The 288,358-nt window shown below is 43.2% G+C and overlaps 2 protein-coding genes and 3 long non-coding RNA genes across 9 annotated transcripts; 3 read left to right on the forward strand and 2 right to left on the reverse strand.

The window, feature by feature from the left end:
• The first annotated feature begins 16,132 nt into the window (after window positions 1-16,132).
• On the forward strand, window positions 16,133-18,122 carry LOC106492060 (uncharacterized). The gene is made up of 3 exons (XR_001293917.2): window positions 16,133-16,205; window positions 16,912-16,975; window positions 17,852-18,122. It is a non-coding gene; the product is annotated as an uncharacterized lncRNA (long non-coding RNA).
• Window positions 18,123-20,277: 2,155 nt separating this feature from the next.
• On the forward strand, window positions 20,278-157,844 carry ADAMTS3 (ADAM metallopeptidase with thrombospondin type 1 motif 3). Of its 2 annotated transcripts, XM_067297494.1 has the most exons (22): window positions 20,278-20,563; window positions 21,496-21,523; window positions 30,301-30,707; window positions 64,815-64,971; window positions 117,321-117,520; window positions 129,704-129,787; window positions 131,401-131,557; window positions 133,053-133,158; window positions 134,159-134,302; window positions 135,901-136,033; window positions 136,510-136,623; window positions 137,770-137,915; window positions 138,482-138,657; window positions 139,751-139,884; window positions 140,387-140,510; window positions 144,340-144,420; window positions 146,045-146,208; window positions 146,898-147,063; window positions 147,811-147,943; window positions 148,212-148,419; window positions 149,179-149,296; window positions 155,031-157,844. In XM_067297494.1, exons 1-22 carry the CDS (start codon window positions 20,495-20,497, stop codon window positions 155,606-155,608), a joined length of 3,627 nt encoding a protein of 1,208 aa, XP_067153595.1. In that variant the 5' UTR covers window positions 20,278-20,494; the 3' UTR covers window positions 155,609-157,844. The 2 variants fall into 2 exon arrangements, with proteins under 2 accessions (XP_067153595.1, XP_067153596.1); XM_067297495.1 differs by lacking the exons at window positions 20,278-20,563; window positions 21,496-21,523 and having other exon boundaries at window positions 30,621-30,702.
• A 12,340-nt stretch (window positions 157,845-170,184) lies between these two features.
• On the reverse strand, window positions 170,185-174,758 carry LOC106491936 (uncharacterized). Of its 4 annotated transcripts, XR_010884241.1 has the most exons (7): window positions 174,537-174,758; window positions 173,778-173,906; window positions 173,534-173,700; window positions 173,237-173,362; window positions 172,109-172,222; window positions 170,983-171,160; window positions 170,185-170,861 (listed from the first exon to the last, which is right to left on the reverse strand). It is a non-coding gene; the product is annotated as an uncharacterized lncRNA (long non-coding RNA). The 4 variants fall into 4 exon arrangements; XR_010884242.1 differs by lacking the exon at window positions 173,534-173,700 and having other exon boundaries at window positions 174,537-174,757; XR_010884243.1 differs by lacking the exons at window positions 173,237-173,362; window positions 173,534-173,700 and having other exon boundaries at window positions 174,537-174,753.
• A 63,174-nt stretch (window positions 174,759-237,932) lies between these two features.
• On the reverse strand, window positions 237,933-240,508 carry NPFFR2 (neuropeptide FF receptor 2). The gene is made up of 3 exons (XM_013951620.2): window positions 240,190-240,508; window positions 239,334-239,433; window positions 237,933-238,773 (listed from the first exon to the last, which is right to left on the reverse strand). The coding sequence occupies exons 1-3, from the start codon at window positions 240,503-240,505 to the stop codon at window positions 237,933-237,935; spliced, it is 1,257 nt and encodes a 418-aa protein (XP_013807074.1). The 5' UTR covers window positions 240,506-240,508.
• Window positions 240,509-243,071: 2,563 nt separating this feature from the next.
• On the forward strand, window positions 243,072-248,069 carry LOC106491970 (uncharacterized). Its single transcript, XR_001293868.2, has 4 exons — window positions 243,072-243,154; window positions 245,635-245,783; window positions 246,080-246,255; window positions 248,004-248,069. It is a non-coding gene; the product is annotated as an uncharacterized lncRNA (long non-coding RNA).
• The last annotated feature ends 40,289 nt before the right edge of the window (window positions 248,070-288,358 follow it).

Consider the following 288,358-nt stretch of genomic DNA (forward strand, 5'->3'; position numbering starts at 1 on the left):
CTTTGGGGTTTTGACTGGCAGCCGAGTAATTTGCTGCAGCTGAACAGCATAACTATGTGAAATGCAGGTGGAGACGGAACATGTCAAAGTAAGCAGTACAGTCAAATCCTCAGTGCAAAGGAGGGAACCACAGGGCTCTCTTATGAACCAATGAAATATAGTTGCCTGCTGGAAGATTTGAGCAGAGAGAGGAAAATTAGTACTCTAGGAACTGGGGAGTGGGATACTTTTCCAGGAAGTTTTAAGGTAGAATTTAATTTTGCATGGAGCCTCCCATACCTGAGGTATCCCAAAGTGTTTTTATTCAGTAACATGTTAAATATAGAACAGTGACTCGGTAGGCAAAACAGAGCAACCACTAAATCAGTTCACACGTATAACATTGGACAGTAAATGAAGGGCTTCAGCAGTAGCAGGGCTGCGATTCTTGACCTCTAGCAACTCCTGCTGGGGTGATTTTAAGAGGTTACTGTTTATTGCTTTCCACTTTGCCCCTTATCAGAGGGGGGACAGCTCACTTCTGGCAAAGGAGGCTGAGGAAGGTAACTTTTAAATCATCCCCACGTGTCTTGCCAGACCTTGTGAGTTAGAGCCAGAGCTTCTGACTGCAGGAGCCATGTGGTCGCATAAGAACTGAAACATTAAGAAAAGACATCAGCTCCTTGTGGAGGTAAACAGCTGCAACACTGTCCAAGTCAGGTTGTTCCAGTGCTGCATTCCTTTTGTTCTTACTGGGTCGGTTCCAGTTGGCATCTCCGTTAAACAGTTTGTGTTGCTGCACCCTCAGTTAAACAGCTACAAAATGCAAAGATGCAGTGTTTTGGCAAATAAGAGGCAGATGCATAATGTCATTTAGCTGCCTCAACTCGTTGATCTCAATAGGAATTAGCTGACTGCAATACCATTTAGCTTTTGGGCTTAATTCTGTAAAATATGCAAATTAAATGATGCATCAGTTTGCCCTGTAATTGTGAGGCACAGAAGTATTTTGATTTATGGGGAGTAAGAGACCAGCTCCTAGTTAAAATAGGAATGCTGTTATTACATACTGTTCACAAAAGCTGGGGCATTCTAATTAGAAAATGTACTGAAACTCAAACTTGTTTTCTGCAAAGAATAGCTGTGCGAATGATTCACGTTTTTTTTTTTTAAGTTGCCAATAGAAATCTGTATGTCAGAAATAGCAAATCTAAGCTAATGCAATTTGAAATAATAATCAGCATATCTATTATGAATACTGTTGATGAAATTGTTCCTTTCAGGATGCTCACAAGTAATAGCCACTACAACTTAGGAACAACTATTAGATAGGGAGCACATCCTGGAAGCAAGTGGAACTGATAAAAGAAAATCATTTTTTATTCAGAATAAATTTTCTTTTCACAGGAAAAGCTTGCAATTTTACTGCTTGCTTTCCCTGAGCTATTGGGAAGTTTTCTGAGCAGCTATAAAGCTGGTTAAAGAACCTTGGATCTTGATTGTTAGGTTGTTAATCTGTGTTTTAACCAAAAAGGGATGTTTTCAGATATTCTTGTGGAAAAGTTAATGTGTTCTTTCAACTCATTCATAAGACTAGCCTTTTTTTCAGTCTTCTCAAAAACTGCTGGTTTTCAAAAAGTTGTTCAGAGCATAGCCTGCTAGGTAAATGACAGAAACCTGCCCAAAGGTAGTGTTCTTCTGTTATCTGAGTTGTTCTTGAGCACAGTTTGCAAACTCTGTCCAACTGAAGCTAACAGGAGGTCCCATTTAAATTGCATACCAGTGTTGAAGGCAGCATCAGACGTACTGAAACACTGACTGTTACATATCTGCCAATCACCACGGCTGTGCACCCCCTAAAATGGCTATAGTGATACGTACAGGGGCTCAGATTTATAGCCTTTGATAACTTATCCTGGGGTGATTCTCCATTAGCTGCAGCTCCTGCTGCTCTCCCACTGCCAGTCAGCTACTTCTCTGAAGCGAAACAATGTCTTCATCAGAATTTCTCCGTTTTTTCCCCATTGTTTGCCCATATGCTTTTTTTTATAGCTTGACTATGTGGGTGAGGCAGCTGGTACTGCAAGTGCTTTATTTGGCCCCCAGCTGATCCCATTCCCAACTGAGACTGGTCAAAATGGTCTTTCTGTATTCAGGTGAGCAGCTGTGCACAAATTTATCTGCTGATTTTGTACTCTCTGTATATATGTGCAGCCTGGAATCTAATGATCTGTTTTTCATTCAGTTCTCAAGACTACTTTTTGGATAATTTCCTCAAGAGCCAGTATCTAAGGCAACTATGGAAATGTTTGCTTGTTGTATTTTAAGTGCGCAACCAAGCAAAGAGCATCTTTTGCATTGGCATATGCCAAACTTGCATGTACGCCTTTTTTTTAAATACGCTAGCAAAAGTTGTACTTGTAAATCAGATAGACATATGCTGATTCGATTTGATACACAAACATTGGCTGAGGAGTCAACATGTAATTGCAAGTTTGTCTGCATGCAAGAAAGAAGTTCTTTGAACATTTGTCTCTTCAAGTCTGTGTAGAATCTGTTTTATGTAAAATGAAACGTTGTCCTGCACTATTTGTTGGTAGTAGCTAGAACTACACAAAATATTCCCAATTAAACCGCATATACTTCTTCTAGATTTCATTATGGTCTCAACTTAGCAAAGCTTTGTTACAAACGTGGTCTAAAACTTGAAGACCTTTTAAATGACCTGGACTGATGAGTGGTTTTGCTGTTTAAATCATGTGAAATATGTAGCTTTGCACAATTGTAAAGAAAAGCAGAGAAAATCCTGCAGTTTTCAGTGTACTTGTCTTTGAGGTGTCAGATTTAGTAGAACCTGAGATTCACATAAAACTTGGAGCATGCCAACCCATGTGGATCACCACCAAAAATCATTTTTGCATGACTTGTGCACACTGCAGCAATCTGTAAGACATAAGGGGTTGATTAGTAGTCTATTACCCTGAACCGTAATAATAAGAGATTCCTTATATGTCTAGAAGGGAATGCCTGAGCTGTGGTCACAGAATTGACTGCAATGTATTGTGAAGATTCCTGAGCTAGTTTTAAGCTGGCTGACTGTGATACTGTGAGCAGTCTAGGCAGCACAGTCTGAACCTTAGCTCAGACTAACTTATCTAAGCTTTGTGTTGTTATGATTGGACTTTCAGCTAAAACTGAGTTAATACGAAGCCACCTTGGATATGTTTATGCTACACTGTGTTCTTTCCTGTGCATTGAAAAGAGGAAGCATCTTTCTGATTTCAGTCAGCAAAATGTGAATTCAAGAAGCTCTAGAATCAGGGCCACCTGCAAATAAAAATGGTACCAAAGTTATTTCCTTCCAAAAAGATAAGTGTTTGGAGGCCCTGGGATCCACTTCCAGGGGAGGAGTAATTTGTTGGAGAGGAGAGGAGAGGATAGGCGAAGCGAGGAGGCTCTGTTATCTCTAGATAATGGTCTTGTAGAAGTCCGCATCATGTGTTGTTTCTAGTTAATGAATATGTTAATTCTAGTTAATTAAATTCACATAGAAGCATCATAAATCAGCATGTTATTTTAGTTAGGCACAGCGGTTTACATGTCATGAGAAAAAGTCCTGGGAAAAATTTAAAAGGATGTCAACTGCAGTGACATCTTTCAGATTTCCATGCAATACAAATATTTCTACTAATACTGATTCTGTGTGCACTCTGTTTCCATTATCTCTGCAAGCAACAAAGAATTGAGCTCCAGCATCACATGCATAGTATCTTGAGTTTCTTGTTTTCTTTAATAAGAGACAGTTTAAAGATAAGAGATAGTTTAAAAAAATAAGTGGACTGTAGAGAAACATAGGAGGACATAGAAATTACACAGGCAGGCATATTGACAGCCGTCTCAAGCTGAAAAGCTGAGGTGTGTGAAACCAATTTTTTTTGCTGTGTGTATGAGGCTTTAGGAAAACTGCGGCGAGGGAGAGGATTCTTCTTTGGATACTTATGAACTGTTCTGTGTAGATTTGCAGTTCTTTCTCAGAATTTACTCTTTCAAATTCACATGAACTTTCGCCAAGCCACTGCTGGACATCCTGTAGTTCCTTTGTGAGAGGAACCCAAATGGTTTCAAATTGAGGTTAAAAAGGCAGAAAAAAGGCCAGGAGACTGAGCTGAGATTTGGAAAACTGGCCTTATGATGAGAAACTTAAGAACTTCAATTTGTTTGGCTTATCAGGAGAAGGATAAGAGGAGACTAAATTGCAGTGTATTTCTATGGAGAGCAAATATTAGTCAGAACAGGTCTCTATAATCTTACAGACAATGACATAGCAAGATGATTGGAAGCTAAAACAAGACAGTTTGAACAGAAGATAGAAATTATGATTGTGTAGATAATTAACTGTTGGAACAGCATATCATGTGTTGGATTCTCCCTCTTGTTGGGGGAATGTTATAGCTCAAACACTTTGCCAGGATTTGGTGAATTACTAATGGACTTAAACTACCTATGCTATGTATAAGGTAAAACAAAATGATTGTGATTGGTCCTTCTGCTTTTGTAATCTGTCAAAGCAGGAGGAGAAGAATATGTGAATTTGGAAATTAGGTTAAAGGATTTGAACCTGAAAATGATGATATACTAATATTTCCTTATCGTTGCTTGCATATGGGCCTACAGAACTGGACTCCTTTGAAGTGACATGGTTTGAGTGGAATAAAAGCAGCTAAGCATGAATGGAAGCAATCATTATCAGAAGAAGAAAAAGCTGTTGAGGAAGAGTGCTTGAGAGGCTTGGAAACAGTTCTTTACCATTTGCAAAAGACAGGGAGACAATGTACTGCAAAAGATAAGAGGAGCTACCTGAAATTGCTGTTGCTGGCTCAAAGGGTTCAAGAAACAAGCTAAAAAAATATTGAAAATGACCAAAAAGTACAGAGACTTCGAGTCATGTTTTAGAATTCTATATATTTGCTTTCTAGGCTTTGCACCTGTTGGGTTTACATATTCAAGTCTACAAGTCATGCAAGCCTGAGGTTCAGAAGCAGTCTGTGATTTTTATTTAAGGAAAGCTGAAAGTTGAAAATGTTTGTGTTGTCAAGACCTAGGACAGTTAGAAGCACCGCATCCTATAAGACATGACAATACTGAGGATGACTGAAAGGCACTTTATTTGCAATTTGGTATATATCAAGAAAGTTTTACAGCAACTACTGTCTTCGTACCTCCAATGAACACTTCTGCTGTGGTGCAGAATGAAGAGGATGCTTCAGAACAGTAGTGCTCTGTTGCTTAGAAGTGACTCCTCCTTTTGCTTTTCCTCGCTGAGCAAGGGTCTAACTTTGCCCCATACCAACCAGCCTACTGAAACATTTGTCTTTCTTTTGCTTCCTTCTTCATATACCTGTCTGTCTAACCTTTTCTTTCCTTGCTCCCCTCTTGCATTAGCTCTTGTCTTTTTGCAATACTCAGGATCCTCCTACCTGGCAATCCTGAACCTGCTCCAGCTGTTGGAGCTGGACTCTCTGTACACTCAGCTGTGTTCACGCTGGAACACTAATACGTTGGAAGAACAAGAGTGAAGGGCTCAGATATTTGGCTGGTACATCCTACCCAGTGTTTGTGTGAGTAGTTAGTGAAAGGCAGCATCCTATTTCCTGGTGCTGGCAAAATTAAGGAGCATTTTCCATAACTAGCTAAAACAATAGGGAGAACATTGAAAAATGATGTCTAGTTTTTTGTTATATTTTGTGCAAGTAACTGTGCATAGTTCTGTAATTTGTATCTGTTTTGTAAACCTTCTGCTCTACAGATGCATATATTTGTAGCCCCACTCTCTCTCATCTTTGAGTTACAGTTTTACTTCTATTTGAATGAATAGAAAAATAGCAAAGGTAAAAATATTCCCCTAGATGAAGAAAACTGTTGAGAGATACCTTAACCATTTGGTAGTTTATGGCAGCAGCATTTGTTCTGTTCTACATGTGGAATCGGCGAGCTGTAAGCTGGTGCTTTTATTTTGCCCAGTACATTGAGTTCCTTCTTTCTCCTGTGCTTAATTCAAAGTTCTAGCTGAATGCAGAATGAAACCCATGAAAAGGCATTGATATCAGATGTCTCTTCCAACAGAACAGCAGGGAGACAAATTGTGATGTCTGTGAGAACTGAGGGGAAAGACACTGGAAGTAAATAAAATAGAAAAAAGATCATCCTGCATGTTTCAAGCTACATGGCACTCCGGAAGAATCATTAGATGAAAACTTTACTAAGGCATTTCATATAGGATAGTGACTGGCCCTTTTCTTCCTTTGAGATTTTAAGTATCATATTTTTCTGTGAGATGGAGTTCTTTGCTATTAAGAGTCCAAGTTTTCAAATTCCAATTGTTTAGGTACTTAAAGAAGGACCTTGTAATTATTGATTAGGATCTGACAAGGGAAAGCTAGGTGAATGATGATGGCACTGAGGGAAGCAAATAGACATTAGCAGTCACTGATAATTTAAATTTATGTCTTGAATTTCCTTAGATGATGAACTTAACCAGTTGAGATGAATTGTACAGGTGAGTTTTGGACTTGCTCCTGTAACTTGTCCTGAAGTCAAACCCTGCTATGTTGAATGGAGCTGAAGGAAGGCTGAAGAAAGACACTGGGAAAGCTAGGATTTCAAACTGGTGTGGGAAATGGTAAGGTAAGGAATCATCCAAATATGTAGTTAACTGTAGCAATATGCTTTAATCTCACTTGCTTCATTATTGCTTAAAAAATCATTTAAGAATAGCAGAATGTTTAAACCCCTTTTGAGCTCATGCTTATGTTCTGATTCTTCAGCTTTATTGGAACAATCAATGATAATAGATTTGTATATGTTAGGTTTATAGGGCTGGGCATTTGTATTTTCTAAATTGTGCTTTTTTGTGTATTTTGACCAGTATGGTAATGAAAACCAATTGATTGTTTATAAAAGTGAAGGTCATGGAAATCCGGGCCATGAATTTAGTCAATTGATAAGGGAGGGAAAAAAAGACCTCAGATGGATCTTCATATAGCACTCATCTGATTTGGAAAGGATGTCTCAGGATGTATTTGTACTACTTGACCATAGGCCCACAGCTTCAGCTGTGGTTTTATGATATCCAGCTTGGGTGGTGAAGCTGGGCTAGAAACCTCCTGCTTTTCTTAGACATTCATTTTCCCCATCAGTTGTGCTGGGAAAACTGCTGGAAGGCTGCACGTCAAAGAATTGATCTGAGATGCATGTAATCTTCAGAGAGAAAAGGATAGGTGGAGGAGTTGGGGGACTGCTTGTTCCCTCCAAATTACTTTGAGCTAACTGCCTAGCTGGTGTGAATATTGCCCACTGCCTATTGCAGCCTATGAATTTTATTGGAGGCTAAAGGGACTATTCACCTTTGCAATTCAGTGGTTAGCTTTTTTATTTATTTTAACTATTCCCACTCCTTAACAGTATTGTATGCATATGTGCACATGAACTGCATTTTATCCTATCAGTGTTGATGGGGTTAACTAAGGGACAGAAAAGAAACAATAATCACTGAAGAGAGTCTATATTCATACATATTTTCCTATATATTTTCATGTGTATATATGTATGCCTGTGTGCAGCTGCACTACTGACTTGAGATGAATTTTCATATATTATTCTGTAATTTATAGCAAACAGAACTGTAATTTAAATGAAATCAACTCAGAGCAGTCCTAAAACAGTATACTACTTAGTCTTTTTACTAAACAACTGATGTAGGAACATGTTAGTGTTTTCAAGTGTGGATAATGACATTCTGCCATCTCAGGCTGTCCTGGGGATTTTAGGGCAAGCGTGAGAAGAGTAAGACATTGATGGTGCAAACCTTGTGCAGTAGCATAGCTCTGGAGAACACTAAGGTGATGACAAACTCTGTCACACATTTGAACTGAAGCTTGCAGAGTAGCCTCATTTGAGTTCACTGAGATTCATATACTTGAAGCTGAACACATTCATACATATTGCAGTCCCATCTGTTACAGGTCTCCGTCTTCCTCCTTCCTCTTTGGAGCATGGGATTGGAAGTTGCTGCTACTTCTGCTTGTGTTCACAGTTGTCTAGAAATTGAGCAGAAGTATTGGCTCCACCGATGTCTGACTACTGCGCTCCCACTAGAGAGCTGGCATTGTTATGGATGGGCTTGTAAGGTGTCTGGGTGAAGTGCAAAGACTTTTTGAGAATCACTGCTCTCTTGTTTCTCACTGTTTAGCCTTTCTGAAGCATTCTGAAAAGTTATCAGTATATACTTGCTCCATCTTTAAAATTTGCTTTGACTGTTGGCCACTCGCAGAGGCAGGATACTGGGCTGGATGGACCTTTGGTCTGATGTGTTGAGCCATTCTTATGTTGCCATATTCTTATTTGCTGATATCATATCGCCATCACCTTGTCAGTGAATAGGATTTCATGCACCTTTTTCACAACACCTCTCATAACAGACATGAGCTGTAGAAAAATAAGTTTTGGAAGGAGCTCTGCTTTTTCTTAGGAACCCAGAGAAGCTCTCACTTTCATTTAAGCTTGTTATTTGTTGGATTTGTTGAACTGTTTTGTTGAATTTGTGGAACTCCTCAAGTAAATAAATATTGATTGGATAGAGATTTGAAAACAGAAGGTCAGTGACAAGGGAAGAGGTTTAGCTGCTAAAATGCTGCTTCCTCCACCTCACCTTATTGTTTCCTTTGTTTAAATACTAGGAAGAACAGTGAAAGTATAGAGTGCCTTTGCTTTAATCTGTTCAGTCCTTGCTAATGATGCCCTTTATCACTGACTGGTCCTTGTTGGATTTACTCTTTTCTCTACATCATGTGAATTCCTCAGAAAGAGATTGCTGTGGTAGATTCCCCTCTGAAATAGTATAGAAGTTACTGTTTTCTCTTGAAAACCTCTTCTTTTCCCTTTCCCAGAAACTGTGAGTAACTGTGTTGAATGGGTTTCTCTACAGCGTTACTTTACAGGTCACGGGGTTAGCTTACTTTTTGTCTTTTTACTTTGACTGTTTCAGAAGAAATCCTCTGTGTGTTCTCCTGAATTGTAAAGGCTGGTAAGAATGAGAAGCCTAAGTCATCCATTAATCCACAGGCAAAGTACTATTCAAGCAGCTGCAGTGAAAGCTCTCACATGCTGCCCTGGAAATAACCCCAGCCTTGACATGGTAAGATGACCCTAGGTGAGGTCAGAAGCTCAGTTCTCATTTTCATTTAAGCTTGTGATTTTTAAACAGTGCTGGTGTTGTCCCATGTGATCTTGTTGATGTCTTAAAGCAGATGGATCCTCAGGGAAAGGGAGCAGAGAACTGAAGTTCAGAGAGATTAATGTTTATCTGCCAAACATTGCTACTCCCTCATCTCAATTTACTGTTATTTTGGCTTAAGTATTTAATGAGCATGACCCCACATGAGAGCAGCAAAGTGGTATCAGGATTTTAGCTTAAGCCACTTTGCGGAGACAAAGCACCTGGTTTAATTCCTCCTGGAAATGGAAGCGATTTGGAAGTGTCCCAGCAAATTCAAGTCACAGTGGTAATACTTGCAGATTTGTATACTTTCCCATGAAGTGCCATGAATTTGAAGGATCTGACTGCACAGTGTAAGAAATTGAAGCCCATAGCTGGGATTTTCAGGAAGGCATAAGAAAGTTATGTCCTAGACACTGAGCACGGCACTTAAATGAGCCCTAGGTCAAACCTCTTTCAACTTCTTTGGAAATCCTGCCTGTGATAGCCCTCTTGCAAGCCCTCCATGTGCCTTGTGGTGAATGGGCACTGCAGACTGTTTATCAGAGTGAATTCAGTGATTTCATTTATAAAACTGTATTTAGATAAAATATAACAGATAGTTCCAGAGTTAGACTGTGACTTTACCATCTGGTCCAAGTAAGGACCAGTGCAATATGTAAGCTGACATGAAAGTAACAATGATCCAAAAATCCACATGTGAAGTAGCAATGTCTCTTCCTGTTATAAGCCCATCTATACTAGGGAAAAAAAAAACAACCCAAAACGTAGCCAACAGTGTAGCCAGTACTTCTGGCTTCAGACCTGATATCAATACGAATAGACTGCTAAAGTTTCTGGAGACAGTGGATGTAGACACTTATTTCATACCCAAATAATGATGACTGCAGAGGAACAGCTTCCAAAAAAAGTTGTCCCCGCTCCCAATTTAAAAGTAAAGCTCTCCAAGATCTAATTTCACTGAACTTTAGAAGTCTTATCAGACTATCTGTAGTAACCACATCTAGGAAATTCTAGCAATGTTATAGCCTGTGTGTGAGGCTCTCTAAATAAAAAGGATCTACTTCCAATTCAGTCACATATGTTCCATATTAAAAATAGAGCTTTAGTAACTTCTTATGTCAATTATAAGAGTTTAGAGGGAAGTGATTACATATGTGTATATATGCAATACATATATATTCTAAAACAATATTAGCATTTCAGTTTTCTGATTGCATCTACCTGTAACATTACTGAAGTTTCTCCTATGTCACCAATATTTTCGTAAGTACTTGCTCTTATCTGCTGCTTCTAATTTATACTTAGATAAGTCTCCTATGAGTGGTCAGATTTGCTAACAATCTGGAAACTTTCTTCTCTCCAGTTTTGAGCCAGGCTTTGTTTTCTTACTTGAAATCTACTGAATGGGTCAATATACACGAGATTTAATGAGAGCACTTTGTACTTGGTTCTGGTATGTTTATTTGTGCCAGACAGCTTTCCTGCTTTCATCTAGAACTGAGGTTGTCCAGAAATAACAGTGCTCAGCCCAGTTCTGCCATTGTATCCATAGTGACAGCTGCTTTATTTTGCACACTCTTCATCATAGCATCCCAGTTCAGCTTTTTACTCTTGGTATTGACTTAAGTTTGCATGATGACACAGATATGTACTTTAGCTGTGATATTTGACTGAATGAAATTTTAATTCCATGTTATCTCAGTTATTTCTTAGGAGAATTCCACTTTGAATATGTCTATCAGATCCAAACAGTTTGCAAATGACCTTGATAAGAGGAATGCCATGTGCATCTGCAGCAACACAGCCCCAGTTTATTGCACACAAGGAAGAGGTTGGTGGTTCTTTAATGGAGAGTATCCTTAAGGATTTAAAGCACCTGATGATAAAGCCGACTTTGTCCTAAGTATAGATTTAAGGACTTTCACGCTGGTCCAGGTATCAGCTACACACCACCACCTGCAGTGAGTGGAGGACAGATGTCTGAATCATGTAACGCTGAAAATGTGCTAGCCCTTCCGAGCTCCAGCAATACTATCCAGAACTGGCACACAGTTCCACATTCGCTTTAGGTGAGTTGTTTGTACGCTAAGTCGCCACGGATGTTAGGAGGTTCTTTCTTCCTTAAATTAGAGCTGTCTGTCCTAACTGTGGGGAGACCTGACAGAGGAGAGCTAAAACTAATTTGGAACTTAAATTATTCTGATTTTCTTTTTACTTGGGAGAGAACAACTACAGGGGCAGTGCTCAAGGACCACTGTTAGATTGTCTAAATTCCAAATAAGGCCCCATTTTCTCTTGGCTGGTTTTAGGTCTTTCAGCTCAAAGATATAACCTGAATAAGGGTCTGTGTGCTTGAGGCTGAGCATCTCCTTAGTACTTTGCTAAGTTTCAGCCATAATACAAAATGCATTAAATGCAAAGATAGTGGTATAAATTTTCTTTATAAACACTGGCATAACGTAACGCAAGTCTGATATGTATGGGATGGGATGTGGCCTGCAACTTCACATGGTCCTAGTTAAAATGCCCTTTGAGACATTGACAGTTCACAGGAACAGTGGTGTCTCCTGGGCTCCAACTGTGGTCGTTATTAAAATGCTTACAAAAGGGACTACTGGCAAGCATTGTCAAGTTGTTATTTTTATATTTGTGACACAGAATGACCTTTTGTAATAGAGTCAAGGAAAGGGGAACAACCAAAACCGCTGACGTAACTGACTTGAAGTATTTTGTGAGGTAATCAGTTCAGATAACATCATAACCTTTTGGAGCAGATAGCTTCAAATTGGAGCTGAATCAAACATTCTCACTGGCTTACTCCAGGAACAGTCTTTCAGCAGGATATTCTCGATTTTTACATTTCATTTTTTCATTTCTGCGGTGTAGCTTTTGTCCTTTCTGGTTTTAGGAAGAGAGGCTGGGATAGCTGATTTTGAGTATGTTCCTGAGAGGTAAGGAAATGCTTAGGTGTGCAACTTCCCTCACTCCTCAGGGAAACTTTTCCTTGTGAATCAGTGGCAGAAGCAGCATCAGACTACTGAAAGAATATTCACTCCCTCTCCATGCAGCTATGCCCTGCCCCCAAAATTTCGGTAAGAATGTGACTCACATAAGAATGATTGCTCGTGAATCCAGTGGCATGATGGAGGGCATGGCCTTTACCGGAAGGCTTTACTGTGTCTTTGGTGTCAATCAACAGCCTGTCTAGGCTGCCACAGGTTTAGTTTATGCAGTGTGTGCTTCAGGGTAGGTTGGTTGAAGGCAGAGATTACACTGATATGCAGAGATGATAAATAAAAAGTTGCAGAAAATGCAAAGCTGCAGTCAGTCAGCTGGCAAAGGAGTATGTGACTCTCTGTCTTCTCCATCAGGAACAAGTCTTTTGTGGGGTGGTAATGGCTTGGGAAGGCTCAGACACAGTTGCTTCAACTGTCCATAAACTGTTTGAAGGAAATAGAAGTTTGAGGGGTTTGTCTGTAAATCTCTTGACCCAAAGGAGATTTTAGATTATGTGGTGTATCTCTGTTCTGTGACAGGGTGGCCATTACTCTAAAAAAAACATTTCCTGGTGTAATTTTCCCCTTTAGTAAATGGGAGCAAACTGTTACATCAATGACACTGCTTTTTACAGAATTCTTATGGGGACTTAAGACCTTCCAATACCTTCCTCTTCTCTGTCTTCTCTCTCCTTATGGTAATTTCATCTTTACCTGCTAATATATTTAGAATTTATTCTCTATTCTTTCCTGTGATGGTTCTATCTGCTGTCTTTGTAAAATGCGACTCATTACATTTGCTTAACAATTCTAGTATGTTCACAGACATCTTGTTGGGCAGTACTTGGTTACAATAGTAATAACCAAAACTGTTAGTGCCTGATGGTTATCTTGGGACCTTAGCAGCACGGCGACATTTGTCATACTTTCTTCACTTATGACCTTCATTGGTTATGAAGCCCTGGGAATTAAATGTTACTGAAATCCAGTTCCTGAAGCCTGGTTGGCTTCCCTAACAGAAACGTTTGATTTGACAATTCCAGAAATTCACACATGCTGTCACACTTTCACTTACAAGAAATGCTATGGAAAGAACAGCCACTCTGTGGTCATAATAGTTATAGCATCTCTCGCATTTTGCATGTTTGGGAGATGATTTCCATTTCAAAGAGTGTGCTGGGCAGCCTTTTTCTGTGTTACTTAACTTGTCAGATTTTGTGCTTCCCAGCAGAAGGTACTGTTCTGTTCAGTCAATGGGATATAAAAGGAGGAAGGGAAAGAAAAAAGCCTCTGGCAAATAAAATCCTTATTTAAGATCTCCGAGTGCTGATTCCCAGAAGCCAATACTTGCTATTTCTCCTGTGTCAGTGGAATAATTCTTGTGAGTTGCTTGAGCAGTCACTTCATTCTTTGCAAGTACTCAGCCCCACCTGCTATTTATAGATATGTAGCTATATATCATCCATCCATCCATCTATCTATGTACACAAGGAGACTGACCAGCTCCCCCCTGTCCAGAAGGGCTTATGCATGAAAGTATAGAATCAGGAATTTTTACAACTAGGAAAATGCTAGCATAATTAAGTGTGGATAGCACACACCAGCTTTCATAGCTCCAAAGTGCAGGTGGGTGATAATTTAAGTAAGTATATCCCTTGCGTAGAGGCTGTTCTCCAGGATTTGAGGCAGAGCACATGGAAACCGCACTGGATGAGGTACTCAGTGTTTCGGTATTAGAAGCTGATTCTATGCACTGACTGAACAGGATGATAGACTGTTTTCCATCTGTATGTTACTTCATTTCACAGGCCTTAGGCCCTTTCAGAGTGTCTACAGTGCAGTAAGGTCGCCACCTTGGCAGTTCCAGGAACCTCCTGCACAAGGTGAGGTTCATTGGGCCAGACTGTCCGGGAGAGAATTAGGTTCTGCATCCTCATTACACACCTCAGGGCTCATAAAAGATTTTCTTTGGCTCTGCTGGCAACGTTTACAATTTGCACCTAAGTGATGGAATTTGAGCTGTTTCTTGAATTCGACCTCCTTTTTAAACAGATGGTAACGGATGATCCCTTTTGGTGATTAGATGAGCTGCCTTTTCTTAGAAGCTGTACGCAACGCAAGAACCACTGGTTTCTCTGTCAGCACCTCAGGCCTTTAAATGTTTCATCTTGTTTGATCTTATTTTTAGAACAATTTATGGGTATTTGTTTATTGATTTCTTTTGAGAATTTGAGGGTTTTTAATTGCATTTTATTTGGCACAGTTTGTTTCCAAATCAACCACCTCAAAATAGGAACAATTTTATGGAATGCAGCTATTATATGAAGTTGTCACATACAATACCTCCTATATTTCTACTACTTTTTATTTTTCATAAGATATTTTACAACCATAATTTTCATGTCTCACATTTTTCTCTCTCAAGTTTCCTATGTCCTGTGGTTAAATCTTGACCATAAATCTTATGCTGCTTCGTTAAAAATAATAAGTCTACTATTTTTCTTCATTTAACAATCTGCTAGGTTAATATTATCTTTAAAGCAATTTAATATAGTGGTGTGGTTTAATAGTCTCAATTTTAATGCACTGTGAAGGAGAAACTATAGGCATTTTCATTTACAATGTACTTCCATTTCAAGTGCTGTCTGGTAATTCTTGTCAACACCTTCACTGCAATCCTTTCTTCATAGTGCTGCGGTAAACAGATGAAAATATAATATCAAGAAAAGCTTCTTGTGCAGTTTTGGAAATCAAATCACAGAATTGACTGGACATCAAATTAGGCTGTAACGTTAAATGTGGTATCTCAGTAGAAAAGGCTTTTGCAATTTTGGACTGTACAAATAAAGTTGTCCTATCAGACAGGCAGAGAGAAGGCAGTTTTTGTGATTCTAACGGCAGTATTGCCTTCCTGCGTGCCTGAAGCGCCAAGCTCTGGGGCCGCTCCTGGCACCTCGGCTATCTGAAAGGTACTGACAAATTGCCCCGAGAGCAGAAAAGATGCTGCAGCTGCGGCACTGCTGCAGCAGGAGAGTTGTACAACTAACTGTACCAGCATGCAGCAAGCGATGGGTTTCCACTTAAGAAATTTGGTTCTTGACTACGCAGGCTTTTGGGGTTTGTTTTTTGCAGTAGTAGGACTACAGCCCTTAGCCTGAAAGGCCTCTGTGCGTGGCCTTTTCACTGTGTGTGTTCACAGCGCTGCAACAATGGGGCTCCGGGCCGTGAATAGGACCTCCAGCATTACTGAAATGCAAATAGTGGCGAATTGTCAAAATGAGGGGCAGCAGTTCTTTTCAGATGTATCGTGCGCTAAGAAGCTGATTTATATTGCCCCGGGTTTCAAGACTGCGCTGTAGGCCTCCTGCATCTCTAAAGATTTGAAAAAAATATTGCTATTTTTCATTAAGCAAACCATTAGCAGACTGAAAAGCTGAGCAGCTGGTTGTTGAGCTCAGGTAGTAAAAATGTATTCATGCTATGTCTGAGTTTTATAACCATACGGGGTAACGTCTTTTATGAGGGGGACTGTGGCTTTTCCCCTCAGTGGGAGAAACGCAGGCTCGGAGCCCTACGAATCCCAGGGAATATGCACGAGCCGAAGAGGGCGCCGTCCTGCGCTCCCGCCGGCACCTCCTGCCGGCTCTACCCGCAGCACTGCAGCCCTGGCAGGTACTTTGGGTTTCACGGTGACACGCTCCAAGTCTCCAATTTCCCTGCCTCACCAAGGGTCATGCCCTTTGGTTATACTTAAATCAGCACATGCTTCACACAAAAGGAGAGCCTAAGGCCCTACTGCATCAATCATTACAGGAAATATTGACACTGAAGCCTAATTTCAGCAGAGTCGGTATCTGGAAGTAAAAACAAACTGTGGTTATAATGATAAAAATTAAAAAGCCCAAGAATCATCTGAGGGACGTGATGTTTAGTTTGTGTCGGTGACAAAGAAGGTAAATAAATCTGTAACTACTTTAGGTGGGCTTTCTTGTACCTTTTTCTAAATCAGCCTCCATTAGCTTCTCTTAAAGAAGGAGGTCCTTCATGGCCCACTGCTATAGCAGTTCCTATGAAAACAGGAAAACATCCGCATGATGATTAGAAAATATTTTTAGTTTTCTAAAACAGGCATTCAAAGCAGTTATCTTTGCCATCTTAAATATGCAACTTGTTTTACCCCTAATTTTTAGTGGGGTGGCTGTTTCTGAAAGAATAGAATATAGCTTTCCAAATTGGCCATATTGAGAAAGGACATGAGATGCAAACTGGCAAAGAACATAGCAGATCAGAACATAGGTAAAATATATTGTGGGAAAAAACTTTATTTCTAAATATCAGGAAAAGTACCTGAAAATTTGATTATTAACCAATGCGTGAATATGTTACACAAGAAGGTTAAAAGATCAGTAAAGACTATTTGATTTGTCTAGACCACAGCTTTATTCTAGCTGTATTCTTTTATATATATACTTTTATTCTAGTCGAGTTCACTTGGGGCTTGGGAAAAAATCTTAATATTTGGAAGCTAGTATGGGAGTTAAAAACTCTTCTTCAATTAAATTCTCTTGGTTTCACATAGGGAATACTGTTCTTTCAAGTTTTTCTGTTTGAATTCTTGTTCCAATTAAAATGTGCTTTGAATTTTTTTTTGTGTTCCAGACACGCTTGCTGTGAGAAAATCTGAGATTTCATGGAAAATGTGTTCCAGAGCCTTTTGAACCAGGTAATGCAACATTTTACTCACAGCATTGAGTACTTACTCCCATAAATATTGTCCTTGCCATTCACAGACTTCTGCCCTCTCCACACGCCAGAATCTGGCCCATGCAAAACCTTTCAGACATCAGTGCCTCTTCGCTTCAGGGCCTAAGCACAGATTCATAAAATATTTGTAGCTGTCAGTCTAGTGCATCAGCAGAAACTGCATCTATGCAGAAAGCCCATCTGATGTAGTGTTAGAATAATTTTGGAACTGCAAATACTTAACAGATTTTTATTTTATATATGTATATATATGCATATATGCATATATATATAAATAAAAATACATACACACACACATATATGTCAGTCAGACTTTAAAAAACCACAAACCTGAGTTTGGCCTCTGATCTGCCTAATGTTCTTGAGAAGTCATAAGAAAAGCTGTGATTTCTTTGATACTGGTATGTTAGAGATGCGGCTGTTAGAGATGAAAAATGTCTTCAACTGAACTTTCAGATACTCTCTTGATTTGTGTTTGTTAGAAGCATGGTACCCAGTCTTGCTTCCTGTTAGAGAAAGCTGATGAGATGTCACATTATAAGACCTTATTTTTACTCTGTTATAACTCTGTTAAACCTTGGTTGTTTGCTCTGACAGACTAGAGAACAGAATATCTGCCCTGGCCTCCAGAGCTGTGTTTTGTGTATCTTTATGTTTCTTTGACATTAAAAAAATATATATATTTGGAAAAGTGAACTAACCAGGGCTATAACACCCACCACTTTATTGACCAAATGTTCTTAAGATTGTAGAGACAGCATTACAACGTGCCAGAAGTTTGCTTCTCTGTGTGCACTGCATGATGGTTTTTTGCACTTCCACGTTCACTTTCTAGGTCTGTGTAGCCGTGGCGCATGCAGTACATGCGATGGAGGCCTGAGGCCGCGGTCTTCTGAAGGAGACTCGGTGCAGGTGGAGTGTCTTTGGTCAATAATGAGAATTGCTGCTTCTACGGAGTTCCTGTGAGATGCTGAGTGAATCACTTAAACCAACTTCTCCTGTTCCCTGTTTCTGGGAATCTGACCTTGTGCCTTTGTAAAATTGTGAAGTCAGAAGGAACTTGGAATTTATGAGTGCTAGACAAAATGGGAGGAAAAAGAAATCAAATCATGACTCGCACCTATAATTAGGCTACATCAGACACCTGTAACGGCAGGAAATGGATGGTTTGCAAAGCACTCAGGTATGTTGCCTTGCAGAAAGGCCTGCAAGAGAAGGAACAACGCGATTTTGGGGATTTGAATAGCGTATCGTAAATACGGCCTGAGGTCATAGAGTGAACATCAGTGAAGGAAATAAAATACGGAATAGCTTTGCATTAAGTGAATGGTACCCATTTGTGTACTGGATTAGCCAAAAGTCCTGTGGGATAAGTGGTGTGTTATCAAGTAACTCTAGCCTGTATCTTAGTTCAGAAGGAGACCGAGTAAAGCTTTAGCTTTGGCATTTCTGAATTGACAATTCTGGCTCCGTGGCTTTGCAAACTTACTTTTTTTAATATACTGTGTAATGTGTAATTATGTAGCTAGCAGTTTGCCTCAGGCTTTCTGATTTTTTCCTAATCTTTCCGAAAGGTGGTTCTTTTGCTGTGTGCAACTGCACTGTGTTACAGTGTGCTGACTGTAACCGGCTGCTATGTATTTTTTTGTGGGAACGACAGCATACAGAAATGATGTTACACTTGTAATAAGAGATACGCATCCAGGCACTTCTGCTTTCTCAGAGAAATTCTTTTGATTTTTTTGCTTTATGCTTTTATGACTATGTGGTTTAAATATCCAGGATGTCTCCTGAAAATGAAGCTGGAGATCTGGTTCTCTTAAATGTTGCTATGAGACAACTTGGGTTCAGTAGAACTGGTATTTGCTTTTTCAAGTAAATATGATGGTTTCTGAGAAGCAGTTCAACTTACAGGTGATTATTACAGTTAGACACTTTACACATCTATTTTGACAGCCTTCAGGTAGCAGTGATCCTCTTGTTTGTGCTAGATGGAGGCCAAGAGAAAGCCATTTTGGCTGGTCATGACATTATCACATAGGAAGTAAATAGGACTTTGAATACAGAAGGTACAATAGAACAGTATAATTTTAAATATAGGTCCAGATGTTGCTGGATTAATCATCTCTGTGTAACACAGCAAGTGAGATAGAAAACAAATGGAAACCTTTCTTCAAAGAGCAACTCTTAAAATATTTAAAAAGAAGGGCTTTTTCATGTTTTTTAATTCAGATGTTTATTCAGTAAAAAAGGGTTTTATACCAAATGGTTTCTATAAGAAGTACCTTCCATCATTTTTTTCCCACAGGAACAAATGAACAAAAAAAGGAAACAAAATCTCGAGCAGCTCTGGTAACGTTTTCTCCTTCGTCCATGCAGGAACGGTGCTGAGATGCGAAGCTGGGAGCGTGCAGTCGTGTAGGGGTACAACTGGTGAGGATAAGCTTGACCCTGACAGCGCTCTTTTGAATACTGCTGAACCGTATGTTCTAGGAATGATTTATGTCTGGCTCCTAAAAGCGTATTTGTAAAGCTTTTCGTTTTTTTCCCCTTTGGGGATACACCTGGTTGTGTTTATTATCAACTTCTTATTGCATGGCCTCAAGCGCATAGCATCTTCTAGGTAAATATAAGGGACCAAGAGTGTTCTTGAAGATTTTTGTTGGTGAAAGGAGCTGTGCGAGTGCGCTTTGGTATCCGTCCAGGCTGGGACAGGGGTCTTGCTGCCGCAGAGCTTTGGTCGCGCGCTGTGCTCCCAAACAGGGGGAAGAGGAGTCGCTCTGTCCCGCCGGAGCCTCGGGGACTTCAGCTGCCGGGCCTCAGGTGAGAGCAAGCTCGGCAAGGCAGGGGCGCCTTCCCGGGCCGGGAAGCCCTCCTCAGAGCCGCTGCAACGAGGGGCAGCGCGAGGCGGCGCGGAAGAGTTTTCCCCGCGGCCCCCGGTCGGGGAGCCGCGCCGCGCCGCGCCGGCCCGGGGGTGGCGGTGGCGGCGGCCCTGACGTCGGTGTGTCGGGCCACGCCGAAGGCGGAGCCGCGCCCGGGGGCCGGTGCGGCTTTATTAGCGCCGCAGGTCGCGATGCGCGGCGCAGGCAGGGCGCAGCGAGCAACAGGAGGCGGCGCGGTGACTCGCCGCCCCGCCGCCGCCGCCGCCGCCGCCGCCGCCCCCCGCGCCCAGCCCGCCCGGCTGCCCTGAGCCCCGGGGCGCCCCGCCGGCAGCACGCGCGGGCGCCGGCGCTAGCGGGGCTGCAGCCCGCGCCCCCGGCAGCCGCCGCCGCCGCCGCCCCTCCGTCGCCGCCGGTTCGCGTCCCGCCCGCGGCGCTCCCCGCGCGGGGCCCAAGGGACGGCGAGAAGAGGAGCAGCAGCAGGGAAGAGAAAGAAGAAGAGGAAGAGAAAAAAGAAAAAGGAAAGGAAAGGCGAAGGAGCGCGGGGCCGGTGCGTGCGGTGGCGCTGGGCGGCGGTCTCTGCGGCGCCCCGGCTCGTGATGGTGCTCCTGTCCCTGTGGGTAGTGGCAGCCGCGCTCGTGGGGGTCCGCGCTGCAGCCGGCCGGCAGGTGAGTGGCGGCGGCGCCGGGGCCCGGCCCGGCGCTGCCCTGCCCGGGGAGCTGCTCCCGCGCCCGGCGGGACGGGGGGCTGCGGCGGCGGCGAGAGGCGGCGGGCCCGCGGCTTTGGGGGGCAGCCAGCCGTCACGCACGTGTCGCAGCGGCACCAGCCCCGGGCTGCAGATGGGGCTTTGACAGGTCAGGGGAGGCGGTTTGGGCGCGTCGCCTGGCTTCTCCTTTTCCTTGCCCGGAGCGTGCTTCTTGCCCTCCTCCACTGCGCGGGTTTCGGGGCCCCTCGGCCCGCTCCGGCGGGGCGAGCAGCGAGCGTGGAGCTGCCTTTAGCCGGGCGCGCAGCACCCGCGGAGCTGGGCCGCATCCCGCCGCTGCCCCGCAGCCCATCACCCAGCGCCCGGGCTGTAAGGCGCCTCCGGCGAGCGCTAGCCGAGACCGGTGCCACGCGCGTGGGTGTCCTGGCGCGGGCATCCCGCCGGCGCTGCGGAGCTCTGGTTCGCTTGGCTGTCGGCTGGCGTCGAGGCGAAGGTGAGCTGTCGGCGTCCATGCCTTCGTGCAGCCCTGGCACCCCCGCGCCTCATCACTTCAATTAATTTTCAGGCCTTTCTCTGGCCACTGAACTTTTTTTCTTTTTTTTTTTTTTTTTGGCACAGGTTCACAATTTATAGAATGGTTCATTCAGAATCAGGATTTCTTAGCTGCTCTATTTATGTTAAACTTATTACGGGCTTGGTTAGTGTATCAGAGGGAACAGCTGTTTATTCAGTTAAGGAAAAATGCCATCCCTGGAAACTAAAAGCAGAAATATAAAAAAAAAAAAAGTGCAATTCATACCGAGTAACTTTTCAGCCTTCTAGAAAGACTGTGAAGTCACACATTGCCTAATAATCACACTAATAACTCTGTGTGCGTGTTTCTTTTCTTTTCTGCAGGCTGGTGAAGAACAAAAGATCCAAGCAGGTAAGCTTTGCTAAGTATTATTCCTGTTATTTCAAAGGAAGTAAAAGACATAAGTTCAGTGAACCTGTTCATTTTTTGAAAAAAAAAGATATTTCTGCAGGCAAGCTTTTACCTGTGTCGTCCCACCCTGTTACCAGCCAGGAGCATTTGTAGCTTCTTCACAGTGATGTGGCATGACTTGAATTTGCTTGGCCTCTCGTTATCAGTTCTCACAACCTGATAAATCTGGGCTTCCCTTTTGAAAACAAAGCAACGGAAGCTCAAAATTGCAGCGTGCTTAAACCACCCCTCTGAAAGACATGGCAAACCAGCTTTGGGTCAGGTACTTTGGCTCCATTTTTGAGTCGGGGACGAAATGCCTGCTCTGTTTGGCCAGGGCAAACCACTGTCATCAGACACTTTTGCTTCTGTGCTGCACGTGTTCAACCTTTTCTCTTAGCTGGAAAAATTAGTCTAATGTAGAGGCCTCTGCGCGTTTCTGTTGGTGGCACAGTATGCTGGCTGCATGCCTAAAGATAATTGTTGACTGTTGCTTTACAAACTGGCATAAATACGTAAGAAGATGTGATAGTACAGAGTTGGTGTCCATGATGGTACTGAAATGAAAGCTTCGTGTCAGTGCCCACGGCGTACTTCATGTTGAATGTTAAGCATCTTTAACTATTTTCTAAAGACAGGAAACCTCATATAATTGGGAACATGTGCACGCAATTTAATTTCAGTAGATCAGTGTTCTTTTAAAATAACAGGTAATTTAGCGCTCCGTGGCATGGAAGAGGTTGTCAAAGGATGCAGAAGCTGGCGTTGTAGCCCCCAGGTTCGCTCCTAGAGTGTTAGTATGAGCGTATGCCATCTCTTACCTGTTCCTTAGTTTACCCAGTTATGAAATAAGCACTTCAGCAATTTGGCCAAAGTTGTAAGATGCGATCGTCTGTGCAGCGCTTTGGAGCTCTTCACTGAGAGGAGCTGTAGCAGTGAAAAAGGATCCCAGGCAATTGTATTTCCAGTTGCCACTAGACCTCCAGTTCTGAGGTTTTGATTCAGGCTTTGATTTGAGGTTTTGTTCGGAAAAGAATTTCAAGTATTTTTCTAAATTTTGGTGGTTTCGTCTCAATTTCAGTCCTGGCACTGCATTCTTAAGCGCTTAGGTTGATTTCCACTGTGATCGATGAGTAATAGGAATAGAGACAGCTAGGTGCGTTTAAACTGGCAAACAAACTTTTTTTCCAGCAGTATGCTGATCCTGTGTTTTATTTCTGGTCGTTACCATGAGATATGGATCGTATTTGAATTTTAGTAATCATAAGCTATACAGGAATGCATCTTTTAAATTATACTGTATATTAGACAAATTTCTTAACGTGGAAAAGGAAGCTTTTTTTCCTTTAGCTTCTTTCTTTCTTTCGTGGCCCCTGCATTGCTGTAGTCTGGGAACATTTGAGGCGTGCAGGAACCGCAGGAGACCTGATATTGCACAATACAGGGTGAATCAGACCCCTGATGCGTAGCCCCGCGTGACAGGCCTGTGCGCTCGGTGCGGGACAGGCGTTCTGCGTGGTTCTCACGGCACAGCAGGAGCCTCTGCGGTTGCTCTGATCTTGCCCTCCTCTACCTGGGAGGAGGCAGATGGGAGATGGAAAAGCTCTGTTGCCTGGTGGGTCCGTGTACGCGCTGCACCATGAGGCCGTCCCCCGAAACGGCCCAGCAAGGCCCTGCAGGGCTGGAAGTCAGCACTGGTCAGTGCCCAGCGAGCGAGTGGTCGGCAGCCTTTCTGTGCCTGCTCCTCAGCAGAACTGCACTCTGGCTCGCTGGCTTTTGGTACAGTCTAGAAGGACTGGCAATTTGACGGTTTACCAAGACTGGGTTGTCTGTGACCGGCACTGTCTTTCAGGGATTGATGGTGTTTTCGTGAGGGGGGAATCTGCATTTTCCGAAAAAAAAAAAACAAACAGCCCCCTCCACACACTTTATAGCGAGTGGGATTTGTTCCATGCACTGTGGTTTTTAAACTGTTAATATTTAACATAATGTTTTATCCTGTAAATTCTGATTGAAAAGGTATGGTTTACTCAGTCTAGAGCTTTAATGACTACAGTAAAACTTGCAATAGGATTGCCTCCAAGTGGGCTGTTCTAGTTTTAAGTCCCTATTAAGTGTCAGTTTGCATTGGTCTTGTATATTTTGATTTGGCCCAGGGCTAGCTGCTGTCAGCAGCTAATCTTTTTTTGTAGCCTGAATAGTTTCTAAGGATAAATAAAAGTATATAGTTGTTTTTTTTTTAATATCAGTATGGAATGTATTCTGTAGCTAGGGAGTTGCTCAAGCTTAATGACCTACATTAATGCATCATCTATTGCAAATGCCTGGAAACTGTCAAGAGGAAATCTTTGTTGTCACTGGTGAAATAGTAAGCCTGAAGGTGCTGGCACTCAGGGTGGTGCTACATCCTCGCTCTCTGCCTCCCAGCCTGCCGTGCAACAGAGCCCAGCACTGCTCGGTGCTACTGCTGGAAGAAAACTGGTGTCTGACCTGCAAAATAGCAGTGCCAGGCTGCCGCAGAGCCTGGCTAAAACAAGCTCACCTGTACTGTGCAAAGGGCCTTTGCAGTTCGACAGAAGCTGTGAAAACGTCCCAAAGAATCTCCCCAACTGCTCAGGAAAGGAGTCCCTTAGTTGTCTGTGTCTCTGGGACAAGTCAACAGTGAAGTGGAGGAATGAGGACACTAAAGACAGGTCTACCATGTGAGCCTGGGTTCTTGAAAGCCTCTGCTTTTAGTCACCCAACTCGCAATGCTTGGAGTGTGGCACTGAGGGTACACTGCATGGCCTCATCCCTGTTTAGGTGCAGGGTTGTTTGGAAAGTCTCAATAAATCTATCTGCCCTTTTAATCTTTCCTTTCTGTTTGAGCATTTTTGCCAGCACAGGGCAGCCAAATACAGAGTGAATGATAGTCCTGAATTGATTCAGGTGATTGCAAGAAAGGGACCAAAACTGCTTCCTCATTTCTGGACACTGTTCACCTACAATGAAGGCAGAAAAAGGGAAGATGAAATCCCTGCAAGGGTTGTCTGTCTGGTACTGTACCATCTCCTCTCATTATTGAGAAACACTTTGCTAAGTAATTGGAGCTGCTCTGTGCGCATCCCATTATGGTTATCTGTAGACAGAGTTAATCTATCAGAACCTGGGAACCTGTGGCAATTCTTTTACTACGTGCTGACCTTTTAATTCCTACAATAGTGAGTAATTCTTTCAGGAATCCTTTCCAGTGCTTCCACTAGAAAATGTCTTTGACATGATACAATCAAATTGCTGGATAGTTTGTGAATTGTGTTCAGAGGATGCAGGCGCACTGATGCTCTTGGGTGTTATGTTAGCTTCGGTCTATTTGTCCAGGTTGCCAAGCATCCTGACCCTACAAGCCATATTCAGATACATCCTCCAAGAGAGATGAGGGAGGTCTGGAAGCTGACAGTAGCTCTCTGCTCATCCTGTCGTGTCAGTATGGGACACTTTGGGACATGGCTTGTAGCTCAATGTCAGGGCAATTTGGTCGGGATGTTACCAGCGGTTCCTGCCACGAGTTCTGATTATCCAGCATCAGCCTTGCCAAAAGACTGGCGCTTTTGGTCGGGTAAGGTAGCTGTGCTGCTGGAGCAACGTTTGAACTGGTCACGAGCTTTGCGAGCCGCAGGTTTGTCACCTCTGAATGCTGCCCACCCTGCTCAGTAATGGGGGCTGCCAGAACAGCTGGCAGGGGACAGGCAGGAGTTCCAGTGCGATCAAAGCCGCAACTTTATGGTAAAAAGTGTAGGACTAGACTAACTGGTATGACTTCAGTGTGTTTTCACATTGATATTCCTGCTTTTGAAATATTTCCTAGCGGTTTGAAGAGGCAAGTGGTTACTGCACACGGCAATTAATCTATGTGTCCTTGTCATGGCACAGAAATTTTTTTGTGGGCAAGTCTTGCCGCCAGCACTTTCACTCCTGGGGCATAATTTTATAGGTCACTGTAATGGGTGAAGGAGCTCATGTGATCAAAAGCTTAATTTGGTCATGAAAGTTGGTCCTGTGTCTGTAATGCAGAAGGCTGGAAAAAGGATGGTCCTGTTAACAGAATTTATTTGCGTGCAATGTTAGCGAGGAAAAGATCAGAAAAATGAACAATAGCTACTGTTTAAATACTTCTTTAAAAGAGGAAAAAAAGTAGTGTCTTCAAACTTGAGTAGCTAAATTTAGGCACAGAAATAATTTGTCTGAGTTCTCAGAAGTTCCTGCTTTTCACTGATTTTAACTTAGACTGTGTGCTTGAAATCCACTTTCTTAGGTGGAAGTCTATGAATTTGGAAGACTACTGTGAACACCCATGTGAAAAATTTTTGGTCAGTGTATTTCACAAAATCTCTGCCAACAAAAATACAGCTCTTCCAAATGTAGTTGTCCTAAAAAAAAAAAAAAAGAAAAAGAAAAAAAAAAGTGTAGGGCTTTTGAACCCCAATTGTCAACACTTCTTTTACAGTGCAAAGAAAACTACTGTGAGCCAGTAGTGTTAATTCTTCAGTTTCCTGTGTGTTTGGGGGCATTCTCCAACTAATTATGTTTTGGCATATTATGAAAGAATGTGATGTTCTTTCATAAGTGTTTCCTTTCAACTTATACCTTGTGCAAGTGTAGCAGCAGTTTAAAGCCAGATGAAATAATGAAGAGAATTTTCAGTTAAGTGTTTTTTTTTCTCTGTGTTCTTCTCTCATCATTACTGTAAGCTGTGAACTAGTGGAACAGGGCGCCTGAAGTTTTAGCGTAGGAAAGAGAACACCTACAGCTGGAATAGCATTTCCTAAGATGATGGAGTCTATGGAAAAACGGTAATAGAAGTCAGTCGAGGAGCTTAGATGTCTTCAGTATTTAGTCATGCCACATTTAATTTTAATTACCTTTGAACAAAAGGCATTTCCTCTTCTAGCTCAGCATTTAGAGATGCTGGAAAGTGCTTTTGCTGACTCAAAAACTTGAAAATTCTTTTTTTCCACCCTTTGTGCCTACCTTCTTGTGGCTAGCCAGCTGTTCTTGTTATTAGCAAAAAATATATATATTTTTGCCCCCGCAAGTAGAAACCTGGGAATACTGCTGCAAGATGTGCAAAGTCATTTCTCAGTTGTGCAGTGAACACAGAATTTGGTCACCAGACTGTGGTCTCTGGCATTTTACATCCTGCTTTAAAAAAGCTCCAAAGAATCTCAGTGAGGTAAAAGTAGGAATGTCAGCCTGTGAACGAAACCTCAGCGCTGGAGCTTGGGGAATGTGAGGATCTGGAGTTTTGCTGTGACCCAGTTAGGAGCTGCAGCCCAGCAGTTGTCTCTCCTGTTGTTGGCCTGCTCTAATTAATAAAAATGAGTCCAGAGTTTTGATTTGGTCCCATCGCTAAGGAGCTAGGTTAGCAATGCTTGCCCAAAATTCCCAGTGATTTAAATGGGAATTATCTGAGATTAGGGATACCAGTTTTAGAACCTCCCCTTATAGGTGCAATAGCAAAATGGTTGCATTGGCTGCTACTGAAAATTTCACTTTGACCGGTAGCTGTAGGACATGGAGTAAGTTTTTAGAACAGTTGACTTATTGGGACCTTTTCACTTGCTTAGAATATAGCATTTGCCTGTTATGTGAAGATATTTATGTAGCAAGATTTTAAATGTCCATGCACCTTCTGCCAGTACCAGGCGCTGTTCTTCTGTCAAGTCCCCTCTTGTTGACTGGTACCGGAGTTGGAGCTGTGCGGGTGATGCCAGGGCAGCGCTGGACACGCTGCCCTGGGCATCTTCAGCCATGAAGCTGGTGGAGATGGCCACAGTGGCCTCCTTTGAAGTGCTCAGTCTCTGGGGTGATGGGGACGTGGGGCTGCCCGACTGTCCATCGGAGGCAGAATGCTGAAATTAAGTTTTTCTTTTTCCCACTGTGGTAGTTATTTTGGGTCAGTAACTGGAATTGAAAATACCTGGGGGAAAAACACTTAAACGAAGCCATTAGGCTTCCTACCGAAGTTATTAGTTCAGAGCACAAGTCTGTTAAAATAAGCAGCTGCTGCTTCAGGGAGAGAGGAATTAGCTACTGAGCTTTTTTTCTCTGTAAGTTCTCAGTTCAAGTGTGATTTAAATTGGGAGCGAGTAAAACCTAGTTCATTTCATTCATTATATTAATTTGAGGATTTCTCAGTAGTGCTTGTTGGTAGCATCTGAGCTACTCAATCCTGAAGTCCTTTTAAATGAAAGGTATCACTAATATTCTAGTATTGCTTTAGCCAGTCCTTTCAGGAAGAAAAGAGCAAGGAATTATTTCTTTGTGTTGAGTGATTACGAAGTGATAACAAAGTGATTTTAGTAAACTCTCACATAAAGTCTAATACACAGGTAGAAAGACTCAGGCTCTGGCCCAGCTCTAGCAGTGCTTTGACCCGCAGTTTGACCTGGCCTGGGAATGGCTCTCCTTCTTCTTTTACAGGATAAGAATTGGACGCCTAATATCCTGATTACTCCCGGGTTGCGTAGGTCTCGCAGAAAAGATAAACTGTTTTGATGGACTTGTGTTACAGTGTGTAAAATTAGTTTAGAGCAGTGGGAAACACTAGTGTGTGTTCTGATTCAGGGCAGCAAGCGTGATGAGTAATAACAGCAGCGAGAGAGAGAGACCCTTCTCTGAGTAAATTAAGCATGGCTAGCTCGTGTTCACAGCTCAGTCCCTATAAGATGTTTTATCCCTACTGTATAAAAAGAAGATTCTCTTGCTTTTCTCATCAGTGTCTAAGAATAGCAGGAGAGTGCAGAGGGAAAAATTTATTCTCTCAGGCTAAGAGTACTATTTCCAGGCTGCAAGTAAAAGGGACTGCTATGCAGAAAGAGAGGCCTTTTTTTTTTAAAGCAAGTATTGTATTCACTTAGGGCAATTCAGAACCCAATTAGAAGTTTACCAGTCAGCTAACGTCGCTGCTAATGAGACAGGAATCCTGATCTCACCAGTGGGGATCACTAGGAAATGATAGGTCAATGCGGCTTTAATTGCTGTTATCTTTGTTCCGCTCTGGCTTTGCTTACCTGGCTGGTGCCTCTGCTAAATTAATTAGCCTTGGGATAACTTTTCCTGGCAATTGGTTGCCCACAGCCGTACCTAACTGCACCATCAGGTACCTGGAGATCCTGGGAGACTGCGTAGAGGTATTACAGCAATGCCTTCTCCTTGGAAGCATGCCCTGTGCTTAGGGCACATTACCTTGGCTAAGGGTAATGTCATGGAGCTACTCGAGTTTCACCTGAGCACTTCTTGAGGCAGTACTGCCCGCAGGGTGCTGCTCTGCTGTTTTAACAGCATCTGTGTACTGTGGTGAGGTGCAGCATTTAGGGAAGAATTTATAAAGGCTTTTAAAAATAATTAACTTCTCTGTTGTTTTTGAGCTCTCTCATTCAAGTTAGGCAAAGGTAAAGGGGAATAGCAAGTTTCTGGATAAGGGCATTTGTCAGAGGAGATCTGTAGAGGGAAGAGTTGTTGCTCATACCACTGCTGACGTAATTGAGTGATACCCTAGCTCTTCGCAGTCATAACCACTGCAGTGACTATATTGAAGAAACTGTATTTCTATCTGTATTTCAGCTTTTTGAGATGGGACAAATATATGCAAACTGCAGTTACATACCAAACATGGCACTTAATTTTCAAAATCTTAATGGAAGTCTTGCAACAGGAGCAAGCAGTTCTGTAAGGCGTGTGTAAGAGTGCCGTGGCGCTTCTTGTAAGAGAATTCAAAAGGGTGTCTGCCCCTTCTTTGGCTATTAAGCAAACCTGTAACTTGGAAAACTCTGCAGATAAATATAAATGAATATTTTCAGGGTTTTCTGTGTAATTTTTATGGAAAAATATAAGAATTTTGGCATGTGGAGTATGTTTTACATGTGCTTAATGTGTATCCTAACTTCCATGGTGTGGGGTTTTTTTCTTTTTTTTTTTTCTTTTTTTTTTGAGGTGCCTTTCTGGGCACAGCTTCTCGTGTTCATTCAGCTTGATATTGTTCGTATGCTTTTCCTAATGTTGAAATGTGCTTGCTGTCACATTATTACTGGTTTGTCATATCTTGCTTAACATGATGATCTATCAAGCATGTTTCTCTTTTCTTACACGTCCTCCCTGAGTTTATGTAAAAGTAGTACAAGCATTTCTTTAGTAAAAAATGATGTATTAAGAGTACTAAAGGCCTTGCTATATGGTACCCAAGTGAAGATGTGCAAGTCTGAGTGTAGTAAGTAAAGAGAGCAGTGAAGCGTACCTTCGATTTGCCTACACTAGACTGGTCTGCTTATATCCAGACTGGCTAGTAAGTAGATAATTTAGCACATGATGGTGTGGAAAATGGCACTGTCCTCTGTCCTTTTTTTTAAACGTACGCAGGTTTTCACTGTTCTTGAGCTGAATGATTTAGAGTAATTCTAACAGGGAACCTAAACAGGAGATACAGGCATGGGAGGCAGGGTGTCCAACATGCATCGCAATTGAAATTAAGCCTGAAAACATATTAATTGTGGTGTGTTGTATGATAAATGAACTGCAGTTTGAGCGTTCTCTGAAATGAATGTAGCCTGTAAAAGTCAAGGTAATGGCATGTTGTATCTTTGCGTTTACAGTTTATTCTAGTGACATACGCTTATATAACCATGCGTTTGTTCTTCATTCTTCAAGTTTGTTCCGTACTCTCGTTCTAATTTTAGTTTGTTTTTGGATATTTTTCTTGGCAGAATTAGCAAAAAGCAGGCCAAGACCGTATGGGTTAGTGATTCCAATCAGTACCAATGCAGATGGAAGCTATATCTCCAATATCCTCTCTGCAAGTCATCAAAGAAGATCAACAAGGGAGGTATCCCAAAGCCCCAAACAACTGTATTTTAACGTCACTGCTTTTGGAAGGGAATTCCATCTCCGGCTGAAACCCAACACTCGTTTGGTGGCTCCTGAGGCAGTAGTGGAGTGGTACGAAGACTCTGTGGAAACTGGAAATGGAAATGATGCTGGGAACACAAGTCAGACTAGAACTACTACAGAGAGATTATGGAAAAGAGAGCCCCTGTGGACCAACTGCGCTTATGTTGGAGACATAACTGACATCCCCGGAGCTTCTGTTGCTATTAGCAATTGTGATGGTCTGGTAAGACTTATTCAGTGGCATACATGTCTGGTATTTTATCACTTTGCAAGCAGATTTTGTTGCTATTGAGTACCCAGTAGTAATGATATCGTTTGAAGAACTTCATTTTTTTTAAAATCCCTTAGAAAATCCGTTAGTACATACTTGATTTATATGGTCCTAGTGGTTTACTCTGACATAATTCCTGTGATTTGGTGAGCTAAGTCTTTATTCTGACTGATACAAAAGAGAGAAATCATACCTGCTTTTTGGCTCTTTTTTAATTTTTCCATTTGTAAGACCTCATGAAATTATAATGAAGTTATTTTAATGCTTACAAGAAGACCTCTTGTTGAGTGAGTATAGAATCTGACATCCAAATTATCACTGTATACTTCGCATGTGTAGCAAATTCGTAGGCTGCCCTGTAGCCTAAGGTTAGCAACAGGTTTAAATTCTAAAGGGTTTGTTTATAAAATAAGCTTGCTTTTTGTTTTCCTACATGCAATTCTGTTTCATCTGAAGGTATCATAAAAGAATTGAGTGGTTCACATCTATAAATGGTTGGTTCTCAAAACTATGCTAGCCCGATTGCTGTGTTAGTCAAAAATGCATGATATTTTCATTGTGGCTTCAGCAGATGCAACGACTGGCTTGGTGCACAAATCCCATATTGAAAGAGCGGACATACATTGAGTACACATACCATTCGTTAATTCAATCATGCGGTAAAGCAAGCTAACAATACTTACCTTGTACTCTTTAAGTAGCAGGAGCAGTAGTGGAACATGACTGCAACATCCAGGAAGATTAATGTAGTGGTTTTTCTGCTGCTATTTAGGAGAGAAGTCGTATGAACAAGTCTGCAACAAGTATGCCTTCTTTGAAACATGCTTCCCTCTTGCTATCATGTGCCAGAGATGTTAATGATATGATTCCATTTTGCGATAAGAACTGGCTAGCAAACCCCCATGCCTCTGGAATGAGCTTCTCCTGTACATAGTTTATTTCAGGTAAAGCAGTCACAGAGTAATTGTATATATGTTTCAAACACATGATTCGAACCTTAGGGCTATGTGCAACCAAAACACTTTGACTTTCCTTAATTAAATGAAGGAAATACTGGTGGTGTTCACATCTGAGGTTATCAACTGCTATTTTTTTTAATCGAAGTAGTATCTGTTGACAGCACACTGCATTTACGAAGGCCAAGCAGACATCTGCGTGCATGCTCTGGAGGCAGCTCTCACAATGAATGAGACCTTTGCGTTGTGAGCTGTATTTTAGCAGAAATCCTGAATGAAGTTCTTGGGTTGAGACAGCACTTAAGACAATGAATTGGATTAAGTGGAATTAAATTAAGGAGAATGGACTAGGAGAAAACGTGCTTTTTGTTTAGGGAGGAGAGTGGGTAAATGCTCCTGAATCACTGTTGTCTCTTGTCAGGCTGACCTGAGCTGTTGTATGAGGTCTTTGTGGGGCTTCTTCAAGGCCCTGTGCCACCCACTGCACGGAGGGTCAGAAGCCAACGTGAGAGCGCAGCCCCAGTGTGAAGTGGGGGGTTGCGGTAAACAGTGTTGATGTGACCCTGCTCCCTGACGTTGCTGCTGCTCCTCCAGCTAGCCCTTGGGGCACAGAAGGCTTCTGGATACGGCTGCCTAAGACCTCCCTCTGCGGGCATTTTTACAGGAAGGGATAAGTTGGTTTGGGTTGATTCCCCAGGCAGCATTTATGACGGGCTTTGATCTCTGTTGACCTCGTTTCCTTGAGCACCTCCCTTGTCAGGAGCAGACCTCACTGCAGCCGCCGCGCTGCGTGTTGCCCTGCTACCTGGGGACGCCCCGGCTGGCGGAGAGCTGCTGCAGTGGCTTTGCTCCCCCCTGTTGCCTGCAACCAGAATGAGAACAGCTCATGTGTTGAAAAGCACCTTTTTGGAGCACCTTTGCTTGCTTTCTTCACCTGGCTGTTGTAACAGCCTTTTGAGGCTCTAAGCGAGTGTGAAATAAATAATCCTGAAGATTGGTGTGATTTCAGGTTTTTTTTTCTCCCACCAGCTCCAGAGCTAACAGAAGTAATTTTAAGTTAGCATTTCAGGCTTCTGTGTTGCTGTACTATGCCTCTCTCAACCAAGCTAGAATATTTGATCCTCAGTGTATCCTAAAGATGTGAAGAGTGAGTTAAATATGGCTTAACAGAAACTGGAACAACAGTGAGAAATTCTAGGACCATGTGTCTATTGGAAAGATTTATTTTCAACTTCAAAGGAATTCAGAAGCTTGCTAGTGTGCTCAGCTAAGTCCTTACCTTTGGGGAGAAAGAAAGGAAACTGCAGTGGTACCAATTCACTCAATGTAGAGCTTCTAAGGAGGTTTGATATCCTAGGTTACAGAAGAAGAATACTTGGCTTGCCACGAGCTAGTGGAAGCTCTGGCAAATTTTCTTTTGTGCATAAGGAGATTTTTAATAATGACTTGTAAGAGACCTGCTGATAGTTGGGCAAAATTGTATATTTTGTAACTTCATGTACATTATTGTATTTCATATTAGTTTTTGCTCTCCGCAATAGGTGCATAATAGAGCTAAATCCTGATTATTTGATTGTAAATATAAAGGGTAATTGGGATTTACACCAGTAACGCAAGATTTTGCCGGTAGTCTGTTCCTGAATCTAAATTTACATTTAAAAACAAACTATTTGAATGCTTTTGTTACAAAATGATTTATTTATCTGTTGTTGCAGCAAGAGTCATCTGCATGCTTTCAGTTCTGCAAATTCCTTTCTTCGCAGCTGTTTAATATCCCTTGAAAACAACTTTGTTTGTTAGAAAAATTGTGTGCATGTCCATGTACTTATTTTAGCAAAAGAACACTTCGTTAGCCATGGAGAAGCTGCCCTTTGTTTTTATTATTGTGTGCTTAAAAAAATTATAGTGCTAATGAGTAGCTGACAAATGCTATGATATGTAGGTGACAGCATATAATAATAGTAAAAAAAAACCTATAAAGTTGCATTTCCCAATTTCCTTATGTAAAAGTCAGGATGGGTGGATTTTAATACTGTCTAATACTAATTTTTGCCTTACATTGAAAGGGTAGGGCTTTGGTTTTGGAAGGGTTGTTTCCTTAGGTGTTTTGCCTGTCATTTTGGTCACAATAGCGGTATTTATGGACATAATATTTATAGAATTTGTCAAATATTTGCCAGGGTTGCAGCAAAACTTATAGCTGAGTTTTATTCATCAAGCAAAATCAGCCTTTCTGGTTTTTGGATAGTACGTGGAATGATTCTGACTTGTCTTAATTCAGGGGGATTGTGTAGGTTGTAGTTCAAGGAAGAATTTGGCCTTACAGTAATTATCGCTGATACTCACTATCGTTAACACTGGCTGTTTTTGTCTCTTCCTTATTTTTTTATTGCTGAAATTCACTCTGCAAAGGCAGTCTTTTAAAGTTAAGATGGTGCTATTGTAATGCAGAAACGTTGGTCCAGCAGTGGGAAAGGAAGACTGCTGATGCAAAACCTGATACAAGTTTTCTACAAGGTTGTTCTTGTGTCAAGGTGACATTAATCAGCTGCAAGTAGCAGCAGCCTTTGACTCTGTGGACTTGTGAGATTGAAGCCAGAGAAGGGTAGAAGAAGAAAAGCTCTTAATAACTTTGATCTACAGATGGTAAAATCGTAGTTTCACAGACAGCAGGCTCGATTTAAGTCCACTGGTTGATGCTTTCCCTTTTCTTTATTTGGCTTTGGTTTGGTAAATGTTCAGAGGCAGAGTGTGTTGGAACGGGGGAGGGATGTACAATCGTACAGAGGGCTTCACAAGGCCAAGGAGAAGGTTCAGTTTACCTGGCCAGTCCTTGCAGTGGACGTGTGTTCCCGTCACGCATTCATAGTCCTGTAATTCTTCCATTCCCATTTCTGGCTCTGCCTCTGTCCTGCTTTTCGTTCCTTCCAGCAGCTGTACAGCATTATCTCACTTCTGTACTCTTCTGCTGTCCGTCTTGCTAGGCATGGACTTACCAAGGTGAGTAAGTATTGTTAACTGGCAGGGCAAGCCTTCCTGCATAAGTCGCACAGCCCCTTCCCTATTTAAATCTGAGTAACGTCTTCCCTTTTGCCTTTTTGATAAAGATCAGGTCATATAAAGAGTCAGGAAGGACTTAATGGTGCCTTCTCTTCTGGTTAAGTGCAGGAATGCATTTTGTGTGCCTCTGCACTAAATGAAATGTTTAATCTAATGTATATTCCTAGGAAAGGTAGTTAAAAGTTCATCTCCCCCATGCTGGGAGCATTCCCAGGTGAGCATGTAAGGGACAGTATTTTTGTGTTTGACTGGAGTAATAAGTTTCCTGTTCTAAGAAGTGAAGATGGTACAAGTAGGTTTAATAGCTTAACACTTCGGACATTTATGTGACTTTGCAGTTTTGTGCTAAGAAAGCGCTGGTATGCTCCTAGAGGAGCATATGGTTTAGCAAAGCAGGAAATAATTGCAAGATGTTCAAGGAGGTGGAACTAGAACAGTTCAAGGCAGATGTAGCAGAAGGCAGTTTTCACAGATTGCTTATGCCTGGTGCAATACTGTGCCTGGTGCAGTACTGTACCTGCTGCAGAAGGTGAAAAACGCCAGCTTCAAAAAAACATTGCAAATGTTTCAGATTGTAAACAAACATAATACAGCAAACTTGACATTTAAAAATATCGAGGTAGAAAGTCTTAAATAAGTCTCTACCTTTTATTGTAAAGAAAGCTACTTCATTTTCTGAAGTAGCTTTCTTGCTTTGCAAGAAAACCAAACAGTTACTGAGTTGTGATGCATCTTGATATTACTTATGTTTTAGACTAGTAGTGTTCTTTATAGACACATGCATCCTTGTGTGAATTACGATTTGGTTTTCTGTTCATGTTTATATTATGCCAAAAATGAATCAAGGTTGTCTTTGGTTTCTTGCAGAACATTAACTTCGTTGATATTAAATAAAAGGGCCAGACCAAGTATGCTAAACTTTTAATCATTGACTTCGGATACCAAGCAAAATGTGACTTGTTTTGCTCATTAGAAAACCATAGCCTTCCAAGTCCGTAAGGCTGCATCCATTTACATCAACTCATTTGTAAAAGCAACGATTTGCAAATGAAATGGCTTCAGCAGTCTGCCTGCCTTCTAACCTTCCGCTATGAAACTAGGGGGATCTGTAAAGACAGACCAATTGGCAAGAATAACAAAACTGCTCAGATATCTTATTTGCAAAAGATTATTCTTCATTTGTTTATTGTCATCCTTTTTTCTGAGGCTACTGAGACATGAAGAAATCTCTGTATGTTTATGAAACCATCCTAATCAGTTCTTTAAAACAAGCTAACGTTCAACCTTCAGCGTGGGAGTTTCATCATATTCTCCAAGTTTGGTTCTGTTTATCTCGCCTCAGAATCCCCTAGCAGAGACCTCTTGAAACTAGCAGCTGTCAAGAGTTAGTCTTCAACTTTGTGTCTTAATTTCAGTGTTTGTGAAAGGAGCCTGATGATAGTTTCCTACCGTTAGTGGTTTTGGCATTCATTTCATTAGTGTGTTTTGAAGTTTTTGATTGGAAGGATGTACAGAAATGTGCACAGTTACTCTCCTGGGATAAATGTGTTTGAAATACTCATACTAGAGAGAGTTATACAAAGACTTAGTCACTGGTTGAGGAAAACACTTAAAAATATGCCTAAATTCATGCATGTGTTTAAGTGCATACCTGGATCTAAGCATTTTCAAGGTATTTTGATTTGTTTCAAATGCTTTTGATTACCCACTGTTCCACCAAAACTCGCTTGAAGGCAGATTTCTTGTTCACCTGTTTGTACAAAAGTCTTGTTTCTTGATTTCCCCCAAGCTGACAGTGTTATGTTACTACATGAACAAGTAGCTTTCTAGGAGCTGGTGACTTTTTACTCTCAGCATATTAGGAAAGCATTTTGAAGATAAATACTTAAATTGCTGCTGGGACTCTGGTTATCGCGTGTGGGAGAGTCTTTACTCATGAAGATGAGATTAATTCTGGAGTCCTAAAAAAAAAAAAAAAAAAACGATTAGGGGATTCAGCAGTGCTGTGTGAAAGTCATCAGAGCATCTTGACTTCCGAGCAGCTGCAGAGCCTCGGGGTGACACCAGCAAGCGTGTGCTGGGACACAACCAGGGCAGGCCTAGGTTTGGGCTCTCCCGGGGCAAGATGAGTGCGGAGGCTCAAAAGGGGACGGTTCCCTCGCCTCCGGGGATCTCTCCCGATTACGGCCGAGGGCTGCGGGGGCGGCGTGGGAAGCCTTGTGCTTCCGCTGCCCGGGCTGCGGCTAAGTGGACATCTGGTAATCCGGTACCTTCTGACAGTGCAGAGGACAGGAAATCAAAATAAACAGGGAGATAAAACCGCATCCGGGCTGTGCGCCGCTCTGCGTAGTTGGCATCAGTATCTCAGACTGATTTAAGTTTTCTGTATTCATGCTACCTGCCCTACTGTGCCCTTCCCACAGTAGTTACGTCCTTGCAGTGAACTCCCTTAACCTGCCCTGCCTGTTCTTACTACTTGCGTTTTGCTGTACTTGGCAGCCCTGTAGGCTCATTAACTAGGCTTGATATGTTCCAGCTGCCTCCTTGGATTGACAGGTCCCGACTAGTAACCTCGGTCAGTCCGCCTGGTCTGACGAAACGCTGCCGGGTCAGTCGCCTTCGGTCGCTGTCAGGCTGGGCTTGGAGTTCATCCCTGTCACCTCTCCAGTAAGTAGCACTTCCCAGACATGGAGGCAGCCTTTTCAAACATAGTAATCCAAAGTAAAGAGGATTTCTCAAGGTTCAGAAACTGCAGACCAAACTCGGAAAAATGCAGTGCCGTCATGTTGTTGAATGAGGATTTCAGGCTTTTTGCATTAAACGCCAAGGGAAGGAGTATTGAGAAGGAAAATGATGGTGATGAAAGTGGAGTGTCAATATAATATAACATAACATAGAAGAAACTTTCATATGTCTAGTTTGCTTCTCCTTGAAGTTATCACTCAAAACAAACTGCTACTTCATCCCTCCTTCGTGTGGTATAAGCAGAGTTTATGCAGATGTTTCCTCAAGCTTCATTTTTTTCCTTCTTTTCCCTTTTTTTCACTGGCCAGATTTGGGCCAGTCTTGTATCTGTCATGTTCTAGGATTAGAACAAATTCTCCTCTACCGTGTGCCAAAAGAGCTCTCTTTCCCCTTTCCCTTTCCCTGGCAAATGTCAAAGAATTTATGCCTGCATTATCCTGGGAAGACACATATCGCAGGTAGACACATGAATCACTTAGAGGTTATTTGCAAAAAATGGCATCACTGGTTTAGAGAGCAGCAAGAAGGATTTGGGCCTTCCAAGCTGTGTTCTTCACCAATCCTTTTTGCCTCCCCCTCTTCCTCTGAACTGTTACCTTAGGCCGATGAGCAAAGTAAAATTAAGCCCAAATGAAATGAAAGCTCTTTTTTAGAGATGCAGAGAAAATCTCTTTGCTTCAGTGGGTAATTTTAGAAACCTTTTCTTCATACCAACTTCCTGGCTGCCTGCTAGAGGCTGGTGAATTGGGGAAACGTCCGTGCTTTGCACTTACTGTAAGTAGTAAAAAGGGTTGTGCTCAGAGTTTCCACTTAGTTGTGTGCTTCATGTTTTCAAGGCTGATTCACCAGCCTCATCCTCCTCTAAAATGATAATTTTCCAATGGGTTGCTGCTCTCTCTCCCTGCTGTTCCAAGGACTGTGTGGTCATAGGAAAAACTGAATAGATATACAGTAGTATTGCTACAGACTTAATGTAGATCAATTTAGGCCAAAATATAAGGAGCTGCACAAATATCTTTCATAGCACGGAAATATGTGATCAGTTCGGGTATTAGGTTTTCCAAATGGAAAAAGATGTCATGTGTTTTTAAAATGGGACACAAAAGCAAAAGGCCTGTCTCGCTGAGCCGCTCCCTGAAGAAATCCCTCCGGCAAGAGAGGGAGGGAGGCAGCTCTCTCTTCGTCCTCTTCCCTACACAAATGGTATTGAGAAGGTTCCTTGGTAAGGAAAAATCGGGAGCATGGGCAGGTCGGGTAAAGAAAAGGTAGATGAAGAGAGAAATACATTGTGTGTCCCCACACAGCAGTCCTTTTCCATTCGACTGATGGTGCAATGAAGAGAACAGTTCCTGTAGTGACCAAGGTTGGGGCTGAGCTGAGGGGACTGGTGGGGGACATCAGTATAGATAACATGAGCCTCTTGGGCCTTGGAGACTGAACCAGGACCAGGAAAGCATTTCTGCTGAAAAAGGGATCAGGGACAAACTTGAAAATGTTTTTCTTCCCCTTTAGCCTTCTTCAAGTGTGCTTTCTCAGAGGGAGAAGGAAAGAGCAGGAATTGGGACTGTAAGCAGACTTCAGAAAGGTAGTTGAAGTATACCTTTGAAGTAACCCGTTCTTCCTCCTTATCATTTTGATTATAGTAATACGTTGCTCAAAACTGGGGCTAGTGATTCCTGACAAAACACTGTGCTGCCAGCACCTGCATAGTGCTCCCAGGACCCAAGCCCCAGTGTGTGTGCAACGCTGCTGTCATATGGACGTTGGGATTCATCTAGGCATCTCTACTTGGCGCTGCAGAATTATTTAAGGTTTTCTTTTTTTCCAGGTGGCTCAACAGTCTCCTGTATAGGCTATCCAAAGGCTAAATGCTTTAAGTTCCTTTTTCATTTATGCCACGGTGCTTGATCAGGAAAAATGCAGAAATAAAAACCTTTTTTGCTTGCTAAATAACAGCAAAGTTAAAGATTTCTGGTTTTTTGGTGTTTGAAGTTGGTTTTGATGGATTGAGAAATGATAGTTTTCTTGTTCATTCATCTGAAAAGAAATGTATTTATGATTTTTTCCACATTAATAACCAGGTAAAATATGCCTGAACATATCATTTAATGCTGTATGTATATAGCTTCTGAGTAATCCATTTAGCAACACAAACATATTCAAGATGATGCGTATTTAAACCATGATTAAACAAGCCAGATAATATTTATGTGTGCCTTAACTCTAGAGGACTATCCTGACCTGGTTTTGTTAAAATCATTGTGTCTGTTATGAAGATCATAGGGTTGGTTTACATTTTTCACATTTTAACACAAGCAGTACATCTCCATCAATGTGTTTCCTAGCTCTCTGTAGCAGGAGAGAACTTATACATCATTTTCTTTATTGGAGGCAAACGTATTTAAAGTACAAAGCCGCTGAGCAATTTCCTGTCCTCTCTGGTCTTCTTCCACGGGTACAGTGTTGCTTGTTTGATGCTTTAATTGCCCTTTAATTCCTTCCCTTCTTGATTCTCCTGCCCTGTTCGAGTGAGGCCACGATGTCTGTGCTGTGCCCTCGGCTCAGTTCTGGGTTCCACACTGGGGTATGTGAGAGCGAGTGTGTGTGCGTGCGTGTGTGCTTGCGTGCTTCCGTGTGTGAATGTTCATGCAGAGAGAAACCTTTTGCTTCTCAAGTATAGTATAGCAGTTAAACTTGAAAATAGCGTTTATTAGTTTTTAGGGTTTTTTTTTAAAATATTTTCCTGTGGCATATTTTAAGGAAAGAAAATCTGTGTAAGGTATGCTTTAATTCCATGTGTATCTGTCTGGAGATGTTTTGTGTGTCATAAAGCAGAATGACTGTTTTCTTATCGTTTTTCTTTGCTTATTCTTCATTTCATTGATAGAATCGCTTCCAGAGATGTGGAAATGGTTAAAATATGAAAGAGATGTTTGTTTGTTATTATGAATTCATGAAAATAAGTCTCTCTTGTGCATGGACTGGGATAGTTTTGGGTTTATGTTCCAGCAGCATGTTTCTGTACAACAGTTAGGGTTTTACAGCCCTTCTTGAGATCAACTTTATGGAAAAGAAATTTTGCTAAACCAGTGTGTAGAGCCCCTGTTCCTTTGCCCTTATATGTGGAGTAGACCTACATTAGTGTTTTTGTGGCGTGGGTGCTCTGCAGAGGGAAAAAGGGGAAGTTGCCCTTGCTCCTGTACCGTTAAACAAAAGCATTATCCCTTCATTTCACCCTCAGAATAACACCAAGTCTGCTCTCGAGTCCAAATTTCCCAAACCTCACAGAGTGCAGGAGGAGCGTATGTGAGCACCAAACCTTTCACAGTCTCCATCAGCGGGACTGGAGTGACGGAGGAGTTCGTGTTAGCCACCCTTGCCTTAGGGCTACATAGTCCAAGCTGTCATTGTCTCTCAGTAGGTTCCTTATAGCACCTGACCTGCCTTGGTTGTAGAAATAAGATTGATGATAAACTAACATGTCATCAGGATACTTTCTAATTATCTGATTTTCTATGAATTGTACCGTTCCCTATCTCTTCTGCTAGAGTCATGGGGAGAGGTAGGGTAGGTTCTGTCTCCACAGTCTGAGTGGCAAAGCTGTTGAGAGTATCAAAGCCTAAATGTTTTGAACAGAGACCTACTCTGTCATTCATGCACAGGATCCTGGCAATCTCTGCTTAATGCTTCACCTGAAGTGGTTTCGTTCCTTCATGGTTTGTGTGATATTCGGGATTGAAGCAAGGGGTATAACAGCAGTGCAGCTACGCATGTGTGTTCATACGCACCACTGCATGTATCTCTTGCAGTACATTCCTGAAATCCTTCTGTGTGGAGAGTACCTTTCAGTGATTGCCCCTCCACTGAATGGTTGCTCTGTCCTGATGACCGTCTTGGGCAGGTTCTGTGTTTTGGGCATCAGTGGGAACTGCCTGCTCATCTGCGGTATTTTCATCTTAAAGGAGTAAATTGATTCCTTAATGGAATGGGCTAGTTTGGGAGCAGTCATCCTCAAATGACAGAAATGACTGACAAGGTGGTCTTTTTTGGCAGTTTTAATCAAGTCTAATAGCTGTAGGTCAAAATCATCATCTTGGTTTTCAGGGTTTTGTGTCTTCTTATACTTCTGGTCCCTTGAGCAGAGACAGTGAATTGGCTTCTGTGTTATTTTCCCTGGCCCAGAACTCCATACAGAGACCTGGAAGCCAAGATAGTGCTAGGTTTGCCCAGTTCCTCTCATGGTATGGGCAAATTTCTTGTGGATAATTCCCAGAAGTAATACTTGGGAGTACCCTACCTTGTTGGCATGCTGCATCCAAACTCTCTTATCTTCTCTTTCCTTTCTTGCACGCATTTCTTCAGTTCAGGACAAAACTTAGATTGCAGAGGGGATGAAAACTGTGCAGGTTTCTCATGGATATATATAGAGATAACATATGTAGTCAGCCCATTGCTTACCACCTTCTCCAGCTCCCCTCAGACAAATCACCTGCCAGTGGGACTCTGTGGAGTCATTTTAAGGGATGGTATTGTACCAGTTGCTGGCATTTCTTTGTTCTCTTCTTGGCAGCCTGAAAGGATATTCCCCTCCTGATCATCCCTTCTGCACGTGGATCCTCATAGCATCAAATAAGGTTGGAGTGAATAAGGAATGAACTCTTTAGCAGACTGCTCTTAAAGTTACCAACACTCAGATTTTGAGATGGTGTTGGGCTTCTGCCCAGCTGAACTGTCGCTACTCTCTCTGTATCTTCTGGAAGAATGTATTGTTTTATCCTTAAGCAACTATATCAAATACAGCTTTCTCTGGTGGAGGACCTTTTCATTAGAAAACCTTCCCAAAGTGTTACTGAAGGATTCTGTTTCAGGTAGGATTATTTCCATTCTTATACTACATAGGGAGTTACTTCTACTAGCAGTGCAATAGATGACCAGTAGCAGTAAGAAAATAAGTAGGGGATTAGAAACTAAGACTGCTTGTGAAACAGGTGTCCAGAAAAAAATTAAAGGAAACTATCAGAATACATAAGGTTTCCTCTACCACACTAAATCAGTTCTCCTGATATATATTTACAGTTGTGATATGTGATGTATGTCCTTTAAGAGTTTTAAAAGGTCCCTGTAAATTATAATGAATGTCTGTAAAAATGTTTTGAGTGAAGTGCTGAGTCCCTCCTCTGCCCTGGCCAACTTTAATAAAAGTTGAAAGCGCTCACCATCTGCTGGCACCTCGAAGGGGGAGAACCTGATTTCCTCAAGCATGACTCTGTTTAGCCAATGCTTAGAGGCCTAGCATGGCAAATGTCTTTCTCACATGTTAAAGGATCACCCAGTCATAACTGTTATGAAATTTTTGGTCCAAGTAATCCCTTTATAGTTGGAGATGGAAATGAGATTTTGTTGGTTGTCAGCAGAGAGAGCCCATCTTGTGGGACAGGACTCTTTCCGAATCTGCACATGATCAGATTTTTCCTTATCAGACGGTAAGCTGTGATAAGCTGCTGACAAGAGCAGTAAGCCTTTCTTTTACCTGAATGGAGATTTTTTTTTATGAATAAATGTTTCCTGCTGAAAACCAGCCTTCTGGCCTGTTTGGGGTCTCTGGCCCAGATAGTGCTCAGAGGAGCAAAGGGGAAAAGCTCCTTCCTTTGGGCTCTTTGGAAGAGGGAAGTCTTTGCTTCTGCAGCCTTCGGAGGGAGGAATGCCGGCAAACGCCAGCAGTGCGTGAGCTCGTGCTGGGTTAGAACAACCTCCCAGGAGCTGTTTCACCATCTGGGCCTTCATGGAGCTTGAGAAGTCCCCGGTCAGCCATTTGCCTCCCTTCCCTTTTCTTTGCTCCTTCTGTGGAGATGGTTGCCAAAATCTGGGCTTTGTTGCTCACATTAAATGGCACCTGATTCCTCCTGGAAACATGAGAGACAGACCTAAGTGGGTTGTAGCAAGTTTTGACTGAAAAGCCGTGGCACTATTTTAGTATGTTGTTAGCACCATATTATATATTTCTGTAGGTGAATGGAGGAAGACGGTTTCCAGAGATCCTTTGCAGTCTTCCCACTTGCACTGTATTCATTCTAACAGGGTGAAGGTGGTTTAGCTTTTTCCAGTATGTGCTCATGGGAAGCATTTACAGGATGCTGTTTGGAAACTAAAAGTGAAGTTTTAGTATTTATCTTAAAACAAGGTCTCTCTTCTCCTTTCAGGAGAGAGCAGCAGCAGGATTTTAAATAATTGAAAGCCAGGATGAAAGTAAAATCGATCCCTTCTGTTTGATAGTCCTGCATAATTCCTCATCCTTCGATTAAGGAGAGATAAGATGACTGGCACCAAAACTGTTTACTGCTGTGCCTTTTAAGCAACATTTCACTAGTATTGATTTTTTTCCTAGCCTTTCTTAATGTCTTTTGCTGTAGTAGTAGCAGTGAAAATGATGTCCTGCCTAAAAGTGCATGTTTGAAGGAAGTGAAAATTACACTTCTTTATGATATGAAAGAGAAAAGAAAACATTCTGGAAACTTGAAAAACAGCCCTAACTGGAATTCACAGAAAGGCATAATTGTTTAGCTGGCTTTGAAATAACATTTCATCTAATTGTAGAAAGTTGAAATTCAAGAAGGACCATCTGTGTAAGGAACTGGCAAACCTCTTTTGTTTGAACGAGCAGTCAATCAGAAGCAAAAGGCTGCATTACTTGCTACAGCTACATCAGGTGATGCACCTCTCATCTTGGCAACTGCATATGCAGAAGTGGAAAGACCAAATGGGAAAAGGGCAGCTCGCATGCTGGGGAACCAGCAGGTACAAGGTACAGGAGATAGCTGCTTGCCTTCATTGCAGCCTTGTGGTATTTTCTAGCTGGCAACAGAAAGCTAAGTCGATTGAAGTGTTCCTTGCCTCCCTGAGACCAATCTTGAAGTGATACATTAAGGCTGCGTCTTTGCGTGCGTCAATGTCAAATGAATCTGAGTGTAAATTGCCATGTTGGGGGGTTGGAAGCGGGAGAGGAGATGCAGTCCGTTGAGGCTGACATCTGACCAATAGGAAGTGATGAAATCCAAGTTGACTATAAACTCTTTAGAAGAGGAGGACTTCACTTTGGGGGCATCCTGGGGCTCTCAGGAATGTCTAACAGGAATAGTCTAAAACTCTTGATTTGGGTACTTAAGAACTTTCCCCAGTTTTGCTAAAATCTGTATCTGCTGCAGAATTGTTGATGAATAGGCACAAGCAAAAAATATACTGCTAAGACGTCCAATTAATACTGTTACTTGGATTTTTTTAATGTCTTTTGGGGTTGGAGAGAATGTTTTATTTGAAGGTGAACTAAAATACTTCACAGGCAGTGTGTTATGACTTAGATGGAAATGAGAAGAATGGACCAATTTGAATTTTAAGCTGTCCTGGTTATGCTAATCCCAAAGATGGAGGTGTCATGTTCAGGTCAGCTTCTCTAGAAAGGGATTTAGGAACAGGAACCTGTAGAAAGTCTGCATGGAAAAGCTCTGACTCTTCATAAAACTAAAACGTGCAAGCTTTGATTGCCAGAACTTCTAGACTCTTATTTATAGTTTACTTCTGAATTGGAAAAATTACTCCGAAGACAGAGCATGGTTTTATTTGTAATTCATACCTTTAAAGTGATAGGTTTACGGGCTTGACCTGCTGTATAAAGGTCAGAATAACGCTCCCGTTTGTCCTATTGCGTGTAACTAAGGAAGAGTAGAAACAGCTGCTGATACAGTAGACTGAAGCATTCTGTCAAGCTGGAAAATGGGTATTACCACAGTGCCCATATTTGCAGGCTCTCTGCTCCAGGTACTGCTGTTCTAGTTGTATCTTTTATGTCATGTGTGAACACCTAGTCAAAACTCGAGAAAGAGGAAAATTTAGTGCTACTTCTGGATTTGGCATACAGAAGATAAGCCCGCGTTTGGAGGAGTGGAGAGGCATCAGTGAGCGTGTCTGAGCTCAGTTAAAAGGTATTGTCCTTAGTGTAGGTGGTTAAAAAATAGTCTGAAACGAATCAGTGGTGAGTATCTGTTTTCTAGTTTGAGTCTGTTTGTTGTTGAATCACACCTTTTAGTCTTGGCTATGTGTTTTCACAAAACAGTGTTTTTAAGGCAGTTTGACAGATGATTTCCCTTCTGGATTTTTGCTCTTTGTTACCAAAGTAGCATATTACGACTTAAATTTTTTATTCCTGAACTCACAACTAACAGTTTATAAAATAGTCCAAACTTATTAAAATTAGTAAGTACAACCCTTTTTTATAGTTTCAGTAATAAAAAACAGATTGTGTAACTTCTGTGGCCCCTTGATAACATACATAGCGCACATGAATTGGGCACTCATTCACATTCTGCCTTCACATATCACATGTGGTAAAGTATGTGTCTCAGTAAAAGAAAGTAAATAGATACTGAAATAGTCAATGTTCTCAAAACTTAATCCTTGTAACCTCTCTCAAAGTTCTTATTGACTGTAGGGTTTGTACTGAATTTGAAACTGCATTTTGTATAGTAGAGATACAGAAGCCATATTCAGTAATACCTTTTTTGATGTTCCTTGTTTATTCAGTGCTGTACTTACTCGTATCTGGAATTTGACCTCAGAGCCACATGGTCTGAGGTTTGCAATGGGAGCAAGAAACAGGACTGGACAGAAAATATTGTGCAGGGTTATTTGAGAAAGAAGGAAAAAGTGGAAAGCAGACAAGATAGTTCTGAGTTTGTCTATTGTAGAAACAAGCATCTGCGTGTAGGTTCGTAACCTTTTTGGAGAGTCGCACTGCAATTCTAATCGTGACTTTGCGATCCAGACTCTGAAGAGTTATTGAAATGTAAGTTAGTCACTTTGACCTCTTGGCCTCATGTTTCATCAGGAGTTTCTTGAAATGATGGATAGAGTAAAAGCATTATTGTTCCATTTAATAGGCTGAAATATTTACTTTCACATAGATTTTAAAACGATATTTCATTTTCATAGATTACTTTTGCAATATTGTCAATAACTTTGAACTATTTTGTCTTTAAAAAAAAAAAAAAAAGCAACAACAATGCAGTAGTAAATTAACTTTCTAACCTCATACAAATTGCAGTGTCATTTTGCCGCCTTCTTTCATACCTGACTAAATCACCGTAGTGTAAAACTGTGCTTTTCCTTTGAGAGATTTTTACCTTGGTCTATTTGCAAAAAGATGGAGAACAGATAGAAAACAATGAGTTTGTTGTAAATATTACTGGCTTTGGCATGTCAGTACTTTGAAATGGTGCGTCCTAGCTTTTGATCAATAGAATTTCTCTGTTCAGTGTAAAATACATCAGTCCTCTGGTTCCTTCATCTGGTAAGAAAATCTGTTTTTCAAGACATCACTGGTTTTCACCCTTAGTTTTTACTGAATTTTAGTATCTTGGAAAGTCTGATGTGCAGGGACAATCTTTGTTATCTCAGTGGATAGTTTACCAGTAGCATGAAGTCCTGCGTAGCACAGGCCCTGGCGAGTGCAGCCCTTCTGACTCCTTTGAAAGGCCGAGTGCTTTGCAGAGATGACTTCTGTGCTCCTTAGAACATAGATTAAGAAACCCCGTAGCTTGATACTTGGGGAAGTGGAAATCAATAAAGCTGAGCCAAGCTGTCCAGTGTCTTACCGTTTCTCACCTTGATTATCTTTAGTCTCATCTAGATTTTATAATTATTCTGCTATACCTTTTGTGAAGATGACCTATAGAAGAAGCTCCATGGATAGACAGTTGTGGCCAACTGTGGAGGCAGCAGCCCAAGCTAACGTCTCCATGTGAGCATGCTTGCCTCTAAACTCAGTGCGGATGGTGTGAAAATAGTTAATTTATACTTTTCAAATACTATAGCAAAGAAGAATCAGAAGGGCTCTAACAGATCACCTGAACTATTCTTTTGCTAGAGTTTCCAAAGGGTGTCAAGTGGGAGGTGCACATCTCTGACTTGCACAGGGCATATGTTAGGATTTGAGGTACCCGGTGCCCTGGAAAATCATGGAGATGATCAGTAACTGGTCAGTGTTGGAGCATTTCAGATCTGTCTGTCTTCTGTAGTGTTGAATGCCCTATGATGTGAAATGTGTTGCATAACCTGGAATTCCTCAAGGAGAGGTAAAATTTGAGTTTATAGGTCTGTAAACACGTGTCCAGGTAAGTGGCAGAACATGTGGAGACTCGGCGCTCATGTGAGCGTACAGATGTCAGTAACGAGTGAGAGAATTTGAAGCTCGGGGAGCTGCCAGATGAGAGGGGAAGGGTCGACTAACTGGCCTCCCGCTCCCCCTGCCCTGGGGCGGGAGGGAGATGAGGAAGAACGCAGAGTGGGGCCTGGCTGGCCAGCTTAGGCGGTGGAGGACAGATACCGCAGTGTTGCCTAATGTAATAACATCATTCAGTATCTGGAATATTTGCAGTTTTTGATAATTCTGCGGTGGTGTTCATGCCTGCTGAATACAGGCAGTAGATAAGTATTGCTTCTGTGTGCTGCCATACTTGTGGTGCTGCTGACCTCAGGTGTCCCTGTTTCCATTCTCCAGGTCATGAGATGTTAATATTTTCGTATTCTTTTTATTTGCCTTGTAATTTTGGAGTATGCAGTGCTTGATTTGAAGTTCTTTTTATTTTTCCTTCTTTGAAGGCTATCAAATGTCCTTGCTTCTTGTTTTCATTTCCACTTTTTAGAGGAACCTATGATTCTCTCATGATCCCATGACTCCAGGAGTTGTGAAAACACCAAGTTTACTGCAGGAATTGGCAATCCTGTATGTATAAAATTTAACTGTGGCATAGGGGCTAAATACCCATTATCTTACGCACTTCAGGCTCCTTTCACAGAAGTGAAATTTCCTATTGCACGGTCAGTACCATTTCACTATAAAATAATTATTAGCATAGAGCTTCTGTATTTGCCACAAAGACAAAACTTGTACTCAGTAAATATTTCCACAGAGATATGCTGGGCTTAGTGAGATACTTGACTTCACTGAGCATGTTCCATGCATACTTTTCAGTTTTTAATAACTGATATTTCAAAACCACGATTCCTTCTGTAAGGACAAAGCATTTTGTGTGCCAGTTCTGTGCCGTTAGAATGAATCTCTGTAGGTTTTCCAAGAACAAAAAATAGAGACACATTTTTCCACATAAAATCAAAGCTTGTTTTTTCTCCTTGTTTTCATATAACTCTAAGGGGTTCCACTGATTTTTTTTTTTTCATAGACATTCTGAAAGGGGAAAAAAGGAACCCAAACTTTGGATTAAAACCAAGCATGAGAAATTTCAGCATAAAGGAATTTTCTTGTGCGTATATTCAAAGAGGAAGCTAAAAAGCTTAATTTCAGTCCTGTGCGCTGACCCAGTAATATATTGCCATTTTCTTTTCTTCTGTGCAAATGCAACAGCATATTGGTTAGTTCTCTGGTTCTTCTTAATGTCTTTTGCTCATCAAAATGGTGCATCAGTTTGTGCACTGACAAAGCTTCTGTGCATAGGAGAAGCAACCAAAAATTGTGGGAAAGGATTTTTCTTTCACTTGGGGTTCAGAAAGTAACATGGAGTAGTCTTTTAAGGGTCTGCCAAATACTGTATATTTTAAATGTAGTTATAGATTTCTGTGAGAATACCAGTCCATTTTTAGTATCCAGCCCAGTATCCTGGCTATTACAAGTCATACGTTTCATGAGGAGACTCTCACCAGCAGCTCCATGATTGCACAGGGCGTATGGGTTAGAAGGACATCTGTCTCAGCTGAGGGTTTTAACCGCTGTAGAATCTACTATGCTGCTTTTATATTTTTAGGTTCCTCATGGCATGGATCAAGTATCTCATTTTTACATATAGATGTACAAGACATTGCTTATTAGTGATCTGAATTCATCCAGCTTAATTCTTCATCTTCTCTTTTTATTTTTTTTCATCTTTTGCTACATTAACAGACCATTACTGACTGACAGTCTCTTCTCCATTTAGGTATTTACAGATCATGATCAATTCCTTGTATTCTTAATTCCTGCTCTGCAGAATGGTCAGCTGTGCATGTCTTTGGACTAGATTACATTTTTCACTATAGTTTCAAATGATAGCAATATTTTTATTGTTCAGATTACACTGACTGTACTAAATATGATTAAAATGAAGAATGTGTTTGTATTTAAAATGAGTTTATTAAGCACAGGGAGAACTCTGCTTAGCTGAGGAAATGAGTGTATTGTTTCTGGTCAGCTTGGCATTCAGTACTTCAGTATGAGTGTATTTTAGCCTCTTATGCATAAATTGTATCCATAGGTTGGAAGAGGATATTAAACATTCCTACGTTTTCATTCTCTTTCTGAGTTTTCATCCTGGTGTTCAGTTGAACAAGTAATATTTTTCTTTGTAGCTGCAGAAGATGTTTTTGTCGTAAAAAACCTGGTACTAGATAGCCAGAAACTTGTGCCATGTGAATAATTCAGGTTGCTGTGAAATTTGAGTAGCATGTACCATTTGAATATTTAATTTGATTTGAGATTGTTTTTAAATAAATCTGTCTCATTGTATGAACATTTTTAATTAGAAAAATCTTACAGTTCTCTATGCTGTCTATGTTTAATAGCCTCCAAGAATTGAGACCGAAAGGATTCAGAAACTGTTGCTTTAATTCTGAAATAGAAACGTTAGGAGTTCTGCAACAGATAAAACACTTGATACAGCATTGATTTTTATATTGCATTGATCTTCCAAAGAGGAAAAATTAACTGTTGAATTCCTGCTTGCTGTACTGGAAACAGCTAAAAGGGCGTTGGTGCTTAAGAAGCCAGCAAGTACTGATGTTTTGTCCCAAAACCCGTGTGTCTGCCTGGAGCCCAGGGAGCCTCAGAGCGATCCAGTGGGGGCTGGAGGCCCGTCCGTGGGGACGGAGGAGTTGCGTGTGCAAACCTCCTCTCTTTGTAGGCACCCAGCAACTGGATCAGTAACATCTGTTTCTCAAAATGTACGCTGTAATACCATATAACTTTTTTCCAGCATTCTTCTAATGTGTATTATTTTTTATACGCCAAGTATGTTGAGACCATAAATACTTTAACATGCAGAAGATGTGCAGCAAGAGAAATATGTCCTTTTGGAAGGACTTTTTCATTCCTTGCCAGTCTTGTGAGCTGGACCTCAGCAGGGCCTGTATCCCCTTATGTGACTGAGAACCTAACTTTGCTAGAGAGGAAGGCACTGGTCACCCCTTCTCCAAGCGCGGCGCCAGCGAGCACCGGTCTGTAGGGGTAGCCTGTGCCACCACATGGGGTTGAGCCCGTGCCCCTGCCTGCTTCGTGGTGCCCACGAACGGCTGCTCTCCTTGGCTGGCCTCCCTGTGCACCTGGGATGTGCACCCTCCTTCTGAGGCTGCTTCCTTAAGGCTGCTTACCTTGCTCCGCTCGTAACTTCATGTAGTGGCAACTTGACTTCTGTCGGTATCATCAGAACTTGATACGTAATGTTTTCAGCCACACTAGCAAATACGTGAGGGCAGGACCTCTTTGATCACTGCCAGGGAGTGAGGCTTTCGGCTGTTTATCTAGCAAACTTGTATGTGCTGTAGGCATTTAATTTTCTCTCCAGCTGTTTCTCTGTTGCATGGTGCAGCTCCTTGCTTGTCTGTTTTCTGCCACCGTTACTTCTTTTAGCCTACTCAGACTGTGGAAGACTGTTCCTGCTGGCCTCGTTTTCTCAGGGAACGCCCGAGAAGCTCCCTGGGCTCTCGGCGCCGCAGCAGAGAGGGAGCCTGGTCCTGGCAGTGGCAGGGTCAGCAGAGCAGCAGCCCTCGGTCTCCGAGATCTGTCCCTCCGGCAGAGCAAACTTTCCTCTTTTTCAGTTAGTTGTAATTCTGAGAGCAGTTTGCAGCAACATGTAATGGGGATAAAATAAGGAATGCTACCTGCTTTTCTTTGTCTGTGCGCTTTTCTCTTAGCGTTTTTAGTGAGATTAAGATAAAATTTTGGGTTGTGCTTGGTTATTTGTTCAGAATTTGAACTGCATGCCATCTCTAGTCACTTTGGTTAGCTCTCTATATTTCTACCACACCTTCTCCATACTGCCCAGTATTTTAAAAGTATCTGTAGCCTTTACTCACACATCTATCAGATTAGTACCATATGTTGTGGTGATACAATAATATGGGCCAATGAGTCTAAACTACTCAAAAATGTCATAAATGGAATAAAAATGTGTAATGTTTAATTGTTTTCACTTCATTTTGATTAATAATTATGCATATAGATCAGTGCAAGTTAGATAAGCAATAACTAGAGAAAGTAGAATAAACGGAAAAAGAGAAAAAAGTGGACAGGCATTACAGGTAACTCAGTGGTGTTGTGAACAGAAGGAGAACTCTTCCCTGGTTTGCCAGATGTGTTTTGTATGTAAGTAATGGGACTCGTGTGTGTGTATGAAGTTACTTGACTCCAACTGTCCACAGAAGTCTCTCTGAACTGAGATTTATAACACATACTGTGAAGGTATTACGAGGATGGCTGAGCTAATCGTGTTTGTCCAGCATGGAACAATGTTATTGAGGATAGTGACTCTACGAAACGATTCTTTGGAAAGTAAGAAGAAGAGGCTCATTATCTAGCAAATCCTTTATCTAGCAAGCAGGTGGCTCTGTGCCATCTGATTGCCCACAGAAACGTCACTGCAGGCCTTCTGCCACAGCTGCTGCCCCAGCAGGCGGTGCAGGAGCAAACAGGGTAGATAGGCCTTAGTAACGGAGCCGTATGTGAATGTCTGTGCTAGCTTACTAAATGCAGCCACTAGAATATACAAATGCAGTGCTGCTATTTGCCAGTTCTGTTTAGTTTTTGAATCTGTTCTGGTTTTTCATATTTTTATTGTTCTGTTTGTATGATGTATTGTTTGCTAAAGTCAGGTTCCTTTTTCCTCTGGGCATAGGGAGTTGTAGGGTGTAGATCAGTGATACGTGGCTTTTCCAGCAAGGTAATGGCTTGCCCTACTGTATTTATGCAATAGATGGGATACTTGTTGTGCATGCTTTACGCAGTATGTATACGCTCGGGTAAATCACCTGTCTAAGTCACCCCAGGAAAGGGAGGTGTCAGGAATGGGCTGCTGGTACCACAACAACTGGTGCAACCTGCTCTTTGCCTCCACCTTGTCAGGAGCTTGTTGGCCTTTCCCTGTGGTCAACAGCGCGTCTGTGGCATGGTGGGGAAGGACAGAAGGGCTCCCTGGAAAAAGATGATGGCTAGCTGTGAGTGCTGCATCTACCAGAATAACTTGTCAAAATCACAGCCCAATTCCTGCTTCCTATTTCGAGTCAAGCCTAATAAAAAAAAGCCAGGAGAGTGAGTGAATTCACCCACCAGGTGAATTATCCTGGCAGGTTATGGACATAGCCCTGATGTCTGAGAGCAGAACACTTGTGCCTTTTTGCTGTTCATTTATGTCCTCAACTGTTTAAAAATACAATTCTCCCCAGCCTGTATCCAGACACGGGAGCATGGGTTCCTGTCCAAGGTGCAAGGAGCACACGTGGGCTGCTGCCTTGCCCAGGCATGGAGCACGCTTGCTTGCAGGCCTGCTTCTTGAGACCATTTACCTGTCTGTAATGGATGCTCAAGACACCATGCGTTTACCATGAGGGAACAGCCTCTGCTCTTAACTCTGAGATAGCATGAGATAACTTCAGAAGTTTCTAGAATATTTAACTCTTCTTATATTGCTTAACTTTTTTAAAGAAGAAACCTGGAGAATCAGTTGGTTCTTGACAAAATATGGATCCCACGTGGCATGCAAAATAATACCCGCACAGTGAATTTAAGGTATAACCCTAGAGCCACACATGTAGGAAACTTATAATCAATTTCCACCTACTGTAGCTGTGTTTTGGTGGAGGCAGGCAAAGGGAAATGTGCTGCAGGCAAAGCATCCTTCTTTGCTTTTATTTTTCTTCCAATAAATCAACCAGTGTTCAGTGTGGCTCCAAAAAGTTTTCATCTTTGGATTAAAAAAGCGAGCAGCAGGTAGCGGTGACGCAGGTTTTGCACAGTCATTGAACTGAACACACCTTAAACTAACAGAGAAGGTGAAAGGTAGTAGTGTTTTTGCGCTGAATCTGTGTTTTTAGACGAGGCAGCACCTTTTTTATAAAAGCATGTTTATATCGACTCCTTAAGAAGTTTAGACTGGAGGGCTGTCTCCAGAAACTGCCCCCCTCCCCTTTTGCCAAGTCCCATATGTTTGTCTTGGCAGGATGCAGTGTCTGCTTGGCTGGTGCTGGGATATTAAATTGAGGGAACACAGAGCTCTTGATGCTTTTCAATGGGGCTTCTATTTAGTTAGCAGCAGGATAGAGCTGTCAGCCACCTGCGATTGTCCAACAGGAAAAAAGGGAGAAATAAAAGGGTTGGGGGGGGAGACCTGGAAACATTTTCCAGTGTCATCGATATAATGGTCAGAAGAAAGCATTTTCTGGGAGGTAGCAGCTTTGTCTTCCTTTGATTGTTTTTTGTTTAGTTCCATGCGTGCAGCTGCGCTGGGTCCTTCTGCTGCAGCTCTGGCTCCATCGGCATTGGTGGTAGGTGAAATAAATGACTGTGCTAGCTGAAACTACTCAGGGTGTCGCAGTCTGTCTCACTATTTAACTTATCACATGTTGAGAGTGTGTTAAGAGATTTTGTGAAGAGCCGAACAAGCAATTAGTGGCCCAAAGTGAGAGCAGATTTCGGATATTCCAATTCTGACACTTAGGAGCGCTGTATGTACTTTTGCATTTCGTTTCTAAGGGATGTGCAGTGATTGATTTTGCGATTTACTGTGTAGCAAATCAGGCTGTTGGGAGTTCCTCTTAGATAACTCGCTCTGAGCTGGTGGAAGGTGAAACTATACTATACTATATGGGTGTCCCACTTTGAATAAAATGCTACATAACAGCATTTCTCAGTCAAATAAGCCCCTCTTCTACTCCCATTCAATACTTTGAAGAATGGGAGGAGTAATACAGAGATCTGCAGAAATCTCTAGCGGTACAGGAGCAGTCAATCAGTATTTTTGCAAGCTTGAACAATATGTCAAGGATAGTCTTTATTCTACTTCTGACTTGTTGCTTCCAGTATCCTACTTCTCTTTCTTTCATTCAGTGAGAACCCGTCAAAGGCACTCGTTTGCCTACATTGTTTAACTTGCAGAAATCTCTTGGTTTTGGAGCAGGTGACTCTCATGCAAGGTGAGGCGGAATGGCCTATGGCTAATACATAGTCTGAGAGGTAGCGTCTTCGTTGCAAGAGGGGAGAGTTCTCTTCTCTCTTTTCAAGGTCAGATACCAAGATGGTGGAGGAACTTGTTCCTAAGCGTGTTCATCTCCTCTTCGCACACAAGCTCCGCTCCTTTATAGTTGTCACGTAAACATGGAGAACGGTGAATTATGTAACTTTATAGACCTATGTTTTGGGGCCCTGCCTTCCTGACCTCGTGTAGCTGTAGTCCCCTTGTTCCCAGATTGCACAATGACAATCGGTTTGAACACTCATGGGCATTGATGGCGTTACAGTACATCTTACAGCAAAACTTGTCTGTGTTCCCCTATTTCCTCACTGTTGGATTGAAGTCATTGGGTTTAGGTTAGACCCTTCTAAAGTAAGCAGATTTGTACCCCTAAACATAGCCTCTCCTCTAAAACAGGGGACAGCTGTCCTGTGCAGGCAGTGTTCCCCTTTCCCAGTGGATTTTTAGCCATCCTTGGGCTGGAAAGTAACTGTCCTGGCCCTTTCACACATGCCTGCTGCCACATGTGCTGAGGTGCAGGGAGTGGTACAGCCCATTTCATAAAAGCAGCCAGAATTCAAACAGCAGAGCTGCTGGAGTACTTTGTAAAGAAAGTCAACCTCCTAAAACATCTCAACCTGTATCAGTGTCACCGTAGGCAATTAGCAGACAGTCTGCTAAGTGGTAGGGAGCTCCCTATTACAAGTGTCAAATATCAGAGAAAGTCTAGTATTTGAAAGACATCCAGCTCTGTTTGCCAGTGCGTATTCTTTAACTCAGTAAACTGGTGAGAGCTATTACATTCTTCTCATTTTGACTTCCCTTCTTGGTAGAGTACAACTGAATGGCTTATTTTTATTGCTTATTTGTCAGCACCTGTGTGCTACTGAAGGACCCAGAGCTGGAACTTTGTTCTAGAGGGAAGGTGGTTTTGTATTCTCATATCCCTGTGCTTTTTGCTGATATTTTGCTTTTGGTACTTTGCTGGTCTCCTATCAATGAGTATTTTGTTGCCTGACTTCACACAGGCAACCTCTTTCTGCCAAGCAAACTCCAGCCTGCTCGCTAATCTGCTTCTTCTATTATTGACAACCTACTTCATTTAGAAAAGAATGCAGAGCCTTGAATTTGATCTTAAATTTCAATTTTGTAAGCTGTTAGCCTCTACTATTTCAGTTCTTCACAGAAAAAACACAGAATGTGGTATTTCCAAATTACTCTTTATGTTACAGAAGAGTGTCAGTATCTTAAGCTGGATAAAAGATGCCTGTAATATAAATGAAGACTCCCGTGTTGGGGAATGCAGTGAAGCTCTATTGATCACGTATCCCTCAAAGTGCAGTGTAATCAATTATGCATTGGATGACTGACGTTTTTTCAAATTGTTAAGTTTTATTTCATGGATGCAGTAAGAGCAGGTCCGTAATGTGTATTCAGGTGGAGCAGCTACTCTTTGCTAAAAGCGTATATAATGGTTAGCTGCACGAAAGCTACATCAAATAGGTAAACATCTGACTTCAGGAGGCCGTGAAGGTCGTTGTCTCCCTAGTCGTCGTATTCAGTGTAGCACAATGGCTCCGTGTCTTTGTAAAAACAGCTGAAAGCAGACAAATACGGCATTTAATCTAAGAGCGTGAACTTGTATAGAGGAATACAAAGCTAATCAGCATGGCCTGTAGTGTATTTGTGCACTTAATATTGTCAGAAGAGAGTGGCATTTGATGTTTATGCGTTGAAGACCCATTTTAAGCACCAGGTACACTGCGGAGCGGGTATTTGAATGCCAATCTGCAGAGCCAACTCTAAGCTGCTAGACCTGGCATATCTTGATCAATGCAGTGCTGTTTGTCCTCAATTTGTAAAAGACCGTTATTAAATAAGTAGTTCCAATTAACTGCCAGAAAAGTACTTACATATTGCTCCCAGTTTCTAGTTGGGAGGGGGAAAGTACAAACTAAAAAAAAACCCAAAAAACTCAGGTTTTAAGTCTGGAACAATCTGGAGACAAAGGAGTTGGTAGAAAAGTTTTAGTGAAGTACAGTGAGCAGGATGGGGTGTGAGCAACAGCTTCTCCTTGGGCGGAACATGTTAGATGTGATTTTTCTTTCTTCCCTGAGTGAAAAATCAAGAGATTTAGGGGAGAGAAAGAAAAAGCACCTGGCAACAAAGCTGCCCTTAGTCTTTATGTCTTTACACTTTACTCCCATGTATGCCACACTGGTCAGGGAGTAACCATCTCACAATGTGTAAATATTTTAAAATTGTATTTCTGGTTTGCTTAAGGCAGCCTTTCATGTTCAATTCTCTCACCATTCAAAGCTGGCTTAGGAGAAACAGCTGCTAATTAACACCTCAGTTCCCCAGAGTGGCATGTGAATGTTTGAAAAATTATTTCTGTATAGTAATATAGCACTAAGGGCAATTTAAGAACATAATTGATATATTACCTTCTCTGTGGAATATTCATTATGACTTAAAAAAATGCATGTGGCTCCAGGGTTTTCAAAATACAGATACCAACTGAAATCTAATCTTGTGAAAATGAGTGTATGTGTTGATTACAATGATAGTAAAGGCACAGAAACGTTTGGATGAAAGCTGTTTTCTCTGAAAATTATTACCATACCATGCATTTATTGGAGGGAATCTCTTATTGCCTTTAAAATAAAGCCAATGGAAAATAGTTACACTTGTTAGAATTTAGCTATAATTCTGTGTCTCTCTTCTTAAAAGTATGCATTCTTAGTGATACGAAAATGGGCAGCACGGAAACCGTTGTGGTAGAAAGTGTGTAGAGTTAATTGGGATAATGATAGCGGTGTCTAGATGTAGTCCTCACTGCTGGAGCAAAGAGAGATACCTGCACAACTGGCTTCAGTTTCGGGTAGCTGCTATTTACAAATAGTGTTAGGGAAATGCATCCTGAACCTTTACAGCCCAAGCTGAAAAATGGAAGACTCCTTGCAGCTGTATCCTTCCATATTCCCTGGTTTGGGCTTCCCCCCCCCCCCCTTCCCCTGCCCCCAACTTTGAGCCCTTTTCACTGAAGCATAAAACTGGCTGGTTGACCAGGGGAAGCTCGCCATGCGTGTGCTGCTTGCTACTCTCTTCCCTTGGGACCCACCAAGGCCACTGTTGTATGAGATGAGGAAGAGTCGTGAACTGGTGCTAGGCTCTCCCCGAGTCGAGCTCCTTGTACTTACCTCCCTGTATTCCTACTCCCGACATGGCTGAAAGCTCCGTATTTGCAATTCCTTTAGCTTTAAACCAGTATGCTTTGATGTAGTTAGAAGATCCAACAGATGCTGCTAATATACCATGCATACTTTGATCTAATCTAAAAATGGACTCCTTTAATCATTTTCATTAGATCTTTTTAGTAGTTCCCATTAAAGTTTCAGCGTTCTTTTCAAGCATTTGTATACAGATATAAATACATGTAGTACTTGATTTCAATTTGCCAATGTGCCCGTGGTGTATTTGGATTATACCAGTATCTGTCAATGGATCAAGTGTCCTACTGTGCTAGATGCTATAAAACACAGAACATAATGACAGCCCCTGCTTTGAAAAGCTTATAGATGGAAGTATGAGACAGGAGGCAACAGACACAGATGGGGCAGTAGATAGGAACAGGAAGACAATATTGATGACTACAGTAGATAGAGGTCTCAGCACTTCAGAAACCTAACTTTTGTCAAGCTTTTTTCATAGGCAAATAGAAAAGGAGTGTTTTGTGGCGGGATTAGCATAAGAAAACAATGTAGCTTGCACTTTTTGTGGGGGACACCTCCGGAGCACGAGAGGACAGTAAGCAGGAAAAAAACAGAATTTACTTGCCAACAGAAGTGGGCAATGGAGGCTGGCACCAAAAGGTGAGAGCATTAACAGACCTCTTATTATTCAGTGTGAGATGATAGGGAGGCTAGCAATACTCTGCCACAGGTTTCTTTGGTAAGCTAAATGCACCGTAGACGTTAAACACCCACAGCGTTTCCTCCTCTCAGGTGGCCCTTTGTGGCAAGTGTTGGCAGCGCTTGCTTTGATTATGGCAGTTACTGCGACTCTGCTGCCTTGCTCAACAAACTCTTTCACTTGCTGACGTTTGAGGGTGGGCTTTTCAAAACACACCTGAGAACTGAACAACCTGCCCTCATTGAAAAGCACTAGAAATGGGGCATTTAACTTCCTAAAATACTTTTGAAAATCCCACCCATAATGTTTACTCAAATATTAAAGTTAAATGTATCCATTCTTAATGGTCACTCCACAGTTCTCTGTTGTGTTCCTCTGAATGAATGGTTCTTTCCTCCCTTGCAGCTAATACCCTATGCATATTTATACAGAATCATGTTCCCCCTTAAATGCTGTTGATTTTGGCTCAGTAAGTGATTCCTTAGTTTAACCTGCCCTTGTAGGTTATTTTCTCAAGGCTTTATATCATTTGTGATTCCCTTACTTTTATTGTCTGTGTCTTTTTGCATTTGAAAAAAACACAGTCTTCCAGGTTTTGCGTTTATCAGTGCAGTTTCTGATAATAATACATCATTTGCTGTCCCCTAAAATTCTTACAGGTGTGCTGCATGTGCCAGACTAGATTTACATTTGCTCTCAGGTACCTTTTAGTCTGACTTCAGACAGGAGCTGTTCCTGCTCCTGTTTAATTCAGTGGAGAGGCTTTCCTTCAGTTTGCTGTGCACCCTTACTTCTGGACTGAGGCGGGCGAGGAGAGCTGCAAGGATGAAATGCATTAATGGTAATGAGTCAATTAAAGACAAAATTGTAAATGTTAGGCAGCAAGGTGGGTACCCAGAGGGTGGTAAATAGAACTTGAGCAGCTTTCCCCTGTAATACTGTTCAGTGAGGGATCCTGTCTGCCATTTTATAACTGGGAGAAGTAAGTCTGCAGGAAAGCTGAGAACTTAATCCACTTCCCCAGAGTCTCGGTCGAGGTTGAAATAACGCTGAGAACAGACGGATTTATTTCCAGGCCTTCTCGCTCACTGTGCCACAAAGAATTCTTTTGGCTTTTTGTAGTTTTGTTGTGTTCTTGTTTTCATGTTTTAAGACATATGAGGATGGTTCTGGATAAACTTCACAGAAGCACAGATTTAAAACTGCATCTTTAAGTTCATGGAAATATTGAACATTGTTGATTTATAAGAAAAAGTAGTAAAATTAATAGCATTCCAAGATTTCAGACTATGCTTTCCTGTATTGCTCCATAAATGTGGTTTTGTAAAAAAAGAAATTTCCACTACATACTTCTTTCTTGAAAATCCACTGCAGTCTTTTCTCCAAGTGAGTCTTTAAAAATATGTGCTCTGAACACCTGCTTGCTTTTCTCGCTGGCTGGTGAGGGAAGAAAACGCTGGGTTGACAGTAGAGTTACAGTGATGATTCCATTGAAAATTTGATAACTGCTTATGGGTGGGCTGTATAAACCCAAGCCCCTCTTTCTCCATTGCTTTGGAAAACTTCACGTTCTTTTTGTTGCTGAAATCTAGAAAAAAGTTTCAGAAGGGAAAGGAAGCTGGCTTCTGCATTCACACTTGAGAGTAGGCTGGTAACAGGGAGCAAAACTGTTCCTGTCGATTATACATTTCATTTTCCACTAAAAAGAAACAAATTTGGATAGTTAAAAAAAATTTTGTCTGCTGTCCTTCAGAATGTGCTTTGTAACATAATGCCGCTGTACTGCTTTTGACTCTTATATATTGAGCATCAGACAGAGCATATTAATATTTGTACTGTTTGCTGTAAAAGCAAAGCAAGGGCGAGTATCTCAAAAGTGGGTGCAAATTAATTATTCAAAAGCATGCAGAAATGTATTTGATTTTCACATGAGTGATACAAAATCCATTCTATAAATGAAGCAAAGAGTAAAACAAGGCTGAAAGGTGTGGAAAGGATGAGGAAGAAGGCAAGTGGGAAATCATGCTGAGTAAAAACCAAATGTCTTGCTGTTAGTGTAACTGATGCTCTTTTTTGACCCATGTACATTTTTTACTTCTTCAGCCCTTTAGGTTTGGCTTTTCACTACAAAGCCACAATTGCCTGGTCTCCACTATAGTTCTTCATTTCTCCCTTTGGATTGTGGGGAACACCGCTCCTCCAAACAGTGCATCACTGTGTTTGGTAAAGGATCTGTGCGTGCTGCCTTCAGTCTGTCTGAGTTATTTGACGGTGGTGCATTTTTAATCAACTTGTCTGCTGTGCCAGAGGGAGGTTGTTAGTTGTTCTGAAAGTCAGATCATTGGTCTCGCATTGGATCTGCTGGATACAGACTTCTCCAGGAACGCTGTGTTGGTGATGACCAGTTGGAAATCGAGCCCTTCAGCTCCATTTGCAAATTTTGCTGAGAGATTATTTGTGACACATGTATTTGAACTACTTGGCTAACACCTCAAAAGAGATTAAATCCACTGAAATCAGCAGAAGTAACCGCTTCCATAAAGCTGAAGAAAAGGTAGAGGTACACCCTATATCTGTATAAATAATCAGCCATAAAAGCTGTAGAAAAGACAGGTCTGTATAAGGTATAATCTCTGCTGAAGTGGGATCTGGCTAGGAGAAAAGGAGCTGTTAAGATCGGACTGCTTACAGAGTCAGCTTCTATTGCCATTTGCTTTAGTTGCTCAGTAACAATTTACCATCAGCTGTGAGATTGGGAACACACTGGTAGCTTGGAACTGGAATACAAGGAAGGGGTTATAATGATAAAAACTGCTTGATCAGGACTGCGTTGTTAATTCTAAATTGCGGATGCTGCATTAGCTGTCTGTAATTCCAGATGTGAGCCAAGGCAGAGAGACTGCTGTGCATCCTCTAAAGAAGAATCTGGTGTGTGCTGCAGTAATGGTGCCAGGCAGTAACAAGCTAGGATAGAGTATGCTTTGTGGATGTAGATGCTGGCCTGTTTTGCCAGATATGTTTGCATGGCAAGTCACCTTGAATCTATGCCATTTATCTCAATGTGTATACTTCTTAAATTTGCATTTTTTCATGGGAACCATGTGATTAGTTTAGCATGATTAGGTGAAATGAGATGTTCACTTTGGGTATTGTCCTTTTAATTAGTAATTAGACTTTTAAAATAGCAACTATTTTTGTCTCCTATTAATAAGGAAGGGTTATCAGTATTTGTAAAGTTAGGAGGAATCTTCTGAGATACAGATAATGAGTTAAGGTGGAATGTGTTAGGCCTGTTGAAGTGTTTTATTGGGGGTTGTAAAAGTTGAAATTTTATTTGATGCCTGCAAATTGTTCTTATATGCCTTTCACAGAAAGGCACACCTATTCTCAGAAATATAGTTGTGGGCTCCTCTCTTCTTTGTAGATTTAGCACAGAAAAGAAAAAGCATACATTAAAGCTGGAAAATGAAGCCAAGCTTTGCTTGTGAACAGTGCGCTACTTGAATAGAGCTACTTTCAAGTCATAGGCAAACAGTTTCACATAAAATGGGTTGTTTACACAAAATCTGTATGCCAAGATAAGGTCTTGTACCAGTAACATAGCAACTGTAGGTACAAAACTCACTTTTGCTTAGAAAAATGGCAAGCAAGCAAGCCATTAACATGCAAAGGGACTTGTTAATTCCCAATCTAATAATGTGCAGTAGCCACATGAAAAACTGATTTGTGCTGCTAACTTGAGTTATTCCAGCCAAAAATCTCAGTTATTACTGCTGTTCTTGTACTGAAAACAAAGGAGAAAATGTAGTATTTATATTTATGAAGTTTAACTAATATTTGAAGAAATATGTTAACTGAAAAGATGACTAGATGTAAGAAAACAGCTGGAGCAGGGAAAGCTAGTGGTGAAATACTATTTGTGATTTTGATTGGACATTTTGATTAAAATACTAATTTTTAAACTCTTAGACTTTCATAATTTTGTCTACTTGTATTTGACAAATGATTTATGTCTAGACTATAAGAAGATCCATTTGTTCCCAAAGAAGATCTGTTGAGCGTTGTCATGAATGAGTCTGATGGCATTCAAAGCTGGCGTATGGGATCTCCACTGTAACTAGCCCTCATGGGCTGGGGGAGCCCCTGAGGCGGTTTGCACATATATCAGGATTGTGTCGTTCATTCAGATTCTGAGATCCAAAATCTCTTTGGCCCCCACTATCAATGTGCTCTTACAAGGCCTTATATAGGAGTCCCTGGCCACAACTGTGGCTTCTTGGAGACCTTTTGCGCTGCGTAAAAGAAAAAAGACTCTTCGTCAAGCCTTTAGCTTCCATAGTTTCATCAGCGGATGAATTTTTGTTAATGAAAAAAAAATGCATCATTCAACCGATAGTAAACTGTTGCAACAGCATCCAAGATTTGAATGCCATTTTGTTGATAAAATGCTCTGTTTTAGATCAACATGGCTTCTACCTTTTGGAGGAAGTCCGTCAGGGCTAGCTACAGCCAGATTTTATTTTTAACACTTAAAGTCACCAAAACCTTTTGCTTTGCATGGTGGAGTAGCAAGTGGCAACTGTACCTTAAGGTACAGCTGGAGTCACATCATATATTGCATACAAGACTGTCTCTAACACTCACCTGTTTAACTGATGCGGAAGGATGCACCAGGGTGGTTTAGAAGGAGTGAGAGCAGCCCATTTTGCGTACCTTTGTTTTTAGCTGAGCGGAGCACAAGCTTGGACTCCAGGATGAAACATTTGCAGAAGTCATACCCTACCGGGGGCAGGCTGCAGGGGCGTTTCCCCATTCTCACGTAGCTCGCACCTGCCAATGTGGGCCTTGCCAGAGCCTCGGCAGAGGTTGTGCAGGGACGGCTCCTGCACGCAGTGCACCTGCTGGTTTTCTGCATCCGTCTCCCGTAATGACAGGCCAGGCTTCCAAGTCACAAAGATCTGATGATGGCAAGAAGTGCCCTGGTGACCACCCCTTTATTTGTATACTTGCAGTTCAGCTGTTTGCATGTGAAATGGTCATGCTGCATGAAGAGGGAGAAGAGAAGAAGTTTTATAAAAGGAAAGTCAGATGCATAATACTCATCAGTGGTTCCTCTACTGCATTTTATATACATATTCATGTTTGTGTTTGAATGCCTTTGATAATAACTTAGATTCCTCCAAATACATACACTACTGGGTTTCTTTTTCCAGTATTTTCAAATATTCTATGCCTGTTTGTCCCCTATATGATGTTCTTGCACTACCTGTGTCAGAAAGAGTGTAGTCTTGCAGCCCTTAGAATTAAGGGCAGTTTCAGAACTGAAGGCCTTTACTAAGGGTTTTTTAAGTGACTCTTTCCTTAAGTGTATTGACAGATTTCTTCGCCATTATTTACTGTGATTTATATTCAAGTGTCAGCAGAGAAGTTTTTCCTCCTGAGCATGAGTCTCTTTTCCCTTAAATTGGACTTACACAGTGTGACTTCTCCGGGTGAGTTTAATTGTAGTAAGCATCAGGATAAATCTGCCATGTCTGTGAACCTATTCCATAGGAGGAAGACATAAAGAAAAAGGGTTTTAAAGAATTGTCAGTAGCTATGTAGTTCCAGGACTGAACAGTATGTATTTGTTTAAGTATGAAACCATATGACTTCTACTGATTTTAATGAAATAAAATGAAGGGCCTGAGTGTGCAAGTGGTTCAGAATACATGCAAGTTAAGGATTTGCAGAGCACTGCGGTAAGCAGTGCTCAGCATGCCACACTTAAGCTATAAAATAGCTGTGTATAACATAAAAATGACAAACTCCTGTATGACTTTGGTCTTAGTTCTGTTTTTGAGGGAGTCATCTGTCTCATACATAGACTTGATCTTTTCTTAATGCCTTTTCTTAATGCCTTTGAACATTAACTTCAGCCTAGATCAAACTCCTCAGAGCAGAGGGAAATTGTACCTGGCCAGAAGTCCACACAAAAGAAATCCAGTGGTAATTTGATTTTTATGGTACAATAATACACTGTTTTATACTTCACCTGTCATGATGTTTGTTTGTTTTTAAAGCATGAGGCCAAGTCTGTAGACTCTTGACATATTCGTATGCTTTCTCTCTTTCCTCACCAGGCTGGAATGATAAGAACTGATAAGGATGAATACTTCATTGAGCCTTTGGAAAGAGGAAAGCAAATGGATGAGGAAAAGGGAAGAATTCACATGGTGTACAGGAGATCAGCTGCAGTGCAGCATCCCACTGACATGCTCCCCGATGTCCATACAGAAGGTACAGTACATCTGCATGCTTGTTTAGAAATCTATTCTGGGTAACTATACCCTATATTAGCTTTGGAAAGAGGCAGTTTTGACTGAGCTGGTTGAAAAATAAAATGTGTAAACATTTTGCTGAAATATGTCATCAGAGTCATATACACAGTTTCTCTGCTAAGAGCAGCATTTGTGCATGTATCTAGGAGAAAGGAACTTAGCCATGTGTTTTTTTCTTCAAAAAATGTTGCAAAATGCTTGGGTTTTTCCTCCTTAGACAAAAGGGCAAAGTTAGCATTGATTTAACTGGAAACAAGTCTCAGCTCTAGGTAATTCGGTAAGATATTGTGGGATGTTACATGTTAATAGAAATACTCCTGTGACTTTAATACTCTGTGTTGTTATTAAGGCTAGCTTGTCTGTACAACTTCTGTTTAAAATTCAGGTCTTATTTCTTTTCTGAGTAATAGTTAGATTGTGCCAGTGATTGACATTTCCCCACCTCCCCTCCCTGCCTTCTACAGGTTGCAATTAATGCAGTTTGAAAACAGTTGTCTTGGTCAGATATGTTTTGACATATCCCACAGTTTCCCTCAGTCCTAAAGACAATGTCTTTAGCCTATCTGAAAATAATTATTGTGTAGTTTAATCTGTTCAACTGTATGCTTTTTCTCCCCTTTAAATGTTATACAAATCCTTACAAGCCAACGCATTGCATAGTGAGCTTGGACAGTTTTGACGATACAGGTAGTGTTGCGTATTAAAGAGCAGCTCCAACCCCTTCACTGTTCGGTGTTTTCTTTTTGACATCTCTCAACTTCTCAAATGCCTGTTTGTGCTTTCTTTTACTTCATTGTGTTCACGTGTTCTTGCACCTTTTAAGGGTTTGAGAGGAATTCCTCTCAAGAACTAGAACATAAAGAGCTAGGATTAGATACAAATACTTAAACAGAGAGGAGGAAGCACTTCCTCATTGCCAATCCTCATGGACTTAACTTGTTTGGTATGGTTTGGGAGTTGCTTTCTCTGAAAAGATATGTAGGAATTGAGAGCTATTTCAGGTAGCTCAAGCTTTCATTAGTCTTTCAGAAAATTTGTCTGCTTCAGTGAGTTAAGCATCTCTTTCCTCTAGCATCCTTCATGTGCTCACAGACGATTCTCAAGGGACAACTTGCTGTATCCCATACAACTCTGAAAGAAGTACAGCTTTTTGTTTTAAATTAAAGTTGATATGGGGGGAGAGAGGTATTTGTGCCTGCCAGTTGAGTACAAGATTTGACAGTAAGCAGCTGAACGTAGTGTAATGTTTCTGGGAGTGCTCTGAAGCCTGGCTGGTGCTCTAGAGAGCTGGGCAGTGCTGATCGCAGGTCACCAACCTCTTCCATTTCTCTGCACCACTGTATTTGCAGCTAACTTGTTGATATTTTTTTGAATTGAAATTCCCTAGAGGGGAAAGAATATCCACAAGTTTGTTAATTCACATGTGTAACCATATCTAGTTGAAAGGTCCTAGTGATGCAAAGGTATGGTCTGTCCTGCAGAACATCCAGCTTACCACTGTAGGAAAGTGATATATACTTCCTAGATTGCTGCCATGTTTTAAAAGGGCTCTTCTCCTGTAAGAAACCGGACCATTCCTTGCAGAGTTTTTTTCCTGGGTAAACTCTTAACTACCATTAACAAATTGCCACTATAGAGTAAACAATGTCATGTGGGGTTTTTTTGGCTTTCATATATTTGGATCCTGCTACAGTTTTGGTTTTGCTAATAAATTCCCTTTCTGTGAGCTGATAAAGAACATCTGGGAAATGTGGTCTGCATGTCGCTATCTGTGCCTCTGAGCTAGAACAAACCTGCAAGTCTTATTGAAGTCTGTCTTTACAGCAGACTTCTAACATCCTTTCAATTAATATTATACATGTAAAAACTCCCCTTGGTTACCACCCCATCAGACAGTTCAATGTACTAGATATGCTGCTTATTACATGGCTCGTTTTCAGCTTAAAAATGGTCAGAGAACTTCTGAACAACACCAGCATAAGAACATTAGCTCCCTTGGTCATCCTGGCAATAATAACTTTAACAGTATGGCATGCCTGTGAGACCAGGCATAGTCTTGCTTTTGTGAGAGTGCTGTAGGTATATCTGCTACTTTGGATATTTTGAACGTTCTCCCAAGAGGGTTTCGTAAAATGTGTTTGAAGACTTTTCTTCCAGTGCGGAACTACTAGTGGTCTTTAACTTCCAGTTGTGTCTAAAGGTCATCTTTTCACATTGCCGTGATGTAAACCACTTTCCAGTCTGTTGTGAAAACTGGAAGTCTTTCCTGTCATTTAATGAGAAAAAGTTAGCTGGCTAGTTTTCCTTCCTGGTTTCTTTTCAGCTGGCATGATTCTTTTGCTTTTAGCCACCTTTCATAATTATTGACTACACCCAATTACTGACTATGCCCAGCTGGGCAAAGCCTGTTCCTATTACACTTGCCAAGTAGTCTGTAGTCTTATCTGTACTGTTGTTCACTCTTCTACCTGGCCTGAGAGTAGGCACAGGAAATAGTCAGCTATAATTCCTTTATCCTTACATCTTCAAGCTGCATTTTAAGATTCAAGCAATATCATGGTAAAAACAAGCTGTTGAAGCCCATGGAGCCTGAAGCATTACACATTTTCACAGGAAATCTCTCTAATTCACTTTTGACAGTTCAGAGCTTTTAAATGCATTTGAGTTCAGATATTATGACACTGTGAAACACTTAGCAGTGGTTGAGCAGCCTATTACATATAGATGCATTAAAATCTTTCATGATCTTCTCTGCCTCAGCCCTGCATGCCCAATGCTCTGGCCAGAGGCAGAAATATGGAGTACAGTCTGTTAGTGGTTAAGAATGTCAGCCACATCTTTAGCCAGCGCTGCAAGAATCCAAGGTTTTAGTAATGAGGTAAGATGACTCAACAAATTAGACATTGAGATAACTTTTTTTTTTAAATTGTTGTTGTTAGTGAGGTTGTTATAAGAACTGGGAAGCATTGTGTAAAATTCCTCCACCATAATGAAATAGGATATACTGCATTGTGTTCTCTCTACAAGAAGGCACAGTTTTGTCAGATATTATTGTCTGAAAAGCTTCCAACTCCAGCTATACAAAGGAAGCTTTCAGTCTGACAGGACATCTGGTATTCCTGGAGTATTTTATAATGTTTGGGAAATTGTTGGACATTGTTGCAAACTGCTCATCAGATAGAATTAGAATAGGAATTCTAAGTTGAGGAAATTGTGATCAAGATAGCCGTGACCAAAATATAGTGCAGCTTTTATTAGTTCATGTACTGTTTTCTTGTAGAAATGGACGTACGCTTATGACACAACTACTTCTCTCTCCTGTTTTCCTGTATTGGAAAGTTACTTGGAGTAGATTAAATTAAAGTTGAAACGAGCTTTCTTAGAAAGGTGGGAACCGTAGATCTGAAAGGGTTTCTACAGAAGATGTTAGAATGCCTCGAGCTATTAGACACTGTGGGTGTGAGCCTTCCCACTTTCGCACCAATATCATCTTATGCCTGCAGCAGCACCCTGTGCTGATTCCTATTTATGGTATCCATGGCTATTTATAGCCTCTTTAGGGAATGATGGCATATGGTGTGCACTACAGTATTTTCTTCATCATTTGCTTTGTGTAGAGATGTGTTTCCTTAAAAGTGCATTACATGAAACACCCAGGATATTAGATGGGAACTCCTGCCTCATTTATTTGATGAATGCTGTAGGATTACAAAGCTTTTAGCATTTATGGATAGGGCTTGGTTTTCCTTCCCTCTGCCTGTCTGTGCTAGGAGTGCTGGGGAACTTCCCCATCTTCACACACTGAAAGGCTTTGCACACTTCCTCCTCGCATCCTGTTTCATTAAGCACAAGGAAAAGCCTCTCAAAATAGGCAATTACATAGAAGATGGGAAGAAAGGTGAACACTTCAGAAAGAAACACGAGTGAAGCGATAAGATAGCACATGCCTTTTTTTTTTTTTTTTATCGACTCATCTTCTCTCAAGTTATGGAGTTAGGAACATAAAGCAAAGACTGAGCCTCTAATAGATGGCACAGATATCCTTTGAACTGGGGGGGATCAGACAGCTCTTGGTATCCCATTAGGATGGGTTATCCAAAGTCTTTAGCTTTTGAAAACTTCTTCTGAAATACTTATTTCTTCGCTGGCTATCTCATGAGTGCCTGTCCTCTGACAAACATCCAGCCAGAACTTGCAAACAGAGCAGAAGCAGCGTAGTGTTTAAGACGACTGACCAGTGTCACACTGAGGCAGCATGGGGTGCAGGTGGCAATGCAGGGTGCTCCATTTTCCACGTCAAATCGTTAGACACCTTGCAGGGGGAGGAGAAGGCGTAAAACAATCTATTGCCAACAAGAATCGCAGCTGCTCTGCTGGTAAGTTACTATTGTGTTGTTTCCCCTGTGGGTTAGTCTGCTGCACAGAAAAGTGCAGCCACCTCGAGAGCATACAGCTGGCTAATGCCATGTACTGAGTTACTCCTGGGTCTGTCCTCTCCCTCTCCCAGTCCTCCCCATATCTAGAGCTGTGGGGGAGTCGTGGCTGGCTGCTCAAGGGATATACACACCTCCCGGGGGAGTAGGAGCTGCCTCCTTCGATGGGGGCTGTGTGCAGTGTCCATAGAATTCAGCTGCTCCGGCCATTACCGAATATTCGGGGCCATTTGTACGCAGGAGATCCTATTTGCACCACAATGATTGAAAAGAGTGGGGTATAAAAAGGCGACAGTTAATGGAAATGCTCTCCCTGGATTTCCCATATGAATTTGAAGAGTCCCCTTGGTAAATCCATTATAAGCAGATTTTATTTATTAGGTAAAGTGTCAGTGATTGGTCCAGCTCTGAGTTGCCATAATTGACAGTGTAATTAAAGAGGTCAAGTCACTTGAGGGGGGGTGAGTCAGAGTTGCATGCTGAGCATTTTGAAATGCCCTTTACTCACCTAAAGTTAATGATATTAGGCAGATGGCATCTCTTATCCTTATGCCTGCAATAGCTAGGACAGCGTATTTACACTTACTACAGTAATGTTTTGAAGATATTTCAAAAACAGTATTGGGGAGCTGTTTTTGTTTGGTTAGTTTTCTAAGTTATAAACACCATTTTTAAGGTAATGCATTCCAGGCATTCTGTTCCTTTTTTTTTTTTTTTTTTTTTCCTGTTTTGGTAGATGAGTTTCACTGCCAGTTTTTGGTCAGTCTCTTACCTTCTTTCCTTGTTCTCCAGCTTATGATATTCACACTTAATGTAAAAGTGAACAAGTGGACAAGACAGGAATTTTCACTGTGGGGAGGATCCAGTTTGGGCTGGAACAGCAGTTCAGTGCAGGAATCTGTTAGACTTTTGTTCTGAATCATCTGCTGCAGAATCTGGTGGTTCTCCAGGGCATATGTAGGAAGCTTAGGGATTTGCGGCTCCTAAGGTGCTAAGAGTGAATATTTCTGTTCAGCTGTTCCTCTTGAACTCATGTAGTGTTGAGCACTGGGGAAGCCACCTGTGTCTCCACTCACTGGTGTAAAGAGTGAGGTGTATCTACTGTATGGCAGGCGAGGTTCCTTTGTTGTTTTATGCTTATAAAATGGCCCATCTGCCTTTGCCCTCACTCTGTGAGATTAGGGAAATGTGGATAATTTGTCCATATTTTGACAAGTTGGTGGCAGCAGTGATTCATTTTGTTGTACCAGTGATATACATGCTAATTTAAAGGTTTTTGTTTTACTGTATTTCTCAGCACCTGATCTTTTCTCTGCTAATGTGAGGCAATGAAGGGTCTTTCAGCAGTAATATGTTCCCACTAGTTAATGATAAGATCAGTTTAAAAATTGGTACTTGCTGTTTCTGTTGCACTGGGCCTGTTTGCTGAACAGAAGTGCTGAGCTTGACTTACTTTTTTTGGACAGGTGAAGCTTTTCTTTTCCTGCAGACTGGTAGCTAAGGCATTCCCTGGAATGGCACAGCTCCTGAGAACCATTTAAATATAGTAGGGTGCAATACAGCATCAATAAATGTCAAGTGGATTTCTTTCCTGGTAATATAAGAGTCATGATTATTGTTCCTTACAAAGATCTGGATCAGACAGGAGTTAAACAGAAATGTGAAAGACCATGTGAAAACTGGTCTACTCCTAATGTTTAATGTAATCATGGCCTGGAACTAGGATTATCATACAACACATGCAAAATACATGCACTGTCCTGATCTTTGTCTGAATTTGAGAAAATTATTTAAAATGCATATTTCTGCTCAGAAGTGAGGTGAAATCAACCATCGTGAACCTGATAGCAGAGTATGAATTAGCAAGTACATGCTTACAGTGAGTGCCAGTTAGTTGAGACAGACTGCTGAAACCACAGAGGATCCTGTCATTAGGCTTAGCAGGAATATAGAGAAACATGGGGATGTTTGAATTTCAGAGAAATTTCTAGCTGAAGAGGCAAGCTTGTCTTTGACTGGTGCTGGAGGAGAAAGACATCCCAGAAATGCATTTACTGATGGTGGGGATTAACAGTCCAGCAATCTTAATGAATCTTTTCAGCTATAGAAAAGGTGATAGATGAACAGACGGAGGAGGTATTATTTCCACAACCACCAGCCTCTGACCATCAATTACTCTGGCAGTAAGAAAAAGAAGGAACTCCTATTTTGAGCTCTAATGGGTTGCCATGTTTAACCCAACAAAGTTATTGTTAGGTTGAAATTATAATAATGCCATGCTCTTCCTAAGCCTTAGTTCTTAGCATTGTAGATGTCTGGTATTGTGTCATGGAAGTGATTTATGCAAGGTTCTACACTGTTCCTGAAAATAGCATATAAATATTTGAAATACTGTAGAAGCCATATGAATAGCTGTTCTCTATGAGTTGGCATCTCCTACCTAATACAAGCATATGTGGTGGGGCAGCAACTTGCAGGACAGAAACACTGCTGGGTGGATTGAGATGGTTCTCGTGCCCCGAGGTAACTCCATGCTGTTCTGCCAGGGCACTGGGCTGAGCCAGAAAGTGCAGCTCTGCCACCCACACCCCCAGCAGGCTCCGGCAGCTGCTAGTGCCTTACGGGTGTTCAGTGCCTTGTCCCTCAGTACAGTTGAGCTGCATCCCAGTGAGATGAATCAAGAAAATGGCAGAGAATGACAATTAGACCTTCAGTCACTCCCTCTTTGCCCAGCTAAAAAGGTCATGGACGCACACACTGGAAAGGACAGGTCAGGACACAAACGTTGGAGTGGAGAACACAGGGCTGCTGTGCTCATCTCCTCTCTCCAGTGTCCTGTTTGTCCTTCCTCCCCAACTTCTCCTGTTGTTTTTGCTCTCCCTTTGCAGCATGCTCTTGCATAGGTAATGTGTTTTCTTTCCGATGACAACTTGACTGTTCTCTGCATATCTGCTCCGCTCAGACTGTGCTTCCCCATGAAAACTGCTTTACTGCACCAGGACAGAGAGAGATTTTTAGAGAAGTGTTCAGAGTCTTTCCTCAGTATTGCCAAGAACAGGTTTCCACTTTATTGTACCTGGCTGGAGATCAGATTTGATGGTTCAGCATTTGAGTGACTGGGGATGTAGCTGTTTGTCATTGTGCATTATGTGAGCATGCAGCTGAGACAAAGGTAGAGAATCTGTTTTATAACTAACAGTGGCAGTACCTGAAGGAGCAAGGAGGTGGTGGCCAAAAGCCACGTACTTGTGGAGATAGTTGCTGCAGGCAGCTCAACTCAGAGTTTGAGCTCCCACTCAATGTGTGATGGTGGTTTCCAGCATTCCTGGAGCCTTTTTGCTTGCTAACTATGCCTGATAGTTGTGCAAAGCAAAGCAGACTTCAAGAAAATAAGCATGCTGGTTTTAGAGTACTTTGAAGTAGTTAGGGCTTCTAAACTTTAACAGCCACCAAATATGTGCTCTGCTATAATATTTGACTGTTCTCTAGGTTCACTGATTTGGGGAGCTGAAAATGCTCTGCTTGCTGCGTTGATGGGTGCCGATGCTCAGTAAGAAGGCTGGGCCGAGACAGCAGGAGGGATTACGGATTCCGAGACAGTTTTTTGAAAGACACGGGAAGCTTGTTTTTAAACATCTGGGATGAGCATCTTGTTAGGTATAGTCTGGGAATCCTATCGTACAGCAGGATGATCTCTAGAGTTCTCCATGGGTGTAAATATGTATGATTGTCTCCTAACAGTTTTTCCATATCAGATTGCTCTGGGATGAGATTTCATAAGCTCGACTTTCCCAGTAATTTAAGTCTTGATCCTAAAGACACTGAACATCTGTGCTTCTCATTTTAGTTAAATACTGTAGGTGCTCAAGATCACTGTTCACATCATGAGTGTTATTCCCAAATAGTATCTGTTTAAGAAAATGTCCTTATTTTTAAGGGCAAAAAGAAAAAAAACAACAAAAATCCATATGGGGGAAGGGTTTGGGGAACAGAAGGAGAGCAAACTATTCATAAAAAGTTGAAAAAAAAAACAGAAGAAAAGAAGGTATAAGGCTGTCATGTTAAAACATTATTTAAATAAATCTTAAAGATTTTAATACCAAAATAGCTTTTCAGTTAGGAACGCAAAGAAGTGCTTTCTGGACAAGCCTGAGTTGGAAGGTTTTGAAAGTGTGATAGTGATATCATTCTGTCTGGACTGGGTGAAAAGACTGTTCTCCTTTGTTAATAAACTGACAAACATCACCAAGATCTGTGGTCATTAACCTTATTCCTTGAAAGCATTCAAGAAACAATAGAAACAGGCAAAGAACTGCAGAGTTTAGAATCAGATATGCACCCAGGAGGCCTTCTTTGCAAGTTCTTCTGAATCAGGCTCAGGAATAAATAAAATGCAAAATGGTGTATAAAATCCAAATTCTTCCCGGAAAAGTAAAAGCCTGATCCGAGTCCAAGTCCATTGGAGTCGGTGAGAAGACTCAGATTTACGTCAGCAAGCTGATGAGGCAGGTTTTGGATCATATTCTACTTGAGCTGATCACACAGAGTTTGATTTATCTTTCCTTCCGTTCATTCATTTATAATTTTTTTTCCATGCACTTTCTTCACATATAATATAATGATGACAACCAACCTTTAGCTTGAATGTCGCACAGCATGTTAATGTACTCAAAGTTTTTCTGTTTTTTCTTCTTCACATCATAGTACTTTTTTAAAATGACAACCTATTCAGCCAGAGAGCACTTCAGATTAAAGTATTTTTGTAATTACTTCCTAACAGTGGGAAACAGGGAATGGGAGCCTTTATCTCCCAGCTTCCTTTCAGAATTTTCATTTTCCCTAAAGAACCGAAGTGCTTGTGTGGCTGATGTGGTTGCCATGGCACTGGGTTTGAGTGTCTTTGTCCCAGGTGGGAAACATGTAGGAGGAAGAAATGATTTGGGAATTGCTCCTGGTTGCCGGGGAATGAAACCATGGAATAGAAGGTAGAAGAATGGGAAGACTATTGCCTGCTTCTGAGACCCTCAGAACTTCCCCAGGCGCACGAATGTTTCTTAAAGTAGTCGGCATGCCAGTAGGTGTCTTAACTCTTTCTCAGCAGAATTTCTCATGACCTGTGTTCTGATGGAGGCTAGTTTAGATACTGCACAAGTCTGTGCAACCATAATTACTGGAAAGATGGAACTGATTTCTGTGTAGACTTAGTACAGCACATTTTGCAACGTGTTCTATTACAATATATGCACTCTTATATAAATTGTATTGGTGACGATATCCCATGTACGTTCTTGTCTGAAGACATCATTTCTCTTTATCCAGAACTTCTAGAGCTTTTGCTTATAAATAAATCTTTTTCTTTAACACTGAATTATAATAGAGTACATTCAAGTTCTTTGTTGAACATTAATTTGTTGGGTGGGGTTTTTTCTTTTTTCAGTTAACAGTTTACTTAATGGAAAGGTAGTCAACAGTATACTTTATTAAACAGGAACAGCACAACATGGTACAAAGGAAAATGAGTATTGTTGATGGATGTATTCACAGGACATGGGAAAAAAGAGAAAGGATCTAATGAGGAGGAGAAGTGGGAGGAAATATAATGAAAAAAGCATTAAGCACTTCTAGAAATGGAAGTAGATGAGTAATATCTTTGACTGCAATGGAATTATATCCCTCTCCAAGGGTTTAAGTGGGTGTGTTCGCACTGCAGAGAGAAGTGTACTGTCAGCCTGATTAGGCATAACCTGAACTAGATTTAACCTCACTTCCTTGGATACCAATATCAATACAACTGTGGAGCCAAGTGCTTGCTGCAAAATATACCCAAGAAGCTAGGTATAATATTTGGTTCTACATTGGGCTTCATAGTACCACTGGTACTTTGGTTTCCATCCAGCATGATCCCAATAAACATGGCCCAAGGTATGTGTCCTCCATATGCTTTTGAGTGGAGGTGCAGGCCTAGCCTGTGATTAGGCTGCAGACCTGTTTTATTTACCCTCAGAGTTCACAGTTGAGCTTGGCCCACTTGTTCTCAAATGGAATTTGACATGCATCTTGTACTTAGAAAATGTCTTTCTAATATTTCCTCTCTCTCTCTCTCTCTCTCTTTTTTTCTTTTTTTTTTTTTTTAAATGAAATCTGTCCTCAGAGGCACATAGGGGGACTGCACCAATTGTGTATGGACTTTGCTTTGTGAGATGTTTGCTCCCGTTCCAAATCAGATCTGTAGAAGCAGACTTTGTGTACTTCCACTGATGTGCTGGGGAGTGCACTTTAGCACTTTTTTGCCAGAGTTCAGTGATAAATGCCAGTGTCTTCATGCTTGCAATTTTTTTAGACTTAGCTTCAAAAACAGTAAAAATAACCCACTTCTCCCCTTATATGAACACCCAAATTTTGTGACATGAATGGAGAAAAATTGAGGTGGCTGTGTAGACTGTAGACTAGATCCTGTCTTCTAAGATGTTTCTCAGTTCCTCTTGTGCACCTCTCCGGTCGGCCTTAATAACTCAGCATTTCATGGAATCAAAACACAGTAACTTAGAGCGGTCAGGACTTGAATATTTCCAAGGAGAGAAATTCCACAATGTTTCCAGGCCCCTGTTCCACAGTTTGACTATCGTTGTTGTGAATTTTTTTCCCTAGTATCTAATTGGAATTTCCCTTGCTCCAACTTGTGTCCATTGCCTCTCATCCAATAACAATTATCACTGTGTCCAGAACTTCAGTAGGCCATGAGGTAGCTGGGCATTTCCTGGCATATTCACCATCCAACCTTGGCTTTTCAAAATTGATTTAATAATTACTATACATTAAAAATTGAGTTCATCAGTGGGAAGCACTTGTGTGAATCATAACACGTTAGACAGAAGAGCTGAAAAGTATTTGTAAGTAGTTAACACCAGGAGAATGTGATCTACCTATAATCACACAAGAGATCTGTGGCAAAGCTAGGAATAGGACTGTGTTTGTTAAAATTATTATCCCTCATTTTAAACAGATTTATTATGGGTAATAAGACGTATTGAAATTATATTCCAGGTTCCTTCAAGAAAGCATGTTAGTGAAATGGACAGCCTTGAAGCTGCTGCACTTGCTCATCTACAGAGATAAATGAGGTTGAGGACCAGATGTGTGCAGAGCTTGGAAAAAGTGCCCTATCTGGGCCACCAGATAATTAAGAAAACTATAAATAAATGTAAAATCTCTGCTTTTTGCTGTGTCAGCCTTATTGTATTTGCCTTGAAATGCATATGAGTAAAGGAAAACCCAGACTTTATAGTTCAAAAGAAGCTTTTAAAACTTAAGAAAGAAAGAAAGAAACGTGTGCAGCAATGGATCAAAAGGTGCTAGAAAGTGGCTTGCGTGCTATGTCTGTGTCAGGAAGGTTATGCTTACTTCCCTACAATGGGAATAGGGACATCCATCTGTTTAAGTCGTCTTCAGTTCTTGGCAATAACAAGGGAAAATTATTCTTAAATAAGACCAAGAATAAAGGCTTGATTCCCACCACAGACGCCCAAAGCCAGAGTAGTAAAACACAGAGAAAACTGTATGAGGGGAAAATTGAAAAAAAGAGAGAGTTCAGTACATGCAACTGCAGCCATTCTAAGGATTGTACAGCTTCTCCCCAAAAAACCCTCACGCCCTCAAATTACATAGGAAGAAGTAAACATTTGAGGAACAGTGGTGATAATGGAGAGCAGAGATATTAAAATATTCTATAAGCAGCAGCTCCGTTTCACAGGGAGCATATTTGGTTTAGAAGTGCTATTCTTACAGTATTCTCTAAGAGGCAAAGAAATGCCATGGTAAAGACCACCCTTTGACTGCACCCTTCCAGCAGGTTTCCATTGACAGTTCCAATACAGTGTTAGAGTCTATCATATGGGACTGACTTTTGTCTCCAATGGATAAGGAAATGCTATTCTCTGCATATTTTACTCTTTGTCTGTAATAGCAAACACTAACCATGACTTCATGCCTTTTCCCCAGCACAACGTTCACTAGAGCTGATTTAGTGTTATGTGTCAGCTCTGAGTAGCTAGCTTATATTTTTGAGGAGAAAGCACTGGAGATGATGCTTTTCAGGGCAGTCTTATTCCCAGTGTGAGATTCATAACGCCAGCTAACGATATAGTTGAAGAATTAGTAACTTTTGCCAAGGTTTTCTCACTGCTGCCAGTTTCCTTCCCTTTGTTCAAGGGTCGGAGGCAGGTAGGAGTGTGGGTACATTAGGTTCAGATTCTGTCGTCATGATGGTCCTTTGAACTGAACTTTGAAAAAGAGAAGCTCTTCATGCTTTTGTCCACCACATGATCCTCACTGGGAGCCTGACGGATCTGCTTTCCCATTGCAACTCCCAGTACTTTTTTACTGGTCTCAAAATGTATAGCATTTTATTTTAGGTACCCGCTGTAAAGTCCCAAAATGAATATGTGGAAATTGTAGCATTCTTTGGAAATAAGAGTATGTATTAAAGAGGCTCAGAAATGTAGTCTGAGCTTCCACTGTTGCGTGAAACACAAGAGGCTATGCAGAAAGCCTCAAGATGTGATTGTTCTGTACAGTGTCTGCAGTTTGGGACGCCTGACTTGTGGTTTGCAAACATTCTGATAGATGCATGCAAGGAAAGAGCAAACGCTTATTTCGTGTAGAGGAGAAGCTTTGAAGGGAAGGATAATATTCATAGGTAAACCATAATTCTGAAAAGTGCTCGACAGCATTGTAGAACCGAGTCCCTAAGTTCTGATTAGAAGTAGCTCTTTTCTATTGAGTTTTATAAGAAAGATACATATGAGATTGTTAAAAATGCTTTGAAGTTGGCTGGGTAATGTGGCATTGAAAGCGAAGGAACAAGGATCGGGTTATCTGGTGGTGCCTGAAGGAATGATTCATTTTGTGACCTCGGGCCACTCATCTGACCTTTCTGAGCCCCACTTACCTCAAACTGTAAAACTGGATAAAAAGCAGGACCTCGCTCAATACCCCAGAGTATATGTACCAGGACAGTCCTTATCTGAGAAAACACAGTAATTGGAAGCAGAAAAGCTGCCTTATCAAGATGAGTTTATGTGAATTAGAGGTCAGGAACATGAGGAAATGAATCCTCCTACAGCTTGTGGGGGCTGGTTCTTGTTTGTGTGTTTTACATCTGCATCATACAAACTTAATATTGAAATGTGATATTATGAAAGCACTGAGACATATCCTTTCACCAAAAGAAAAGATTCCTCTTTTGTTGGTGTTCTAGAGTTCAGCAGTTTAACCTGAGTATGTCTCTCATGAGAAAATTATTGAAAACATAAAAATCTGTATGGCAACATGAAATTAGTTTTCTTTCCTATCTATCATAAACCAAGTGTGACTCTATAATATCCAGAAATTTTCAAAGATATGGACTGAAGTTGCCTACATCTGCCTAGGTTTGGATGCTGAACTGCTTTGGTCTTTCTAAAATCTTTCTAAAAATATGCTAAATAACCAAGCCATTAAAACCAGGTACCTTGCAATGAGAAAAATGAAGAAAAAAAAAAACAAATTCATCAACTGCAGGGGAAAAATCCGGCTGATAGTCCTCTGGAATGAAAATTATAAAGAAAAGTAGTCTCGGCTGTACTTTGAGCAATTTGGATACTTGCAGGGACTGGCTGGTAAGTAGTATATATTTTGCCTCTGCCAGGGACATATGGGCTTCTTATGTAGTAACTCTTGCTGTACTGTATTTCATCAAGATGTCCCTTTAGAGTCCACTCAGTACTTTAGTTTGTTCTTTTAAAGCTCTGTGTAGATGACAAGTAAGAGTAAATTTAGCTTGTTTGTCTTATGTGGGATGACACGGTACTGGGCAACTGAAGCTGCTAGGAATGCATATGGAAATGACTAATGTGAGAACACCATCTTTGCAGCTAGTTTTGCTCCCGGTGGACTGAGTTTCTTCAGATCCATTTCTTGGTTACAGAAGTGCATAAATCCTTCCAAAATGCAATAGTAAAACACCACAGAATAACAGCGTGACCCAGCTGTTGTTTGCTATGAAAACAGTGATTTTTTTGCCAGAATGTCTTGCCTAGTAATTCTTTTGAGTATTCTAATAACATGGGCTAAGATCATCAAGATAGTTAGGATTCTGGAGGTTATTAAAAGACACACAAGTCTGAGTCTGCAATATGAGTTGGAAGAGAGAGAATTGCTATCTAAGAGAAGCTGGCTTCTCCAGCAGTAGTGACCGGGAGAGGCTGACCTGTGGGAAATCTGTGTTAGACTCTGTCAAAGACTGTGTGGTTTGGGGAAAAAAAAAAACTCAGTGAGCGATGAAGAGGTTTGTTGGCTTGTACCTTTAGGAATAGCTGAGGAAAACTTTTTGGTTTTGTGTTTTCCTTTTCAGTATGACTGGCAGCGCCTCCTTAAAAAAAAAAAGAATACCCTGGAAAAGTCTGAAGACATCTCTGGAAGAGAGATGCACGTAAAGGCTCTGGTGTATCTCCTTGTGGTTTGTTTTATCTTTTGGAGTCTTAACACCTCACACTTAACAAGCAAAGTTAGAGTGTGACATGCATGTCAGAGAGCAGATTTATCCCAGAACGGGTTAAAGTAGCTAAATGACTCATAAAGGTAGAGCTGACCCCAGTTTTCTAACCTTGCCTTTCTTCTCTGTCTTTCTGTAACTTAGGGAAAAGCAATTGTGTGTGGCTCACCATGTAGTACAGTTCAGAGGCCTTTGTCAAATAGTTGCTTATGTTGGGCTCATGATTTAAGTGTATTGGTATAAACTCTTCTTTCTGCTGTTAATGACAAGGGACTCTGTCCACTGGGTGGCAAGAAAGTAAGATTTTCTTCTCCCATGTTTCTGCATGGGCTACCTACCTATGGACCCAGGCACCTGGAGAAAGCAGGTTTCACATGCGCACGTCTAGGGAGGACAGGGAGTGATGGGATGTGGATACAGACTTGACTCAGTGGCTCAGATAGCTGGGCCAGAAAAAGGGATGGATGATGTATTGCTGCTCCAGCTTAATATCACCCCTGCTTGGGGTGCTGCTGCACCCCAAGCAGGAGGAGGAGGTATAGGGACTCTGATGTGCTTCTCCGATTTACTTTTTTTCTCAGGGATATGCTGAAATAGACACTTTGCAAACAAAACCTTGCTCAGATCCTGTCTAAATCTAGCGTAGCCCTTTTGTACACCTCTGTGTGCTCTTTTTTCACTCCTTTTTTAAAATAAACTTTAAAGAAAACATGCCATTTGTTAAAGCTTAATTATCTAGAGAAGAGGCAGAGTTGCTACTTGAAAGTTGGCTATTGCCAAACATGGATGGATTCTGGCCCTTTAAGGAACTTATTATTTGCTGCCGGAACAGAACAGAAATTTTTTTCATAATAAAGCTTTGGTTGTGTTTGCTGCTTTTATCCTAATAGACAGCAGAAGAAATTCCACTCATGTCTGTGTAAAGGCTGCCAGGAGACTGTAAATCTGGAAATGGCTGAGCTAAAAGGGGTTACTACTTTCTGCAGTCCTGAGTTAATGAAATTCTCATACAGGATTGAACACAGTGGTCCAAGTTAGTGTGGCCTCTATACTAAAAAGTGTGTCTGAGTCATCATTATGATCTGATTGCTTGTTGCCTTGATGGTAGGAGAAAGCATTAGAAAGTGCTCTTGTTTCAGGAGAAAATGTAGTTGTGCTTTTCCCTCTTCAACAATAAATATGTTAGCAATATTAAGGCAACAGGTAGTAACCCTGTTAATTATTTATGAAAGTCAAACAGTAGTGTGACCATCAGTGACAGGCTTGTGGCTGTTTTCTGCCCTGAAGCAACTCATTAATCCTGTGAGCCTGAAGTTTTGGGGCTTGTTTTTCTCCTTTCATGTGAAGGTTAATGTAGTAATAGCTTACCAATTCAGTATATACTTTGTGTCCTTACATTCAATCTTTTCTTGAATGTATTTCACATGTGCTGCAAGTTGGTATGACTTTATTTGTCAAGATCCATACAAGCAAGTATCAAAAAACTCTGTTTCTCAGGATGCTGATTTCTGTAGTCCACCATTTCTGTTTTCAACAATTAACCAAGTGGGAATGAGCTAATAATTCAGGAAAAGCCTTTAGGGCTCACTTGGGGCTGGATATGTAGGAGGCACTGTCCAGCTACCATGAAAAGTTGGCCAGATTGCTACTTAGTCTGTACATAAGTACAACAGTTCTGGCTAACAGCTTGTCTGGCAGACCAGTATAAAAGTGCTGGGAGCAGCTCTTCTCAAAATAGATGGATCGTTTGTGGGCATCGTCGCAAGCAATGCCAGGCTGAGTCCTACCATCTCCCGTCCTCTCCCGGCAACTTTGCTGCAGTAGGAAAAGGTATTGAAGCATGGAGATTAGAGAAGGCTCTGGGGAAGGGAAGAAGCTGCTGAGGGTATTCCTTGAGAGCTATGAAAGCAGCATGAGCAGAACGGCTGAGGATGACTGCAGACTTCCCTGCCAAATATTGCAGGCCTTGCAGGCCTCTCTGAAAGCTTAAAAAAGTATATATATATATTGCCAAGAACAACTGGCCCTGAGGAGGCTGTGGTTTTGAGGTGGTGTGTTCCTTAAGAAAAGAAAAAAAGCAAGAAAGCCTTCCTGGCAGTAGCAAAGCCTGCTTTTCTGTCTCTCTATTACTCTTTTAGCTAGCTGACTAGAGTCTGGTCCTTCAGTATTTTCTCATGCCAGTAACTGGTAGTGACATGACTGGGCCCATTTACTGCTGGTATTTGCCCTGCTGCCTAGAGCTATTCTGTACTAACTGCTGAATATTACTTAGTGACATGTTGAGTGGGACATTCACTGTCATGTTTTAGTATGAGAGGGTTTACCTTGGAAAGCTTGTCAGGGAAAAAGAAAAGAAATAGTTCCAGAGAAGCCAGTTCTCAGAGAAAGCTTGAATAAATGACATGGTTGCCACTTTATTAAAATGTTATTGAAGTTCAAGTTGTTAAAGATGGTTTTGTCATGTGGGGAAAGATTTTTGGATTGGTGAAAAAGTTGTGAAGGTAACAATTCCATTTTTTAATTTTTTCTTCAGGAAATTTTGTGTTCTTTCCAATATTTCTCTTTCCATTACTGAAGGTAGTGGAAAATACAATGTAAATACTTCTTTCAAATCATGTCAAGTTTACCGTTCTTACAGTGAGAAATGTGTTTAGTGTTGGATGCTTTTTGTCTTTTGATTTATTTTTTCCTTAGTTCTTGGACTCGCTGATCGAGTCCAGCTAGAAATGAGTGTCTCTTGCTTCTTCCACTTTTGGATGTACGTTTTCATTTGCTTTTTTGAGTGTCTGTGATTTGAGGATTAAGATTCTGTGGGTTTTTTCACTTCCTTGGGGCAGAAAGGAAGTCCTTCAGCATTTTTTTTCTGCAAGATCAGTTCTTCTTGAAGTGCAGTAATCCTTGAGTCAAACTGGAGCTTTTAATTTCCAAAACTATGTGTATGAACTGTGGTACACATACCACAGAATACTTGAAAGTGGTATGCGGAAGCTGGCCAAACAGAGTTGCATGTGGCCTGCTGTTTGTGAACGCCATCCAGGACACGGTTGGATGCTGCTGCTGCCGCCACTGCTGCCTCCAACAGAGGTACCTGAGCAAGCAGCGTTTGGGCACACCTGCTGTGTGGATGATCAGGAAGCTGTTTTCTGCTCTGAAAAATCTTCTGTTGCTTCTGCGGAGCAGTTTTCAGGTTCAGTGAAACTGCATCCTGATCTTCAAGGGTTAGGGTCAACATTAATATCTTCCAGGTTTTCTCACAACGATGAGTAAACTTCTCAGTCTTAACTTACAAAAGCTCATGTTGTTGAACCTTTCTGGATGTGTCAAGTCCAAGATACTTGGTCCTTTGCACCCCTGTAGTTTGGGGAGTCAAATGTCATTCACTTGATTTTCTACAGATTGTAAATAAGTCTCTGTTGTTCAATTTATGCACACAGCCATTTGTATTTGTGTCTGCACTCTACTATTTTAATAGTATTTCTCAATTTGCTTTCACTGGGTTGTATCTTGATTTATTTGAAGTCCTCTTTCTTAATCAGTTTTCAGAGATTTCCCTGCCAAGAATAAGTAACAATATATTTTCATTATTTCCAGCACTTCAGAGATTCCAAGTTTCTGATGCTCAGAACATAAACTACTAGAAGAAAAAAGTTGTTTTCTTTTAGTTGACAGTTGCTCTTTAATAGGGAACACAAGGTGAGATAAATCACTGAAAAGAACCTAGTGTTTGAGTGAATGGCAGTTCAGTTCTCATAATGCCATGCAATGGTTCAGTGTTTGCTTTTATATTAACTTCATTGGACAAAGGCTGATGAAACTGTGACCTCCTCAGATATGCTTCGTATGCTTTTTTTGTCAAATGTGCTTTTTATTTTTGCTGGCGAGACAGACTCATCATTCATATTTATTTTTTACATCTGAACTTTGTCAGGCTGCTTGGAAAAATATGACAATGAAAGACATCTGGGCATCCCGTCCACTTTCTGTTTGGAAACATCTGTATCATTATTAGGAACCTCTTACTAGCAGTGAGCAGATGCATGCATTCTCTTCCCTTCTCCAGGCTAATTTATAATAGCTGGTAGTGAAGGAAATTTGATAGGCACTAAAACCCACAAATCTGTTTCTTGACCAGGCTTTTTCATATCACAAATTTAGAATGCCTTAATGTTTGTTCTTCTGTAAAGAATAAACTTGTGGCACTTAGAGGTGGGAGGAAGCGATGGAGAAAGGCCAACAGTGTCTCCTTTAGTCTTTGGTTATTTGTCGTCTTTATCTGTACAAGTGTGACTTAGTTTCCAGATTTCTGATCATACTTAAAAAGCTAAGCACTTGTATTCTTGAATCTTTGCCATGTAGGTTGATCACAGCTGCTTGTCAGATGTAACGTTCTTTGTAAACCCAGAGTCCTCTGTCCCAAGCTGTCCTTTCTCCATTGTTAAAGCTTAAAGAAATCCTCATTAATTAAAAAAAAAATACTGTTTTTTTTCTTGTTTAATATGAGATAGCTGCTGGATTGTAATGGCTAGAACTAGGAAAAATTATTTGATGAAGCTTGCCTTTAACGGTAGTACAGGCTATATGTACTGAATCACATAGTTGCAAGAACAAAAGATTGTCCATACTGAGTTACGTTAAAGAACAGTAACTTGTCTCTGACTTTGGCAAGGAGGATATAAATAATATAAAATATAAATATATATAAATAAAATATAGAGGTATAAATATATAAATATAATATAAATTTATATATATATAAAATGTATAAGAACAGAACATCAAGTCATCCTGTCTCTAGTACGTCCTCCAAGCTCCCAGCATTCAGCAGATTTGGACTCTCCAAGCCACTGTATTTGCTAGCCACCATCCCTCCAGCCTTAATTTGTGTAATCCTTTCTGAACTTTTCCTGTAACAGTGGCTTCTACAGTTCAGTGAGATGCTGTGGAGGACTTAGGTTCATTTTAACACTGTTACTGGGCAATTTTATTTGATCCATCCTAGTTCCTGTATTAGGAGAATATTCTTCTTCTTTTCTTTGTTTTTCAGATTTTCTATCTGTCTAGCTTATCTCTCCTTATTGTCTCTCTTCCAGTCTGGAGCGAAATACTTTAGTTCATTTCTCACAACCCGTAAGCAGTTCCATAGTTGTAGCCATCCCTGCCACCCTTCTCTACTGCTTTCCACCTCTGCTGCGTTCCTCTGGAGGTACAGTGGCCGTGGCTGCATGCAGTGTCCAGGGTGTGAGCGTATTGTGGATTTGTGCAGCGGCATCATATTTTGCCTCTGTGCCTTTTCTAGCAATCTGTGGTGCTCAGCATGCATTTCCGGCTTCTCAGGTGTGCAAACCTGTTTTTAGAGAACTGTCTGCATTGAATGCAAGATCCCTTTTCCGAGTGACCATAGCTCGTGTCACTGTGCATACGTGTGTGGTTTGCTATGTCTTCTCCTGTATATTAGTTTTCAGCTGTCATTATCTCCTAATCAATCTGTATTTTGAGATCCATGTAAAAGGTCTTCAGTTAGGTTTACATGTGACTGCTTTAATAATCAGAAAACGTTATTACCTTACTGTGTATTACCTTTTCCAGATAATTAACAAATATCTTGAATAGCTCAGCTCCTAGCATAGATTCCTGTGGTCCTCGTAAGAAGAGTGGCTGTAACACTGAAGGGAGACTGCATTACAGACCACCTGGCTCCTATTTTATACACTGTACCTTGTGAAGAAAAAGCATAGCTCTTCTCACTGGAGGGGATGGTCAAACCGTCATTACTTTTAGGGTGAGCAGAGCTGAGTTCAGAGAGCTTAATCCCTTTAGACGCTTATTGATGAAAGGTAAACCTGAAACAGGTTTCCTGGAAACCTGCACATTTCAATAGGACTACCCTTATAAGCCAATTAAGCTAAGTATTTGAGATTACATATAAAAAGATATTTATATTATGATAAAATCTTACTTTGAATTTTTACAGCTGCAAGAACTTATTCAGAAGAAAGTAATGTGGTTTGTCTGTGAGCTCTTAGTGGCTGACCTATTTTCATTCATAACCTCTAGACCCTCATCTTCAGCATTATTTAGCGTATTTTAAAATAGACACATTCTTCTCAGAAAGGAACAGAATCCACGCTGGGAACTCAGTAATGAAATCAGTGGTGCTTTCAGGCTTTCTGCTTCTTAGGGAATTCCTTTGTTAATAGATGGTTGGCCTACATATCATTTCTCTAAGAAGGTGCATCTTCTTCCTAGAAAGTTTTCAGTGCATATCTGATAGCTTGCTACCTGATCATAGGACTTGGGACAACTTTTTGGGGATTAGCTTGAATACATGTACACTGTGCTTTACAGCTTGCACACACACAAACTGATTTGAATCTAGCTAGCTTAGCAACTGCTACTGAGGGTGACTGAGCACTGAAACGGGTTGCCCAGAGAGGTCGTGGAGTCTCCTTCCTTGGAGATATTCAAAAGCCATCTGGACACAATCCTGGGCAACGTGCTCTAGGTGACCTTGCTTGAGCAGGTGGGTTGGGCTATAGATGATCTCCAGAGGGTCTCTTCCAACCTCAGCCATTCTGTGATTGTGTGAACTGCTAGCAGAATAGCTTGGGCAGCCCACAGCTATGGCTCGGGAAGCCTCACAGCCTACATAGCGCTGTCACATCCACAGTGACACAGTGCATCTGAAGAGCAGCTGTGCATTCGTCACTTTTTTATTGAGATGTGAGCAGTGTTGTTAAAATTAATGAAGGAAGAATTGAGACTTAAAAAGGCAAGCTCATTATTTGCTTTTAAAACATTAGAAGGTTTTATACTGAATATAGATGGTATGGTTTGTGAATGACATACCTTTGGCCTAGAGTGACCTCACTTTGTTTTTTCTATAGTAAGACACTAAACCTGGCAATGTGCTGTTCTCCGAAAGTTGGAATGTGTTTAGACTAAGTAGAAAGAAGAACTTTTCTTACAAAGAAGAACCATTCTTACTAACTAGGATGCAGTACGTTGTCATCACGAGCACGCACAACGTCCAGTTGGCAGCCAGTTACCAGTGGTGTTCCTCAGGTGTCGATACTGTGGCCAGTGCTGTTTAACATGTTCATCCACAAACTGGATGATGGTCCAGAATGCAACCTCAGTAAATTCAGAGAGGACTCCAAATTGGCAGGAGCCATTAATCCACTGGAGGGAGGGCTGCTATTCAGAGGGACCTGTAGGCTTGAGAATTGGGCTGATAGGAACCTTGTGAAGTGCAACAAAGGCAAAAGCCAGATCCTGCACCTGGACTGGGACACCCCTGTGAACCAGTATGGGCTTGGCACCAACTGGTTAGGAGGCAGCTTTGCAGAAAAGGATGTGGATGTCCTGGCTGACAAGTTGCCTGTGAGCCAGCAGCGTGCCCTTGGGGCAAAGAAGGTCAACAGCATCCTAGAGTGTTTTAGCTGCCAGCAGGTCAGCTGACCCTTCCCACCACTCAGCCCTGAGGGGAGATACCAGGAGTGCTGCATCCACTCCTGGGCTCTCTGAGGCAAGAGGGACATGGACATACTGGAGCAAGTCCAGCGAAGGGCCACTGAGGATTAAGAGGCTGGAGCATTGGGTGTACGAGGAGAGGCTGAGAGAACTGGGACTGTTCAGCCTTAGGAGGCGAAGGAGGGACCTTCCTGCTGTCTGCAGCTACCTTATGGGAAGGTGAGAGAAGACAAAGTCAGACTCATCTCAGAGGTGCAGAGTGATAGGGCAGGCGCCAGTGGACACAAGCTGGAACACAGGGAAGTCTGCTTACATAGCAGGAAAAGAAAAATTCTCAGTGAGAGTAGTCAAATTGGAACAGGAGCCCAGAGAAACTGGATTTTCTATCCTTGTAGATTTTCAGAATGCAACTCGACCAAGCCCTGATACCCCAGTCTGAATGAAGCACAAGCCCTGCTTTGAGAAGTAGGTTAGACTAGAGACCTCCCAAGGTGCCTTCCAACCCAAATTGTTCAGTAATTCTGTGATCTTCTTGTGGATCTTTCTTCAAAGAGCTTGAAAATAGGAGGCAGCTCTCCTAGTTTAAATATTTGTATTTATTTAAATATTAATATGTCTGGAGCAACATAAAAAGGGAAGGCAAGATTTTTTTTCTCTTTTTTGCTTACAGCAATTGCCAGCCCCAGAATTTTTGCAGTAACAGATTGTGGCCTGTTGGTAATTCCTAAGGCACAAATTTCGGAACTATTTTTCCTTACTCCCTAGTGTTATTGATTTCTGTACCAATGTACAGAAGAATGTACTGTATTCTCCTTTGTTCCTGCAAGCCAGGTGTTCTTGAAGGCTTTCTCCACCGCATGGTTGTGGAGAAATGGAAAAACATTGTGTCGTCTTTCTAAGACTGAAAATAGACAAGGGTAGCCCAGACTGTTCTTGCTGCCTGGATGAAGTTTTAAATCTCTGCCGATTGATTTTAGCTTTTGCCTTATTCTGCTATTATTTCCTTCCTTCACTAAATATGCTAAGAGAAATAACCTATTGATTTGTAGAATTTGTAGAAGTATTCACTGCTTGAAGGTTAATCCCAAATTTATTGAATGTACAAATAATGGTTGTTTGGGATTTTTTTTCTCCCAGAGGGAAGATCAATAAGCAATTACATTCCAAACTAGGTTTGTATTGAGGGTTCATAGATCAGAATTTCAAAATGGAAATCTATTTCCAGTTGAACACAGAGATTACTTCTACTGAGCTCTGTGTTTACTGTGGTATGATCCAACACCTTTTATGATGCTAGTGTTATCAGAAATCTTTCTTTACCAGTGAGCCTGCAGCGTGGTACAAGTTTCATTCTAATTTACACAAAACTTTCGCTGGTCACTGCTCTTAGCTTAAAACAAACAACACACAATATGAAGGAAAACAAATCTATGATTTTCACAGATCCTTTAAATTCTTGTATATTTTTTGTTTCTTTCTCAAGTGCTCTGTCAGTTAGCGTGCAATTATAATTTTTCCCTATTCTGTCTGCTTTTTACCGCTCTTCCATATCACAGTTTGAACAACTGGCTGCACTGACTTTGGAAACAGTGTGAAAGAGCTGAACCATTTGGAATGACTTTGACAAGACATTTATGTGACACTGAAATCTATTTTTTCTAAATATTTTAACATGAGCAGTATAAATTACTTGATAAAATATATCTCCATTTGACTCACCATAAGAAATACTAGGAGCCATCATTGCATGTTGGCAGCATGTCACCGGTGGAGCATTTCTAGTTTTCTTCTTGTATCCTCGTACCGTATGGGCATCATGCAGTTTCTGAGACACTCCAATAGTTGGTAGCATGTCCCAGCTGCTTGCATCTCTCATGCTCTACTTGTCACCAATCCTTAAGGTCCCCTTTAGGGACAGAGTGCTCTATAGAGAGAGAACATGTGCTTGTTCAAACACACAGGTGTTCATAAATGTATTCATACAGTAAATCAGAAGAATATGAGATTTCAGTCATCCAGCATAAATAACAGGGACCTTTGGATCTCGTTTCTGGTCTCAACATTTAACAAATGTGCCGTCACATCCTAGTCACTGTTGATATTGCTAGCATATCATTACCATATCAACAGTAAGAATGGAGGGGCTGGTCCATTTGTGTGGACCTCTGGGAATCAAATGAGTCACATGTGCTTGCCTATGTCCAGGTGGAGTGAGACAGAGAGGAAGAAGTGAGACTTTGTCGAGACTTTTGTGAGGGGAAGGAAAACTACTTACCAGGAGACTAATGGTCTTCTTCTAAACGGTATTGAAGTTATTGGTACGTTATCCCTGAGTCAACAACTTTTGTCTCTACCTCAGGAGATGGGCATTTGCTTTCCTTTCTGTTTTCTGTGTGAGGTAAGTGAACAATTTCCTGACTCATTTTAAAATGCTTCAAATATAAAAGATAGTATTCTGGCGCTAATGTCAGGTGCGCTGAGGCAACAGCTGGCTTTCTGAATGAAGGAAAGCTGGGTTCCAGGAAGGAAAGCCATTTCTTTGGGCAGGGAGTTCCCTCAAGGAGATGAAGACTTCAGTCATTTTCCTCTTAGCAAGTCTTCCCTGTTCTGTGCTCAGTTTCTTTTTCCTTTTTTTTACGAAAGGAAACTCTGTTTTCCATTTTTCCTTGGAAGAGTAGTGTTGGACAACAAGAGCCTCAGCCTTTTAGTTACTCAGGACATAATGAGCTCCTTCCAACAGCGTCTATGAAGGTTAATTTGGAATGACAATATTTAGCCCTTGAGTGGGATTTTCAAAGGCACTGCAAATTATTACCCCAACTGTAGAACTGGGTAACTTGATATCCATGGTTAGGAAGTGATTGCTCCAGTCAGCAGCAGAGCTCAAACCCAACCCAAAATTTCCCAAGTTCCAGGCTGATACTCTGTCCTCCAGTGTGCACTGCCTTTCTCAACTGATGGCTACATTGAGTTTCAACTGGCATAACTGAGAGCCACCTTTAATACTGTTTATTTTTCAGTTCAGAAATAGAGTGATCTTTTGGCTTAGTTGTTTTATTGAATATTTTTGTTGTCTTATTTATTTAAACCAAGACCTCATTTGTGCAGATCAGCATGTTTGTTTTGTTGGTGCACCTCCTTTTTCTTTTTATGCAGAAAACGGCTTTATACATATTTTAGCCATTATCTTGGACAATATCATGGTACATATACTGTTTGGAAATAGCTTGGGTTTGGAAACATTTGTTAGTCTTGGAATGCTAACTTACAGTTCATTTGTGGAAAAAAGCAGGAACCAGAATTCAACAGCATTCGGTGATAGTTTATAGTTGGAGCTTTTCCTTTGTATTTATGCCAATGGAATTTTCAAAAAATGGCTGAAATTCTGTGCCAGCTTATTATCTGTGAGTGACACTTAGATGCATTTTTTTAATAAGTAATATTTGCTTTTGTGCCACTTTTACAGTTCTGCTTCATTGATTGCTTCTGTTGTTTCATCATCTTAAAGAGCAAATATTCTAGCTGTTGGTTGTTCTTCTTGCATTACTCATGCTGTTATCTTCCTCTGGAGATCTGGCCGGTGTGACCACGCTGTCAAATCTGAATCTAGAATAGGGATAAGCTAGTCTTTGTGTTTGCGATTGAATTCAGGCTGGAGTCTGCATGTCTGGATGGCAGCACTGAAATTATGTGAAGTCTTCAAAACAATAAGTAGAACTACTGTACGGACCTTCCTAGTTCATTGCCTGCCTTATGTCTTCAAGGTATTTTTCAAGATCAAATCTTACCACTTTTTAAAGTAACTTGAAGCCAGAATAGAAAATTTGGTTTCTTATAATTTAGAATCTCAGTTCACTTTTAGATCTAGCAGTACTCATCATTGCAAATATAGGCCACCTTTATTTTAGATGGTTTGAGATACCATGGCTCATATCTATATTGGCATGCAACAGACTGGAAATAGACAAGTGTTGCCATTCATCGGTATTATTTAGAATTTAATTGAGCTTAAAAATTGGGTTGCCTTCCCAGAAGAATTCCCAGAAAAGAATAAGCCTGTGTTCAAATTAAAAGGCTTTTTTCTTCCTCCCTTCTTTGTCTCTAAACCCTTCTGAAAATGCTTGATTGAAAGAACTAACGTATGTAGTGGGAGAGACAAAGCTCTGCTTTGGCTTCCTCTGTTTCATCTCAGTTAGGATACTGCTAGACAGCATGACAACTAGCATGCTGCTGTTGCTGGAAATGACAATGTAGATACTTTTTACAAGGGATAAAGGGCAATGGTAAGATTCTTACCTTTGCAGTGGTTTCTGTGCCTGACAAAGGCATACAGTCAGCTCAGCATTAGGGGATCCACAACTTGTGGCTGAAAGAGGATTCCCTGGGTACTCAAGCACAGTCCTGTGCTCAGTGCAGCACTTTCAGAAACTTTGAAAATGGAGTTGTAGCAGGAGAAGAAAGATGATGTCCCTAGCTGCTACGGGCATTTGGAGTAGTAGGGCTCTTGTAACTGCAACAAGGTCTCTGGGCTAAGTTGAACTGAGGAGAGAATGAGGATTGGCAGCGCACAGTAATATCTGGGAACACTTTCAGGCAGCCTTCTAGGCTGGTCAGAGAGCCACTGCATAGGACCTCACCTGGGATAGAGAGAGACACCACTAACTTGTTATCGGTTGCCATCTGCAATGTTGTAGGAGCTACAGGCCTGAGCTAGGATTTGGAGGCTGAGAGTGGTAGTTGTACTGCCAATGCAGTAAGAAACCATGTCCAGACTGTTCACAATCTGAAAAGACAACGTGATATAGCCCATGTGAGCCCTTAGAGGGTGAGAGGGGAACAGTAAAGAAGGGAGGGATGAAATATTCAGCTCTCATACCTTAATAAAGCAGGTCTCCAAATTCAGCGATGAATTGAAAGAGGCCGTGACTGTGTTAGCAAGTAGTGCTGCCCAGTGGGAGTGGAGCTGCAGAGCAAAACAGTTGGTGCTGGCAGTCCAACATCCGTACACTGGGGAGTTGCATCGGACTAGCTCTAGGGTGGTTGCATGGCTCAGTGTGCCTTTTCAGCTTATCAGTTGAGCAAATCTTTTTTGAGAGAACTGCCTATGCTGAATTTAGGATCCCTTTACTGAGTGTCCATAGCTAATGTATAGGTTGTCACTGTGCATATGCGTACGGTTCGTTCTGTTTTCTCCTGTGTGTTAGTTTGTATTTCTCGGGAGTGAATTTCAGCAGCCAGTATCTCCTAATTCGTCTATATTATGAGACTGCTGCACAAGTTCTTCAGTTAGTTTTACATGCAACTGCTTTAATAATCAGAAAACATATCCCAATCATATCTGCTGCATTGTTAACCATGTCTGCTGATGTAACTCCATCAGAAAAGCTGTCAAGACATTCCTGCTGAGATTTATTCTTCGGAAAAATGTTCCCTGGTACTTTTCCCTGTACTAAAAACAACTAATGATTCTAGGCAGGTGACCTGCCTCTGCGCAGAAGTAGTGTCCTGCATGACATCTCCAGCACGTCCAAGGTAGACACCACCTAACTTTGCATCTTACAGCAGGACATTTCACAAAAAAGATGGATGCTTATGTGCCTGTATGACATGCTTGCACTACTATGGCATCTTAGTTTTTCCTCAGGTTTGCAATTAAATACTGCTAACTTGGAGGCATGTGTAGCAGTGAAGTGTGTCACTAGATAGGAGAACAGTTTCTTCAGAAGTTTTGTTTAATTTGCAGTACAATGTTCACTGACAGATAACTGCATACAGCTTTTCTGGTGAGAGTGCCCTCTGGTACCGAAAGATTGTGTGTATGAAGAGTAAGTGCCCAGCAAGCAAAACGCTAGGCATTGCCCAGTCCTGTCTCAGAAAGCAAATATTTCCTCTGGACTGAGTTGTATTTCTCTCTCTATGTTCATTCTGGGTGCCATGTTGCAGCTGTGCAGGAGACCTGGTGCTCTTAGGGTACCTTACATTGTACACAAAGTTGTTGCAGGGCGTAGAAATTAACAACTTCAGTTTTTTGATTTGTGTCTTTGTCTTCATAAAGTCCCTGTTTTAGATTGATGCAGCTCACTCGACAGTTTTCCTATGGCTGGTCTGGGGGTGAGCAACAGCTATGGCTGGTTTTGCAAAAAAAATTATCCTCAACACACCTTGTGTTTTCTTCTGACACCTGCTTCAATTTTCCATAAACCATACTGTTAAGTTCTTTTGATGTCTTGGACTCTCTTTGTAGCTCCTATTTATGTAGTATTTCTGTGCTCTTGTAACACAAAGAATACTCAACTAAGTATTTTCTTCTTTGTAATTTTGCTTAAAAGCAGTTAAAAGTTATTGATTAACATTAGCCTGAGAGGTCCTTTTCTAAGTCTAAAACTGTATATATTACCATAGCAAAAAGGCAGACTAATAAGTCAGCTGTACAATTTTGACTAAAATGCTGTCTAATCTGGGCCCCTAGTTTCTAAAAATCAGAGATAATCCTCAGGATTTTTAATTTAATATTATTTGGACCTCTTATCCATCCACATTCAGTATTGGATTGTTTCCAAGCTGTCTGATAAAGTGAAAGCTATTGTATACTCAGGTCCAGAGATCACTTACGTACTCTTAAAAAGCAGTCTTAAAAGTTGGGCAGCCTTCTCTACCTTCTCCATGCTGCCCCACCTCACAACAGCGTGCCCATTAGGGGTGTTTTCCCTCTAGCATTTAATCTGCCTTTTGTGGAGGGCTGTCCCTTTTTGTAATATTTATAGTTAGACCCGTTGTATATTCCATGGAAAATTCCTCCTAAATCTTCTCTTATTTCAAGTTTTTCTTTTTTATTATTATTATTTTTCACCATCTCTGTTAGCTTTCCACCAGACTGGAGGGCTCATTAAAGCATGCTGTACAGGAAATCGAGAAAGGAGTAAGAATGGGACCCTCCTCGCCAAATAGGGAAAGTTGGCAACTCTCCTCTAATAGGGAAATTCCTCAGCTTCAAGGAACAGCTTCATAGACAGCGTGTGCTATTTAAGAGGCCTACAGGGTAAGAAATGCTTTTTGAAATGTTGTTCCACAAATAAATGGTGTTTCAGATATTTATACATTGTGGTGAGATACTATCAATATCAGTTTGGACATAATCTCAAATAATTTACGGTGTTATCCAAGCAATCTTAAAATCAAAATGTAAGTGCCAAGAAGAAGAAAATCAGTTCTGGGCATAAAGAAGTTAACAGTGTGTAGTATTCTCATACATAATGTGTTTTCAACAGACTTCCCTGCCTTTATCAGACAGCACACACAGATTAGAAATAAACTTATCTGAAAAAACACTCTCTGCTGAGAAACTGCTTTTTCAAGTAAATGTGGATGGCACCATCTTTCAGGCCAGAAAGAGATGGACGTCAGAATAGGAGAATTTATGACTGTGTGCTGTTTTGGACAGGATTGGGATTGGGGGAAGGAGGAGGGAATGATCAAAATATCCGGTGTGGAAACACTGTGAGTTATATTCATAACACATCTGTGCAAGGTACGCTCGGGGCTGGCTCACAAATAGGAATTTGGTGAGTTGGAAAGAAAAAAAAGTGCTTCTTTGTATAAGAGTCTGTATGAAAAAAGAAAAGTATCGAAGGATAGTGAATCCGTAATGAAGTAACTCATCTTGCAGTGCTTGAGGCCATGGTGTTTTGGGCCTTGCATAAGATGTTTCTCCTCCCTGAAAGGAAACAGGAAAGCTAATATGGGATTCGTTTATTCAACTCTTCTGTTTGTAAACCAGTTTTCTGGTATGATGGCCAAAATTGAAATGCGTAAGCTGCATATTTGCTGTTTCCTCATTGAAAATATTGTTACTTTAGTGTGTGTATGGTGTCAAACTCTATGTTTTTTATGAGTATATCACAATTTGATTATTTTATATATAATTATAGCCAGAGCTGTGGGTAGGAGAAGTTCCACTTCATAAGGAAATGTGAGATTTGGGAGCTGGCTATTAATTGAGGACAGCTCCCTCCCCCTTTTAGCCCTTCCAGCTCCAAGATTCCCTGTTACAAAAAATGTATGGCTGGGAGATGAGGAGAGGCTTTAACTGACATGCTTTGATTTGACAAAATGTACAGTAATGTGTATGTGTGTGTGTGTGTGTGACATTTAACATAACAAAAAATCTGAACTATGTCAGGTTATCTGCGACATATTTGTAGTCCCCCCACCTCATGTATTTTTTTCCAAACTAAAGCTTGGAGTTGCCACTGAAAGATGATTCTATGTAAATTATTCCAGCCAGTCCTTGTGTACAAGTTAGATCAAAAATGGAGTATTTCAGTTTGAGATAGGGTTAAAGGGCAAATGAAAACATCCTCGAAACCTCAATTTTATACACCTGAGTATAAAACATTATAATCTAACATATCTATCTATATGTAGAATGTGTATATATACATTAGGTGATAGTTGTTGCTCTTTAAGAAGGATAACTTTGTGTATATATGGTTTCCTTCTTATAGTGTAGGAACAAGGTACAGTATTTACTAGAGAATGGGAACCTCTAGGTTTGGATGTTGAATATCTTAGGTAACTCCTGCATGTCAGCTTGATTCAAACTCAGCAACAGTCTTTGCATTGAAGTCAGTCAGTTTTGGATTAGATCCACCATCCTAAATGTTTGCCCAAACCAGAGTTTGCTGGGGACTTTCAAATAGAAATTGCCACACTCCCGATTAAACATCTGAGGAACTGTTTTTCATCCGGAAACTTTGCCAAAAATGTCTTCAGTTGCCATCTGTTGGTGTAGATGCTCAGAGCAAACAGCTTTGCATCCTTCAACAGCCTGTCATGCACGCAGACTTTTATCTAAATGCTGGCTCCTGATGCTGGCTGGCAGTTGGTTGCTAGCAATGGAGGAACCCTGTCTTGGGCCTGCGTCGGGTATCTCTGCAGGTGCATGGGCTCATGGAAAGGCCAAATCTCCAAAAAACAGCTGTTGAGCTTTGTCATGTCAGAAGGTTGGAATCCACTTAGTGACAACTGAACAATTAAGGACAATTATGCTTTCAGCTACATTAATGAGTAACTCAATAGTAAGACACTGGAAGGAAATGACCCATTGTTGAACACCCGAGTAATCTGTGACTCACGGCATCATTGGAAGGGTGTTTGAAGTTCTCTTTGTTTTGGTAACATGGGCTGCATAAATGTTTTCCCACATTTTTTTCCAGTTTTACACTCAGTTATTCCTTTTATGTGACTGAATACTGTGAATTCCTTTCTTCTGTCTCTTGAGTCTGCCCGTTATGTTCACCTTCTTGGCTTTAGGCTGCACTAATGGCCATGTGAGGAAAGCATGCCTGGAGTCATGAAGTGAGTGCCGTTCCCTGAAACCTCCTCTGGAAAAATACTCTCTGGGGTGGGGTTCTGATTGGTAAAGCAGGGGCACATCTCTATTCGGGAGATGAAGTTCAGTCCTGAGGCAGGAAGTGTGCATCTGTGACCTGGAGTTTCACAGCAAAATTACTATACATCACGCACGGTCTCAAAATTATTTATAGAATTATTTGAATTGCAAGGAAGAAGCGACAGAGATAGGACCTGACAGATGTTTAATAAAACCCTTTAATGCACTTTCCATGTCATTGCTTTATAGCTTACCTCAAGTGGATGTTATGGCTTTTCCTTGTCTTATCTGTCTTTTTAATGAATTAATAACTTTGTAGTATAATCAGCAGTTTTTATATATAGCAGTGATGTCCCAGCATTTCAACTTTTTCATAGAGGAGAGCTCCTCAGGTGAGTACTTTTTGGATATTGCTCGTAGCATGACTGCTTTTCGTTCACCATGACTTGAGAAAAGCAGCTGAAAACATTTTTTGAAATGTTTAACTGTGTGTACTAATGTAATGCTGCTCAGTGGTCAAATTCCATTTTAAAAGCTTGAACTCAAGAATGCATTAGGCAAGCCATGGTGCTTGCTTATGCTATTGTTGTCCATATTGGCATAATTTATGAGAACGTTTTTTTCAACATCCTCCTTCACTTCAAATTTGTCCTTTTATACTTCAGGAAGAGTTTACTGCATCAGACCAAAGGTCCACTCTGACCAGTATCCTCCAGCTGTATCATCCAGATTTCATATCTTAACCTGTAGAGTTAGCTAGGTATGAGAGGAAGGCTATTAAGGCAGTAGAGAGTACAGAACTCCTAGCGTTAACTGGTCATTCTTTAAGGTTTGGGTTTTTTAGTGTTCTGCTCAGACTTTTGGAGGTTCAAAGAGTGCAAGCTGCATTGGTAATTACTCTTACAGCTGTGCAAGTTGGTGAGAGATGTGTTAATGTCTATCTGTTTCCTTTTACAGAAAAAAAATAAAAGTACCTTTCTGGGTTTTCCAGTCTGTTACCATATGAGATGTTCTTGTACTTCAGCATTTTTAAAGCAGCAGGTTACTGTGCCCCACCTTTTCACAACTGAACATTTTTTCCTTGGGTTTTTACGATGTGTTTTCACTGCTGGTAATTACATTAATGGAAAAGCTTAGCCGCATCACCTTCAGCTTTTCACAACTCTCCTCTCCAGCTGGATAGTGGTTTTGGCTCAGCTGGTGTTAGCAATGCATAGCCATGGGGTTCAGCTGAAGTATTTCAGTAGGGGAACTCTTCCTTCTGCTTCTCCATAGGCAGAATACAAAAGCTGTCCTGGAAAAGGGCAAGGACTTTTTCCTGAGCTGATGAGAGAGGTTTCCTCTTGCATGGGTCAGACTGACTGGCCCTCACTGCAGTGATTTTTTTTTGTCATTTGTGGAGCTGGTCCACAGGCCACATTCTAAGATTTTTATTTTTAGGTGAACCATTAGATTTCATGATGGTGGCATATCAAAGTGCTTCTTGGTAACTACCCAGCTCTATGCCTTTCCTGAACAAGAGCTAGGGAGGCTCCTTTGTCCAACTGTTTGCTGCTTTTCTGCTTTTCCCTGTTCCAAATATTTCCATATCAAATGGAGCTATGTTCTGTCTTGATGTCTTGCTGTCCTGTCTGGACAGTATAGTAGGCTTTGCAGACTTTTAGAGGCTTAAGGCAGATAAAGAGATGATTAGAGTGTAATTGTTGTTGACAGTAGACAGGGAGCTTCTCAGTAAAGATAATGACTGTGGTTCGGAGTACAGATGAGCACAGGCCATGCTGTGCTCCTGTTACACATTTACTGTTGCAATAACAGGTTCCACATGTTTAGAAGAAAATTCCTTTCGCAGCATTTAAAACTAAGCAACTGTATATAAACACATCACTCGCTTCATCCAAGTGAAACAAATAACCGAAGTAGTTGTTAGGTGTCCAGCAAAACAGAAGATGGAAGAGCCACATTAATGAGAGAAAATGACACACAAGGAAAAATCAGGAAGAACCTCTATTCCAGGAAGTTGGGGGGGGGGTTCAAGTTTTAATGATTAAGAAACTCTTATTTTCCTAATTTTTGCTCTTCTCCTTTTCCATGTCACCTGAAGTCAACTACTTTTCAATACAGTTTACAGTTTGTGTTATCTGGTAGGGAAAATATTCTCCTGTTGCTGCCTGCTGTTGCTGTTCTTGCACTTAAACTTGTATACATCAGAAATTTAGGTGTACAGAAGGTACAGAAATTACCTGTAGGTGTTTTGAAATCAATGGGAAGTCTGAAGCAGCAGTGGCAGTCAGTCCTGATGTGGCTGCCCTACCCCCGGTCTTTCCATGGATGTGTCAGGTAGTCTAGTATGTCTTCACTATGTTTTTCAGATTAGGTTAGGAAATGTGCAAGTATGAAACAACATTCAATGTTTCACAGCTGAAATAAAACAGAATAAAAGTCAATTTGACTTACACAGGCAGCATCAAACAATGACACAGAAAATAGCCAGTTGTCACTGCTTCAAAGTGATTGTGATCCATCCAGAAAGTCCTGTTATGTTCCCTGATCTGTCCAAATTCTGGAGGGAAATGGTAAACTGCCTATATATTTAGTAACTGTAAATATCCTTGACGGTAGCATTCCTTAAAACAAACTAACTACCAGAGCTGAATACTGAGAAATACTCCTTTGAATGGATCTGAACCCTTTTTCTTTGGTAGGAAGATGATAGCTAAAAGCCTGGATGTGAAGATGTCTATAATCAGCAGAGGATATCACGTCTTAGAAATAAATTTACCTTTACTATTATAGAACAACAACAGGTGGTGAACTGGACATTAACAGAGCCTTTCTTTTCTAATGAGAAATGTTTTTTAAGAGGGTCATTTGTGGCACACCGCTGTGGAAGAATGGGAGAGCAGATGATCTGGTCAATTTAAATATTAGAAGATTTAGGGAAATTTCTGGAGATAGGAAAATAAAAGCTTTTGATATAAATCTTGCAGTGTTAAGTGTGTTGATATATGCAGGGAAATGTAAAGGGAGACTGGATTTCTCCTTCTTTGTGCTATGTCTTTTGCTGCAGTTATCCATATTTATGCTAATCGCCTGTGGGGACAGTTCCACTAATGTCCATCCCCTTGCCCCCCTCATCCCCTCCAGATGATTTGACTTTTGGGTGATCTTTTTTTTTTTTAAGCTAATACTGAAACTTTGAGGATTAGCCATGGCCAGAAATTGATTTTGTGGTGGGCATATTCCGCTTCTAGCGACGTGAATATTTCTTGGGTGGTTTATGGACGTGTCCTGCTAGTATGTCTGGTATCGAATTGATGATCAGGTTTGAGATCAGGGAATAGTTTTCTTGTAAGGCACTTTGTAGTTACAACTGTTAGTCATAACTGAAGCTTTCTGTGAAGTTCTGGGAAATGTTTCCTGCGCCCTGGTGCCCGATGGTGCATACAGATGTTTCTTGGACCCCTTTGAATTAGTTAGATGTCCATCTTGTGGTTGTCTGAGACCTCAGGGAACTGAACATAATGATCCCACCAGCCCCCTCCAGCCATTTCCCCAAGTATGAAGTTTTTTGAAAACCTGACAAAAGCTGGCTCAGATGCCTAGGAGTAATGGATCCAAACTGTACCTGAAATAATTTTGAAACCTTATTGTGATGACTTAGTTAATGAGCTCCAGGGAGCTATGTCTCTGTTAAAGCAACTTCTCAAACACCGAAAATTCATAATAGTGGTCTGCTACTGAAGATAGCTGTCTAAAGAGTTTAGGCCATGGAACTCTTCTTCCTCAGGAGTCTCAAGGAAGATGCCCAAAAATACAGACAACCCAAACCATCCAGCATTTCTTTAAATATATGAGTGAATAAATTATGAAGGCAGCCTATGTTGTGGCAGACTTTAAAGGTAACCCTCCTTTCTGAATTACCCTGTCTTTTTAAAATGTATTACTCAAATTATGAATCCAAGGATTCTTACGCCTCTTTTTAAGTGTGCTCCTTTGTTAAAGAAAAAAAAAATTTTTTTTGGATGGATTTCATGATACATGAAGCTATGAGTTCTTCAGTGTTAATGCAGGCTCTTTGCTGTTCCTAGGAGAATGTCTGACTCTGAAAGTCATGTGCTCTACTGTATGCTCTTACTAGCTGAAAACTTTGGAAGTAAAGGGCTGGTCACTCTCAGCTGGAAAAACAGTACTCACATATCCAAACGTGTTTAGTTCCACCAGATCAGGTATCAAGGTATGCATTTTCAGCAGTGGGCCAGAGCTTCTAAACATGCCTTTTCTATACTTTTAGACATTGATGCATCTGATGACATTGCAAAATATGATTTTTTTGTTGTTATTTTTCACCTTCTATTACAGTGGTGTTTAAAGGGCTCAGTTCAGGACTGTTTTTAGCATCATGTGTAAATGCACAGTCCTTGTCTTGGACTCGTTTGGATTGCACGTGTAATACATGAAACCATGTTGTTAGTCTGCAATTATGACATAAATTGACACTGCTGATACACTAATATCTAATTGAAGAGCTTACTGTTGTGTAAAGTACCACAGGAATGCTTTTGCGTCTGATACCTAATCTATCTAGTATGCAACCTGTAAACTTGTGCTGTCATTGTACCGTTTATTTGTATGTAACTGCCTGCATAAGATGTCAGTCTTGTCTAAAAAAGCCAGAGCCAAATGCTTGAGTCTTTTTCACGTACACAAATAAATCAAGGCCCTTACCTGACAGAACATTCTTGTGGTATGAAAGTGCAAAAACTTCAGTTCATTAGTGACCAGAGGCATAAATCCAACTTACTCCACCAATCTGAAAAAAAAATACATATTTATGACTAATCAACATATTAGCAGTAACCAAATTTATGGTAAAAAGACTCAGGCTGGCCAAAGATTATTTCTTATATATGACCCTTTCTTGCCCACCTCTGCTTTTGGCTGTTACTTTAGGGTCATCAGTGCAAGTTAATTATGTCAGCTCCCAGCTCTAGGTAATACCAGTAGCCTGCCTGACGTAGTCCAGTATGCACTGGATGTCCATCCACAGCCATACTTTGGCAGTAAAATGTATCTAGGAAATCCGCCTATATATTCACTATGTTATTCCCTGATGAAGGAAACCAGAAGGAACTACTTTTCCTCTCCTAGGGACATTTGCCATGGGATTTGTTGATGACTAAATTTATTCTTTAGTCAGAGCTTCCTTTCTTTGAAAGCAAAAGTAGTTTGTTGTTGAGTTGTTGAACTGGGGAGCTGCTTTTGTGGAAGGTGGCTGTAAGGATCCTGTTTTCACTTTAGGAACGCAGAAGAGCCTTTCTCTGTCAGCAGCCTCTTCTGTAGTTGCGGAGACATATCTTTTTGAACTTCTCTATCAGGTCAGGTCTTACAGACAGTTTCATTATGGGCAGCCAAAAAGAATACACCTTCTGTGTGGATCCAAAACAATTAAAATTTACTATTATTCTAATTAACTTTTAACAGCCCCATCAGAGTACAGCAGTTATTTCAAGTACAGTTGCAATGATACTAACACATATAGTCCAAATTCAAATTATCTAATTATTTTTAAAATGCAACTAGAACCAATATGCACAAGCTTGTAACTATGTCCCCCTTTCCGTGCAGTTAAGCTCCCCCTTGCTGTGTGGCATTGCGGTGGGTTGTCAGTGGCTGCAGTTCCTCGCTGTGAGGTTTCTGCTGCTGATGGTGAAGTATCTTCCTCGTTGGTCCTGGGTCCAGTTGGTTTTATGTATATAGGTTGTCTAAAGGTCAGTTTCTAACTCTTCTTTCTTACAGATACACAGATATAGTTATACTGTGATAACTTAGTTTTGTTAGCTTTTTACTATATATGGTATAATTCTTTAGAGTAATTACCATACAACTGCACAAAGGGAAGCTAAAGCTAAAAGAAGTTCTATATTAATCATCTGACTGTTGGATAACGTTGCTGTTACTGCTAGACAAGTTAGGCAGTGGTGATCTGGACGCGGGCAATGTGCTGTTACAGCTAAAACCAAACTAAAATAAGGTCAAGAGTAGACAAATCTGGGCAGAGCCTGACAAGTCCTGAGGTCTGTGTTAAGCTGATGCAAGGCTGTGATCTGTCATTAGCGGTGGCAAGGCAAGGAGCTAATGTATTTCCTGGGCCACAGGGCTGCACAGAAAGTAGACAGTCAATTTTTACACTCTGTTACTTCTCCTCTTTGCTGCAGTATTGCATGTGGAGAGTGTCCTTACTGTGCTCTTAACCTTCTGACTGTCAGAGTAGAAGCCAGTAGTCCTTGAGCAGAGTGGCAACATGTTCAAAAAGAGCCTGGTTTGATCCTGAGACTTACCCACCATCCTTTTGGCTGTCATTCACTTAACCTGGGCTGTCTGAGATGCCTAGTATTGTAAATCTCAATGCACCTGTGGCACTTTTGCAAGTCTATGTGAGAACCTGAAGTGCTTTATGTGAATCTTTGTGGTATTTCTTACAGCAGATTCAGAGTGGTGACAGCTGTTTTTACTTAAAGCTATAAAATGTATTGAAGGAGTTTCCAGCATGCGTAAATACCAAACCAGTTTATATCATGTCAGGGCTATGGAAGGAAGGTCTTCTGAGAAATGATCTCATAGGCATTCTTTGGTATAGATCCGGCACATGCCGTGGGTTTCATTCTTTTCTAAAAACAACTCCTGTCTTTAAAGTTGGCATGCATCATACATATGCCTCCTGCTTGCTTTACATTAACCAGACTCCTGCTGGATATGGAAGTTAAAGGCTATAGATATATTCAGTAACTTTTTTATCTAGTTATTTACAATAGCGCTGTGCATGCTAACACCCCTCACCCTCATATCTTTTCTAGCCGCTTCTTATCTTAGTGTGATTGTATGTGTTACAATCTTGCAGTGACATTTGCATTTCCAACAACTTTTCTCATATGCTTTCTAAGAACTAGATCATTGCAAGATCATAGATAAATCTAAATTGCTTTGACCATGAATCATCTGAATGCAGAACTGCTGCAATGGGAACTAGCTATGCGGTTAGGGCATGAAGTGTAAGCTTGCTCTAGCAAGCTCACACTCTCCAGTAGCGAGAACTCTGGAACTGGCTGAAGTTGTTCTTTTGCTTTTCATGTTGCCAGTTTCTGGTCATAGGATGGAAAAAGAACAGTTAAAAGTTGGCCTAAATTCAGTCCTATTTAATTACAGTTTCCTTAATCCCATTTAAGTCCTGGCTTTACTTTGTGTATGCTTGCTGCCAGGTAAGGATAACCTAATTTCTAAAAACCCTTCATGCCAGGTATGGAGGTGATGACACGAAGATTATAGGGTAAAATTTTAGCCATTTGCATTGGAAAATTTTATCCTAAGTCAGCTGTAAACATATTCAAATATATACAGGATTATGCCTCTGGTGGGTCTACGTGGCCTCCTAAGTGTGCTGCTGGCATCAGTCTGTCATGTAAATGAGCACTAAGAAGCAGTTTTGCTGATGATGTATGAAAGGGAAGGGTCCTCCCTGTCGCGTCAAAGCAATGCAGAGCCAACAAGGAATATAGTGCAGGGAAATCTTCCATCCTTCCCAGAAGTCTGCAGCTGGAATTACTAAGGTACCAGAGAAGCAAATAATTTATGGAAGCAGTCAGCACTTCAGAATATATTCTTTTCTCTTGGAAGTAAAATCTAATAACAAAGGAAGATCATGTTTGTGTTTGTGGCCCACTGAGTTCCTGCATTTGATGATTAATCCTGCAACCCAGAGGTTTAGATCTTCCTTTAATCCATGTTTGTTTGTAATTCTAGCAGCCACTGTCACAGAACTAGAAGCAGAGCTAATGCTCCAAGCAATAATTCATTAACTCCTCCAAGGAAGGTGGAAGATATCCAGAATGACTAGGAAGCCACAGGAGTTCTCTCTCGTTTTTCTGAATTCCTACAGTGTGCTTAAGCTACTGTGAAAGTGGAGTTGTCTGGACCTTCGTCCATTTTGACATTTTTTTCCTCCAAAACGTCCTCCACAGTCTTTCCTCACTGCATTACTGCAGCTCTAATAGTAAGTCACTCATCCGATGACCATCTTTGGTCATCTTTGCTGCTTCCTCCTTAGCCCATCTCTGACATCAGTCTAGCACCCTCTAAATAATCAGTACATACCTGGAAGAAATCTCACAGTCCATTGATGAAGAACATGAACACTGAGAGAGGAGGGAGGATATTTCTCCCAAGATCTTCACTCCATCTCTGATCTCATATCCCTGATCCTCAAGGAAGACCTACAAAATGTCTTCAAAAGATGAGCCTGGAAAATAAAAATTCATAATCTTACTAGGTACAAAAGTCATGCCCTCAGTGAGATATTGGTTCAATAGCACATTTTAATCTTGCTTCCCACATGCTCAGTGTCCTAAAAGCTCTAAATTACCTATCACTCCATTTCCCTTAGGAAATGCGGTAGTACTTCTCTCCCCTGCTAATGCCTCCTCTGGTCCACAGATACCAACTGTATTTTCCTTCATATGATCTAGATGATAAGTATCTAATTAAGCTCAAAACAGTTGTTTTCGGTTTGGATTTCTCCTAAGGGTGTGTTGCTTTTGTTTCAGAAAGGCAGCTCATGTACTTGCAAGTTTGTATTTTCCAGTTCTGCTAGTTGGCCTTACAAAATGTGACATCTGCCAAGAAACCCTGCCTTGCCACAGAGCCTTAGACTCTCACAGCCACAACAGTGCTTCAATCAGTACATGGAAGGCATCATGCCATGCCAGTCTACAATGTCCAGTTGATGTGTATTCATTTCTTTAATTTTACTTTCCCATGCCTTTGTTTTCCTGGGGTCTCCTGGGCAATTTTATTCATACCGAATTTTTCCTCTTAATGTTTTAACTCCTAAATATTTTCAATTAATATTTGAAGCACTGCATTATTGAGCCTGTAAAGTGACATCTGTGCTTGTTTAAGTTTTCAGTATTTTCAGATGGCTTCCATGTTTATGCTGTGTGACAAGATGCTCTTTTTTTGGCCTTCCCCCCTGCCCTTTTGGCTGCTCGCAGGTGAAGGTTACTTTCTGTAAACACATTTACAGTATCCTTTGACTCAGTTAGCTTTTGGCATGCAAATAAGTTCACATTCTTTTTAAGACAGAAATATTTTTTAAATTTCAAAATGAAATATATTCTCTATTTAACCTTAAGCTGCTTAAAACTACGTTAAGCGTTCAACTGATGCAAGAAGGCACTTCTTCTTAAAATTATGTGTGTTCATTCCTGTTACAAAGAACAGTAGCACGCACACAATTTCTTTCCTAAGCAGCCCTGGAAAGAGGAGAGTATTCTGCAATACTTCTGGTCTGGGCTGCACAGTGAGCTGTGTCTGCACCAGGGAGAAACATTATTCACAAGAGTTCACTGAGATGAGAACCCACAGGAAAAAAATGGGGACAAATGCAGCTCAAACAGTATTCCTTGTGTCATTTGCTTCAGCAAGAGTTGCATGGTTTTCTCTGGGTTTTTATTTCACTTTTGAATTTAATGTGATTTCAGTCAAAAACTAGCCAAAAAGCCCGGAGGAGCAATGCGGTTAAAGATCTGGGGCTATATTTACCAGGGGGCTGCAGCCTAGCTTTCACACATGGAATGTATGACTTTTAAACTGTTTTTCTCAACCTGGTTTTGCCAGTGGAAGAAATTGGGCATTACAAAGCTACAGTGCTGGTTTTCCTGTAAAATCTGCTGATTTTTGTGCAGATCTTCAGGTTTATCTGAATGCAAAACCTGTGACTGTGGAAAGTTGCATGTAGAGCATTTCAAGACTTTTTTTAAATTAGAAAAGTTTCGTACTTTGATGGTCCCACAGCAGTTTCTTTTTCTTCACTATCCTCTACTGTACATCTCAGTGCCTCTAAGACTTTGTGTCTGTCATTTATGCATAAGTCAACCTTTTATGAAGAAAAAGCCGAGTGCTTTTCTAAGACTTTTCAACACCTCCCCCTTTGCCACCCACTTTTGACATGGTGCTTAGAGCAGTTCTGTGAAGTAGGAAACACTGAAATCTCACACGTGTTGCTTCTTACCTTTGAGGATCTTAGGATGCCTAGCAGTTACTAACACTTCATGTTAATTTGAGCAAGACTTCTAAAAGTAAGCTAATACCTAGCTCCCGCTGCAAGTCATTTTAAGACACTTCTGAAAACCTGCCTGGATGGTATGATTCAGAGCTGACTGAATGTGATAGCAGTCTCCCACTGATTTTGTTGGGTGGTGGACCGAGCAATATAACTGACAATCATACCCAGGTAATTTTCTGATAGTTTGGTTTTTCTCCTATGCCTATTATAGTCTTTTTCCAATAAATGTGTGGTAGTCTTCAGAGAGGAGGAGGATTGACTTGTGGTTTGTTTTGTAATGTTTAGTTTTTATAAGCTTTTATAATGCTCAAGTGATGGTTCCGTCTCCCTTGAAAGAGAAGTCCAGTTCTCTCCTCTGTGTAACTCTGCTATGTTTCACTGCAGAAGAAGAACTGGTTGTGTTTAAGTGTTAGCAAAATCTCATAGATAACATTCATTTGTTGTGAAATATCCCCAAGAGGTACCCTGTTGGGTGCCCCGTGGGTCCTGGAAGCACTCCACCTACACTCTGGTGCCCTTAACATATAGTGAAAACAGACATTTTTATGTCTAACTTACTTGCTTTCAGGTGCTATAGATAGAAATCTTCCTTCTGCTCAGCCCCAAAATACAAACAAGCAAAAGTTTTGGCAACAGTTAAGCACAGCAGAGTAACTAGAAACTTGCATGCACATTCCACCAAAGAGAATAACAGTATTAAGAAACTGGCTCTCAGATTCAAGTTAGCAAGTCAGAGTTTGTGTTTTTTATGTGGGAAGGAGGGATTTAGGGCAGTGATACTTAAGTAAGAGACAAGTACTTCACATGTGACAAAGACTGTTGTGGTTCTGTTAGAAAGGCATTTTGATGCTTCAGGCGCAGTAGGCAATTTCATGCAAATCTTCAGGAAAAGGTAAGAGGAGAATGCTTAACTTTATAGAAAATTTTAAATGGACCTAATAAAGCTAAGCACTCGAGTTTCAGCACATCCCAGAATCTAATGAGAAAATCCTGTCATAATATTTTCCACATGGCAACCTGGGTGGTTTCTTTTGGAAGCACTGATCTGTCCTAATTAGACAGTGCCACCAGTGCCACAAAAATTCTGTATATACACAGTTCTCTTCTCAGGGAAATAAGTTAAAAGTCATAACTGTTTGGAATCAGTTTGACCCAAATGATTGTTCTTATCTTCAGTGGCTTTCCAAAAGGCAAAGTTCAAAATAAGCCTTAATAGACAAAAAAAAATCATGGGCTTTTGCAGATTTATTCGAGTGCGTATATTGACCTTTATTATAACTAAACAGCCTGTTACATTTCTCATGCTCACTTTTGGCAAAAGCTCCAGAGGAGCTAACAGGTATTCCTGTATTCTAGCTGAAGTGCATGGCAGCCAGCTGCCAAAGCATCTGGCCATCAGATGAGCCATCAGCTCTTGGTAGTTTCTTACTCAATATCTAAAGGGCCAGATCTTCAGCGGGAGTCAGCATTTTATGTTGTTCTTTAAAACTAGTCAGTGAAGAACAGCCAAAGCAGCCAACAAAGAGTGTTGTGGAACTGTTAGAAATCCACTGTAATGCTTTAAACTCTTCTAAATCTGGCTGAGTTTCATGTGTGCATTTAAATGTGAGCTGAGTTTTGTTTCTTTTTTATTTAAGCAGGCTGCTGAGGATTTTTGAAAATCTGATTTACATTCAGCATAGATAAAATCTAGAATAGTTGAATGCCTCTCAGTCTTTGGCTTTAATATGCTTAAGACTAGTGAATTACTTTTCCATGACAGCTTTTTTTATTTCTTGCAGACATTCATGTTTATGAGTGATATATAGACACCTGGAAAGATAGTGTGAGACAAGTAATGTGTGAGTATTTGATAACAGTATTAGATACAGAGGTTACAAAGAAAACTTATCTGAGAAATGTGCAACAAGAGGACAAGAGGCAACAGTCATAAGTCGGAACAAGGGAAATTAGGGTAGATATTAGGAGAAAAATTGTTCCCCAGGAGGGTGATCAAGCACTAGGCAGTGGCCCAGGGAGGTGCTGGGATCTCCATTCTCAGAGATTTTCAAACTAGACCAGGTTCTGGGTGGCCTGCTGCAACTTTGCTCAAAGCCGGGCCAACTTCAGAGGCCTGGACTGAGTGGCCTCCACAGGATCCTTCCAAACTGATGTTTTCTCTAATTCTGTATCTTCCTTAGTGGTCTGATTCTTAGAGCAAGGTGAAGGTGAAAGGTTATTTTCAGCTTGTTTCTTTTATTAGCAAGCCTCATTTCTACCTTTATTCAGTCTTTTTTGACCTATTAGTCAGATGCCGAAGGCTTTCCCTTAGAGTTAGCTGGAAGCTCTAGGTGACCGACTTCCCTGGAAATGTTGTCAGCAGATGTCACACAGGCTGGACTCTAACTGTCAGGAATCACAGGACTCAGTGAGAAGACCTACTATATACTTAAACCAGCCGTCTTGACATGCCAGTTATCTCCATACAGTTTATTCCAGGTGTAATTTCTGTGCAGGCTTCTATATTATAAAGAAAAACGTCCTCAAAAATAAAATACAGTTTCTTGAGTTACCTTCACTGTATCCATGATGGAGTTATTTTACTTTTTCAATCTTGTACTTTGCCAAATGGGCAAGGCTGCCTTCGACGGTTTTTAAGCATTTTCTTCAGGATGTAATAGAGCCACTTGTGTTGTCAGTTGCCTTTCCTAAGTGAGTTATCCTTTTCTCCACACCTTCTTTCTTGCGTTTGATTGTGAGCAGCTTGCAGCTCATTTTTGTGTGTTCAGTAATTTCTGTTGTTGCTGTTCAAGATGCAGATGCTTGGAAGTTCAACAAAGAATAATATATTTGACTACGACCAACAGCAGCCTGAAAGATTTTAGCACTAAGACTGGGGGAAAAAGGGCAAAAAGAATGCCTTGCTACACCCTAGTAACATGGGTTTTGTGAGCTGAAGAAAATAAAGAATTTCAAGAAACTATAACTAGGAGAGAAAGCAATCATGGAAACTCATATTCATCCAGTGGTAACAAGTAGAGAAAAAAAAAACAGTTACTTAGTGCAACTTTAGAAGTGACATTACGAGTTGGCCTGGTTTCTTTCCTTTGAACTAGCATAATGGAATTTTTTAGTTGCTACAAAATGCAGCTGTGCTTGGGGACATTTATATATTAACCCACTCCTTAGGAAGTGATATACATTGATCTCAATTTGTTCCAAACTGCTTTCTCACTATTTTCATTATGAATTAGTGAAATTGTGGAGCCTCCCTACACACTGCTGCCCGCTGTATTTTCAGGAAAAGGTTAAATTAGGCAGTTGAATGCTTGCTTCTCCTGAATTTGACAGTGGGTCATAATGTGCTGCCAAAAAGAAACTCTGGCTTACGGCTGACTTGGTGACATCGTCCCACTCCTAGAAAGTCTAAATGTGTGGCCTGCATACCTGGTGTGCAGCAGTTGGCTGGGCGAATGGCAGCTGCCGCGTGGGAGATGCAGCCATAGCGCTCTCAGCTGATGATCAGCTCAAGCATCCAGGCTGACACGCTCTTCGTGCACCCCGTTATAACAGTGTGCCCTGTGTCATATACCTTTCCTCCTCCTCTGTCACTGCAGCTGGCTCAGAGCAACCTCATTTCTGTGCTCGCCGCCCTCTCTACTCACTGCCAGAAAATTGAGCTCTCCTTTTTTTTTCTTCTGTCATGCTTCCTTTCTCTCTGCGGATCTGATCTCTGTCAGGCAGAGTTTTTATGTTTATACTTAGGATCCTTACCGAAATGCAATTTCGGAGAGGGGGACATCGCAGAAAATAAATGTGAATTACTGTTTTCTGTACAAGCCCAGCAATTCCTCCCTCTCTGTTCATTCTTCTTGGGAGGAAGTAAAACACAATTCCTTGTACGGGCATTACTATTAATATTGGGCACTAAGCCTATGTCTGAGTGACGTGGTTACTGCAGTACTGCATAGTAAATGTGTTAGTTACCAATTCTACAGGTGCAAGGGTGTGAAGACGGGAAGAGGGTGAACTAGGCTTCTCTCTAGATAGTGGTCAGCTGGGTGTGGAGCATTAGTCAAACCTTGCTCTGCCACTGTTTCAAGCCGTTTTCCTCTTTGTGCTCTAGTGAATTCGAACCACTCATCTACCAGCTCTGATATCTGTCGAGATGAGGGAAGTGCCTGCAGAAGAGACACAGGAAAATGCATAAATCTCTAGGCCGCAAGCATAGGAGCAGCTGTTACATCGATTCAGTAGGTTTAGATGTATGCAGAGCTCTTGTCTGTGTGTCTGATGCCCTGGAGACGCATCACCTCACTCTTCAGTGTATGGTGTGAGTCTGAGTGAATGAATACCTTAACAATGGGCAGGTCTGTAGTCACGCTGCATTAACCTCTGCCTGATACTTACAGATATAATTCTCAGAGTCTGCGTACTATCTTATTTGCTAAGATTTCTTCAACACAGGGAAGCTGTCAGGTACCAAGCAGGGCACCTCATTATAGGCACCTGATTCTGAAGATAACCCTGTTCCTGCTACTTAAGAGCATCCTCCTGCCTTCTCTCACTTGGCATCAGCTAGCTGAGGTCTCCAAGGGTACAGTGACAGATGGAAACGAATGAGGTGTCAATATGTCACAGTCAGCTTAATTTCACTGAGTGAAACGTGTATGAAGAAAGGATGCAAAAGTCAGCTATAACTCATTATCCCTTAAGTGAGCAAGCATATGTAAGGAGTATATATACACAGAAGTGTGTATATATGTATGTATATAAGGAATGTTGCTGGTAACAGTGGCATCACTAGGCAGTGCAAGTATCATAGAAAGGTCACATGGTTTACAATATAAAATAAGATTGCAGGAATCTTTCATGCAAGAAATGTTTGGGGTTCTCTTTAGGTGTGCAGAGTTTAGACTGATGACAGCAGTCATGGAGTTAGACTTGGGCAGCTCACAGCAGAATCAGACCTCAAATCTTTATTTAATAGTAGAGAAAGATATAATTTCTTTCTTTCTAAGTTATGCTCTAGGAAAAACAGAATAGATACCTAATGTGACCCAGAGTATCTTCTTTTATATAAGAAAGCATTCAGGAGTGATACAGTTAGGCCCAATTTTTGATGTAGGTGTTTGTGTTGAGTGATGTGGCTAGTATTTCTGAAAAAGGATTTAGAAGAGAGACAGACTTTATTGGTCTGCAGAGGGATTATGGCTTTCACAATACACATCTCCGGATTCACAGAGAGACTCTGTAGATACATTTGTGCTTGACAGAAACCCACTGTCTGATTCCAGCAGTGAGGTTCCAAGTCTCTAGAACTGGCACAAGGCCAGGTTAGCAGCCATGGTTTTCAACAAAAAAGCATGTGGGGAAGCAGATTTTCTTCTGCAGTGTCTCTATTCCGTTTGCACTACTTCATTTACTACCTGCACAAAACTCCTCCTGCCTTTTCTTGGCAGAGGAACCCTAGCTAGACTGAAGGAAGATGTGCACTCCTTATTTTTGCTACATGATACAGGGTAGACAGACTCTCTGATGTGCACTCTTGAAAAAATATACACCTTCACATGTGCATACAAAGCTTAATGTTTTGTCTTCCTACCCAGATGTTTGAATAGCTATTTCACTTGGTGAAAGAGCATGGACTAATCTTTTTCTGACAGGTAAGATCATGATGTAAATGATGCAGGTGGCTAACAGAATAAAAAAGGAAGAGATAATGAACCAGCTAATTCCAGAATGAGATTAGGAAGGATTAGTCTTTCTAGCACAAATCTGCAAACAAACAGACTAGTTTCCTGTGTGGATAACAAATAATATTGCCATCCAGCAACAGTCACGTCTCCTTGCTGTGTTAGACGATGCAGTCAAAGCTGCCTAACAAGCTTTCTAGATTTCACTGCACAGGGCCTTTCTCTTCACATGATTAATTTAAATAATTCACTTTAGCAAGTGCTGCTGTGATCTCTCTGTGCTAAGAGGTGGGTCCTTTCTTCAATATCTGCCTATGTCTGAATTACCTGATCTCTGCTCTGGAGAAGAGCATGTAAGGAAAGATTGATTTCTCCTTTACTTGGTGACAGAACAGCAGCTTCAGGATGCAGGAAAGTGGGTGTCCAAAGGCACTCTGGCAGCACTCAGCTAGCAAATTTACAGGGCTTCCTTTATATAAATCCTTCATCTCATTGCCCAAACCACTCCTGGGTTTAGATACATGTAGATGAGCTGTTCCCTTCCATGTTGATGCTCAGTGGAGCACGAGCAGGTTTTCCAAAGCCCCAGGTCAGGCTGCAAAGAAGCAGCCATTCTTTGAATGACGGTTTTCTTTAGAGTCCACTAAATGCAAAGCCTGTAACGATACACAGGGGAAATCACAGCACGTGCATTTCCTAACCATTGACCTTGAGCGGTGCTAGAGGCTTAGCTGTGCTTTGTGTCCTGACATCCAACAGTGTGCACTCTTTCTGGCGCTACCAATAGGGTAACTCATGTTTACTGGTGATGCAGATGTCTCTCTCTCTGTCTGTCTCTGTAATTCAGTGGGCTTGTGCAGATGTATCTGAGAGCAGAATTTGGCACAAAGAAAAAAATCTCTCTGTATTTTATTTCTGGGGAGAAGGAGGGTAGAAAAGAAAAGGATGGTTGTTTGTTACTGCCATACAGAAGGGGGCTCTGGTTAAGTCATGCTGAGTCACAGCCAACCGATCTTAATTCTGCATTAACCGAGATTTTGTGCAAGAAGCATTCAGGCTGAACTCTGCCCTGCTATTACCTATATCTATATACTACTGAAACCCCACCATCACAGTCAGGAGTACTAAGGATGTATAGAAGCTTAACAAAACCCCAACAGTATGGGTTGAATGGAGAACGCTGATGTCTTCATTGGCTTTATTGATCATACTGCAGTAAATAGCTCTCTACTAAGATTTTCCATAATGTCTTCTCCTGCCGCAGCTTCCATAATGACATTTACATCCAAATTTTTGGAAGAACTCTGAATCATGGAGGTTGTGGCCTTCTGAAAAACTTCTACTTCCAAAGAATGTAAGTTCTCAACACTGAAAGGAGATAGGAGACAAATTTCACTGTAACTTCACTCTAAGCATAGCTGTTGGCTTTATCATTAGTTTTATTTGGAGCAATGTGATGCATAGCCCAAACATAAACAACTTGGCCACCCTTTTTGCCTTCTCTAGAGTGGATTAGATACAAATACTCTGTGTCCATTTGTCTGGGAGGTTCTGAATTAAGTATGTATATTTTGTATTTGTAGGAATAACAGGGTCATCTCCTGAATAGGACACATCTGAGGACACTTCTGTACTGCTCAGAAGGAATCTGTACTGATCCTGCTTCCCCATGTGTTTGCTGTAGTCTCTAGGCTAAGGGACAACACTTTTTAGAATTGGCCAAAGTTAATGATGTTTATTATGGTAAATAACTTGAAGTTGATTGAGGTATTTGGAACAGATACATGATTTTAATCATGTGAATAGGTTCACTGTCTCTGTGAGCTCTTTTAAAATTTACACAAGTGCCCAACTAATTGCTGAATCATGAACAATGACCTGAAGAAAGTGATTTAATGACTGGAATATAGGAATGTAGAGATCTCACTTTGCTCTGCTGCTCTCATGTTTCAGGCTGTCATCCCATTTGCCTTTACTTTGTATTAAGTGTTGGCAACAGATGTAGATTGAGGCATTTGTAAACAGTTATCGCTAGTATGCGTATCCTGGGTTTATCTCTGATTGTTTGATTCAGTCACTAAAGTGCTGGTTTATGGAAAACAAACAAGCAAAAAAAAATAGATAGACCGCTTGTATTACCCTGGATTATTTGGAGAGGGCATACCAATTTACAGTGTGTGCATTTAGGGAGAGGAATCCATGGCTTCACTTCCTGGAGCAGATGTGGGGAAGGACAATGCACAAAATGAGGCTTGCTAAGTAATTATTGGCTAATAAGTAGCCCAAATCAACCTTAGAGCCAGCAGTTGTTTTCCCATGTTAATGTTTCTCTGTTAAGGAGCAGTGTACTTAAATAGTGCCTGTCCTGTTGAGCCAGGACCAGTAGACAAAAAATTACAAACCAGTCAGCACCAGAGAAACTATGTAGAGAGTGGGTACTACTTAACAGCCTGTATAATCCTGATGCATTTCATGGAATATGCTGCCCACCAGGGTGAGTGAAATGATTGCTTTTTGCCACTGAGCCCAGTTAGGGGGAGATTTGGGGTTTCTGCAGAAAGAAGTAGAAAAGTTGCATTTCTGGGGGTGGGAGGCTCCACTGGAAAATGTGTCCACTGTGTGTGTGTGTGTGTGTGTGTGTGTGTGTGTGTTTTTAAATCGTGTCCAAATTTTGTTCCAAAATAGTCAATACATTTTTTCCAGGAGTGAGGATATTTTTTCTTGCTTTTTGGGGACTGTATAATTGAAAAAATTCTGGGGGTGCGTGTATGGAAAATATTGGCATATTCACTGTATCCTGTTTGCAGAAAGGGGGGGAAAAAAGTCCCTTCTGACTCCTGCTGCCTGCTCACATACACACAAAAAAGGGATTCTCCTCTTCCTTTGAACCGCAAAACCACCTATTTAAGGAGGGAAGTGACAGCCAAACCAAAGGTGCTGCACAGAGCAGATAGTTGGTCCTTTCTGAAGTGATCTCAAGCTATTCCATTCATGCAGCAGGCGTAGTGATATGATGACATTACTGGTATATTTCCGTTGGACGCTGCGCTCGGCAGCTTTGCCAGCTGCAGCAATTTTTAGAACTGGAGCTTGTCTATGAATTTCCCACTTGTGTGCTATCACAGGGTTCGCATTCTTGAGTGTGAGAGGACTTGCGGTTGAATTGTAAAGCTGTTTGCAGGCCTGGTCTCTCTCCCACAGTGATGGTTAAGCTTCTGAAAACAACTGGGGAAAACCTTGCCATTTGATGTGGGGTTTGGGGAGAGTTATTTATGCGTTGCTGAACCACTGAGATACCTAGCAGGGAGAGACATCCCAGCTGATTGAGCCAGTAGTTGAATCTGCTCAAGATGAATTACAGCATGGTTGTCCAGCACATTTTCCAATATTGGCCCTTTTCCTGCTGTCCTTCCACAAGCAAAACTTCTATCCAGTTTATTGGGAGTCTTGCCTGAAAACGCGTAAATGGCAAGTTCATATACTTGCAAGCTTGGCTTTCACCAAGGAGGGAAATGCAATTTCCCTCCAACTCTAGAGCAGAGAAAAAGGGTGGAAAGCTGTACTGTTTTGGGGGGAGATGCCCCTTGCTGATACAAGCCAACACTGACAGAAGGCAGGACCATGCTCCTCTTAGCTGGTTGCCCTCACTGGGTTCATAGAGCAGGAAAATCCTTGAGTATTTAAGAGTTAGATCATCCTTTTTACATGAATGGAAGAATGGCAGGAATGGAGATACTCCCTGGCTCCATGACAGATCCAGACTCAAGAACAGTCCAATTCCTAGTGAGGACTGCAATATCTAGCTAATGGTTTCTACTGTAACACGTTTCAAACAGGCCTCTCTAGTGCTGTTCATTACTTAGAGCATGTTGATGTGCTGGCTTTGGTTTTGGAAGAACTAAGTGGTATAGAGCTGTGACTTTTTTTCCTGTAAAAAATCCATGATGATGTTTTGCTTTACTGTCCTAGGGCAGTGATACAGCTTTTTGGTCATTTCAGATATAGGCTATTAAATATATCCCCTTAAAAGCCAATTCAAATGGTTCATCTGAAGTCTGCCCATTAACTCATCTCATTAGAGGACCCTTCTAATTTTCTGTGATATTCACAGGATAGGATATTCAAACACCTATTTTTTAAATAAAGAATTCCTAAAATAGTAAGTTGAAGAAATTCTTGCTTCTCCCCACCTGTTATTTTACTGTATTCAGAGCTGCTCCAGTGCTTGGTTATGAGGGGGAAACATACAACTCAGCAATTTGTTCACTTTTCAGCATGAATTTGGAGTGATCACATTATTTTTGAGTGGCAAAGCCATAAGTTAGCTTTGCACAGCAACCCCAGTGAATGCTGAGGAGGCATCCCATGTACATGGCACTCTGTGACATGTCTACCATGTTGCAAAGGAGGGGGAAATTCTGTATTAGGAAGTATTTGGCCTGAATTCTACACTACTACTTAGAGATAGTTTTTGTGCTGGAAGTAAGAACTGTGTGATATATTACAGAACTATATGATGAATGAATTTTTTCATTACTCCACCCTTCAGCCACTGGAATAATTTCTTTTCTCCCTGCTCCTGATTTATTTTATCCAAGGAAGTGATGATTATATAGGCAAGGATGTTGTGTGGGTGGATGTTTCTAAAGTGGAGTTGGAATAGGTGTTTATGTCTTACTATTTCTTTGTAGAGTCTCTTCTTGGGGGCCTTGAAGACCTGAGTTCTCTCTACAGCAGTGTAGAGCAGCAACTGAACGAAACCCTGAGGCGGCGCAGGCACGCGGGAGATGATGACTACAACATTGAGGTGCTGCTAGGTGTGGATGACTCTGTCGTCCGATTCCACGGCAAAGAACATGTTCAAAACTACCTCCTCACCCTCATGAACATAGTGAGTATCTTCTGTGGTGCTGCACTGCTTGTTTTGAAATATGGAAGGCTTTTCTAAACTCTTTCAGGAGTATCTAGGAGACTCATGCTTGATATAAATATGATAATTATATGATAATTTTGTCTGCTGTTGGATTTGGTTCTTTCTTTGCAAGATGTTCCTTTAGTTGGTCTTTTTTGCTGTAATCTTCTAGGATACATTCTAGGGTAATTCAAGAATTTCCCATCTTTGACCCTCAGTGAAAACACGATCCTTTATATACCTCACGGAGTTGCACAGAATAATTCTCCTAGTCCTTATGCTCACAGCTATGTTCTTGCAGATATATTCTCCTTAAAGCAAAATCTGCTGAATTCTGTGAGACTGTATTCCTGTGCAAAGATTTTCTACACAGCCCTGGAGGACATGAGCATTCCTCAGGGGCCCTTTTAACAAGTAATGTGCTGTGTCTTGTTCTCCTTTCTTCATAAAATTCAGTTATACAGATTTCACAACAAAACTAAAGAGGGCAGGATTGGGAGTGTCGACAGTCCTGTTGATGCTTTGGGGCAGAACAAATTTGATTAAAAACAAAGGAGGGTCTCATTTCTCCCACATTCTGCATTGTAAAAATAAAAACAACCCTCCCCTCCCCCCAAAACCTCAAACCTAAAACCAAGAAAAATGTCAGGATAGTTGGATGATGGCAGATGTCCTCCCCTGCATGTAGGACAGAGTTGTCGCTCCCGATATATGGGGTCAGTTGATAGATGCTATGAATGACGTGAGCACGTTACAGACCTAAGATCTCTGTGTTGTAAGTGCGTTTGGCAGTTATTACACATGATAGTGAGTAACCTGGCAGGCTCTTGGCTTTCACACTTTTGTCAAGTCCACTTTGTTAAGTCCTGTGTTAGTTGCGTGTTAGAACAGTGATATCTAGCAAGCAGCGCTGATCACAGTTGTTATCTCAAGTATTGTCCTGGGTGGTATCCTTGTCTTTTGTCTCTTAGCCGGTGCTTGCAACACTAGTTTTGTCTGCTCTCAGTTAGGAGCAGTCGGTAGCAAGATGCTTATTCTGTAAATGAAAATTTCTGAGGAACTGGCCTGGCAGAGTTGTCAGGAGTGTTCAGTGCGGCCGTGGGGCATCTTATTTCTGTTCTCATTGCCCAAGTAGAGGAAAGTGGGAGAGTTGGGGAGGTGGCAGAATGCAGTTCTGCTCCATTTCCTCAGGTCTTGGGGACTGGAGTCTTGGTGTCCTACGAGATTCCCTTTTGCGAAGGTGTTTGCTGAGAGAGATTATTCTTGCAGGAGGACTTGCAAACTTTTTATGAAAGCATTTTACTGGCAGGTCTTTGTCAAACACCTAAATATTGTATGATTTTACAGTGCTAAAAGACTTGAAATTGGAATATGTCAACTTACATTTCTTTAAATTGGAATATGTCAACAAATTACTATACTAGCAGTGCTGTTGCCCCTGCCAGTATTACTCATTTAAAAACTAGCAGTGAAAACCTGCAAGGCTATTATGAGGATTTTGAAGATCTTTTAATTTTAGTTTTCCTGTTGACTTGAAGTCAACAAAACTGTAGCGATGTGTACTTTTCCTCAGCCAAGTTGCTTCCAGTTTCAATGGGGCTTTGCATGAGTAAGGCCTAGATAAGGACCTCAAGATGTGATTCTGTTCCTACTATACTTTTATATAGAGAGGAAATATTTGAAAGATAATGGGAAAAATATAGATCGGGAATGTTTCTAATAATTCCTAACTTCTCTTGCAACACAGTTTTGAAGGAAAACCTGATTAAAGAATAAAGATGTGGACAAGTGCTCTGAATACCAAACAGCACTTTATAATCAAGAAATATTCTAACCTTATTTAAGAGACAGCAAACCTTCTAGTAATGTCTGTTCTTTAACTGGTGTGGCAATATCTCTATTTATCTAGAAATTGCAAAAGAAGAGACTTACAGAACTCCTTAACCATCCTGTGTTATGGGGTTAGCTAGTATTTTCTGTCTACGTATACATCTAAGGCAGTAAAATCAATGACAGGATACTGTATTTAAAGATACAGTCTTGAATTGTACTATCAGATTCCATGGAGATGCACAATACAAGAGAGCACAGTTCACATTGTATATTAGAAGTCATGTACACCAGCACTAAATGCTAAAATTACACAAGCTAAAATGTTTTCTATTTTTTTCATCTTAGAAAAATCTAAAATTGTACATATGAAATGAATGTAAAGTAGATGTATAATTCCTTGCAGTATGTGGCCTTTTCTTAATACATACAAGTATCAGACACATATGGATATGCCTTAGTAGATGTGGGGCTGTAAGGTTTTTCAGGAAAGAAAAAAAACACCCTGTGGACAGATTATAGGGTAATCGGCTTACAGTTAATGTTTTTTTGAATGAAAAAATGATTATGGATTTTTTTTATACTCATCTTTTTATTCCTGGAGTAATTTTAAAATGATTCCTTAGGGTTACAGATCATTTTTGTAATATCTCTTTTCTCTGTCTCACCTCTTCCTGCCATCATTCCTGATTGGGAGAATTCAATCCTTTCACTATTGCAAAGTATCAGAAACAGACCATTTTCCCTCATTACACAAGCCCAAATCCCTTAGTACACATCAGTCCACTTCAGGAGGGGCAGCTGATGTGAATAACATGCATGGTGAATTTGCCATTCAGTCCTCACTCCTTATTTTATGGTTAGTTCTACGTATACTTGTGCTGATTAACTTTTCTTACATATTTGTTGCTATTAATGTCTTTCTTCAATCCAAACAAGGATTTGATCAGGTTTTGATCCTTGGGGCTCACATCATAATGTGTCCTGTGCCGACTGCTTTTGCACAGTTCCCATTTAGTGCACACTGTGCAGTGACTGCTTTACGTGGTTACACAAGCCGAAAATGATTTGCAGTATCTACAGAAGTCTTTGCAAGCTTCCCAGTATGCTAAATAAACTAAATCTTCATAAAGAACTGTGCTGTGAACGCAACATATCCTACATTTGTGAAAGAATGCTATTGCTTAGGCGTACAGGTCCCTCAAGCACAATGTCAGGACTGAAGTGCACCCACAGTTACGGACTCATTGTCATAAGACCCCAGCTGCCATTTAGATGTTTAGATCCAGCCCCATTTAAAAAAATTTCTCAGCACCTCACAACTTTCATCTGTGACCGTCCTGTCTCAGTTTTCCAAGTGCACTAAGCATGCTAAACATCATTAAAAATCTGCCTCACCTGCTCTGGCTCCCAAAATGAAGACCAGCAGTTTAAAGATCTAATCCGTAAAACCTGACAGTAAAAAAAATCTCCTTTATTCAAATGTAAATCAACTGATATGTTTTCCAGCTTAACTCTGTGTAGAATTACACTCAGTGAGAAATATTCAGTCATACATATATATTCACTGTTGTATATAAATCTAGAATAAGAAACTCAAGACTTGCACATTGTAACTGAAAAACAGAATTTAGTGTGCCAGGTTTACAGCCCGGAGCTTTGTTCAGCCTTATGCCTTTTCTACTGCTTCTATAATTGCTAGCTTAAATGTTAGGTCACTGTGGTATTTCAGTATGCCGGGGGAGTTGCACGCTAACAATAAGCCAAGGGATGCTGTAGAATCTTGGTTTGATGAAAAGGGGCTCTTGAGCAATGTCTGTGCATTTGGTTTTGGAGCCCAAAACATTTAATCATAACTTCCTTCCATCCTCTGGCATGCCCACAGAAAGCCTTTGACAATGGTGTATTAGGAAGTTGGGCATGAAGATCTTTGAGAAGAAACAGCCACTGAACCTGGACTGCTCCATGGATCACCTCTGAGACAGGAGTGAATCAACAGCAAGAATGTGGGGGCGGTGCATGTATGTCTAGTAACTGTGTTTATCTTTGTTGTTAGCAGAAGCTTCTTTTTTAGGCTTGAAGGAATTAGAGAGCACATGAGCAAGTCTTTGCTTGTTCCTAGAAGATCATCAGCCGCTGGGAGAGCAGCTGTTGCAGTTGGATGCACTGCTGACATCAGCAGACATGGCTCAATGCAGCTGAATTTGCCTGACACGGGGATGAACCTGGCTTTCGGGTTCATATTAGGCTTGGGTCCAATGGTGTAAAGATCCAAGAAGAATTGAACTTTGCATCTAAACTTGTATCTTTTACTCTTCCTGAAAATGGGAGCTCAAGACAAGAGAGAGAATTTGTGATTCATGGGGATTTTTGCAAGTCTGATGGTAACTTGCTGATACTAGTTTGCCTTCTCAGGCAGGGAAGTTAAGGGCAGTTTTGTCACACGTAATGCAACATGTGCAAGATAGTTCCAGATTAACTCCAAATGAGTCAATATATACACACATCATAGGCAATGCTATTTTGCTCAAATGCAATAAAGCAGTATAATCATATTTCTCTAACCCCGTGCCAAGACTGGTTATCCTGGGCACAGTGCCATGCTGACACAGCTATACTGCTCTCAGTGCCAGAGCTGGCTCACTGAGAACCAAACATTGCATGGCCCAGAGATGTCGTTGGGAGCTCCAGGGCTGGGGTTCGTCACCGAGAGGGCCCAAGGCCTGGGGGTTCAGTTTCAGCTAAAGAAATGCTTGAGATGTTTCCATATAGTTAACATGTACTCTTGGCTTAGGAAACAGGCTGTAAATCCTACAGAATCAGAGATGCATCTAAAACAGATATTAAGGGACAGAGCTGGAAGACAGAAGCCCAGGTGGGAGGCAAGCAACACTCCAAAGCAGTAAAATCTAGTGTGGTCCCTAGCTTTTAGGCCAAGCTTTGCCATTATCTCGCAGTATGAACTGCAGAAGTCACTTACAGCTTGCTTTCCTGGAGGGCTGATGTCATTTGCCTGGAGTTATTTCTGGTCACTCTGGGACCTTCTGGTGACAGAACTGATGTTTTCCTCATCTTACCTTTACCAGGAGCGTATGAGGAGTCGTAGCCTCCATCTCCCGAACCCTGCGATAGCGCAAGCACCACTCCTAATCCCCAGCTGCGCATCCTATGGAGAACCTGGGGAAGTACAGCAGATGAGGAGGTAGTGTTAAAACTAGCAGAGGAGTGGGAGACAGGGAACAGGAGGCAGGATCCCTATGGACAGGGATTTATAGGACTTTGCAACTCACTTTTCTTTTGTGTTATGTTGTCTCTAGTAATGCTGCTTTCCTCTTCTCCACACCATGCAAGAGAAACCTGTAACAGAAAGAGAGGGATTTCAAAGACATTGCATAGAGTTTAGAGGGAGTTTGTTTTGTAAGTAATAAAATGCATAGTGAAACATTCATAATGATCACTTTCAGCAAGAGGTAACAAATACAGTTTCTTAAGCAACCACTTAAAAAAGCTTGAGGTTTTCAGTACTATTTTGTTAGATCTGAAATTAAAGGTCTCGTGTATTAGGCAATTATTTATTACTCCCTTGGATGGTTACTTAAGACTGAAGTTTCCCTGGATTAAAGTAATTGAGATCAGAAAGATATGCACATGGGGCACCGAGTTATAGTGAGGGATTCTAAGCAGGTTGGACTTGTCAGTATTTATACCTTGGTTTTTGGTTTTGTTTTTTTTTCTTGAACATAAACCAGAATTATCTAGTAGGCTAAAACTTCTGTGCATCATTCATCCTAGAATTGCAAGTTGCTTTGGACAGAATTCCACCTTTGGTGATCACTGTCCACTCAGTGTTGCAGCTTTGTGGATATCACTTTTTTTTCTAAATAACCATTTTAGATTGTTGTCCATTAGCAGTGTTAATTTAGCACAGAAAAAAGTCCACATTTAGTTTTAATTCCAGTGCAAATATTGTTTCAAGGAGGTTAATATCAGGAGTGCTCAGTGTTGAAGCTGATGAGGGTTTTATGATTGACTTCAGTAGGAACAGACAGCACCCAATGTGTTTAAAAATCCTTCTGTAGGTCTCCATGCACATACCTTACCTGTAGTTCTTTATCTGTTGCTTGATCTTACTTAACGTTTTCACAGCAGAGATAGGACAACCATGAATTTAAGTGGCTTTTTCATTCACTCTTCCTCTGTCTAGAAGAGTATAGCAAGGCCTAAACACGTTAATCAATTATCTTTTGACATTTTCTAGTCTCTAACCCTATCACTTGCTTGCCTGATTGTTGCCTCCTCAGATAGAAAAGTCAGATCAGCACTTGTTCTTTTCTGTGCAGTTCCGTATGGAAGTGGGAGCTAGTGCTGGTATCTGAGTATGGCTTGCAGAAGGCGGGCAGGTCATCTGCAACATTTTCCATGCACTTCTGCTGGGCTGTTCTTGCTAATTCAGAAATGCCAGTTCCAGATTTTCCCTGAGCAGTGACTTACGGTTATGCTAAACTGCACAGGTAATGTGTGTGGGAAGAATGTGAAATAAGAGTTAATATAGCTTTGGCAAACATGGAAGCAAGTTAACATTTGAACCCAGATAGTCTGAGATGAAAAGTTATTATTCCTGTGAGTAATAAAATATCTTTAATAGAGTACTTTCAGAGATTTTCTTTTTTCTTTTTTTACCACATGCCTCATGAAGCATCAACATGAATGTGGTTTTTGAGAAATTAAATTTGTATTTTGGTTCTGTTACCAGATGAGGATTCTTGAAATAAGCGTCATTAAGTTTCCTTTTCAGAAATTGCCGTCTCCTCTGTGCCTTAATTCCAGTTGTTGGCCAGCCACTATTTTGGAGGAATTACTAAATAGGAGGTATTGTAATGAGTGTCTTTATGCTGTTTCTTTGCTTATACCAAAAAATCAAAGCAAGGCATTGTTGGCAGGAGACGAACTCCAGAAAATAATCTCCCCTATTGTTTTTCCTCTCTGTAATAAATCTTCATTAAATATGATTTCAGAATATTTGCTTTTTAGTTTTTAAAAACAAATATTTAACTTTGTAAACAGCTGAGCTGATTTACCCTTCAAAAAACACTTTCAGAATTTCATGTTTTCTAAAATATCAATGGCTCCATCTACTGGGAATATATGTCAATACAGAGTCTGGGCAAGCTAAAACAACCCTCTTGGCTGAGAAGCTGTAGGTCAGCAGCAATAAAGGTTGTTGCCTTTTTTGATGTAATGGTATTTTGTAACAATCTAGTTACTGCTGTCAAGATTTTAACAATGTAATGTTTAGCATTGTTACCAGGAGTTTTAAACAACATGTAGGTAAAACAGGAAGTGCAAAGTAAATGCAGGGATAGGTGATAGACAAGGATGAGCATAGAGCTTTTAAAAATTCTTCAATAAAAATGTGTATAAGGACACCAGAAATCCCAGATTAAGGACCGTTCCTGCCAGTTCCTTTGCCTGTGCACAGTGGCTTTCCAGCAGGCTTGTTTGTGTTGCAGAGCTAAACATGTGTGAGTGGTTACAGAGCCTCAACACCTAAGAAAAATCTCGCAGCAGGCAGCAGGAGTCTCGCTGCCAACCTGACTGGGCTGTGGGTTGGGTGTTGACTTCGAAGAGGAGGATGCTTGTGTTCCCTGACTTGAAACCTTTGAACTGTCATATCCCAATCTGGCTTTCTGTGGGAGACGGGTGTGCTTGAGTGGCACGTTTCAGAAGGAAATCTTTGCTTTAATTCCTTACATTTCCACATCACAGAGAGCACTGGGGGATGTTAGTTACAGACAGATAGCCTGTTCTGTAGGCGGTGACTTTTCCTTATGAGTTTGAGAGTCATCACTCTTGACTGTCATCCAGCGGGTGGGTTATGCTGTGGAACTGAATCGCTTGGCTTTGAGAACAGACCAGCTCCAGGCCCTCACCCTCTGTCACAGGACCGAAAGGGAGCCATTTCTGCTTCTAAGCCCCACTTCTCCCAATCCTGAATGTTAATATTTGACTTCATCAGGCTTATAATTTACCATGATTCCTTGCTGGCAGCTGTTTCTGTAGGATCCAGTCATCACACACTCACTTTTCCCATGCATCAGTTAGTTTATGTTGCTTTTGATCTAATTTTACCCTCAGCCTGTGGTTAAGACTAATGGCACGTGACAGTGTCACCAAAAGAGCTGAATTTGGTCCTTGCTATTTACTTGCTGTGGGTCATCAGGAGAGGGTTATTTTTCAAAGCTCTTTCATTTCCAGTGATGTGAGCAGTAAGGCAGATGATGGTATTAATCATTAAATTCTTAATTACTCAACTCTCCTTCATTGCAGCATACTAATTAATAAACTGCACTTCTGTGCAAAGGCATCAGAGGCTAAGAGTATTCAGGAAATATATGCAGTTTTATCAAGGCATGAACAGAAGGTCATTGAGGCTAGGTGGTCCCCCAGAAACCAAGCGCTCAGACAAGAAGTGTCAAATGAAGTATGTGGTTTAAGCAGAGAGGAGCTGGCTGTGAGTGAGCGCAGGTAGGAAAATGTCAGCAAAGAAACTTCTGTAACCTTCTTCAGTCTGCTTGTTTTTTCTTAAATGTAGAAAGAAAATTCTGTTGAAATAATTTAGAAAAGCGATCAAAGATGTCTTAGAGTCCAAGAAAAGGAAATTAAGAGCTGGTAATCAAGGTAGTACTGTTCTCAGATAGGCCTGGGAGCTCGTCACGAGGAGGCGATGGTGACGGGTGAAGCTTTGCTGAGTGAGCAGTTTAGGCACCCCGTTGTTTGGGACCTCAGCCCTTGTCAGGGCTGCAGATTACCCTGAGGATTCGCCAGCAGCCCCTACGTGGGCACCTCTCCCTGGGGGTAGGGTTGGCAGGCACTGGGGGGCAGCCCTGAAAGGGAATTGCATGATGCCTGCCACTGATAGCACAAAATCAGCTTTGCATCTGCAGCTTGCTGCCTGTCCCAGATTTGACAGGCCAGCTGCCGAGAGGTCGTACTGCAAGAAGTGCTCAGTGGAACCATCCAGCATAATTTGGGACTGCGTACCTGACTGTGGGGACAAGACGCTGCAATTTCTTTGACAGGTGAGAATCCAGCCACTTTCTTTTAGGGAGCAGGGTCTGGCTGGAGGGTGCCTTTGATTTCCTAGCTGTTGTTTTACGAGTACGTCAGTTTGAAAATATGGGTTTACCCATGACATTCTTGCTGTGTAAATATGGGTGAGACTCCACATAAACACTGAAGTCCCTTGGTTAGCAGTTATCTCCCTTTCTCAGTGCTCACCACAGCAGCCTAAGGGTTCATTGCCGGCTGTACATTTATTTTGTCTGTTTGAATAATTATTTATCCATTCAGTAAACAGATACTTTCCCGCTATGTCTGTGGAGTCTCCCGGTTGTCATCACTGTCCAGTGAGAGTGCTGACTTATGTCTGTCTTCTGTATATTGCTATTGAATTCAAGCTAACCACCTTTTCCTTTCAAATACTGTAACAGAGGCTGTGTGGCCAGTTGAACATCTGTGATCTGTTTCCCAAGTTCAAATCGGACAAATCAAGCTTACTGGGGCGTGATTTGTATATGCATTTTGTACTTCTACCAGTATCTTAGGAATGTAATCTATTCTGCCAGTATAACCACAGCGTAGATGCAATTTCAGCAGTATAGAAGTGCTACAATCCCCACTGGCAGTTTTCAGCACTTATTTTGGTATGTGGCCTTCCAGCAAGGTTATGGGTTTCCAAAATTTCCTGTGTCTAGGTCACTCACTAGCATATGCCAAGTTGCTCCTCCTGGACATCCTATAGTGGAGCCCTCCAAGCAGTCCAGAAGGCGTAGGGTGAACTATGGTATTGTGGAGAAATGTAAGGCTTGAATCTTTAGGTAATCCCAGGATCCTTTTTGTTTCTATGGAAGTCACTCCTGGGAAGCTTGTTTCTTGGTATAAGGGAAATTGTGAACACTTTTCTGACACAAACCTGTTGTGGGAGCAACACTATTGCATTACTGGGGAGAGAATACGAGAGATGAATAATTGAACTTTGGAATAATTGCTTCACAAGGCGGGCAGAGTGAGTTATGTCCTAATCCCTGGTTGAACTGTCCTGCTGACAGTCTGTTCTCAGTTGGTCCTAAAAGGGCTTGCATTCTTAAAAAAACATAGACTAATGTCATTGTGCCAGGTCCCACAGTCTGGACAACTTGGAATGACCTTTTTCCCTCAGGGGAAAGGGGAAGTTCTGTTTAGCCTGACCTAAAAAAAAATAACCTCTAAATCCTGTCCAAATATTACCAGCCTCCCTCTGAACACTGGTATTTATTTTGCACCAATTACCCATAATACAATATTTATTTTGTTTTGAGGGGAGTGAGTAACTTCATTGATGATCGGCAGATATTTTAGCCCCCTAATTTATACGCTGATGGGAGGACATTTCTCACCTTTCCAGACACAAGGAAGGTCCTTAAGACCTCAAGAACAATTTTGACCCATCTGCCTAATTATGCTTTTTTTAGCTTCACTTCCACAAATATTCTTTTTAGAGTTAGGTGGTCATTTTTGTACTAATTTATCTTTAAAAATTAGTTGCTTCTAAAAAAAAAAAAATCCAAAACAAAAGCCACCACGAAAAATTTCAGTTGTTCAATGAGCGGGGAACCCTCTCGTGTTACCTCTGAATTTCTGCCTTGTGGCTGGGCTTTCTGACAAGAGATAAGCTTCTCTTTTGCCGGGAGTGTTCACAAGCATAACCCCTTTGTGTGGGTTTTCTGAGGTGGGATAAAGGACACGCAGTCTTTGCCTCCATGGGAACAGTAATAAGACTGCTATTTCCAATCAGCTGCTTATTTTTGCCAAACTTGTAGATACATAATTTTTTTGAGATCTTTATTGCTTTGCAGGTTTTGCTGGAAAGCGGTAAACAGGACCAAAATTTATTGGAGCATTGGAACTAACACAGAGAGTGATCATCTAACCTTTATTTCCTTTGAAAACCAGAGAAAAAACACTTAAATCATAATTTTGCCTTTAAGTGCATTTGGACAGATCTCCCTGGAGACCTCTGCTGACCTAATTTGTTGCAAAGCCATGGACTGTGTTACAGGGATCCCTGTGGGCTTTGAAGCTTGCTCTTTCCTGTATGTTTTTTGGAGCCCTTAAGGACTCGAATTTTGAGGTCTCATGAGGTTGTCTTATGGATGGGTGTTTTCTCAGGCTAACAGTTGTTTTTAATATAGTAAGTCTTTCCAGATCACGTAAATGTTACATGCTTTGATGCAGTTAGTGAATTTTTAAATGGAATGCAGTGACTTAAAGAAATCAAGTATATATTGAGATGTCATTACTCTGTGAGGTACGCTACAGAGTTTATGACTCTGGCAACGCTGTTGACTTTAAAACTTTCAAATGAGAATTTCCAAGGCATTTCTGGGATTTGGAAACACTTTGCTCATTAAGTTTAATTTAGAGTCAAGAGTATTATTCAGATCTTTAAAGCTAAACACATGCCTACATGTGTGCAGAAATGGAGCCTCATTGTTCATGTCATTGTCTAAATATTCTGCTTTCCCAACCTAGAGCTTCAGAATGCAAAAATGGCTGTAAGTCAAATCCTCAAGTATTTTCCAAAAACAAACCTATACTGAATTTAATAGCACATTTGTTTGAGCGAGAGCTACTGGCAGTAGAATCTTTTACAAAATGACCAAAAACATGCTAGCTCTCTCCCTACTAAAATACTCATCCCACATGTTTAAATTGACTGAGTGAGACAAATGGTTGATGAAGCAAATAGGAACAGGATCTGGAATTCATGCACAGTTTGAGTGGCCAGATGGCATAGCAGAGGTGGCCATGTGGGCTGGATAGTGATGGTTTTAGATGTTGTTAATGCAAACTCTGTCTGCTCTTAAATCCCTCAGTGAACTTGAACACACTGCTATAACCTTGCTTCCAGGCATAGCCTTATTTCCCTCATTCTGTTTATCATGTGAATGAAATTAAGCATTCAGATAAGTATTTGCAGAGTTTGAATTTGAGTCTTTTTTTTTTTCTTCCAAACAACTTTTCTATGGGCCCTGATCCAAAGGCCATTAAAGTTGAGAGCAGTCTTGACATGAGCTTCAGTAACTTCTCTCTGAGGGGGTATTTGACAACGGGAAGTGCAGGATACATTTCTCACTGCATGGAAATAATTTGAGACTTGAATACTCCTTTGAAAAGACCGTAGTGGTGTAAGCACTTGAAATAACATATATGAGTCCTTGGAAGTTCCCTTTGTATCATCGCTGATATTTTTTTCTTTAATTTTCCCTTTTATTTTCCTACCCCCTTTCTTAGGTGAATGAAATTTACCATGATGAATCCCTGGGTGTTCACATAAATGTCGTGTTGGTCCGAATGATCATGTTAGGGTATGCAAAGGTAAGCAAGCCTCGGAACCAGTATCCCTGTTCATCTCCCTTGTAATTATTTTCCATGTGAATCATAGAAATCTACTGCAGGGCTAGTTCCAGAGAACCGTTTTCCCTGCTTGGCATGTTGTCAGTGTGCTTGTGCCCTCTTTGCTGAGGCTGCCCATGAGTGTGCCTTTTGTGGCAGAGGTGCAAGACTGGCCGCAGAGTCACTTCACACCTTATTCATCATATAGAAGCTGAAGACTGCAGCAACCTAATTTTTCTGTCATATTAGATGGATTCAGCTCAGTGGAAGGCTCCTGTTGCGCTATATCCTCTTCTTATGTCACCAAGTCTCCATGTTTAAACACCAAGTCACAGTGACTGGTGCTGTGAGAGAAGCAGCAGCTGTGCCTGTGAGGGCTCTTACGTCAAGAGAGAGCAGTCGTTAGCACTGACCCCCTCTTGCTGATGCTACTGGGGGACTGACTGAGAGGTGTGGGGGGGACACCTTGTCCCACTGCAGCCACACTGCTAGCAGAGCTCAGCCTGCCCGGGCCCGCAGCCTGAATTCTTGTCATTGTGAGTCCTCAGGGAATGAAATCAGCTCAGTAGAAGTGATTGTCTTGATTAACAAACCACTTGTTGGTGCACCCCCTCCAAGCAGTCTGCTAGGGTAGCTATCTCCTTTTCTCATTGTTGCGTACACCCCTTCTCCTGAATCCTAGCACACTCCTTCCCTATTTGCCCTGGATAGTACTTGCAATGCTACCTTGATTTGCCTGCTAAAAGGCACTCAGAGTTTTGAAATAAACCCTTCTAAATTGTTTAGGGAGGAAAACTCTAGTGCTATTTAGGGCTTGATAAAGATCATGTGCCTCCTGTTTAACTCTCACATTAAATCTGGTAAGTGAAAAGACCAACTTGATTTTTTTGTTATAATTAAATTTGGTTACTTTGAACATATCGAGCTTGTAGGCACACACTGTAGCAAAAATCTCGTGGAATCACACGGTTTCTCTGTGTTAATCAGTATAGATTTACTGGAGTTACAGTGCTTTGCACCAGCTGAGACATTGTCCTATGTGTTTATATCATTCACTCCCTCCACAGAGACCATATGTCTCACTGCACTGTCATTTATCTCACCTGAATCAGGTTGTTTTCCAGAAGTCAAGAATGTAAACAAGTCCCAGCAAAGGGAAGAAAAATGTCCTTATTTAATCCTTACATCATGTTGTGTGTTTCTCCTGCACGTTACAGACGTTATACAAGAAGGCCATTATTTCCATAGATGATGCGAACACTCGTGATAAAGTCTTCAGAAAAATCCCTAAGATGCACTATTACACATACACGGTCACTGTTACATATCCACAGTGTGGGTATAAATTGCCAGCACTCTGGTCTGGCAGCCCTTGTACATCTGGGGATCAAGGACAATTAGGCCGAGAGGGAATATTGGAATATAGCCTGTTGCGGATTGGGTCATGTCAAACAGGAAAGAGGGCTAGCATGACTTAGAGTGATAGGGAGTGGGGAGGAGAGAAATGGAGACCTGATTGGTGCTCCAAGAAGAACAAAACTTGTCTAAATTTCTTACCTTCAGGAGCTCCTGGGTCTAACGTGTTGCTCTTTCAGTCCATTAGCTTGATTGAAAGGGGGAATCCCTCAAGAAGCCTGGAGAATGTTTGCCGCTGGGCCTATCAGCAGCAGAAGTCGGATCCCAATCACTCTGAGCATCACGATCACGCCATCTTCTTAACCAGGCAAGATTTTGGGCCTGCTGGTATGCAAGGTAATGCAGCTAACCTGTAGCAGAAGTATCTGGTCTTGAGGTGTTTTGGCTAGTGCTTGACAGAAAAGAGAAAAATTTGAGAATTGCATTGATATATGATCCTGAGACAATAAGGAATATATGCCACAGCTGCCCTGTGCAGCATTGCAATAAATTGATGGTTTTTTTATTTTCTTGGTTCTCCTGTAGTTACACTGCAGAATGTCCTTCCTGTAATGATTTATCCGGACCAAACAATCACTTCATCACATGTGCTGTGGTCAGTGGTAGAACTGGCTGAAGAGCTAGCGTGGGGATTCCTCTTAAATGAAACATTGTGGTTCTGTGTGCTTCTTGCTTCCACTCGCAGGTGGAAAAGAGCAACGAGAGAATTGAGTAATTTCTGATGCAAAGCTCTCCTACTAAATGTAATTGCCTCCACCACAATAAATCTAATATTAGTCTTTCTGAAATCCCCTCTGTCTTCTATGCTTCACTTTCCCCAGACACACCAACAGTGCTACTCCTTCTCTAAATGTTGCCTGTGTCAGTCCTTAGAGAGAGCCTCATAATAAAACCCTGGAGCTTCTCCTGCCACTTCAGACAGCTGTCCAGCTGTGGTGCTGTGGCTGAGACTGTGGCTCGATTCCTTCTGCCAGCCGCTGTGGTCTCCTCTAGTGCTATGCCCATTCTCTGTGCCTTTGACTCAAATCCTGCAACTTGTCTGTGAAGAAGAAGGCCCTGTTCATTATTCAGTCTTGGAAAAGCAGTGTAATATATATAATTTAACATGATGGCAGTAGTACATTCAGCTGTAATGTCCAGAGTTTACAAATCTTCACTTAGGACTCAGTAAGAATGACCTGCTCTCAGTTAGACATGTCCTTTAGTAAGAAAGCTTTTGTGCTCATATGCTGGTGAACCCATACTGGTTGAAGCACATTTCTGGTTCCCCAAATAGTTTTTTGAAAAGTGCACCATGTTTTGGCTGTCCAACTGAAGATGTCTTAGATGTTCATGTTCAGCACCTCCACCCTCCCTTCACCTTTCATCAAGGTAGGAGAGCCAAGCCCTTCTTCAGGTCTGGACTGGCGTGCCTGAAGTGAAACTGGTAAAGACGAGATGTAAGGCAGACTTTCCTGTCTTCAGAAAGATTTCAGCTTTTACTGAGGAAAAGACATGCAATATGTACCAGGCTATATATAGATGAAGGTATTAATATGAACACAAGGAAAAAAAGAACCTATAGCTCTACCTTTTAATTGAACATAAATGTCATTTTGTGTATTTCTGGTGATAAATGTGTAAGTGCCAGAAATAATACAGATGTCTGGGAAATCAAACCCAGTTTGTTAGAGCCATTTAATCTGTTTGACAGTAATTGTAATGAGATAGAGAAAATTGACCATCAAGGCAAAAGAATCCTGAGTTCTTCTCAGTTAGGAAATCTTATTGGGCTGTCTAGTTTAAAACAAATCTAGTGGGGGGAAAAAACAGACCTCATTTCTCTCAACAGGGTATGCTCCTGTCACTGGCATGTGTCACCCAGTCCGAAGCTGTACACTCAACCATGAGGATGGGTTTTCATCAGCTTTTGTAGTTGCTCATGAAACTGGCCATGTGTAAGTCTAACTTTTAAAATTAGATTAGCAACAAAATATGGTGCTGCATCTCCTGTTTGCAGTTTAATTTTCATGTATATATGACAGCTGTCCTATTTATATTTCCATCTCCTTGGAATGCATCAGTGCTTTAAGCAATGAAGAAGTAAGTTGGGGAAGAAGGGAAGGGGAAGAAGGAGGGAATTTGCTGTTTGTATGGTGAGGGTGAGAGGGAGGTCATTAAAAGTAAGAAACCTGGAACGCCCAGGTGTGGTGTCTTAATTCACTGCATTCAGCGGAGACAGTAGCTTGCCAAGCATCATTAACTTCTTACTTCTCATTGACTGAAAGTGATAATTTGTTAGATTTGGCATTTCTTAGAGAAAGAGAAACTGTTAGGTTGGGAATAGCTGATTAAGCAAAGATCTCCATTAGCTGCCTGGGTGAATTAATATCAAGCACTGACCTGATTTTTTTTCCTTTAAATAGTGCAAGCTCGTTGTTCATTTGTACACCTCAATGGGTCTCTACCACTGTCAGAGTAACACAGGAGGAAATTAGCCAAATTTGAGATGACCAAGTCACTGGCATGTTAAGCTGTACCAGATGCACACTTGCAGGTGTAACATGTTAACCATGTCAGCTCTATGAGTAAATAGATGCTTTTGATAAATGAGTGTACAAACATGAACAATTCAATGTCTGAACAAACTGCTCTCTGATGAACAGGTTTTTTTTTCCTTTATCCAAAGCATGAGCAGAAATCATTGTCTAGTTACCTCATTCCTGGTATTAACAAATAAAATGAAGTATAAATGCAAGAGTATTAAGAGAGTCCTTGGTGTTCTGACATCAAAGGAGATATCTATTTGAAATGCAGGTGATATCTGTGAAGTGGAGAAAACGATTTCATCTGGAATGATTACATGTCCACAAGGGACTGTTTTCTTCACAACTCTTTCACCAGCTGAAGAGCAAAAATTGCCCAAGCTTTGATACTGCTTTTTTTTTTTTTTTTTAGGTTGGGAATGGAGCACGATGGGCAAGGGAACAGATGTGGTGATGAGACAGCAATGGGGAGTGTTATGGCTCCCTTGGTGCAGGCTGCCTTTCATCGTTACCACTGGTCCAGGTGCAGCGGCCAAGAACTCAAAAGATACATACAGTAAGGACCTGTCAGCACTCAGCAGTAGTTTTTTTACTGAAAGAAACAGAAGTCTTTGCTGTCGGCTGGGATCTGGGACCAGTGGGCTGCCCTGTTAGACAGCGAAGAGAAGAGGAGAGGCAATCGCAGCATGAAGAAGCAGACACAAGTGTCATAAACCTGACCTTTGTCTGTGGAAGCCCCTTTTTATAAACACAGTGGTATGGGGGCCTCAGAGATATTGAGGAATAGGATGCTCCAGTGTGGCCTGCTCTCTGCTTTCAAATAAGGATTTAGTTTTCAAAGGCATCCCAGTAGACTTATCTGTGCTTCAGTGCAGCAGCAAGACAGTCCATGCCTGGCCTCCTCCGGTCATGCTTTCTAATCGCCTCCTTTCCCAACATACTCTTTTTCCCTTCAGATGTATATTAGAAAAGCTAAATCAAGAACTGTACTTCCTCATTTAGGGCTTTATAGAAAACCCATTGCATCCTCCGGAGGACAGTAGCAGAAGTCTTTCCAGCAGACTCTGTATTAGACAGCTAGTGTTTTCCCTAGGTTTCTGAAAGCTGTGAAGAGGGCTTTTGATTTCTATAGGAGTCGTGCTGTGAAACTGGTGGGATGAAGCCCTAAACTCAGAAAAAGAACTATTGAAAGTTGTGGAAGAGGAAAAAATACACGTGTGTGTGTGTGTGTGTGTGTGTGTCTGAATTAAGGAGAAAAAGAACAGAGCGCCACAGGACTGATCTCTACCCTGCTGGCTCTGGCCTCCCTCCATGTACGCACCTCTTCACCCAGTTCTTACTCAGACTTCCTTCTCTATTGTAAATGGCTGTTTTTGCCAGCCAAAGTTGAGTAAAAACTTCATGAATTGACTCATTATAGCCTGTATTTCCTAGAGAACAAACCCCATTCATAGAAATAAAGTGCAAAACAGTAATCTTATCAATACCTTAGAGCTTAAAGTGAAATCTATCCCCGTGCAGAAAGAGCAGCCTGCCAGTATCAGTCTTTTAAGACCTCAAAGTTAAACAGGAGTCCAGTGAAAAGCAAGGCTAATTCTGCCTCTTTGCATAGGCAGGGCTTCATCCATACAAATACAGTCAATGTCAGGTAAGAGGGCCCGTTCTCAGACCACTGTTGTGTTTCAAAGCCCGAAGAAGTCTGTGGAAAGGCCCCCATTGACTACAGTGGACTTTGTGTTAGGTGTTATGTTAGGAACCATGCTCCAGTTTGAAGCACACTGAGATGTTGCCCTTTGGCAGTGAGAATTGGGGAGTGTTTGTTTTCTACCTGGTGACAGGAAAATAAAGTGCAAATTCCACAGGTATCTCTAGGACAGAGAAGGGCTGGAGATGGCTCTCCATGGTCTCCCAGTAAATGCAGGGATTTTGCTGAGTCATATCTGAGGCTGAGTCATGTTGCACTAAGCAATACTCCTACAGAAAGGACTGTCTGTGTTTCAGAGAGCAATAAGTATATATAAACAGGACGGACAATGAATTGGAGAAAAGGAGTATTGCCAGTATTGACATCTAAGAATAAGTATGTTGACCTTGCTGATCAAAAACACAATTACTAAGTCTGCTCATGATTTTTTTCTGTGTGTCTTTCTACAGCTCTTATGACTGTCTTCTTGACGACCCTTTTGAACACGATTGGCCTAAGCTTCCTGAACTGCCAGGCATCAACTATTCCATGGATGAACAGTGCCGCTTTGATTTTGGTGTTGGCTATAAGATGTGCACAGCGGTATGTCCAAGGCAGTCATTACAAAGACAAACATTCATTTAGCATTTGGCCTTATTTAATAACGGCAATATATGCATTTTCTCATAGTTGACAAGCACTTTAGAGTAGTTTAAATAGTCATGTAGAGGGGAGAGAGAGATTCGTGGGTGAAACCTAGTAATTTCAGTCACGTTTAAGGGTCAGGTGGAGAGCAGCATGACCCACATGACACAGACTTCTGGCAGCAAACCTGTGATCCCAAGACAGGAAGGAAAAACCTTATTTTCCTCCCATTTCTTGGGTGTCTCCTTCTTTCTTCTTCTCACCAGCCCAGGACGAAGAGATGCAGGGAATGAGCACTGCCCTTTTCTTTCTGAAGATGCTTTACTTATTGATAGCCCTGTGAGAGATTAATTCACTGAGTGGTTTGAATCCTTATCTGAAAAGTATTGATAATCTAATGTTGAGTTTCATCTCATAAATATCCTGCCTTTCAGTTCCGAACCTTTGACCCATGCAAGCAATTGTGGTGTAGCCATCCAGATAACCCGTATTTCTGTAAGACTAAGAAAGGACCTCCACTTGATGGGACAGAGTGTGCCCCTGGAAAAGTGAGTATTGTGTTTTCAGTATGTTTTTATTTTAAAAAATCAGTTGCAGGGTTTCTCAGCTTCAGTTAGGTTGAGGGGCACATAGGAAATCAGGGAATTGCCCAGCACCTCCTAGGTGGAGCCAGAGGAGGTGAAAAGGGGGAGCTGTGCTTTCCCAGTGCAGTGTTCTGTGAACTGTACAAGGTTTGCTGTTATACCAAGTAAATTGTGGCGGCTCAGCACATTGAAACCCCAGTTTAGATGTAACCCTCTCTCAGCCTCTTCTGTGGCCTTTTTGCTACCTTTTCTGGATTCTTGTCTCATCTGCGAAGTGCCCATAAAGTATCTTTGGGAATCCACCCTAGCAGATAATGCCGTTACTGTAGGGTGGGAGTACTTAGTCCAAAACTCTTCTTAGTGCTTGTGGTCCAGACATCCTGTGGCTAAATGTTTGTGGAGGCTTGGGATTAGCTCTTTATTTTTCCCTTTTAATATCCCCATTAGTGGGTGTCCTGCTGTTAATCCATTTTTAATTATAAAATTATACTCCAATAAATGTTTGTTTTAGCAAATTCCATGTATTTTGAGATACAGGAGAGCCACTTATACTGTCTGAATATGCCTTAGCCAGCAGCAAAAAACACCCTGCCCAGTGACTAGCCCTCTGTTTTACCTATGTGAATGAGGATGTTATTTGGCCAGTCTGAGCAAAAAAAGAAAAAAAATACTAAGCCTCAGCAAGAACTGTATCCTATGACACAATATTTAGAACATTAAAATTCCTTTAAAAAGATGGTAGAGACTAAGACTCCAATGAAACAAAGAATTATTTAAATGAGTTGAAAGAAGGGCAGAACATGCTGAGCTTCATGTATCTGCCTATGGAGGGAAACAGGCTCAGGTTCAGCAGTGCTGCTTACCGTGGAGCAGACTGCAGTCAAGGGGGGAGATCGAAATCAGCTACTTGCAGGGCCCACAGTGCATAGACCTTTGACTCTTATGGCCCCAGGAAAGTCTGAGGTCTGATTCGTTTCCAATCTCTTCTCTGAGATGTCCCTTCTTAGCCCCATGAGTTCACATCTGTGTGCTTTTAATTTTATTGTGATTATACATTTGGTTTGGTTTGGTTTCTGTTCTTGTCTGTTTTCCTTGCCCGGTATCCCTCAGTGGTGTTATAAAGGCCACTGCATGTGGAAGAACGTTAACCAGCTGAAACAGGATGGCAACTGGGGACCCTGGACAAAATTTGGCTCCTGCTCACGATCCTGTGGAACTGGAGTTCGCTTCCGAACACGCCAGTGCAACAATCCAATGTAGGTCTCCTAGCTAAGTGGTAGTTCCAGTTGGCTAGGAATCTTTACAGGTGTGAGTTTAAATGACATTTACACATTGGGATAGATTCTGCTAAAAATTCCATTCTGTTCAAGCCCCCTTAAAACATGGCTTTTTGCAGAAAGCCAGGATCATTTTTGTAGAATTCAAGAATTTTGAGAGAAAAACCTGTGGTAAATCATCCCATAACATATTTAACTTGTGTAAAAGAATGAAGGGAACATAGTGTGCAAGTTCACCAAACTGCAGGGTAGACTATTAGATAATTGCTAATTGTAAATCAATTATTGGCAGCATATATGTGCACATGTATGGCTACTGCATTTGAGTGTGTGCCTTTGGGATGTACGGACAAGCACAGAGGTTACATTGCAAATGCATAACTGTGCAGTAAAACTGCTCTGTTTCCACTTCTGTGAGCTCTCACCCCTTTTTTGCAAACTTGTTCCTTAAAATTAAGGCTAAAATTTCGCTTGAGACAGAAGAAAAATCCCCAGTCCTAATGTCCAGAGGGTTTTAGAATCTCTTAAATGTTTTCTCCTCATAGGCCAATTAATGGAGGTGAAGACTGTGCTGGGGTCAATTTTGAGTTTCAACTTTGCAATACAGAAGAGTGTCCAAAGCACTTTGAGGACTTCAGAGCACAACAGTGTCAGCAGCGCAATTCTCACTTTGAGTATCAGAACAGCAAACACCACTGGCTGCCATATGAACACCCTGACTGTAAGTTCACTTATTTGCCTTTATTACAGGTTAATCTTGGAATATCCCAGAGCTTGTGGCATCTTGTTCCGTCAACCATGCAGAAGGCAGAAGTAATCGGTGTGCGAACAAGTGTAGGTGAGACTAAAGAGCAGGAAAAAGGATGGCCCCATAAATAAAGGACAGATGCCCTGTGAGAGAGCTGTAATTTCCCCAATCCAGCCCAGGTGGCTTCTCCTAACTTTCACCCGGTTCTTAGTGAGAACATGATCCAGCAAGATGCTTCTGGCTCTCAGCTCCTGCTGAGAGTGCTCATAGCTTTTAACGCGCTGCATTGTCACTCTGGCTCTCTACTGTTGGGCAAAGTGCATAAAGCTGCCTCTCAAGTCCTGAAGGACCTCTTCCTGCCCTCTCTCCCATACAGCTGTTTGTCTACAAGAGTGCAAAGTGTTAATGTTTGATCACAGCTGCTGGTAGCAACTTCCACTGAAAGTATTTTCCCACTCCTTATAGATACATCTGTCTCAGCCTGACTCTGTCAGTCTTTACTATTAATGATAATCTAGTTACTTCCAGTGCACATGGACAGCTTTAAGTACAAAGACAGATTCTTAGCTTACTGAAAGGGCCTGCAGAGGCTTTGAGTTGCTGGCATTTTGTCCTGAGTTAGGTATGTTCCTGTCTCCTGAGATTCCCTTTATATTCATGGCTAGGGAGTTAGATTAAGTCATTGACTAGGAAATATGTGTTCAGCTGGCATTTTACAAACAGGCTAAGAAAGCTAGATATCCAGATCCTCTCAGCACTTCATGTGGCTTTAGCACCATCTTCTCACAAACTCATTTTGAAAACCCAGCTGTGATTATTCTGCCACCCTGTGATTTCCTAAACTCAGCCTGCTTCCCAATAGGATTGGAGTGAAAGCTACTTTCAGAATAGTTGGGAACCCAGCGCTAAGACCATCTTAAGAAGGGCATTGATTTCACAGCTGTCTGTTTAAGGTCCTTTATATTTCTATTATATTCTCTTTACTCCTTTAGTGGGATTTTTTTCTGAAGCTCATCTGGATTGCTGTTAACTTACACAATTATACTTCTGTTTCCTAAATGCACAGCTAATAAGAGATGTCACCTGTACTGCCAATCCAAAGAAACAGGAGATGTTGCTTACATGAAACAGCTGGCACATGATGGGACTCGCTGTTCCTATAAAGATGCATACAGCATTTGTGTTCGTGGAGAATGTGTGGTGAGTGACAGTTTCCCAGGGCCATCACTGAGTTTGAACTGTGCTGTATTCCTTAATGAATCAGTCAAAAGAACTCAATAAATAACGCAGAGAGAGACTTGGAAGACATTTTCAAAATAAATATTTGCAGTGTCATATTCCTCATAATTACCTGAAATTTACATTAAATTAAAGCAATGGTACAGATCTATTCCGTGGAAATACTGCACTTTTCTTAAACTGGTAGCTTCATTTGCCTTTTTTTTTTTTTTTTGCACTTATTTTCTTGTTTGAAAAGAACTGTGTCCATTACTCTGTTGTCTGTCCCATTCTTTTTTAGTCTTGAAGTACAGTGAATATAATGCAAGAATTTTTCGTGCTGAAACCATTATCCAGCAGCAGAATTTCAAATAATTTGTGTTTAAATTAAATATATCAGTGTTATGCATTCATTTTGAGATGGCTTTCCACCATAATTAAAGCTACAGTAGGTGACAAAGTCTTTTTGCTCTTCCTTCTGCAGAAAGTGGGTTGTGACAAGGAGATTGGTTCCAATAAGGTTGAAGATAAATGTGGTGTCTGTGGTGGTGATAACTCTCATTGCCGAACTGTAAAGGGAACCTTTACCCGGACTCCCAAAAAGCTTGGTAGGAATAGCATTTTCATGCATCTGGATACGGTCTCTGGTGTTTCTGTCCTATCTATTGCTTTTGCATTCTGGTCAGAAATACAACCTATTTTAGGGTATTGAAACCAAAGTTGCAAGATTATGTGTAAAAATAGTTTAGTTCTTGATAAAGAAATTACATCTTTTAATAACACCTTAATATTTCTGTCTTTTAAAGGATCTGTGAGAAGAAAGCTTGATAAGTCTAGTGTATCCAGAAATACTCACTATGCAGAGCATATTTAGTTGTTCTTTGTACTTGCTGAAGCCCAGTCAGACAAAGTCCGTGGTCAGTGGGTATACACCAAGTTATGCTAAACAAAAACAGCCTGTTCTTCTAACACTGAAATGCAGAAGAAATTGAGGTACTTCATCTGACACTAAGTGTAGCACCCATTTATCTATATCCTATCCTGTATAGGAGGACTAGAGGAAACACTTCAGAGTTTAAGCTTTTCACAAGTTTCTCTCTTAAATCTAAACTCATGGAATATTTTGTGAAGTGGAAGTCTGAATTTCTGTGCATATAAACTCATGGATGCTCATGTCAAATTGGTCTTGTACAATGCTTATTCCCAAACTACAGCCATTCAGTCAAATAAATGATGAAAAATTAAATTCAGCTTAATTCTGAACCAAATATAAAAATGTTTTGGTAAGAGTCCTCATTTCTCATATATTTGAAGCTGTGTGACTGACATCAGATGGAACATATGATAGCATCCCATTAGCTCAAAAACAAGAATGACATGGTTAACATTTTCAGACTGCTCTCAGGTATTTTACAACACATTTTGTGTTAAAAATAATTTAAGAACTCCTTGAACTTCTTCAACAATTTCTGTTTAGTCAGTTATTTGTTGAGCCGGGACAGCATTATCTTGTATATTTTGCTGGATATATTTTGCATTTTAAGGGTTTCCTGTATTGCTTGTATTTCAGTCTAGGGAAGCTACTCAGGGATATGCATCTCCTGTTTGATGGAGAACACTGCTATTCTGGCAGTATCTGTTCTATAGTACAAAGTGTTTTAAGATAGAGCGGGGAAAGGCTTAGCAACAGGTATAGTGAATCTCTGTCTTAACAGTTTAAATGCTGGTAATTGCTGCCATGAAGCAAGATTAACTGTAATGTTAATTGAATTTGGACAGTAAGTGAGCAGACAAACTAAACTTAGACAAAAATAAATTGATGTGTGAATGGAAATAAAACACATTCATACAAGATTTTGCTGAAAATACTTACTAATTACTACAAACCAACTAGAAAATGTTGCTGCTTCTAATTATCAGAGACAGTAGAGAAAGAACTGTTAAAATTGTAGGCCTTATAAAATGCTTACAAAACACACAACAGCAAAAATTGTTGTTTACATCACCTTTCTGAATGGGATGGTTCCCCTGAGGATGATGTGTTGAGTACGGAATAATGAAACAGTCACTCAAATCTTGCATTTAATGGACTGAAGACAACAACTTGAGCCTCATATATAGCCGTGTGTATTTCTGGAGCAGGCAGTTACTGTGCTTTTCTGATGTAAAACTGTAATCAGCAGAAATAAGTGCTCAGTCTCCTAAGAGTGTTTCTGATCTTTCCCTAAAAAACGATTGTAATTTTGAGGGCAGAGGGAATGTCCATGCAACAACTTTGGACCCAGTCCAATAAGAGTTTTTTCTAATGAGTTTAGTTTCCGTTTCTTAATTTCTGAGAAATTAAGAGGGCAAAGCAGAGGCTAACAGAGGGCAAAATATGCTACTGACCACATTATGTTCTGGCTCGACACTTTTGCATATGGGCCACTGAGGACCACAGCGTTGTCTTATGGGGCAACAGTGTTCAGACTGTTGTTTGCACAGTATTCTCAGTGTCTGGAAAGCATGACAATTCAGAGTGACAGGCAGTGCTAGGAGACAGTTCAGGGAAGATTGCTGTTCATCAGCCACTTATTTCCAAATGATCTGTGTTTATGTGATGTTAAATTGTTTTACAGTAACTTTGGCAATCTAGTCATTAAAAAGACTAATTGACCTCTTCCAACAGGGAAACATTTAAGCAAGAGGTGCCAAAAAGAATTCAAGTTTCTGGAAAATGAAATCTGCAAGTATCCAACTTAAAATCACCTACCTACTGGTCTAACTTTCATTGACTATTAAAATTTGCTAGATGTGTCTAATACTACTTAAAATGCATTTGAAGGCATAATGTAATATATACATCATATTTGTAAAGCACATCTGGCTCACAATTTAGTCAATGAAATAACAAGACTTTTCTCCCATAACACTAATTACAGATGTTCTATTTAAGGGAAGACAAGAGGAGCATTTACATTGCCCAAAGGAGCTCGCAATATTTCCCTTTCTGAAACAAAGGATTCTAAAAATATTATGGGTAAGTTTCAAGTGCTTGCAGAAAGAGAGGCATCCATGGCAACTCGGGAGTTCTTGCTGCAGTTCTCATCTCCACCTAGTCATTGACAGATAACACCAAACCAGGCAAAAGCTTTATGTTTCGTATGCTTGACAGATGGTCAATACCAAGATTGGCAAATGCTGCTTGTGCAGCCACACATCAGCCAGAAGCATGGTTTTACATTTTCAGAGCTCTTAATTTCTTCGTATAGATTTTCCAGGGAGCTGCAATTTGCCAGATACGTGATACACTATACATGCACTTGTTAGCCCCAGAATGCCCAGGATGAAACAGAATTAGTTATATGCTGTGTCATGTGTTTGCACTGTACAGACCCTTCAAATTTTGTCACATCTGCACTGCTTCTATAGCAGGACTGGATTACATGGATTTCACTTAGAAAGATTACATAGCAGACTGCAAAACAAAGTGGAACTTATTCATATGAAATGCTTTTTAAAAGTAGATCCAAGGAGATTTATCTTAACTATGCATGCATTAAAGGAAAAAATATGGAAATATGAAAATACCATATACTTTTACAATTTTACATCCTTACTTTCAATTAAAATCATTCACTTCTGTGCTCATGAAGCTCTTACTTAAAACGTGATTTAAAAACACCAGTTGACAGGTCCTCGGCGGGGCAGGGTCTAGTCTTCCTAATGACAATACTACTTACTTATTACTACACTCATTACTTGTGGTTTGGATTGGTAAATAATTAAAATGTAAAATAAAATTTGTTTCCTTTTGGAACAACTTTTTACTCTTAGCTGTAGGGAGTTGAATTCAGCCTTTTCATTTCAGCAGTAATGATCTAACTGATGCATTTTACATTCACAACTATAGATAGTTTGGGTTAACTTCCATGTAGACAAGCCCTTCATGACCTGTAGCAATAATTTACTCTGTACTACATCTACCTTTTTCCAGAGTCTTTGATGTTTCAGAAGTAAGCAGACACATGCAAGACATTAACATCTAACAGTACAGTAAGTAAAGTCAAATCTAACAGCCTGGCTGATGGGTACTGTGGAAAAATTATCAGGAAGACTTTTTTTTTTCACTCCAATTTATGCTGAGAATCATAGGAAACATATTCATATCTTTTGCCTGAATTGTTAATTGATATGGCCTATAACAGTGTAGTCAGTCAAGTGACAAATAGATTTGTAACTGGTTTCTCTTTTCTCCCTGAAAGAGAAAAAAACAAAAGGAAGTCCTGCCAAATATGTTACAAAACTATTTGATCGGTTTCTTTCTGACACCGCTTCTCAGCTGATGGATGCCCTCTTCTGCAAGTAGGAGCTGGATAATGTAGTACGCTACTAACCATAGCTATTACTTTTTCTTTCCTTCTCTGCTTTCTCCATTGACTACCACACATGCCAAAGGGTACCTTAAGATGTTTGATATCCCTCCTGGTGCTCGACATGTGTTTATCCAAGAAGACGAGGCTTCTCCTCACTTTCTTGGTAAGTGTTTCTCTCCTCAGGTTTGTCTTACAAGCATGATGGAAAACACAGGACAGTCATGCAGGAGAACCTGAGAAATGAGATAACCAAATTAATGTACCCAGTGTATAATTTATGCATTTAGAATTGCATGTTAAGGACTGAGTTCTACAGCATAAGCTTAACAATCAAATATTTACTTCTCATCTGAATTCTTTAAAATTTTAAACTGACCCCAATTTGCATGTTTACTAAAAAAAGGATTGTGATCACTCAAAATTAAACTGGCACTGCCAGGGTAAAAACTATATCTACTATTATTGTGAATCCAGTTCCATATCTTTACTTATTCTTATCTGCTATAGATCATGAGCAACAGCTTTTTTACTGGAAAGAAGATTGGGGAACTTGTGATATATTTCGTGGTGCATTTCATTTGGGATTTTTCTTATGTAGGGCAATTCATATTATTGTCAATCAGTTGGTATCTTGCTACTTACCACTTGATAAGGCTTAAGGGATTTTTAGCTCACACCAGAGGGATGATATTTTTCATGGATTTCAGCAGGCTTTTAATCAACTCCTTATGTGCCACTGCAGCATCTGAGATCTGTAAACTCTTCAGGCAGACTTAAATTAGTTATTTAAGAAAGTGGGAATAGAGGGAAAAAAAGAAAGAAAAAATGGCTTCAACTGTGATAATGTCAAGAAGGAAACTCTTGGCTTTCAGGTACAAGGGCTTCATTTGGACCAAGCATAGCCTGATAGTAACTTTCAGAGCAGCACAGTTTGCCTTGGCAGTAAGTGGCTTCATCAAGCTACTAACTAGGTACTGCAGACCCCCTGCATTGTGATTACTATAATCATAGGCAGTTGCAAGATTTCCGCATAGTTCTCTATCACGTTTTATTGTGCATTGGAAAAAAATTGTGTAAGAAAAAAATGACAGTCCATCTTTCAGGTTTCTAATATATTGGCTTGTAAACAGAGCATAGTAATAATCCCCACAGTGCATGACTTTCAAGATGTGTTGCAGGAACCAAAAAGTAGTTCCTCAGGTGTTCAAATGCCTCAGCTCTTTGCTGCTCATTTTAGAATCTGATACATATGCATATACACAAAAGAAAATGAAATATGTGATGAAAAAGCTGTTATTTTCATAATCCAAGGCTTATAAGAAATGTAATTCTAGGTTGGTGGGTCCTCTGTTATGCTAGTAGGCATTCCCAATAATACTGCTTTTGGTCTTAAGCAAATCGGGAAGATGGGTGATTCTGAAGATTTGACTGAGCTCCTTGCTATTACCTGTGCTTCTTGGGAATTCAGCTAATGTGGGAAATGTGCATGTTACACACAAAGAGGTACTTAAATCCATCTCTAGCTCTGTTTCTATATTTAATTCATATGTATAAGGAAGTACAAAATTGAATCAAGTATTTGAATGCATCTATTATCAGACTGGAATGCGGCGGCTATGTGAGATGGCCTGGGAGGGCCTTTCTCCAAGCCAATGCATCTACAGCACTTGCCAGTGTTTTTTTGCAAGAGTCCGTCTATAATATCTCCTGTCACGTTTCATGTAAGCCACCGTGATTGCAGATGATATGATGGGAAACACGACAGCCACTATTTTCACTCCTTTTAGCAATTAAGAACCAGGCTACAGGACACTATATTCTGAATGGAAAAGGGGAGGAAGCCAGATCACGATCTTTCATCGACCTGGGCGTGGAGTGGGAATACAACATAGAAGATGACATAGAAACTCTCCACACTGATGGACCCTTGCATGACGCAGTAGTGGTGCTGGTAGGTTATACGCCAAGCAGTGAGAAGACGGTGTTTTGGTCTTTTATAAAAGTGCATGGCCAATGCGGAGCTTGTGCTGAGGTAAAACATTGCTGTGTAATGCCTCTCAGAAGGATGGGTGCGAAGGAGATAGCTCACAGGCTGAGGCTCTTTTCTCACTAGCTGTTGAAGGAAAATGCTTTTGAAAACATCCCTACTGCCATGTTTAGTGTTCGAGGCAATAGTGTTTCCACACTACCTTCCTTCATAAACTGTTGCCCATTCATGCAGCAGTAATGTGTCGATTACAAGCCCAATATGGTGTTGTCTGACATCAGTGGGACACTTTCAGTGGACCAAAAATGACATTGGATCAGGCTCCATGTCAAACCATGTTTGAGACCAACCCTGCCCAGCCAAGTATATTACTCGGCCACACCATCCTTCCATCCTAGATGATGGTGTCCACCTTGGCCAGGTCAGAATCCTGTTCTAGTAAGGTATCTAATTTTATACAGCTGCATACATCTCTGTGTTGATCTTAATATTCTTAGTTCTAATGGTGAAGATGAAGATCAATCTTTTTTTTTCAGTTAGTTAACTAACAGTTCCCACATTTTCCCGAGAACCAGGCCTTGGTTTCTTTAGTCTACAAAGGAATAAATAATAGCTTTGGTGCTGTACCACTGTTTACATTTCATTATTAATAGATCATTCCTCGGGAGAACGACACAAGATCTAGTCTGACTTACAAATACATCATTCATGAGGATTCAGTACCAACTATCAACAGCAACAACGTCCTACAGGAAGAAATAGATACTTTTGAGTGGGCGTTAAAGAGTTGGTCCCAGTGCTCCAAACCCTGTGGTGGAGGTAAACAGATGATGCAACAACTTCTAGTGATGAATGGCAAATTATCAAAAGTAGGAAAGTAAAAGTTGGGGGAAATGAATGCTTTAGAAATCTTGGGCTTCCTTTTATAAAGTAGCTTGTTATTTGGGTGCCCAGCCTTAAAATATCTAAGTGTCTCATTAGTCAAAAGCGTCGCACTTCCACCCTAGGAAGGAAAATTCCTTTTTAGGTGTCTAAATTCAGCACCCAAACCCAGTTTGGAAGTATAGACTCACACGTTTATGCTACTGAGAGTTTACCTGTGGTATGTATATTACTACTTACACAGAGAATGGGGAATGTAAATGTCAGAGTAACTTTAACTCTTGCATACAGCAATGGAGTAGGTGATGTGTTCTGGTAGTGACAATACTAAAAGGAGATTTGGGATCTGGGTTCATTCCCAGGTTAGCCAGTGACATGCTGCTTGATGTTAAGGAAGTAATTTCTCCTCTCCCTGTGCCCTGATTGTGTGTGCGATGCAGAGGTTAGACTACAGTCCCTTCTGGCCTTAAAAACCTATCACAGTGCCATATTTTAAATAGCATCCACAATTTAGAACACTCTGCAATCATGTTGTGCCAGACAACTGAACAAACTGTGAGCATGTTTAAATACCATATAAATACCTTTCATAAAACCATAAAATAGTCCATAAAACTTGTATTTAAACAAAAAATTCTAAGAGCAGCAGCATTTTTCCACTGATTTTTCTGAAATATTTTCCAGGATTCCAGTATACCAAATACGGGTGCCGCAGGAAAAGTGATAACAAAATGGTTCATCGCAGCTTCTGTGAAGCCAGCAAAAAGCCAAAGCCCATTCGTAGAATGTGCAATCTTCAGGAATGCACACAGCCTCTGTAAGTATGTTTCACATAAAAGTATAAATGATTGCTACTTGTAGTAGGTGTGGAAGTTAAACCAAGCCAGGTTTGGTGGGATCCTGATAGGTTTCTAGAGTGGTGTCCCTGTGTTATGCATGGTTTTTTCTACCTGTATAAGAATGGTTACTGATCTTATTGAGGGATTTCATCACAAAAAATCTTACACTAAGGTCTGCCTGAGATAGCAGCATTTTAGATAATAGGCAAAGGTTGTGATGGCATATTATTCCTTTTTACTTCCCAGCTGGGTAGCAGATGAGTGGGAATACTGCACAAAAACCTGTGGGAACTCTGGCTACCAGATCCGCACTGTGCGTTGCATTCAACCCCTTCACAATGGTGCAAACCGCTCTGTCCATTTCAAGTACTGTAGTGGAGATCGCCCCGAGAGCCGCAGGCCGTGCAACCGAGTACCATGCCCTGCACAGTGGAAAGCTGGACCCTGGTCTGAGGTGGGCAAGCAGCAGTCAAGTATTTCACATTTCCTTAGCAGCGAGTGAGTAACGTACCTTTGCTAACATCTCATGCCTCTAATGTCAGTGCTGTGCCTGGGCTGACTCCACTGGTCAGAGTACTCTAAAGCCTTAAAATCAGCAACAGATTGGGCCCTCCAACTTGAAGGGCTTCTATAGCTCTCCAGACTTTCTAAAAACCAATGCAGAAAATAGTCAACATATGAGATTTAAAATCCTGCAAAACAAATGTTGAAATTTTGTTTGGTTTTGTTTGTTTGTTTCCAACTCTTCATTTCCCCACTTCTGAGGATAGCATAACATTTTTTACCAACTTGGACTGTGGTGGAATCACAGAGTGTTTCCGCAAGTGGTAATATTGTTATAATGGCAGGAATAAACAGCTGAACCCTATAGCCAAAGGAAGTAACTTATGGACACTGAGTTTTCTATGTTCTTATATTTTCTTTATGTTACACTGTCCAGATCAGGAATCAACTACAGGAAAAATAAGTAGCAAAATTCATATGTCCTTAGAATAAATTTAACATTACAGAAAACAGGAACCAAGGAAAATACCATCCTCCTCCTCTGCTTATTTGTCCATAGTGTCAACCTTCACCAAAGCCTGCTTAAAAAACAAACGGCTGGAATGTATAGCCTGACCTGAAAGGCAACCTTGGGCTATTTTAAACGCATAACTTTTGCACATTGCTGTGAATGCTGAATATCCTGAATTGTCTTGTGTCTATTCCATAGTGTTCTGTGACCTGTGGGGAAGGAACTGAGACCCGGCAGATCATATGCCGTGCTGGGGACCAGTGTGATGGAGAAAAGCCAGAATCAGTGAGGGTTTGTAAACTCCCTCCCTGTAATGGTAAGAAAACATCTTAAAATGACTGCAGTAGATGAGGATAGCAGTTCCTGTCTCAGAGCAGCCTGTCTAGTGCTCATCATGTGCTGGGGAGAGACATTAGATTTCAGGTGCCAATGAACAATAAAAATAAAAGACCTATATTTAATCTTACCTGCAGCTTTAGTTCTACCTGGTAAACCTTCTGTGCTAATGTGTACAGGTTTCTGAAACACGGCAGCGCCTACGTCTGTGAATAGGTATTGTGCATACCAAACTGATACTGTACTTATATTTTGAAGTTATGATGCTGTCAGGTGACAACCACACAACTCTGTTCACATCTTGCCTGCCACAAAATATATCCTTCATCAGAGATCTCTCTGCTTTTATCCAGCTAAATGTGCCCTCTTGTTCAGTCCATTAAAACTTTGTGTTGAATGTTGGAGTCTAACCAAGCAGACCCTTTAAATCCCAAGATAAGTTTATGAGCCTAGCAATTGAGGAGACAGAGAAAAAAAGAAGAAGAAAAAAAAAAAGGAGCTATGGGGCATTAATAAGGTTCCTGAGAATCTCATTACATTGTTCTCATTGAACCTTTTCCAACAGATCTTTAATCTTTTTATGACAATAAAGTCTTTCTTCCTTTGGGCCCATGACTCCATTAGTTTTGGGGTTTATTTGTTTTTTAAATCCCTCATGACAGTCCTAACACTCAGACCAATGGTAGAAGATACAGAGTCAGCATTCTAAGGGTGTGCAGTGTGTTTTCCCACAGAGTGAATGTAACTCTGCTTGCCGCATGTCTGGGAAGGGTGTCTGCTTTGCTTCTATGTGTCTTCTGCTGCTGCCAGTGAAAAAACTCAGAGCAGAAAACAATTCTGGGAACAATTAGCATTTATGAAATGGTTTATCCACTAGGTGGGAGCAAATCACTATCTCTACTTTACAAACAGGATTTAAAATTCTCCGTCTGTGGTGCAGTGATTTTTTGCTGGTGATAAAAAAAAATATTTCCAAAAGTAAACGAATAAGGCTACATCTTGCAGTCTCTTCAGATAAAGTTTTGATCTTGTGCTTATATACTTTAAGCATCAGCTGGGATTTTCTTGAATAGCCAGCATTAAATTCCTGCCTTTCAAAATTAAGCATCACACAGTCTTTTTTCTGCTTGTGAGAATGCTATGTCTCTCTCACAGTGAGCAGGCATAGCCAAATGCTGCTGACCTATATGTCCAAGGATCCATTTACATGGGATCTAAGCAATAGATGGCCTTGTACAGGCCCTCTACAAATGCCAGCTGAATCACATCAGTTAGTACTCTTTGTATTTTTGTTTTTTTAGATGCTTAAAATGCACCCTCTCTTGTATGCCCCAGTGAATGAAGGATTTCTATGGTCACATGTAGATACTGGGGATGCCTAACAGGGTTCTGAAACCCCGGGTATGTTTGCTGAAAAGAGAGGACATAGTATACATCACAACAGCTATTACAAAAACAAAAACAAAACCAAGAAATAACAGCTGGGGAAATGCACAGATCTGTTTGGCCTTGCTGCAGCACATGTACAGCAAAACCCAAACTGTATGAAAATGCTGTGGACTAGTAGGGCATAGCCAGCTACATCCAGCCAAGTCCTACATACCTTTGACAAAACCACGTGGGTCCCCATGGGTTCTGCTCCTCAGCCATACAAACGCTTGACTCTTCTCTTTGAGCACAGACCTCTCTGCTCTCTTCAGGGATTTGGGATAAGCCATGGCTTTCACCAACTGCTGGGATTTTCAACCTTTGCCCTAAGTAGTTGACAGTGTTCTTTCAGGCCAAATAGTCTCTCTCTTTCACCACACCTGTGGTTTCTACAGCACTCTATATGTTTTGGGGGCATATAACTAAAATATAGATAGTATTCTGTAATATTTATTTACATGAGCTCTTAATGCATGGTGATGTATGGTATTTCTTTATTTTTAAATCTGTATAGCCTTAATTATTATTCTGATTTTTAGGGCATTGGACTTAGCAAACAGTCTGTATCAGGTGCTTTTGACTGAATTATTTATTATATAAATGCAAGATTGCTGAGAGTTCAATCTTGATGGAGTTATCATGAACATTTGCCACAGTTGGTGTGATTTCTTTTGTGCTATAGGGTACATTTATATTTCTCTTCTGTTTCACAAATACAATGATCTGTCTGCATATGGGAGAAGAGCCACCAGCTCCTCTACCATGTGCTTCAGTGGACCTGAGTCTTGTAGTGTGGAAAAATGAGGGCACCTCCCATAGATATTTCACTTAAATTTTGTATGTATCTGTGACTAGAAGAAAAAGGGGGGGCAGAATTTTATCCTTCAGGACCACAGCAATAATATGGGTTGCAGTCACGTTTCTATGGCTGTGGAGATATTACCATCAAATTTCTGTTTTTATCTGTCCCAGATGAGAAGAATGGATTTTGTGGTACTTAGGCAGATTGATGGGCTTTACATCAGAACCTGTATAGAATAGATCATTGAAAAGTCTTTATATGAGATATCCCTTCTTTGCAGCACATGATACAGGATGAAGTAGGATTCACCTGTTGTTTTAAATTTTAGTCCATAAATACCAACTTTTAGCTCAAAGCAAGATTTTTCAGTGGGATGCTGTTAGGAAGTAATGTAAAGTTACGGTGATACCTTTTATGAGATCTGTGGCAATTCTAAAAGCTAATATGAAAGTTTGGGGATTAATTAAAAATTATCTTCTGGTAGCTTCATCTTCTAAAGATTCCCTAGGGAGTGGATATGCTTTCTTATGTCTTCTACTCTTAGTTACTGCGAAGCAAGTAACAAATTGTGAGAAGGAGAATTTTTACCATGAACATCAGCAGAAGGATACAAGTACTTACATACTCAATAGGAAATGGTTGACTAGGTTGTGCAGAATTAACCTAAAAAATAAAAAAAGGGATTACGTGAGTATTCAGTTCGAAGATTGTACTTGCTGAATCTACTGAACTTAGATAAGTACAAAACCAAATCTTTGCACTCTGTATTTGGGTCATGAAATCTAAACCATCGGGAACCATTATCAGGAAGATTAGCCATGAGAGAACAGGACCAAATAAAGTGCATTTGTCACTGTGAAAAGGCAAAATAATTGCTTGGTACTTTCTTTTTTGATTTGTTTGTCACTTTAGGTAATATTATTTACTTTAACTTACATATTAATGTAAATCACAGTGTGTACTTAACAAGATGACTGCCGTAATTTTCCAAATCAGGTGTTTTCATTTACATGGAAACATAATTATGGTGCTATATATGATGCACTTATATATATATATGCAAAGATTTGTGTTTCAATATTAGCTGTTCTAGTTTAGATGAATTATGAATATAGCCCTTGAATTTCCCATGCTAAATTCCTGCTGAAAATAGTTTTATATTACCTTAATGGGCTACATACATTCCCATGCAAAGCTTCAGATTTAACGCTAGGTTTGTCAAGAACCAATAAACATCTATCCAAAGAAGCAGATCAGGATTAGGAGCAAGGAAAATTTTTATATTACATGCCACAGTCATATAATTTTCTATTTATAAACAATGACCCACAACCCAACTGATGCAAGTGTGTAATTTTACTGAATTCAGTAGAATTAAGCTGATTTACACTGATTGAGGGGTTGGCCTAGAGTTCATTTTTTAAAATAGGAAAACTTGGTTGCCTAACATACTGTTGACATGTGGTGAGGTAGCATCTGTACACAGGTGAAAAAATATCACAGTACAGAAAGCTAATTTAATTTCAGAGCATAATAAGTGGTGTTACATGCCATCTGTTGCTCATTAAAATATTGACTACATAATTACTAACTGTGAGTGCAGAAGTAGACGTGGAACAGACCTCAATAGTTTGGGTTAGCTTTTGGCTTTTTACATTATAATTTTTCATACTTCTATTTAAGTAAAATCCATCAATACCATTTCAAGTAAACTGTGATATCTTAGGAGAATTCTGCTAATGGAAAGTTCCTGCAGCTCTCTCTCCAAAGTATTTGAATAGTTACTGGAGGAACCAAGAAACTCATTTGTCCCACTTGCTGTTTTCTCTCCTGTGAAGTGTTACATGTTTGTACGTTCTTGGTCTAATTCTGGCCTCTTCCCAAGGCCTGAGCACCCAATTTAGGAGACTGAGGAGAGCCACAGATACACTGTGTTTCTCAGAGTCCCAGTCATGGGGCTGAGTCCTGCATGGGAGAGAGACAGGTCCGGGTGGTGCACAGCACTGGAATGAGCGGTCTATTTTGAGGGTCCTTGTAGACATCTGTGGGAAGGCAATTACACCTTTCTGCCTACAGATGCCTTGGCTTCAAAATAACAGCGTGCTGGTATGAATGTAGTGTTGACCCTGCTGCAAGCAGGAGGCCAGACTACATGACCTCCTGAGGTGCCTTCCAACCTGCATTATTCTGCTGGGTTTTCATGCAGCCAAGGCGTGTGAAATTCTGAACTATGCAGATAAGGAACAGTGCAAATGAGCAGTGGAATGAGTTAGACACAGACAGGAAAGAAGTAAGGAAATATTAATTCTCCTGATTTTAGTCTCTACAATAGTAGAGTTCATTCTGAATGCTTGAAGCTAACCTCCTGCCTTCACATGTGCCTCACCACAGCTCTGCTGAGGCACAAACTGAGGATTAATTTGGCTTTTTTCTATGAAATGAGAGTGAAGTTTTAATTTTAACTCACATTCCCTCACAGAATATCAGGCTACCCAGGGAGCTTGTAATTTGATATGGTTAGTATAACAGATTGCAAGGTTAAGAACCTAAATTCTTGAAAGTGCTACCTACTCATGAGTTTTAGAAGCTCTCAGCATTTTTCCCAGTCTTGGTAACAGTAAAACTTAGAACTTTGCTCATGTGACTGGTCATACTCTGAAGGTGAATGGGAGAATGCACAAATGTGCTCTCAGCTCAATATAAAACTTGCTTTAATTTCCTTCTGGCTTCCTGTGTTACTGCTTTCCTCTTTGCCAATTTTATCCAATATAAGCATTGCCTCTCTGTTGTGAAACAAATATCCAGCAAATGCTCAAAGAAACTTAACGTTTTTGAGATCTGTAAGACCTCTTTGACATCTTTAAGAACCTTTCTCTGCCTGAAAGGCATCCCACACACTTAACTTGAAGGGATCTTAGGTCTGATTGATGTGTTAGAAGCTTTTCATCAGCTTTCCAGTCATCTTTAGGTCACTGAAGGACTCAGAAATGTATTTTATGCAACTATAACTTCTTATTTTTACAAGATCATTTAAAATGCATCTTTGAAAGATATTACCTGGGATTTACTTTCTTTAAGGAAAGATTTAATTGTTTTCAATGTTGTTGATAGATGGTGTCCTCAGGCTGGAAGTGAAGCCTATTTCGGGTGGGTAAAACTACATCTAGCTTGGCAGTTTGCAAGTCTGGCATATTGCTGTCTGCGGCCCTTTGCAAACATAACATGCCTTTCCACACCTCTTCCCTTCTGGCATGCAGAGAAGGCAACACTTTCAAAGTGACTGGTGATTTTTTGGTTCCCAGCTAGGGCTTTTTCAAAGGAGCTGGGGTGTTCTTTCAGGGGATCAGGCATTTCAGGTTGCATATCCAGTGTAGCCCATCATTTTGAATATGTAGGCTCAGAACTTTCAGTGCCCATCTAAGTGCTGTCCAGGCATTTCTGTGTTCTCCCTAGGTTTAAAATCAGCATTGTGTTTGTTTTGCAGATGAGCCCTGTATGGGAGACAAATCTATCTTCTGTCAAATGGAAGTGCTTGCACGTTACTGTTCCATCCCTGGCTACAACAAGCTGTGCTGTGAGTCCTGCAGCAAACGCAGCAGCACCCTCCCACCGCCCTTCCTTACCGAAGCCGCTGAAACTGAAGACCAAGTGCTGTTTGATCGAAGCCATCTGCCTAGGGCTGTGGTGATGCCAACATCTTTAGCGCCCCACTATGCCGAGTTCCTGCCTGGGCGAAGTTCTCTGGGCAGGCTTTCCTTCGCAGAGGAGGAGGCAGGTACGCATGTCTCCCTGTCAAACACTAAGCCCAAGGGTGCTGAGTTTCCGCAATGGAGAGCTCCTCCAGCAAGCAAGACTTCTAGGCTGTTTGTATTGCCTCACCAGCCACCTGCCAACAGCAGCAGTCTCAGTCCTCATAATGCCCAGGCTTTGGCAGCAGCTCTTCCTGTGGTGCTGACTAATAACACTGCAGCAGGTGCTCTTTATCCATCGAGAACCTCAAGGAAGAGCGAGAAGCATGTAGACAAGAGATGGCCTTCAAGGTCTTCCACCGTGGAAAGATGAACATGAATGCCACAGGGAGGATAGTAACAGAAAGAGGGTCTGTTTGGCTTTGATTTCTTTACTTCTGGACACTATGGTGCATGCTGCTTTCCACAAGCAGGACACTGCGGATCATCAACTCATTCTCCTTGTAAATACAAAGAACAAGAAGTGCTGGTTCACTTTCTAGTTGCTCCCATCCTCCTCCCACACTTGGTTATCTGGTTAGTTTGAATGCATTGGAGGAAAGCACCAAAGAATATTCCTAACAGTGAGCAAAAGTTGCTGAGGCCATCGGTCAAGCTCTAGTATGGAAAAGTGGCCCTGACCTCAGCACTCACCTCATGATTTTTATTTTTAAACACTCACATGTAAAAAATACCCCACCACAAGAGGTACCAAACGTTTACACTTTACAGAATGCTTTTGCAATGGAACAACTGAATCCATAAGACTTGTTTTGCTAATTTATCTATATAAACGGATATTGTATGAGCAAATTTGCAGCTGTTGTGTAAATACTGTATATTGCAGAAAATCAGTATTATTTTTAAGAGTTTTGTGCTGTCAGACAACTGTTTACCTATGTTACATTTCTGGACAATTGCTAGGTGCCTGCCATTGAGTACTGCCTTATTTACATTCCATGAGTTGATTTTTAAAGCAGCATTATCATAAAAGGAGGAGTTCCATTTTCACACGAATTACATCTACTGACACTAGGAAAGGGTTTTTTTAATATCGACAATGTGATGCTTTCTTTTGGAATAGGGGAAAAAAAGTGTAAACTTAAAGATATGAGTCAACCTATTGCCACCTGCCCACTGAAAGTAGGTTTAGAGATTTTAGTGTAATTCCAGTCACAGGTTGGAAAAATTATTACTTGTGCCTGTGAAATGAACAGCGACACCCATAACCTACACTCAGCAGGCATTGCTTCAGTTCGGAAGTAGCAGTGCCATCCGTTAAGTCTCCTTTTGCATAAGAGGTCAGACGAGTGTAGGAAACCATGTATATACTGTAAGTACTGTAATGTTCACAAAACAAAAGTGAGTTGTTTTCCAGATGATCTGTTTGTTATTTTTGAAGCTGAAAAAGCATCACAGAGGTAGAATAGGCACTAACGAGAAATAGCTGTGGCAAGACTTAAAATAGATTTTTTTTTCCTACTGGAAGCATTGATTTAAAGGTGAGAGAGATATTTATTTTTCAGCATGGTTCACCTCAAAATCTCCACAACCACAATGCATCTGACTGCAATAATGTACTAGTAATTTATGTCAATAACCATCTTGTTCACAGTCCACCCAATCACACTCTCTCCTGTGTGTTGCTGTAAAGTACTTGTATATAGGATTGAGAACTAAAGATATTTATTAAAAGTTGAATTCTTGATAGTATTTTATGTACTAAATATTTACACTAAGGGCAGTCGACTATTCTTTTTGCCAAGATAAAATAGAGAGATGTAATTAGATACCTGTACATGCTATGGCATATGGATAGAACAGAAATTTAAGCTAACTAAACTACTGTAGAGAAATTGTTGATCTTATTCTTTACAAAAAAGTCTGATGACAATTTTTTATTACAGGCATCTTTAATTTCTATATAGTTTATTAAAGTTTCATGTGCAATTTTTGCTTCCCCATAAAAAAATCCTCATGATTGACCCATTTAAAAGAACAGTGAATATGTAGCACTAAAATACTACAAAATAGATGAGGACTCCATGGATTAAAATCTAGAAAGAAGCATATATAGTGATTATACAGGATCACTAGAATTAAATAAGGATGAAATTTTTTTGTTAGGAGACTTTTAATGTAAATGAGAATATAGGTAGATTAATCCTGTTCAGGGGAGTATAGGGTCATGCTATGCAAGACACATCTTGCATTGCAATGTGCATAATCTAACCCACTAAAGCATTGACTCGACACCTCTAAAGAACTGCTGCTACCTTTCTGCAAGGCTTTTGAAGGTCAAAGAAATTAGTGTTAAATAGATTGTACAGACAATCCCTGAGCCTCAAACAGACAAATAGGGTGTGTTTGTTACTTTGATATTCCCCCAAAGTCAAATTCTCTTTCTCTCTGTCTCTATCTTTTACATATATACAATATGGGTGTAGATAATCCTTGTACCTTTTTGCTTTCTTTTCTAAGGAGCTAATTTCTCTTTCATTAAAGTGTACACTACTGATACTGTTTGTTGTATTGGGGAGCACGTAGCAATAAAAACTTTAACGTAACAAGTCTTTCTCTGGTTTGATTCCTATGGGAGGGGTTTTGTAAGTTTGTTTTTTTGCAGAATGAAGAAACATTGACATCTTCAAACTTTATGATCATGAAAAAAGTTAATTTGAATTAAGTATTTGATTTTTAAAAATAGAGGTCCCGCTTGTACCATTGGAGAGTGTGGGTTGCAGAGAAGATGGGAAAAAGGAAGGAATCAGTTTCCTGTGATCCAAAGTTGGTTGCTGGTATGAGTGCGACTGTCCAGATAGCAGCTCCAACCCCCCTTTGGTAATATGTAACAATTTGGGCTGTGCTTTTAAAGATCTGGTACCTAGGAGATTCTGTGCCAGTTGAACACAGGGGAGGCAGCTGCTCTCCTCTGCTATATCTGTAAATGGTTTCTGAGCTGGTGAGATTTCAGCTGGCCACTGCCGCTGATGACTTTAAAAAAAAAAAAAAAAAAAAGCTCACCCATATTATTTTAGTTCTGGTTGCCTGTGTTCAAAGAGAATGAATCCAAACTGAAACTTCTAGGGAAAAGCTTACTAATGTGATAACAAAAATGGGACGTCTTCATGGCAGAGGTGGAGACTGGAGAAACTTTGGCTTTTTAACCTCGGAGAACAGAGGCTAAGAGTGTGAGCTAATTACTGTTTGTATGTACACAGGGAATAAGAACATGGCAGGCAAGAGATGCCAGAGTTTACAATACACCAAATAGGAACATCATAGAGAATGTGACCTGTGTTATGCCATGTACTTCCAGTAAGGACCTGCTAGTTGGAGTCCCGCACAATGCACTGTAATATACCTGGTTGATGAGAGAAGATTTCCAAGCAGCTCTGCTGAGGTTGAGAGGCCACAAGACAGGTAAGCCACATCCGGTACCACCAGAAGATCTGAGGGCCTTGTGCTGGATATCACAGTGCTGTAAACGCATGAAGCATCTGCAAATGAAAAACAGGTTCAGCACAGTAGTCCCCTGTGTCTCTATTAGAAGTATGTACGGAGGGAAGTTAACTTTTGGTATGCTGGTTTGCGCCTGAACTTTCCAGTAGTGTTCAGATATTTGGTCTGTAATTATTCATTTTAAAGAGATCTGTAATTACTCATTTTAAATCCAAATGATGTAATGAGGAGAAAAAAAACAATACCAACAGGACGTATCTCCAACCCATGGCACTGAAAAGAGGAGTTCATATTATTCAGTTTGGCTTCAGGTCTCTGCTAAACCTCTGTGTTACTATATTCTGCTGTGAATTATATCCTTCAAGTATGTTTCTGACAGTTTTAAGTTGGGTAAGTAAATCCGAAGTAAACGTTTAATTAAATTCAAAGTCTTGCACAGAACACTGATAGTAACATTACTAAGCAAGGGTCTTAAAAATGTTACAATCAATTTAAGCACCACTCCTGAGTGTTAAAAAGCTCTATTAATCCAAGTTCAATATGCAATCAATTATAGTAAATGGCTTGTAACTGGCAATAATGACAGTTGTAAATTACACTGGTTTTCCACTTCTGGAGTGGATCACAGAATCATAATACCTGATAGTTATTTATTTGAACAGGAAACTCCAATGTATGTATTTCTAACAACTTTGACACTTTACCAGATGACAGCCTGTTAACATAGTGCTTAAAAAAATCTGCAAGACAAACTTCAGGTGTTAATTTGGAGTATTAAGGATAGGTATTTTTGAATTTGAAATCTGAGTCTGTAGTCATCTGAAGTGTAATTAAAGGAGAGATTCCAGAAGCTTTAACCAATATTTCAGGAAGATGCCAACCATCTATACTGAAAATAGAAAAAGTCCTTTTCAAGTTTTTAAAATGGACAAAGAAAGTTCAGGCTTAGGCAATTTGATATTAACACAGATGCTGTAATAAAATTCTCATTTTTCCAGGGGCTTCACATTTTCATTTATTCATCTTTTTTTTCAAGTAGTCCTCTGAAAGAAAGATCGTGCCTGGAGTAAAATCCCTCATAACTGCAAGGTGTTGTATAAATTGGCCTTTCTAATCACAGTGAAAGGAAAAAAACACCTCTATTTTAAATTTTTTATGAAAATATCTCAGTTCAGAGGCCATTAAGGTAAGGGAATCCTAATGGCAGAGTTGGAACCAGCATGCCCTGCTCAGTTATTCAGCAACAGTGTGTTAAGTGTCAACTCCCAGTGAAAATAGCCTCCTATGACTGCCACAGAACAGGCACACCAGCTGCTGCTGAGACAGTGGGAGGGGACTTCACATGCACTAACTTTCTACTGGTTTAACTCTGATGACTTCAATACATCATTTTTTTATCTATGAATTTTTTTAGGATAAAAAATTCTTGGAGGATTATGGATGAGGACTGTAAAAGGAAACAGCGGTGGAATTACTGTACATCTCCGAGTCATCATATTTTGCTATTCACATGGTAGCTGAATGCAACTGATGCTGCAAGCAGGTGACATAAGATTATTCTCTGCCTCACATGACCCTGGAGACCCACCTTCCTTGCCCGGAGCAGGTCATCTTCCAAGGAAGTCAGCAGTCTTATTAGTTGTGTGATGAGGCAGGATCAAGGCTTGTCATTTAAAGGTATCAAAAGAGGGGCTGTTTCAAAGCATCTGCTTTCAAAGCATGAAGTGTTCACAGTGGATAGTATTTATGGCACTGTATTTCTTGTTATTTGAAATCCCAGCTGAAAAATGAATCAATAGATTACCCTTTCTGAAGAGTGATCTGATGATAAGCATATGAACTTTAGGTTATAACTTAAGAGGAACTATTCCTTGCAGGAAAGATAAATTGCATTACCTTGTCAAAGACTGAATAATCCAATTTATGTGAATAGGTTTTGCTGGTGGGTTTTGCAGTTGCAGTTTTGGTAGAGCAGTAACTCTTGCAGTGCTACAAAGGATTGTGAGGGTCTTATTTGTCTTTCAATTCTGTAAACTTTTTTGGAAAACAGAGGACAGCAGCCAGGTAACTTCTGTTTTCTGTCATGATTGAAATGAGGCTTCTTTTCATAAATTATTTCACAGTTGCATAATGAACAGGGCAAGAAATAATATTTTGGTGAAGGTCATGGAGTTTGGATTCAAAAGAAAGGAGGCAAACAGCAGGAGAGCAATCTCAGGTTTTCAGAATTGGGAAATCAAAAGTATATGAAAGATCCAGTGCAGGAAGACAATGCTTTATACGGATCAGTCAGGAAAATCACATTTTATTATTCAGACAGAAACAAATCATCATCTGCCAACCTGCAGAAATATCTGCTCCATATCTCTTACATATCTCTTGCGTTCCAGGCTCTGAACTTTAGGCCTTTGTTTGAATGCTTAAGTTTTAGAACCAGGTGACTATGCTCACATGAAAGGAAACCGTTATCCCTGTCCCTATTTATGGAGCATGTTCTTTTCTATTGCATAGATAAAGGTGACTTCCAGGCTGCTTTCAGAGAGATTTCTTTCCTTTTTGTTAGTACTTTCTCTTCTGAAACAAGTTACAGGATTTGCCAATACTTCACACTAATGTTTGCTAAAAAAAAAAAAAAGGGGGATTTGCATTTTATTTTGCCCTGTTTTTTTTCAGCCCACACATGCTGTGTATTTCACTGAGAGAGAGAGAGACAAGAACTACTCAGTAGCTTGGGGGGGCTGCTCAGGATCTTGCAAGAACTCTGTTTCCTTTGGAGCTGAGCCAAAACCCACACACCAGCGAGGCTTAAGGCACTTAAAGAGTTGGCCACAATTTCAAAAGAACTTGGCTGGCCTCACACTGAGCAAACTTCAAACCTGGTGGTATGGATGACAGAAGGGGTCACTGGGTGCTACGTACTAGAATGCAGGTCTGAGTTCTCTTGAAAATCTGGTCCCAAGTGAGGCAAGAAGGTACTGATGCTCTTTGCATGGCACATGAGTGGCGGTGGCAGCACACAGCACAGCAGCAAGATGAAACTTCTTGTCACCTAGGGGAGGTTGATGCTAAGAAATGTAGTCCCATCTGCAATGCTGCTAATGCATATTAGAGATGATGTTAGATAATAGCGGATAGCAACAATATGGGGAGTTTAGACAAGTCAGAAACATGATGGCACATAATCAAGGAAAAGGAAGAAGCGATGAGAACTGAACAGGAATTTAATATTCAAAGACCAGAATTCTTATTTAAAACCCTCACAGAAGGCTTTAAAATAAATGAACAAATGTGGAGACTTGCATTCTTGTGGACTGAAAGAAATCCTGAGATTATAAATATGAAGGCAAATTCACTCCTGCAGTAACTCCATTAATTTCAGTGCTGTTATGCTGGAGATGAATTTAGCTCACCTAAGTTTATATTACTAGGTAAAGCAGCTGTGGATATACATGGATTTATAGGTCATTTGTCTCTCTATAAGCCTGCTAATGAATTATAATAGTTAATATCTTATAATTTATGGATGAGAAGTGCCCTCCACCATCCCCCACCCAAGACACAGATGCTGTTTCTAGTAGATGGATCTTTGGAAGAAAAAGGGTAAGAGATCAGCCCTTGTTTAGTTTCTGCATCTCAAACTCTTGCTCCAATGCATCTGGAGAAGGGGCGGGCTAATCTACTGAGGTACTCATAAGCCCTCATGAATAAATATATGATTTACTGATGATGCATATTACATGTATTTCTAACATGCTAATCACTGTGAGCATCCAGATGTCCCTGGTTTAGTTAAGAGAAAATATCTCCAGCAAGTCTATCTCCTGAAATGCAATCGGGGGGGGGGGGGGGGGGTGCCATGAGACTGGTGACTAGGCTAAATCCAATCATCTGAGACAGTGAAAAAACCTTGGCATGGATGATGTGCTCCTGCTGTTGTGCTTCTGCTGATGTCCATCCTAAAATGTTCTTACCGCCACCACCTTCTTCTTAACTCTAACATTTCAGGCGCATCTATATGAGATGCATCTTCTTTGCTATTTATCAGTACATATCCCCTTAAATAGATGCTGCCACCTATGAAGGTAGTATTTGGCCATATTTATATTCCATGACAGACTTTCACTGATCAGAACTGTATGATCACATCATTTTGTTCTATGTCATATATATTTTACAGAATTAATTCATCCCAAGCCAAGCCAGGACATAAACTGCTGAACCTGCTATTGCCTATATTTTGCCTACATATATATATATATATATATATATATATATATATAGCCTATACATTGCCTCCTTCTTCCTCAGGAAAAACAATTGCTTTCATCATGCCTTTCTCTGGCAACCGGTTATGCTTTACACACTTCCATATTCTTGTGAAAGAGGTAGCACTACAAATCAGTGACAGTTGGACAGCAAGCTTGGTTAGAACTGAAGTCAAAATAAATGCATTCTGAAAACTGTGTCTGTCTTGATCTCCCATGCCATTGTGAATAGATTAGAATCACTTGGATGTTTCCCAAGTTTTCCAAGCATGAGGGATAAGTCCTTAGTGATGAGGGGCTAAATACAATGTTTTAAAAAGTAAACGCCCTTATTAGATACATACATGTAGCTCTCCCAGACCTCTGCAGTCACATGCACATGTAAAGCTTTAGCTGATCTTAAATAAAAAGTATGCATGCAAGTCCGAAAGCATGAAGATCCTCAGCCTTTGCTTTTTAGATGCTACAAAAATTTTTGTACAGACGTATCTATCTCTTGCTATGACCTTCCTCCAACTCTGAGCACTCGGAAATTTCCTCCTGAATCTGAGTCTGACTCCATGAGAAGATGTGTTTTTGAGTAACGGAGATCTGGAAGGTTACAAAGATATGAAAACTGGTCCTTTGGGGAAACTGAACAGAGAATAGTTTTTTTCTTTTGTCTAATATCGGGGGCTCTGAAACTTCTTTTCTCCATAGCTATGGAATATTACAAGTTTAGATGTAGCCAGTGCTGATTGCTTTGAAGAGTCTGAGATGGCAGAAAAAAATGAGACATTCTCTGAACCAGCACGGCCATTTCTGGCAGTAACAATTCTCAAAAGCAACATGAAACTGATATTTCATTCATTTTGAGATTTACCAAAAATCAGTCTCTTACACTGAGCAGATGTAGCTTTTGTAAGCTTTCCAAAATTTTAAGGTGATTAAATGGGAGCATGGGCTAAAAGGCCTTTTGAAGTAAATGAAGCCATATTGCTGGTACGTTAGAGCCCAGCGGCAGAGGTGGGAATGGAATCTCTCCCATTACAATGAAGTTATGGAATGATCTTCCACAGAACTGCCAAAGGTTCTTTTTTTTGCGGCTGAGAGGTGAGAGAGACTGTAGCAAAGCCAGAGTGAAGAGTCACATTACGAGAAGGTAAATGTAATGAGACAGCAGGTTCCCTGAGGGGGGTCTTGGTTCCCAGCTCCTCCTAACTCGGGGATAGCGAGCTCTGGGTCTCCATAGCAAATCAGCCACAGACACGAGAAACACAGTGCTGTGGTGTACCTTGCCTGATACTAAGCACTGTCTCATTATCCTTTGTTAAATCTTCAGGGGACTGCATTTAAGGTTTCTTCAAATGCTTTGGGCTCATCAGAGGTTATAAACTGAGCTCAATCTGGCTTGACAGCCTCATTTTTCACTTACTGCCATTGCTGCCTCAGATGTCAAGCCAAGATGATCCGAAGATGTGTTGTTCCGCAGCAGCAGTGAAATGGCTCAGCTGGAACATAAAGTTACTTCACATGCTACAGATGCATCCTGGCAACCCATGTTGGCTGGACTGACTGCAGCCAGGGCCCAAAACTGTAGGCAAGCTGGAGCACCTTCCACGCTCACAGCATGTTGGCAGTGGCACAGCCAGGAACCATGTCCCAAAGCAGCATCTTGGTGTCAGGGGAAGGGATAGGAAGGATGAACAAGCTCACCCAAACTGAGCAGATAACTGTGTGGTTTTTGACACCAGCTGCATGGTCGGATACTGTCTGAGGAGAGCACTTGGCCTCTTTTGCCTGCCTCAGGCAGATCTCTCCAGCGGAGAGGTCCTCACATTCCTCAGATGTGAGATAATTTGAATGCTGGCCTTTATGAGTTGTACTAGTATTTGTAAATAAAGCTTACTGTTAAAGCAGTGCTGTGTCTCAGTGTACTTTAAAACATGGTCCCTTGAGCACCACAAACAGGGAACGTGCATTCAAACAATCTGTTTTGAAGGGAGATCTTGCTCTGCTCGCAAAGTGCTTTCATAGCTAAAAAAGGCAATGGTTTCTCCTTCCAGTAAAACTGTGCGACAGAGCCTGGGAAGGATGAATGAAGGTGAAGACTGGCTTTCCTGCTCCCCGCTCTTCTCTGTGCTTTGACACTTCATTCTGATAAGAGACTAGATTCTAGCTGAATATTTTCCAGACAGCAACGGACAGTGAAGGCAGGGGTTAGAGACAGACTCATGCCACATATTACACAACCTGCCAAAAGATTAGTGAAAATTGCAGCCTCTCCTCCTGGGGAGGCCCTCATCCTCTACATTTAAGACTTCTGCTGTGCTCCAAAAAGCGTCAAGAAACATCTGTCCCCTCATATTGCCTCATGCAGGTAGCTGGCTAGTTGGATGCAAGACATGAGTAAGCAATCTTGTACAAAGACCACAGTTAAGTGCCTTGGAATATAACAAACAGTCCTTCTTCCCCAAGATATTCATGAAGCAGGCCAGCCCATCTCTGTCACCTGTGCAAATCTGTATTTAAAGTAATCTCTCCCCATGCTGCATTCAATCACTTGCTTGCACATGGGGATAGAACAGAAAGGAACTATGAAGTCCTGATTCCCCTCAAGTTAGACTATCGTAGACTGAGTATCCGCTGACACTATGAAGGAAGATTTGTCTGCCTTCTTGGAAATAGGAGGCCATAGTGGGTGCAAATTTGACAGTGGCATTGACAAGGTTGAAGAAAAAGAGGAAAGGACAGGGCTAAAGGATTTGCTGCCTGCTGCTTTCTCCTTTGGATCAATTCTATTAACTCTGGAGACAAACAATCAAGATCCCTTCTGTCAGATAGTATCAATCACATTTGAAATTCATCCCAAAAGAAGTACAGCAAATCTCTGTCCTGGGGCAAGCTGACTTGCTGACATGATATATCAGAGAATCACAGTAGGGACTGAGTAATCAGTTCCCATCAATTTAGAGAGGATTTCTGCAGAATACAGATGAGCAAACTTTGTTCCTTTACAATAAAGTCATCCCTATCTTGAATGCAGCAAGAAGTCCTACAGCACCATGGGTGAGGGTGCCGTATGGCACAACCTCTGCCACTTCCCCATGTTCTTCTCTTCCTCCCTCCAAGACACTAGTTGACTGCGTTGTGCCACAAAGCAGAGATATGCCATACATTCAAATTCCACTTGCCACACAGACAAAGACTTTAGAGAAGTGTTGCGGATTGTGGTATGTGCCATCTTTGGAAGGCAGAATACACATGGTTTTGAAGTTTCCTCCTGATTAACTTTTTCTAACTCTCATTTATTGCATGTTCATAACTAGTGAGGGCAACCGGAGTGCTAAGACACAGCAGTAAGTTACGAACTTGAGTCTGTAAAGCTTCAAAAGGAAGCCACAATTCCATTTCCCAGCCTGGGATCATACTGCCTCTGCAGTTTGACTAGTCTGTCATTTTGTGTTGTTTATGCCCCTCTACTACATATATGAAGACTGAGAGTATGAACACTTACATTGCGAAGTACTCTGGAAAGCAGAGGCAACAGTGGCTTGGTAAACAGATCTTACCTGTGGATGTGGCAGTCCATCTTTTTATGCATGGAAGGCATGGCATACTCAGGTGAAAATAAGTAATTAGGAAATTAGCATTTAATTAGAGCAGTCTATGCTGCTGGAAAAGAGGTGTCTCCTCCAAACTACACAATAATCACTCTGTATTTGCACATTTCCTCACTAACTTGTTAGTTTTCACACAAAATATTTATAGATCTTCCTTGTAAACTACTATATAATATTTCCTTTTGTAAAGCATCCAAGACACACTGAAAAGAACCTGAACTGAAAATGTTTGTGATGCTGTGAAGACACTGAGAAAAGAATCTCAGCTTGTCTTTCTTTGGATAAATGGTCTAAAGAACTGACAGTATCCTTGCTGAGTGTGATCACTCCTAAATGTATAAAATGACCTCTTCCTAGGACCTTACAAATTCTACCTGGGAGTGTTGTCAGTATTTGAGGAAGAGTCACATCTAGTTAGCAGTGTAGCCCATGCCTGCAGTGACATTACAACTACTAATGCAGAAGTCTTTCAATGTATGCTGTGTATTCATCTAGGGGAAAAAAAAATTCAAAGTAGTACATGAAAGTTTAGCCTTGAAAGTACCTGCTTTGGAGTTATACCTATCAGAGATAAGCCATTTGTCCACTTGGAAAGGACTACATGTGCATTTGTCTTTGATTTGAAGCCTGTCAAGGCAACTCAGAAGGCTGTGCAGAAAAAGCAGGAACTGTTTGTAATTGAAAATTTGGGGAGTTGAACTGTCTAATCATGCCTTGTTGTATTTGTAAGCAGAGTTCCTTGTGTATCTTCAGCTCTGATGCAGCCCAGAATTGATTTTTTCCCCCCAAAGATAATTTGAATTTCATAAGGATTTTCTGAGCGATATGGGATCTTGGACAGTAGCTGAGTCAGTATGAAATTTGGTGTGGGCTTCCCTGTGATGGAGTCAATCACAATTAAAATATGAGCAGCATCAGCTGAAAGAAGCACAAGTTGTTCTTTGCTTTTACAGATTTGTGTGGATCCCTAAAGAAGAACGCAAGGGCATTAATCAGTCTGCCTTGAACTGGGCCATATGTGCTTACATAAATATCAAAGTTCAACTAAGGGTTTCTAGAATATAAATGGAAGGAAATTTTAAGTCACATTTGTAACAGCTGATGCTAATGGACTCCTGTGTCTGAACCCTGTATCTTGCTGCCTCACTCACTCTTGCTCATTTAAATTTCATCTGAAAAAAAAAAAACCTTTCTTCTTTCTCCATACATCCTCTAGATCTCTTTCTCAGCGCAGTGTTTGAAGGCTGTTCCTGTAATATTAAACATGACAAGATGGTTGGCCTGCCAGCCCAAACAGTTTTTAAGAAATAGGAAAGTGTTTGCACAAAGCATCAAAAAACAGGGTAATGCCACCATTTCATGCCCTCAAACCTTTGTTTTAGCCATGCTTTGGTAGCTGGTTCCAGCTCCTGGCACATCCTTCTGCCCTGGGCCTTTGCCCCTAACACCACAGAATGGCCACAGCCACTGCCCTTTCCCCGCCATGCATAGGGTACGGATTTGCCACTTGGCCCTGCTCATGGACCCTTTTTGCCATCCCCACGGGAAAAGCAGGAGTGACCCAGCAATGGCTTTTGATTTGATTGCAAATCGCAGTACTAAGGCAATGGCGATGGAGGGAAAATTTTGCCCACGCCAATCCTGCACCCTGGCTTAGCTGGGCCCTTTGCTTGCTGGCGCTTCCTCTGCTGGAAATCGGGGCATTGCTGGCCCAGACCTTTTTGTCCATGGGTGCAGCACACCACCTCTCCCTGATGCCCCGGAGCCCGCGGGTCGCCTGGGGCGACAAGTGGCTTTCCTGCTCGTTGTACTAACACTTCTTTGGGATCGCCGGTAAAACACGGCGGCGCGACCACCGCCCGAGGGGCGCGAGGCGCCTCAGCGCCGCGGCGGTTTGTAACGGTTGTCGCGCTCCCGCAGGCGACACGCGCCGCCACCCCCCGCCCCGCGCTGTCACCACAGGGCGGGCGCGTAACGGTCGGGCGGTAACGGTTGGTCAAGAGGGTAACAGTCGGGCGGGTAGCGATTGGTCTAGAGGAGAACGGCTGGGCGGTAACCATTGGTCGGGCGGGGAACGGTCGGCGCTAGGACCCGGGGCGGGGCGGGCCCCGCGGGCGGGGCGGGGCCACAGCCGTTAAAAGGCGCCGGTTGGGGGCGGGGCCGCCGTAACGGCTGCGCTGTCGGGGGCGCGGGGGGCTCTGCTCGCTGCAGCCGCGGCCGGAGCGCGGGGCGGGCGCGGGGTGCGGCCGCTGCCGGCGGGCCCCGGCACCGGTGAGTACGGGGCGGCGGGCCGGGCCCCGCGCCGCGCTCGGCCTCCGCCCGGCCGGAGCCCCGTGGGGCCGGAGCCGCGGCGGAGCGGGCCGGGCGGCGGCGGCGGCGGCGGGGGGGAGCGGCGGTGGCGGGCGCCGCCGCGGCCCTGCGGCCCGGAGAGCGCAGCCGCGGCCGGGGCGGGGAGGTGGGGGCCGCGGTCTCGCGGCCGGGGCGGCAGCCGCGGCGGGAGGGGGCGAAGCGGCCCCGGCCCGGGACTTCGGGGCGCGGCGGGGTCGGTGCCGGCGCCGGGGAATAAAGGCCGAAGGGCCGCGGCCGGCGCCCCCTGCCCGCGCTGCCCCGCACACGGGCCCCAGCGGCCGAGCCCGGCCCAGTTCCCAAGCACGGACCCACCGCCCGGGGCCCCGCGCCCCCAGCACCGCACACGGGGCCGGGGGGGGGGGGGGGGAGGGGTCGGCACACGGCGGGGAGCGGCGCGGCGCGTTTCTGGGCTCGGAAGCGGAGACGGAGTCGGCTGCTTGTGAGGCTCAGAAAGGGGCTCCACCGTGCGTTTCTGGGGCTTGAAAAGGGGCTCAGTTGGCCGTTTGGGGGGGCTCAGAAACGGAGGCGAAGCCAGGCGACTGGGGGTCTTGAGAAGGGAGGAGGAGTCATGCATTTGGGGGGGCTTGAATTGAGGGTCTGTTCCTGAGCCCCCAGAAGGGCCCACTGAGCTGAAGTCGTGTGTTTCTTAGGGCTAGAGAAGGGAGGCTGTCCTCTGCTTTGGGGCTTGATAAGTAGAGGCTGGGGCTTCTGGTTTTGAGGCTTGAAAAAGGGCTCAGTGGGCTCTTTGGGGGCTCAGAAATGGAGGCAAGTCCTGCCTTTTTGGTGCTCAAAACCAGGCTCTATGGGCTGCTTTGGGGGCTGAGAATGGAGGCTCAGTCCTGCATTTTTGGTGCTCAAAAACAGGTTTATTGGGCCAGTTTCAGAGCCCAGAAATGGAGGTTAAGTCCTGCATTTGGGGATTCAGAAAAAGGCTATATGGGCTGTTTTGGGGGCTCAGAAACAGAGGCCAAGTCTTGTGTTTTGGGTGCTCAAAACCAGGCTATAGCCTCTGTTTCTCAGCTTCCAAAAGAGCCCCTATAGCCTGGTTTTGGGTGCTCAAAAACAGAGACTAAGTCATGTGTTTTTGGAGCTTGAAAACAGAGACCAAGTCATCTGTTTTCAGCCCCAAAACCAGAGGCCAAGGGGGCCCTTTTGTGGGTGGTGGAAGGGCGAGGGGGGTGGGAGGCGGCTGGGCTGGGTGGTGGGAGGGAGGTGGGCAGGGCCTGTGGACCCTCACCGGAGGTGGGGGTCCATTCGTGTGCGCCCTGACGGCAGGGAGGCTGGCATGCACCAGGCCGAACTTCGCGTCTGAGATAGATAGTTTCTGGCGCGAAAGGCGCTTTTGGGGGAGGAAACACAAGCAGACACCATCTTCCAGTTCCAATGTTTATTCACCCTTTGTACAAGACTCGGAATATTTATTCAATGTGTGTACATTGTTCATAAACTAATTGTTCAATATGTATGCAATATTAAAGATGATATTAATATGCAAGTTATGACAGTGACTGATTTACGACCTTGTCAAAAGCCCAGACAGCTGTAATGAGCCCCCAAGCTGGAGTCATAACGAGCCCAAGCCATACTCCCAGCACCACTTCCAAGGAGGCCGCAGGCACAGGCAGGAGCTCGTCGCAGCCAGGAGCGGGGCACTCGCAGGGCAGAGGGAGGCGAGGGGTCCTTCTGCACATGGGGAGTCCAACTTCTTCTGTCAGGGATTAAGCAAACCCCACGGCGCTCGCTCTCCGTTGTGGATGCCTCCCACTTTCATTTCCAGAGCAGAGCAGATGCAGCCTGTTGCCCGCATGTGCGGTTCTCGCTCTGCTCCTCCGAGGGGGGGGCAGCCGCACAGGGACGGGAGCACAGAGTGACCTGGCCAAAGCAGCTGTCACTTGCTGGCAGGACAAACCTGGGAATGAAAGAGCTGGGCAGTGAGGCCAGACCTTCTGCTCCACAGGCCAAGTGCAGCTCTCCAGGCCATGCGATGAGCAGCTGTGCGCTGAGCCACAGCAAAAACACTGCAGACTCACCAGGAAACACCTCTGAGGCCCCAAAGTCCTCGTGCGGGTGAGGGGACAAGGACGCAGCCCCTCCTGCGGGATGTGCTATCCCTGGCTTTGCACATGGTGGCAGCGTCCGAGAGCTGGCGCTGGGGTGACGCTGCGGTGTTTGCACCGGCCCCCTGGCGCGGCTGGGGCTCCTCCATCCCTGCTTGGGGAGAGAGACCAGTTAGCGAGAGCTCGCGGCTGCACGGCGCAGCCCCGCACGGCCCCAAATCAGCCCCAGTGTTTAGCTGCCCCTGCGAATCCTGCGCCTTGCCCTAACTGGAGCCCTGCTCAGCCTCGCCAGCCAGAAAAGTCACCTTTCTCCCCAGAGGAGCACACTAGAATTAATACTTGCTAAGAAACATCAGCTAAGCGAGGCGCGTTCCAAGCAAAGCACAAAGCAGCAGAAACCGCGGCCCTGCCTGGAGCCCTCCCCAGGGAGGGCCTCCCCGCGGGGCTGGTCCTGAGCCCCGAAACAGCCTTCGCGCGTGGGGGACACCTGCTGGGAGGGCGCGCGCCCCGGCTGCATTCAGCACCAGCGAGCCCAGAGGGACCCGCGCACCGACACCCCCAGCGACGCGCCAGCACCACAAACCTTCCCTCGACCCCAACAGCCCCCCCGCGGCTGCAGTCCGGACCCGACCCCGACCCCGCCGCAGCCGATGCCCCTGCCCAGGAGGGCGGCTGCCCCACGGGGACGGACACCTGCAACCCCCAGACACCCTGCTGAGAAGGCAAGGGGCAAAGCCAGAAGCCACAAGCAAAAAATGTTTTTTTCCTAAACAGCAGCCAGGCACCAGCTTCCGCAGCTCAAGCTGGTTTCGGGTGTTCCCACCTGTCTGACCCCGCCGAGCGCCCCCAGGCACAGCACTACTCGGCCGCCCGTGCAGCGCAGCACCCTGCTCCCGCTGCGGGGTCCCGGCCAGGACCCCCCACCCTCATCACTGGGTCCTCGGGGACCTGCAGGGACTGCGGTGCCTCCCGCCAGCACCAGGAGAGCCCGCAGAGCCCCCAGCCCGACACCCGGGGCACGGACAGCCCCGGCGACCACGCGCCCCGTTCCCGGTGTCACAGCGGGGCTCGCTGCTCCGTCGCCCCTCGCGGCACTCACCGGACGCGTCCTCCCGTGTCGGTGTCCTCGGCGCTCCCCATGTCGGGCTCGTGCTCCTCGCTGATGCTCAGGGCTGGGCGCTTCCTGCTCTTCCTCGCACCCACGCAGCGTCGCCTGTGGTGACACAGACCTCTGTGAGGACCCGGCAGGAACGTCCCCTGCTCCCCCCGGCACCACCACGCGCCCGTCCTCGCCCCCGGCACGGTCCTGCACGCCTGGGCCGGCAGGCGCAAACCCTGCACCCTGCGCAGCGGTGTCCAGAGCAGCCCCGTCCCCGGGGACGGCCACAGCTTCCAGGCCCAAGAGGTGATGCCCGTCCCGCGCACCCCTCCCAGCGAGGAGGACGCGGCTCTCCCTTGCCCGCGAGCTCCCGGCCCCGGCGCCCAGCCCACGCAGACGCGAGCGAACGCCGGGCCACAGCCCTGCATCTCGCTGCGGCCGAGCAGCCAGGGGCCGCGGCGGCTCCCCACGAGGCTCCTGTGGGGCAGGCACGGCAATCGCAGCGGTACAGCCGGACACGCAGCGCCCCCAAAGCAGAGCTAACGAACACGGCCGCTTTGCGCAGCGCCGCCCCCTCCCCACGCAGCCCTTTGCGGGAGCGCTGGGGGCTCTGCCGGGAGCGCCCGGCCCCTTCCCGAGTTACCGAGGCCCTCGCAGGCACGAGGCGCCCGGCTGCGCGTCTCCGTCCCACTCCCCCGGCCGTCCCCAACGTCGGCTACGCCGAGGGCGCTGTCGAAGCTGCGGCCCGGGTGGCCGAGGTGCCTCCGCCCGCGCCGGCTCCCTGGAGGCAGCAAGACCAGGTTACCGAGGGGAAGCCCTGCCTCGAAGGGGTTCACGGCGCAGCCCCCACGGGACTCGCACGCTGCCGCTCCCCGACACCCAGCCCCCGCACAGCCCCCGGCTGCTCCCGGCCGGCGTCCCTGGCTGCTCCCAGGTTTCGCTGGGGGTGGGAATTACCCCCTTGGATGGGGTGGGAGCGACCCGGGGCGCCAGCTCCCCAACGCGGCGCTGCTCCGCGCTGCTGATCAGCTTTCTGAGCAAGCGAGCGACCCCAGCTCCTCCGTGGGGGCTGCGAGCGAGGGACGGGCCAGGGCAGAGCAGAGGGGGAGTCCCCGCTTCTCCCCTTACCGGGCTGCAGGCCCCGCACGGCCCCCGGTCCAGCCGCTCTCCCGGCGCCTCCCTGCTGCAGTTCAGCCGCCCAGTCCTGTCTGAAACCGCTTTGGGGACGACACAGGCAAGTTCGGTTCTGCCCTGCTGTGGAGGCGCAGCTGAGTGAGTAACATTCGCCGAGTTCAGCGCCCTCCCTATGGCCATCGCTAGCGAACCCGTCAGGGCGGCTTTGTCCCGAGTCACGTCTCTGAGCAGAGACCGGCCTGGCAGAGACGCTCCTGTGCGGCCGCTCTGCGCCTGGCCAGGCTTGTTCACCTGACGCAGCCCCGGGAGCCAGCCGAGGTCCCCTGTCTGCGAGGGCAAAGCTCGCAGGGCATCTCCGACCCAGGTGTCTCGAGCTCCTCTCCAGCTTGTTGCTAGAGGCGGCGTTACATAGCAGAAACCCCGTGGAGGGCTGGCACAAAGCCGTCCTTCGCGTCTTCCTTAAGCATAAAGCCACGGGCAGTGTCTCAGCTCAGCAGCCTGAGCAGGGCTAAGGCAGAGGGTAACTAAAACCCACCTGGGCAACCCGCTGGCATTCCTCCCACCAGAAGAAGTTCCTACACTTGCCAGCTTAACTTCTACTCGCTTCTTTTCCAACACGTCCCAGATGAGAGGCAGCTGTCATCCCTGCATCCCTTTCTGAAAGCTGTGAAGAAGAAAGCAAGACTGAGCTCACGCTGCGAGAATCAAGTATCCCAGGTTATGAACCTACGCGGTTCATATTCGCGTTCGCATAGAGGTTACCAACCCGCCCCAGGAGCCGCCCTCCCGCCCCGCCAGGGCCCCCGGGGCAGCGCACGCTCGCTACGGCGAGAGCAGCTGCGCAAGGGCCCCTCCGGGCAGCCCCAGCGCCGCGCTGCAGACGGGCCCGTCCCTCCCGCGCCGCTCTCAGCACCGCAGGCCGAGGCCCTTTCACGCACGAGGCGCGGGGTCACCTCAGCCACCCGCCGAGTCACTCCGCAGGCGCCCCGGCAAGGGCAGGGTGACTCGGGGCCGCCGCTCGGTCCCCTTCTCTGCCAGGCGCCCTGTGCTTACCCCCGGGCAGGCGCCAGCCCTGCAGGACCTGCGCTACGGAGCGGGACGGGAGGCCCCATCACAGGCACGGCCGCGCTCGGCCAGCCCCGACGGCGCCCGCCGGGAACGACGACGCTGCCTGGGGCCAGTCGGGCTCCCAGCACGGCCCGGGATGGCAGCCCGTTTCCTTGGACCCGCTCGGAGCCGAGCCCGGGAGATGCGGGCGGATGCACACCGGCGCGCGGGGAGCGTCTGTACTCACCGCCGGGTCCCGGCTGCCAACAGGCTTCCTCTGCCGCGATGCGGTGCCCGGATGCCTCTCGGCACAGTTCCTCTGTGCCGACTGCCTCCCTCGCAGGGCAGAGATGGAAAGGAGTCACCGGGCTCTTGCTGAAACCTGGGGCTGCTGTTTTAGGGGACAGAACAAAAATTGCTGTCTGAGGAGACGGGAACTGGGTGGAAAACGCAGCTCGTAGGGTCTATACCGTTGAATGCCACTTCAAAGCTGGAACAGCAGCTGGTTCCATGACTTAAAGGAGGAGCCAAACTTCTGCGTTGGGAGTAAACCGCAACCAGGAACCCATCCCTGGGCTGCGAAGGCTGCGCCAGGTGATGCCGCTGTGTCCGGTTCCAAGGCAGGAGTTAACAAATGCGGGATACGGTACTAGGTGGGAGAAGAGGGAAACAAAGCAGCACCTGCCCTGCAGGGCTCTGGCGCCCCTTGCAACAAGCTCCCAAGCTGAAGAGAAAACGAGAGCTGCGTACAGGGAAACTCCCGGCCGTTAACTGGGGACAAGCTACCAAAACGAGAGGTCCGAGCAGAGCAAAGGCCGCTCCCAGGAGCGGGTCACTCGGCTTACCAGAGACCAAGCACTCGCCGTGGCGGCAGGAAGGGGCAGCGGCGCCTTGCAGCGAGAAACCCGGAGCGGGAGGCATTGACTCTCGGGATTTCATAGAGGGACCCACCATCGCCCCCAGACCCACGCGCCCACCCCAGGGCCCCGCTCCGCTCGCCCGGGCGCCGAGGGTCGCCCCGGTGGTCGCCCACGTTGATGGCGCCGAGCAGCAGGAGGGAGCCGCAGCAGGCGCCGATCTCCCCGCGAGCTGCGGGGCACCGCGAGGGGCCGGGGCCACAACGCTCGCGGCTGCGGGCGAGCGAGCAGCCCTGGCGCTCGGGCACCAGCCGCAGCCCCAGGGAGCTGCCCACGCGCGAGGCCGCGCACGCGGGCACGGCGGCGGTGGTGAGGCTGCCGAGCCGGCAGGGACGTAGCCCGGCTCCGGTGAAATGCCACGGGCAGCCCCCGGCACAGGGCCGCCTGCGATCCGCTGCGTCGTCCCACGGGCTGGCCGAGGTCTGGGCAGAAACATAACTACTGCTAGCTGCAGTCAAACTGTAAAGCTTCGCTGTTCATTAACTAGCAAAGCACAAGCACAAGCAGAGGACTGGCAACCAGCTGCTTAAAAATATTAGCCAGTAAATTGGAGAAACAACAAGGAAGCAAAACCGCGCTCCCTTAGACCCTTAATATCCTCAGGAGCTCTTGCAGAAAGGGACCTTCTCGCTTGGGAAACCTGGACGAGCGCTAGTAACCACCCGTGCCGGCTTTGTCTTCCCTAAGCAGCGCAGAAGGACAAGGAAAGCTTTCCAGCCCTCTGGATATCATCAGCTGCAGGGCCCTTAGCTTTGCTTCAGCTTGTTTGTTTTATCACATGTGCAAACAAGGAAAGAAAACACATTTTTAAAATCATTGCCAACAGCTGAAGTGAAAACCAGGACGACATTGCAGACAAACCAAAGCAATAAACACAAATGGATCCAGTTTAGAGGGGTCCCTTTCTCTTGGTGGGTCTCCAGGTGCCTCCTATTACTGACCACGGGCATGGGAATAAGCAGTGGCTCTGCTTCCACATGTGGAGGCCTCTAGGAAATCACCACAGTAAATCAGTGATTCTGTCTGTGTTTTAGGAGGCCAAGAATAACACCATGGTGTTTCCAACCAGCATTTCCCATCTCAGGGAACGGCACCGCGGGCACCTCAAAAACGACAGTAACCCGACCCGGGCGCAACACGCTCGTCCCAGCCGGCTGGAAATAACCCAGCCCAGAGCCATCACAATAAAATAGCACATTTGGCAATTCTCACAAATCAAGCTGTCATCCCATCTTCCTGGGATCTCAAAACGTGCAAGGAAAATATTTACCACCACCATCACCACCAAAGAGAAAGTGTAAGACTGGAAACATGTCACCAGCGCTGCCATAGCTCGTGCCCCGCTGCGTCTGCTGGCCACTGAGAGCCCCCCCAGGCAGCAAACACCCTCCGCACTGCTCTCTTGCCCCAAAACACCCCTCACCCGAGCACGCGCTGGGGCAAACCCGGGTCCGGGCTGGCCGAGGGTCCGGGCAACGCAAGGGCACGAGCAGCAGTGAAAGCAGCAGCGGCGGATATGGAAACTAAACGTGATCCAGAAACCGCATTCGCACTGGCGCTACCCCAACCCCCCCACCCGTCACGCCGGATACCCGGCGCGCGCCGACAGCAGCGCAGGAACAAATCCAGAGCTGCTGGGTGGGAAACAGCGACACAGCGAAGGGTTTCGCCCTGCTGACAGGCAGTGCCCAGGTCCCCATGCCCCGAGGGGGCAGGAACCGCTGCGGCCTCCACCTGCGGGTCGCTGCTGGCCCCCAACACGCGACACGGGGCAGGGACGCGAGGGTCGCGCCTCCGTACACAGCCCGGGGGGAACCCCAAAAGTGCCCCTCACGCGTCTGCAGGGAGGCGAAAGCGCAGGCCGTGCCCGCGCGTGTCGCGCCTCCACCGCGGTACAACCAGGGCTGCGCCACGTGCACAAACACAGCGCCGGCAGCACGTAGCCGCCGGGGCCAACACGGGGCAAACCCCAACCGGCAGAGCCACGAGAAGAAGCGCCAGGAAACACCACCGGGGAACTCCCCGTCGCGCTAAAAGCGGCGGCGGCGGCGGCAGCAGCCCCCCCAACCGCCCCCCAGCCCCGGGAAGGCCCCCACCAACCGCCCCGGCGCCGCCTGGCGGCCGCGGCCGGTACTGCAGCGCCGCGCCGCGCCGCGCCCCCCCGCCGGGGGCTCTTGAAGCCTCGGGGGCCGCCGCGCACCTGCCGCCCCTCGGCGCCCGGGCGGAGACTCGGGGGCGGGGCCGCGCCCGCCCAGGCCAATCAGCGCTGTCGTCGTCACATGGGAGCCGCCAATCGGGAGCCGGGGCGGGAAGTGACTAAAGCCTTTGGAGGCCTCACGTGCGTGCCATAACGGCTGTGGTGGGGGAAGCTGCGCGCTCCAGCGGCTGTAACGGGCCCTGCGGCCTCGGTGGGGTGTTGTGTTGGTAATGTCTCTCTTCCCCACCCCCCACCCCTTGGCAGTTTTTGTGGTTGGTGATGAGTTCTCTGCTGAAAGGATTAATTTCAGGTAACCTTAGGTAGAGCTCTGACTGGGGTTGTCTTGGGTTTTGTTTATTTTAGGGCTTTTTCAGTGGGGTAAGTTTATCTATTGATTCTCAAGGTTATCAGTATAAGTGAGTATGAAGTTCAGGTTGCCCAAAAGATATACTTTTTCTTAAGGGCTTGACTCCCCAGGGCTTAAGGAAGGGGTTTCCCCCAGGCTCAGGGCCTAGCAGTTACTGTCTGAGGCTGACTAGGTGGCATGACAAAACTGTGGATTTGGGGGCAGAGGTGGCTGTAGGGCTGGTTTTGGAAAGGTGGTGGCTGTGGGAAGCCCAGCTGCTCCTTATTTGGGGTTAATAGTTTGCTTGGAGTGCCCTTGTTAGCTGCTAGTGAGCCAAATTCTGACATGTTTTGGGGATTAAAAACAGGAGTTTTAGTCATGGTGAGCAGCTGGGGTTCACTGGGGGAGGAGGGGAGCAATATGCCCTTTTGTGCTTCCTGTGCTGATTTTTTGCATTATCTCTGACCTTGTTTAGTACAATTATTTTCTATAACCAGAGCTGTTCAGCAGGGCTGTCTAATGCTAGTTAGTTTTACAGTTGTGCAGCATTGCTGCTTGCACAACCAGTTTAGCTTGCTCAGCACTGGCAGGGCTGAATGGAGGAGTAGTGTGTTGTGCCCTGCAGATGTACCCGGGAGGTGCAGCCCAGCCTGCCAGCTCTCTGGTTTCTGTAGATCATGGTAGCCTCCCCAAGCTGCAGTACAGCCTTGTTCTGCCCCAAATGTCTGCTGGGGCTGCTGTGTGGTACTCCAGCCATGTGCAACTGCTACCTCACATTCATCCAGCTCTTGAATAGATGCTGAGAGTGTTTCTCTGAGATACCTGTGCTGGGGAGTCTCTTCCTGGGGAGGGATAGGGCTTTTAAAACATCTAGATTCTGTCTCTAATTCCGAAGGGAGACTTTTTCTTAGCATGTGAGCATACTCTTGTTCCCAGTAGGAACATGTACTTTCATATGAGAAGGTGCTTTTCTATGCTTGTACGTGTGCATGTTTATTGTAATTTTTGTGTATGTTATTAGTAGCTGGAATGTGAGCAGTTGTCAGCTAGGGGAAGCTTGATGGCTGTTTTGAGATAGGATGGAGTTCTTGGTCTGTTGTTTAGCCTGACCATTGCATGTCTTTGAGCAGGAGCAACCCCAGTTAAACACCCACAAATCCAAGTGGCTGCTCAGGTGTTTTTATTATCATCTTCTGTGAGAACCTTGCAGCAGGTAATGGAAGGAATGCAGAATTGCTATCCCCTTTAGCTCAAAATGGAGGAGGAAAAAACAGTGTTGCTCCCTTAAAGCAGTCCTTCAGGAATACATTTGATAGCCATCTGCTGAGTGACCTGGTGTAAGCGGATGGTGTCCTGCAGCTGGTTCATGTATTCAATATATTCACAAGAGGCAGAAAATGTTGGGAGTTCAGTGCCTTAGAGCCCTGAGGGCAATAATAAACCTTAAGTGTCCTGACCCCCCCTTACCTGGAGCCTCCACCCATGAGTTCTGTCTGTTGACCCAGGAGCTCTAATTAATCTCAGGCTTAAATGGCTACCCAGACCTTGTTTGAGGTAAGTTGTAGGTATACCTGTGCCTAGCCCAGTCTCTTGCTGCCCTGGCTTACTGACTGACTTTGTAGGTAGTCCTGTGGCCAGTGTTCTTCCCTGGCTGCCAGATGGATCCCAGACCTATGTTGTAGCCTTGTCTCCTGCTATTTCTTATTGGACCCCCTGAATGGACCCTGGGCCTGACTCATCACTTCACCTTGTTGGGGGTTGTTGACTGAACCTGTTGCTGCCACTGACCCTGCTTAGGTACTGTGGGGCTGTGCTTGGGTCAGTGAGGTTAGTGACCCTGTCTGTGTTCTGGTCAGCCTTGGCCTCCTAGCTCTTCCTCCTCTGTGGAGCAGCCCAGTTCTTGGTCCTCCCTGATGTAGTGCTACACAGTATGGTAGTGATGAGATCCAGGCACTCTGTGGTCAGTGACAGTTGAAATGAAATCCTTTGAAGTGAAAGGAGACATTTGCCAAAAGAAAGATGTGACCTTAATCTGTATAGTGGTGTTAAGTTCTTTAGCAGGTCTGGTTGAAGTGTTTAAGCACAGCCCTTGTCTTTGGGGGGGAGGGGGGAGGGAAAGCTGGGAGCCAGGTGTGACTTCTGTTTATTCACCCTGATTTTGGTGCATCTTCACCTGCTCACCCTGGAGTCCATCCAGTGGCTCTCACAGTTGTTGTCACATGGGACATGGGACCCACGAGTCACAGAAGTTGTTCAGAGAGCAAGTGTGACAAACTTTATCAGAACTGAAGAGGTTTCTCTCTTGAACTTTATTCTTTCATATCCCTTAGTGCCTTTCTAGGTTAAAATTCTGTTTAAAGATAGTGCTGTGGCAGGAAGTCTAGGCTCTGGTTTTGGCTTTCCTGGTTATGATGTTTGTCTAGTGCAGTTTCCATGCTTTTCTCCTACTTCTACTGTGTAAACTTCTTAATGGGGAGAGCTGTGTTCTGTGCTCTAGATGAATGACTGTTTTGTACGCTTTCACTTGCCACAGGATTTCATGAACATCCAGTTGTAAGTGGGCTTCTAGATCCACCGTGCCAATATGCTGCAAGTCCAGCTGAAATGCACAACTGCTGTGTGTGTATGCAGGTAGGAGAAAATCTTTCAAGGCCTGCTGGTTTCCCTTTGGAAAGGGTTACCTGTTGAACTCTGCCTTCTGATAGCTTCTGTTTAGACTCTTAACCTCTGCCTACTTCAACCCTTGTCTTTTTGGGCCTGGGGTACTAAAAGGGAAAAAAACGGTTGTGCAGTGAGTCACTAAAATGGACTTGTGAATCCTGGATTGTAACATGTTCATAAACTGCAGGATTGTTTCAGCAGGAGAGCTCATGTTTGAGGCTCATAAAACAAATGAGCATCTTATCCTCATGAGAATATGCCTTCAGGTCTGTCTGGCAGGAGTGTGTGACAAATTCCCAAAGCATCTGGTTTGCTGCTGGTGTTTGGAACAGGAGTTCAGAGGAAGCAGGGCTTCTTAAGAATGGTCTTGCATATGTTTGTGGAGGGCATTTGGTATGTTTCTTCTCTAGAGTTATTCAGGCTCCTTCTAAATCAAAACTAGAAAGTGGAACCAACTGCAGATAAAATGTGTCCTGATTCATTGTGATAATGCTAATTAAGTTTTTGTCTGGAAAGCATCTGTTACTTGTTACTCCTTCCCTGTTCACAGGCAGCAGTAACTTACTTGGCACAGTTCTTGTAATAGCAGCAGTGGATTTTGACTTAAATTTCTACTTGCATATGTTTTTTAAAAAAACAAAACAAATGCAGGGTAAACAGAAATGAGATGTCATCAAACAAGATAGTGATGGGAATGAATTATCATAGTCAAAATATTCTGGAGAGTCTCTGGGTACTCCTGGTCTAATCTCTGTTCTGTGATCAGCTGACCTCACTGATGAAAGAAATTTTTGAGTGATGGAGCATACTGCAGCATGACTATCTGTAATTGTTAAATGCATGTTATGGAGACTACCAGAGCAATAGTACTTAAGATTGTTTTGACTTCGTAAGCCAGTGACTCCTTTACAGGAAAACATGTAGTTTATCCAAACCTGCTCAGGTAACCTTTGATTTTGAAATATAAGATTCCTGAAGAAGGTTACCACAGGGAAAAAACTGCTTGGGAGTAGCTCAGTGATAGGAGTGCAATATAATTGACATCTTGCTTGTTGGAATAATATATTTTTTTTCTATTTACTTGAAGCACTGAAGACTGCAATGGAATACTTGGTTAATGCAGTCTTCAGAAACCATTTAGGAAGATGATAAATGGTATAATGTTCTGTTTTCTTTCTTTTGACTGTTATCTGCATTCTCTCACTACTTTAAGTGCTAAAGTTAATGTCCATGCGCTTTTATAGCGGAGCTGTCCTTCCTTGTTAGTGTGTGGCTAAGTCATTCACCAGGTATGTCTCATGGAACCATGCACTAAAGTGACACAAATTACAAAGCAGGTGTGCACTGCAGATCCTAAAGGTACCAGTGGTCACTCAAGATGCAGCAGAGCCCCAGAAAGAGGCAAATATCCCCTTCTTTCTGGCTTAGCAAGAAAAGGTATGTATTTTGGAAAGAGCAGAGTATATTGGGGTGGGAGGGAGGAAGAAGCAGAATACTGCAGCCAACTGGAAGCTTACCTAAATGGGTGTTTCCCAGTGGTTTAGAGAAACTGTATGCTTGAAATAATGTTACATCCATAGTGTTCAGCCTACATTTTCCTTTGGCTTTGCATAGATTTGGATGTGTATTTTAGCCACTGTCTCCCACAGCTATGATTTAAGGGGCAGTGCTTCCACAATTACTTCAGCTGAGAGGACTAGCTAGAAAGCTTACTGCTGTGCTAAATTCTGTCCTTATTAAATCCTGGTACCACAGGGCTTGCAGGAGCTCACAACAGTAGAAGAGCAAGCCATGATTTAAGTTTGATTCCTAGGAGGAACTGAAGCTGCCCTGAGGGCTACGTCAGCTGGAAACACTGCAAGCTCGCAGCTCATCCTAGCTCTGAAGGAGGAGAGAGGTGCATGTTGCCACTCCAGGCAGGATTGGTTGAAGCTATTAGTTGAGATGCAGAGAGTCTTAAGAAGATAACATTGCTTGGGCATGTGCTGTTTACTATGCAGATAAAATCCCAGCCTGCTCTTCCCCCCTGTGTGGATATGCTTTTGAGGGATAATGTGCTCTGAGACAAGCTGTCATGCTGTGCCAGCCACTTCCAAATGGACTGGGGACATGAGTAACTACTGGACACAGTTTGTCAGACTGCAGTGTTACCTTTGTTTTGTTGCAATCACTGGCTAGACCACCAGATGTCCACACAGAATAGAAAAATAAAATGTAGCCTCAGGGAAACAGTTCTGATAAGAAAACTGAGTGGCAGGGAGGGGAAGTGCAAACTGAACTGGAAGCGCTTGCCACCAGGCTTAGGCACCCTTGAGGCAGGGATTGTCCTCAGACCTCTCTGTCAAGCTCTCATTTCACAGTTTAGGGCTATGTTCACATGAGGTTCCACTCTGGAGAGTGGGAGGAAAAAGAGGTTCCTCCTACTGGGGTGGTCGTTGATGTACAACTTGGCAGTGAGAGAAGTTTGACATTGGGCTTACGGCGCATGGGTTATGGTTATTTAATCCGCGTGCTTGAAGTTGGCTGCATGTCTGCGCTGTTTTGGATGGTTCAGTGCAGAAGGATGTGTTAGACTTCTGCATCTGGGCCTTTTTTTCTAATGACCAGTTGCTGTTGCCCAAGTTGTTTTGCTTGTGTGTCATTCTATAATTAGGTATAAAAACTTTCATTTAAGTTGCAAAGTTGCTTCTTGTTACTGTGTAAAGTGAGATTTGATACTCACATAATGCTGTAAGGGCAAGATGGTCATCTGGTATTATAGCAGAGGCTTTGAAAGAGGGGACAAGATGCAGTACAGAGTTCAGGCCTGAGATAAGGGAAGGGGAACAGGATGACACTGGAGACCCCAAGGCTATAGTGAACTTGCTAGTAGTCAATTCAGGAACTTAAAATGTGGGAACTAGGTAAAACTGTTTTAGGGGTTGAAAAGAGAACCAAGAGTAAGTATTCAGTATACCTGATCTTACTGTGTATGAGGCGTTTCACATGTAACATGGACTTGAAAACATGTGAAGAAAGAGCAAGATGTGGCTGTTAGAAGTGAATGAAAATGCTTCCAGCTGAAGAGTGAGAGTGACTGAGGAGTGAAGGGGGAGATACCGCCTGCATCATGCCTTTTTGGTAACAGATTCAGGAGGCTGACCACCTGGAATAACCTGTCCCCTGATTTTAAGTCAGTGACCTTAGGACCCAGAGGGGCAGTAGAAAGGTAAGCTAAACAGCAGAGAAAGGGCTAGATGCTAGGAAGTCTGTGTATAGGAGTTTGAACTGCATTATTACTGAGACTGCTTCAGTAATCTTTACTTTTCTGTAACAGATCCAGTATAAATTTTGATTAGCACCTGTGAAATACCTGTCCTAAGACCAGAGTAAAGGGGCTGTGCAGCCTTGCTGTGTCACAGCTGTTCTCAGCCATTCCTCAGCATTGGCCTTCTTCCTTCTATTATTCATACTCAGAGGGAAGCAAACCTTTTCTCCAGGCCTCCTTTCGCACTAATATTTGCAGGCTGTTAGCTGGGTGCTCCTGCTGCAGAGGAGACCTCACCACTTCATTGTGTTCAAGTGCCCCTAGGATCCCCCTAGGCTCTAGGAGGCCACCCTAGGAGGGTGCCCTGGGCTGTGGTATTTGGTGTATGGGCTCCACAGGCTCTGAGACCTTCCCCAGAGCCTCCAAGCCCCTGGGAAATCGCAGGGACCCTTCCTCTAGGTGACTGGCACAAACACAGCCCTGAAAACCTTGTGGCTGTGAGCTGTATTTCTAGAGTCCAAAAACCTGCTGCGGGAGTTGCTGGGGAAGGCTATTGATCTGCCTGTTACACAGTATAAACATAGCCTGTTCTGAGTGGAAAAAAACTTGTTCTTTACAGGACTGTTTTTCTATGATTATTATTCTATTTTCTATTCTTATAATTGCAAGGATCTTGATTTTTACAATAGAATGGCTGTTTAAAATGTGTTTGAATGTGATAGTCCTATCTGTCTCAGTGGGTAGGAAAGATAACTTTCCTGTCTCAAATGGAACTTGACAGTTTTTTCACCTGTGCGCTCTTTCAGGTCCAGAAATAAGAATATACTGCAGGCAGCAGCCAAGGATTGAGGGAATTTGTGGCTGTAGGCAAGTATAATTTGCTTTGAAAGCTCTCCTGGTATTAATTCCCTCCTATGTGCCCCCCCCCCCAAAAAAAAAATGGACCAAATCATGCTTGTGGTTCCTGCTTGGGTTCAAACCCATGTAGGTTTGGTTGTTTAAATGATCCTCTTTAATCATGTTTGTGAAACTCAGGAGAAAGAAGCCCCTCTTAGTTTCTCAATGTTTGCAGCCCTGCTGGGCAGGGCTTGACAGATGAGTAGACATCTAGTTATACTAAAAGGGTTTTTTTCTAAGTTGTAATTTCTTTTACTTCAATAGTTAACAAGCCATTTTTACTTGGAGATGTCAGTGTTAAGCAAGCAGGTTTGGGGTTTTGGGGTGGTTTTTTTCCTATGTCAGTTAGTACATATTTCTTCCAGGGGTGGCTTTTTTCAGAGGTAGATTGTGGGTGTAAAACAGTTTGATACCTGAAGGAGTGTTTCTGTCACACTGCACCCGACCCACCTTCAAGAAACAATATTCTTGTCTGTGTCCAGACCCAGTTCCTGACATGGCTGAAGTGCCACTGTGGTACTACTGAGGCTTTTAAGTGGGGCTATTTCTGCAGCCCTGCTGAGGGTGCTCCAGCTAAGAGTCAAGTGGTGGTTTCTGGGATCTCCTCCTGTGCTGGGGCTCCTGGTGTGTCCTGTGACACATTGCTTCCGCGTGCCCACTGTGTCCTTAACCCTTCAGCCCCCTTGGCCTGCAGACCCTCTGGAAGCAGGTGCTTGTCCTGCACTCCACACCTGGAAGTGAGAGGTCAGCAACCAACAAGCATCTAGACTGAACTGCCATGATTTTATGGCTGTGTTATTGCATGTGTTGAAGGCACTGGCAGTCAGTGTTCCTGCTTTTGGTGCAGCTGATTTCTCCCCTGTGTGAGGACCTACCTGTGAGTTCCCCGCTGTACGGTGCGCAGTGAGGGACTGGGCTGATGTGGCAGGCTCAGAAGTCCTAGTGCCTTAGGTCTAGCCTCTCTGGATGGTACAGACTCCATTATCACTGTTACATAACCATTTGACTCCACTGATGGCTGATCTTTGTCATACAACTGTTATCAGCTGTGACTTTATCTTCTGTGTTGTTTATATGATTACATATAAGATTGCGCTGTTATGCAGTGCAAGGGAGATGGAGGATTTTCTTTGCTCTTCCTCTGGTCCTGTGCCTAGTTTGGTTATGTCATATCTGTGCATTAGGTTCAAGGGTTTGCTGGTTTCAGGGAGTGTTTGTCAGATGGTGTGAAATGTATCATGTTATATTTCAGACATCCAAGATGTGTTCCTGGGAACTGATGACCATAAAGGAGATCTTTGGGGCATATTGGCAAATGCTTGTGTCTGTCTACAGTGTACAGTATCAGGTACATGTTTCAGCCTTTCCCTTACTACTAAAACTCTTCTCACTTGTGCTGGTACCAATGAAAAATGAAACAAAACAGGCTTTATGTGTGGCAAGTGTTCTGTGTTTGTAACCTTTCTCTAACCCTGAATTATTGGAACCAGTTTTTTAATACTTGCATCAGTGTCCCAGAACTCAGTTTACTCTTAGCACTGATGTGGCTGTCAACTGAAGGTGACTGATTGGACCTTTAAATTAATAGTGCAGCAGCTTAGTTTCAAAGATTAAGGTGAAAATGTCTTTTTGTGCAAAGCCCCTTACTGGGAACTATTTTCATTGCATATGGAAGTATTTGTGGAGATGGCAATGTACAGTATTTGTAGCGGTGTTTACTGAGCAATTAGAGCAAAGGTTTGCTGTAAATGACTTCTCTCCTTAGAATTCTGCTCAGAAGAGGGAGGTGTTAATTTAGTCTCTAAGCTTAAGTAGCTAAGAGCACCTTGTGGGTTTTTGTATTTCATGAGCCTGAGCAATTGCTCTTGACTTGAACTAATTTATTGAAACATTAAGCCTGACTTGAACTGTTGATGCATCTGTCCAGGTTGCTGTCAGGCTCTGAACCTTCAGGTATAATATTCCATTTCACATATGCATACCTCTGGATGCATTAATCTCTTCCTTCACCAGCATAAATGTTTCTTCCTTCCTGATGCTGCAGGTAGAGTTGAGTCTTCATGATGATTGGTAGGAGTACAGAGTCCTTTTGAGGCTCCATGTGACCCCTAACATGTCTTGAGGACTTTGGGTGGTGTAGCAGGTGGAATCAAGGCTGTATGCTTCCCTATATATTTATATACCGATAACTTGTCTTTGGTCTATATCCTGTGCTCATGCTGGAGATACTGAAGGCAGCTCTGTAGCACTTGAGAGCACTACATTTTAAAATACTTGTTAGGAGAAATGGGTGCTTTATAGGTAACTATCTTTTTGGTGTTGCATGTGGTTGGTATATATCAATCAAATCATAGTAAACTTTGTTTCTTAACTGTTGGGAATCAAGCCAAAAAACTGTACATTATGCAGGCATCTGTGTTGTAAGTTGCCTTCTAGTCAATTATGTGAATGGATTATTCTGAGATTCTCTTTTCCATGACTTCAAAAGCACAGGCTACTAGATCAAACTTCCTTTCATCAGATGGAAACTGGGTACCTCTCTGAAATCTTTATTTGATTTTAGGTTCAAGTCCAGTGTTCTTAGGTTCAAAATGCCTGGGTCCTCCTGGTTTGAAACCTGTGTGCCTTTGTATAACCATCTGCAGACTTGAAATCACTTGCTTAAAAGGTAAGTTTTTCATATACACTGAAATATTGTGTTTTCTTTCACTACATAAAGCCGAAGTTTATGCAAAGTCTTAAACGCAGCTCTGCACTGTAAATGTTTAGTATTTACTGTTTTCTGTAAATGTTCTTAGGAGCCCTTGCTTTTTGTGATAGTGTCCTCTACAATGTGTGAACTCTTTTCCTTTTTCCAAAGCTCATGTCATACCATAACCAGGCCAAATGTTGGATGCTGCTTAAATGATCTCTGTGTGGTTTGGTACTGTGAAATTCATTTCTCTTGTGATATATCAGCTAATGGCTTTGACATTCACAAATGGTACTAGCTGTGACTCTTTTTGTACATAAATAACACTTCTGATGTGGATTGTTCCAAGAAAAAAAGGGGATATTTTCAGGAACTTCCACTGGCATTCTCACAGCTTGATCCCTTGTCATTACATCATTTTCCTTTGTATGCACTGTAGATTTGTCTGGGAACTTAACAGAAGTTTTCTCCTAGCTTAAAGCAGTGTAACCAGAAATTTTCTAGTTCTTCATTTAAGACTTGAAAAACACCATTTTCACAGAGAAGATTTCATAATTTCCAAGTTTAAATTGTGGAAGGTAACTTCCATGTCCATCTGCTAATATAATACAATGCTTAGGCAGATAGAGCATATACTATAAGGGAGTAGTTTTGAATGAATATCAATATGATGTCATCAAATTATGATTCACTACCATGCAGTTAACCTTGGCTTGAAGATGACTGATTGAAATCTCTCAGTAGGCTTCATAATAGAGCAACAGCTGTAGTTTCAAGGGCTGAGTTAAGACCATCTTGCAAAAATCCAGTTAAAATCTTGAATGCAGGTAGAGACCAACACCAATTTCCATCTCTGTTAAGCTGCTTAGAGACAATTCTTGGCTCTCCAGGGGAGGAAATACCTTCCCATTAGAGCATGCTGAATGAAATCACAGTTTGCTTGAGCGTGCAAAGCAGAGGCAAATGACATTGCAATGCCTTGCACATTATCAGGCTTTCCAATCTAAAATCATAGTTTTCAACTCCTGAAGTCTCAAAACAGCCTGAAGCCTTAAAGCACTCTGAGTTCAGGCAAAATATTAACATTTCTTTAACATGCTTCTGTTTGCATCTGCTCCTGGATTTACAGCGTCGGTGCACGCACTGGTCAGATCATTCCTTCCTCTCCCAAAATATATGCAGGAGAGCATGATTACCGTTCAAGTCATGGAGTGTCAGTTTTTTCAGCAGAGCTGCAGTGCATGCTGAGGGCAAAGAAGCTCCCAGTTGATGTGCCATAGATACCTTTGAAAATCCTAGCAGTAGAGAATAAAGTAACAGCTGTCCTGTCTCCTACCTCATGTGAATGGTGACAGGATGTTTTCTAGAATCAGCCCTGCAGTGCCATTGTGCTTTCTGAGCAGCTGGAGGACACCAGGTGGAAAAGGAGATATGGACTGGTCTGGCTCACTGAGTGATTTTGACCTTGTTATCAGAGAGGGAAGATGCATCCTGCAAGGTGAAAGGAGAGATTTGAGGAGGGGAGAAGTGCATAATAGCACACCTGTGTGCTCATTTAAGAGGGTGGGAATGGAAGGGAGTTCAGCAGAGGTGGTACCATTTGGCTGCTACTTGGTCTAACTTGCAGAACAGCATCTTGCCAAAAAGGTTCTCTAAGGTCCTTGTGTGCACCCCTGCAGCCAGGCTCAGCGACCTGCGTGGTGTAGGAGCCCAATAAAAAAATGCGTAGTTGGTATTGGTGAAGCATCTTTGAACACAGCAGGTCAAAATGGTCACAATCCTCCTCTTGTCAGAGTGAGAGTTTGCAAATGCTTGTGATGAGTACCTGTGTGTGTAACCTTACAGGACTGAGGTTTGGCTGCAGGCTTGTCAGCCCCTTGCTGTGATGGTCCTCTTAACCCCAGTTCTACACCTGAAGCAGGCTAGGAATGGATGGTTGTGACTGGAGTACCTACCTTTATTGGCAGAGGAGGAGGAATTAATGTGGAAGTGGGAACAGAAGGTGCATGTTAGGCAACTCCCCCACCCCTGCATTTTACTTGAAATAGTTGATATGAATGCCAGACTTGTCCTTGCTTTCTCATCCAGTCTCTCTGCCCTCTGTGGAAGGGCATGTGCTGCAGTATTGGCAGTGCTCATGTGATTTTATTCCAAGCCCTATTTCTTGGGGTTGTAACATTCCATGGGGCTTGGTTTTTAGTTTTAAGTAAGATTTTGGTTTTTTCAATCCTTGTGGTTGTGAGAACTTGTGATATTACTGGAGTTAATTGCCCTTTTTAATAGGGTCTTTTGTCTTTTTGCTCATTTCTGAATCCCAACCTCTTTGGTAGAGTGGTATTGGTGGTGATGTATTTGTATCCTTGACTCCAGCTAGTCAGATATTTCCTCAGTGTTTCTATTTTTAGCCTGATTCCCTAAGGGCATTACTTAAGTGCTCTAAATTTGTCAAACATGACCTGCCCTTTAATAATCTCTGAATTGCTTTATCAATTTCAAGTGCATTTGGTAGAAGGGTGGAAAAGGGAAGGGGAAAGACAAGCTAAATGTTGAATTTGAGTAGGTGACCATGTAGAAAGAAGATACAGACCAATCTTTCAACTAAGGAAAAGAAAACTGCTGGGATTTAGACCTGAGGAATGGTTAGAGAATTGATGCGAGAGCTGCAAGAAACTTAAGAGCTTGAAGGAAGTGCCTGGTCTGGACCTTTAGTGTACCTGATGCTTCTCCTGTCTAGACTCCAATGCTCAGGAGGAATTTGTCAGAGCCTTTGACATGTTCGCAAAATTATGCTGTCAGCAGCAACATATGAACCTGAACTGAAGTTCTGGATACTAAGAAATGATGAATTAAATAGAAAGAGGTTTTTCTCATCTTTTATGGCATATTCATCATCTTTCCACGCAGATGGAAAGTTGACTTCCTCTTAGCAGACAACTACCTTATCACCCTGTCCCCTTGATGTCATCCACTTCACAGCTATCAGTATCTTCTCTTGTGGTTCATATAACTGATATATAGCTACTGAGCTTCAGAGCATTTGTTCTTGGCTTGCTTTTAGCTTTGATTTGCTACTTCTGTCTCTGGTCTGAAGGGCATGTATTCTTGAAATTTGTCTGCTTTTTCTAACTCTATTACTTGATTTTCCACCTAGAAATACTTCTTGCCGAATGACCTCAAAAGCCACAGGAAAAACACCACCAAATCCCCTGGAAGCTAGGTCTTAGTAGGTCTACTATTCTTGGAATGGCTTGTTTTACTTCAAAATACATAGTCAAAAAGCAATATAAGCATTAAAAATGCAGCCTGCTACTTGAGGCAAAAACAATGGAAAACTTGAATTTCAGTCTTTGGCACTGCTTAGTGGTATCTTTTTGGAATGACATGTGGTTTATATTGCGTCTTAGTGCTTGGGGAGCACAAGCTTTACGTTAGAGACAGAGCTTACAAGATGAGCATCTCAATTAAGCTTGGCAGGCTGAGCAGTTAATGAAGCTTTTTCTATAATGCAAACTGCCCAGCAGCAATACTCTTCTAGGAAGAAATATGTATCTTTGCTCAAAGTCTTTGTGCTAATAGAAATCTATTAGGAAGCATAGGGAACTGACCTATACTGCTCAACCTGAAAAACACTCTACCTGTAGCAGGATAAGAAGCAGCAGGGGAAACTTGCAAACTGGATGCTCAGGCTTGTTGTGTATTAATGAAATCAGACTGAAGTAGAAAGGCCTGGAAATTATTTGGTAAGGGACTTTTCTGTCCAAGCTGTCATCTTGCTGAAATTGACTCTCTTGCAGAAATGTTCCTGCTGGGGACAAGCAACTGGTAACAGAGTGGGGAAATAAATGTCCTGAAGCTCCAGAGTGGAATTGCAAGTTTTGGGGTTGGGGCTTCCAGCCTAGACATCCCTCAAATAAGTAAGGGCAAGGGGCCAAAAATACTAAGTGACATTTTTTTTGTAAGTATGTTGGCCATAGGAAACTTCTGAAAACTGCTTCTCACTGCTGAGGAGAACTGCTTGGAAAAAGATCGTGGGGGGAATTGTTAGTGATCTCATGGGAAGGCTTTGTATGGGAGTGTGCACAGGTATTTTATGACATATCCACACTGAATAGCTGTCACTGCCTTGCCACAACTGAAAGTGACTTGATTTAATGGCCTTGATGGTTGCCTTTAGACAGTTATTGTCCCTGCTGGAGAAGGTGAATAAGTACGTGTTGAGATGAACTGTTCGTGAATTTTTGTTCTTGAAGGCAAAGCCAAGAATGATTAGGATAGAAATGTTATATTTGCTTTCCCTTTTTAGAAAGGGGTTAAAGCTTGCAGTGTCATCTTAGGAAGTTGGTAAGGACTGACTTTTTCTGTAATTAGGCATTTCAAGGTACAAACAAATGCCTATGAAATTACTTGTGGTTATGTAAGAGCGTAGGCAGAAGAAAAGGTAACTTCCTGCCTATTTTTCTATTAAACAGGCTTCTAACTCTCTTAAGAGTGTGTTTAGAGGAATGATAACTTTAAAACTGATGTGCTCTATCAAAAATGAACATGTGAATACTATAGACAGGACTTCGGGTCACATCCTTTTATAAAGATAGTGACCAAAGGCCTCAACTGCTGTGCAATTCTCTCAAATTGAGAGAGCCCCACTGAAACAGAAGTGGCCTGTTAAAACCACAGTTTTAACTTGGGTAAGTTAAGTTATTGAATGGTGGAGTTGATTGGCATCTTTGTTTTTTGATACTCTAGTTGCCTAGATACTATAATTAAGGGCTTGCTACTTGTTTTTTCTAAGCCTTGCAATATATACATATAGCATTACATACTGCGAGCTGTGTGAGCAACAGTTATTGCCTCAAGATCACTGTCATGGCAGTGATACTAGACCACCTTCTGCTAGATCTGCGGGACTCCTGAAGGTGTCTTTCAGGTTCAGGAAGTCAGCCAGTGACTCCTTCCTAGCCTCTGTGCTTTTCAATCCTTACACCTAGTAAGAGAGCCTTGAGGTCTGTGCACAGCATGGCTACAGGTCTTGATCTTAGTATGTCTGTATATAATGTATAGCTTTAGACTTGGTACTCCTGAGAATCTGAATGCTCAGGGAGTTACCACCATTTAGATATTTTACAAATGGTGTCTAACATAGATTCCTGTGCTGGGAGGAGCATAGATGTGATGGCAGCTGTGGTCCTGACTTGGATTTTAGCTTTTGGAATTGCTGTGTTCGGTCTCATCTCTGTAGACATCAAGCTGGAACTTGGAAAAGAGAGGCTTCTCTTATGTAGTGACTAAATCTTGCATTAGGGCACTTCAGGGTATCACAGCCTATTTTCACTGTGGTGGGTTCGTGGGTAGGTACTACCAGTTTAAGTCACTCTTTCTCTCTATTTCCCCATCTGTTAATAGATCCTGATTCTTTGCTGTGGCAGTGGATTAGTTGCTTGCTATGTTTGCCAGAAATAATGAAATGGCAGTTTGCAGGCAGCCGCCTTCTATTTAGACTTTGCAGAAGGGCTTCTAATGTTAACAGCTATGTGCAAACTGTCAGGAGTGAGTGACTAACATCAGGAGGTTGGAAATTTGTCCCAGAGCTTGTTTGATCTTACAATGAACAGGATGGACTTCTCCAAAGTATCTGAATCTTATCTTTACTTGGCTTAAATATCTTCATTCCAAGAGAAGAGTTTCCAGGAAGTCTTGGCAGTTTCTTAGATGAGTTTTCACAAGGTTCTTACTCTAACTTACACTATGTAGCTGCTGCTGGATGAAAAGTACCCTGCTTTTTAGCAGTAAGGTCATGGTTCCATTAGTCTACTGTACAAGTAGTGAAAAGTAATAGTTTAATTGAAGTGATATTTTCTAGGAAATGGTCTGTGGTATTTCTAAGACTTGCTATCCTTCTTGTCTTGGCCTTTCGCTACTGGATGCAGTGTTTACAACATGCATTTTGAAATGGGAGCCATTTCTATACTGAGGCCTCCACAAACCGGAGCCTTGTAATGGGCCTTCCCTAGCTCATCTGCCAATAATTCTTTTCCGTCATGTGTCTTATTCTGTTTCATTTTTCCTTCAGGAGTGAAGGGCTGACAGTGACAGGTTTGCCTTGAAACCCTGTTGATGTTCAACAGACAGCCCTCACTGAAGTATGGTTATTTTTGTTCCCTGGTTGATGTTTGCGAAGCCCTCCTTCCTGGGGCATCTGTCCAGTAGGGCCCTCTGTTAGCACCTGCTTAATGGTGGTGTTTGCCTGATACACGGCAGCACAACAGAGATGCAGTGTCAGCTATGTTTGACTGAGATTTTTCAAGTGGTGCAGGCATTAACATATAGAAGAATGAAACTTCCTTTTCTCCCAACAGCTAGAGGCACAGAAAGAGGCTAAGCTGAAACAAGGAGGACAACAGCAGGAAAAAATAGTTTGACTTATAAACTTCTTGTTGGCTAGCCCAGGAGGTACAGCCATATCTACAGCAGGAGGTCCAGCCTGAGTTGTACAGCCCTGAAAATGTAAAACCAGAAAAGGGCTAATTCAGTCTTGCTGTCTGTGCTTCTAGTTGGCTGGGACAAGCTGGCTGAAGGCCACAAGTTGCATGAACTTAGCCTGATGCTTGAACTTCTTAGCCTGATGCTGTGCCTGATTTAGAACAGACCCTTTCTCTTAACACCAAATGAATATGACTTCTGGACTGGGTCAGCTTGTGGCATAAGCAGTTTCAGTTCATGGGTGTTTGTACTGGACATGTTGGGAGCAGGAAGGGGGGGGTTCAAAAGGCTTAGGGGGGAAATGCACTTGAAGCTTAAGCTTCTGATGGTTTGCATGCTTGGTGCTCATTCAGCCATTGCCAGGACCAGTAATTAGGTGGGCATGTAATGTTGAATATGTTTTGAGAGAGAACACAGTTACGGTAAGTTTGATTTCAGCAGGCCCTCTGACTTTGCCCTGTGTTCTGGCTAATAATACTGCCTTTGCAGTCTAATAATAAGCTTTCCTTTCTCTTTGTGCTGCTTAAATTTCTTCAACTGAGGATTGCGTCCTGCACATAAATGACTGAGCATGCCTCTGCTCCTCCCCAGTCATCAAAAATGATGGCTCTGGGGTGCTATGTGCTGAACATCAATATTGATAACAGCTGGATACCAAGAAATCCTGCTTGATATTATGTTTGAACATTTCATTTAGCCACATGCTATAAATGTGAGGTTATAACCTGTGCTCATGAATTATACTCAGAAGTTTCATTGCTTCTTGTTCAATTGTAGCATAGTTCAATAGTTGAATTTGAAAGTGTATTTACTGAGGGAAAACAAATTTGAGGAAAATGTAAATAGGCTTTTGCTTCAAAGGGTAACTTTGCTATTAATAAATAATTTGAAAAACATTGGATAAAACTGTAAATTTTTGGCCTTTTAACTATCTGTGTCCTGCCAAAGAATAGGCATCCCCTACAGGACTACATGGAAAAACTGGATTTTATCTTTGTACTTTATCTTGATAAAAACTTCTTATACCAAGTTAGTCATAAGTACTAGAAAAGTTGGGACTCATATCAGTGAGAATTACATATGATCTGAATTTCCACCTGGAAGATAAAAGTTGATCAGAATACTTCAGTAGTTTTACTTTGGGGCAGTATGGGGGGGCAACACCTCCCTTTACCCTTGAATGCAAGTCTTTTCCTTGACTTTTGGGAGATGAGCATGACAGGGTAATGATGACCCTCTTCTGGCAATGACTGACATGCTTGCTGCAAGTGCATGGGTTTTATTCTTCTCAAAGCAAGAAACATCCTCCTTGGAAGCATCTGTGGGTGTCTAGGTAACAGCAGAGAAGGCTGTTTGTAGTGAATGGAGTGCTGTACTGTGCTGAACAATCTGCAAGTGCATAATGGTCCTGTGTCTAACTGCAAAGAGTTTTTTGACTGCAAAATTTCTTGAAGAGCTCAACCTTATTTGAAGCATGCTTGCTTGCCTTGTGTCTTGAATCAGACTCCATCCTCTAATGCAAGCTGGTACTTGGGGTTTATCAGTTCTAGGTGAGCAAGGCTTTTAAATCTATAGGGTGATGCAGAGTGGCCTGGTAGATCCTACCCTTGCTTGCCCTCTGCACCTCAGTTGGGATGGGGCTGCTGTGTTGCTTTTGCTGCATGAATGGTTCAGAAGTTACCAGTCCTGGTGGAGCAAGTTGAGTCATTTGGCCCCAAGGAGGTTTGTCTGGTTGTGGGTTCTTTACTGGGCATTTTGTGGCTCTCCTTTAAGAGGTTATAGGAATCTGTGGAGTCTCTCACTTCCTCGCAGCTCCTTAGGCATATCCTAGTTTCTCTTCTCAGTTGAACGTGCTTATGAGTCCAAGAAAACTTGGCTCCTTGTATCAACAGGTATGATCTGACTGCTGGTCCCTCTGCCCTGCATCTTGCTTATGAGCATTTTTTCCTTTGGAAGGGGGCAAAAACTGAATCTAGAATTTTGTTGCTGGCACACCATGATTTCACTCTAAAGCTTTTGTTCAAAGACTAAACTGCTGTTTTTCTGCTTCACTTCAGAGAGCTGAGTCTGAAATGAAATAATGGGAAGAGGCTGACCAGATGGCCAGATATTTGTCCTGCAGCACTTTACCCTTCAAACTCTCCTCCCTAGCCTGTGTGGAGGAGGAGCACAAAGCTTTGCTGTACAATTGGCTAATTCTGGGGGTGTGCTTAATGAATTACCAAGGATACTTACCTCATCTAAATAAAAAAGCCTTGCTTTGAGTTACACTCCTTGAAAAATATTAGCAAGTATGACTTTATACTTGAAACACTTCATAAACCCTGTTGCAGATAACTCACATGGAACAAAATGTTTGTTGTGCACACTTTCTCACAGATCAGACATAACACCTTTGTTCTAAACACTTTGGGTGTAGCATGATTTCTTTCTTTTTCTAGATTTTTCTGTTTCTCTAGGTTAGTTACCACACAAACATAGCCTTATGTGACACTTATTTCATGGTAAAAACTAAATATAGTAGTGTGCTTGGCAAGAATAAAAACCTGAGAAACTGGAGAAGGTAGAAGTAAAAATCTAAGCAGAAACACAAGGAACAATTGCTGCTGAACCTTGGCTTCTTTGTAATTTACCATGGCTTTTGTAACATGCAGAAAGGCAATTTTTCTGCCCCTGTTGAGCTGCTCATATACTACCTGAAAAGAAAATGCACAGAGAACAGCAGGCAGGAAGACAGGGTTAGATCTACCCTTTGATTTGGTTTCTCCCTGGTGGGATTAGACTCTTAAGTACAAAGAAGGTGCATCTTGGACTTGTTTTTGGCTTACTCTTTGTTTAGGTCAGGAAAGAGCCTTTCTTTATCTGAAATCCCAGGAAAGCTCTGTCTGGTTGTAGCTGCAACAGTGACAGGCAGCCTAAGATGTATACTTTGTGGGTTTTTTTATGACCTAAATCTGAGTTGTTCGTAACTTGAAACAATCATCCGTCAAGCTTACGTTTTCTAGATTCTTGCTTCAGGATGACTTTCTCGGAAATATTTGAATACAAAAAACATTATTTCCACCTTATTTGGTGGATCAGTGGCAGGAAATATCTTTCTCTTGTATAGCTTTCTTTAAATGCTCCCTTACTAAAAAGATGTGGAATGGAAGAATGAAAACTAATAGCCATAGTTTTGCTCAACATGATACTGTGAGCAGTGTGGTTGCTCCCTTTGCCCTCCAGGGGGCTGGTACGGTACCATCAGCTTTTGCCACTGATGGCTTGTTCTTCAGTGTCAATCAGTCTGCCTGCCAGCCTGTTTGTGTATGCTGGGGCTGGTGGAAAGGTGTTGAGGGGAGTGTCTCAGTCAATAGGATGAGTGGGAGGCGGGACCATGATAGCTGTAACTTAGATGACTGTGGACCTTTATGTGATACTTGAGTTAGAGGTGGAAGCTCCTAAGATCTTATTAAGGACTTCTGGTTTTCTTGTTTGGGACGTGGACCTAATACAGGAAGCTGCTTTTCATCTCCAGTAAAGTTGCTGCAGCCCTGCTTGCATGGACCTGCACGCTGTTTCTGTCTGCGCTTACCGGCTGAGCCGGAGTTCTTACCACAGACAGAGCACAGCCCTTAAGTGTTAGCCCCAGCTCATGGCTCCTCTGCACCCCGCCAGGCTCTGCTACCAGGCTTTGTCCCCTGCCTCCTTAACCCTAACAGATTTCACTCTCCCAGCGCCCAGATGCTGTTTGTGTAGTCCCATTTCAGTCGTATCCTACTGGGAATATCATTAATTTGTTGCAGTTGAATAAAATCTGGTTCAGTTCTGTTCCTTATGTCCTGTTTCTATAGGTAATAAAATCAATGACCCAGCTACTCCTGGACAATTACCCTGAACTAGCTTCCTGCAGACACGTTTCTAGCTTTTAGGTTTAGACTTGCTTGATCACTAACTGATTTAAACTGCAAGCAGCCCTACTGAAATAACTGTATCAGCATGGGGACTGGAGTAGGAGACTCCCATTACATAAGCTCTTTGCTCTTACTTTCCTGTGCTTTTTTCATAATATTAATAAAAGGTAGGATTATTCTAGTTTGGGTGAAATGACTGAGTTATACTAGTGTAACACCAACAAGACTTCTAATGTGAGCACTGAATGAAGGTACCAGCAGTCAGAGGGGGGCTGGCTTATGGTTTATGGTTTGCTCATGCATCTCCTTAGCCTTGTGCAGGAAGCTAAGACTTTGATCGCATGTTATTAGCACTAAGGAAGAGCGTGTAAGGATAGAAACATTTTGCTTACCAGCTGCTGCTGCTTCCTAGACTTGTTGTTTGTGGTGCTTGTTGTTGATAATGCTGTTTTTTGTGTTATATTTAGGGCTTAATTTTGAAACAGCAAGGCACATGAATAACCCTCTCTGGTTCATGTCCTCACCAAACTCAGTGAAACTGTTCACGGAATTAAAGTTATTTACAAGCCAATGTTTGTCTTATGTCTTGTCTTCTGTGGTGTTGTTGTTGTGGTAACAACCCAGGTTCTTCATTAAAGTCTTAGACCCCTATTTTACTAGATACTGCCTGTAGAAGATGGACAGTAGAGAGCAAGGGAAAAGTGCATTATGTCTAGTATAATGTGAGGTGTAAGAAATTTCAAGAATATTAATGGACAGATATTACTTTTCACAGACTTCTTTTCTGTGTAAAAAGAAAGTAAGAACGTGCTTCTCGTTGTCCAGTTTCCTTCGTTATGTGGTGGCTCCAAAATGTGAGGTGGTAAATGTATCCTGGGCATGATCATTGTGCTTGTTTTGGTTAATCATTTTCTCCTTCGTTCTTGCGTCTTCAGAGAGAGGTAGATAACTTCTTCAGCATGATAGCTATTTTGATTACAATCCATTGATGGATCAATTCTATGAGGGAAAGGAGCAAAGTGCAGCAAACAGTGGAGAAGTCCTTATAGCAAATAAGTGCAAATAACTGATCTTGATTATATGTGTATCTCATTCAGTTCCCCTTCGTGTTATCAGCTTGGATGGAAAGACATGTATAGCCCCACTGTTACCATACAAAGCTCATGTTATTCAATTTGTCTAAAATTCCTTAAAGGTTAATCTTGAACAATTGTTTTCTAATAGGAAAGGTCATTTCAGTTCTGGTATTAAGAAAGCTCTTTACATCTGCTGTCCAGGATTAGCATCCATATGGATGTGCAGTATTTTCGCAAGAGGCAGTTCTATATTTGTCTTATCTGCACCAGGCAGACTTTAATGTAGCAGATAGATGTTGATGGGCATGGCATGAACATATTTTTGTTTTATGAAATGTCTTGAAACCTTTCTCTCTTGTGTTTTGGAGGTATTTCTTTTCTTGGTTCCCACTTTAATCCACGCGGGTAGATTGTATCGGAGGTTTTTCTTTTTATTGTCAGCTCACCATTGCAGTCTTGCGCAGTTCAGGCAGAGAAGGCTCAAATACAAAAGTCTAGGATGTTTATCAAGTTGTATTGCATATAAAGAGATGCATCCTCATCAGTTCCAGTGAGAAGGCGCATGGAAACTCCCAGACTGAACAGTCTTTGCAGAAGGAGAGGCAAATGCCCAGACTGTGATCCTCTCTGAGCAGCTGTGACCAACCGCACAAATTGAACATGGGCATTTTCAAGGACTGAAAAGCACTTACAGAGAGTGTGTGTTGCATCTTATCAGAGGGAGGCTTTTTTTCTTGTGCTTTGCTCGTTGATCCTTATTTCCCTTGTTTTTGACCAGCATATGTTCCTTAGATTTGTGCAGTGTGTTCTACAAACAATGTAATTGGTAGATGCTCCTATTTCCAATCGTTTCTATTTTAATTCTCTTGTTAAGCAATTCTTGTGTCTGATATACTGGATATCTGTTACTTGGTAGGAAATAAAAGGGCAACGGATTGAATAATGAACAAGACAGGGCTTATTAGAAAAACAGTTTGGTTAAAATCGGGCTGAAAGTGCAATATCAAAATTTAATGTAATGTCTATAATCAAAAGAGATAAGAAGAAAAGTTGAAATGGAGTACTCATATTTTGTTTGGAAACCCCTCCAGGTTTTTATGGAAAAACAACTTACGGTGAGAAATTGGAACAAAATGTGACAATTGGGATCCTTTGACTTTTGCAATATACTTTTTTTTTTTTAAAACCCTCTTCCAGGACAAGAAAAACCATTTAAACTGCCACAGCTATGCCAAATACTTTGGCGCTTGACCAGGAAAAAATGTTCCCTACCCCAACCACCTGCTCCGAAATGTCCTATAGTTCTAACAATAATGTGAGTTAATTTAGAGAGAAATTTTCCTGGATGCATTTCTATTTTCCTTTTTTTTTTTTTTTTGGAATTAACTCAATATGAAGATGGTGTTACTAAAACTCCAGTTTGGACCTACGTGTATCTTCTGAAAAATGGCAGGAATTAAGAAGCATGTGAGAAGAAAGGTAATTTTGCTATCAATACTATTAAAATAGTTCTACAGAAAGGTATATTTCATTCACTAAGGCAATACAAGAATTATAGATATGGTATATTGTACATGTTACCTGTTCAGAATTAAGGGGATAGAGTCAGACCCTGTGTTCTTCTAAATTACTGTAGCCGCATTAGTTTAATGGAGTTGAGCTCATTCACATGAACTCATGATCAGTCTTAAAACATGTTCCCTGGGACTTTGCCGCCCCCCACGTCTTTGTTTCTCTCCTCTTCCTTTCCCATCTCACTCGTGACCAACTTGCATTTTAAATTTCTCTGCTGCATATCCTTTTGCCTTCATTGCATATAACTGAGACTTGAAAAAGAGCCTGAGAATATATATAAAGCTAGTGATATGATACATTTTGTTCCAAACCATTGCCTGGAGGCAAATTTAAAGCCATCAGAAAGGACAGCTGTGAAAAAAACCTCATGGAGACACTGCAGAGTAATAAGATCAGAGCCACCCTGTTCTTTGCATTTTGATAGAGGCTGCTCATTTACAGATGAAGGATTCATAGCAACAGAATTTGCATTGCAGTGTGCCTAACTATCATTTCTGTCCAGAGAATGACTCTGAGTGAAAAGCTTTCAAAGGCAAAATGACATGAGAACTTATGTGCATATTTTACATGAGATGAAAATTCAGGAGTTGTTTAAGTAACATTACATGAAATTATCTGTTCAATACATTAAGCAGCAATCGTTCTTACGATCGATATTACTTGTTTGTGTAACAGCAGGAATTTGCTTCCTCTTTGTGTAGAGTTAACATCTGCTTTGATAGCATTCCATTTATTGGTATCTATATATCCATCTATAACGGAGCTTTGCCTACTCGGGCAACGTAGTAATTTAAACTAGTTGCACATTCACCTGTTCAGCAGTTCTCCAGACCCCTTTTGCCTTGAGGTGCAGTATGCTTTTGCACTAGCTTCACAGAATGATTCCCTGTTTTTTTTTGGTGGCTGTTTAGGCTACATTCAGCAAAATAGTTTGTTAGTCATGAGTTAATGAAGAGTTTTACTGAAATTAATGATGGCATCATGCTACTGTATGCTAAAATACCTTCCTGAACCAGATCAAGAGTCTGCAGTTGACACATGACCTCGCTGGCTCTCAGAGGCCCGTCTCTTTTCCTGCTCCTTGTAAACTCAGGACTTCCATCATCTCCCTGAAATGTCCACCAGTAGCAGGTAAACCCACAGATGACTCATGAATCTTCCCTTTCTGTCCTCCAGCCAGACCTTTCCAAAGGGCAGACCCTGCTGGCTGAAACTTCGAGTATCCCCTGCTGCTGACAAGGGTGACATTAATTTTGATACAAGTATGAGTCATTGGACAGCAAGGAAAGGTGAGGGATGAGATGAGGATTATGATTAGATGGACCTGAATCTTGCAAGGCCTCCAAAAGTAGGTGAAGATACAGATTTCTGGACTCTTGTCAAGGTTGCTGTTGTTTTTTTGGGTGAGCATCAGGATAACAGAGAACTCTGTATGCTGATTGGAGCAATTACCTTAGTTTAGTTTAGTTTGCATCTGTGAGAAACTGAATTTGGGCTGGAGTCAGGTTATGTTAGGAATCAAAGGATGGAGTAAGTGCTCACTGCATGACTTTGTAATGTCTCTTGGAGAAGAATGAGTGCTGGTGATGCCAAGCACCTGGCTTGTAACTTAATTGCATTCAGGTCACTGGGTTCTGGTTAGTGTTAAACTTAAAACTGACATCGCAGTTTGATTCCTGGATGGCAGGTATGAGGATGTCCTTAAGTGCCTCAGTTCGCAGGGTATGTAAGATTAGGATGAGAGCTGCTTGTGGAAGAGTCTGGCTGTGATTAGTTTTGATGCATGTATGGGCTGAAGGGCATCAAAGCTGGGATCACTTTAGGATTAATTTTTAATGATAACTATGGGCTTGTGTTTTACTTGGATTAGCTATATTTTTCACTGTGTGGGGCTGTAGGTATGTGAAGATGCTGGGTATGTGGCAGTGTTACAGTAATGCACTGGTGGGACTGATACTCCAAGGAAATTTCAGGCTTTCTCTTTTTTATTTTTCCTGGCGAAGCCTCTTCCCTTATAGGGTAACAATCGGAAGGAGATGAGAAGAGCCATCATCACTGAACTTAATGCTTTCAGTGCCAGTGAAGAAGGCTGCCTCCAGAGAAGCAATAAGCACAGTTGTTACCCAGCTTCCTTGTGTAGGTGGTTGACTGATGAATGCCTTGGTGGGGGTCATATGAGTATGTACTTCCTTGTTTCTTTTTTTTTCCTTTTTTTTTTTCTGGTTTAGAATTTCTCCTCTGGCTTAAGTTAGTTTTCTATGCTCAAGTTAAGAAAGAAGCAGGTTTTTACAGTAAATGGTTCTTTTTTTCCCATCTGAATTGAGACTTTAGGGATTGCAAAAATCTCAGTTTAAGTGAGGAAAAATCTGCATCCCCTGTTCTTACGAACAGCTAAATTTTTTGTTGAACACATTATTATTGAACATCATTTTTCACAAGAAGGTTCAATCTCCTGCTTATGCTAAATTACAGCAGCTGAGTTGCAGATGATAACAAAACCTTTGGTGGTCTCATGCATAGGGTTGACATGTAAGTTGATTTGCAGTTGATTGGCATGGTCAGCTCACTTTAGAAGACTGCATCCCCATTTTGAGAATAGCTTGAACAGAGTGTGGTGGCTGGAACATGAGCTTGAATCCTAATGCAGTGAAGTATCATTGGCTTCTCTGCACTTTCTCTTCATTTTATTATTTTTTTGTTCTTTTTTCATAATAGCACCAATTAATATTTTTCCTAAATTTTCATATTTTCCATAACATTCCTCACTCTGAAAAAGCAGTTTAGTTTGTGCTGTTTTCAGTGGATTTATGCTGTTTTACACAAGTGAATATTGTGCCCTTTACTTTCTAAACATTACTGCATATTCTTAATGTGGCCTTCCGAGAACAGTCCATGCTGTTCTGCGTGACAGGGTGCCACTTCGGTTATAGATCAGCTAGAGCTAAGTGAAAATGTTTTTGATAATTTGGAACCTTCTCAAACAGAAGTGGGCCATTATCTTGCTCCTTCCAAAAATCAGTCAAGGCATATGCAAGTAGGTATAAGGGCTAACAAAGTCCTCTAAGTAATAATGATGCTTAAGTGAGTTAAGCATTAATACTAACTCTGTGGTCGCTGAACTGCAAGAATTCGGTCCTACGATTTGAGACTGTATGGGAAAAGAAAAGAACAGAAGCTGAGCAAGGAAGAGAGAAAATGACTGCATTGAAACCGTGGGATGAGGTGTGGAGGCGGGGCTCTAATAAGCAACAAAACAGCAAATCTAGCTATCTCATTAAAATCATCAATTATCCCCTGCCAGTCTCTTGGCGCTGCTGTTGTATTTGTAATTTTGCCACCTGCCTCCTTTCAGCAGGAAGAAAATCTTTTCTTCTGGGAGTGGGGAAGGGAAGGAAGAATTTGTCACCAGCCATTTCTTGACCTTCCTTCATCTGGTGACCCTCACCCTCCCAGACCAAAAGATCTGGAAAGAACTTGAGGAGCTTTGCCCAATTCTAATTTCATGGCAGTAGTCCAGCAGTCCTGTTAATTCAATATAATCAGTGGTACTCTGGAGGAACTGAGGGTTTGTTATTCCTTTTGAACTCATTAACCCTGGTGCAGAATCCTGGCATATATCTTCTAGGTTATTTGAAGAAAGTTTCTTTCATCCTTTTCTCTCACTTGAATCTGAGATGAATATTTGGTTACAGGCTCAAGGGCAACTTCTGCTCCCCTAGCACTTAGGAAAAGACAGTGCCTGCGTGGGAGAGGTGGTTGGTTTAGTGCTTTTCAATGATTCATGCGCTAACACAACAACAGTCCCAAAGCTCAGAGGGCTCTAAAATTTAGAAAATTATTGCCAAAAACATAATGAGAAATCTGTATATTTTCCATGGTCAACAAGAGAACCTTGAATTTCACAACCTTCCTGGCTGTACGATATGAAACACGGTAATCATTCCATATTAGAGAATTACTCTCATTCTCATATTCAAAATCTGTATTTTTTTTATTTTCTGGCAAGCCAACTAGTTGAGATTGGAGAGCTGCTGTTATTCATTGCAGTCTTTTAATTATGTTGAATGATTTACTGAGGAGATTCTTGTGTTAATACATTCTCTTTTTCAAGCTATCTTTGGCATATCTTTCTGATGATGTGGTAAGAAATCTGCTTCAGGCCACAGACTCGCTGTACCTGCTGCTTTCTGGTATGCTGCACTTATTTGGCTGAACTAGGATTAAAATAATGAAAAAAAAGAAAATCCTGAACATTACAGATGTACTCATCTAGAGAAGGACTTACACAAGTAGGGTGAGGGCTGGTGCTGTGCACAGCTAATGGGTATGGTCAGAATATAGATGAGGAGGACTGAAGAGCACAGTTATTTCTTAACATATCAAGAGCGGTAGCAAAAGGAAGAGGCACCTCTGTTAAAGCTAGATTTAGATTTACTCATATATTACAAGTTTTATTGCAGGCAAGCATTAAAGTTAGAATATGGTAGGGAAAGAAACAATGAGCTCTAATTACATGTCATTTTAAAGAGCTGCCAGATGCTGATGGAGTAGAAACCAAAATGGGTGGATGACTATTGCTGTGGATAAGGATCTGGGAATGACAGTCTCTTTTCTTTGCTATGTCTTGGAAAGCTGTAGAACTATCATGAAAGCTATTCCCAGCAATGATCTCTTGTTAATGGCATGAAAAATATTCATATTGAGGTTTTGTGTATTCGTGCTCACCTAGACTTCTGAGGAGGCCAAGGGTAGGGTTCAGGAAAATGAGATTGTGAGGTTTTTCAGCTGCAACTTGAGAAGGCCATAACCCTGAAGGGCTGGTCTCTAGCTGGCTCAGGGAACCAAATTAGTCCAGGAGGGGCTGATATTTCAGGGTTGATATAATTCTCATTTTACTTCAGCCTTGTTCCTCCCAGAAACATGGTACTGCATGTTACAAACCCAGAGTGCAGAACTGGCTGCGTGAGTCATAGCTGATTCTCAGACAGGAGCCTGAATACTAGCAGTAACAGCCACAAAGCCCTGTTTTTCATAAGATGCTGAATCCCAAACCACTTCTCATCAAAATGCTAGGAGACATGCTGCGGTTGATCGGAGAGGTGAGATATCTGCTAGGGGTGTTCTGCTACTGAACTTGACCATGGTAATGGGTATTAACTACAGGGAGGCTGCTCGGTCCTTTTTAAGTTTCCCTTTTCCACTTAAAAGTATGAGTAATTCTTGCAACCCGTTAGGACAGCCTGGTGTTTGAATTGGAATTACCCAAGTTTTCAGTATGCTATTGCAGCTACAAACTTGTCCCTGCCTTATGACTTAACCCCCTTTTCACAGAAGTGTTTCTTGAACCTAAGAATGCAACATATGCCAAGTCAGCATGCTTCAGGCCTGGCCACTGGCCTTTCCAAGGATCTGCTCTTTGCTCTGCAGGTTATCAGCGAGGTGCCATTCCTCGTTTGCATTGCTGTGGTGCATGGGCTTTCTAGGCTAGGCCGTAGCCCAGGCTGACATTTACGCTCCCCAAACTCTACGTATCTTTAAGGTGCGTTTCTTCTTCTCTTTCTGTTCCTAAGTGAATTGTTTTTTTATGAGAATTTGTTTTTTCTATCCACTGTGTTAATTTAGGGGCTGTTTTTTAATGGAGAAACTGAGTCAAAGATGAACAGTTGCATTTTGGTACATCCTGAGATTTTGTATCTCATCTTGAGATCTCCTTGTAGATAGGATGTATAGCTGCTGTGGGGGATGATGTTTGCATCTGAGTGAGCACGAGGTAGACCTGGATGTTGTGTGGGTGTTGCTGGCATTTTTATCTTTGTTTCGCCATCTGTGGGCAATTTGCTGTGGAAAGAATTGCAGAAAGTACTGCTGAAAAATAAGGCACTTAAAAACAGTTATCAAAAGAAATTGCATCAGGCATTTCTAGAGGAAAATCAAACCTGTTTGGAAAAAAAGAAATTCTTCCTCTATACAGATTTCTTTAATGCGATGCATCCATGTGAGATGCCAATTTCTGTTCAGTTTGTGATCAAGGGGATTGGCAAGAAGGGCTTGCTACGCAGGAAGAAAATCTCTGCTAAAGACCAATGGATTTGGGCAACTTTCTCAGCATTCAAGTCCTCTTCCAGATGCGGTTACCAATTGCAGTTTCCAGCCCCAGCAGTCTGCACCCAAACCCACAAGTTGTCTGGCCTTTACAGAAAACTTACAAGAGTCAAGCAAAGCAATTGGACTGTCACTTCCAGCAGACCACAGCTTAGCAGGGCAAGAGCTGTACTTCTTGATGTGTGAGCCAGGGCTGCTGACTGGCTCTTGAGCAAAAGAAAATGTCCCAGAAAGTCTTATTTTTTTCCTGTCTGTAACTTCTTCTCAAGAGAAATTCATAGTAAAATTCTATAAGGGATGGAGAGAGCAAATCTGTTATTCAAGGTTTCCTAATACTCGCAAAGAAGAGGAAAAGTAATGCTTCCTCTGCCAGTTAGCCAGATACTTCAGCTCCAGCGTTTGGGTTTCCCATCGCCACAGGTAGCATCCACGTAAGGCAGTTTACTTTAAACAAGCCTTGAAAACTCTGAGATGGGGAAATAGCAATGCTTTATTACTTCAAAAAGTGCAAGTTAGCATATTGCTTGAGCATCATTAGATTTGCTTTTGAAGTTCACCAGTGTAATGGAATTTAAAGAATACTGGGGTGAGATTCCAGAGGAAAATAAAGCTGCTCTTGTTAAATTCAGTTATGTATTTGAAAAAAGCAAATTCTCAGTTTTCTTATGCTTGAGAAACAGGGAAAGGGAAATATGTCCTCTTATGCTTAGAATGTTTTTTTTTTTCTGTCTCAGAAAAGGCAACATTTGAGGCTTGTATGTGATTTAATGCAGTCATGTGTTAACTGTGCTGGCCTGCAGCTAGCCCTGTATTTTCCCAGTTATATGTTATGTCAGGCACTGGGGCAGTCTTTTTGGTAACCTGGGCAACGTGGCAATGCATGCTGCAGCATGTTTCTCATCCCCAGCTCAGTGACACATGAGCCTTCTCCCATTACACTTGATAGTCCAAGAGCTACCCTTTACATTTCCCGTTTCACACATGGGGACCTTTGACCAGGGTTGAGGAGTTGGAACAGTGCGGTTTTACTGATTTCCTGCATCTGTCTGCCACCTGAGCCAGCACTGGTGTGAGCAGTGACACAGCTGTGGCTTCTTGCTGTGCATCTGAAGGTCCAGATGGCTTGGGCACAGATTTAATGGATGCGCCTCACTGCATTTTCAGCTGGCTTGGCAAAATGAAGTGAAACGTGCTGGGGAAAAGCGGACACTGACTGCTGTTCGAGGTCCATTAGAGAAACCTCTGTAGCTGAGACTAAGTAAGGAAGTGGTGAATGTTGAATGGTAGCCACAAAAGGTGTGAACTATTATTGGTAAATCAGTAATTAAGCTATATATTGGGCAGCAATCTGCATTTCTGTCTCACATGGAAAATACTGTTTTGCCATTTGCAGTTTTAGTAATTTTGAGTAAGCATGCATTAAATCATTTAATCATTGAATCATTAAACTTGCGTTAAATTATTTTTCTCTTGCATCTTTCAACATTTAATTGTGCAAGCAGAGAGGGAGAAAAAGATTTATACTCTTGTAGCTGTCAGATCCTTCTTCTCTACTGTGGAGGAAGCCAGACGTCTTCTCTCCTGGAATGAGCGCAGTAGATGGTGTGGCAATTACTGTGTCAGCTGAGGTCACCAAAAGCCAGCAGATGATCTGCTTTTCTAGGACTGACTCTCTTTCTAAGGGCATCTTTCAAGATATCATTTTGAAGACTTAGTGCAACTAGCTTTATCAAACCATTTACCAGTTTCTTAATGTGTGTGGGTACACTCTTGTTAAAGTGCTTAAAGAAAAAGAAAAAAAGAAAAAAGTTCCAAAGAAAAAGACTATAGGCACCTCTGGATGCTGAAACTAGTGTGTATGTGCAATACTGATGCCACTGTGCTTTGGCTCCTAAACTATAAAATGAAAGCAGTAGTTCTGGGAACATGAAATGATTAATGCTTACGGACCAGTCAGATGGTGTGGTGTTGCACACTACCAGAAAGCTAGCAGCAAAATGAATGGGCTGAAAAGTACATCTGATGCCACATGCTGAAAAGGGGCAATTGACAAAAATGAATAATTATTCACAGGGAATTATTCTAGGCACTGAATGTGATGGAAAATAATCTGTTTGTGTCAGTAGACAGGGTTATGGCATGCACAGATAAAGGGAGACAATGTTAAACTAATAGGGATGGTCACTTGTCACCTCCCCTGATGTTTTCTGCCTTAGTGTGCTTCAAACAGAGGAGAAGAGTGCTTGGTGCACCAAATGCCTGTTAGGGAAGAACGTGGATGGGTATGAGGAAACCTCGCCCTCTTTTTGACCCATGAGCTGCAGAGACTTCACGTGTATGAGCCGTGCGTCCCAAGGGAGGAGGCTTTGCCATAATCAGGTATGTGGGTCTATTTCCTTTTCCCTTCTTCCTGAATGCATCCAGGAATATTCCTTTTGCTGCAGGAGAAGTGCACTAGGGGAACTACTCCCTCTGTTCATTGACAGAGTAAGCCAAAACCCATCCCTGGTATCTAAATAAGCCTGTGGCCTAACCAGGAAAGGCGACACCTTCCCATCCTTATTCTGGAGGAGAGGGGAGCCCAACTTCCAGTGCCCCAAATGGAATGGAATAGCAGGCCTAAGCTTAGGCCAGCACTGTTAAATCACAGTGATACTGTACACTGGAAACCACAACCTACTGTCTGTATGGAGGGTGGGAGAATGTCTCAGTTTTCCTGTGAAGGAAAATTGACTTGAGGCCTGAAATCTCAAGAGGTATTTGGATGGGTTCAAGATTCAGAAAGTTCAGAATTGGAATAGACACTGGAGTAATTCTGGTTCTAGAGGTCATTGCTACTGTGCAGCATTGGGCAAATGCCATTTCCAGCCTCCCTCCTTAGTGTTCTCTCAGATCTAAATAGCCCCTGGCAGTTATCACCCAGAGCAGGATTTATATCATAGTTTCTTTTGAGTAAAGCTAGCTCTGATTAACTTGGTTGAAATTCATGGCCACTAATGCAATTTTTCTTAAGCTGATATTTTAAGGAGTAATATAGACTGTCATTGGAAGAATACAGTATCGTATCAATCAGTTTGAAAAATACATTGCTTGCAGATCCTCTTTCCTTTAAACACTTGATGTCAAAATACAAAACAATTAGCATCTCACAAACATCTGAACCTTTGGGCTATTGTGGGCAAAGGACCAGAAAAGCATTAAATACAGATTTGAAACCAATGAAGATTTCATTATTCGAAGTGTAGGCTTTCTTAGAGCCTCTTACTGAGGAGATAAATACTTACATCGTTTGTGAGGAAAGTAGCAAAAAAAGAAAAAAAGTGTACAGAAAGTATATTTAGCTTGCAGAATAAGGAAGTAGGCTTAATAAAACTGCACTGATTTATGTGCTTGCTTATTCTTTGCAAATGAATTTGTCTGAATTAAATGCTTGGGAAGACACTACAGAAGATATCAGTCTTCCTGCTCAGCTCTGGAAGTCACTACAGGAACACCTACAGCTCAGCTACTCTGCAATGCCCCGGCTGAGTTGCAGAAGCTCTTCCCAGGCTGCGGGAGGCTAATTATGTTTCTAGCTGAGGCACAAGCTCCAACCAAGATAAGTGCCCCTTCTGGATATTCATATCTTTAGAGACAGTGTGTAGGCACAGTATGTTCATAGACTTGGAGACAGTCCCTTTCCAAGGATCTAGCAGTTCAAATAGGCAAAACAGAGCAAGCATGTGAAATGCCTGCCCAGGCTGACGCGAGCAGCCTGGAGGGCTGGGAGCTGAAGCAAGCTGTCTCAGCTCACCAGTCCGTCACACTCTGCCCTGCAGTGATTGGGGAATTGTCACCTATGAAGTATCTCATATGCTAGGAATTTCACTGGAAACAGGACTGAGACAAGTCATACTTTTTACAGCTGTCAGAAGGATGAAAGTTTTCAGCCTTCTTCAGGCCACGAGGGATTGAAACCTGTTGCTTAGATGAGAAAGGCCCCAAATGCAAAATCACATTGCTGGTTGAGGCATGTCAGCTGTGGCTAATCCTCTCATGTTGGGGGAATGGTCTGGTTTTTGTATATGAAACTGGCAGTGTTAGAGGCAGAGTGAATGGAATTTGAGCACAGAAGTGCAATATCTGGAGTCCTATTCCTCTTTCTGCATGCAGGCCTGGTCCAAGCCTCTTCTGGGATACTGCAGGGCTCCGACTGACGGGCCCACGTCAGGCTAAGACATTTGCAAAAGTGCAACTGTAGCACTTGACTGGGACTGCTGGAGTGGTTTATAATACTTTGGGTCTTTTCTCCTGGTCTCTCTGGTGTTTTGTTCCTTCTCCTTTATCATGTCCTTTGAAGACAGGCTTGTCTTGGAAGTTGGGTGTTCTCTAGCTTTTGTTGTTATTCTGGCCTGTGTGTCAGTGTGTCTGCATTAGTATTCAGTACTTCAGTCCTCCGTTTCAATTATTTCTCCCTATTTCGAGTGTGATTCTGAAGTACTTCAAGACTTTGAATGCACCTTGGGGAAAAAACACATATTTTCTATGTACAGCGGTGCAACTTTCAGCCTGTGGTCTCTGCATCCCTGGAAATTTGTGAGACCCTCGTGTGAGGTTCATGAAAAGCAAGCAAGGAAAAGCAGCCTGTTGTCAGTAGGCATAGTGACATTAGTAGAGTGGCACCTCCACTGGAGGGTCTGCAAACCAAGAAATCTGAAAAGGTCTGGACTTACTGATAGATGCAGCATCTCTGATTTTGATTACGCATTTTGTGTGTATTTGCATGTGAGAATTACTCCCTTTCTCGTATTTCTGCAGTTGGTAATGTATGGTGCAGAATAATTTCTATAGTAATGAAATCTTTATGATTGCTTGCATGCTACGGTGGAAACTTTGGCCAACGACAAGCATTAGCTTTTGCAGACAGTGGAAGAATAAAAAATAGGGAGGAAGGGATCTATGAACAAAGCTGGGAAAGGATGGAGCTGGATGGATTCTGAACCCACAAGGTTTGTGCACACAGGATAGGGCATTTGGGCTGCCCTTTATTTGCACAGGTCAGAAGTGCTTTGCAGAGCATGTATGTGTGTGTGCATATGTGTATGCATGTGTGTTTGCTTGGGAAGACAACAGAGGAGCTGTATATAGGCATGTCCCATACCTGACGGCGTAATGACCCCTTCAGCCCTGTACGCTGTGGCTGGCAGTGGCTAGTGCCGCTTGCTGGAGAGGAAAAGCTATAAACCTTATAGTAGTAAATCACAGAAAACCTTCCCACAGCAGCATGATCGTCCATCTCCAGAGAACACGGGGAGAGGTGAACGTGGGCAGATGGTGCCTCGTGAGCTGTAACGTTTGGCGTGGTTGCCTTTGCTCCTTTAGAGTGCAGTTGTTATGCTGCACATGAGACTGCTCTTTTAGGAACGGCTTCCCTGCAAGAGCATTACTCAGAGCCAGCGGTATTTTAGTAGTTAGAGTATCAGCTACCAGGAGCGCAGTTCCTGTGTGGCTGGATTGCCAAAAGTAGGCTGGGAGCCAACTAGTGCTTGGGCAGTTAGCCAGGTAGGAGACTTCCTCGTGTCCATTAGATACGTCCCGGGTTTGGCTCACAGTCTGAGCACTCATGACTAGCTCTTGTGGGATCTCATCAAGGAACAAGACCCAAGTGTGGCTCTTGAGACAAAAATGTGACCCTTAGCTGCAAAATAATGTGTGCAAAAACTATATACCGTTTAATCGATGTTTTATAAGGAGCTGTAATTTTTCAGGAGCTTTTAAATTCACGCTAATATTGTAGTACACAGCTCTGAAAAACAGTATCTGTTTTGGTTTCCCATTCTGCCGCTGTTAACATGCTCAGCATGTTTTTCTGTAATGGCTTTTTTTTCATTTGGGAGAGTGTCTAGATTCTCATTTACCCACCATCTGCATGACAGGTTTATAAACAGCCCAGAGGGTGCTGCTAGGAGGTGACTCCTTCATTATTATTTTTTGAGAAGACTGTGAGCTTGTGGGGCTTGTTAGGTAGGTGTTTTTCCCTTTTGAGAGAAATGGTCGTCTGGGGCCTTTTGCCACGTGCGGGTGAGCTGTGTCAGTGACGGATTTAACGGAAAGAGAAGCGCAGAGGGAAGGTGCTTGTGTCTTGCTTGCTTTGACTGGTGAGAGGCAGGGTGCCTCGCGCAGTCTCCCCGCCGTCTCCCTGCTCTCCCGGCGCGTCGCAGGGCCCTGTTGTTGGCCTGCCTCATTGGGCTGTCGCAGCGCCTCCGGAAGCGATGTGGTTTCCTGCTGCCCGCTCTCCTGGCAGCGTATTGCTAACGCTGCGCTGCTCTGCTGCGCTGGAGGGGATGCAGCACCCACTGCTGGCTGTGTGGCTGATTTCCCAAGGCTTGCGTTGCTGACGGGTGCCCTGCTGCCAGCTGAGCTGAGACCTGGCTTTAGGGCTGCCTGGTGTCTTCTCTCATCTGAGAAGAGCAACGGTTACGTTCTCCTCTGTCTCTCTCCTTTTCTCCATATTCTGTGTTTGGCCACACAGGGTGAGGCATCAAGCTGGCCAAACTCCCAAACAGTTTGAAGATCTCTTGCAAATTATATCCAACTTACCTGAACTGCAGTAGCTGTGTATAGATATACTGGTGTGCAAGAGCGAGGCCCGAGAGAAGACAGCATGATCTTCTCCAAGGCTAAAGCCTGAAAGTGCAGTATCGTTTTTTCTCAGTGTTGCTCACTCGCATACATAGTGAGGATTTCTCTTGTCCCATCTGCCAGGAACTTTGCCTTGAAGCTGTAGCCACTATAAATGCATGGGAAATGAGCTCTGCAGCTCTGCTCGGGCAAGTCTCTTCAGATTTGTTAAGTAATATCAGGAAGTTGTATCTGTGAGGCAGATAATGAAAGACCTGTTCCAAAGCCCCAGGTAACCAGTGCGAAGGCTCGGCTGTTTCCTAGAGGTTTAGTATCTGCTTCTAAGTTCTGCAGAGCAGAATAAAGCATTTCATTTTGTAGTTTATTTGCAAATACAGTCTCAGGGCTTTTTGACTTGAATGCATGATTATCTGTGTATTTGAGAAGTATCGACAATACACTGGACACACTGTGGCACATAAGAGCTCATATTCCAGAGGTGTTTAACTCTCTGCTTCATGGATTTTTATAGAAGGCTGATAGCACCTCACAAAATAAGGCTGTAAACGTCGGGGCAGTTTTCTGTTGCCAAATTCTATTTCAGATGCTAAAGAATATAAATATATATTTAAAAAAAACAGGCAAAGCAATTTCCCTTTGTCCTGTGAAATAGGTTGTTGATATGAATGAATAATAAACATGAGAAATACAAACTGTGTGCATAAATGATAAATGTAACTTTTGCTATAGTCTCCCTGGTGCTGTACAACCAATTGCAGGCAACCGTAAATGTCCTTGTTTTCTCTTTGTTGGTTAAACTACCTGTGACCTCACATGAAGTGCTGCTCCTATGAATCCTCTACCTTAGGGCATGGTGGGCAAGAGCCGTGTTCCCCTGGGGGAAGCGGCTGGGCAGTGGCTGTCGTTAGAGCCTAGGCTGGGACCTTCGGGGAGCAGGACCCTCTCGCTCTGCTCTGTTTCAAGGCGCTAGAGAGGGGCAGTACCACTTATAAATCTGGCCTGGTGTCAGTGTTATGAAGCACTTTGTCTTCTGAAGTCCTTATAGCTGTGAATAATTCGCTCTACATTCTTTCCAGAAATTGGCAAGGTTTTACACTAGAGAAAGAAGGATAAAACCTTGTGAGGCAAGAGTTGACTACCAGAGAATTTTTTGTTTTAAACCATCCTTCACAAGTCATTTCTGCCTGATAATGACAGTTACCTTTTAGACCTATTAACTATCTGTGATTTGTTTATTACATACACTGTGGATATTACCTAACGCTAGTTCTTCATCAGACTGTCATTTATTATGAAGACAGCAACCTTTTCAGAGGCTTCCAAAAGCCTCCTGCAATTGCAAGGCTCCTTTTATCAACTGTCTTCTTTGTTCTTGTTGGAAAAAAGTATAAAATAAAATGGGCCATATTGATACATGTGTCCATTTACATAACTATAGATGCAGTCAAAGATCAGATTGATTTAATTGTGTACTCCTAAAAAATTTAAATGGATAAAAACAGTAAGCTTACTGTGTCCAAAAGAACTAAGCTGCTTTGAAGTTATTTATCTTCTTTTCAGATAAATCGCTGCTTTGTCAGAAATAAGATGAACTCCCAGTTAATCTTAGCAACAAGGAATTCTGCTCTTCAGTAGCCTGTGTGCAATCCAGTTCATCTCTGGAATGACTTTGGTTTAAATCTGTTGGCCTCCAAAGATATTTTAAAAGAGGTGGGAGGGCAGCAATCCAGTGATAAATCAAATTATGTGCTAAAGCACATAAAATACTTAATAGCTCTGGTGCCTTCATTTTTCTTTCCTTAAAAATGTTTCTTTGCCACTTTCTTTCATTGGACCACTATTTCAATGGAAGTGAACAGCACAGTTCAATATAGACAGTAAGATATGCATGTGATATCCAGTGAGGAATTTGGGTTATATTTTACAAACCTGTGATAAACAACACTTATCCAGTCACTTGTCCAGTGTAGCATGTGTTCTGTATCCCTCCCTGGCTCTTGTACCAGCAGAAAGTTCTTACTCCAAGTAGAAATTTTTATAATTACAGAGAGGAGGACAGAACTCTTCCCTGAATGTCTTTGAGGATCTTACTACCCCATGTCTGTTGCCCTTAATGACACTAGGAAGAACAACTAAGTTGGCCTGCCCTGCGTCTGTCCCTACAGCTCTGTAAAAAGAAGCAGAACGGCTAAAATAGGTGAAATGGTGACGAAGGGGTTAGAAAAGGGTTGCCCTGAGCGTGCAGGTTGCGGCTGAGCCCATAACTTAGGATCAGGTGAGGGAAGCTCTCTCGCACAGAGGCCGGCACCACCGACATAGCTGTTCCTCAGCATGTATCCTGAACTATGCATGGTGGTCAGTATGGGTTCTGACTGTCATCTTCTCTGGTGGTGAAGGACGTGGGATTTTAAAACAACATCAATACTTGAAGCCTGTGGTAGTCATTTTCCAAAATAAGGCTATTTGGCTGACTATTTGCAAAACCAGCAACCACTGCCCTCAGAACTCTCCAGTTAGCCCAGTTTCAAAGCACAAATGATTTATGAAATTATGCTATCCTCTGACAAAGGTCTGCAATGCAAATCCCACTTTAGGAGATGGAAGCCTATTTAATCATTGAAATACTATCTTAATATTCCTTGCATAAAAATACATAGATGTTTTTTCTAGTGCTGAGTCTTTTCACTGCCCTGTGAATCTGAAATATCCAGATTATTTCCAGAGCTGCTTTTTACCTTCACATGAGCTGGTTTAAGACACCAGAAATATTCCTTTTTCCTTCTTCTGGAGTTTGAGCTTAAGAAATAATGAGTGAATCATCAAACTCAAATCTTATGGATTAATCCAGTGCAGCCTGTACACAGTCCCTTAGCTCATTGCTTACACGCAGCTTTAAACAGTGATAGCCTTACTATATATTAGATACGGATTAAAGCTTTTCTCATTGCCCGTACTGAAATGAAGCTGATCATCCTACAGTGTTATATTATGCTTTTATTTATAATCAGGGTCTTGTCTACTATTCTGCTGACAAAACTTGAGAGAAGAATATAACCTGTTATTTCTCAAGCAAGATCAATGCATCAGTCTAATTTGGTTAGATACATGTGGTATCCACTCACTCAGCTGAAGAGCCCTGATTTTCTGTTCCCGAGTCTTGCTGTGGTCATTTTGAAGAGTAGCAAAAGAGTCCCGGGTATTGCCCCCCTGGTCTGGAATGGCTTTTGTGAGGATAAGGGGCAGGGTGACATTTAAGGCCCTGGGGACCAGCTTGCTCTGCTCAGGTGCATAATGCTTTCTCCCTTGGAGACAGGCTGTGCCGCTGTCACTGCGAATCGCACCTTGCTGTGCAAGTGGGATGTTGTTCAGCACAGGTAAAAGTTGCTCCTTTTGGCCCAAGTAATCCTGTGGCTTTGTGCCTGACCCTGGAGTCTTGTGGGCACCACGTGTGTCAGGTGGGCACCATGTGTGTCAGATGCTACCGCAGATGGTCCCGCGCTTGCTGCAGATGACTGCTCTCTGAACGCAAGTGTGAGACCTCGGCAGCTCTTCAACATTTAGGGGTTTGTGTACCTCCAGCGGCTATTTACAGCCTCCAATACAAGCCTTTGCTTGTCCCTTCCCCACTGTCTGAGTGTATTCTGGAAATATGCTTTACAAGTGTGATCTGCATGAATATTCTTGTTTCAGACACTGATGGGACTGAGCATTGTTGCAAGCTCGGGCCTGTCAGCTTAAAAGATTGAAAGAAAAGTCACTAGAAAAAAATTAGTTTGTCAAACCTTGGTGCTTTCATATACCACTTTACATTCTTTGTTTCTTATTTGGTCGTCTTATTTCTATGTTTGTCATGCATGTAAATTAACCTTCTAAATTCAGCCCAACAGATTACAAAGGCTATTACATGAATATTTATTCTGTATTTTCTTTCTTGATAGCTTCATCTCTATGCTGCCGTGAGCAATTTCTTACTTCTTGCTCTTTGAGAAAGCTGAACTACACAGGCATTTTGCAGAGGAGGCCACAGTGCTGTTTTGAGAAGATAGTGCTGTCAGATCAGTCTGTGTGTGCAGCCTAAGTGTTACAGTATCCACACGGCCTGTGAGGGGGCTAGTCAAATACGATTAGATGAAACAAGGTACTAAATCACTGCAGTTTTTTGGATTGCAAATCAATCACCAAATATCAGAGTTATGCCTCAAGTCTTTTCGCAGTTTTTGGATGATTGCTTGGATTATTTTGGAAGTATAACTAGCTGACTTTTTTGTCTAATTGAATGTTTCGAATTTTAACAGAATGACAAGGAGGGGAAGGAAAGGCAATTGTGGTTTATAAATACTTTTGAGATCAGCAGATCAATAAGAGTTATGGACAAAGTTGATCTGAGGACATATTTTCTGATCTGTAATAACTTGTGAATTTTTGTAACCTGCTTTTGAACTGTATTAGAAAGAAAACATACTATATTCAATATCTTAATAAAATGGAATAACATCAAAATGTCTGCCTTTTTAGAAACTGGCCAGGCAGACCACATTGAAACTTGGTCTCCCCCTAGAAAGCAACATTCAGATCAATATTTCTTTGTAACGAGTCTCAGCCTTAACAGAACATGCACAATGAATTTAGGCAAAAACATTGCGTCAACTCTGGGAACAAAGTGTTTATCAAAGAGTAATTGAGGTGTTTATTTACCAAATTAATCTTCATACAAGCAAATGGCCTTTTCCCTTTTTTTCCATTATGCTGCCAATATCCTGCTGTGCACAAAGAAAGTCTTTTCTAAGAATGAATTTTTCTTTTACCCTTTTTGCATTAAATCACATTAAATCAACCACTGCAAGTGGAGCTAGCGCATTAACTTTTTGTTTACAGCAGATGAGTACATTAAACTTGTAATTTAGTTCACAGTTTGAAAAAAAAAAAAGTGTTCACATCAGCCTGCACTCCAGCTTGTATTCAAGGTGATAATTGCAGAGGCTGGCTGAAATTTTTAGGGTCAGAAAAATCCTTCTGACCATCCGGTCTGTCTCTGTGTGGAATTACACAAGCTACATAACTTAATTGTTCATTTATTGACCCTAATGGTGTCTGATTGAGCTGGACTCGAACACAGTCCGACTGGCTGTGGGGAGCAGCCTCTGTGGAGCAGGCTGGAGCAAAGCAGGACAAAGCACATAGACAGTGTGGGATGTCCAGGGGCTGGGGGCAGGCAGGTGCTGGATAAAATCTCCAAACAACTCACATCCCAGTTTTGGAGCATTAGCTGGGTAAACAGGTCTTTTGCCACTTCTCTGCATACATATGGATTTTACCCATCATTGTGGCTGGGAGTATTTGCTTGTCAGCGCTCACTTTAGCCACAGAAACCTGATATGACCTATGCCCACCCAGCATTACTCCCAGTAACAAAAATTAAAAAGCAAATGCTGCTTTGGATTGCATCACTTTTTAAAAATCTTTTTTTTTAATAAATAATGAACACACCTCTTGGAAAGCGTGCTGAGTTCTGCTGCAATAGACTGTCATTAATCTGCTCAATTACAGTTTTTAAAAGTGCAATATGATCAGTAAGAGTCATCGTGGGTATGAGAGGGGTGGCTGTTAGAATCGAGCCTTGGCAGAAGATGATGACTGGGCCGTTCTTGTTTCTGATAAGCCTTTTCTGTCTGACAAAAGGCAGCACAAGAAGACATCAGGAGCTCTTTCCTGATTGCAGCTGGGATTAGGTTACATTTTCAAGTGAGAGTGTCCACATGCAGTTGTATGCGCATGTGTTTATTCCTTGCAGCACCATTATCCCTGGTTATGCATGGCTGAGGTAGCTTAGGCCCCAGGTATGAAAGTGCTAGTGGGTAGCTGTTTATTGTAGTTAGGGGTTGGTTGTTCCAGCGTCCCCTGAACAGCTTCCTTGCACAGATGAGCATTTCTGCTTGCTTAGTGGCAGAGAGATGCAAGGGCAGGTGACACACAAACTGAGCTGGCTGTTTGGGTTTTGGTATGGAGCCAGCTCTACAGCTTTCTCACTGCTGCAAAAGGGATAAAACATCTCAAAACCAAAATCTTATTACTATCTTTGTCCTCTTCCTGACCACTGAGGCGCCTGAGTAGATGTTTGGGTGCTGTTTGCTGAAGGTGTGTGGAGTGCCTGCTGTCACATAGACCATCAGCTCCTCCTGCCTCCCCCTTCAAGGACAGCGGTTTGCTTTCCTTGCTAGCACAAAGAGTCTTCAGCGTTCCAACAACCGTCAGAGCTGTAAAGTGGTAAGTAAACTAGAAGTGATTAGAAAGGTAAGAGAACATAAGAGAAAATGGGAATAAAATCAGGGCTAGGCTAAGACCTAGTCAGAGCTAACCAGAATATACCTCATGGAAGGAGTGTGCTCGCAGGTAAGAAGGTAGCCACAGAGACATAGTTGTGCAAAATCAGAGATTAATCTCCAGTAGGGAGTTCAGAGCGTGTGCTGAAGCCCAATGCTTTCTCTGTCCCACTGCAGCTGGTGCCCTCCCAATTCCCAGCAGGCCACAAAGTCACTCCTCCTTCAGCTGAAGAGCCTTCTCAGGTACGCTCTCCTTTTCAAACTGGTTCTTGGCTGCTGCTCTACTTTTCTAATGTATAATTAAGCAGCATTCTTCACAATTCAGAAAGAATTTAATCTCTTCTAAAACTCAGTAGCGTGAATGATCTGGTGACTTTAGAAAGTAAAGCCTTAGTATCTGCTGATTAATTTTCTCCTTACTTGGAAGACTGGAAAGTAGCTCTTTCTCAAATTACAGTGCAGAAATGATTATTTTCTCATTTGAATAAAGGTCCTTCAGACTGAAATCTTCTGTAAAAGTGCTGTTTTTTTCCTCTGAGATATTAGAGAGGTGTTTATTGAGGCTGTAATTCTGCTTTCGGTGCTGTGTATAGGTCTGTATCAGATACCCTTTAGTGCTCCCATCTGGCACTTAGTGTATCAGATCCTTCACAGTATTGCAGCCTGTTTAGCTCCGAAAGAGCAGTGATTCAGGAACAGGTAATGCTCCTTCTTGCACCCAGAACTGGTGTGGGGTGGCCACAGAAGCAAATATTATTCTATGGGTTTGGAGTGCTAAACAGCTGAGCAAAAATCAAATGTTGCAAGTTATCAACTGAAAACTTCCAAAATGGATATTTTCCACTGAGAAATGCCCCCATGGCATGTCATAAGAACTGCCATATGGGAGTCTCATCATGCCCTTGGTTTCTTCTTGAGGCTGTGTTCCTGCAAGAGTGCGTCTCCCACAGGGTAACGGAGGTCTCTGCCCTCGTTGAGCTGATGGGAACGATCACGTGGGACTGACTATAGATGGGACGTTTGGTTCATCGCATAGCCATCATGGGAATGATGACTATGGTTGGGACGTCTGCCCCATAAAGCAGGAAGGGGAGAGGGGAAGCGATGCAGAATCCAATTCTGACGTCGGTGGCATTTCCCATTTAAATGTTGGAGATAATTGGGACAGATGGTTTGGTTTGCCAGCAAAAAGTTAACCATTTCTGCAAAATAAGGGCTGTTTTTATGAAATAAGAATTTTGTTTACTAAAAATCTCCTTCACTGTGAAAAACAGTCTTGATGAGTACTTACAGTCTACTCTGATCAGGATCTTTATTTATTAGATACAGCTTGTTTCAGGGACCCTTGTTTTTCAAGCACCCTCTCCTGATGTTGCTGACGTTCCCAACTAGCACCAATACTTGAACCTTCATCATGGTGAGCTGAAAGCTGACAGCTTTTTTTCCATACTCAGTAGAGACTTTTGTGCCACTATATGGGCATAATTTTCCATGTATTTTTTGTTATTTGCCTTGAATTTTGGAAAGGAAGCAGCTCTTCTCTTGGCTAAAGTGCCCAGCTTACCAGATCTTTTCCCTAATTCCATGTTGTTTTGTAAGATCAGTTCCGCTCTGCCTCTACTTCTCTAAGTGACAGGATTCTCAGGTGGATGCCTTGGTCATTTTTTTTCGGTCTGGATGTTTGGTGCTAAGTTCTTTGTTTAAATGAAGTACAAGTTAATTTCTGTGGTACAATATGCCATCTACCATGTGTTAGTAACCCTGTAGCAGAGACCCAACGCTTCTTGCTTTTTGAGTCACATTGTATTTGAATGGCTTTGGCTGACTTACTGCTAATAGATATCTATTTGTGCCAATGCAACAGAAATCAGGCCTACAGATGGATAGCAAAATCAGTCAGAGCAGGTTTCAGCAAACATTGTTGTTGCTCATTCTCGGTCCTAGGTATAAAGCAAAGGGATATAGCCAATAACCTGTCCTGCTGAGTCTTTGCCTCTTAGCCTCTGAAATGTGATGTGTGCAAGGATGACTAGTGTCAATTAATGAGTTTTACTCACAGTCAGAGCTCAACTGGGAAGATTGATTTTGCATCCGTGCAAGGCTGGTTGCATACACACACACACGAGATTCTTTTTTTGCAGGACATTTGGATATGCATGGGTGTGTGTGTGATGTTGGTAACTGCCTATAATCATTAACTGTTTTGCGTTTAGCTTTTAGTAAATTATTACAGTGGTAGATGACTGCAAGTCAGCTAAAAATGCTCAGACAGCACTTGTCTAGCTGAGACACCACAAAGCTTAGTATCAGCCTTCGTCCAAGGGCTTACCAGGAGCAGTTCCTAGCCAGGGACTCCATGTTCTCCTTCTGCTGTCCCTTGTTGCAATGGTTGGTGTGTAAATCTGTGCACCGATACGGGTTCCCTTGCATTCAAGGAACTGCAAATGTGCACAGATGTCGTCTCCCCTAAATGTTTCTGGAGGTAGGATCGTAGACTGAAGTCTGTTCTTCAGAGAGGATGTCTCCTCTTGTGTATTGTATAACTGCATTTTGACCGAGGTATTTGGAGAGTTATCATAACACGAATCTTCATATAAGAAAATGGCCTAAATCTTTGTTAAAGCTTCTTTTATATTCCCCTTACAACAGTCCCATCACCAAAAAAAAAAAAAAAAGCATTAAGTTTCTAAACATTTTATAAATATCATATATTGTAATGGAGAAACTTTAATTTACCTTTAAGCATATGATTTTCACTAGGCCACAGTAAAGTCAAACATTCTTTAGTGCAAATAGCAGTCCCATTAACTCTTCTTGGCTAGTTTCTTATTGCTCCTCTCATTTGTAGTATCTGGGTACCTTAAGTGAGATGGTTAATATCTGCTTTTTCTCTTCATCTTCTCTGCAAGAATTGCTTGCACAATTGAATACATTGTTGGTTTCAAAGACTTTTTAACATTTCTTTCTTTTAGAAGGGAGTTTAAAAATCAGTGAAAGCAATTTACAAAGCCAGGCATCAGTGGAATATGGGTTTTTGTGTGTGTGTGTGTGAAGTTAAGGATGATAAAGAAATTGTTACTGTCTAACAGTAATTTAGAGGAAAAATTTTTGATTTTCACTCAGTAAAGAAAAATAGGCAATGCAAAAAGCAAACAGAACACAGTGATATTATTGCTAAGGATTTTGACACTTTTGTTAGTTCATAGCTGGCTTTACTGTCATGATACTCTGTTGGCTTTAGATTGTTTCATTTTAATGATCTGGTTTTTTCACGACTGAGCAACAATATTTGTTCTTCTTTTCAGTTTAATTCTGCAAATTAGCATCCTTTTTTACAGCAGCCTTTTTTTTTTTTGTAATGTCTTCTATATCTTATAGTGCAAAATTTAGCTGTTTGCTTTTTATTCCCAGCAGGATGGGAGAGCAGTAGGTGTATAAATGGAACACCGAAGGTTTCTTATTAACATTTTCCAGATTTACAGGATTTTTGCTACATGATTATGAGTCATTTTAATATAAACGCCCATGACAGGTTCTATTTATTTTTCAAATGAGGCAGACAATGAAATCTTCAATTTCTGGAAGATGGCAAAATTCCCTCAAGTCTTAGCAATAGAGTGGAAAGTCAGTTGTTAATATTAACAATATGCCTGCAGATGCCAACCATGAAAGAGGACCTCTTTTACTAGGCAAAGTACACATGCCTCATGAGAAACAGTCCCTGCCCCCAAGAGCTTGCAAGAGAAAGCAACAGGCAAATAAGGAAGAGAGCACCCAAGATAGAAAGTCCAGAGCAGGACTCTGGTATAGTCAGTCCAGAGTGTACAGAGGGGAGCAGAAAAGCTGAGAAATCCTCTGTTTTTTTCTCCCTAAAGAACAAGGAAGTAGTGAGTTCTTTTTATTTGCCTTTGGGATTTGAGCCCTTAAAAGTGCACATGCTTCAGAACATGATCTAGTCCTGGGACAAATCCAAAGCAGGTCATTTTTATGAGGAGTCATAGAGATATGGTGTGTTGAGGAACTCAGAGGTGATATGATACAGGCACTCAGGTAATCTTTGCCAGTCAGCAGATATGTCCTGGTCATATTTTCCCTTCAGTTATGGATTTGTCCATATAAATCTTTTAGTCTGAATGTCCAACAGTATCGCTGCTTGATGCAGCGAGCGTCCATGGTGTTGTGATGTGGCTGTACCCATTCATATGGTGCTGCCCCTTTCACTCAAATCATGTCTGTGGCAGCTGCTGCTTCTCTTGCTGCAGGTCGCATTCAGGACAGGAAAGAGGAAGAAGGTATGTGCCCTACTGAAGCTGCTTGAGCTTTGGATTCAATATGCTTCAAGTGCTGCAAGACAGAAACTTCGGAGACATCACATTTGCATTGGGAAATCCTTTCAGTGCTTCAGGAGCTCTGGTAAAGGAAAATATCTCAGAGCCCGGGGTGGGTTTCTTGCTACTCTGACATGAGTTTTTCGGTAAAAAAAAAGGAGAGGTTTCATCCCTTTTTAGAGATGGAATGGGGTTTAAATGCTGACTCTCTCTCTCAGGACAGAAGTAAGGCACACTGTGATTTCCAGAGCTGGCAGATGGGATATCTACTGTCTGTTACACACCTGTGTATGTTATGAGACTCCCTCTAGGTTCTTCTTCTACCTCTCTGCCAGCAGAGTAAACAGGCAACTCTTCCCTGCCTGAAGTGCCTGACTGCCAGCTTATACAGGTCTTGGCTGGACACTGATCACAGTTGCCAGGTTGGGTCTCCTGAAGTAGAACAAGACAGCTTTCTTCTTTAGGAATGCACAATTCAAAGAAGCCTTCTGGGATAAGAGTAAAAGAAACCATCGGTGCTAATGGTCCCAACCTGTAGCTTTAAAACTTCTGCGAGGAACAACCTCCCAACCTGTAGCTTTAAAACTTCTGCGAGGAACAACCAAAGTACCCAGCGTTTCCTAAAGGGATCACCTTTCATGGGCAATTGGAGAGCGTGTTGAAAAGGAATTGGCCCACGTGGTGTAGCCTCCAGTGTGGGAACAAGAGAGAATTCAGGGAGAAAGATAAGGGGGCACACAGGAAAAACAGTACGTGGCAGCCAAAGCACACCACCCTTTTGCAACATGAGTAACGAACTAGCTGGTGAAAGCCAGACAGTTTGTTCCAGCTGCACGGTGGAGGAGGGAGCGATATGGAGGTATCACGGTCCGCCCCTGACCACAAAGGGTTGCATCCCAAAAAATAATTGCTGCTCACAGACTAACTGTTGACCTATAGTACCCCCAGCCTCATTATCCCTGCTTACCATATTAAAAATCATGCCCTTTGCTGCATAATGACATGTAAATAAGGGGGCCTACCCCCAACAACCGCGCAAATGGCAATCTGGCCAACGAAGTATGTCTGCCGCACTTCCACATCCCACCTTCAGCAACTATAAAACAGAGGAGAGCTTACTAAAGTTTTTGGAAGGGAAGAAAACTGAACCGCCGACCTGTTCACTGGAGATTGCTGACGAGCGAGCCTCCTTCTCCCTCCCCCAAACAGGGACGCCTCTTTGGTAAGACTTGCGCCTCCGACAAACGTTGGACGTTACCCGGGAAAATATATTGTTATTGAAAGCGCTTAATTGTTAGTTTGAGCTCATAGAAAGAAATTTTGTAGCAGCAAGTGCATTTATCAATGGCAATTCCAAACCTGTTGTATCTGTCGCTTTAATAAAATCTTATTCTTTTTACTTTGCCAAACTGTCTCAGGGAAAGTCCTCAAACGGGGGCTCTGGCAGGCAAACGTAAATTATAAAGATAAGGAGGGGCCTTCCATCCCTCCCTTTCACGCGACACTCCAGTCAGAAAAAAAATGCCCAACAGTGCCACTTAGACTAGGAAGACAGAGATTATGTTAAGCTTGAAAAGGCAGGATTGAATCCACACTTGTTTGGAATACAGGTAAATATTGAACATCATTTTTATGACACGGATTTAGGCAGAAAATGATTCAAAGTGAATGCAAGTCATCAGAAGAGAGCTGCTGGTGAAAGCAGGGAAAGAAAAGAGATGAAAAATTCTAGGCAGCTCATTTCAATGGTAGAGAGAGACAGCTCAGTCCCAGAGATCTGCCGTGATGGGACGACAGGGTAAATAAGTGATGACATCTGTAGTGAAAGAGGTCCTGGAAGTCTCTGAAGGCAACATTATCCCCAGGGCCCTGAATGAGGTACCAGGAACAGGATGTACATCTGTAAAATTCCAGCCTCAGACTGCACGCAGGTGAGATTTTCATTAATAAGTAACAGAAAACAGAGATAGGAAGGCAGTCTTCTGACAGTGTAGAAATACTGTTGTAAGCTGCAGAGCCTTCATCTGTGTAATTTTGCTTTGCTGTTCCTCTGTACAGACTTTATAGGTTCGTAACCAGCCATGTGTTTGCTGCACCTTGTGCTTCTGTTTCTAAGCAACCAGTGTACATCCTAACCCTGGAGCTCCAGCGCACTGCAGGAGAGCAGAAGGTTGTGCTCAGGGAATGGAAGTTGGGAGTAGTGTTTTCCGCCACCTCAAGAGAGATAGCCTTATGATAGATTGGAAGTAATTTCTCTTCTGCATATGCCCAATGTTGCGGATGAGTGGGCAGTAATGCACTTCACTCGTAAGAGAGAAGCAGCAATATGTTTTATTGAGGTAAGGCAGTGATTTAACAAAGTTCAATCGTAAATAAGACAGTGATTTAATGAGGTTCGATAGTAAGGTTCACTCAGTTATTTACTGCATGGAGGACAGAGTCAGATAACAGTGTCAAGGAGACCCTCCCATTGAGTCACAAGGTTCAGAATGGATCCCCTTGCTTTCCAGACTCCTTTTCAGGGGAGTCTGGGTGCAGCTGGATCCCATCTTAGTCCCAGACTTGGTCAACAGTTCATAGCTAAAGGGTTATGTGCACAATCAATCAGAGATATAACTTAGCGAAGTTTTGCAAAGGTTCAGCATGCTATTAGTCACTTACCGAGGATCTGTCGCGGGTAAGGAATCTCTCTCAACCTCGAGGAGTAACCTTGAGAGGCGTCCCTGCTCAGGAGGAGGTTCTGCAGTGCAGCCCGCTGCCGTGCAGGAGAGCTCCATGGGCTCTGGGCTGCCCCCTATTTATGGCGGGGGGGAGATGATTGACTCATCGTCATATTTGCTTGCTAGACGGGTCTTAGTTGGCACATGCTCACAGCTAATTCTTAGTGTTGGGAGGCAGTTGCTGTTGCTACAATCCCCAGAACAGCCAGAGATCCTCTCTTTGGACTCCTACAGCTGTTGCGAAGCTCAGTATTTGCCAACCAAGAGTGTTTATTATATCCCAGCACACAAAGTTTAGAGTATGGGTAAACCACATATGCTTCCTGGCATTCAGAAAATTCAGAATTAAAAATGTGAAGAGAGAGCATAGTTGTATGAAATCTTAGTTATGAATCTTCCTCTCTTTATTGTCTCTTTTCATAGAAAGCACCTATATAGTCCTGTTCAAAACTTAAGGCTCTAAGCAAGCTCCTTGCCCACGGTATGGCAAATAAACAGTTTTTACAGTTTTCAAGCCGTCCTTCCTGGTTGTCAGCTGCTGCTGCAAATCCAAACCAGAGCGTTGCTGTGTATAGTGTTTAGTTCTGTTTAGTCTAAGCTGATATAACACACATTTTGATTCATCCCTGTAAACTAAAGCTTGCCTGATGCCAAGTCTAGAATATACTGTGATGAGAAAGCGGGAGGTAGGAGAAAAGCAAAAACAGCTGTTACTTCCATGCCCTGTTAATCTGATAAGTTATGTGTTGACAGACGTGGTATCTTTACCAAGCCATTTGGGATTCTTTTTCTTTCTCTTGAGGCAGAGTGATTTCTATAATTAGCATTCAAAATGTGGCGGGCAGTGGATCAGTATTCTTATTCTCATGGAAGCTGTCAGCTTGGATCTCCCTGTCTCGAGGAGTTACCATACAACTACCTATAACAGCCATTGGCACCAACATACTCAGAGGGACTGAGTACCTGCAAGCCTGTGGACTGTACAGAAATATATGGGGGACATGTAGTGCCTTTTCAGTACCGGTTCCTGTTCTGAGGAGCAGTCAACAAGCAATTAAACATCTGAATATATGTAAGGACAGCAGTGAAGACTTGGTAAAATCACAGAAGACCTGAACTGAACGAAGCGAGAGGTCAAAAGGAATCTGCCATAGTCTCGCAGTCAATCACTTATTACCACATTGTAGTTTGGGGCGTTCCGTGTCAACCAGTGTCAGAGCAAGAAATGAAGCTGTGCAGCCTTGTAGATGAATCCAAGCACTGCCTTCAAGAGCTGAATCCTTTGGACAGGGCAGTACCACTCTGTGCTTTATTGCCTGCCTCTCTTACAAGAGGATTAGACATTGATCTTGCTTGGGAAACTCTTGGGTTGTGTCTCAGAAGCGCTATGCCAGCCAAAGGAGTTATTTCTCTTCTCCTTAGGGAACTGTGTGATGGGCCCTACTTGGTGGAAACTGCTCCAGGATTGTTATTGATACACCAAGCTCAAAGCTTTGACTTTATGCTCCAGGTGCTCCACTGGGCAATTATGGAGCAGTTTCCTTAATGGCTGCATTAAGGGGTCTTTTCAGCAGCTTGTCACTACAACCCTAGCAAAGCACTGCCTCTTACAAACACGGAGATTTTGTCTCAGTGTTCGGCACAGGTGAAACGCTACCAACTGCTAAGGCCTTGGTGTTCCTTACAGCATGACATCAAAGGTCCTTAGAGGTCTGCCAGAAGAAGACAGAAACTGCCTTATCCTGCTGGTTTTGTTAAGGAAGGGATTACAGCCTGACCGAGTCATTTTAATGCTGTTGATGCGTGGGAGAGTCCTGTGATCAGTCCTGATCTGTGTGGTCAGAACGGCTTGTAGCATCTCAGTTCCTCTGATAGTACTGGGACAGGACAGGAGTACATTCAGGAAGGATAATTTGCAACCATTTTTGCTACTGTGCAATCCAAAGTTTTATTTTACATGCCACTGGAGTGGAGTCATTCTGTGTATGGCTGTGCTTGTCTTGAAAAAAAACCCAGAAGAAAACAAACCCCCCTGGTATGTCCAACTCCACCTCATAAATGTGACACTGACTCCTTAATGGGATTAGATATTTCCAAAAGGTTAGTGATTATATTGCCATTTAGGGGAAAGCAAAGGGCTCCCCTGTGGAATGCCAAGGAAAAAATAAAAATCACTCCCTTTTCTGCTTCACCCTGTAACCACTGAGCTTATGCCCCCTTGTCCATTTATATTTGGAAGCTAGGCTTCTGCATGAGGCCTTTTTGAGCTAAATACTCCCTGGTTACTGAAGCAGCATTGTGATAAGATACGTATAAACATAGGAAGAAAAGAGATATAAAAAGACTGCTCAGGTCAACCAAATCTGAACTTAGCTTGCTGTGTTTCAGGGCTCTGCTTTATTTTGGTTGTATCACAAAATGCAAACAAGGACGATTTCACTGGATACACAAGCAGTGAGGAGATTTTGGAAAATAATCTCATAATAATCTTCATGGCTTCTTTAACCCTGTGATGACCACTTAATTATGCAGAGTAATATTTTGGAACATGCCCCAGTGGCTAAATCCCACTTCCTCTGCGTTTCTTGAAAAGTCAATCGGGGGAAGCTACTAGGTGTTGGCTCTTCAAAAGCATTCAGACCTGCAGGGATGCCAGTAAGTGCCTCTGCCCCCCCCCCCTTTTTTTTGACACCTAATTATAGCTTGCTGCTTTTGGAGAAAAGATGCTGGTCAAGACACTTATATGCTTGTTTTATCTTCCCAACAACATATTGGGGACTGACTCTTTGATTCCCCCTGGGACAATCGGTCCCAGGCAGAGCATTTGGTTGTAGCAGAGTCAGAGAGCAGCCACAAAGAGCAAATTTCTTTAAGCAGGTTCTCTGTTGTTACTATTAACCATGAGCACATCCATTACGGATGAACAGGGAACTCACTAAATAAGTTGTCTGCTAAAGGAATGCTGAAATAAAGAAATTCCCTGTATCAGAGGAGCCTTCAGAAGGTGCGTCTGCCTGGAATTGTGCAAAAAGGCCCGGCACTGTCTGACCTACCACAGGCAGGTGAAAACTGCCAGGGATATGACTGACAGAAGCAGTCTGCTGTCACGGAAGATGATAAGGAGAAAAGATGGGAGGCTATAATTAGTTAAGGACTTGCAGTCTGCAAATCCTGCCCCTGCAGAAGTGAAATAGCAGAACTCTTCTGGCTTTAGGGATGGTGGGGTTAGACCGCTCTTTCCATGAGGGGCAGTGTCTTGTGAATTCAGGCCAAGATTTTCACAACTGACTTGTGGCTGTGCTGCCTCCACACTTTTGGTACCTGCTGCAAATCTCTAAACCAATCCCCAAAGAACAAAAGCCCTAGACACATTTAGCGCTTGAAAAACAACCCTTGTATGCATGCTGCCATGGACTTCTCCAGAATTATTCATTTCAATGAAGTTAGGAAGGATTCATGTTGGCAGGACCCAGAACTTGGCAATTACAGAGCAGTTTCTTTAATGGCTGCAGTTTTCCCTTCCATTCTGGTTTACGTGGACAGCTTTCTAGTTAAAATCTGCTACGTGACAGGATGTCTTTGATGTTTTTGATGGAATTCAGTTCTTCTAGTGTTACAGTATATATAGTATAATACTAGTTAAATATTAACTAGTATTAAAGCTCCTCTGAACACCAGTTCTTCATATAAATGGTGAAAAGTTGTAACAGAAAAAGAAATAATTCCTCAGGGAATCCTGAGTTCTTGAGGTTCGTAGAAGCTGTCTGTAATTTCACTTTCTGATAGGAATGGGAAAAAGTTTTAGCAGCATCTATTTATTTTCTTCAAAAATGTTTTTACTTGCTTGGACTACTGAAAAATCCGCTTGCTGCCTAGCCCCCTTTACCTTTCAGTTTGCTTGTATCCCCTCTTCTTCAAAGTCCTTCCTAGCTTTTTGACTTTGTCCTTCATCGAATAGAGATTTTTATTGCAGCTGCAGGGCCCCCAGCTAACTGCAGCCTCCCTTGTCACAGATCGCTCTCGTTGCTCCAGTTTTCTCAGTACTTCAATACTCATCTCTCGGGCCTCCCTCTTTGTTTCTTTCTAAACATAATCAGCTTCCAAATGCCTTCCCTCTGCAAGGCCTTTTCTTCCAGGAACTGTTCCCCTCTTTTATCCTTGATGCAAGTTTCTCCATGCTCACAGTTAACTGTAGTGTTGTTTTCTGCTCTTTATTGTTCATTCTGTCTCCCGTTACTGCAATTAATACCCCAACAGGCATGAGGGTGAGTCATGGCCAACAGGAGGGCTAAAACCCATCAGTTCCAAAACCACTGGTTTCTCCCATCTCAGCAAAGTAAGATCCTCCGCACAGTACCTCCCATCACCCTCCTGGGTCAGATGCTAGACTGTAATAACACTTATAATCATTTGCACTGGTCTCAGCTTTCTGCCTTTTATGATATAGCTCAGTGCACACAGAGCAGGCAGAAAGTTAGTGCTAGCTCAACCTCTGCCTTTTTATACTCCATTGTCTTCCGAAAGCTTTTCCCTTATTCTCCTAACTCATTTTTTAAAAATAAAAACATGTCTTTTACATCTTCCTCATCTGACTTGGGCTTGCTTGAGTCACACAATAATTTTTTTGCTGGAGAAGTAAATACAGCTCTACCTACCTACTCTGTAGAAATGATCAATCAAAAAGAAAAAGACAATATTCTTTTCAGAGACCTTGAAAGTTGATATCATCATCTGTGCTTGAATGCTGGCCCCTCTATGAAATAGGTTTAACTTAGTTTTTCAAAAAAAAAATTCAATAAGGGGTTTCTTAGATTGTCTAAACATTCAGGTCTGGATTTGAATCATGCTTAAAGTTTAAACTGTTTTATAATGTTTAAGTCTATTCCCCTCTTTGTAGCCTCCATGTATAGAAAAGAGAGTTGTTTGCTATCTTCTCTACAAAAGCTTCTTAAATATTGGAAGAATGTTATAGTTTCTCCTTCACTCTCCTGCCATTTTCTTTTTCCTAGAAAACAGAATTCTGTGATGAAATCAAAGGTTTTCTTTGATTAAGGACTTCCCTTACAGAGATATTTTCTAGGCCTCTTCTCATTCCCTTTGCTGTCTTTTAGACTTCCTCTGAGTCTGTTCACAGCTTTCTGAAATTGCTACACCCAGCTGGAATCACGCTAGTGCTGAATGGAGCGGAACATCTGATGGTCACAATAATATTCCCGACTGTTAATGTTAGCCTTTCTTTTTGTAACAGCAGCACTATTACTGCTTTTTCACTGCTCTCCAGTTTGGTCCACCAAAACCCACAGATCTGTTTTTACAATATTGTTGTAGCGTTATCCCATTTTGTGTTTTACATCTTACTTGGCCATCTTCCATGATCCACTTGATCCTTGCTGATTTTGGACAATTTCTGTCTTTGAGCAGGAATTTGGGGCCATCTCCTAGAGGTTGTGTTGTCTAAATCAAATCCTTTTCGTTACGTGCTCTTATAAAGTATGAGATCATTTCAGGGCTTAGTTATTTTTACAGTGAAGGTGTTTTCATGATCATTATCTTTGTAAAAATATTTCAGTAGGACTGGACCTTGCACAGACCTTTGTGTGATGACAAGTGAAGCATCTCGCACTGACAATGAACATTTGATAAGTGAGTTTTGAATACAGTTTTTGAATCATTTTCCCAGGTTTCCCAGGTTGAAGTGTTTTCCTTCATACCATAGTTACTTAGTTCCTTAAAGTAAACAGAAAATTCTGTAAAAGACATACTCTTCTCAGTACAGCTTATACTTAACTGGTTCCTTTTTTTTTTGTTATGCCAGAGAGGAGTAGGAGCAGGGCTGCTCCACAAGGGCGTCAAGCCAGGACCCGAGGGTGACAGCAAAGCAGGGACCTCTCCAGCAAGGGCACAGCCTCACGGCGCACAAGAAGTGCAGGGCAGATCCGAAGGCAAGCCAAAAAGTCAAATCAGTCAAGCAGGTCAGCAAAGCCAGGTAGGGCATAGCACACGCTCGGCAACACCCGGGCAAGGCCTGGGCCTAAGCTTAAATGTGATTTCAGTGTGATTAGTTTGAGGTGACGCGTGCTTAACAAATCCACACTCAGTTTTGGGGGGGCTGATTTTCTGGAGTTTCTTTTGGGACCTTATTATCCTCTAGGGAGTTGATGATTCACTGTGTAATCATTTATCCTGGCGTTTTCCTGCATATTGAATTGATGCTGCCTGCCCTGCAATTTCCCAAGATGTCTTGAAGATTTAGTCACAGCACTGAGCTGCTTCTGCAGCTCTCTTAGGTAGATTTGATCAGGCTGTGTCAGTTTTAACACAACTTGCTCACCCAAACGTTCTTTAACCTTTTCTTCTTCTTTTCTGTCCTGAAATCTGGATCACAATCTTTTTTCTTTAGAATGGAAACCAAGGTAATGCTGTGTATTTAGTATTTTAACCATATTTCTGTCATCTATGTATTTACTTCCCTATTTAGTAATGTGCTTCTGCTTCCAATCTAATCTCTACATTCGTGCAATTTTGTTCCTCTTCTTGACGATTTCTTTTTGATGCCACTAAAGAGTTTTTGACACTGCTCTTTACACAACCAGTATTGGTTTCATATTATTCTTTGTCCTAGTGAAAGTTTTCTTTTGAGCCACTAATATTGTCTCTTCCAGTAACTACCAACTCCCCTATACTTCTTTATTCCTAGATTTTTCCTAAGAGAGCTTCATCCAGTTCCCTGTGTGTGTTAAAGTCTTTTTGATTCTGGATACAATACAAATGTTTTTCGGTGGGAGAGTTACTGCTACAGGAGGTTTGGGCATGCATATCAGCAGCTTTTCATTCGACCTAAGTGGACCTCCTTTGTGGAGGGAGCGAACGGATGGAAACTTAAATAACACTGCTGTCTAGAGGCTGTACAGCACCACCAAATGTGGTGACAACAGTCTGGTACAGCTGGTTTACTCTGTCATATTACATCTATGGGTAGCATATAAATGTCAAGTGAAAGACACAAAAAAAGAAATAAATGAATAAGTATTAAAAATATGCCATTTCCTTTGAACAACTTGGGCTATTAGCATTCAGAGCCTATTTTTAAAATGCTATCAGGCCCAATTTTAAATTAAGAAATAAGTTTGCATATTTCAGTTACAGATATGTTGCCTCAGTTTTCCAAATTACTTGACAATATTTGGGGCATTTGTCTAAAAGCAAAGCAATGCAAGAAAATGAATCAATGGAGTTTAGGCTAATGAGGATGCTGAATGTGTGGGGATTGCAAGCGTGTAGGAGTAATGTGACCAGACAGGGTAGGAAACATGAGACTCTGGAAACTTAGTACCTTACTTGTGACAAAAGCTGTTTTGATTCTAGTTCAGTTTCAAAGTGGAAGGCATAGATTTATTATTTGGTTTCAATTGATAAATGACAACTGGATCTGCTGTGCCTTGGAGTCTGTGGTCCTCTGAGGTGTGGCTTGCTATTCACGAATGCTAATGGCTCCTAAGGATGGTGAATTGCTGATAGGAGCAAGTGGTGTTAAGTTCCCTGTAAAGATCCTGTAATAAAAAAGATTAACTTACACAAAGTACCAGATACTTTTGCTTTTGAATTAGCCACTTGGTGCTGGTGATAAAGACATTGAGGTGTGGCTTAGAAAGACTACTTGTGAGCCTCCTGGGCATGAATGGTAGCAACCTAAGTAGAAACCTGGGACTGCTCCTGGTTTTATTGAAGTTAAATCAGTTGTTAGAGCACCTCTTGATGAATAGCTGGAAAAGAGATGCTTGGAGAGGGTTAAGGCTGTTCAAATTTTAGAACAATTCTAAAGTGTTCCTACTGGGAGTTGTTCTGTGTTCATACAATGAGAGGAAATGAGGGTGTCTTGAAAACAGCTAAGATGATTGGTCAACCTTGGATTTCTGTGATTAAACTACCTACCTGCTGAAGATTCAGTGATGTCTAAATGATTGATTGGTGGTGAATCATAGAACCAAACATGCTGACTTTTCATTATTGCTGCTGGAATTACAATAAAAAAAAATCCAAAACAGTACACAAAATAATTATCTATTTGTGTTAGATGTCAGGAATCCAGAGGACAAGAGATGTTCAGTGAATTTGGGTTAGCAATGTGCCTTTTAAGTAGAGCAAATGGGAAAATGACGATAGCTGTATATTCAACTGGGAAATGCGATCCTAGCAAAACTGAAATATTTGATGAAGTCCTCTTGTTCTGTAGAAATTTCTTTTCTTTTTCCTTGTATCACTCAAATTCCTCCCCCAAAGGCTAATTACTTCATCAGACAGTGTTTCCAGGATAAAATCCTGCTTTTTAAAGTAGTGTTTTCTTTCATCTTTTTTATGTGTTTTGGTATGCATTGTTACAACTCAATCACATTGGGGGGGTTTTGTGTGTGGAGGTAACATTCTGAGAGCATTTTGAAATTCAGTTTTAAAAAAGCAAACATTTTAATTTTGTAATCATCCTTAAAGCATTATTTCCATATTTAACACAGGCCTGTTTCCAGTGAAGGCAAACCATTTGATGGTTTTTACTTCAGGGTCTTTCCCTCACAGTGAAATGCCAAGGCCATCTTCAGGAATACCACCCTGAGCCAGAAGAACACTTAGGGGAATTTTTATGTCCTGTTGACGTTCGTTTTGAGCACATCCGTGAGTATTTCGCTGAACAGAGATAAACACAAGCGTATACTTACGTTTAATAACAGTCTCCAAGCTGTGCTGAATCATACAGAATAATTCCGGTTGAAAGGGACTTCTAGAAGTCATCTGGTTCATAGCTTTAATCAAGAAAACACATCTTTGGCAAAAGCTTTCTGGAAAAAAATACCTCCTGCAACAATAGGCTGTCTCTGTTGTTAGCTTATTAAATGTCACTCTAAAATCAATAGATGGCATGATCTGCAAAATGTATACCAGCTAGCTGGGTGTGTACATTTGGTCTGATTTTTAAAGAGCACAGTGTTCCTGTCTCACTTGTGGATGGCACTGTTTGCCATTCACCAAACTGTGTTTCTTGTTGCAGTAAAACAAGCTATCTTTCTGAGACTGGCCAGTTGTTCAGGTCTAGAACCCATAAATAGAACGGATTAAATTATTAAGACCTGGGTATTCTTCACCAGAAAAATCTGTGCTTGCAGCCGTAGATAAACTGTGCCATAAGCAATAGACAGCTGTGCATAATTTGGCCTTCTATATAAAGAGAGAGACATAGCAATAAGCTTTGGGAATCCAAGTAAAGCAAACTTTGCCAGGCAAAATGGGTCTCATTTTTAAAACGTACAACAAGTGAAGGAAGAAGGACTGGATGAAGGGGATGCAGGAAGTGTGGAATACCTGGAGCTCAAAAAATTTTTCTTTGCTGGGTTTTTCAAGGGAGCACAACAGAGTCAGGCATCTGTATTTGATTAGATCCTTTAAAAATCCCAGCCTAGATACAATGCATTACAAAATCACCTGCAAAATTAGAGCTGTTGGCTGCAGCTTCCTACCCCCTCCGAATATTTTCCATGTTTTCTAGTAACTTGGAGAAAGGAAGAGTTTGGGGCAATACAGCTGGAAAAGTTATTGGTTTCCCCTAATTGTGCAAATCTGTCATCATCTGAAAGGTGTGCAGATTTATGAGAAGGAGGACTCTAGTTTGATGAGCATGTCGCTCCACCTAATCACTGGGGAGTGACCTTACCTCGTAATTGGCACCTCTAGACCCTCACAGGATAAGACATGGTGAAGCTCTAATCCTGTAGCACATCTTGCACTAACCTGGACCCCTCATCGATGTCAAGAGCGTCTATGAGATGCCTCCAGGGTTACTCTGTCTAAAAGTGCCAGGCTCTCTCAGATGGAATAGATCCTCAAGATATTCTCTCTCATGCTAGCCTTGAAGTTGCAGTCCTCTTGGGTGAATTGCACCCAAACAAAACAGAATGAGATCCCATCAAAATTATTCCATGAAAGCAACTTTTCTTTTTTTATTTCTCAAATTTTCGCTCCATTTCTCAAGCTGCAGCAATAATTAGTATCACAGAATTAACAAGGTGAACAACCAGAAATGGGAATAAGTGAAATGCCACTGAAGATGCTTACTTTTTGCAGTTTAGGTTGGAAACAGTTGGCATACAAAATGTCCAGGAAGAAGCACTATGGGTACAGCTACATGTTGACCTAGGAATTGGTGAGTTCAGTTCAAATATTAATACTTTATCTCCAATATTTGACTTAATGAGATTTATCAAATAACAGATTGACAAGTTCCAGGAACAGGCTTAGGCTTCACAGAAGCAGCTAAAGCAGCAGTACCAAGGAGAATCCACTGCTGAACAAAGGAAAAGGTAGTATATTAAATAAAGAAGTGAATTTATTGGATTAGTCTTGCTATTAGTCCAGTAAAAGTGGACTAATATTAGTATCCAGTATTAGTGGATATTTTGATCTACAGACACAAGTATTTCTTAATTCAACAGTAAATTAAAATGTTCTAATGGAATAGTTTTGGCAGGGAGCTGTGAGGGCCAGTGGCTCCCTGCGAGCTGGGAAGCTGGGAGCTGCAGGGGATCCCCTGACCAGCAGGGCAGGGGCTTCAGCAGCCAGGGCCCGTCCCACCACCCCCAGTGAGGGAGCAGGGCAGGCTGGGGGGCATCCAGGTTCATCCAAGAGTCCTGGACAAGTCCGTAGGGATGACGCAGGTCCAAGGCCAGGCTGGAAAGTCAGTCTGCACTTCAGGGTCTTGGTCTGGCCCTGGGCAGGTGCAGGCAGGGCTGCAAGGCAGCGGGACCTGTAGCTCCGGCAGGGGCCAAGCACTGGAGCCTCAGCGTGTGAAAGCAGCTCCCCTGGGCAGGGGTCGGCGCTGGCTGTGGCCACCCCGCAGCGCTGACTGGGAGCCTCTCCAGGGTCAGCAGAGGGAGGGGGCTGCCCTTGGCCACGCTGGCTCTGAGCTGCCCCCAGCCCCAGCAGCCGGAGGGGGGATGTGCTCAGGGTCCTGACAAGTTTCATGATTTTCTCCTCTATCCAGCCCCATAGTCTAGGTATGCTAGGACACTACAAACAGCCATTATGTTTTCATTTCAACAAGAAAATTGCATGCATTAACAACAAATAGCCTTACATGCTGAAGCATTTCCATAAATATTGTTTAAGCAACCCTGTTTGACCCACTCCAAGAAATTCAGAAAAGCAAATGGACAAGTATTCTCCTCTTTATCAGTATCAGGAATAACTGTATCTGAGTCAATAATCATAGTTTTCTTTTTCTCTTACATCAGGATAAATGGAAGGTAATTCCATTTTAATTATGTCTTTGCTCCATTCCAGTTTGGGAGCAGGGAGACACCACTGACAGCAGGGGAGATGCTCCTGATGTAAACTGGTGACAAAGAAGGCTGAATTCAGCTTCTACCTATATCAAACAATCAGATATTATGCAAGCTGCATATCTTTTTCTAAACAGAAACATATTGGCATATTTTGGTTTTGTCAGAAAGGTCTTACAGGGTATGAATTTCCCACCACAATAAATAAACTCTGCCAGGCACAAATCATTTAGATAGTTCATAGCAAGTTTCACTTAACTCCATTGTTGGAGGGCTCTTCTAGATCCTCCATCATCAAATCCTGCTGCTCATTTATCCAATTTCCTTTCCTAATTGGCTTCCCCTCCTCCTTAGCATTTTGACAAGCTTGATCTTGGGGTGTCTGGTAGTTGGCAGCTGGCAAAATGGCATTGCTTTGGCCTCGCTGCGAATAGACCTCCTTGTGAATCACCTCCCTAGAACAGAGCTGAAGTTTAAAGGCTGCCTGGAAACCTCGGCGGAAGTTTTCATTAAAGAAACCATAGATGATGGGGTTGACACTGCTGTTGAAAAAGGCCAGCCAGTGAGCAAAGGGATAGATATAAATGTTGATGATCTGCAGCTGGACATCTGACAGGTTAGCATAGTCTGAGAGCATCAACAGAGTCCACAAAGGAAGCCAGGACAGGATGAAAAGCAAAGCCACGATAATGAGCATTTTGATTACTTTTTGCTTCTTCTTGGACACAAGGTGCCGCTGCTCCTGGCTGTGTTTTCCCGCTGCAGGCATTGCCGTGTTGAAGAGAGTAATGCCTATCCTCGCGTACATGATAACAATGAGTGACAGGGGAGCCAGATAGATGTTGGCAAATAGAACCGTCGTGTAGATCTTCCTCATTCCTGGATCAGGCCAGTCCTCCCGGCACCAGTATACAGGGCGGGTTTCATTGCCATAGCCAAGGATCACCCTGAAATGCTTCTCTTCTTGCACCTGCGACATGACTGCAGAGGGACACATGATTGCCACAGCCAGAATCCAGATGACCGCTATAATGACAACTGCGGTTGAAATGGTCAGCTTCTGCTTAAAAGGATAAACGATGCATCGGAACCTGCAGCAAAGACACACAGGAACATATGTGGAAAAGCCATTTAAAGAATATTTAATCAAACAGGCAAACATGTTCATGCTTTCCAAATTGTGTATTTTTAAAGAAAAACAGATGTAATCAGCTCCTCATCCTACATAAACCAGTGGAGTTACAATTAGTTGCTCCATTTAAGAGCTGTCTTGGTAAAAAGTCTCCCAAAAAATCACATTTATTTTTAACATTTCTTTATATGATCTGTCCCCTTACCAGCCTGCTACTACTACTTCAGTAACCAAAGCAGTTACCAGGGTCTCTACTATCTAGTTCAATAGCTGGAGAACTAACCAACATTAGGCAGCCAAGTATAGCTCAGCTGTACCATTTTTAAGAGATACTAATGGAGGAGCAAATTGCTGCGGCTGCTTTTTAGACACGGCCACGTTTTGTTCTGCTTGCTAGCTCTAGGAGCAAAATGCCTCTGATCTGTTGCAATGTTGTATGGATTAATGAATCAGCCTCAACATGGTCGAGTGGCCTTAGGGTGATGAAAAAGATGGTTTCCCATCTTTGTATCATCTTACCTGTCTACGGCAATTGCAACTAGAGTGAAGACAGAGGCCGAGACAGAGATTCCTTGGACCATCCCACTCATCTTGCAAACCATGCTCCCAAACGGCCATCCTGGAAGGAAATGGGACATTGAAATTTTCTCCAACTCACTGCAGTACTATACTTCCTCTAATGTAAACAGAAGAGGAATATTCCTCCTCCAAACTAATAGATTTCGTTTGCTCTGTCAGGCTGTAGGCGGTAAGGGAGGCAGAGTTTAGATGAATAACTGCTTTGCCAAATGCTTTGAATGTGTTTCTGATGTTCTGAAAAATAGCAGAACAAGGATTTGTGATTACAGGTTAAAATGGGGCCTCAACACAGGAAAGGGAATCGAGCACTACAGTTGAAGATGTCTTGAATGCTTCCATTAAATCAGAGGAAATGTAAGGTATCATCTGAGGTAAAAATATCTCCTCTGAATCCTTCAAAAAATAAATATAGTATCACTTCAGATTACTGTTGAATTTAGCTTCAGGACAGCCAGTGCTGACTGCCATACTTTCCTGCGTAGGCTTGAAGCTATGCCACCTCCTACCACCCTGTTTGTCTGCTGGGTATACAGGGCTGCAAGGCATCTAATGGGGTGCCTAAACTTTTTTTAACCAGTGTAGAGATTACGTCTGTGAAGGGTTTTGCCCCTTAGGTCAGGATGCAATACAAGGGCTCTAAATTTGTCCCAGATCTTATCAAAGGGGTTGGTTCTGTATGCCAGGGACAGAATTAAGGAACGATTTGTGGGGGGTTGCTGTCTCATGTACCATGCTCTCAGAAATGCAGGAGAGTCCCCCTTGAGCTCTTACTGCCATGTGGTGTGACCCAGCCTACCTGCAATGATGTTGTCCAGGAGAGTGGTGGGCATGCAGAAGATTCCCACCAGTAAATCACTGACCGCCAGGTTTAAGATGAAAAGGTTTGTGACCGTACGCATGTGTTTGCTCCGCAGAACGATAAAGCAAACCACTCCATTGCCAACCATACAGAGCAGGAAGATGAGGAGGTAAGAGATGATGAAGACAGCTGCCACTGAAGGCTGATGAAGGTAGAAGTCTACGTAGGAGACATTGCCTTCCAAGTACAGGTACTTGTATGTCCCATTAAAACTGAGCATGTGAGGCCAATCAGTTGAAGAATCTGAATCCATTTTCTTACTCGTAGTGTATTGTGCCTTAAAAGATGTTTTTAAAAAGGTCATTATAGCATGTTTAAAATTGAATTGAAAAAATGGGACTGTATTTGGATACACAGTGTGTTGAAATACATGAAAAACTATTATATATGCTCTTTCCTTTAGGGCTTACTTTGACAGTCCACATTCTGAGCATTCCCGGGCAGGAAAAGCAACAAATGCTATTAGTTTGATTTTACAGCATGGGTATATAAAAGTAACTAGTAAGACTGCTAACATATTTTTTTCCATCTGCAGGCTTCATAAATCAAGTCCTTTCCTCCCCCCAAAAAGGATGTAAACTGGCCTTTTATGATGCGTCAGGTAAACAAAGCAACAAACTAAACAGTTTATTTTGAGAGGAAAAAAATCAGAATTCTTGAGAAATCAGCTTGCTCGACAATTTGAGTAATCTGGCACTTAGGTAACAGTGTGGTTGCTGAGCTTAATTAAAAACAGTGATTAAATTAAACCTGTCTGAAGTGATACAAATCCTCTGCCTGAATATATACAAATCCAGTCCCATTTCACTGTAAAGGAAGTTTTTTTGTGTGTAGTTGAAGTTAGATCACAGCTGACTTGACTTCCCTGCTTAAAAGCCATGTAGATCAAGAGGAATCAGGAAACATGAAGGACTGTAGTGAAGTACAAGACAGCTGGATTCATTTCCTAGCTCTGCTACTGACTTCCACTGTTCTGTTGAGGAATTCATAATCTCTCCATGTCAGAGATCTCCTGCTATAAAATGTGGGTAATACCTTCTCCCACTCTGTGTTTTCACAGCGTAAAGTAAATTCTCCCATTTTATATTGTGTTAGGTCACAATTGGCCAAAAATACAGGCTTTTTCTTGCAGAGACTTTTTTTCGAATGTGGCTTTCTTCATATTGTATCATCTGCATTTCAACCTACAAGTATCTATGCCTTCTCTGTTGCAGTAGCAACGCTTCTGCAAACGCGTTGGTTTGAGGATAAGGCAAGCAAGACTTTTTATTATACACTAGAAGGAGATGAAAGAACCACTTTAAGGTAGGTACAGAATTTGTATGCCCCAGACTAACTTACCTATTTTAGAATGTAACTGATTGATTGAGCTGAACTACATAGGCTACACTGTTTTCTTGCCCTCCTGTATTCCTATAGGAATACAAGAAGCTGCACTTAGAATTTAAGTCAAATCTTAACTATAGCAAAATTTTAACCTATGTATTATACAACTCACATAGAAATAATATTAGCCTCCATAAGAGGCTGACACTGGAATCTTGACATTTACAACTGGCACAAGATAACTTAACTTGCAAGTAGCATTCAAGTGTTTTTTCTACGTTTCCTTTTATCTGCCAGATGGAACCTTTGAAACTTAGGTAGAGTGAGTGGTGAATAAAATTAGATTGCTGTCCAGCAAGATGACTTTTGGACAACAATTAAAATGGGCTTTGGGTTTTTATTTCTTTAACAGGCATATCTAAATAGTTGCCTAAAGCTGGGAGCAGGGGGGGAGGCAGGGGACAGAGTCTGACTCGAAATAAGAGTAAAACTAACTGGTGACAAAAGGTACAAAATTAATATGTGGGAATGGATGGCCTCAGGACACTTACCCTATTTCTTTACTGTGAATTTAAATTAAGACATAAATAATCAAATCCTGATGAAATTGTATTTGAGGGAAGGAAAATGTTGGCTACATCTCTTTCATAATAAGAGGAAACTCACCGTGGGCCCCTTTTTTGTGGGACTAAGGTTTCAAACTGCCTCCACAGATTCTTAATGATGATGCACGTGCCATTTTTGCCATGTCCATGGAGTAATGATGGAAAATGATAATCTCTTCTCACTCTGCCTGTGGCAGCCCTCTCCCCAGGAAATGAAAATTTGTTAAGTAGCAATGCTAGAAGGACTGGCCTTTTTCTTCTTGATGTATTTACTTAAAGAGTAGAAACTGTTTAAGTAGAAACATAAGTAGAAGCAAAAGGGTCTGCCTTTTATTCCCTGATATATTTATTCACCTTTAATTCTCAGGAAGACATTGTGGCTTTCCCGTTAATGGAGTTTAATAACATCAAAACCTCTGCCAAGTTTTTTTTTCCCCAGGTAGTAAGTCTGTTTGTCTACTTTTATTTTTACTCAACATACTTTCAAAAAAAGATTACAATATTTTTATTCAAATGTATTATGCATCAAATGCTTTCACTATTCTGCGGTCACAGTTGGTTACTGTGGGAGGTGTTTTAATGCCACTTTTATTATTTACTTAAGAAAAGAGGCACTGCTGCATTTGCATTCAAACATGCCCAAGATGAAGAGTGTAAGCAGAATCCACAGATGGACATTTGACAATAGTAGTTTATACTGTTCCTTTCAGCATAGATGTGGAGCTGTGCTTTATAAATCCCCGGAGATATTGGGTCACTGGAGCCCCGTTTAAAGCTCAGTATCTTTCATGCTGCCTTTTGGCCCAGGACAAGAAGTGAATTTAGTGTTGCTTGCTTTCCTCTTTTTCCCCTGTCCCCTTCTCAGGTCAGTGAAGAGCAGAAGCCCAAGCAGTCCCTGCCCACCCCAGCTGCGTGCTGGCTGGGAGCATCTAGATGAGAGGCAGCGCTCTTCCAGGAGCTTCCTTTGCTAGGTGAGGCAGTGAGGTCTCCTTCTCCTTGGCATGGCTACACAGGATCAAGCCCAAACCTGTGCCCAGGAATTTCAAACACCAACCTTTGGTTTGTAGCTCTGACTTGCTTTTAAGGCTGCTCCCGACTCAATGATATTAAGTCAAAAAAGACAAGGGTGCTTGGATTCAGACCTTCTCTTGGCAGCTAGTGTTGACAGTAACCAGAGGGTTTGCTTTAACGCAAAGGAAATGAAACACTAAGAAAGGGAGCAGATGCTGCTGGTAATCTGACACCTGCTACATCTTTGGATGTAAGCCAGAGCAGTGGATGGAGCTCTCCCTTGGCTAATCACTGCATCTAAGACTGTAAATGCAACCATGTAAGAAACAGTTATGAGCTTTGCTCTGTGCAGTTAGCACAAGACTTATGTTCCTGGTTAGTCTCACATTCAGTTTTGTAAGTTTTAGCAAAGAGTAGCAATTCACCCAGTCCCAAGTGTCTGAAAAACATGAGGCCACGTGCGCTTTCTTACTCCCTAAGAACAATTAGATTATTTTTGCAGGTCCAAATTAGAAATTAATGCTGCAGTGAAGATATCGCTGTTAAGATTACTAGGGCTAGCCTTACAAATACCCTAGCTTACAGGAGATGGCCCGGTGTACACATTTTTGTTGTATTGAAGCTGAGGTGGAAGAGGATTGGCTGGAAGGAGAAACAAAGGGAACACACTGTGTTTTGCCAAGGTACTTGCCAGCTAAAATAGACCAGGATAAATAACCTAGAGAGGCATGGAAGACAGAAGCATAAGTCATCTGAGAAAAAGGAAAAAAATTACGTAAATATTACAAGATGATAAATAAAAGTAATTAGTTTCCACATGGTAATTTGATAAGGACATGGCATTCCTATTCCATTTGTTGTCATTACATCAGAAAAAGGCAAGGAGCACAGAAATTTTCTTCTTTTCTAATGTACCAGAGGAAAATCTACAAAGAAGCAAGGCAACAGCCTCAACCAGTCAAAAACTACAGTTCCACAGACTGGGTTTTTAAAAATGCTAGACTCAAACTGTTAAAATCCCAGTAACATCACCCATAAACAAATATGCAGTGTGAAGTCTCACAGCACAAGCAGGACAATCTCATGCCATCAGAAATGGAGACTTAATTTTGCATTTTTGCAATAACAGTTCCAGGTAATTATGAAGTACATGCAGTTGTTTTTATACTGGCCACATGGAAGAACTCTGGCAACCATCAGAGACAGCCAGTACTGCTTCACCTTTGTGCATAACCATCCAGTTTTATTGTTGTACTTTTTTGTGAAATCTCATCACAATTCTGAGACCTTAGAAGCTAAACCAGACAAAAATAAGGAAGCTTCAGAGGCATGAAGAACACACACGTCATAGCTGAAGAAGAAAATGTAATGTGGTAAGCACCACGAGATTTATCTTGTCCTTGTCCTGAGCTCTGTACTCAATAATGGGTCAAGTACACACATTTCTTGGAGACCTTGGAAAAGGACAGTGCCTTATGTTCTGCTGAAAAGCTAGAAAAGGCAGCTTGCAAAATGACATCAGCTACTGAGGGATGGCAAAAAAAAGAAGTACCTCATTCTGTAACTGTATTAGAAATAAGGAGAGGAACAATGAAGGGACTGACCTATGATCCAGTGGATCAGAAAAGCTATTGACAGAGAAGGCCAAATTGTTTTTGTCTTTAAAAAAGTTAACTGTGAACATTCCCCACTCAGTGAAGTATTATTAGTAGCACTTTTTCCAAATTCAAGGAGACATGTAAGGTAAGGAGAACAGAAAATGGTCACATGTGATCTCTGCCTTTAAGAAGAGGGACATGCTCAAGGAAGAAGGGGAAGGGACCCTGGGGAATGATATCAGGGAAAGAAGCCTAATCATCAGCCAGGCACTTCTGCTGTAAAGACCATTCCCTTTGGCAAGCAGACTAAACACCAAAATGGTGTTCAATAGGGACAAGTGCAGAGCACTTCACAAGTCAGGCTGGGGAGTAACTGGCTACCTAGCAGTCCTACACACAGGAATCTGGAGGTTGTACTGAGCCACCAAATGAACACAGAAGCAGTTGGCATGACATCCTCGTAGGGTGTTTGCCATTTGCATATGTAAGTACAACTAACTTGCAGAACACATGAAAATCCTTCCATATTATTCTGGGCTCAACTAGTCTTATGTTTTGTTTGGGTCACCTCAGTTGAAAACAGATGTGGGCAAAGTGGAAGAAGTCTAGCAGAACATAGCAGGGAAGATGAGCAAACTAGAAATCATGATTTATAAGGAAGGACTGAAAGGGATGGAATCATTTCACTTAAGAGATGACTTCAAAAAGATGTGGCAGTGTATTCTCTGCATTTCCTGTGCATATCAAATTCTTTATCATAGCAGTACTTGCGCTTCAGCAGGCCTGATGTGAAGGACATGTCTGCAGTTCATTGTAAGCAGGACTGTTGCCATCTCTTACAGAGTTGAGTCTTCAACAGCCAAAGAGCCAGTACCAGGCTGAGGCTTGAGAAGTGTACACTACATACTGTAATACAGCAATTTTCTGTTCTCAACAAAACAAAGTAGCTCAGTTTGCTCTATTAAGTGCGACAGGCAGAACTGCTTCTTTGGTGAGTAAAGATTTCATTACAGATTTAAGTTTCTTTATTAACTTTCTTTGACATTATGAGCTATAACTATTTTGCAGTTAGTACTGTCTCCAGTAAAAGCAGAAATAGTTAACTCTATACGCAAAAGGCTTAAATTGCCTAGCACAGTCTGAAGATATTTATGAATTAAGGTATGTAAAGTTTACTGTAGAAGTAAATGTTTGATTTACCTGTTCATATGCCAGTTGAAGAGCTTTTGCATGGAACTTCTATAAATCATGTCTTACCTGAAAATAACCACTGAATGTGTCACAAAGGGTAAGCTTTCAGCTAAGAAAGAGCTGTGATGAAAGAGCCATACCAAAAATAAGATAAAAATATTATTCCCATTGACATCCACTTGTTCCAGGAAGAAAATCTAAAGCAAGTCTCCTTGTTATAAATGGAAAATGAGGGGGAAAGTACCCATCTTAAAGCTGCATGCAGCACTACGGTAAGTGGACTTATTATGCTTTTATCCTCCCCTAATGCTCAGTTTTCTGGGAAATATGAGTTGAGACCAAAGAAAATACTTTGTCAAAGTCTGTTCTTGAAATCTTGCACTTTTCCTGCCTTAATGGTGAAGGGTAATGCCATCAGTAGGATTACTGTAAGAGATAAAACAAGAAATTTCTCTTTATTTCTGTCTGTTATTCATCCACCTGAGCCAGGAATATGGAGCCTTTTGTCAAAGAGACAGATCTAGTCAAATGTAAATCAAAAGATGCTATGGTAGGTAGGGCATTCACAGCAGCAAATTACTACTTTTACTGTATAGAATATGTGAAGTTTCACTCTGCTTTGTTCTTCTCCATGAAATTCAAGTAGTATTACACAGCTTTTGCAACAAACTAATATTGTATTACTTATCAGGACCACTCTGAATGAAGCCAAAGATGAAAATTCGTAACACCTTGCTGTATTTAAGCATTTCCTGCCCTTTGCTAGTGGAAGGGCTTAAGATACCAGTGTGGGAATTTTATCCCCCTTGTTTTCAGCATATTCATGGTTTCCACCCACTTTCCCCATAAAGAGATTCCAAATCCGAAATTTGGAATTTAGGCCAAAGGTTTAATATGAGCTACGAGTTTGTGTCGGTTTTGCTTTTTTGTATTTATCATCAAGCTACATGACAGACTATGTAGGGAAGAACAAGGACTGATAGTATACACAGATACCATGATGGTGTCTGAACATCAGCTGAGTAGGTTCTTGGTTACAAAGGAAAATGCAAGTTACCTAATGGCTTCACTACCAGAGGTGTGCTCAGAGAAAATATTTTCTGTGTATGTTACCTTAATATGTCTGTACAACATACACATGTTATAATTAGAACCTACACTATAAGATGATTTTTCTTGCTTGTCATTATAATCCCACTTTCTGTTGCTAAATGCTTAGCCAACCTTTAAGCTTCCAAGTTTAAAGTCTTTCATGGATGTCTGTCAGGCAATTTTACATGTTAACAGAAACCTCTGCCAACTATTTCCTGGAATTAGATTAAGCAAGATTTCCCTGCACAGGCACACTTATCCAGCCTCCAGCCACTTCACTAAGCTGCCTAGAAAGTCACCAGATCTATTAGTCCCCCCCTCCCCCCCCAATATGTGCAAGTGATTTTGGTCATCTTTTTGATGATTCCCTTAAGATGACTCACAGTGCAACTGAAGTTTCTGGATCATCTGTTTACACTTAGACCTCTCTCTGCCTTCAGTAGCAGGATGGAAAACAGGGATGGTAGTACCACTAATCTCATCAGCACAGGAGATAAATTCATCAGGGAAGCACTCAGCTGAGTAGGCTACAAGAAAGATCCATGATACATTAGTACAAGGCTTGAATTGCTCGTGTTAAGACTTTTGCCCAAGCTTTAAATTAATACCTAGCTCTCTCCTGAGTGAGGAGCCTAGTATGTATGTGTATAGAATGATCATAGATCTTCATCACAGATGTTATCTAATCAAATGCCATCATAATGCTAATGGAAGCCAAGTTAACACATCAGAATGCTTCCTGCGTGTCCAGTTACGCCACCTGATAATACTGAAGTCATCTAAATGCAGTATCATATGGATAACACAAGGACTCTGAAAAGCATCCATTTCTGGTTATACATGCAGTTTGCTTTGTTTAGTACCTTTTCAAATACATTAACACTTCTGAGGGATGCCCCTTTCAGAGCTGTTATTTTTTGCAGTATAGTCTAGCACTTGGAAGTGGAAGATTTAACTTTCTACAACCAAGGAATGAAAGTCTTAACAGCCATGACTGCAGAAAGCAGAGGTAAGGTGCAACAAGCACAGTTTGCCATCTAGACACTTGCATGCAGGAGAGAAGTGACAAGATTCTAGTTGAATTTAATGGATCTTTGGTGCTCAGCAGTTAACCTTAACCAACAGTGCTGTAGGACAGCGCTACTGCAGCGAGAGCAACATTTACTGACACATGTATAGCCAAGTGCAGCAGCATTAGCAGTGTCTGTAAAGTGGGCTAGCAAAGGCTTCATATATATATATGATAACCCTAGCTAAGGGGAGCAGAGCAAACAAGTCCACTGCTCCTGTGAGACAGGTGCAGAGCATCACATGCTTGTTGCCCTCCACTATTCCTTGGTACACTGCTTGTAATGCATTTTAGCTTCAGTACAGCAGAGTTGGTCCATCATTTATTATCAAGTCATTATTTTCCACTCCAGGGAGAGGGAAAGGCAGCTCTTTAAACTATAGTGGTCAAGATGCTTTGAATAAAATTAAGCTATTTGAATTAAGATCTCCCAAGATCAAATCAAAGTAGCAGCTTCCCATCCGTCATGGGAAATTGGCCAGGGACTCCAGTAACTAGAGCCTGGACTGGTCTGAGCATTTCTCCTTCACTGGAGAGGCACTCCAGAGAGCATTTAGCAGTAAGCACTTTGGATTAAGCTAGGGGAACAGTTAAGTGCTTGCTTCTGGACTTTTTGCAGCACAGAATTCCCACCAATGGAAGAGGAGACTCCCAATTGGCAACCTCCTGACATGTCAACTGATTTACTATCCACAGCCCTTCAGTACTGGCTAGAAGGTAAGCCACAAGGCTTAATCATCTCATCTGATGTGCAGGTTAACACTCTGCACTTCAGTTGTTCCTTGTCCAAAAGGAATGTCTCCATTCAAAAATGGAGATGACACCTGCCTCATTTTGAGTATTCAGTGTGAGTACAGTAATTGGGAGAGTAGGTAGAAGGAAGCAAGTATAATCCCAGTATAGAGGTAGGAACTGAAGGGTGGGAGAACAATGAGATGCTCTAGTGCAGAGGACAGTTGCCAAACAGATAAAATAACTAAGGAGCCCATCAGTCAGGTTGTAAGCTATTACACTGGCATACAAAGAAGCAGGCACTATGTCATGGCTCTGCATTTCCCCCAGAAAACTAGAGGGGCTAAGGGAGGATCCTGTAATCACTGCAGGATGAGTAGCCAGAACTGAGCCCAGGGCACACTGACACTGGGTTTTCAGTCCATGCAGAAGTGGCAAAGCTGCAGACTGCCAGAGACCTGACTACCAGGAAGCTGAGGTCTGGAGTCCTCTGCAACTAGTCACCAATGAAAGGTCTAACTGCTTCCTCATGAAGGGCATCACCGTCACTGAGGTAAGTCCTATTCTGTCACCTAAGATGGTGGATGAGCCTGGTGGGAAGAGATGGTCCTAAGTAAAAAAAAATTAAGCAGGGTAACTCACTTCCCCCCCACTGCCACCCTTTTCCTGCTGTCCAAGGCTCCAGGTAGCTGGAAAGCCAGTCTTGCATTATAGCCTAATCCCCACATACCACTGGGAACCAGTTAAAGTAGATGAGGTCTCACCACAGAACAGCTTGCTCAGACTACAGGAGGGCTCCCCAGCTTAAGCTGAGACAACATCGAAGCATTAGATTTTTAATTTGCCAGAACACACCAGAAGATTTTTCTGGTGTTAAGGCTTCCCTCAGACTGTTGTATATGTAAGTTTGTATTTTATGTTAAATAAAAAAGCCAGTGTCATACAAGCATTGCTGCAGGAGAATCAAGGTCCAGTTTGACACCAGCACAAGAGTAACTGGAAATGCAAATATGGGTACAGATTTTACAACCATCTCTCCAGATGGAGTTTATTATTAAACCTAGCACATTTAACAAGATAAAATAGCTTTCTTGTGAGCTACTTGGTCTACACTTTGGGTTAATAGAAAGCTTGATTTTGTTCCAATTCCTCCTCCCCACCGCTCCATCCCATCAATTTTCTTAACAGTTTCCCAGCTCATACAGCAGTGCTGCCATTGAAATTGGAAGGCAGATGTCCTACTTCCGCATCACTTCCTGACCCCAAACCTATGCAAGGCACCAAAATATCTATAGCATTTGACAGTGTGGGGCTCAGCACACCAGTGCTTTGACAGAACTCCTCTACCTTCAAATAGAGAATTTGCTCTATTTACCAATATGACTTCCTGGGTGTGAACCAAGTCTGTGTTAGCAGGTTTCACTGGGCATGCTACAACTTCACTCAAAGGGTAGCCTGTTGGTACTGCCCAGAAATTTCAGCCTAAGTCCCGGGGGCTGTTGAGGAATAAGATGAAGACTGCTTCATGGTGGATCCTAAGTAGATCTCTTTAATTATTCCTCCTGGGCAGGAGTCTACAGAGGACTAACCAAAGGCCATCCCCTTCCCTGGTTACCCAGCTGGTGTTCTTCCCTTCAATAGCTTCCTTGCCCTGCTAAGTTAATTTCTACTGACCTATTCCAGACCAAGAAAAGATGCAAGAAATCTGATCAATTATCATCAAGTTGCTTTCACTATGGCATACTGGATGAAAAATAACATTTAGTGACAAAATAGCTTTCATTGTGCAAGCATAAGTTAAATGGAAGAGAAGGAAGCTAGCAAATAGCATGCTTGTGACATCTACCTTTGGAAGTGCTAGAATACCTTTCCTAAAGGGAATCAAAACACTCATCTTAAATGCCAGAAAGGGTAGCACAACATAAGCTACAGTGATAGAATTGGGTTACATTTACCTCATTACCTCCATGTTTTAGAACATAAATTAAAAGAGAAATTTATATTTGTCCAGAAAAGTCTTTTTAGCTAGAGTGACTAGCTAAGTAGAACCAAGTGTTTTGACCTTGTCCTTCCCAGCCCCCTTTTTCCTACCTAAAGATTTGTGAGCTGCCAGCCAGAAGCCTGAACAAAGGCAATACCATTGCATAAAAACATATCACAATGGTTCTTCACACTGATCACATCTACAATCACTTTTCAAAATGAGCAAGAGCCATAATGATTTAATTTCAGTCTCTTCTAGCATAGAAATGCCATTGTCTAATCTGAGAGAGGCATGAAGGCACACAGAGCCCAGTATCTGGAATATATTCATTTCCTTTCCACAGAGAGGAACGGACACCTTGATACAATATTAGAGCCCTGTCTACATACAGGAGAGCACAAATACTTCCTCCACAAATCAGGGGGAAGGGAAGAAAAACTGAGGAAGATGCCTAGTAAACATCAAGTTTTGGCCACAAATTACAGCAACAGGACACAAATTAGAGACAGACACCCTCCTTCCAGATATTTACTTCTATTCCTGAAAAGCACATGTGTTCATGAAATCTCTTTGGAAAAGAGGAAGCTGTACCCCCTCCCCATTCTCCAAACAGAGCCTATTTCAGGTGGTAGGGAGGGTTGGAGCAACAGCTGCAAGCCTGGCTTGTCTTCAGCTAGGGGTCACGCCAATGCTGCTTTTTGGGTGACTTGCCATCATATGCAATTATTTCTTTAAGTTAGGTAACAACCAACATTATATTAGGGATAATATATCAAAATGGGATCCTTTTTCACAAGATGTACTACTTCCTGCTATTTGTAGTTCACTACCCCAAACTCAATCAGTTGTACTTTCAGCATGAACCTGTAATCAAAGTGCTTGTCTTTTGATTTTCTTTCACATCATGCATAGCTGTTTAGGGCTTATGCCAATCAAAATAGCATTTCACCTCCTCACCCAAGATCCCCAGGAAGTGAAGTATCTGATGGTGCTTCAGAACTTAAGCAGAATATTTTTCCTGGAAAGAAAAGCACAAAGAGGTTGACTGTGTGCAGCAATTCAGTGTTGAATCCTTAACACTTGGCCACAGCCAAAGGTGAGATTTGTCCAAAGACAATACCTCTTATCTTAAATTGCTCAATATGCTACATACAGGATGAGGCTGGCCATTTAAGGCTAGAGCAAAGATTTCACCTGCCTTTCATCTCTAGAAGTAGCCAGCAGCATGGGGAAGGATAGCAGAGTAGACAAGTAGTGAGCTCTTCACACACCTTCCTAGGCTCCAATAGCTGGCTTTAGGCACTTAGAAAAGCAGAAGCTACATCTGCCTTAACTATCAGTTGCCTTAACTATCCACTGATTCATTCTGCAAGCTCATCTAATCATTACAATCCATTTAATGCTTGATCTTCACAGTATACTGCCCCAGTGACTTCAGTTGTTACACACTGAATATTTGACTCCACTCATCTTTTAAACCTCACTTGGTTAACACCAATAGGTGCCTCTAATTGAGATGACGGAAACATCTAAAATCCTGATGCCTATTACACCTAGCTTCCATGCTAGGATAGGGAAGCTCAAAGTCTAAAGCTTTAGCTTGACAGACTGCTAAGAGGACAGGAAGCTATTTCCCACATAGTCACCCTGGCTCTTCTTCTGTGCTTTTCCCCAGGTAGAACAGTTCCTTTCAGAGATGGATGGGAGACTGGCATGCAGCACCAAGGACTTCAAAGCACCCAGGAGTTACACAGTGGCATGGTAAGGCATCCTGGTTTTTAGTCTGCACTAAGCTGATTTCAGAAAGCTACCCACAACTCCAACACATCCGTGAAACCAGCTACAAAGACATCACTGCCTGCATGTACTGTGAATTACTTGCACAGATGTATTTCAGGCCCCCAAAGGTTCTTATTTCATCTTGCACCCGCACCCTGAGGTCTTGAACTCAACTAACTTGAACTCCTCACATTCAACACAAGAGGGCTTGAGGGGTGGAAAGGATTTGGCCCCACAGAAAGCAACTACGATATGCCCTGATTGTTCCTTGTTGCATTTGTTTCTGTATCTGCAGCAGCTCTGCTGAATGAGCTATTAGATTTAATTGGCCATTGAACTGTTGTACTGAACCTATAGCTTGAACATATACCTTAAATACCATAGCCTGTACCAGTTATATAATATCACTACCAGCGTAGGTTGCTATAGCAACCTACATTTTAACTACAAGGCATTAACAAAACAAGATAGCTCTAACTATTGATTAGGGTCACCTGGCAACTAGTAGCATTTTAATGAAACCCTCAGCCCTATGGGTTTTAAGCTTTAATTTTAATGCCTGCTGAAACTAAACAAAAAGGTAACTTACCTTGAAAACAAGCAGCTCAATTTGAACAGTGATTTCTCAGAAATATGACAATGGATTTTTGACAGTGCAGTACTGTTTGGACACCTTTTGTCTGTTATTTCAAAAAGCTGAAATGGGCCAAAGCATTTCAGATAAAAAGGTGATCAGCCTATAGTTCCTGTTCTGCTACAAGTTTGAGCTAGAAAAATAATTGTTCAGAATCTCTCATCCTTAGTGTGAGGTAACTGGCAATCATTTAGTCTAGAAAGTCATCTACAGTAGAATGATATAATCAGTTCTCTTGATCTAAGGGTATTAACACATCAAATATTGGCTTCAGCTACTATCAAACTGCCAACTACTTACATTTATAGGAATAAAGGTAGTTCTCACCTGGTGAACATGAAGCCCTGTCTGCTGCCTTCAGTTTGGTTCAGGATGTTCAGCAGTTCAGTGGCTCAGGCATCCTGGTGAAAGCAACCCTGTTAAACTCATCCTATATTTTTTACCTTTGAAATACCTCAGTTCTGTAAGCAGAGACAGTCAGGGCAAGCAATCCCATTTTAGTTCTTTAGTGGGAATGGCTGTGTGAAAACCAATACCCTCATCTGAGAAAGAGCTGCAAGATCAGAGTCTGGTTTTGTGTGCATCTTGATTCATGTGGAAACTACCAAGCAATACTAGCTTGATGAATGAAAGACAGATCACAGCATGACTAGAGCAAGGCTCTGGAAGCAGTTGAACTATTCTGATTTAAGTGGCATTGGCCAGACCCCAGGCACAAACAATGTGCAGAAGAGCTGTGACAGCCAGACATCTTGGTACCTGTCTTTTACTCCCCATATCATCCTGTTCTTCCCTCAGCAGACCTTTGGCAGCTCATACATCAGCAATAGCCACACCACCCCAGGCGGTTTGCTACCCACTTCTTCCCCCAGTCCTCTGTATGTGCCTGTGGGTACCTTGGACTGTAGGACTGCTGTACATCACTGTACAGGCAGCCACAGGGAGTTCAGCAAAGTTGTGGGTGGCTAGATCTCTATGTAACATGAAGCAGAGCAAGAGAAGTCCATTATTATATCCAAGTGTGCAGGATGCATACTTTTGAGATCCATACAAATAAGTCACCTGGCAAAATTTACATAGTAGGTAAACTCAGCTTTTAACTTACCAGACCTTAGATTGCTGTACAGCAAGTCTAGGTTATACCAATAGTCATGAAAGAGGAGATAAACATCTACATGATAAAGGCTGTGGTATGCCCATTGTGCAGATGGGACCAAGCACATTCCTCTTCTGCCTCATGAACAGCAGGGACTGGAATTAAGTTTATTTTTCTTCCAAAGATTTTTCCTTTTTGGGGGAGGTAAAGGAATGCAGGTCCTTCTGTCTGGTTTGAGATGCCATCCTATAGGTACTTAACTGCCAGCCTTGAAAACACATTCCCTTGCAAGGAATTTTGCATTCCATTACTGTTTCCCCAACAAAAATCACAGCCAGTTGTACTGCATTTTACACCAGCAGCAACTGGACATGGTTCAAACTTAAATTTAAAGAATAAACAAAGCCAAGTTCTTCTGTAGAGCTGGAGAAGGTACTTCCAGCTCCAGTGCTTCCCCCCTCCATGTAGTCAGCTATTTATAAGAGCAAAATAACAGGTATAACTATTTTCTTAGTTACTGAAAAAAATGACTGTTCAAGTCACCCCTTCAAGAGCTTTTCTGATACAAGTCAGTAGTTATTGGACTACAAAGCATCAACTTCTGACATAAAACAACCCAAAGTTACATACAAATGTTTTACTGTTGATTCCCCTTAACATAAATTTTAAGTCAAGGCTGTTCCTACATGCATGTGTGCACATTTGGTGTTTGACCCAAGTGCAGTTACACTGCTAACATGAAGAGCTGTACCGTCTCGACTACTACAGATAGAACAACCTGAATCCTAGCTCTAATGCACTGCACCAGGCATGCAGTAACTTCATTTACAGTAAACTGAACAAATAGTTTTCATACTTGGCATATAGCTGTCTAAATGCCAGATGCAGCAGAGCTCCTCTGTTAACTGGCAACATTTGACAAATGCCCTGAAAGATATTATCTCAGCTCTTCAAAGTTAACATTCATTGTAGCTGGTCAGTAAAAAAGCTAATTAAGTTACACAAGTGGCTCTAGTAGCCTCTCTTACACAGCAATGTGCTTGATCTTTAGGAGTCGCTTTTCTGCATATCGTAAAAGCCTGGAGCTCCACAGAGGCATTAATGGCCACAGCATTTGGAGCAGCGCTTTCAGCAGCAGGTATACAAATACCTTTTTCACAGCAGTCCCCCACTACCCATATGGCTCCCACATGCCCTCAGGGGCAAGTCCCTTCCTTTGGAGCCAGGAAGCCCTTGGAGTCAGAAGCAGCTGCTGCCACCCCCCCACACACAGGCAGGTCAATACTGCTGTCCCACACCCTCTGGGGCAGCATGAGGGTTACATCCCAAGGATGCTAGGGCACCCACCACCCTGGAGCAGCACCCCCCCCACACCACCCCAACCTGTTGCTAACAGAGCACTTGCAGTTTACCCTGGCTGCTGCAGCAGGGAAGATTAGCCTGACCTGTGTTAAAGCCACCCCCCACCCCACTTGCAGTGGGTGCCCCCACTTACAGGTGCCAAGGCTCCATGGCAGCTGGTGCTCTCCCAGGCACAGGAGGAGGAAGAGGAAGGCAACCCTGCACTGCTTGGGCACAGGAGAGAATCTGCATCCCTGGGCGCAGCAGAGAGGGGACAGCTGCAGCCAGCTGCTGCCTGCCTGGCACAGGGAGGAGGCAGCAGCAGAGAAGGAGGGATAGAAGAGCAGCAGCCCAAGGGCAGGCTGCAGGCGCTAGGGCCCGTGGGCTGTCACCAGCAGCCGCCACCACCCCTGTGTAGAGGAGGATGCCTGGGCTATGCATTAGGATCGTAGGTTTTTCACACATGTTGCTTGGCAAAAAGAGCAGAAAGGGGGGCTCTGAAATGTCCCATTGCCTTGGGAAGCTTTTAAGCAGGGTCAGGGACTAACAGGCAGCTCCCTGGTTGCCAGTCCTCTAACCCACACCCCCCAGGGGTACAGCTGGGGCAGGCAGCAGCACAGAGCCCTCCCCAGCACAGAACAAAGTACCCAGGCTCATTCCACACACTGAGCTCCAGCAATCCAAGCATCTCTAAAGCCAAGGCACAGGTAGCTTTTAGATCAGAAGCAGGAACTTGGGGGAAAGAATAACCTGTTAACCTAGGTTAGACCAGTTGGCCCATCTATTTAGGACTAGGGTTTTCCCCTTGCCTCTTCCCTCCTACCCCTAAGCCTGTTGGAAGAGCACAGTCAGCAGTGTGGGACATTGGGGACCCACAGCTGGAGAGGGGAACCAGCTTGTAGACAGCTCTCCCCCTCCCTGCCAGTCCCCATAGCACCGGGGCACCCTTTTCCTGAGGGGGCCAAAGGAAAGCTGTTGGGCAGGCTGAGAGTGCTCCAGTCCCCTCCTTCCTCTGCATCTCAAACAGCCTGCTCCAGGGCTCTGCCTTCACCTGCAGAAGGAGGCCCTTGCTCTACTCCTAACTTCCAGGGGCTCCCCAGACCACTGCCACCAAGCAACCAGATTACAGAAATGGGCCCTTTCCTCTGGGCTGGAATTAAAGGGGTGATGGATACCTTGCAGGAGATCAGGAAGGTGATGAGTACTACCAGAACTCCCTTACCTTAGAGGGCACAGAGCATTCCTCTGAATCATCTAGGAAGGAAGAGCTGCCAGGCATACTTTGGATAACACACATTACAATCAGCTGGAGAAAAGGGAAGCATACTCTATGCAACACATTGCCACTATCTCAGCTAATCCAGACACAGAGAGAGCTGGAGAAAGGCCATTTAGGAAGGAAAAACAAGCCCAGCACCAGGGGCAAGAGCAAAGAAGTGCCCCCAACAGAGTCTCACAGTACCTGAGCAGGAGCCAAAGCCAGTCCAGCAACACTACACAGGATGAGCTAAAACACAGAAGTCCCCACCAAGCCTGCAGTAACAAGGCAGCTCAGAGGTCAAGCAGGAAAACACAGGCAGCAGTCCCACTGTAGAACAACAGGACTAGCAAGAGCTAAGAGCACCCACAGCTCAGATAAAGACCATAGCCCCCAGCCTGAGCTAAATGCAGTGCGGGGGCCATTCAGGGGTGGCACGTGAGGGGTGGAGGCCCAGGGGAGGCCGTCAGGATAATTGGGGCCTGGTGGGGCATGTCAGGTGCCTGTATCAGCAGCTGAGGTCCATGCACCTCTGACATCTCCACCAATACCTCTGCTGCTGGCTTCGGGGCAAGGCAGAGAAGGCGCAAGCTGCCAGCGTATTTGGGAGTAAAGCGTGAGGCAGAAATGTCATCTCAACTTGGGATGTGACAAAGTGCCCTCTCTGCAGTGATGCACACTGAGGGCAAACAGTGAGAAACGTGTGTAACAGGTGTGTAGTGTGTGTGCTGTTAACACAAAGAGTTACCCTACACACAGGGGTCTTTGTGACCCCTGTCCTAAGATCTGTCTCTGTGGTGAGTTTAATTCTGTTTTTTAATGACAGTAGGAAAGCAGTTGATGGACACAGGCTATGAAATGAGTGTTTGTTACCTGTGTTGCCTATTCTTATTCAAAGCAGTCAACAACAACTGAAATCAGAAAGGCCTATTTAAAATACTAAATGTGGGCAGAGAGAGACAAGAGAGAATACTTTATAGCTTTCCCAGGCCCTAGACAAAAGGGGCCAAGACCCAAGCACATCAAGTGCAAGTGCTAGGCTGTCATGATTGGCAGTCAGCAGCATGGATGGCCACAGAAGAGGTGAGAAGATTCTCCATGGATTCTGTATGGAGATGGGGATATCAATCTTAGACATTCATTAGGTATTAATATTTTATTATATACCTCAGAATGTATGATGAGACTTGCAACAGTTGAGTATGAGTCCCTTCTGGCCGAGGAAAGAAAAAAATCTGAAATTTGAAACACCTCATTCAAAACAAGCCTCTTTTCCCCAGGAAAATTAAAAATACCCCTGTTCAGCTGGAAGGGCTGGTTTTGTGTGTGTGCACACACCCCAGTGTGCCGTTGTCTTGGGTATGGGAGACTGCAACCAGCAGAGCAGGATTCAGATTCGTGTCCCAGGTGAGTTCCTCACAGAGGTGATGGGGTGGATATTTGTTTTCTCTTCCTGCGGGTGGCTCATGAAGCAGCTGATGCATTGGGGGGCTATCTTGTGGTCTAATTTCTTTTCGTTGTTTGAAAACCTTTGAAAACCTTTTAGCTGTTAAAGAGGAAGTTGCTGCGCAGGAGATGAAGTGGGTGAGTTTGGCAGTGTGCTTTGGCTTGCAGTTGTAGACTTTGGTTTGTTTTTGTAGGTCCTGAAGCAGACTGTGATGTTGCTGTTGTGTGGGATGTGGTTGTAGAGGCTTGGGATATCCTCAGAGGATAATTATTTCCTCTTCTCTGGATGCTTGAGCAATATTTACCCAAATATATCTGACTCGGGGTTGCTCGTTTTGTTTTTATGTTCAAGTAATGGTGTGTGTGAGTTGCAGCTTTCTGTCTGCTGCTGGACCTATGAAAGGAGGCTACCTGTTCTCCCAAGCACGGTGTTGCAGGTGTGAGTGTAATCCTATGTACTGTATGAAAACTGGCTGAAATGATAGGATGGCCTTGGCAGATAAAATAATAAAAACGGTATGAAATTTCATACTGATTGTAAGGCCATGATTTAAGTTGCAACAGTGATTTCTGGCTCTAAGTCCAGGAGCTCATTGGTAAGAGATATTAGGTCATAAGAAAGCTCTGGGTTTATTAACCCAAGAAAAATAAGACAGAGTGGGTAACTCAGTGAGACCTTAGGATGGGAGAGCATGAGGTATTTCTGATAGCTTTGAAAGTTTCCCAGGATATTAGAAAGCCCTCACTTGGAATAGTCAGGAAAGCTTAATTCAAAATTAAATAAATTCAGAGAGAAACTGCTGAAGGATGCTCTTCACATGAGAGAAACTGCAAAGACCTCCCCGTTGTGTAGTCTGTATAGCACAAGCTGAGATAGTATCTTAAATACCAAGGAATAAAGCCAACATATATTTAGCTACAAGAAAGTGTTGGCACAAGAACATATTGATTATAAGCTGTCCCTGAGCAAATTTAGATAGGAAATTAGAATTTCTATGGGAAAAACAGAAACAAAAAGTCCCCCACTTTTAAGATGGCATTTTTTAGTTTGAGAATAAGAAGTGCTCCCTCAGGAATACTGGACTCACAGTGAAGCTAGCGAGACTCTTGGGAAGCCATCCTGACCTGCTGATATTCACGGGGTGTGAACAAATATGCTCTGGCCTGTGCAGGCAAGATAAGAGCAAATAGTGAAAATGATTTGCTTGAATGACATTTCAAAAACTAAAACTTTGTGTTTTCATTCTTCTAAAGAAGGTGTAACTTTCCTTTCTTTCCCTCTTTTGTTAGATGAGAATTTAAAAGGGAATTATTTTTGGCAACAGTAGCATTGCTTCTATGACTTTCTGTAGCTGGTGACAGTAGCTACGCCTGCACTGTGTTTAGAGTGTGGACTCAAACCCGCACTCTTTTTGCCTCCAGACTGCTCGCACCCCAAATAGAGCTTAGTAACAGGCAGGCTCATGGTGAGCCTCCTCCGCTACATCCCCTTTTTGCCACTGAGAGTAGGCTGTCCTGTGGGGGTATGAACCGTATCTTGGGGGAGCAGGGAGCGATGAAGAGAAGGAGACTCCATCCAACCTGGGTCTTGACCTTTCTGTCCACATGCTCACTCCTACCTGGCAGCCACCTGGAGATTTGCCTTGAGTTCAATGGGGTGCTCAGGGCTGGGAGGGAAGTGGGCCTGGAGGTGACTTTGTTGCTGCTTGAGGAGCAGGGACTTTTTTAGGGGAGAGAGAAATGGGGGTAGCATTACATCTAGAAAAAGGGATTCAGAGGTTTAGGCAGGCTCAGCAGTGGAGACAGATGTGTTTAGGATGTAAGATGTAGTGCTATTGCAGAGCAGCAGAGGAGTTTGATCTAAGAGACTTGAGACCTTCAACATTACACTTGTCACTCTGTTGTGACATTATGCTGGACAACCTTGAAAACTGGATCTCAGCTACAGAGAGACAACAACAGAGGTGCAGGTAAGTCACAGGTCCTTCGAGGCACACATCTAAACGTAACATATGAAAAATAGCTGAGTTTCAGTCTGAACAGACAGTTAAGGACTGCTGTTGCTGGCAGCCTATGTGAAATGGCTGTGAGGTGTTCATTCCTGCCTCCGTTTCTCACCATGAAGGATGTCCTACTCGCTCACCATGGCCTAGAAGGGAATGACCACACGCACGCCTGAAGCCTGCCACAATTGCAAAGTAAAGCCTGTTAGCTGAGACCATCTTCATGTTAATATGTAGCTTCCACATCTTGCCTTTTGGGTCCATTTTTGTATTTAACCTTGTTCTTGGCAGACTAACAATGGTCCGTAAGTTGTTTCTTTCTTCAGCTTTTTCTTTGCAGAATGGACACATCCTTCTCTGAGAGATATATATCTTGTTCTCCCTGAGGCAGTATAAAACCAATTTCTCTGTATTTCTCTCTGCTGCTTCACTGCTGCTTGAGGGCTAGGATTACTCAGTGTTCATTAAAGCTAACAGCAATTGGGCTTCCAGGTCCTCTAGGCAGTGCAGTAATGATTTTCTCACAGTACATTGCTCTTGATACAGCATTTGATTTTTCTTCAAATTCCTATTGACTTCCTCCCCAGCAAAGGAAGTAGATACAGATAGGGTAGCGTGGTTGACTCCACTGGGATGTTGCTAATGCACTGTGGGATTGGACTGCTGTGTCCTTGGTCCTGGTATTCAGTATAGGCTTTTTTTGCCCTGTTAGAGAGAACTGAAAGCTCAGGTCTCCTCTGCTCTCCTCTCCCATTCTTAAGTGTTTCAAATCATCATGGCATTCGTCTTCCTCCAGGACACTACGATATGTTTCTCCTTCGGTAAGTAATGTGCATTGAAAGCAAGTTCAGGGAAGCAAACTATCTGTTATGACTCTTTACAATGACCTCTGAGGTCTCTCTCACAGGTAGTGGTTAATTAAAGATTGTCAGATTTGAAACGCTAGTCCTTAATCTGTTTTCTTGTTCATTAGAAAGAAATTAGACTCTGTTATGGAAGGGATTTGTGTGTGCCAGGTTTGTTCTACTGGATGCTCACAGCATACGTGTTTTTTAGTTTGTTTAGGTACACCTTGCCTCTTTCATAGGACAGAGAGACTTGGCTGTTGTCTGATGAGTATTTGCTTTAATTTGCTACCTGCCTTTCTACTGCAAATTCAGAGGATTATAGAATATTTGGGGGAGGGTGCCAGCTTTGTGTTGCAAACCGAATGGTCTGTACAACTGGCCTTATTGGTACAGCAAGAAGGAATTACATACAGGAAGGCCTGAAGGAATACATGAAGGCTACTGAACTCTGGCAGATGTTTTATTAATGCTTAGGATGTCTGTTTTCTGTGTTTAGCCTAAGGCCTTTAACTTATATAGGCCAAGATATTTACAGGGAAAGAAGAGCCAGAGGAAGCGGTCACGCTCAGGAAAGGGAACGAACTTCTCAAGCGAACAAGTTTTATAGGATAAATCACTTCATTCCTGCTGTACGGAGCTGCAACGCACATTTCAGTTCTGGCAGGGTATCTCATTAAGGCTGCTGTTGCTATGGGTTGCAGGGGTCAACATGACCCATGAGGCAACTTAAGCCTCACAGGTCATTGAGACTAATCCTAATGGAGACAAACCTGCCCAGATGAACAACCTAGGGGTCACCAAGCACATGGACGCTCAGAAGTTAAGGAATCTATTAAGGACTGATGGAGTGGCTTCAGTGGCTGCAGAGCAAACAGCTCTAGTGAAGTTTTGGTACGCATGACATTTCTGGCTATGTTTTTCCCTGCTCGGTGGCATAACTGCAGGTCAGGCAAGATGCATGGAGTTAATGCAGACCTTCATATAGTAACATCCCTTCTTAGGCATGTGTCATTTTGAAGAACAGGAGCTACTTGCCTTTATAGCAAAATACAGATGAGGCTGATGTAACAATATGGTAGAAGAAATGTTAATATGTACGAGTAACATTTTAAGCATGCTGCACAGCGGTAAATGCTCTGTCTTCAATATCAGAAAAAACATAGCAGGTCCGAAAACTAGCCATGATGATAATGTCCACTAGTAAAGTGCAAGCCGTAGCTCAAATCTGGGCAGGGGTGACCCAAAGCTGATTTTCAGCTACAATCAGGATTAATAACAGTGCAGCTGGCAGAAGCAGGTCAGCTCCATCCAAACCAAATTGTGGACACCCTGTCCTCACAGGGACTCTGTCCTTCAGGCAGACGTTACAGGTGCTGCAGCTTGCTTTCCGCTAGTCTCCCAAGCACGAAATCCTCAGCTGCAGACCTACACATGCTCCTGGGAGGGTTTTATGTTGAAGCACGACAGCTCAGAGTGATGCTGGCCAGCAGGTCCCTCTGCCTTGACTCTTTCTAGGATACAGCAATGGTGGGAAGAGCTTCTTGGTGTCCCTGCACAGCAGGCAGCTGCTGGAGCAAAACTGCAGCTGGGGACACAGCCTTACTGCCTGGAAAGATCGTATCTCACATCTCTGAGCATTGGCACTTGTTCACACCAGTGTAAGATGCAATTGCTCAGCTGCTATAACTCAACAGTACTGTTTGAAGAGCAACAAATTCCCTGGCTCATTTGATATCCCCCCCAACTCCTTGAGTAGCAAATTTCCATCTTAATTGAGGCAGTCTTGCAGGCCTTCCTTGCTAAAAGGGAGCTCAGTTAACTCTGCTTCACTCTTTTGCAGTTCAAAGCAGCAAATGCGGAGGACATCTCGGCAGTACGGCATAGAAGAAAGAGGAAGATTTAAGAAAGCAAGGGAAAAGGCGTGGAAGGAGCAGAGCTGCGTGCAGGAACATGCTGCAGCAAGGGCAGATCTCAGCAGCAAGCTCTGCTGCCAGCATGCTGAGGGGTCGTGGAAACGGCCGGGCCTGTCCATGGGGATGGGGCTGTAAAATTGTTCAGCGCCACCAGCCATCGTTTAAGCGAGATATTGAAGCGGTGCCAGTGCACAGTTAAGACCGTGTCAGTGTTTCTATTGCAAAACCGTGTTTTCAGGGCTCCCACGGCGACACCCCGGGGGGCGGCTGCGTCCAGCTCCCGATTGGCGCTTCCGCCGCACGCCGCCAGCGCTGATTGGCCCGGGCGGGCGCGGCCCCGCCCCCGAGGCCCCGCCCGGGCGCCGAGGGGCGGCAGGTGCGCGGCGGCCCCGAGGCTTCAAGAGCCCCCGGCGGGGGGGCGCGGCTCTGCAGTACCGGCCGCGGCCGCCAGGTGGCCCCGTCGCGCGGGGCCCGGCGGTGCCGGGGCGGTTGGGGGGGGCTCCCGGGGCTGGGGGGCGGTTGGGGGGGGGGCGGCTCCCGGGGCTGGGGGGCGGCTTGGGGGGGGGCCTTCCCGGGGCTGGGGGTAGCGCCAGTGCGAATGCGGTTTCTGGATCACGTTTAGTTTCCATATCCGCCGCTGCTGCTTTCACTGCTGCTCGTGCCCTTGCGTTGCCCGGACCCTCGGCCAGCCCGGACCTGGGTTTGCCCCAGCGCGTGCTCGGGTGAGGGGTGTTTTGGGGCAAGAGAGCAGTGCGGAGGGTGTTTGCTGCCTGGGGGGGCTCTCAGTGGCCAGCAGACGCAGCGGGGCACGAGCTATGGCAGCGCTGGTGACATGTTTCCAGTCTTACACTTTCTCTTTGGTGGTGGTGGTAAATATTTTCCTTGCATGTTTTGAGATCCCAGGAAGATGGGATGACAGCTTGATTTGTGAGAATTGCCAAATGTGCTATTTTATCATGATGGCTCTGGGCTGGGTTATTTCCAGCTGGCTGGGACGAATGTGTTGCGCCCGGGTTGGGTTACTGTCGTTTTTGAGGTGCCCGCGGTGCCGTTCCCTGAGATGGGAAATGCCGGTCGGAAACACCATGGTGTTATTCTTGGCCTCCTAAAACACAGACAGAATCACTGATTTACTGTGGTGATTTCCTAGAGGCCTCCACATGTGGAAGCAGAGCCACTGCTTATTCCCATGCCCGTGGTCAGTAATAGGAGGCACCTGGAGACCCACCAAGAGAAAGGGACCCCTCTAAACTGGATCCATTTGTGTTTATTGCTTTGGTTTGTCTGCAATGTCGTCCTGGTTTTCACTTCAGCTGTTGGCAATGATTTTAGAAATGTGTTTTCTTTCCTTGTTTGCACATGTGATAAAACAAACAAGCTGAAGCACAGCTAAGGGCCCTGCAGCTGATGATATCCAGAGGGCTGGAAAGCTTTCCTTGTCCTTCTGCGCTGCTTAGGGAAGACAAAGCCGGCACGGGTGGTTACTAGCGCTCGTCCAGGTTTCCCAAGCGAGAAGGTCCCTTTCTGCAAGAGCTCCTGAGGATATTAAGGGTCTAAGGGAGCGCGGTTTTGCTTCCTTGTTGTTTCTCCAATTTACTGGCTAATATTTTTAAGCAGCTGGTTGCCAGTCCTCTGCTTGTGCTTGTGCTTTGCTAGTTAATGAACAGCGAAGCTTTACAGTTTGACTGCAGCTAGCAGTAGTTATGTTTCTGCCCAGACCTCGGCCAGCCCGTGGGACGACGCAGCGGATCGCAGGTGGCCCTGTGCCGGGGGCTGCCCGTGGCATTTCACCGGAGCCGGGCTACGTCCCTGCCGGCTCGGCAGCCTCACCACCGCCGCCGTGCCCGCGTGCGCGGCCTCGCGCGTGGGCAGCTCCCTGGGGCTGCGGCTGGTGCCCGAGCGCCAGGGCTGCTCGCTCGCCCGCAGCCGCGAGCGTTGTGGCCCCGGCCCCTCGCGGTGCCCCGCAGCTCGCGGGGAGATCGGCGCCTGCTGCGGCTCCCTCCTGCTGCTCGGCGCCATCAACGTGGGCGACCACCGGGGCGACCCTTGGCGCCCGGGCGAGCGGAGCGGGGCCCCGGGGTGGGCGCGTGGGTCTGGGGGCGATGGTGGGTCCCTCTATGAAGTCCCGAGAGTCAATGCCTCCCGCTCCGGGTTTCTCGCTGCAAGGCGCCGCTGCCCCTTCCTGCCGCCACGGCGAGTGCTTGGTCTCTGGTAAGCCGAGTGACCCGCTCCTGGGAGCGGCCTTTGCTCTGCTCGGACCTCTCGTTTTGGTAGCTTGTCCCCAGTTAGCGGCCGGGAGTTTCCCTGTACGCAGCTCTCGTTTTCTCTTCAGCTTGGGAGCTTGTTGCAAGGGGCGCCAGAGCCCTGCAGGGCAGGTGCTGCTTTGTTTCCCTCCTCTCCCACCTAGTACCGTATCCCGCATTTGATAACTCCTGCCTTGGAACCGGACACAGCGGCATCACCTGGCGCAGCCTTCGCAGCCCAGGGATGGGTCCCTGGTTGCGGTTTACTTCCAACGCAGAAGTTTGGCTCCTCCTTTAAGTCATGGAACCAGCTGCTGTTCCAGCTTAGAAGTGGTATTCAACGGTATAGACCCTACGAGCTGCGTTTTCCACCCAGTTCCCGTCTCCTCAGACAGCAATTTTTGTTCTGTCCCCTAAAACAGCAGCCCCAGGTTTCAGCAAGAGCCCGGTGACTCCTTTCCATCTCTGCCCTGCGAGGGAGGCGGTCGGCACAGAGGAACTGTGCTGAGAGGCATCCGGGCACCGCATCGCAGCGGAGGAAGCCTGTTGGCAGCCGGGACCCGGCGGTGAGTACAGACGCTCCCTGCGCGCCGGCGTGCATCCGCCCGCATCTCCCGGGCTCGGCTCCGAGCGGGTCCAAGGAAACGGGCTGCCATCCCGGGCCGTGCTGGGAGCCCGACTGGCCCCAGGCAGCGTCGTCGTTCCCGGCGGGCGCCGTCGGGGCTGGCCGAGCGCGGCCGTGCCTGTGATGGGGCCTCCCGTCCCGCTCCGTAGCGCAGGTCCTGCAGGGCTGGCGCCTGGCAGAGAAGGGGACCGAGCGGCGGCCCCGAGTCACCCTGCCCTTGCCGGGGCGCCTGTGGAGTGACTCGGTGGGTGGCTGAGGTGACCCCGCGCCTCATGCGTGAAAGGGCCTCGGCCTGCGGTGCTGAGAGCGGCGCGGGAGGGACGGGCCCGTCTGCAGCGCGGCGCTGGGGCTGCCCAGAGGGGCCCTTGTGCAGCTGCTCTCGCCGTAGCGAGCGTGCGCTGCCCCGGGGGCTCTGGCGGGGCAGGAGGGCGGCTCCTGGGGCGGGTTGGTAACCTCTATACGAACGCGAATATGAACCGCGTAGGTTCATAACCTGGGATATTTGATTCTCGCAGCGTGAGCTCAGTCTTGCTTTCTTCTTCACAGCTTTCAGAAAGGGATGCAGGGATGACAGCTGCCTCTCATCTGGGACGTGTTGGAAAAGAAGCGAGTAGAAGTTAAGCTGGCAAGTGTAGGAACTTCTTCTGGTGGGAGGAATGCCAGCGGATTGCCCAGGTGGGTTTTAGTTGCCCTCTGCCTTAGCCCTGCTCAGGCTGCTGAGCTGAGACACTGCCTGTGGCTTTATGCTTAAGGAAGACGTGAAGGACGGCTTTGTGCCAGCCCTCCACGGGGTTTCTGCTATGTAACGCCGCCTCTAGCAACGAGCTGGAGAGGAGCTCGAGACACCTGGGTCGGAGATGCCCTGCGAGCTTTGCCCTCGCAGACAGGGGACCTCGGCTGGCTCCCGGGGCTGCGTCAGGTGAACAAGCCTGGCCAGGCGCAGAGCGGCCGCACAGGAGCGTCTCTGCCAGGCCGGTCTCTGCTCAGAGACGTGACTCGGGACAAAGCCGCCCTGACGGGTTCGCTAGCGGTGGCCATAGGGAGGGCGCTGAACTCGGCGAATGTTACTCACTCAACTGCGCCTCCACAGCAGGGCAGAACCGAACTTGCCTGTGTCGTCCCCAAAGCGGTTTCAGACAGGACTGGGCGGCTGAACTGCAGCAGGGAGGCGCCGGGAGAGCGGCTGGACCGGGGGCCGTGCGGGGCCTGCAGCCCGGTAAGGGGAGAAGCGGGGACTCCCCCTCTGCTCTGCCCTGGCCCGTCCCTCGCTCGCAGCCCCCACGGAGGAGCTGGGGTCGCTCGCTTGCTCAGAAAGCTGATCAGCAGCGCGGAGCAGCGCCGCGTTGGGGAGCTGGCGCCCCGGGTCGCTCCCGCCCCATCCAAGGGGGTAATTCCCAGCCCCAGCGAAACCTGGGAGCAGCCAGGGACGCCGGCCGGGAGCAGCCGGGGGCTGTGCGGGGGCCGGGTGTCGGGGAGCGGCAGCGTGCGAGTCCCGTGGGGGCTGCGCCGTGAACCCCTTCGAGGCAGGGCTTCCCCTCGGTAACCTGGTCTTGCTGCCTCCAGGGAGCCGGCGCGGGCGGAGGCGCCTCGGCCACCCGGGCCGCAGCTTCGACAGCGCCCTCGGCGTAGCCGACGTCGGGGACGGCCGGGGAGCGGGACGGAGACGCGCAGCCGGGCGCCTCGTGCCTGCGAGGGCCTCGGTAACTCGGGAAGGGGCCGGGCGCTCCCGGCAGAGCCCCCAGCGCTCCCGCAAAGGGCTGCGTGGGGAGGGGGCGGCTCTGCGCAAAGCGGTCGTGTTCGTTAGCTCTGCTTTGGGGGCGCTGCGTGTCCGGCTGTACCGCTGCGATTGCCGTGCCTGCCCCACAGGAGCCTCGTGGGGAGCCGCCGCGGCCCCTGGCTGCTCGGCCGCAGCGAGATGCAGGGCTGCGGCCCGGCGTTCGCTCGCGGCTGCGTGGGCTGGGCGCCGGGGCCGGGAGCTCGCGGGCAAGGCAGAGCCGCGTCCTCCTCGCTGGGAGGGGTGCGCGGGACGGGCATCGCCTCTTGGGCCTGGAAGCTGTGGCCGTCCCCGGGGACGGGGCTGCTCTGGACACCGCTGCGCAGGGTGCAGGGTTTGCGCCTGCCGGCCCAGGCGTGCAGGACCGTGCCGGGGGCGAGGAGGGGCGCGTGGCGGTGCCGGGGGGAGCAGGGGACGTTCCTGCCGGGTCCTCACAGAGGTCTGTGTCACCACAGGCGACGCTGCGTGGGTGCGAGGAAGAGCAGGAAGCGCCCAGCCCTGAGCATCAGCGAGGAGCACGAGCCCGACACGGGGAGCGCCGAGGACACCGACACGGGAGGACGCGTCCGGTGAGTGTCGCGAGGGGCGACGGAGCAGCGAGCCCCGCTGTGACGCCGGGAACGGGGCGCGTGGTCGCCGGGGCTGTCCGTGCCCCGGGTGTCGGGCTGGGGGCTCTGCGGGGTCTCCTGGTGCTGGCGGGAGGCACCGCAGTCCCTGCAGGTCCCCGAGGACCCAGTGATGAGGGTGGGGGGTCCTGGCCGGGACCCCGCAGCGGGAGCAGGGTGCTGCGCTGCACGGGCGGCCGAGTAGCGCTGTGCCTGGGGGCGCTCGGCGGGGTCAGACAGGTGGGAACACCCGAAACCAGCTTGAGCTGAGGAAGCTGGTGCCTGGCTGCTGTTTAGGAAAAAAAACATTTTTTGCTTGTGGCTTCTGGCTTTGCCCCTTGCCTTCTCAGCAGGGTGTCTGGGGGTTGCAGGTGTCCGTCCCCGTGGGGCAGCCGCCCTCCCGGGCAGGGGCATCGGCTGCGGCGGGGTCGGGGTCGGGTCCGGACTGCAGCCGCGGGGGGGCTGTTGGGGTCGAGGGAAGGTTTGTGGTGCTGGCGCGTCGCTGGGGGTGTCGGTGCGCGGGTCCCTCTGGGCTCGCTGGTGCTGAATGCAGCCGGGGCGCGCGCCCTCCCGGCAGGTGTCCCCCGCGCGCGAAGGCTGTTTCGGGGCTCAGGACCAGCCCCGCGGGGAGGCCCTCCCTGGGGAGGGCTCCAGGCAGGGCTGCGGTTTCTGCTGCTTTGTGCTTTGCTTGGAACGCGCCTCGCTTAGCTGATGTTTCTTAGCAAGTATTAATTCTAGTGTGCTCCTCTGGGGAGAAAGGTGACTTTTCTGGCTGGCGAGGCTGAGCAGGGCTCCAGTTAGGGCAAGGCGCAGGATTCGCAGGGGCAGCTAAACACTGGGGCTGATTTGGGGCCGTGCCGTGCAGCCACGAGCTCTCGCTGACTGGTCTCTCTCCCCAAGCAGGAATGGAGGAGCCCCAGCCGCGCCAGGGGGCCGGTGCAAACACCGCAGCGTCACCCCAGCGCCAGCTCTCGGACGCTGCCACCATGTGCAAAGCCAGGGATAGCACATCCCGCAGGAGGGGCTGCGTCCTTGTCCCCTCACCCGCACGAGGACTTTGGGGCCTCAGAGGTGTTTCCTGGTGAGTCTGCAGCGTTTTTGCTGTGGCTCAGCGCACAGCTGCTCATCGCATCACCTGGAGAGCTGCACTTGGCCTGTGGAGCAGAAGGTCTGGCCTCACTGCCCAGCTCTTTCATTCCCAGGTTTGTCCTGCCAGCAAGTGACAGCTGCTTTGGCCAGGTCCCTCTGTGCTCCCGTCCCTGTGCGGCTGCCCCCCCCTCGGAGGAGCGGAGTGAGAACCGCACATGCGGGCAACAGGCTGCGTCTGCTCTGCTCTGGAAATGAAAGTGGGAGGCATCCACAACGGAGAGCGAGCGCCGTGGGGTTTGCTTAATCCCTGACAGAAGAAGTTGGACTCCCCATGTGCAGAAGGACCCCTCGCCTCCCTCTGCCCTGCGAGTGCCCCGCTCCTGGCTGCGACGAGCTCCTGCCTGTGCCTGCGGCCTCCTTGGAAGTGGTGCTGGGAGTATGGCTTGGGCTCGTTATGACTCCAGCTTGGGGGCTCGTTACAGCTATCTGGGCTTTTGACAAGGTCGTAAATCAATCACTGTCATAACTTGCGTATTAATATCATCTTTAATATTGCATACATATTGAACAATTAGTTTATGAACAATGTACACACATTGAATAAATATTCCGAGTCTTGTACAAAGGGTGAATAAACATTGGAACTGGAAGATGGTGTCTGCTTGTGTTTCCTCCCCCAAAAGCGCCTTTCGCGCCAGAAACTATCTCAGACGCGAAGTTCGGCCTGGTGCATGCCAGCCTCCCTGCCGTCGGGGCGCACACGAATGGACCCCCACCTCCGGTGAGGGTCCACGGGCCCTGCCCACCTCCCTCCCACCACCCAGCCTGGCCCCCTCCCACCCCTCTCACCCTTCCACCACCTGCAAAAGGGCCCCCTTGGCCTCTGGTTTTGGGGCTGAAAACAGATGACTTGGTCTCTGTTTTCAAGCTCCAAAAACACATGACTTAGTCTCTGTTTTTGAGCACCCAAAACACAGGACTTGGCCTCTGTTTCTCAGCCTCCAAAACAGCCCATAGAGCCTGGTTTTGAGCACCAAAAACACAGGACTTAGCCTCTGTTTCTCAGCCCCCAAAACAGCCCATAGAGCCTGGTTTTGAGCACCAAAAACACAGGACTTAGCCTCTGTTTCTCAGCCCCCAAAACAGCCCACAGAGCCTGGTTCTGAGCACCAAAAAGGCAGGACTTGCCTCCATTTCTGAGCCCCCAGAACAGCCCACTGAGCCCTTTTTCAAGCCCCAAAACCAGAGGCCCCAGCCTCTGCTTATCAAGCCCCAAAGCAGATGACAGCCTCCCTTCTCTAGCCCTAAGAAACACATGACTTCAGCTCAGTGGGCCCTTCTGGGGGCTCAGGAACAGACCCTCAATTCAAGCCCCCCCAAATGCATGACTCCTCCTCCCTTCTCAAGACCCCCAGTCGCCTGGCTTCGCCTCCGTTTCTGAGCCCCCCAAACGGCCAACTGAGCCCCTTTTCAAGCCCCAGAAACGCACGGTGGAGCCCCTTTCTGAGCCTCACAAGCAGCCGACTCCGTCTCCGCTTCCGAGCCCAGAAACGCGCCGCGCCGCTCCCCGCCGTGTGCCGACCCCCCCCACCCCCGGCCCCGTGTGCGGTGCTGGGGGCGCGGGGCCCCGGGCGGTGGGTCCGTGCTTGGGAACTGGGCCGGGCTCGGCCGCTGGGGCCCGTGTGCGGGGCAGCGCGGGCAGGGGGCGCCGGCCGCGGCCCTTCGGCCTTTATTCCCCGGCGCCGGCACCGACCCCGCCGCGCCCCGAAGCCCCGGGCCGGGGCCGCTTCGCCCCCTCCCGCCGCGGCAGCCGCCCCGGCCGCGAGACCGCGGCCCCCACCTCCCCACCCCCCGCCCCGGCCGCGGCTGCGCTCCCCGGGCCGCAGCGCCGCGGCGGCGCCCGCCACCGCCGCTCCCCCCCGCCGCCGCCGCCGCCGCCCGGCCCGCTCCGCCGCGGCTCCGGCCCCGCGGGGCTCCGGCCGGGCGGAGGCCGAGCGCGGCGCGGGCCCGGCCCGCCGCCCCGTACTCACCGGTGCCGGGGCCCGCCGGCAGCGGCCGCACCCCGCGCCCGCCCCGCGCTCCGGCCGCGGCTGCAGCGAGCAGAGCCCCCCGCGCCCCCGACGGCGCAGCCGTTACGGCGGCCCCGCCCCCAACCGGCGCCTTTTAACGGCTGTGGCCCCGCCCCGCCCCGCCCGCGGGGCCCGCCCCGCCCCGGGTCCTAGCGCCGACCGTTCCCCGCCCGACCAATGGTTACCGCCTGGCCGTTACTTACCTGTCGGATCAACTGTTTTCCGCGCGCCCGCCCGTTAGCCGCCCCGCCCAGCCGTTCCCCTCCCGCCTAACCGTTCCCTGCCGGTTTCCTCAGCGCGGGCCGGGCTAAACGCCCCCGGCGGCGGCGGCAGCGGCAGCGTCTCAGCAGCGAGGGCAGAGCTGCCTCACGGTGCCGAGCCCCGCTTTCTGCCTTTTAAATCGGACCGAAAGTATTTGTAGCCATCTCAGAGCATAGGACTCAGGAGTATTCACGAATAAAGAGCAGGCAGTAGTTCTTCGCATGTGTCCTGAAGGTCGCGATCCTCAAAAGATTTTTAATTTGAATTTCGACCGCATTCAGCAGCGAGGGAGCCGCAAAGGCCGCACGAGTCTAAAGCTGTGGGTCGTCTGGGCTCCGCTATGAGCCCCCGCCTGGGGGCCGGGGCTGCTAGGAAAGCAGCCAAGTCTGGGCAGCAGCCGTGGTGGTGTCTGGCCGTGTTTCCCATCTTAATTTTCACACCCCATGGGAAAAAGGCCCATGTGTGACTCTCAGCTCTTCATTTCGCACCCCTGGCTTGCTGCGCTTCATTTTAGGCTTGGGAGGGAGCTAGTGTCTGCCCCAAGTCTGCCCAGGAAAGGCAGCTGGATACTCAAAGGTATACCACAACATAGTGCACTGTGATGGACTCAACTGCTCCTTCGCTGTTGCTGCCATCAGATAGATAATCACTTATCCTGAAGCTTTCCCTTTTGTATATAAAAATATCCATTATAGGATTAAAGTAAGGCAAAACAACAGGGGAAAAAAAAAAACAAGAAAAAGCACAGAAAAGCAGTCAGTCAAGAATGGAACAGAACAGACAGCAGCATTATATCCATACTTCAGCAAAAGACTTTGATATCATCTCAGAGATGGCATTACTGCCATTACTCAGATTGGCATTACTGCTATTACAGTGCTCAAATATATATGCAAAATAAGGTAAACTATCAACATAAGACAGTTCAATTTAGGTAGAGAAGGAGAGCACTGACATGGAGAAATCTGGAAAAAAAAGGGTAATATACCCCCCCAAACCCAAATCCTATTTGATATTTTACAGTAGAGTGCTTGCCACAAAATTAGAGGCACTAAGCAAAGATAAAGAACAGTGATAACCAAAGGCATGAAGGGGCTGTTTTGCTGGGGAAGAAGTAGCATCCAAGACCAAATAATGTCAGGAAAAGAAAAAAAAGCAAAAAAGACAGCAAAAGCTGCAGAGAAGTTTATTACTAACAACACAATGAAACATTGTAATGGGCACCCCATAATAATGCCTATAAACACAAATCCAGAAGAGATTGCTCTGTGGGAAGGATAGCCCAATGCCCTGATTGAAGTCAGCCCACCCACTGCTTTGCTAAAGCTCACTTACAAAACATTAGCATTCAATTGCTCTGGCTTTCTCTAACTTAAAGAAAAGCATCATATACATGTTTGATGTGCTGTTATTTTTCTGTTGAACAGTTATCTTGACTTCAAATCAATGGGTATATATAAAGGACAGCATTTAGATACTAAATTATATTCATGCCATCATTGTCAGCATGAGGATAGCTGTGGTCTAGCTGTGACACTTCGCTTTAGCCAGTAACCAAACTGCAAACCGACATTTTCCATAAAGTAAAAGGTATACAGCACAAGAGCTGTATACAACTAACATAATTTGTTTTAGGGGAAAAAACAAGTGGGTGCAAGTACTCCTCACACTGACAACTTGTAGCTAATACCCCTATGTGAAGATTCAGGAAGAAATGCTCTGTGTCCTGGTTTTGCTGGAAAGGTGCCTTTTAATACTGTCCGTGGTAGTTTGGGGTGTTTTGTGGCCTGTTGTGTGGTAATGACTCCAGGGCAGCAGATGGCAATGCCTGTGTGGCAGCTTACAGCTGGGATGTGACACCACCTAAGACCCAAGAGCACGAAAAAGATCGATTACACACAGCATTAAAGCAGCTGCTAGACTGAGATAAACGAGGAACAGTTCTTGTACTCATTTTTTAAAATGAATTACAATTTCAAAAGCTGTTTTGCCCAGCGTAAGATTGGAGGGAAGAATCTATTACCAGTGCAGGAGCCAAAACAAATCAAGTAAACAACATAGTCAGGGCTCAAAAGGCCCCCATGGATGGAAAATGAAAGAAATGCACAGTATGATCAAGACTGCTGGGAGGCAGATTTATGAATTGGCAGTCAGTAGCTTTAGAAAGGAGACCAGTATTGTATTAAAGAACACTTATCTAGTTTTGTGTCAGTTCCACAGCTCTCGCGGTTTATCACCTTGTTGCAGGTTGATTAGGAAGTAAGTATTTTTTCTCACTAATAGTAATGCATTCTGCAATTAGAGTTTAAGAAATGTCTTTTATGTAAGTAAGTCCATCCTTTCTACCACCACTGGCACTAGAATTTAATATTGCTAAAGAGAGGCTAAATATCAGGTGTAAAGTGATGCAGTTTCTTCATGCAAACCAGAGGGCTTCAGATTTTTCTCATATTCTCTGCTAACTTCCCTATAATTGAATGACATCATTTTAAGTGCAGGAGATAATTTTCATTTTTCACCCCAAATTAAGTTGTTCTTAAACCCTGTGCAACAAAGTTAGGTCATTTCCAATAGTAAGATTCCAATAGTAAGCAAAATATCCAAGTGCAGCTGCCTGCCCTTCTCCCAGACAGTTTCTCCAGACTTTACTTTCCATCCTGAAGAAACTCACTGGCTTATCCACTTTTTTAGGCATTTCAGGCCAAGAGAAGAGTTGCTTCTTTGCTATTCCTGGAGCTGACCCACTGCCTTCACCATCAAGTGCTGGAGAGCACAACTGCAAAGGGAGGAAGATGAAGATATTCCCAGCCTGTAGTTTTCCCAAGCACCACCTGCAGAAAAAGGCTGATCATCACCGAAGGCACCTGCAAAGGCAACCGGCAGCCCGGCAGACTGCATGCCTGATTATTCATACAGACTGCAAGTTTGCATCCTGGAGAAAAAGGAAGAATTTATCCTTCAGTCAGGAGAACATGGTCTGTGACCCTCAGGTGTCTGCGGCTGAAGTTTTTTTTTTGTTATTATTTTAATAGATCTCGTCTTTGGCAATTAATCAGTGCCAGTTTTTTTTAAACATGGCTCAGAGGTGTTTTCTCACTTCTAGCCTCTCTCAACATTGTACTGTATTCCCTGTGCCAGACCTGTGAAAAACAGAGTGAAAGGGATTTCATGGAGCCAGTCACAGTTGAAGATGCCGTCCTGCAAAAACAACATTGCCAGCATCCCTGCATGGTGAGGCTGGCCAGGACCGCTCTTCACCAAAACGAAACTGGGCCAGCCAATACGCCCTGTTTGCTCTGGTGCTGACTTTCTTATAAAAAACAAGGCTTGGGAACTGACAGGCCCAGCACCTTGACAGCTGCTCCTGCGCAGACACGAAGGAGCATACAGGCCTGGTGTTCGCTGGTCTCCGTCACCTCTATGCGTGACGTAGAGCACCACAGTTCCTATACCATGTGCACTTCACTTTCTTTTCAACCTCAAAGACTGAATTTTTGGAAAGCATCATTGTGTTTAAAGGCAGAAATAAACACTGAATATCTGAAAAAAAAAAAACCCTAAAGTCACACTACAAACCTTAGAAGTTTGGTCAAAGTTGATTTTGAGAGCGTCACCCTCAGCTCTGAAGCCCATCAGCAGTCACGAAACTCAAAAGGATGATTCACTCCGTGGGGGCGTCTCACTGTCTCAGAGCACTGTACTGTGAGGGAAAAGCAATGCTGGTGAAGGTCCTGTGCACATGATGGCGGCAGCTTCCAGCATCAGGTTCAAAGGCCTAAAAATTATATAAGAACAGAAGGATGTACAAGAATTTCACTGCTTTCTAATCCAAAGGCAAATCTCTCTTTGACATTTCCTTCCCACACAGCAATTTGCACAGTATTGGTGTCCCTGGAAAGCCACGCAAATCTTGCTCATCTCAGTGCGTAGGCAAGGGCAGTGGAAAAGGCAGGCTAAGGCACCTCGCAGAGCTTCTATAGGCAGGCTTAGCAGAGCTAGGTAAAGCCTAAAGCACTTTTGCACACTGAAAAGAAAGCACACAACTTTCCTGACACATATTTTTACCTGCTAGGGCTTTCCTGCCCCCACACAGCAAAAACCATGCAAATAAAATGACTTATTATTGATGACTTCTGCCCATATGGATAATCACGCTGCTGGTGAGAGCAATTCTGGCAGACTTCCCCGGTGTAATTAAGAGCTGCCTAGAAACGACTGCAGGGAAGTGAAGCCCCATAAACCACTCAGCAGCTGTGCTTATGCTCATCTGGTATCCTATAGCCCAGGTCCCGTTCCCACACATAAACAAACCATATGTCTGATGTCATCCCTTGACCTAACCTGCCATGTTCCTGCTGCTCCTCCTTCCACCCCTTCTAAAAACATACCTTTTATACTAGGCCAATGCTAAATAATCCCTCCAACTCAGAAATTCTGTGCACAGCACTTGCACCTTTCATCCCTAGGTCTTTACTAGTTCACCCATCCAGGTAAGTACCTTATTCCCACTTGGATATACTGAAGTATACACAGAGGAATGCAGCGAATTGAGGATAAGGGCCTTGCCGAAGTCACTGCACTACAGAAGCAATGCTGACCGTTATCTTCCAGGCCCAGGTCTTACCCAGAGGATCAGGCTGTCTTTAAAGAGTAAAGTGAAGGGCAAACACTTGGCAGCATTTCACACAAAATAAAGTGATGGTTCCTTAATTTTCAACCATAAAAAATGATGGAAGGGATTTCATACCTTTTCATATTCATCAGCTTGATTTTTTTTCCTGTGTCCTGTATTTTCTCCTGAGATGTTTTTTGCTTACTTAGAAAAGTCTTCAAGCTGGGGATCATCAACTAGATTTGTCCCCACTATGTATGTTAATGGCAGATAGGCATCTAAAAGTCTTTTGAAATCTTGCTTCTTGGCCAGACTGATGCTAGGAGAAGGCGCTACAGTCCTAATTACAATAAACCTCACATACACAGAAATCAGCCGGAGAGTCATACCTAATCTCCCTCAAAGCTGGCCTATAGCTGCACAGAGCAAAATCCAGTTACTTTTACTTTGCGCCATTTAGCAGGATATCAAACCTGCTTCCCTCCTTTCCGGGATATCATTGCAATTGAGCCGCACCCTAATGCATGCACCCCTGCTACACCTGGCCTGAGAGAAAACTTTCTCGCAGAAATAATGCACAAACATGCACGCTTGGGGATAATTTTCAGGAATTTCTGAGCATACAGGACACTAGCACCCACCTTTAGGCGACTGGTCAGCACAGCTGAGGCAGGAGGTGGAACTGGCCTGGAGGAAATGCCAGCAGCGCAAGTAGGTAACACTGCTCGTCCTTTTGCTTATTCAAGCTCTTAGCAGCAACAGATGAAATTACAGTCTCCAAGTGGAGTCATATGAGAGAGGAGAGACCAGCTTTAAGGCTGTATCAGCAAAAATGTCTCTGAGCAGAAAGCCTGGACCTGTAGGTGTTCAGTATTACTTAACAGCATCAATCTGGACCTAATATCTAAAACAGCTTTCCTAGAGCCTACTTACAGATAGCAGTCTGAGCTATTTCTGCCCTGGCCCCCAGAAGCAGTTATAATTGATCCATGTGCATGTCGAGGCTGGCAGTCCCTAACTTACATCAAGATCAAGCAGCCATTCAGGTGATACTTGTTTTGATAAAACAAGCAGCCTCACTTGGATTTCACTTTGTGCTAACTGTCACATTTAAGGAATAACTCTTTCTGAAGCTGGCAATGGCATATGGGAGGACACAACATTCAACTTGCGTGAATAATCCATTTTCTGCCTAAAGTTTGCAGCAAAAGTTTTTGGCAATAATATTGCCATAATTTCCATGGGCTGAGATCCCAGAAATTTAGTGTCAGAGAGGCTCGCTGACACCTCTTTGCAGGAAGAGGGTCATAAATCACCCGGTCTCAAATCCACATCGCTCTTGAAGGAGAAATGTCCTGGCCTCATGCAGCTGAAGCCATGGGAGATCTGGGCTCCAGTCCCGGCTCCCCGGCCTGGATTGGAAACACAGTCCCTAACACCACAGTTGGAGTGTGCTAGTGCTAGCAACACTTCAGCCCTTAAAATGAGAATTTTTTTCTGTTCGGACATTCCAGACATTTCTGCAGGTGGCCCAAGGCTGTAAAGCCTGATTTTCCCCTCTACCAAAGAAGTCTTACCTAAATTGAATAGATCTTTCTCAGGGTCACTATAGAAATCACTACAGCACAACAGAACGTGCCACGCACATGCTGAAAAGCAAGATTTTGCTTGGAAGTCTAATTTCCAGATCAATAAATACAGAGCAAAGACACAATGTACACGCCAGTGCAGAGGCTTCTGTAGCCAGGAAGGACTGACTACAGGAGTATGACCGTTTTAATCTATAATCTTATACTATTAATTTCGCTGCCTCCATAGTTTTCTGCTGCCTTTTTTTGCACCTGAGCCTACAGTTTCTCCAGGTGTCTCTGCGCTGCTGCAGGCTTTACCAGTTGCTAAACCGCCAGTGGCTGCTGCTGCTGCAGCCGCCCCTGAGAGACCCTGGCAACCTGCCGAGGATGTTTCGGCAAGTGCAGACCCCAGTCTGCCAGTTCGACAGCTGGGGGGGGGTCCTAACCCCACCGGAGCAGCCAGAGCTGCCTGGGTATGGAGTTACTCGCTGCATGGTTTCCAGGATTTATTTTGAAACTCTAGGATGTTCAGGTGCCTCTGCCGAACATTGTGTTAAACAACATTTCCAGCTAGTTCACAGCTGTTCATCATGGCAAAATAGGGAAAATGGGACGGAAGGGAGGTATGAAAATAAGTGGATTGCTTGGGATGGAAAGAGAGAGGGGAAAAGAAGCTTATACGAATTTTCTCCCCTCTTCCTAGAAGAAAAAACTGTTGCTGACACCATCCCCTGTGAACACAGTTAGTCACAGTATAGAGGAACCACATTTACGCCCTGGCCAAGGTCCGTACAACCGTTTTCGGTGCCGAGCCTTCCCGGGGACAAGAGCTGGCTGCTAGGTGCAATTTGCAGTCGCGCGAGGAAGCACCGCTGTCCTCAACACTTGACTCAACACTACTCCTCTGCCAGCGGCTGCACCCTGTGCGGGGGCTCCTAGGGTATAACCACGTATAGGAGAAAAATCACAGGCTTTGATGTAACTCATTTCACTGCTGGCGTTACCAGTTAAATGCTCTTTGCTTTTGAATGCATTAAAGCCCTCTTCGTGGAGCAGGTCTCCGACGTGGCTGGGTTCAGCGCAAATACAGAAGAAAAAGGGGGCTGTCGACTTACAGATCTCAATAATAATAGAGGTAATAGAGACAGCAGCGACCAAGAAAACGGTGACAACGCTGGTCAGTATATTAGGCAAAGGTCATCTATTTTAGAGACATTTCTAAAGCATGTTCGACTGTGTGAGACTGGTAAGACGTGTAACTAGCAGCTGTTGGATTCAGGCAGCCTAGTTTTCGGCAGGGATACGAGCAAAGCTGCACGCTACTTTTCTAGGCCTCGGCTGAACTCCTCTGCACGCAGCCCTTAACGGATCAAATCTCCCCTTGACGTCACTGCGTCCGCAACAGTTAAAAGTCAGCCCTGCTGGATGCATTTTGTCACGTGGCAGGAGAGAAGTTCAATTAACAAAATGAGCAGCATGAGCCAAGGTTTGACTTTTAGGGCCATTTTTGATGTATTTTACTGGATCTCAGTGCATCACTGCTCCCCATTATCAAATTACGGGCAGCTAATCAACATGCAAAAAAGTGCACCTGAGCACAGCAAGCCAAGGTTGCTTTTTGTTCAGCAGCCCGAGGGCCTGAGAGCACTGATGTGATTGACGAGGATGCGAATGTTTCTAGCAATGAAGTACCAACCGAGTAGGTGCCTCCTGAAAAAAGATGCTTCTTATCAGTAGTTATCTTGTGGCCTATATATGCAGCGTACATTTTTTGCTATCAGAGCAATGAGTTTTTGCTCACTCTTTTATATCTATCTATCTATCTATCTATCTATCTATCTATCCCTATACAAAGCTGGCGTTGTCCCCAGTCTCCTCGGTGCAGCAGGGAAGCAGAGGGAAACTGAAGCTCGCTCAGTTGCTCTGTGACCACTGCTCTGCAGGTATGAGGATAGATTTCTTTTGGGCTTCTCCTTTGTGGCAATTTAAGTTTTTCTGTTCTCTTTGCAGTTTAATCATTGCCTGCCAGCTTTAACAAACTTTTTGCTTCATTTTTTTTTTTTTCTCCAAAGGCCATTTCCTCCCCTAGCGCTAAACTCCTAGTGGCATTACAGTGGCTTTTATACAGAGGTAGTGTCTTGCTTCTCCCAGCTGGAAACCTTATTAGACTCCCTGTGAGGGAAAAGGGCATGGCTGTAACACAGCTGCAAAAATCTGCCGGGCTGTGGCCAACGTTTGTGTGACACAAGTCTCTTGTTTTAGGGAGCCCAAATGCACAGAAGAACTCTCACAGGGAGATCATTTTTAAACACAGGTTAACGCATTATGCAGACGGCAAATGGCAAATGTGTAGCTAATTCCTTATTATGAAAAATGAGAATGGGATGAAACATTACTCTTATTTCTTCACATACTTCATTTCATCTTTCCTATTCTGAAGGCTGCTCTTCTCTAAATATGTTGGCTTGTAAATCCACTGGCTCAGTGGAGTTATTCCTGATTTACATCCACGGAGTGAAGATTAGAGTTAAGAGAAGAGGATTTGTTCAACTAATGGCCACACATGGTACCAAAAAATAACAAACTAACCCAAATGGCAGCTACTGTGCTGTGGTCATTTACAGATGAGCTACTGCGTTGTGCTGAAGCAAAGCCTGAGCTGTGTCTGCGGGCAAAAGAGGTTTTCCCGTGCGCGCTGGAGGGACCTGCCTGCTCCACCAAGCTGCCAAAACCTGCTGTCGGTAACAGTGGCTGCGATCTGGTAGGGCTCAGGCTGGCGCTGCCCAGGTCTGGGGTGTGCAGTCTCAACAAAGGATAAATCACTCTGTCAGGACCCGTTTGATCAGAAAGAAGAGATGTGATTTTCATAACCAGACTAGGAGTGTTTTCTTAAAGACATAAAGTAGTTACAAAACTCTTTCTAGATGGATAACACTGCATTATACTAGTGACTTGATAAATTAGAATGGACCATATTTTGTTTTCTGAGCAGACTTCCTAGGGAAAAAGTACTATTTGCTTTAAGAAACACAGAAGAACCCCCACCCTGCAGAAAAAAATTGCTTTCTAAGTATGATTAATGTATGCATCATGCACCCCCAAGGGAGAAATCACTCCTGCGAAGGAAACAATACAAAGAAGTTTTGTATCTCGCCTTAAAAATACCTTCTTCTCTGTCTCTTTTTATTGCCTGAGAATGTTTGACAGCTTTTAACTGTTGACATTATTCATCTATTAGGAAAGCTTTTCTAAGATGACTCTGGGAGAATAATGTCATAGAAAAAGAGACATAAAAGATGTACACAAGGTCAAAAATCAAACAGCAGCAGGAAAGCACTGAAAAAGTGACATGCTGCTAGCATATAGCAAAAAACATAAAAATAAAGGACTCCACGGAGAAGTGCATGTGAAACAAGGGGAAATCAGAAAGAGAGGAATCAAGAGGGAGAGAAGAGGAGAAGCTGGTTCTGTTTTCCTTTCTAAGCAGTGAGATCGAAGGGTTTCAAAGATGCTGGGACACTCTCTCCCTCTCAGGACTCCCATAACTCTTTATTTCGGTCCCGCAACATTTCCCCAAGCCTCTATCACAGATCTCCCACACTCTTCATGAGGAGTGCAGCAGTGTCTGAGGAGCTGCTCATCAGGTGTGCCCAAAACCAAAAAAATTCTTGAAAGGAAAAGGCCAACAGATACACGACACCAGGCTCTTTGCCATGTGGCTCGCTCTCTTCACGTCCACCTAAATTTGTGTTTCCAAAAAATGTTAGGCTGGTCTTTTCTCATACAGCACTGGGCTTGTGTCGTGACACTACATTTGACTATATCTTCCATATTAAACCGTCAGATTTAAGAGACGTTGTCACTTGAGCTGACCACGGAAAAGAGCCGTGTACGTAATGTTGTACAGAATCAGCAAAGTCGTAGCAACTGAGCGTTATCCCTTATCCGGCCTTGCTGCACCTCAGTGGGTTCATTGAGTGCTTCATGGGGTTTCATCTGGAAATCAAGGTTTTAGCATGAGGCTGATTTTACCTACACACCTGCTAGAGTTATTTGTGGGCTACAGGACGACCAACAATGGTGCGCAACACTCCCGTGCAAAAGAAACACGAGTGTATTTTTAGTGTAATTCAGGTTTTCATTGCCAGTGACCTTTAGGCATCTGTTATAGCGTAGCTGATTCTCCTTGAGAGAAACTGCAGTGATATGCGTAGGATTTGTGCATTTTCTTTGGCATTTTCTTTTGGGTTGGAAAAGAGACATTCTTTCATGAAGTCAGTCTGTAATGCTGTTACTCGCTTTCTCCCCGTAAAACTCTCATCAGAAAAATCCCCCCCAAAGCTGTGTTATTTTCCTGGCTGGGATGTCACTACAGAAATTTTAGGTTTATTAACATTTCAGAAACTTTTCAAGTGTACTTAAGAACAGACATGACCTTAACAATGTGAATATGTTTTCAAGTGACCGTGCCACCCAAAAAAGTCCAAGTGATGTTTCCTGTTGAACATACAAGTTTTAGCTGAAATACATAATAATGATTTTAGCAAAAAATGCTCAGGCCTTAAGGAAGAATATCATTAAATGAGAAGCTTTTTGTAGGATTTTTTTTTTTCATTTTTCATCATTTAAGGGCTCAGGTTCACTCACATGGCCAAATAAACACGCTGTGTAGCATGCGGGAAAGATCCAGTGCCGTATAAAGATACTCTCGGTTCCTCTATGAACTGAGCTATAGAAATCGCTTCTTATGCGCACTGAAAGACCCCCTGGAAAGCATCGAGTCTGCGCATTTAAAAGGGTTCAGCCCACAGCAGCCAAATCTAAACCGGCACAAATTACTGAGAAATGTTTTGCTCCCCGCCAGATCACGGCCCGTCTCCAGGCACGGCCGCGTTTCACCGAGAGCTCCTTGCTCCCTTTTGACGGGCAGCAGACAACTCCTAGCAAAAATGCCTGTCACTCGTTAGGAAATTTTCACCAAATTCTGCCTCTGAGAAGACTCGGTGGCAAAAACCATATCCCAAAGAGCGACTGGTACAAAACTGCCCTGGCATTTGCTTGTGCTGCAGAAAAGGGAGTTACCCGCTCGCCGGGAGCTCCCGGTCACAGGCTTGGAGAGCAGTCGTCATGTCCGGGGCGCAGGCCAGCGCTGCTGACGCTTGGCCCCTTGCACGTATTAAATTCAACTCTTTGGGGCTGCAGATGCCCAGCTATAAAAGGCAGCTCCCTAGCACGGTGCACACTGGTTATGGGGCAGGCCTGTACGCTTCCTTTGCGTGCCGAAAATGAAAAGGCAATGCCAATAATAGGTGCATGGTTGGGGTGCTGGGCAATATCTAGGACAGCAGGCAGCTCTGATACCCTGGGAACAGCCCAAACTGAAAGCCAAACAGAACAGCAAACGCCACTTGGCTTAAACTCAGATTACAAAAACTAGGGTACAGGAAGCTAAAAGAGAAATAGAGTTTCAATATTCAATGAGCAGACGGCAATGAAGACAAAAGCTTGGGCAGAACTAAAACAAAATCAAGCAGCAAAGCATGCAGATCAGGTTTCACCTGGGCGCCACCGTTGATTTGACTCAAGAGGTAACAACAAAGCTCACAACGCCTGGTTTTTTTGGAAATGCAGGTGTATGCCCAAAACATAATTTAATCTGTCTTTGAGGGTGGCAATAGCCAGAAAAGAAAACTGAAAGGCCATAAGAATGATGCCTTCCAAATCAATAAATACTCTTGGACTCCTCTACCTCCTTCAGCCAAGGGAAATTCAAGACCTTGTGGTCAGTGAGCTACAGCTGTCACATTGGCTTGTGAAAGTAAATGCAGAGCGGACAAAATTAAAACTCCCCAGAACAACCGAGAAAGAGCCTGAGAGCTACAGCTGCCATGGACGCAGAAGGAAACACAGTAAATGGCTTACAAAAAATTGCATGCTGAATATAACGTTACGGAGGTCCTGTTGTGTGTGCAGAGCGTACCCATCGCAAGGCAGCGGCACGCTGGCCGATGCCGGGGCCCCGTTCAGCTGTGCGCTCAACATAACCCGGCCCACGTCACTCCTGGGGTTGCAAAAAAAAGGGTAAATTTAGCCACTAGCTTTCTGAAGTGTATAAATGCTGAGCTACATGTCCTTTCTGGCCAAGTAATCATCTAAAACACATGCACACCGCCCATCTGTATTCTAAACTATAATCTTCCTGTCTATAGGAACTGACATTTAGGAAAATATCGACAAATGCATAGAGAATGGTGGCTTTTTTTTTTTTTTTACACAATTCTTAAAGAAAGCTTCTCCACTAAGCTGATGTGACTGTTGGTATTTTTTGTGATGCTGCCTGTTTTATCAGCATTGATGAAAAGTTTATTCTATTAAATTTTAAAGCTATTTTCACTGCAGTGACTACAGACCACTTCTAATCCATAAGCGCATTGAGGAGATTGTATAACTGCTTGAAATGTGTATGGATTAATGTCCATCTTGTATGTCAGAGCTATTGAAAAGCCAGTATTATAGATGACTAATATAATTACAAGGCTTTGAATGGACACCACACTTGCCAGCCATTGCTCTCAAAGATTTGGTAAGAGTGGCTATCTATTACATGGCAATTAGAGTTTGAAATCACTGCCTAAAGGAGGCTGGAGGGGAAAACCAAATAGGACACCAGGTTTTCCTGGGAAAGGGAAGTTTTAGTGGAGGGACATGTAGAGAGAGAAAGATTTGTAGCTGGGGCAAAACACCTTGAAAAACTGCACTGACCGAAAGCACGCACTCCCAAATATTAGCTGCCTTCTCACGATGAATTCTTTCAGAATTAGGATTACGGGCGCCCTCCAAAAATCCTGTCCCCAGGGGCCCAGCTCTTGCAACCACCATCGTGCTGGCAGCCATCCTTCGAGCCGATTGCCAGAGACAGCAACATCAGGGCGCATTTTGCTACTGCTGGGCTGACAGAGGGCAGGCAATTTATCCTTTTATCCCTGCTAATAAATCATCCCTGGAAGCAATCAGGGAGCAGAGGGTTTGCGTGGCCACGAGCGCAAGGGATGGGGCGCAGAACCATTCACGAGAAGCACTTGACTGTGCGCTTTGTTGCAAATGAAATTACGGGAAATGAGCAGCATTTCATGGCACTTCTCTCTCTTCCCTGCACTCTAATATACAGGCACTTATTCAAAACCTTATTCAGGCACTATTTCAATAGCTCTTCTCCTGGCTTATATTATATATATTGACACAGCATGTATTGCTCAATTTGAGGTTTGGTAGGTACCCTAACTCTGTTTTTTCTTATACACAATGATCTCGCTTTTCCAGTACCTATAATGCAGCATCAAGCAGGGATAAATCACCTGTTGCTCTGCTAAATTCCTTCATGACGCAAGGAGTCCTCTCCGAGCAGCTGGAGTTAGCTTAAAACCAGTATTTGAACTAGCCCAGGTGGTTGCGAAACCAGCCCATCACATGAGACCAGGGGCACAGCTGATTATACCCTATCACTGTTGCAGCCAAGGGCAGAGATTACAGTGTCTGACACTGCGAAGGATGGGGGCGGGGGGGGCGGCACATAATCCCAGATTCTCCCAACTGCCCACACTGAGGCCATGGGACAAGAACAAAGGTGGCTTTTTGCCACCCTTTTAGCCCTTTATACCAAGAACAGCCAGGAACCAGCTTGCTTCCCAGAACAGTGCTCTGCAGCTCCCTGCAATTTTGCGAGAAAGCCCATGTCCAATGGCCTGAATACAAATGAAGTGGTCATCATTCATTTCCCTTCATTTCCCTTCGGATGCATTGCATTACTCAGGGAGCTGTAATTCACAATAACCCAGTGCAATTCCTTAAGCCTCTCTTAGAGCCTGAATGATGCTTTCTGAGGCCCCTTAGCTGTCAGGAAAATGCATCTAGATGTTTTCCAAGGGAAAAATTCCTCAGTTCATTTAATACTACATCATAATTGAAACACATCAAGACCACTATTTAATGTTTATTCAATAAATCATTATTAAAGCAAGCCTAATGCAGTGAAAGCTTAGACAAATTTAAACACCACAGTAAGTAATTGAAACAACACAAATAAGGGAACTGGCATCAGTAACAACGGAAATGCAAACATTCAGCTGTTTTTCAAAACCTGTCTTATAAATAGCTCTGGATTGGTGTAAATGCAACTGGCCATTTGCAAAGACAAGTCCATTAATTTTTTATTTCAGTTTTCCAAGGAAGAAATCTAGCAGTAACTTCCTAAGGCACTGACTTCTGTATTTAAGCCTGTCACAGCTTCAAAGGAGTTAGCCTGTTCTTTCAAGTTGGTGTTTACATTTTCAAAGGTGATACAGGAAAAAGCTAAAAACGACCTTTGTGATGTTCCAAGTTTACACAATACATCCCAACGCATTACATCGGCTGCTTGGCTGGTTATCAGTCTGCCAGCACATAGTTAAGTTGATAGGCACCCTTCTCCAATTCACTGATTTAAGTAATTTATCAGGTAGCTAGGAGAGTATGGATAATTTTCTTTTTTCTTTTTTAAATGAACTACATTCATACAGTTAAAACATTTACCTGTTTTTATATTTAAAGCATGAAAACACCCTCCTCCATTTGCAGACAGTAGAAAAATAGGTTCTGAATCTTCACTGGTTAGATTTAAACAAAAGTCCCAGCTATTTTCCCATCAAATCATCCAGTATTTGTAAGAACTTCAGTAACCTTTGTACAACACTAACTCACTTCTGGTCACTTGCCTATGCCGAGATTTGACATTTGTTAGTTTTTACATGCTCCTGATATGCAAAGTAAATACTTTCACAAAAGGGGACAGCAGGCAATGAAGGCATCGCACTCCCTTAAAGAGAAATTCAGTTATCAAACGTGTATCGCGGTGAACTTTGCAAAGCGCCGGCACAAGGCAGCGCGCGTCAGCGCTGGCCCCGTCCTCACCAGGCTCCCCAAGCAGAGGCGCCAGGCACAGCGAGCAGGAAGAGCCGCTCTCCGTGGCTCTCTGCGCAGGCGTGCGGGATTGCCTGGGCCAGCCGGAGCGCGGGACACGCGCAGCCCGGGCCGGCGGGTGGCAGGCCGCCCTCCCCGAAGCCCCTGCCCGGCGAGCGGGGCTCCGCATTACCGAGCCCCCGCAAGACCCCGAGTGCCGCCCGCTGCTTGTCCAGCGTCGGCCGTGATCCCCCGCCCCAAACAGTTAAAGGCACGCCAGTCCTCTAAAGGCGCAAGCCCAGCTCCTGCTTGGGCTGGGAACGCCTGGTCCCACGGGCTCCGGCAAAGCACCGAAGTGGTGGAAAGTACGGAGACTTTTAACGTCTTCTTGCCCGTTATGCAGGTTCTCCAAGCTCTTTACAGGCTTCAGAGGGACGAGCGTTGCCGTGTTTCCGGGCAAGTCGGGGAGCCGCAGCCCCAGTCCAAGCCAGCGCTTCCCCAGCTCTGAAGCCCTGCGGCTGGCCGGGGCAGAGGTGCCTTAGCCACGCTGTCACGGATGCATTTTAAACACCCATAATGCTATAAAATAGAGCTTTTAGTCCTCGCTTGCTTCAGCAGTTTTCAGAAAACTAAAGGAAAAAAAGAAACACATTGTTGGCAATCTTGTACATTAGGAGCTCGTACCCAGAGCAGTTATTCCTGGTCCAGTAAGCACCCCTCAGAGCACAGGGTGCAAATATCAGCCTCAGCCTTTGGAGGGAATCGACCCTCTGCAAAACCGAAGTGAAAGCAAAAATTTCACCCCTGATAAATAATAGATGTGATTCCCTCCATCTTTCCCTTTTACTTCCATTGCCTGCGGGCACTAAGAAGTGTTCAGAAGTGATAAATTAGCCCCTGGGAAAGCTATCTGCTCCAAGAGAAGGGTCACTGACATGGTGCAAGAGTGATGCACGAAGTAACTTGAGTCCGGGCCCCCCAGCAAACTATGGCCAAACTACAATTATTGCTCTGAATTCCCATTACGCCATTTTTTACTTGCCTGGTGGTTTCCTGCCTCTCTCCGATGCCGCGGCTCCTTGACACAGCGCTGAGAAGTGCCCTAGAGCACGATTTTGGGTCCATGCGCAGACAGGGAAGAGAGGGACGTGCAACTACTGAGCAAACCAAAGCAGACTTCCATTTAAAAGGCAAATGATCACTTTTGCTCCAAAGCTCTTCCCTTCGGGCAGATTTTATTTGGGCTGCAGATCCAGACCCATCTGTCCAGTAATTTTCTTACTGGATTTTCTTACATCCTGCAAATATAGCCGAGAGGTCCGCAGCTCAGCCAGCAGTTTCATGTCCCCGAGCAAGCAGCTGCAGTGAGCCACAAACAGAACAGAACACACTGAGCC

Source organism: Apteryx mantelli, chromosome 5, assembly GCF_036417845.1.
Source record: "Apteryx mantelli isolate bAptMan1 chromosome 5, bAptMan1.hap1, whole genome shotgun sequence".
Taxonomy (NCBI): Eukaryota; Metazoa; Chordata; class Aves; order Apterygiformes; family Apterygidae; genus Apteryx; species Apteryx mantelli.

What these genes read in the sequence shown, in the direction of transcription:
- ADAMTS3 (XM_067297494.1), top strand. Translation starts at nt 20,495, where the DNA reads ATGGTGCTCCTGTCCCTGTGGGTAGTGGCAGCCGCGCTCGTGGGGGTC. An exon ending in AGAACAAAAGATCCAAGCAG is followed by an intron (nt 21,524 to 30,300) that starts GTAAGCTTTGCT and finishes TTTTCTTGGCAG; the next exon opens with AATTAGCAAAAAGCAGGCCA. An exon ending in GCCATATGAACACCCTGACT is followed by an intron (nt 138,658 to 139,750) that starts GTAAGTTCACTT and finishes CTAAATGCACAG; the next exon opens with CTAATAAGAGATGTCACCTG.
- NPFFR2 (XM_013951620.2), bottom strand. Translation starts at nt 240,505, where the DNA reads ATGGATTCAGATTCTTCAACTGATTGGCCTCACATGCTCAGTTTTAAT. An exon ending in CCTGGACAACATCATTGCAG is followed by an intron (nt 239,434 to 240,189) that starts GTAGGCTGGGTC and finishes ATTTCCTTCCAG; the next exon opens with GATGGCCGTTTGGGAGCATG. An exon ending in GTTGCAATTGCCGTAGACAG is followed by an intron (nt 238,774 to 239,333) that starts GTAAGATGATAC and finishes TCTTTGCTGCAG; the next exon opens with GTTCCGATGCATCGTTTATC.